A 288,358-nucleotide genomic window follows, 5' to 3' on the forward strand; every position below is an offset into this window, starting at 1 on the left:
TTTGTGGAGGCCGATTCAGGACAGGACAACGCAGTGGGTACCAAATGCATGTGCAGGAGACTTCTGCACACTTGAACCTCCTCCTCTGAGAAGATGTGCTCACAAGAAATCTATTAGTGCTGGGTTTTCATAAAAACCAAACAACTTGAAGGAATAACATTTATTTAACGCCATGACCAGGAGCCTGACACAGCTTCTGGCGAGGTGTCCATGACATTTTGAAGGAACAAAAATAACCTGTAATCACTAAAAGAACTGGCAGCTTAGTGGAGGAAGAATGTGATTTGTTGTTGCTGCCCTGTGCAAGTGTATCTTTGCATGCTGCTGTTCATTTTATCTCAGTTCCCTGTCCCAGCACTTCACGTTAAGGCATCATATTCATGTCAGGTTTTCCAAGATTCAGATTAAACATGCATCTTTTAGATTTCATGTGTAATATTCCCAACTTTACCCTCCATTCAAAACACTTGAAGGTGCGTTATTTTATTTTTTTCCCACCCACAGACAGACGTCTCCTGGATAGCTGCAGTTGGCACACACACACACACACACACACACACACACACACACACACACACACACACACACACACACACACACACACACACACACACACACACACACACACACACACACACACACACAGCGGTCTATCCCTTATAGAAATCTTACCTAGTCTCTGTGAAAACCCCAAAAAAACAGCTTTCATGAAGAAGGGATTCAGTACAGCGCCGGCACAGCCGTTTTATTCTGCTACTGTGTGGAAACAAGTACAACTGTATCTGGGCAACCAGCTGAGGCCTCATGAATAACTTCTGTTCTCAGGCTGTTAGTTTTATAAACCATGTTCCTTTTCAGACAGCCCAACACATTCACTCTACTGTGAATCTATTGGAGGTAATCAGTTGGATTTCTTACATGTATTTTGTGTTTTGTTTGAATTTATTCCTGTTTATAGTTTTTTATTGTATTCCAGAAAGTTAATGGCATAATAATTTATGGTTTTAATTTTTTATTAGTCTGTTGGCTTTTGATATGTTTAACTTTTATGACAGCAATTATTACAAGTAAGAACCTTGTGTCCTTGTATGTTCTTTTTTTCTTCAATCTCATCTCTTTCTTTCTTTCTTTCTTTCTTTCTTTCTTTCTTTCTTTCTTTCTTTCTTTCTTTCTTTCTTTCTTTCTTTCTTTCTTTCTTTCTTTCTTTCTTTCTTTCTTTCTTTCTTTCTTTCTTTCTTTCTTTCTTTCTTTCTTTCTTTCTTTCTTTCTTTCTTTCTTTCTTTCTTTCTTTCTTTCTTTCTTTCTTTCTTTCTTTCTTTCTTTCAGAAGTATCCAGCACAGACACAGTCTTCAGTTCACTCTCCACTCCAACAAAGCGCTCCTTTGAATCAGGTGGGCCTCAGCTATGCCTTCACCTTTACCATGTCTAGTATTGTGTTCTGCACTTTGCCACTATCATGTCCACTTCAAGCATTGGACTGAAGGACCTAGTACCTTTTACGACATTGCATTGATCCAACGCGGCCAAGTTCATTTTACATCCAGTGGAAACAACAGAATGGAGGGGGGCGGGGAATACAGCATTTTTATAAGAGGGTGGAAAATGCAAAACCAATCAAGAAGTTGCAAGACCAGACTTCATGCAGTGGGTGCACAAAACCTAAACAAAGTATTAGTTTTTAGAAGTGTCACATCACAAAAAGAATTTAAAAATATAAATTAATAGCAATGCTTTTAGATCAAGTTGAACGAGGCAGACTTTTAGTTTGCTGCCATGTATTTCTCTTATTTGTGCTGTAAGCTTTATGTGACTGCACTCGTACACATAGACATGAGCCTGCTGCAGAGTCGGCAAGGCTCAGAGATGGTGTGTGTTGATCCTGGGGCTAATGCGGCAGGATCATGTGAGCGCACACATGTAGAAGCTGGCCTCATTTAAACTGTGCGCGGTGTCTGAATTGACGTTTCACTTCTTCTTCATCTCTACAAATGAGGTCCTGTCATTTTCTTATTTTTAGACGCTGAAGCTTTACCTGTTCTTGCATATTTCCCTCCGAGATCAGTTGGAAGTGCAGTTATCTTCCGATTGGTTTGTTGTCGTTGTTGACTCGCAACTGACTTCTACTTCTTAGCAAGTATAAATTGGCTACAGAGATTTACAGGGATAACAAAAGGAAGGCAAGGGGGCAACATATTTTCCACAACATGCACTTCTACATGTACGGACACACTCTCACATATATAGGGATCGATGTGGCAGGCTTGGGGGATCTGGCTGCACAGCCTGGCCTAGTTTTCAGAGATTTATTGAGCACTGATCAGCATTCGGCCAGGCCAGGGAGACAGTCTGCAGGATGGATGAGAAAAGCTGAGTTAAAATTCCAGGCGACAGCTAGAACTGTCTACACGCTCCTCCTGTGTCAGGCGCTGGTTTGAATATGATCTAATGCAGAAAAACCATCTTCAAGCAAGTGCTCTTTTTTTGGTTCATATATCTAATTTATCTGTCTACTAAAGTACGTTCACAATTGCTAACGTTAAAAAAAAGTGTCTGTTTTCACAGACTCCATGCAGACTCTCAACATCCACAAATGTTCAATGGGGGGGAGATTGAAAGAGTCAAAGTCTGCGGAAAACGCGGCCTCTCCTACCTCCTCCTAATGCTAACAGGAGGAGAAGCCGCGTTTTCCGCAGACTTTGAGTTTTGCAAATAGATGTGCCTAAACATGCACAAGACACCTGGGAAACACACTCAAGAGCAGATGATGTCAGTGGATCATCACATCAACAGTAAACCAGAGAAACAAAAAGGTCCCCCAACATATATTTAAGTGTTGCACAAAGACTACGTCAAATGTATCCCTAATTTCAACTTTGTTTCTGTGTGCATGTTCTTCTGTTTGTCTCCAGCCTCAGAGTCAGAGAGCGACGCTTCACCCGAAAAGCGAGCTCGAGTGGGCGAGGTGCCAGAGGGTGAGGAGTCGTCATCGTCGTCGTCATCTTTGTCTGCGTCATCATCATCATCATCCTCGTCCTCCTCCTCGTCTCGCAGTGGCTCCAAACAGCGCAATCGCAAACGCTGCCATAGCTGCCAAACCAAACTGGAGCTGGTTCAGCAAGAGCTGGGTTCTTGTCGCTGTGGTATGATGATCCAACTCTACACACTTACACAGATACACAACACACATTTACCAAAATCAGATATCTATGTTTACCCTTATACTAGCTGTTGAAATGAGAGCCCTCAGGGGTGTGCATTAAATGACTGTTTAAATTTGAATATATACATAAATGCATGTTGGTTAACTTAGTTAGAGTTAGTCGACCTAAATCGAGTGCAGTGAAATGCATTTAGTCCCTGTATGTGTGTGTGTTGACGGAAACGTCGATGACCAGAGTGCTTGTGCGAGCCCTGAGGGAGCCTTTCAGAGAGTTTGAATGTTTCACATTGCACATAAAACATAAGCCAATTACCACAAACACTAATGCAGTTTAAACCAATACTTGGCTTGCTAATCAACTTGTTTGCATACAAATTAAAGTACTTAAAAAGTCCCAGTTCTTCACTGCTTAAAGACCATCTGCTTAAACCCACACAATCATTTCTAAATTGGAAATTGACTTGCCTTATTTTCCACCGGGCGCTGCTTAATGCAAGGGCCATCCATCCTTAATAGTGCAATGCTTACTATGAAAACATGCCTTTTTTTTCACACCGAAGGGGAAATGGAGCCAATTAGAGTGATTTCTGACTATTGCGGTAATTGCAGTTTTCTTTTCTAATGGTCCCGTCGCAGTGTAAGCCAAGAAGGTCTGATAATGACTTGAAAGCATGACAGCTTTCACATGCTAAATTGAGGAGAAATGATAGCTCCGGCAAATGTCTGTTCCATTGTTGTCTCGAGTTTGTTTCACAAAAAACTTGTGCATTTATATGAATATTTGTAATAAAGTCACAGGAACTTAAAAAAATCTGATTTATATCAAACGGTTTCTCCTCTGACGTGGAGGATATTTTCTTCTGTTACTTCACATACAATAAGTGGACTACCGTTTGTAGGGCACGATTATGCTCATTTATCAAACTGCATTTTCACCATATGTGAATAGAGTGTGATTTTAACCCACAGACATTGTGTCCTTTTATCTGCTGCTATTGTCCTCCCCTCAGACGAGCGTCATCTTAACACTTACTGTAGTCATTAAAATAAATGCTATTGTAAACAACCTTACCTTTACATTTTTATGAAGACTGTGTTTCGTCATGGTTTTTCAATCGGTGTCTCAGAAATCAATCCCTCTGAAAACACTCAAATATTCCACAGCTTCCTCCTCTCCACTCCAAACATGAGCACAGCTATCGTAGAGCTTATAATTGCGTAGCAACCAGCTGTCATACTGGGCATTTAATCACTGCGCATTGAGAGCCAGAAGTGTTATTATGTGTATTAATGAGTGAATTTAAGACGATGAGAGCTAACGAGCTTCTCTGAGCTTATCGGGCCTCCTACAGTGGCAGGGCCTTTTGTTGAGAGCGCTCCAGCAGAGACGGAGAGTCAATGAGAGGGATGAGCGTTGTGTGCTTTGGTTGAATGGAGTCAAGAGAGGGAGCTGTCTCCTCCAGCACAATTTTCTCTGCTGACAAGAACTTTTACAAAGGCATGTTTGCAGAGCAATAAATATGACCGTTTGAAAAGATGTGTATACGTTAGGAGATGTTTGTTTAGCTTAAATTAGACATAGAATATGATGCTTTTTTAAAGTTTTTACACAAATGCTGTCATCTATTTTTTTTTTTTTTTTTTTTTTTGGGAACTCTTTAACCAAAGCTACTGTGGGATGTCTAACCAAACGAACATGCTCCTAAATGAATCATCCCTTTCTCTTCTGCACCCTCCTCATAGGTTATGTCTTTTGTATGCTCCACCGGCTCCCGGAGCAGCATGACTGTCTGTTTGACCACCTTGGCCGCGGTCGCCAGGAGGCCGTCCTGAAGATGGTCAAACTGGACCGCAAGGTGGGCCGCTCATGTCAGCGCATCGGAGAAGAGTGCTCCTGAGCAGCTGTCTCCCCAAGAAGAATCTCCATGTTTAAACGGTGTCTCAGCACTTACAGGGATTTGATATTTTTCCCCTTTGGTTTGTTTTTTGAGATTTTTGCAGGTTTTTTGGATACAAGCCCGGCATAAAAACATTTATTCCGAATATTACTCGCTCTCTTAAATCCCACAGTTACTCGTTTCCCTTTTTTTTTCTCTCTCTCTCTTTCTCTGATGGCCTGAACAGATCCCTGCTGCTAAGATGCCTTTCGGAAATTCCGAAACCAGGAATGAACGAACAATAAAGAGTAAAAGAAATGTACATTTTCTTCACTTTTTTTGTAACCTCCTGACTACACGAGTGTGAGAAGTGTAGGGAAAAAAAGGACAAAGAGAAGAAACACAACACTTTGTCAGGATGTTTGTCCCAGAAGCCAGTTTGAAACCGAAGTCTTTACCTCAAAAAAGAAAAAACAACAAATGACAAAGAGGAAGAGGAGGATGGAATGGTCACCTTTTGTGTGCACACTTCTGCTTTGGCGCTCTTTGTAGACTGTGCTCTTTACCTCAAAATCAGACAGAGCTGCTTTGTATTCTGCGCCCAGCATGGACTCTGAAGCAAACCGAGCTAGTCAGCCTGAGTTTAAGTCAGTGTCTTACTCCTACGTTGTCCACTATCCCTGATCCTAAACTTTGAGAAACACCTGTACATCATCCACCTCAGGTTATCTGGATATCAAAGCTCAATTTCCAAACCACCTTCCTCCCACACAGACCCAACAGGAAATCTTTTACTCTTTTGTTTTACTCTTGTAAAGGGGTTTCCTCTGTGCTGAAGAGGACAAATAAAACTGGGGTGACAACATAAATCCAAATTAAAGACTTTTGGTGCAAATCTGAGTGAAAGACTTTACCATAGTTGGATGAAGCTGGGAGTCTAAGGTTTGCACACAGATCTGTCTTCAAAATTGTGATGTGATTTGTTGCAGATTTTCTCTGTCTTCCTTTTTTTTTTTTTTCTCCTTAAACTCTACAGCTCACCCATGGAGGAGCAGTCCACGTCTCTTTTCGGGTCACGTGGATTATTTGCGCTGGACTAATTGACAGGACCTGTAGTCCGTTGAAGGGGGCGTATGAGTCATGACCTGAGATGTCTCCATTGTACATTTCTGCTGATCACTATAGTTGTGTATTCACACAAGTCCTCATACCTTTATGTTGTTTTGTGTGCTCAGCTGTTGTTTACATTGAGCATAAGCAGGCAAAATCAAACTTTGCTGTCCACACTGAGTTTGGACTGAAGCTAAGATGGATGATGGTCTTTATAGATCAGGTTTCTCATCATGTCTTAGTTATGTTTGCAAAGTATTTTTTTTGGCACCAGCTTTGATGCAAGATGTCACTGTTTGACTTTCACTCCTTTTCTTGTTGATGCTCCTCCTTCCCTCAGTTTCCAGCTCTCGTGATGAGCTCACGTTCATCCTCCTTTACACTCTGCCTCTCTCATCTTTCCCCTTATTGATTGCTCTATATTTTCTTGTGTCATCCTCTCTGCCCTCCCCCATTCTCCGCCTCCCTTCTCTGTCTCTTTCTCAGTGGATGGGGGTGGGAGGAGGAGATGAAATGTTAAAAAAAAAGAAAAGAAAATGATTACTTTCCAGATGTTTTTCCGGCCGACCTTTGGACGCAATGAACGGATCATGCATAATGAATGAATATTCTGTATCTTAAAGAAAATCTTATTTAACCCATTTTAAGTTTCACTTACACTTTAGCATAGTTTGTTTTTTTCTTTTTTTTTTGGTTGTAACGTGGTCATAAATTAGGAAGATGAATGTGGAAAATTCAATATTTTTGTTTCCATTCTTTAACGTTGTTCTTCCCCTTTCCAATTATTTTTCTTTAACTGAGAAAGAATAAACTGGATTAGACAAAGAGTGAACATCTCTAGTGTACTTATTGGTATGCTGGACGGAACGATGAAGGATTGCTCAGAAGAGGGTTGGGAGTGCTACAGCAGTACTCGACTCACTCCCTGCAGTATGGATTGAGATTAATTCATGTACTTTGCATGATTTCAAATGAATGCTTGTGTGAGGTAAGCGTGGTTTAGAGGCCTAGGCTGTTTGCAACACATTGCTGGCTCGCTGCCACGTCCTAACATCCTGCCAGTTTTTTTTATAGTGATGTAAACGTCTGTTTACTGCTCACGGAGGGCCGCTATAAAGCTACTCTCATTTATTTAACAAATCTGTTTGAGCCTGTTTGTGTGTGTGAACATGTGTGCATGCTAATGGCGAGTTTTAACCAAAGAGCTTTCTGATGGCAGCGATGAGTCTTGTGGGCATGGCTGCGCTAATTAATGTTGTGAAGAAAAAAACACATGTAGCCGTTATCAAAAGGCGTCTTCAAACAGTAAAGCTGGCCAGAAGCCAGCCTGAATGTAATCCCTCAGCCACCACCTCACCCAAACCGAGCCAAAACTAAACGAGTAAGACGCTACATGTGAGGGTCATTGTCATTGAAGTTTCTCCTTGGTGAAGGTGCTTAAAACTTTAAACAACCCTGCTGGTGTACAGACGGCATTTCACTCTCTTAAAACTTGTCCTGTGTGTCCTTGTCGAAGTCTTAGTCTACATCGGTTGTGTCATCTAACGTGTAAAGAGCATTGTAGAAGATTTAAAGACACTGACATTTTTTTATATAATATTAAAAAAAAGATCAGGACATCTGTTATATCTATGTTTTCCATGCGTGTCTCATTCTGTGCTTCCTTGCCCTACTTGGACTTTATAAAGTTTTGAGTTTGAAATGGGGAAATCAGATTTCTGTAGCTACCTTAAACGGCTTTCACATATGAAGTCTGGGATTCAAGGGTGACATTGTTGCATTGCAATTTTCATTTGGTTTGGTTTGCTTTCACGCTGCACTCAGTCAAGCGCACTAAAGCCTGTGCAATGTTGTGTAAGATGGCCACGAGTTGGGACTGTAGCTCCACAGCTACTGCTGCTGCCATCCAGCCTACTGCTGCACTACAAACAGAAAGTAAAATGAAGCTAATGAATGGCATCCTGCAGTGCAGCAGTGTTTTGATCTATAACATGTTCATAAAGTTATATGTCAGATTAAACTGGCAAATCAACAGGAGTGTTGAGTAACCACACTAGCACAGGCTAGTTACATGGGCAAAAACGTCTACATAGGAATCAGAACGTCCTTCTATCTTTGTTGGTGGATTTTTGTATTTGCTGTGGTCCAGGAGCGAGGGATGTCAGATCTCTGTGCTGTAACATGGTTAAACTGTGACAGACACCTAAAGTGTTGGCACTCAGCCGGGCCCATAACATGTGCGTGTTAAACTGTATGGAGAACTTCAGGTTAGTGTTGTTAGAAATGCTTAGTCTCACTTGTCAAATCTTTGACAATTTTTTACAGAAGGCCAAATTCAACCCTCGATGCACTGAATTTTGGTTGCTTCCCTTGTTTGGTCCAGAATGTGTGTGGAGGACTGACCTCTGACACAAACGAAGACCCCTGTTTTTAAACGGACCAGATTTTGTTTATTTGGCCCACACCAGAGTTTGTTTGAATGTTTACACCACCCCAAAGCTAACGAACTATCCGACAAAGCGCTCCAGAGTTTGTTCCAAACGAACCACACGGCTCAGGTGTGAATGCATCCTTAAAAGTAATTCCAAGGATCACAACATATTTTTGTGCTTCTCATCATCAATAGAGCTGGAATACATGGTAATTTATTTTATAATCCGTTAAATCCCACTTGTGCTACCTTTGTTTTTGTCATGGTGGTGTCTGTACTTTGTTTCGCTTTCTGTTGTCTAGATTGTATTCCAGCACACAGGATGAAGCACAGTGCAAGGATTAGGTGGCTACAAGCAGCATGAGGTCTGTATTTGCTGAAGGCTGCCCGGTGTTAGAGAGGGATTTGGAGGATGAGATGTTACGGTGGCAGGGGGTAAGTAATATCCTTACAGCTCAACAAAGAAGAAGCATGCCTTGCTCCGCCTTGATTGGCTAACATCAGCTATGTACACTGTGCTTGTCAACTATCTTTGTTTAGTTCTCCTCTCGGACATAATGTGGAAAACATTAGCTTGTCCTGGTTAACTGAGTGCTGGATCAAAAATCCTAAATTGAATCCCACATCACAGAAAGAATGATCTCCAATGTACAGTAAATTCAATGTAAGGTAACAATACCCGATGTAATCACAGGATCAGTTTCACAGTCTCATGCGTCACAGTCTGGTTTCCAGGCAGCACTGGTGATACTCAGTGTTATGTTGCTGTCCCTTATTAGTCTAATTAAATTTGATGAGCACTCATCGGAATGAAAGGGTGTGTGAAATTGCATCAGATGCATTACAACCACAGATGATACAGGTGATATTCCTTCTAAAAGTCTTTTTTTTTAATAAATGGCATGAAAATGAGCCATATCTGGGAGATCTTTATAACACAGAAATGTGTGGAATTTCCACAGTATAAGGATAAGGATAATCTTTATTGTATGATGGCAGTCTCAGATAATATCAAGATATTGGAGTCATACAAAACACAAAAAATATCCCTCAATACAATATGCAATATATTATTAATATGATTCCATCCATTATGTATACCACTTTTACCGTTCGGTATTGCGGGCTGCAGCCGATTCTAGCTGTCATTGGGCAAGAGGTGGGTTACACCCTGGACTGTTAGCCAGTCATCACAGGGAAGACTTACAAATACAGACAACCAGACACACCCACATTCACACATTTAGGCTTTGTTCAGACTGTCGTCCAAATCCGATTTAACTGACTGTCTGTATTACAAATTGCCAGTGACCAGATGATCCCATCTGCCTGTTTATATTGACATGGTCTGATCCACATTGATTTCTATGGTAACAGGTTACACCCAGGAAATACAACTGCAAACTGGATGACAGAGAATTGTGTTTATTTCAGACGTAAACAATCTTGTACACCAGTCGGTCCACTGGCTTTTGTTTTGCTCCATGTTTGTTTTTATTCTTGCTGTTTTCTTCCGGATCTATGACATTGTTGTTATTGTCTAGGGAGTCGCATTGTGAGTGATGCTCAAGACACATTGAAGCCACCGAGGCTTTCAGATTGAATCAGATCTTTAGGAATCGGATTTGAATCGCATTCGAAACCACGTGTGTCTGTGGTTTAAATCAGATTTGGAAAAAGTGGATCTCATGTGGCTTTTTCTGTCCAGACTGACAAAAAAAAACAAATTACATACCATCTGGATGTGCTAAAAATCCAGTGCAATGTGAACACAACCTTAGAGTCACCAATTGAAATATTAGTTATTGTTCAGTTACAGTCTAAAGCACTATACAGCAATGCTAAAATTAGACTGTTAAGTGTCCAGAAAAAATTTAATCTCAATAACAAAAGGTCAAAATGTTATCAAATGTTAGAAAATGCCTTTTGCTAACATAACAAGTAAGACGTTTATTAGCTGTTGTCCCAGCTCATCAATCAGTTGAGTTCATATGATGCTCTCTTGTGCTCCTTGGCAATCTGGTACATCCGATAAGCAGTTATAAACATATTCAGCTGCTGTGTGTAGCAGACTTAAGATGGACGCTGGCATTCATGAAGGCAAACACTCAGGCAGGCATCAGGAACAACACGTTTATTTTTCTACAACGTAGTAAGAGGGCACATGTCACACACACGGGCAGCAGTGCGGTCTCTCTCCCGATACAAAAACTGTCCCTCGTATGCCGGGAACACGCAGCTTCATCACACATGTGCGTCCTTGTCTCTCGTAAAAAAAGCATCTGCGGCCATCTTTGCTTGTCTCTGGGCAGTAAGGACCTGATCATGTTGCCTAAGGTTCTGTTGAACCTCTCGCAGTTGCCGTTACCCATTGGGTAACGGCAACTGCGTTAATTAGTTGAGTTGTTCTGGACGCTATTGAGGAAGTCCTCAATAGCAACGCAGGTAGACACATCTGCTAGCTTGGTGTGACGCTTTAGAGTAACTGCTTTGTTGGAGGTGTTCAAGACTCTGACTGGAACACATCTGTCTCCATTCATGGTGGCAACAGATCTGCAGACAATGATGTCTTTTTTGTGGATCTGAGCTTTTGATGACTCAACAAGAATGGCACTGCCTTCAGAAAGGGGTGACGTGGCAGGTAACTTGGCCCAAACCAGGTGCTCTTGCCTTGGAAGAAGAGTAACAGCTGTTTCAAGCTTGGCAGTCCCAATGAAATCTGGCAATGCATCACCTCTCCATCTGTGGACGCCAGCCAACATGTTAAAAAACTGCATCTCAGGCTCACCTGTGGACTCAGGCTTGGTGAGGACCTGCCAGAAGCTGAGCTGTTGTCTGAACTGCTTTAGAATGTGTTTAATGACATTTGTACCAAGAATCATCTGATCTTTCTGCCCAGGAACAACCAGAGCAGGTACGTTAAACACACATGCATACACTTCCATCTTCAGGTTGTAAGTGCATTTGGGTTTCACTTTAACTCCACCACAGCCAATTAACACAATGTCATTGTTGACAGGGACAGGCTCGGATGCTAACCCAGCACTCTGAAGTGCTGGGTTTCTACATATGGTCAGAAACAAACCCACAAACATGGACACTAAGTAAAGGTGTTTTTTCATGGCTCATATTTTATCACCAAAAGCAAGTAGCACAGAGCTCCCTTGTGCTTCAGAGGCAGAAAGACGAACATTGAATGCGCATCAGGTATGTATTTGACATTTTAATTGCCTTCTGAAATGAAATAACATTAGCCTAAGCTTAGCTAATATTTATTTTGGGTATCATTGAAATTTTCCACTCGTAATTACAACTTTGGAGGGCCATTCATGGGCTTATGAATCATAAATATGATATCTCCAAATAGCACTAGAAGGCAGTAGTGTCTTCTCATTGCTATTAACAGCTTAAAACGTTACGTTGTAAGAGAGAATAAAATAAAATACGTTATCATTGTTATTGGCATGCATAGCGTAATGCCACACCTACAGATTCATACAGTATAATCTCCTATCATACCATAGCCAATGTTCAGGTACCATTCATTACTATCTCCACATTCATTAAATATCACAAACTGACACAGTGCTGTAGTAGCCTCAAAGTGGCTCCTATACTGCTGACATTTGGTCAGGTTGAAGAGGAAATTAGCAGCACAACTGAAAGATCCAATCCCAGTGTAACCATTAATGTCAGTCACGTTTTTTTTTTGTTTTTTTTTACATGCAACCTTTAAAAAAGGAGCTGAGTGCACACTTCTCTGGGCGATTTCACTAGAGTGAGATAAACTAAAGGAAATGAAGAGATTTAACTGACTGGTAATATACACATCCATATTTCAGTGAGAGCACATAATGGATGTGAAGATAAAGTTTCATGTTTCAAATTCCCAAATTATGAGCTCAGTTTAACAAAACTATACTGGTCTTAAATGTTTATTTGTTTCTGCTTCAATTGTAGGCCTGTGTCACTTGCAGTTAAACTTTTGGGATTAAAGTTATGGTATTATCTATCGGGACAGTATGTACTTAATGATTCTGAGGGTAAGACTTAAAGAAGACTGATGGTAAACAGTCCACACAGTCAACACATGCTGAAGGAATTCTATCAGATAACTCTGATTTCACCCTCAATGAAATGGTTTAAAGATGGACTAAAAAGTACAAGCTAATAGAGACTGTGACCTGCCTACTTGGCTGCAGTGGTCTTCATAGGGAGAGCAAGTGGCTGGTGAATGAAAAAATGGGGTTTCTGAAAATAATCTGCACTCAGTATATTTCCTGATATCCTCTCAGCAGTGAGAAGCAACATCAATCCTGATATAAACAGTGAAGTATAAAAGCTATACATTGGGATGCTATAGAGTCCTAAATCATTTCTTGTATCAGCCTTTAAACATGTTTATTTCTGACCTAAAAGTGGTTATTTAACTCTCTCTATAGGTATTGAATGAATTTTAGAAGCAGCCTCAAGTGGCCGCTTATGGATCTGCACTTTTAAGTTAGAAATTGCTTGGTTACTTTTCATATTATTATACAACCATTCCATTTCTCCTTCCGACACCTGGTCAAGTTTCTTGTTTTCCTTATGTGTAGTTTTTTTGCCCTGTAAGACTGCCATTATTTGCCCTGCCTGGTTGGCCATCACCATTGATTTTCTGTTTTGCTATTCTCTTGACTGAAGCCAAACATGTGAGCTTCTATGAGTCTCTGTCTGTCGCTGGCTCCTTTCCTAGTTTTTCTCACCTATTCAATATCTTATTTACTTTTATCTCTGTTCAATCTTAGCTTCCCCCTCATTCATACCCATTGGTTCATTGTTCTGCTCTACTTCTTTAGCTGATATGTTTGAACTGAGTCCAAGGCCCTGAGGTTAAAGAAGTTGAACACAGTTATGACTGAAGAAGGAGCTTTGAGAGCTGCAGCATAAGCTGCAAAAACATCTTGCTAACTTTGTGCTTCAGTAGAAGATTGCTCTGGATTGCTTTGTACGTCTCCTTTTATTGACTGTCTGGTTGTCTGATTTGATGACACATTATTTTGTCTTAATTTGCAAATACAAATATGTCACTTCAACCTGGGATGACAAATTTAAAAGATGCAGGCATTTACTAAAGACGGTCAAACAGATGATGCCACTATGTTACATCACCAGGAAGTGTTTGTTTTTTTCATAGCTTGAATCACAACTGAAATTCAGTGCATGTTTGGCTTTAATTTAAATGCATTTTCAACCTTTTTAATATTTTTCCATCTTAGTTATGGTGCAAAGCTTATTTCACAGAATTGTCTTTAACACTCACCATTACAGTTCAAAATGTAACACTGTTCTTGTGTTAAATCCACAATGTGATTAAAATGCATTTCTTTTACCCTCTAATAAGTAGTGTAACAACATTCAGTTTTCCATTTGTAAGTTTAAAATAACATTTAAAATAAATTCTACATTATGTATTTATTTAATAAAAAACCCCCACTAATTTACACTATTGAACTTTAAATTTGATTGGAATGTAAACGTTTCTTCAGTAATGCCTATTGCATTATGATGTTCAGCCTGATCAGCCATGACTTTATGATGATGGGCTCTGGCGTCACAATTTCCCTACTGCTTAATCTTTTGTAACCATAATGGATGAAGACTGGGTTTATGACCACTCAATCTTTTGAGTCAAGTTATAGAAGGCTGTATTGGTTCAATTTATGGAGAGCTCACTTTGCTGAATGCCTACGACTGAAACATTCAACTCTCACGCTGTTTTTTTTTCTGATCCAACTCCAAAGTCAATGTTCACAACCTTGAGACAGCCTGACAAGACATTCAAAGTGGAAGCACAGCTACTGGCTCATTAAAAGAACATCACCCACTGAGTGAGAAAACTCTGCTCGACCTGAGACCTCCGAAATAAGATAGGATAACTTTATTGATGCCCCACTGGTGGAAATTCTTAATCAGCAAAAATTATAATAATATTAGAAATTTTTTATGAATGCCTCGTACTGCAGCTGGATTATGTATCTTTCTTTGTTTCTTCTCTTATTTAGCTGATGATAATTAATTGTAATAATTGTGTGTATGTGCTGAATCTTGAGCCAGTGAAGACAGTCGTTCATTGATTTAGTTAATCCTGAGTTTCTTTTTGAGGATGTACTGCTTGCTACTGGTTATAGTCCCCATCTTTTACAGATTCTTGATAATAGAACAATCCATTTATTCTGTTGAGGTGATAACCTGCTGAATTTCTGTGGACATCAGCCAGTTAAGCTCAGCGATGTCCTCATAAGGTAACTCAAGATTTTTTTGTTTAGCTTGCATCCATGCATATGCTCAGGGTGATTCACAAACCTTCACTGTTAGAACCTGGTCATAGTAGTTTGGAAAGTGGATTTTCAGCTCAACAACAGCTGCTGAATTATGAGTTGATGTTTCTTCATCAATGTCCCCGCTTAGTGCAAGACAAGAGGATCAATGGCTTTATCGTTCCACCACTAGGCAGCGAAGTCTTACAACATGTTTTTAACACCTGTTCAATTATACAAAAGTAAATGTTGCGCTTATGTAAACAAGGTCCATTTAAAACATCTTGTCAATCAATGAATAAAGACTGTGACTGAAAAATACTTTCATGTAAAAACAGAGAACCTCTGGTGTCTATTGAATTGAGCAGCCTGTGTGTGCAGCTGAAATATGTCCTTCTGACTTCTGCATTTCTAATGGAGGATAAACCAAATGTATTTTCTAATTTCTTGTGATCTAGTCCCACCATTGTTAAGATTTTCAAGATCCAGACTCTTCCCCCAGGTCATTACATCTTTTTCGTTCTCTTTTTTTATTTTTTTTAAATGTGGGTGTCTCATTTAAGAATCCTATTTAATGTAATAAATATAACTAAAGAACAATATCAATTATTTCCCCACCATTGTCTTGTTTGTTCATGTGAAGTCACGACTGTCAAACCTGTGTATTTGTGCTCTGTGATCAATAAGGAGTCTCCAGCTGGGGGGTAAAAAAGCATTTTCAAGAGCTAATAGGGAAATCTTTGTACTTAATGCCACTATATGACACAAACACATGGCTTGGTCATGTCAAGAGTGTGTGTTAATATGTGTCTTTGAGACTGTATGTCTGAATGTAGGTTACATAGCACATCTCCTCTCACTGTATATCTGTGAGCTAAATGTCAAACTGGGTGCCAATTGTCGACCTTTCCCTTGCATTGGTTTTGACTTATATTATGATGAACTCTATTAAAACTTAGTCATTAAACATAGTCACTAAAACACTTCAAAGGGTCCAATTATGTTGTTTGTATACCTCCACATCAGGAAGCTCACAAGGACTCCAGGAACACAAGAGTCCCAGAGAAAAATGGCCTGTTAGGATTCTTTGCAGATACAAAGGAACATTTGCACCCATTAAATCAAATTGACTGTATCAGACCAATCACTGGACCAATTCTAAATTGAAAACCTCCTTAGAAATAAAATCATCCAGTGCTCTGGAGGCAGAAAAAGAAATCAGAGGAGACAATTTGAACAACATGAAACAACGGCTTCTCACTTTAATAACTGCCCTTTTCTTTTCTTCTCTCTGTGTGTTTTGTTTTATAATTTGGTCGTTTTTTTCCTTGTCAAAGAGTCTTGAAGTATCCAGAAAAGTACTTTATAGAACCAATTTATTATTATCAATATTATTGTGTTCTGTTTAACAAATGCGCACACACGCACAGCTTAATCATTATCTAAATCTACGTCAATTGTGTATAATTGCCTTGCTGATATTATTTTTGAACTGAAGCTCATTATATTGAAAGTGAAGAGAAAGAGCTGGAGTGAGGGGATTGGGATGTATGATAGGGAAAAGTATGCGCGGGGAATCTCCGATCGTCTGTCAGGAAACCCTGACAACACAATCTGTCAGACCCCCTCCTTCCTGATTCTATTACCTAAGCAGTGATAAAATTTCCCAATGACACCCGGCACCATTGCATCTGCAAGGGGCGCAGACAGAAACATAAATTTAATGCACCACTTCTATATGGTGTCTAATTGCTAATTGTTGTAATATTACATTATAGGCAGCGGGTGCTAACAATTTGCACAGGCCTGTGGTGTGTATGGATGTGTGGGGACAGGGCTGAGGGGGGGAAGGTAGTAGGAAAGCACATTTACTCATCCAGGATATTAGATTACTGTACCAGTTATGGTTTGAGAGGAGAGGCATTTTTGTGGTTGTAAGTGTGTGTGTTTATGTATTCATGTGTGTTTGAGAGAAGTATCCCCATCCCCACAAAAAGATTGCAGAATCCAAAATTAATTCAAAGCCCAAAATTTAAGTCCTCTATTATTTGAAACTAAAACCGAGAAATGTTTTTTTTGTTTTGTTTTGTTTTGTTTTGTTTTTACCCAGACTAAACAATAGAATTTCAAACTCTCATAAACCTTTATTAAACAAAGCATACATGCTAGATTTACTTCCAAACTTAAAACCTTGGCTATTATCTGTCACACTGCACCCTTCTATTGTTTATACTGCAGCACTGCCTTTCTATTCTCTTTACTCGTGGGAACGACAGCTACACTGAAATCTAATGCAATTTAAAAGCTAATTTCAGGTGTTATACACAAAAGTTGCTTTCTGAAAATGCCACTGCTACAGCATTTTGCCTTGAAGGAACTGTGTGCAGCAAGCTGCCTTTACCCTCCATTTATCAAGCCAGCTTTATTTAAATCACAGCTAACACAATTGTTTAAATTTCACATTATTATATGATTATGATGAGGTAATTTACAATTCAGGCACAACACATTACAAACCTGAGAAATGGAATTAGCAGCAAAGGTTAAATTGTAAATGGAATTCACTGCTTAAAGCACTTTCCAGTATTCCCAGCATAAGATCACTTCACACAGCATTATGCCAATTTCACCCTCACACAAACACATTCAAGCAATGCAAACTGACTAAGTCATTCATTCACACACACTCTCGCATCAATGGCTATGTCTTCAAGTGGTTTTGCCTGTGAATTTTTCTCAGTGCCTGTGTCTGTGGATAGTTAAACATGCTGATTGAAGATGCTGTGGATCAAACAGCAGATCTTGGGGGACGACCTGCTCCACCTGCAATCCACAGATTCCCCATTACACCGCTAACAATCAGTTTTTAATGTAGGAAGTTACTTACTTTTACAAGGGTGTCCTTGATCAACTTTTTTAACAGAGCTTTCAAGATCAGTTTACAGCAGAAGACAGCATCTGGAACTGGCTGCTTCTTAATTTGAGTTGACCCCAAGACTCTCCACTTCCTTATACTACAGGGCGAATTTTGCCTTAAAAAGTATCTCTGACATCTTATCCCTTAAAGCCCCTGACATCTATTCATTTTCAGCAGCAAAACATCTTTATTACTGAAGGCTCAGACTGGCTGAACCTGTTCAATGTCTTTGTTAAAACCCCCCTTCATAGACAGATCCCCATTTTTGTTACAACTCGACCAAGACAAACTTTGCTTGTGTGTTTATTTTGCCAAATATTTTCATGAATGATTAAACACCTGGAAACGTCTACAAAACTGGAAATACTTCATCAAAGAATCAGATAAAAAAATACCTGTTTTGAATTATTATTTCGATTCCAGTTTATCTCTTTTCAATCTTTTGTTTATTGATGGCATATTATACAAGAAAAGTGAACCCGCTTAAAAAGTGGCATTTAAACTGGTGACTTTCTGCTGAATACGTTTGTGATTGTTGTAGTGTCGGAAATACTCATCAGGGATGTCTTGAGTGAAAACTAAATACTTAGACACTAGTAAGGATGCCTTCTGTGGACATGAACAGTAGCTGAGTGTCTTTAAGACTTTGATACAGATCAATGTATTTTGAAAATGAAAGTTTTTGTATTCCTTCCTTCATTAGTCTTTTTTATACTCAAATCAAGATGACTTGGATGCATTTGGCTCATATGAGCTGTGGGCTGGAGGCATAGGGTAAGCTGCAGCTGTAGGAGCGGATTGGTTGACATCCTGATATCCTGGAAGAACTGTGATTGGTTACTTTACAATTTCCATAATGCAGAGCTGGTCCTTTCTAGGTAATCGACTAGTTCAACTGGACGAAATCATCGCCCTGAGGCCATCATGAAAATACAGGAAGCAAGTTTTATTCAAATACATTGATTAATTGTAAACCGCACATTAATGGTATATACAGTATGTCATGTTTTCCTGCAGTCAAACACACCACTACCTGCAATTTTACATTGCTCAAAATAAAAAAGGGAACACTTAAACAACACAATGTAATTCCAAGTCAGTCACACTTCTGTGAAATCAAACTGTCCACTGAGGAAGCAACACTGATTGACAATCCATTTCACATGCTGTCATGCAAATGGATAGACAACAGGTGGAAATTATAGGCAATTAGCAAGACACCCCCAATAAAGGAGTGGTTCTGCAGGTGGTGACCCCAGACCACTTCTCAGTTCTGATGCTTTCGGGCTGATGTTTTGGTCACTTTTGAATGCTAGCAGTGCTTTCACTCTCGTGGTAGCATGAGATGGAGTCTACAACCGACACAAGTGGCTCAGGTAGTGCAGCTCATCCAGGATGGCACATCAATGTGAGCTGTGGCAGGAAGGTTTGCTGTGTCTGTCAGCGTAGCATGGAGGCGCTACCAGGAGACAGGCCAGTACATCAGGAGACGTGGAGGAGGCCGTAGGAGGGCAACAACTGAGCTCCTCCTAATGCAAGACAATGCTAGACCTCATGTAGCTGGAGTGCATCAGCATTTCCTGCAAGATGAAGGCATTGATACTATGGACTGGCCCGCCCGTTCCCCAGACCTGAATCCAATTGAGCACATCTGAGACATCATGTCTCGCTCCATCCACCAACGCCACAATGCACCACAGACTGTCCAGGAGTTGTGCGGATGGTTTAGTTCAGTTCTGGGAGGAGATCCCTCAGGAGACCATATGCCACCTCATCAGGAGTATTTCCAGGCGTTGTAGGGACATCATACAGGCACATGGAGGCCACACACACTACTGAGCCTCATTTTGACTTGTTTTAAGGACATTACAAAGTTCATTTTTGTGTGATTTTGTTGTCAGCATATTCAAGTATATGAAGATTAAAGTGTTTAATGAGAATACTTACTACAGATCTAGTATGTGTTACTTTACTGTTTCCCTTTATTTTTTTGAGCAGTATATTACCCTTGCAAGTTGTTTCTAAATGCAGACCTGCTTCCTTTTGTTGTCAGAACACATTGAACTTTCATGCATGGCTTCTACTCCCCGGAAAAAAAACAAAAACAAAACAAAGTCAAGCAAATAAATTAGTTGTTTGAAATTAACATGTGGAATGTAATTTACCCAGCAGTGGACAATAGCTGCTTCTAAGATGTGTTTGTGAGCTTTCAAGCATCTGTATCATTCACAGGTCAGAGAAGGAAGGAAAGAGACTATTAAAGCAGACAACAACTTATTCAAATACACAGCTGTTCCCTCTGGATTCATCCCTCCTTCGCTACAGTTCTAATTAGAGACAGAGACGTCACACCGTGATTGCTATTGGAAATTGAGACTCTCAGTCGATTCTCATCACTCTCCCATAGCTGATCAACACCTGAATGAAGAGTGTCTCATCTGATGCATGCTTATTCATTGTAGCGCTCAATTAACACATACTAGCGACAATCTCCTGGGTGGTTTTAGATTACATGTATTCATATTGTTTTCCTTGCACTTTCTTTTATCAAGCTTATCTTTTTTTGCCTGTATATTTCGTTCTTTTCACATAATCGTTCAAAGAACAACATTGGTAATCACTTCTTTGTTATAGCCTGTCACATTGAACCATAAACGAGGGACCCAAACGCACAATTCGACACAAGGACGCAGGTGGTAAATCCTTTTAATCCAGAAAACAGGTCGGTACACGGTTATCAAAAACAGGCAGGCAAAGGTGTCTAAAAGGGGTCTGGCAAAAGGCAGGTCAAAAACAGAAAACTGGTCAGCTGAGGAATAAGTGCTGGAACAACGGTCAAAGACAATACGAACTGGCACAGAATGAGGGAAAACACAGACACTATAAACTGAACAGGGGGTGGAGTTAACAAGACACAGGTGAGACACATCAGGTAATCAGCAGACTGGAAACACTGGGGGAAGGGCATGCAGCAACAAACCTGAAACGAGACACAGGGTGAGTAACAAGTAAAACACAAGCACAGGACATGATACAAAAGGGAAACAGAAATAAACAGGCATGTATGCTGGGGATGTGACATAGCCTCGAAGATGGCTGATATCATTTTAATGGAATTTAAAGAATTTAATGGAATTTAAGGATATAAAGACAAACTAGATTAATGAACAAAGGATCAGCTAATATTATTCACTATCAAATGACGCGACCCAAAAACGACAAAATTCTCAACCCTGCAACGAACACAAGGGGTGAATGTCTTACAGGTAATAGAAATCGAAAAAGACTCATCTACTGTGTCATGTTTCAGGAGAAGTTTATGTTTACCTGTGGGTCAGAAATGACAGAATCCTGGGACACTATTGGCTGAGTGGTTAGGGCACCCATTGTTAAGTAGTCCTGTAAATCTTGCCTGTGGTTCCTTTTCTGCATGTCGTTCCCCACTCCACTGAATCTATCCACTATCTTGTCACTCCAATAAAGGAGGAATTACAGAATCCTTTTGAACACTATACAACAACCTTCAAGCTAATAAGGGATACGTAGAACATGACTGAGTACAGAATAATGAAAAGTTCAACATGTGTTTTATCCAGGAAACCTGCACTCTGAAACTAACTCAGGAAAAGGGTTGCAAAAATGTAAATTCACTTTGAAGTTATAAAAAGGTGCCTTGACATTTTGGTAAAATAATTTATGTTTTGAAACTTACAACATACATTTTTATTGTGTGTGTATATATATATATATAGCCACCACCCTTAGGCCAGACTGGGTACTCTGGTCCTCATCACTGAGGTCCGTCTACATCACAGAGCTCACAGTCCCATGGGAGAATTTAACAGAAGGAGCTAATGAGCACAAGAAACTGCACTACACAGAACTGGCAGCAGACAACGAGGATGGAAAGCAAAAGTCTATCCAGTTGAAGTAGGATGCAGAGGTTTTGTGGCTTCTTCCACCATCAGGCTGCTGAAAGACCTTGGCATCCATGGACAAGCTCTGCGATAGACAATAGATCAGTCTCTGAAGCAGCCGACAGAAGCAGCCAATGGATCTGGATCAAGCGGAAGGACTCTTGCTGGAACTGCTGTGCGAGCTTTTCCAAGCCAGCAATTTCAGCCATTAATAACAAGGAAGCGACACGTCACCGACCACAGACAGCCTATCTTTTAAAGTTTATCCATATCTGAACTTTTGAGCATCTTTCAAGACAGCAGTATCAGCCCTCATTAACCACAAGTGGGCCTATCAACGAAACGTAGCTAAAGGAGGGTGCCCACCTCTCTCTCTCACTTAGATCCTGGATACTCTTCCTCCCCTCACCCAGTCCCCAACCCTCGAGGAGGGTGAACAAGGTACGCGGTCAGCTCTAAGCTTGACTCAGGGAAGAGGACGTCCACTGCCTTGCATAGTCCCATGAGCTGCACCAGTTAAACAACTGGGCAATACTCCGAATTGAGCATGGGACACAAGCTTAGGTTTGATCAGCCTGTAGCTGGCCACCTTTGATGAGGGTGTTTTGTGTTAAAAGGCCGAAACACCCTGTAACTCAGAGGTAAACTACTGATGATGTGTCCCATGGTTCATGATCCTTATGAGTCCCTAACTCTTTCTTACTTTTCTTACTCTTATCCTATGGGTCCAAGTCCATGATCAATTCTGTCATTTTATTAGACTGGTTGTTTCTTACCCTTTTGGTGATTTGTATCTTTTTGAATGGTTGTTTCTTATCCTTATGATAATTTGATTCCCTGACTATTTATAGTCCAGGTAAGTATTGGTTTGTATGCATGAAAAGCACTTTGGTCAGCTGAAGCTGTTGTGAATGTGCTATATAAACTTGATTTTTGCTTGGATGATTTGTCTCCCCCTTTTTGGTGGAAAGGCCGAATCACCCCCCTGATGATGTGTCCCATTTTTCCATCATGTCCCGTGTTTCATGATTCTAACAATTACAAGACCAGGATCTTGTATTAATGAGATAATGTGTCTTATTTTATTTCTTTGGTAAATGCAATGTCTTCCATACACTTTAGATGCCTTGGCAGCGATTTCCTTTGCTTCCCCCAATAGATAAAGCTTTTACTATACAGTAGAATATTGCAACATTAATTGTATGGACTGTCAACAGATTTTGTACACAAATCTATGGTTCCAAGATGATACATCCAGCTTTGAGAAAAACACTTGAACAATTGTTGAATAGACTCATGGGAATTTTGGCAGACATTCATGCAACCCCAACAATCAATGAAACAGTCACTGATCATGCAATATGCTGATATAATGGTCATTCATCTCAAGTTTAAATGCTTGGAGATAAAAAGTGATTTGCGGACGTCAGTTTAACATCAATGATTAAAGTTTTATATGTATGTAAGGCCATATGTATAGGTTGATCCTCTGCATTTGCCGGAAGTCAGACCCATCACTTTTTTCTCCCAACATTTTGTGTCTTTGTAACATCCAATACATGAAAAGGCACAAATGGCCCAGAAAATACCTTCAAAATGGTAAAAGGTGGCTCTGCAGATTGCTTTGTGATGTAACAAAAGACCATTTATTTCATGGAGAATATTTTTTTGGTAACTCATCAAGTGCAGCGGAAAGCTTTCATGTGTGCAAAAAAAGGGGAACCTCCTCGAAAAACAAAAATCAAGAATCTGTGTTATCCAAACATCAAAATATGTCCAGAGCATTAAATGACTTCCAAAGCATGACCAGCCCTCAGACTTATCATCAGCTCGACATGAAAACATTACAGCAAGGAACACAGCTACTACTGTACTCAGTGGCACAACCAAATATTTTGTGTGGGGCTATGGCGATGCACAACTTTTTAGTAAGGGTGCTTTGAGATTTAGGCTTCTCCATGGCGGTAATCAGTTTAATTTCTACTGCAACACCAGTGAGGCCGCGACACACGTGCACACATATAGTACCGGCTCCGCGACATTCTGTTACAGATACTTGCCATAGAGGTCTTCAAAATAACACAATGTGTCTGTTATTCAAAATGACTGTGAAGTCATTGATTATTGTGTCGTTGTTTAGAACGCTTATTGAGACCTGTCATCATCATCTGTTTTAGCCCTATTAGGTTCATCACACTTGTTTTAAGGTTTGGATTGAGTCTCTGTCAGTGTGGATCGAGTCTCTTAATTCCACATGTTGATGTTTAGGGACTAGAAAAAAAAAATCCCTTTTGCTGACTGTACACAATTGTGCTCTGGGTAACAGGAGGAAGTCGAGCGAAGTAAGGTCACAAGTTGAATGCCCATTGGCTGAATCACTTGTGTTGGTTTCATGTTTTTAGTCTGTAATACATTTTGGCATTTTTTAAAATGATGAATTATAGTAGTTACAAAAAATTCTAGATAAACCACAGAAATTTATTGGGGGTTCTTGGGGGTGTGATGGCTATCCTATGGGTAGCTACAGTGCCCCCTAGCCCCTCCCAAGCGCCGCACTTGACTGTACTTGTATGTTTAAATCAAAGGCGTAGGTTTCAATTCAACATTTGGGCGGGTACACATGGTCTGGGGGTTCCCCCCAGATAATTTTGAGCATAAACACTTTATTTCCTTTATTCCTTTATTATTCTGGTAAATTTTCATGCAACAATTTGTGCTTTTTCTGAATTAATTAATGGTGGAAATTCCTTTACTATGTATAGGAAATTATGATTACAATTATAATTTTTACTATTAATTATTCAACTGTATTGTTTGTAACTTTTGTGCTGTAATGTATGTTGGTGTGACGCGTGCCCCGCAATGCTCACAGACAGTCTTGACAGCAGAGAGAGGAGAAGGGAAAAGTATAGCTGCAGCTATAGGCTACATCAAATGTGCTGAATACTCAAAGCCTAGTTTTTTATGACTTATTAAAGAAATATTTACCTGCCCTGTGGCGGATGGCCCTCTGAAAAAAACTAGCCAAACAGGAAATCTACCTGAATTTGGTGCTTGGCGGGTGGTCATTTTGGACCCTGCGAAGGTTTAATTTTACCGGTCAAATTGGAAAAATACAGTTGCATATTGTCCGTGTTTATTGCACCTCAGGTCAGAATGTTTTGAGGCCCCCGAAAAGTTTTTCATTACCTCTTTTTTCAACCTTTAACATTTTTTTAGGGGGACAAATGTACCTTTTTTAAATATTTAGAAATCCAGATTAGATCTCATCTGGATAATCAATGGTAAATGATTTTAATCAAACTGAATCTGTAAAGGTAGGTTTTGGATTTGATCTGGTCTTGGAAAAGGATAAGATTTTTGAAAGATGGATAAGATTTTTTTTTTTCTCCAGCCTTGACCTCAGTTTTTCTGCTCATTCCATTGTCAATTGAAGACTGACCCAACATTTGAATTCACATTATTTCCCATAAAGGAGCTCTCTCAGGACAGACAGTCATGCCTGACAGACACTCTGGGCTCCCTGCCAGCTGCAGCTCAGACTATCTCTGAGATAAACCCCCTTTCTGTGAGATAATTGACTGTGTGGATGACTACTGCAAGGATGCCATTGACTTGACTACCATCAATGGAGGCATTTTGTGAAACGTACGCCTCCACTGGTAACCACACAAACACAGAGGGGGTAATGGTGACTGCACATCTAAGAGATGGGAATGCAACGACTTACACTCTTTGTGGAAAATAATTATATATCAAAGTTAACATTGTATTCACCCATCGTATGGCGTTCAAGCAGTGTTGTGGCTTCAGGGCCATGATGGCTTTTCAGGATGTGACTGAGTTTATGGTTTATCTGTGAGGTCAGGAGACAAGGAGTGACATGTCAGTCTGCAGATGATTTTCTGTGTGCCTTCTGCTTTGTGGACACTCTGCCCTTTAGCTGGCTTATCTCAGGATCTGATGGGCGGCTGGTTCAGGCTTTGTGTGTGTGTGTGTGTGTGTGTGTGTGTGTGTGTGTGTGTGTGTGTATGTGTGTGTATGACAAGGCTTGCATGGAATTATATGGACAGAAGAATGCATAGCTAATCAAAATCATCCTTCTTTCTTTTCTCTCTCTTTCTCTTGCTATGCTCGTTGCTATGCAGAATGCAAAGAGTTGACCCTCAATTCGCTCCTGAACAAGGATTATCCCCTCCGGACTTGACCGCTTTAATTTACTGTGCCTTTACTGCCTTTTCTCCTTCCCCTTTGCCCCGTTAACAGGCCTGTATATGGGGATACTGAGTGTAAGAAAGGACCAGTAATTGAAAGGGAGAGGGAAGTGACAACTGCTTGTTTGCTGTCAGGGAACAAGTGCAGAGTTTGAGGGCATCACAGAGAAACCCATGGTGGCTGCAAGAGCAGTGGGACAAATGACTCCTATGCTGTTAGTGAGGGAGGGTGGAAGAAAAGCAACAAAAAAAGCTGGAGCTGATGCAGTACTTGTTAGGATATCTTTTATCCAGGCAAAAAACATCACTCATAATGTTCTGAAAAAAAATGTAATTGAAAAGCTTCAATTAACTTGTTTCATCTTCTGTTATGAATATCAATAGATGTTATGCCAACATTAGCCTGTTGGATGTACTGCTGAGTTTTTTCTGTGTCCTTTAGCTTCATCTTGGTTACACAACCAGTGCAGAAATAATTGATCTGATGCAAAATGGGGGACTTCCACAGTGACTAGTTTATGAGTTAGAAAAATGAGAGAGAGAGAGAGAGAGAGAGAGAGAGAGAGAGAGAGAGAGAGAGAGCGAGAGAGAGACAGAGACAGAGAGAGAGAGAGAGAGAGAGAGAGAGACAGAGAGAGAGAGAGAGAGAGAGAGAGAGACATAGAGAGAGAGAGAGAGAGAGAGAGAGAGAGAGAGAGAGAGAGAGAGAGAGAGAGAGAGAGAGAGACAGAGACAGAGAGAGAGAGAGAGAGACATAGAGAGAGAGAGAGAGAGAGAGAGAGAGAGAGAGACAGAGGAGAACCATGACAAACATTAATTTTCAGGTCATTTACAGGCTGTAGTTTGCTATTTTTGATTTGTTGAGAAGGTGGGTCTCACATAAACATGTCATGTAAGAAGGCATGTGCTCCTGGGGGGACTTCTGTTTAAGAATGTGAGCTCGTCAATAAATGATAACCATCAATGTATCAAAGTAACACACATGGTTTACAGAACAGGAAAGGATCATCACATAATGCTCACATGTTGACACTGGGCTGCTGGGCATTAATGGCCGGTTATAGAGCACATTAGCAATGTTGTTTTCCAGCTTGGTATATATTTCAGATAATAGAACTTGTTTTAGTTTAGTTTGTTATAACAACAACTCTCTTCTTTTAACCGCTTGTTCTCTTACAGCCTTTCACACATGCCCCAAACCCCTGAAACTATGCTAACATTTTCAATTGAGCTGCATGTGAGAACTTAAATACTTCATCCTGAGTTTTCCAAGCAGCCCTTAGCTTAATGTAAGTGGCTGTGTGAACACAGCAGTAAATTTTCAGGAAAATTCACTACAAATGAATGGTGAGTGGCGAGGTGATGATGTTTATATTCTGCAACCGGTGCAACAACCATTGTGATCTTCTTGTATATAATGAAGCTGCTACGAAAATCTTTTCTGAAGATGTTCGTTTGCACTCACTGGTTGATACTGTGAATACTTTCCAGTCTTTGCATCAAAATGTAAGCAAAAACTGTCATCATGAAATCATCAACTCTGTTGACGCAACAAAAAACAGAGTACATCTTCAGTTGTGTGAACATGCGTAATAACAACTCATGAACATTTAATTGGCAAGCTGGCCTAAAATGTTTTTTAATACTATTTGGTTATTAAGGTTTTGAGTTTTCCTCCTCCTTTATAATGTGGCTTGTACAGTAATGAAATTGTGCAATTTTTAATAAACAAGATAATAAAAGTGCATGTGCAGACATGTTAGCAAAGGGCTAGTATGTCTCCTTTTAAACTTGAAGCAAATGGAAAAACCTTACAGTATATGTTAATGATTCGCCCAGAAGCATTTTAGTAAGGGCAGGAAATAATGTGCTGTTAAAATTTAATGAGTGTTTCATCCAGTATGTGTTTTTAAAAAAATCTTTAATCGTCATCTGCAAATAATTGTGTATGAGATATTTATCCCCTTCCTATTAAACAAACCCATCACACACATCTCAACACTGTTTTGATGGGCAAATAGAACCCAGCACTAACTAACAAGGAAATAAATAGAAAAATAAGAGTCCTTGAATACCAGAACATACTGGCTGTGAAATAAATAAAATATTTGATCTCCTAGTTGAGTTTTGAGCAATTTGAGGTGGCAATTACCTCCCTCTTATAATTTAGAGGGATTTAAGGAGAGAGTGGGGGCACACACACACACACACACACACACACAAACACACACACACACACACATTGGAGCTGGGCTTATGCCACTGTTGCAGTAATGATAGTGTTTGCCCATGGCCAATTGCGCAGAGGGAGTTGCGTGTTAGCAGCAAGGGAAGATAATAGCATAGAGATTTATTGGACAGATCCTTGCAGTTTATGTTTGAGTCAATTCTTTAGCCTTGTTACACACTGCAGGGGGTGGAGGAGGAGATTTTAACAAGTAATACTGCATTACACGCATTAAAGCGTGATGGTAATTACTTATACCACTCAAACTAAAGGCATTAAGACAGCAAAACACAAGCTGTGCTCCCACTTTCTTTTACAGGTTTTTTTCCTCCTGTCTCTATTTTTACTTCTTACTCAGATTCCTCTTTACTCTCCTCTTCCTTTTTCACTTCCCCAGCCATGATTATCTTTCCCTCTTCCCTCTCCTCTCACTTCTTCCTTTTCCTTTCTCTTCCTTATGAGGGCGGTGGCGGCTGCCTTGGTAATGAGGAGCAGTGTTGTTTTAAACATGAAATGGTGAGGGGGGTCTGGCAGGGCTAAATCAATAAGAGCCATTACCTCTCCTCTCTAATGATGCTGCCCCCCACCCCCACCTCCTCGTTCACACCACCCCTTGTCTCAGCCCATTTCTACGCGGTATCCGATATCGGATGGGAGGAGGTTATGAATTATCGAATCCCAAGGGCAATGTGCCTCACCGCCAATTACCCAGTGAAAAATGACCCTTTCTCCGACGTAAGTTTGTGTGTGTGTTTGCCAGGTGTTTGTTGGGTGGGAAGAAAAGGTTGATATGGATCAGCTGGTGTCACACACTCCTGAACAGCTTGAGCCTCCTCTATACAGTATGTCCTAAACAAACACACACACTCACATGCACTAACATATCTTCTGGGTGAACATTGTGATTTACAACAATTTTTTTTAACTTTTTTTTTTTTCAGTGAAGCTGTAGCACATCGACATAGAAGAACAACAAGATTTCTATTTTCAAAAGCCTTTTTTGTTCTGCTGACTGTGGTCAGTTTGGCCAATTCCATGAAAACTTTTTGAGGGTCACCAGATATTAAACATGATGTAAACCAACTTTCTACAATACTGCACCCAAAATGTTGTTGTTTTCTGCACATAACTTTTGCAGTTGTGTTGCTTTTGTCAAAAGAAAGAGCATTTTCTTCTAATAGTTCTTTTTAAAACCTTTCAATAACACAAGTTTGTGTTTTGGCTTTACAGGACGATTAGGTTGTTTGACAGGAATGTAAAGCAGGAAGTCAAAGTTTGTCAATAAAGTTGTAGAAAATCAGACATTTTGCACTAAACTAACAAAAAGCATATCTTAGTGCCACTGACTGGTCCAGTGTGAATATTAGCTCAGTAATGAACAAACCTTCACATTTGTTTTTACACATTATAATTTGTATGTAATTGGCCATGATAAGAACATGCATGCATGCAAAATGTTGGTCTTCTGATAATAGACCAATTCTACAAGACGATTTCTTCAGAATATATATTTAGTTGTTTGGCAAAGAGTTAACAGCCTGAAAGTGCATTAGCCAATCAGAATGCAGTAACGATAGCTCAATAGCAAGTAGACTGGAGACGCTACAAACATGCCGGTAAGAGTGAGTGGATGACACTATGCAACCTGTTCCACTACTGAATAGTAAACATTTAACGAAAACAAACAAGAACAGCACTAAAAAACTTTACCAAATCAGGTAACAGCAGGTAGTTTTTGTGAGTTTGTGTGTGTGTCAGAGAACATCCATACTCCATGAAACCTGCAAACAAACTCCCAACAGGTGAGTTCAGATTAAAGTGAACAAATCTTAATCCATCATTCATGCTCTACCATATTTATCTTACAAAATAAGCATTAAGGAACTTAAAATGACAGAAGGTAATTGTTTTCAGGGCTTAGAGTAAAACCATTTGGAAACTAAACTGGGGAGGACTATAAAACCCAACACGTTTAAAACAGAGCAGGCTCACTGAGTCATAATTTAACACTGCGTAGATGTCTGAAGTATTCATTGGTAAATTAAATCCATGCACATTAAACAATGTTTGCTTATTTTTTGCATTGTTTATTATAGCGTAAAAGTATTCTCTATTTCTCAAATTTTAAAGTTTTAATTGCTCATGAAACAGTCTCTATTTAAAGCAGAAGCCTCTATCTACAAACTCTTAGACCAAAATTAGACCATCAGCATCACCTATAAAAATATATATGCTGTTATGTGTTATGCCTCTCGAGCTGTCAGTGATTTACAGATCTAATGAGCCTTGTTTACTTAGTAAGACTGAACATAATGAATGTTCCTCAAGGGTACTTAAAATATGCTGGTTTCTCTCATAGTAGTTAGTCTTATACTTAAGAGCTAGTTTAAGGAAGGTAATCTGAAACACATGTATTGTACACTTACACTTCACAGTACATAGTTCACAGTATGTTGGAAGTTAAAGGAATGAAAACATTGATTGTGGCCATGGGTAAGGTCGGGTTAGATTCTTTTACATTCCCAGTAGAGAACAAACAAAATGACATATTTTTGTAAACCAATCTGAAATGAGCCATGGGGTCTTGCGTTGCATTTTGGATCATTGTAGAAAGTCAACTCTGTAGCAAACACACATTGGTGTTTTGTTCAGCAGGATAATCTTCACAAATGAACTCAACTTTTATGATGTTTGAAGCATCGACACAGACGACAGTAGTGAAAAACTAACGTTCTACTGTAGGGAACTACTCCACAGTCGGATGATTTTGACAGAACTTTACTGGCTTAGTCCTAATTTAATTTAATAACTGACAGGCTTTATAAATGTGTTTCAGTAAACAGTTAATGACAAAAAAGGAAAGAAAAGAAAGGGAAAAAAAAACATCCAAAGCTTGGTTACAAAACAGTAAGATTACCATTATATCTATATCCATTTCAACTCAGCAGTGAGAGCATGTTGGAAAATAGTTTCAAAATTACTCTGGGTTCGATAAGAGCTTCTCACTTTGCTCATAGAAACAGGATAAGGATGCAGAGTGGTTGCTCTATGTGTTCCAGAAAAACTCAACTCTTCCCTCAATTGGAAACCAATTTTAACCTGATGTCAGTCTGCAGGCTCTCTCAGAAATTCAGACTCCTCTCAGACTTATTTTAGTGTTGAGTTGTCAAATCTGTTCACACGTATTTGTTCAACAGTTGTATATTGTTTTTTTTGCACAGTAACACTGATGTACACACACACACACACACACACACACACACACACACAGACAATAAAATTATCGATGGTCTCTAGTGCATCTTTTCTGTCCATTTAGCTGTTTCTATGTGGGGAAGTGCTTGGTGCTGATATGCAGCACTTTGAGCTCCGATTGAATTACACTGATGGGAACATCAATTACAGACAATAGCAGCAGAAAAAAAAACAACCAAGTACCTCAGATTAAATTACAGTGTACAGTGGTCTGATAGGCTGCAGAAAGAAGAGTCTGCGAAAGGAGACAAAGTAGAGACACCAGGAGGGATTTTCTTGTTATGCCTGTGAGGAAAAATTCTTCATGATTATCCTGAACTAGTATACAAGTACGATGTATCAATACAGCTGCTTGACGATGAATTCTACTCTCAAGTGGTACATTTTTGAGAACTGGAGAGGTTATCACTTTACTTCATGTTTATTATTATTGCCAATATTCTAAATCTTTCATGTATGCAAATAGGAATGGACACAATAGTCACGGACATCCCAATAAAACAAAGTCACCACATCCTAGTTCAATCATGCCTTTAGAATAAACAACAATCAACCTATAGAATAAAGATACATTTATCGTAATACATTTTCTGATAGTTTTCTTGACTTTTCCCACTTAAATCTAAGTGGATGTGTGTGCACGGCAGGCATTAGTCCCCCTTATACAACAGAATGTACAGATACATCTGATGAATGATGAGGATTATATTAAGTCTGTCTGCTCATTTTCAATACTGCTTCCATGAAGCATGGCCTTGTGTACCTGCCTGTTAAAGTTCTTACAGTTGGAAGTTGCCTGCTGTCCACTCAATGCACATTTGCAAATTGTAGACAAAAGCGTATGTTTGTGTATTTGATGCCTAAGAATCTCAGAGAAAGGTGATTTAACATGGTTAATGTTGCCATCAATGCTTCGTCAAATTGGCTTGCTCTCATTTTATCAATTCATTGACTAATGCATCCCGAGAGTTTACGCAACACAAAAAAACAAAAAAAAAACCCTGCTGGTATTCTAACAAAACCAATTTGTTTTCTTAAGAGAATTCTTTTCTCATGTCTTCCAATTAAATTAGTAGCCAAGCTATGGTACACTCATGGAGGATGTTGGATTTTTCTCAGAATGTCTTTTGTAATCCGTCTCATGAATGATTGTTGTGGGGTTTTTTTCTCTCTCAGATAAACAGGTGGCAGTTAGACGAGAAGAAGTGCAGCAATGTGGCGTCAGCGTCAAAGAGGAAGAGGACATCTGGCTGATGGACAATGGAGGTAAACAATGTGAAGTTTAAAAAAAAACAAAAACAGCTTTACAGAGTGCATTGGAGAAGGAAAATGGATGAGCGCATTGTTTCCTAGCAGTAGTCCTCAGCACCTTAAAGGTACACACGACACGCAGTCGTTCCAAATTAAATACAGTTGTCTGGCATCTACACTTGTAATACGTGTAAGGATCATGTCCTTGACACAGTGATTGTGCGGCTTCCACGATTCAGTAAAAGTTGAGGTGTGTGTGTGTGTGTCTCTGTGTGTGTGTCTGTTTCTGTGTGTAGTGCAGAAGAGTCAAAATAGGGAATTTGGCAAGTGTAGTATTTTGTTGTTGTCTGTGCTCACTTCTTTGTTGGCCCACTACACCCACTACAATTATTGCTCTGCTCAGAAGCCTTCTACTTTCTTTGAAAAAACATGGTTTCATGTAGTAGGCTCAATGTGTGTCTGTCTGTGTGTGTTTTTTTGTGTGTGGCTAGCACCCAAGGTTGTTCGTACAACATGTTGTCTTTCGAGATTCATTGCCTTAAGCAGTGATGATGTGCTCTCAGCAAGACATGCCAAGACTGCTGGCTGCAGCCCAAGACGAGGCGCAAATAGGAAAGGAAAGGAAGGAATGAGAGAGACAGATTCTTGAGTCAGATCCCATCATTTTGTTTACTCCGAATGAAAGATTCATTTGGATCCAGGCAGCAAAGTAATTGCTGAGTGTCTTGATTCTGTTGAAGAATGCCAGATGAAAACCCTGAATGTTTACTGCCCGATTTGCACAGAATTGATTGAAGTGTACAAATGTTAGGCAATGTCATTCACGGGAAGATCTAGGTTTTAATTTGTGTTTCTCCAAAACCTTTCTTTCCAGTGATCCTCATAATTTGAATTAAGAGAGATAACAAAAAAGTTCAGTGAAGTTTCTTTAAATGATGTCTTTATCATGACAAGACTGAGGATTACATTTACTGATGATAGCAACATAGAAAGGGAACGCACATCTAGAAAGTGTATTTCAAGCTGTCATGTGGGATTATTTACATCAGCTGTCTCAGCAGAATGAGTAAGTCAGTGAAGAAGGCATTCAGAGTACAGCAGCACAGACCACTTTGAAGTTTAACATCAGAGGCTTCGACAGCCTGCCTGTAGACAGATGTACGTTTGACTGGTTGCTGGTTCTAATCCCTGACTATTTGTGGGAAATGTTGGCAGCTATACAACATTTTTAAAAAATGGGAGTTTAATGCCTCAGCTACTTCAGTTTCTTTCAGCAAAACAGAATCTGCAGCTGTGGAGCAGGTCAACAGCTGGAGGGCAGGAGCGCTTTATAACATGATAGGACCCTGGCCACACACTTGTTGACAGGCTTGCAGTTGTTAGGTCTTTTGTGCCCCTGTGTTGTTGTCACACTTGAGCTACTTGTAATAATAAGGATGTCTCTTTGTGGCAGGTTTCTGTAGTTGTTATAAGATTCTGTTGTTTTGTGTAGTCAGGTTTATATACTACCTTGTTAAATTGGGGCTCTCAGTGGGACTATTTGTCATTCATTTACTCTATTTGTGAATACTTTGGGTATCTGTTAGTATGTATTTTCATGAATTCATTCATCATGATAATTTTGTGGATTTATCATTTCTTTCTGTCTACCATCTCAGAGTAATTCTTCTTTTGGGTCTGTGAATCTTCATATACGGTCAAACATCCAATAGCAAGCAGATCTGTACTTGGATAGCAGCTAATCATATGTTTATAACAATGGAATGTGTTTGTCTAATATTTACAAGTAAAGCTAATGTTTTCTTTTAGAGATGTACCCAAATGGAAATGAATTTGTGGGCTGTACTTTCTAATAGAATATAAGCAACACTGTTAAGATGAATACATGGTCAGATCTTGTCACTCGTCAGCCATGTGTGTTCTGTTGTCGTGTTGTCTGATGATCTGTCTGTTTCACGATTTCATCATTAACCATTTAATACAGAAACAACCTCCACCCAACAGTATCTTCGTACAACTTTGTAGAACTACATACAATAATGATTTGTTGTGTGTCTTTCGTGTTTCTTTAAAAAAAAAAAAATTTTTCTTTGTTAAGTTGTTTCTCTGTTTATTTATTTGTTTTGCATCTTTCTTCAAACTGTAATCTGAGTGGAATGGTTTGTTTTTGTTTTTTCCAGAGAAGGTATGCGGTCTTAAAGCGCCCCAGCACAGCCATTTTGGACACTCCCCCGTTTGCCAGGCAAACTGCAAACCAACAGGTCTCGCAGCGATGAAAGTGGGCGAGCCAACTGGTTCAGATTTAAACTGATTCTACCTGACCTAAAAAAGCACCTGCATTCCTCTAACAAGTTCCACGACCTGAATATGGTAAAACTAGGATCAATCTCTTAGATTATTTTGAAAAATTGAGAATTAAAACTCATGAAGGTTTCAAGAGCGATGTAGAGCTAGCTAAATACTGAAGCTTCCGCGTCTGCAACATGGCAACCTGCATGAATATTGAGTCTATAGGGAGGAGGGGCCGGGGGGGGCCGGGGGGGGGGGGCTGTAATGTTTTGAATTTGGACAGCAGTACCCAATTTAAACACAAGATTTAAGAGTTACAAATTGGTCTTTGAGTTTTTGTTTTTGTTGTTTGTTAGCTTTTTATTTCTTTGGCCTCTGCAGTGGCCAGTAGGTGGGTTGATTAATCCATCCTGTCTGACTGGTATTAAACTACCTTGGGGGGTACTCGTTAAGTTCCACAAATCAATCAGACACTGACTGGGGGTGATTATGAGTTCTGCAGATCTCCAGTCATCAAGTTAGATTCAAGTCACCCAATTCTTTGATTTTTATGTTAGAAAAAAAGGCAAAACCATGACAAGTGAAATGATTCAGTGGCAGAGCTCAAAGTTCTGTGAGATTTATTTTAGCTTGCAGTATGTAAAGTAAGTAAAGTAAAGTAAAATTTATTTATATAGCACTTTTCGCAGGCAGGGGCCACAAAGTGTTTCACAAACAGGGTTTAAAAACATCACAAGCAATACACAGACAGTACAAAAATCATAGCAGCCCTAAAAGAGACTAATTAAAAGCCTGGACAAATAAAAACGTTTTCAGTTGACTCTTGAAAGTGACAACTGAATCAATTGAGCGCAAGGATGATGGAAGTTCATTCCAGAGGCTCGGAGCAACGACCTGGAAAGACCGGTCACCTCTAGTGTGATAATGAGCTCGAGGGACCTTCATCAGGTTCTGATCCATAGACCTCAGCGCTCGCACAGGAGCGTAAAGCTGGATCAGCTCACTAAGGTAAGAGGGAGCCTGACCATGTAGGGCTCTGAAGGCCAGAACCAGGATTTTAAACCTGAACCTAAAAGACACTGGCAGCCAGTGAAGGTCTTTCAGAACAGGGGATATGTGGGACCTCCTATTTGTGCGGGTCAGAATTCTTGCTGCAGAATTTTGAATTAATTGCAGTCTAGAGAGCTCTTTCTTGTTAAGACAAGAAAACAAACTATTGCAATATATGTGTGGAGATTGTGATATAAAGTGGAATCCATACAACCACATGGTGTTATCATATGCAACATGACCACCCTCTCAGTACTTCAGACACGCAAATATTGTTCTGTATTAGGTACTCAAGGTTAAAAAAACAAACAAAAAACGATTTATTTCACTTCATGCAGACTGTATAGTTTTTAAATGGGAGAAATTCAGGCAGATCATAATTGAGTGGGAAACAAGTAAAGATCAATACATCCTATTCTTATAGACTTGCATATAAATGCATCTAAGCCCACCATCAGTCTGACTTCTGTCAATTAGGCATGAAGCAATTAAATACAGAGCATGAAACTGAGTGGCACAGAGAATTCATAGCTTTTGCTAGTTTTCAACTCCCTAGTTAGGTTTTAAATATAGACGTCTCCTGTGTTTCCAATACTTTCTCTTATTTCTCGACTTCCCCTTGTCAGTTAAAACCATGGAGGAAAAAGTCAACAAATCATCGACAAGAAGACCTCTGTCAATTTTTGCAACATTAAAATTTCATGCTATTACATTTGAATACACACATTCTTCAGACTGATTGTTTCTTGCTTTCCTCTGATTAGCTGCACTTTGATGTATTATTCAGTCCAGCTGCACACACAGAAACCAACATCTCGATGGTGAGACCAGAAGTACAAGAGCCCTTCACACAGGAGACAGATTTTTAACCTCATCACCGAACAGTCTCACACACACACACACACACACACACACACACACACACACACACACACACACACACACACAACAATCCTGCATTCCAAAAGTGTATGTTCCGAATATTGCCCCCTTGTGGCCACTCTTAGAAACTCAGAAAGCGCGCCGGCACTGCTCTGAGGCGTGTGAGTGAGGAGCACGGAGAGAGATAGAGGGATGGAGCCGCTGTAAGTTTGTGTGGGCTATCTGGGTAGGAGAGAGAGAGTGTGCGGGAATGGGCTTGTTCAACAGTCAGTCTATTTTTCCTGTCATAAATAATTGGTCCACGGGGAGGGGGATGGGGGTGCTGGAATGCCATCCATTAGGCCAAAAACTTTCGGAGCGCCTTTCAGTTCTAATTGGCACAGGCGAGTGGTAGCACCGCAGCTGGCGAACTCCACCAAAGACTACAAAAAATAAATAAATAAAATATAAAATAATAAACGCCGACAAAGACATCCTGTGGCCCCTAACACATTGATATTTCATGGTGCATTTGGAGAAAAGGAGAGGGCAGAGATGTTCTGACAACCTGTTCGGTGTGGATCTATGAGGCACGAGCGCATCTATGTGTAAGCCTCTGTCCTTCCCCTTCTCTCTCCCTCTCTTTCTCTCTCCCTCTCTTTCTCTTCACAGACAGGGGCGGTCGTTCTCAGTCAGCGCACATATTCCACTTGGCCAGCATCACTTGGAGTCCACAGACACAGCGCTGATTGAAGGAGCTGAGGGGAGCTCATTTTCAGAGCGCGTGATTGTGTTACAGGGGCTTCACTTTATTTAGACTGTCACCGGTCAGATAGAGCGAGAAAGAGAGAGAGGGGAAGAGAGGGACAGACAGTAAAAAAGCATCTCTACACGCCTTTTAAAAGTAGACAGTACAAACGAGAAGAAACGGGGTGCATAAGATTTTCGGCAAACTGACCTTGCTTGAGTGTAATGGAAATTGTATTTTACTCCCAGGAGTAAGGACTCTCTTGTGGATCCGAGCGGCATTTTTTCCCCGTGCGTAAAATAAAAGTTTAACAGCAAGGAGATCATTGGAGAGGAGTGGAGGCTCAGCAAACTCTCAATTACTCTCCGGGATTGTTGTAAAGCTCTTATCGGACGCCCACTGGAGGAGAATATATAACTTTTGAGGACATTTTTTTTTTGGAGAGATACGGACGGAGGCGGGTTGGGTTAACAGAGAGCGGAGTGATCCTCTTCACTGAGCTGAGAGGAGTGCGCGCTGCGCCGGGTAGCAGACTGACCCAAAGGACGGCAACCTCGGAGACAAGGTAGATCCGCTGCAGAGATTCCGTACCTGTTCCCAGACATCACTTTTTTTCAAAACAGTCATGTTCACCATGTCTGTGAGGATTAATTTTCAGGATGCAATATGAGTTTCGCGAACCAAAAACACAGAAATACTATTTCATTTAATTCCTTTCTTCATCAGAAAAATAACCCCACTCGGGCTCTGATGTGCTTGACCGGTGTAATTCGTCTGTTTGGTCTACATTCCCGCCCTCCTGTAATGAGCATCACCTCTTTTAGGACCATTTTACTACACGTCAGTTTAAACAAGTGTCATGCAGCGCATCCTGACATTTAATGCAGCGTGTTAACTCTCGTGCTCCATATAATAAAACTTTCATCACAGCGAGCTGTAGAATACAAGCTGACAATACAGCCGGCTTACAGTCATTATTGAAATGTGAGGGCCAGTCGGCGGAGGAAATCCTCATGTTCTGTCAGAGGAGTCACGTCAGAGGGTTCATTAGCTCCTGACTCCTCAAGCTTTTAACATTTTCAAAGGTCTTCACAGGTTATAAAAAGTGCAGAGAAATAACACCAACCTATATGCCGAGATATAGCCTACATTCAAAAATGTCCCTACAGATACAAAAAAATGACACGGGATTTTTTTTTTTTTTTTACGGGATGATTTCACCCTCAGTAACACTGATAGTTGTTCTATTGATCTGAATCAAACAGAGGTGTGTGTGGGTTTAGGTGTGTGGGATCTTAAGAGCATGACCCTACTTGTTGTAACTAATCCTCCACAAATTCTGCTTTGTAATCCTTTGATTTCTCCTGTCCTTACCACACCTTCATAACAGCCCCCCCCCCCCCCCCCAGCTCATCACCCACCCTCATCACCCCCTTGAGTAAGGAGAGGGATGATGAAGAGTTTAGTCACGCTAAACTGTAGACAATCCTGTCAATCTCCAATTTCCAGCACACACACACACACACACACAGATGGACATGTAAACTTTCTTTAATCCACCAATTTTGATTCAATTACACATCCTCTAAGTTGAGTCAAATGATGTTGTCTATGGCAGTTGCGGCCAAATTGCTTTGTAATATTATTTCTGGGGTTTAGGAGGGTAAAGGGGACATTTCTGAGCATGAGAAAAACAATTGAATGAGCCGCTTCTTCCTTTTTGACAACAATCACTCAGCTGTCGCCTCTTGTTTTTCACACAGATTTACAGGCTGCGTCCTTCTCTGTCTTCACCCCTCTCTGTGTTACTGTGTTTGTTCCCCAGGTTATGAAGGAACTGAGCTGAACATGGAGCTTTTCTGGATTTTGTTATTTTCTAGTGTCTGTCCTCTTGCCTGGGGCCAAGGAGTTTACGGTAAGACTCCACTTTTTTTTTTTTTTTTTTTTTACAAATGTAGTCCCATTATTACATTAATGCATGCATAATCAGTGCAGCCTTACTGAGCTCAGTTGCAGCAGGAGAAATGTTAATTTGTTTAATTATGAGCCCATAACTTTAATTAAGGGCTTCTCCTTGCCACATATTGTCTGCCTTTTCAGTGCGACGATCAAATGGGAGGCAATGTAATAACTGGCGTTTAAACTACTGCACGAACAGCTTCAGGGAGATCGACAGCAAATTAACTTGAAAGGGAGATATTACTTCTAAGAAGTCACAGGAGGCGGCTGGGAAAACATCCAGCAATGTGGCGGAGGGGAAACCCACCTACTGTAAATCCAATGTAATTCCTTTTTTAGGTTGATATAAATCTTCATGGTCAATTTTCATTAAGCCCATGGATTAGTTCTTAATTACGCAAAGTGTAATCAAACTCAGAATTATTCTGGAAGTATTATGGTTATTGCGGAAGGGAGGTCAGAGTTTGGCCAGTAACTTAAACACGCACACACACACACACACACACACTGGTGAAACCTGGCAGATGTCTCATCGAAGACGCTCGTCCTGATTCGGGTTGAACTGCACAGTAACTTTGTGGTTTTTAAGGATGAGGCGTGGATCTATCCCCTCTTAAAAGTCTTCTCACTGTACTTCAGAGGCTCAGTTTCTTCTGCAGCAGACGCCTGTTGGCCAAAGATACATCCTCCTCCTGCTGTCCCTTCGGGCAAGTCAAACACACAAAATGATCTGTCAGCTCTGATACTTAGATTTTGATGTTTTAAGGCATGTGGCAGCCATTGAAAACAAGTTCTGTTTAGTCATAGTAGCATGGAGTGCTGTTGTCATAAGCAATCCCACAGACAGCTGTCACACAGTGACATACCGACAATCTATCATTCACTGAAGTATGTAGATCCATGTAGTCTCATACTGCAGCTGGCTTGTCACTCTTATTGTAAATTACGACCGATTTTACGTGGATAATTTTCATGTTGGATTTCTTGGCATCCATACATTTACAGTTTTTAATGACCAATTTGCACATTTTCAAACATTATAAAGATGCTTTGATTAACAAAATGCAAGATTTCTCGTCCTGTTCTTAAGAACCTGTGTGTTTCTGTGACCTATAGCAGCAGACAGTGTAGTGTCACAGTGTTGTAACAGGACTGGGTGAGATCTCAAGAGATCGATTGTTTCTGTTTAAGAACAAAAAAAAAAAAAGGCTTTGGCTCAAATGTGAAAAATGGCAGACTAACGATTCAAAGAATGTCTGAGTTTTCACATTTTCTTATCTGAAATAAATCTTTACCTGCAGGTGTTGCTTTACCTGCTTTGATCCTTTGCAGAAAATATACTTCACATAAGGACTTTCATGTTGTCCAGATTTTGAAGTATTCTCAATGCCAGCAATCATTTCATAAAAATGTTTGCCTATCTTTTTCACCAGTTGTGTCCTCATGCACAAACCCCTCTGATCTAGTTACGCTGTCCTGCAGAAGGCTCACATTTACAGTTTGCCCTTGTGCATTCTTGTCCTCGTTTATTTTTCTCCATAATAAAAGTATGAAACAGTTTTGGACTCTCTATGGTGTGATACGCCGATTGTCATGAAGAATGTGCACATCCGTGCCTCATGGGCTCTGTCACAAATATGCAGTGGGTTGAGCGAGAAAGGTACGCATTCAGTGCCAGCAGCGGGGACTGCAGTGATATTTAGTTGTTTTTCCCCACAGTGTTATAGGTTATTTTTCTTATGTGCAACAGCTGCCTTTCAGTCGCTGCTAAGGGAACACAAGTCCCAAAGCTTTGTGGAAATCATACTGCCAAGCTTTTCGCAGGCCCCTAGATTCCCAGATGGCTTCTGTGGGGGTGTTTATCTGCTGTGTGTACCTATGTTGCAACTTTTCCACGTAGGTAAATAAGCAGTAAAAAGAGTAATTCAATAAGAACAAATTGTTTCACAATTTTCACAATTGCTGTAAACAGAATGGGGTATGGGGCGGTTTGGAGGAGAGCCAACGAGTTTGGCTGGCTTGCTAGTTCGCTGCATATGCAGAAATGCAGAAAATGGCTTGCTTCTCTTTGGAATTGTTTAGCACTTGCTCTAGCAGACAGATGCGACTCACTGTCCGTCGGGAGCCAAACAGTGTAAGCGTGCCTGATTGATGTCAGCACTTTGGATGGCTGTGAGGTTCATTTACTGTAGCCTTCTCAGGGGTGTGTTTGGATACGTGCACTTTTGTCAGCTAACGCCTGTGAGTTCGTGCGTGCAGGTGTTTGTGCTCGAGTATGCCAGTGTGAGTTCATGTGCTGAATGCATGCACGAATAGGAGCTGTGTGTGTGTGTGTGTGTGTGTGTGTGTGTCTGTGAACCTGTGAGACTTTGCGAGAGTGTGTGTTTGAGTGGGACGTGTTTGTGCAGCAGACACACACTTTCCTTACAATTGCAACAGTTTGCTGGCTCAGCAGGGACATGTGGATCAGTCAGTTTCTCTTGTAACAGTGTAGTATTGATTGTACTTCTGTGAATTCTGATAGGCTGTCAGAAATCTCATAACACCTGTCCATCAAATAGAAATTGGACGGACACGTGTGCCCAGAAAAGCAATGCTGTTTTCAAAAGAGAAAGGAGAAGCTGCACAACATGTTCCCCCCCATTAGGATTAGGGATAACAAATGTTTAAGGTATTTTTTGTCCATACCTATCCTTTTCTCTTCTTTCCTATTATCTTAAGATTTTTTTAAAACTGCAATTACCAGCGTGGTGTGTCACTCAAACAAAACAAAACAAAAACCCTCCTACCCTCAACATAAGGATTAGTTAAGATCAGAAAACTTTCAGACTGTCTTGCAGGATTTGACTCCTCATCTGAAGGCCACAGTGAGGACACCACTCCTGACAAAGTGAACCAGGAAAAACTGTCTCCCCATCAGTGGTGGTGCCACATCACATCAAACTCTGTGAAGTAACAGAGTTCGCATGGGGCACCAAATTATTGATTGCTCGACAAACTCACACGAAACCATTAGCAGGAATGATAGATGGAATCCAAACTTCATTAGACTGCAATATGATGCATCATTTTGTACTTGTTAACAGGCAATTTAATGAACTCAAATCAATGATTTAGCTCGACGTTGTTTTTGCTTTGGATTTGAGCAAGGCCCCCTGGCAGCAACAGGAGAAGCAGACTTTGCCACCGGCCTGAGAACAAAGCGCTACAAGAGATTCAGAAAGGGAAAAAGTTTGAAATGCCTTCAAAGTGCACACAATTTTCATCTTTATTTGCAGTCTGTGTTTAGACAAGCACACTAACGTTCCAGCAGCATCTTACTGTAATGTGAAGCTGTACTCGCTGCGGTACTTTAGCTTGCTATGGCACATGGGTGGAGAGCCGGTGACCTAGAAAGAGATCTTTCCAGGTTTCAGTGGCCTGTATGGCCACACGCTCCCCTGTGACTTCAGCTCTCCCTCTTCCCTCATCAGCACTTTTTGTTTGTGTCTCTTTTAAGTGTCTTGCTGCTGCGTTTATTCTGTATGCTGAATACTGGCCTTTTCTAATAAGCATCCATAATTTATGATGGCTCTTCGGCAATGTGGGAGGGGGACAGAGGATGGTGATAGGAAGAGAAGCTTTATTTTAGGGGTTGATGACAATGTCTCACCTCCCCGAATCAGGCACGTACAATCTTCCTCCTCCTCTATACCACTTTGCTTTATTTTTCTGTTCACTGTAATCACAGGTAGGTGTACACACACACGCACACGCGCACACACACACGCATGCACACTCAAGTTCGCATGCACACATGCACAGACGCACACACACCCTTAACCTAATACATTGTGTGGTCACATGAAAGGAATCAGTAATGTCAGCAATAGTTGAATGACCTTTCCTTCTTTATTACACATAATTAAAGTCCTTGGAATTTAATTAAAGTTGCTCAAACTGCGTTTTTTCTGATAGTCCAAATTAAAACTAGTTTGATAGATATAAAGATAGATGTGTCTATGGATAGGTGCCATAAGAAACGGGTCAATATTTGGACAGAGGAATTCCATTATTTGCTGCTAAGGAAGCTTGATTATGGTTAGAGTGCCAGGCGATTAGCAGATCTATTCTCTGCAATGAACAGACAAGAGATAATGGGTTGGCAGGGTTGGAGAGCTGATGAATTTTGGCAAGTGCCTTTATTGGTACGGTATATCAGATTTGCTTTGTTCACCACTGCTATTCAAAATTGAAAATTTAGATGTGAACTATGAGAGGAGAATGGTGGTATCTGTCTGCTTCCCCTCATTGTTTGCTGTCATGCCTTTTTTTTCTTTTCTTTTTTTGTCTGTCTCGACTTGTCTCTTCCAGTCTTTAGGATCTAGTCCCTTCTGCTGAAATTATTTTGCACATGGTGCTGTAATTATTCTCTTCTTGCTTTTTCTTATGTTAACTATGTTCATTGTGCAGCAGTGTGCAGCCTCAATATAAGGTCATATCTTGGCAAAATTCTTTAACACGGTATAGTACAGTAACAAAACCTTCTTATTTTGGTGCTTCCTCAACTCATTCATTGCTACTAATGTCCTTGATCCTCTCCTCTCCTCTCCTCTCCTCTCCTCTCCTCTCCTCTCCTCTCCTTACCTCTCTGTTCTCGTTTCTCTTACCCCTTATGGCTGACTGGATATTAGAGCCTGACAACATTTCTATTAACCCACAGGTCAGCAGCAGTGCCATAGGCCTTTGTCCAAAGTTATACGTTGACTGTGGTTTACACATAGCATTACTACCTGGGGCTAAAGGATAAGAGTGTTAAGACAACGTCCTGGGAGGTCTGATTTATCACCCTACCTCCCACTAGTTACACTCTGAGCCAGAGGTGGGCGCAAAGCAGCAGGTAGTTGTGGGCGGTCTGACAAACTGAGTCCCCTCGTAAGGTAATATATCTCCTTAGAAAACACAGTCTCTCAACCTCTGCTGTAATATATGTTTATTTAATGTATGTTTAGAAGTAAACCCCCTCTGAACAGGAATGGTACAGAACATGTTCAAATACTGATCCAGATGGCCTCTCATAAACTGAAAAAAGGCGGGATGAGGTATTGTATTATAGCTGCTACCAGCAAGATTTAAAGCAAAGAGCTCACTTCAGGTGATGTATCATGTGACCATGGCAAACTACAGAGAATAAAAAAAACAACGTGATGTGGAAGGACTATAGAGTTTTCGAGCTACATTAAATAAGACAGTCAATTTCAGTTATTGGAATTGGGGGAAAAAAAACAAAACTGTTTTTTTTAATAGTTAATCAAACTGTTATGCTTGAAGAACAAAGAGGAAGAGATGAGCAAATATGTCATCCAAAGTTATCTGAAGTTAAGAGAACACGTTGAGATTTATTTGAATAAAATCTATATTTCTTAGACATAATTCAGTTTTTTTCCAACTCAGACATGAAATCTAAGATTGAGGAATGAAATGTTGAGAATGGCTGTAGGCTCCTGCAGCATGTCTGCATATAAAGAGCTCAGGTAATTATTATAATTTTATTTAGTTAATAATTCACTCTCTGGGATGATGATGTTCTTGTTCACACAGATCACATCCACGCTTCAAAACCACACACACGCCAGAGCCCACACACAAATTATACATGCACCTGCAAAGCAGCACGTTTGCTAACATCTCTCACTGCATTTACCTTTAGCTGAACTCAAAGATCACTACCTCACTCTCACCCACTCTCCTCTCTTTTTTTTGCAGGAAGTTAGTCAGAATCATTCACACAAACGCAGTAACAACTAACGGGCCTACACACACGCACACTTACATGTTCGGATGAGATGGTCCGCAGCAGGATGACGTGGTTGCCCTGTGAGTAGGAAAAACTGTCAGAGAGGTTTCACTTTTCTCCTCCGTTCCCCTGTCACTCTGTCAGACATTATCAAGCACCTCTCATTGGCTCTGCTTCAAGAGGGAAAGTATACACGTGTGCATTTGTGCATGATTTTGAGAGCGGAACAAGTTAATATTTAATACACTGTGGTATAGAGGCTGGCTGACAAAGCCGTTGAAGCATAGGTGTGTTTTGTCATGTCTGTTCTTATTTTTTTTTGGCATGCAAGGGCCCTGATCTCGTCTCCTTGAGAGTGAAAGAACAAGGGTCACATTGTGTGTGTGTGTGTTTGTGTGTGTGTGCGTGTGTGTGTGTGTGTGTCTGCATGCATGCGTGGACATGAGAGGGAGGGAGCATTTGGCATCTAACTTATTCATAAAGGCGACAGGACGGTCGCGAACAGCGGTGAAAACATAGCTTACATCAGAGACCGTCTGCCTCCTCCTGCACTTCTCTCACACTGTCACTCCCTTTCTTCTTCACTGTTTCCTCTGTCACCTCCCTGTCCTTTGTCTTCAGCACTTACTTCTTTCTTTAGCCCCATTCTTTAGAAGAAACTTTTTTTTTTTTTTTGGATGGTTAGCGAAGTTCAATTTGGAAAATCAAACAGTGCCACGGTGTCTTTTATGTGACAACCGCTGGGGGGGCTTCAAAGTTGGAACTATTGAAAACTTACTGGCAGCTACTTTAAAATCCACTCATCGTGTTTGAAGACTTACAGAGTAATCGTATTGTTTTCAGTTAGTATGAATTTCTTCTCTCCTAAAAGTTCAACAACACCGTTTGTAATTTTGTATTGTAACATCTACCTTATTGAATGAACCAGTCTCAATGCATGTGTGCACTAGAGACCTCTAGGTTTCCACAGTTACTCACTGAAACAGAACTGTAATTCAAATACTAAAGCATTCAAGGCTTAATTCAGGTAGCAGACACCACTAGTTCCAAAAAAATGTACAAACAAATTTTTCATAAAACTAGGTAACTATTGGGTTTAATGCATAAGAGAACAAGGGGTTTGCACAATTAAATTACGGTCTCCAGTACCTCTTGACAATGCTGATCTCTTGGCATCAGCATACTGTGCCAGTCTTTACAGCAGGTGTGAGTCTCCTCAGGGAGCTTTAAAATATGTGTTATATTTTCTCGGCTCACACTGAGCAAATGGTGGGGTTTCATAGCCTGCAGTGTGCGGAGTGCTATACATACAGGCAGCCTTTCTCACTGCCTGTCACACCTTGAGCACATCCATATATCGATCTGTCACTTCATAAAACCTGCACATATAGCTACAGACGGCCTAGGAAAACCCTATCATACGGATATAGTCAGACCAAAAGTGGAGCAGGAAGCACACACTCTGCTGGAACTGCACTTTTTAAGGCCGATCCTCCCACATGTGTTTTACTTTTCCCTGTGGTGTGCGCTGAACCACCCGAACAACGACGACAACAACAACAACCTCGAGAGCAGTAGTTGATTGTGTCCAACTAAACTTTCTGACAGCAGGAAGGGATCAACACTGGAAATCTATTTGCTGCTCCTACACACGTTTGGCCTCAATAATTCAGCGATGCGTGCTGCTCAGAGATCTAACCCTCACCCTCTTAACTTCACGTACACTCTGATACTCCCTCCACTCGCCCTCACCAGCACCCCCCTCCTTTCCCTCACTCACGACGCCTTTGGTGAAAAATTCTGACGCCTTAAATGTTTGAAATTTCAGCTTGCTGCTCCCACACCTTCACTTTTTTTCCCCCATGTATCTCAGCTGCCTCAGAGGAGTTGGGGTATAATCTACCGGATATGTTAAAAAGTCTCCATGTTGACGGTGTAGCAATTTACCAGCCACGCGTCCTTATTCCTCTCCATTTCTTCCTCCTTCTTCCTATCCTTGCCCATCCTCAAAACTTGTACCTGTCAAGAAAGATGTTTCTGTCATCTTTCTCTCTTTCACTGATCCTGTTTTCCTTCCCATTCTACACTACACCTGCCCTTTCATTGAAAAAAAGGGACAAAATGTACAAATTCTTTGCTTCACAGCCTCATCCACAAAATAATTCTCCCCTTCATCCAAACCCTTTCAACATTTTTACTCTCCTCCACACTTTTCTTCTTCCTCTCTCCCTCCTCTCCTCACCCTCCTTCCTTTTCTTTCTTACCAACATCTCTCTCCTCCAAAGCCCTGTCATCTTCTTGCTATCATCCCCCGATTCAGAGGCATGAATCCACCCACCTCTCCACTTTACTGCATATATAGGACATAGCCACTCTGTCATTGAGAGCTGCAGACAGGTTTTGGGAAGTTGGGTGGAGGGCTGACACTGGGGAGCAAGCAGACAGGCGAGCTGTGCAGCTAAGTCAGGAAAAGGAGGCCACAGGGAAAGGTGCATGTTGAGGAAAGGGTGGTTTGATTTTTTTTTTTTTTCTTAGGATGACACCCCATACCCAGCACAAAAAGTTCAAACAGTCATCCAGTCATCGAAAACCCTCCTGCCATCCACATGAGTTCATTTGAGTCTATTAGTCCTTTGTTGTTTCCTTTTTGTTGTTGTTGCTAAGATTGTTTTCAAAATGCTCATTAAGATGGGACTTTTTTTCTTGCATTATTATAAGTGATCTGACATTTTATACAACCACTCAGTTTTTTATATGTAGTTGGAAGTATTTTTTCTTCGATTTAAATATCTTTGACATGTCTTTTACATCTCCAGAGAGAGCTGAGGGATTTCTGATAAACTGCCTTGAATGATGTCATATGAGTCAGCGTTGTAAAAGTCAATTAGCATAGTTGGTTCTACGAGCTACTTAGCAGCTACTCGCATAACACACTCGAAATATATGTTTATGTATATAAGTAAATGTATTGATTTACTGATCTAGACATTTTGAAATAGAAAAGGTGCCATGACAAAGCTGATTAACAACTGGGTAATTATAGTGCATGTCATTTGTGATTCCCAAAAACCAAACCCTTAGGTGTATATTTTTCTTTACAGTAGTCATTCCTGTTATGTAATTTATTATGGCTACTTCAGAAACATGACTTCTTATTTTGGTGAAGAACACTCACAGGGTTACTTGGTGTTGTGAATCAGAAGATGGGAATCACACACAATTTGTTGGCCTAATTTGTTGCATTTTTTCTCCACCAAATAATGCCACATTTTGGCATATAGAAGAGCTGTTCAAACCGCAATCTTGTGAGTTGGATTAGGTCCCAGTTAAACATTTTTAACGTGTTAAAAAAAGATTGTGTTACTGTAGTTAGCATGTTTTAAATTTATATTAGGTTTGAATTGGCCCCCCAGGGACAAATAAAGTTTTTTGAATTAAATTGAATGTGGAAACCTGTTCTTCGAGGAGAGAGCTTCTATGTTCAGGTGTCTAAATTAGAATATCATCTCGAAGTCAATCATTAGGAGGCCTGAGGCTCAGATAGGACACGTTGTACCAAAAAATTAAATCATTTCCTTAGACATCTGTCATTTGAGGAGGTGATGCTCTTCAGCAAGTTAATGTGGCAGGTAGATGATTTCACACTTTTCTCCAAAGAAACCAGAGACACTCAGCATGTTCTGATGCGTCATCTGACCCGATGACTTCGCAGCAGTAAAGCAGACAGACGCAACAGGAGGTCCTCTGAGCAGCACAGATGTACTTGAAATATGGATATTAGAGAATTTGAGGTGGTATGTGAAGAAAGTTAAATCGTCATTTTTGTCGTGAAATTGAATTGACATATCAACATAATAAAAGAGAGTACCTTATTTAGTTGTGAGCAGTCATTTCAATGCAAAGCTGATGAAATCTGTTTGAATTGTTACATCCAATAGAGTAGATCTGGCTTACCAGGAAGAGAAAAAGCACATGTGGCAGAGAGAGAGCTCATATTAAAAAAGGAAGAGAAACAGTGAGAGTGACATTGGAAAGGGCAGGGCCAGATACAGAGCAGCTAAAAGAAGAAAGGTTTCCCTAGAGACAGAGAGCGAGACCGACAAGGGGCCCGGAAAATGAGAAAGAAAGAAGAGGAATGACTCAGTGTGAGAGAGCAAGAGAGAGTGAAACAAGGGAATGACCCAAACTTTTTTTTTTTTTTGCCAGGGCTCAAATCGTGTTGAAAACGTTTGCTTCAGGGTATTTTAACATTTGGTTTCCTTTATGAATCACTCTGTTCAGGTACAAGAGAACATCTATCAAAATCACAGTGACTCACACAGCTTGTTGCAATCTTTGAAGTTCTGGCAATGAAACACATCTGTTTAATCTATTTAAAAAGACACAATTTCACAAAGTTCTGTTTGCAAAGGTCTCCTTCATTTTCAACGACAGTTATTCACTTAAATATAATATAACAATGTGCGCTAACAGCCATTTGTAAGACCTTTTGTGTTTAGAAAACATCTTTGGACTTTGAACATTGACTCACGATAAATGGTCTTTTTGATTTAGCTCTTATTTTAGCCATAGAGATTTTTGTTACAAGCTTTATTTAGCAACCGGTTAGCCTGATACAAATGTATTTTCAAGTTTGTCACTGTTCAAAGTACTTTCTTTTTCACATATGTAGACCAAAGTGCAGCCTGTCGTCCAATAAGGTGAATCAGGCCGATGGAATATTAAATTCATTGGTTTCATCTGACCAAACAAACCAGGCTAAGGATTAAACCATACACGGTATAAAACATGGACATATTCTTAGTGACATCACCCATTTAGTCTCTGAAGCCCAATGATGGTGGTCACCAAATTGGAAATTCCGTCTACTATTTACTTTTTTATCTAGATCAAGTTGAGGCGGAGCCTAAACTTCCTGGCAAAAGCAACATTGCGCTGCTTGTCAGTCACATTAGTTACTAAATTACGACAGAAAATTGGTGTATTTGTAAAGAAACAGAAGGAACATCCCTCTACGGTGTAGAAAATGGATAATTGAAGCCATGTCATTATTGACATGTTTATCATCCTGCCCTCAGATTCATCACTGGTGACAAAATATTACATATACATTACAAAGTGTAGTGTAAATGTCTCTGTTTGCAAGATGAATAAAGGATTATTTTATCTTATCATATTTTAAAGTTGGTTGGCCTTCTCTAACAGTCAGACATGACAGACATTAGCAGGTCTTTATTTATAAAGCACTTTTGGTCAATCTGCTACATACATCACTTCACTATTAACCTGGGCTGATAGTCAGTATCTGACCAGATCAAGTGACTGGCTGATGTTACTCCATGAGTTAACACTAACATTGGGAATACAACCTTTACCTATTGTGCTGCACACACCTGGAACACAAAACAAAACACACTGAAACTTAATACAATGGATAGCATAGGTCAATTTAAAAACATGAAAACAAAAAACTGTGCTCACGAGTGTAAATGCTATTCACTGTAGTTGTCTACTTTGCTGCTTATTATTTTTAACTGAATTGAATTGAAATGAATGAACTCTGCCACGCCCCTAATTATAAATGTATGAATAACTCTTAACAACTAACTAAAATTCAAACGTACGAGTTATAAAATAATTCAACCATGCTAAAGTCTTAAACAATAAAAATTTGAGCTTTTCATTCAAAAGTATTTTCAGCCCACCTCAAGCGGACACTCGTGGAAATGTGATTTGAAGCACTTCTGCCTCAGCTTCATTTTTCAACATTGTAGGGTGCTGCTGTGATTACACTCATCACCTGCTTCAAACTTTGTAGACGTGATGAACCACTGTCTGTCTGAAATATGCTGCAGAGACTGAACTTTTTACATTTCGTTTAAGTTTGTGATGGATTCACAGCAATCGGAAGGCACATTTTTCTGTGACAGGTGTATATATGCTACTGTTTTCTTTATCAGACTAACCATCCTCATCTCCACCTCGCTTCACGGGAAGTCTTTCTCAATATGTTCTCTGATCGAACAGAATTTCTCTTCCTGCTTCCATTACTTTCTCGCCTTTCAGGATGAAATGAGAGACTACAGAAATCTACCACTTCGAACAATTTTTTATTAAACTTTTTTTTTTTGTTTTTCAACATCATGATTACTCACAACAGGCTGCTGCTTCTCGTCTGCTGTTTTTCTTACACCTTAATCCTGTCTCCCTATTCAAAGTCTTAATCCATTTCGACTTCATTCTTCATTCCTCCTTGTTTTTAATCTTTCTTCTTCGCCCTCTCTATTCTCGCCTGCAGCGCCCTTCAATGCAAACACAACCTGTTCTGGGGGGAAGTGAATAATTGAAGCCACCGCTGCCATTCCCTCTGTGCAGAAGTGGGCCGCAGAGGAAGGCAGAAAGGATGGGAGGATAAGTTTTTAAGGGCAAAGACAGAAGAAGTTCAGGGTGCAAATGATTAGATATGTTGTTTTGTTAACATTCCTACATTGTTTAGAACGTTTATTTTGAGGCCGTGAAATGAACTAGGTCATCTTTGCATACTTGTGTTCATATGGATTCATGTGATTATAAAGCATTCGAGAATTATGCTAAAGGTGCTCCTCATATTCAAAAATATCGTTGTCTAGAAACTTGATTTGAGAAAGTTAAGTTGGAAGAGTTGTCTTTGAAGGTTTTACAGTTTCTGTCAGTCTGATTCTGACAGTGTTTCTGTCAGTTTCTTTTATTGTTGATATCTTCTCTGTCTCTTTCTCTCCCTCCTCCTCCCTCTGTTGAGCAGACTCTCTTTATCTTGATCTCTTTCTTGTCTTAAATTCATGCCAACGTTGTCCATATTTCTACAGTGTCTTGGAAAGTTCTGGTGAAACAAATCTTGCAAAACAAATTTGACACAATTACTATCTGCACCAGGCAATCAAGTTTGGAAAAAAGAATGACTTCTTAGCCCGTTAAGATTGCAACTAATTAAAATCCAAGCTGTTGCTTTGGTTGCAGGAGTATAGAGGATACTCATGAAGTAAATTAGAAAACACTATACTTACATAAACACTTCATTAATCTGCTAGCTCCTGTTTCTTTTCTTGATCTTTAGTAATAGTTGCAATTAACCCTTGTGTGGTGTTCAGGTCTGTGGGACCCGTTTTCATTTTTTATTAAAAGAAAAATGATACATTAATTAATGATTAATTTTTCAAACTGAGACTCACTGACTTTGGCTCATTTTCTGTGAAGAACATATATCAGAATACATATTTAATGACCACACACCATACACCCCCCCCTACACATTTCTATTACATATAAGATGTCCGGGTCCACTGGACCCGGGGCTAATAGAAGTGTGGGTACACAGAACATCAGAGGGTCAAATGTGCGAGACAAGGAGAGCAGACAGTGTTGACAAACAATGTTGCAACCTTGTGTGGGAACTGCAGGTGCAGAAACACAAAAGAAGCAGACCTGCAAACCTGCAAAGTGTGGTATAAAGATCTGGGCTGCCTGTGATGCCACTTCCTCATATGCTTGGAACTTACAAGTCTACACAGGGAAACCTGATGGAGGAGCCCCCGAGAAAAACCAAGGAATGAGAGTTGTCCTCGACATGTCTCAGGGACTCAATGGACACAACATCACATGCGACAATTTTTTTTACCTCGCATTAAAAGCCACAAAATGCAACGGGTCCATCAGACCCACAAACACTGGCTGAGTAACAACAATATGAACATTACACAAGGGTTAAATCAACTTCACCTAAGAAAACTCTTGAAATTTGTTCAAACACTTCAGTGCACAACAAAAAGCTCAAATAGAAACACAAGATCAAAATAGGAACCCCTCCGTTGTTTCTTATTACTGCAAGAAAACAGTGATATAAAAGATTCAAAATATTCTCCTCCTCCACTGAAACCAGTTTTCTGTGTAACTATGCCTTTTGACTCACATTTTGACACCACTGTGGCTCCATCAGTCCAAATGGACAATGACAGAATCAACACATCAGGAAAACCTAGAACAGGTGTTCACTTGTCATTGCATAAGTGGTTGAAAAGGACTACTAAGCTTTTGATAAGAAATACTAGGTCATGGCCATTTTGAAAATCTACCCTCCAATGTTCGGCATCATGAACACAGGAAAAAAATGGTAATATACCTCTCGACAAAGTAGTAATTTTCTAATCTTTTAACCTAAATAGAAGGTTTCATTAGTCTCCAGAGTCTTACCAATGCTGCAGAGCCACGGTTTGCCTTTGCATAATATCGAGCAATAGAAATAGAATAGATAAGATTGTTACTAATGAATACATTCCAGCCCTATATCTCAACACATTTGTACTCTTTTTGAACTTCCAAAGCTAGTTGAACCGAAGACAGAATTAATTTAGCCTAAACATTGTTTGATAAGCAATAAAAAAACAGTGAAAGTCACTGGCCTGATGTTGGTGTGCACTCCCCATGTGTGAAGGTCGTGGTCCTCCAGGAGGACGCCCTGGATTCAGCTCTGACCTGTCGCTCCTTTCTCACATGTTATTCCCCACGGCCTCTCTTTCCGATTTCTGACTCTATCCATTGTCCTGTCGCTAAAATAAAGTTTTAGAAACCAAAAAAATAAACCTTTAAAAAAAAAAAAAACAATATCAACTTCATTAGAGTAAAATGTAATACAGTAGAAGTTTAAAATTACACTTCGAAATAACACACCCGTTTTACATGCTTGTTTTGTTACACTAAAAAAGCACACAGAGAATTCCTCTCCCTTGAGAGACACTGAATGAATTCTGTGATGTGTAGCGAGAGGATTTCATGCACTTTCATCTTCCTTTAAGATGCCCACTTCTCTAATTGCTGCTTTTTGTTTGGCAGTGACAGCTTTGAATCCATGCCCAGGAAAATATGTTTTTTATTGGTGCCAAATTGAATTGAAAATTGTTGATGCAATATAAATGTGCCTCACCATGATATCGGCTCCCAGCCAGAGTGTTGAGGAATGTACTCTGGCTGGGTTTTAGAGCAGATCTCACCTCTTCAAATGTCTGCAAGCATCTGAGGTTAACTTCAAAGTTTAGGCGTTGTCCTTGAGCTTGACAAGTGATTCTAAATTAACTCTTCAAATATCTGGCAAACATTTAATTAAGTGTATTGAGTTTGTCCTTGTATAGACCCGAAATGATGTTTGTTGAATGGAACATTTCTTTGGCAGATTAATGTTACCTTATGTTAATAGATTAGAATAACTCAGGAGAAGTGAGGTTGGTAGGTCTGTTGAGGGCTGATTTAAACTTGTATTTTATCTTCCTGTCATTTATTTATTTATTGTGTTTGTGTGTCTGTGTGTGTGTGTGTGTGTGTGTGTTTGTGTGTGTGTGTGTGTGTGTGTGTGTGTGTGTGTGTTTGTGTGTGTGTGTTTGTGTGTGTGTGTGTGTGTTTGTGTGTGTTTGTGTGTCTGTGTGTGTGTGTGTGTGTGTGTGTGTGTGTGTGTGTGTGTTTGTGTGTGTTTGTGTGTGTGTGTGTGTGTGTGTGTGTGTGTTTGTGTGTGTGTGTGTGTGTGTGTGTGTGTGTGTGTGTGTGTGTGTGTGTTTGTGTGTGTGTTTGTGTGTGTGTGTGTGTGTTTGTGTGTCTGTGTGTGTGTGTTTGTGTGTGTTTGTGTGTCTGTGTGTGTTTGTGTGTGTGTGTGTGTTTGTGTGTGTTTGTGTGTCTGTGTGTGTTTGTGTGTCTGTGTGTGTTTGTGTGTGTTTGTGTGTCTGTGTTTGTTTGTGTGTGTGTGTGTGTGTGTGTGTGTGTGTGTGTGTTTGTGTGTGTTTGTGTGTCTGTGTGTGTGTGTGTGTGTGTGTGTGTGTGTGTGTGTGTGTGTGTGTGTGTGTTTGTGTGTGTTTGTGTGTCTGTGTGTGTGTGTGTGTGTGTGTGTGTGTGTGTGTGTGTGTGTGTGTGTTTGTGTGTGTGTGTGCGCGCATGTGCGTGTTTGGTGGGTGAAGATCGACTTCAGTAAGTGAAGGTAACTTAAAGCAGAGACAGAGCATGCTCATCCTCTTGTTTGTGGCTTTGTATTAGGAATATCATTTTCCACTTCTTGTCCTCGGTCTTTAACCTTCACTCCTCTGTTCTTATTCTCTGCTGCTGTCCATTAAAATCTCCTCACTTTTAAAGGAACTCACACTCTTTCCATCGTCGATTTCCATCTGACCTTGAAACGATGAGCCATCTACAGATTCAGAAGCATTGCGCTGTATACATTTATTTTTCGTAATTTGTTGTGCAGATAGATGTAGATTTGACTCTGCAGAGCAAACAGCATGAAGAGAGTGAAGGGCGAAGGCTATAAGCAGCTTTGAGGTGTTTGAGGCCTGTTACTCCAACAACTTCTGCAGCTATCTGCAATATCTGGAAAACTAATGCTTCAAGGCATGTTAAAGTTTGTTATCACTTTAATATTTTTGTGAGACCTCTCACCCAGTGCGGCGGTGAAACACTTCCACAGATCAAACGGCATCAGTGGCGTATTCCGTTGGGTAAAGTGCATTTCTCTTCGAGAGACAACGTTCACAATGTGAACAAAGCCATGGACAACTTGGGAAAGTGTGGATCGCTTTACATACATGCTCATAGTCAATGAGGGTTAACTGTTACGTGTGTGTTCAGCATGAGCCTGACTCGCGGGCTGTCGGCATTTCCCAACTTTTCCTGTAGGCTGAGGGCTTAATTACCGTACTGTAGCTAGTAGAAGTGCAGACTCTACAAAGTGATATTACCGTACAGCTATACACATACTGCTTGTTTGTATACTTCGCTTAACACGTTACAAATCATCATGCAGGAAGACAGTTCAACCCTTTTTTTTGGGAAACCCCCCCAAAACAGACTGTCTTGTTGATGCAACTGAAATTGCAGATTTTAGGGTGTATGTTTTTTGTTTTGTTTTCATCTTTCATATTTTGAAAGCCTGATGCTGTCTTCTGAGTCCCAGTCCCATCCTTACAGTGAGAGAACTATTAATTTAAAATGGCTTGGATTGGAATTCGGTATCTGAGGCCTTTTTAGACGAGAATAATTTAAAGGTTTATTGACACCGGAGCTCTGATTAATGTTATATGCAGCCGCCGGCTGATACATGCTGATGCTGCCGGCTGATACATGCTATGAACACAACGAGAAGAAATGTCAAAAACTCAATGCAGCGTTTCAATCAAAAACATTGTTCAAAGATTACCTTGTTTTCCTGTGACACTGGTGTTTTGTGAGTGATTTGTGAGACTATCTTGTTGATTGTTTCGACAGCATTGACACTTCATCGGCACCTTCATGCATGCGTGTGTAATTGTTAAAGGCAGCTGCAACCAACAACTTAACTGCTGTCAATCTCTGTGATTACGATGGTAGTACTAGTCATCTTGAAAAGCCACTGGCCTAGAGGGCCCAGCAGGGGTTGACTTAATTTGACCTCATGTCAACCCCTGCGGAAACACTCTGGCACCATGACATCTCTAGACCTGAGAACTTAAAATGCTAATTCATCTAATTTCTCCATTTCAGACGGAAATAAAAATAGAACTGTCGACCAAATTCTTCACTTTTGCGGCTGTGGTCATGGTTACTAGATTTGTTATCAGAATTCAATATGCTCAAACAACACTGTTCACTTTTCTTCCCTCAGTGACATTGGCCTGAAATAAAAGAGAGAATATGAGGGCTGATAAAAACCACTGCGGCTGAATAGAAAACCGAAAGCCCTTGAATGAAACTCACAGTAAATTGTCTTTGAGGGTGGATTTTCCTTTCCTGCCTCCTCACACTGCTCAGAGTTATGCTGGGACAAATGTAAAGCCACCCACAGGAGAAGGCCAGTGATATCTTTACACAGGGGAACTGATCACAGAGCAACCATTATCAGAAGCTGCAGGAGGTGACAAGGTCAGGGAGGGGTGTGCTGTCTGCTCAACTGGCTGTCTGAAACACAAACACTTACTGTCCTTAACTGAGGGACTTGTTTTTCTATAACACATCACTAAAAAGAAATATAAAAACTGGAGATTTAAAAAAAATATATATATAATCCAAGTTTGAAATGACAGCCACAAACTTTCCAGAGAATATTCTCAATTCTTAGTAAAGTATGTGTGTGACAAAAAGCTTTATTGATCTCTGTTAGCTTTATTTCTCTCCATTAGCAATTTATTTTTTTTAATTTATTTTTTTTAAATATAAATGTTCCCATTATTTTTCAATGAAATGATTTTTAAAATGATGCCTCTTACTCAAGAGGGGTCTCAGTTATAAAACTGTAGAAAATCCAGACTCATAGTGAACATACGCACAAAACCTAAAAATGTCATGTGCCAAAATTATTCAGGTTAAAAAAAACCCAACCCACATCTGGAACGTTCCCTTTAAATGCATAGCAGTGAGCCAGCAGGTCAATGGTCTTCTAACAGTGAATCATTGCAACAGAGAAATGGAGGTGCTTGTAAATGAAGTGGAGGTTAGCTAGCACATGTTTGTTTGTTTGTTTGTTTGTTTGAACAGTAGAGTCACAAATGTTACTGCTGCTTTCACTTTGTCCTTCAGGAGTGTGAAAACATCCATCATGCACCATCACTTACACGTTTAAGTGTTCGTATGTTTAAGGACCAAAACTGATTTCTTTATTATGCCAGAGTTCTAACATCACATAGTTCTATCACTCTAGGACAACAATTAGTCGATTATTTTAGTTGAGTTGAGTCTTTTCTTGTGATGCTACTTTCTACAAACACACATTTTATATTTTTTTGTATTTAAATGTGTTCCTAGCGGTATAATATACATAATACATATATTATACATGTCATATTATGGAAGTATACGCAAGGATTTAAATGATCGGTATCAGTATTTAAAAAATACAACAGAGTGTATCTGTTAGACTTTCAAATCAAAATACAAATGGGCATCAATTCAACTTGTCACCATCGGCATCACCCATTTCTCTACCCACCAACAATGTGTGTACCCATGGTTCAGTGTCGGTGTACTGGTGTGCACACTTGCCCAACATGTTTGTTTATAGATCAGCATCATGTGAGAAGCAGCGTACGTTCTTGAATAAGGTGCTTTTTAATTGATTATAGTGAGCACCAGACACACACACACACACACACACACACACACACACACACACACACACACACACACACACACCAACAACAAAAGTTTCACAATTCTCCACAGGACACATTAAATAAAGTGAATATTGAATTAGCTGGGATGCTTCAGCATGAGTGTTTCTTAGAGAATATAGAGCACAGGTCCAAGAGTATTGAGTGAAAGCACGTGGTGCCTTGTGGTCGGCTGTGGTTGTAATAGCCTCATTATTCATCTGTGTGCTGCAGCTTATACACTCAACAGAGCCTGAAGGAGTCAAAGTAGAACCCATTATACACACATACAATACAAGCTCAAAAACACTTTTTTTAGAGCCCACTGTATCATCCACCAACAACATATCACTAAATCGTCCACAAAACTGCAACCACTGATTTTGAAAAGCAACACAACTTCTAATTATCTTTAAAAGTGGGTGCGTGTTTTTTTTAAATTGTTGTGTCAAGATAAAGTTTAAAAGGGATGACAATGTGCTAGACAGTTTTTGGCTGGATAACAAAGTAATGAGCTGAAACTGGCCATAAAGCTGCCAAAAGCCAATAAGAACTGCAGATTAAGGTGATTATTCTCTGTAGGTTGATCCCTACAAATAACCCCCTCTTCATACTTGGCCAAAAATAGGACAATCAAAATATATTTTCATTCAGTTGACATTAAACTCATATACAGTCCCTCTAGGATTTCGCACACTTTTTAGGGGATTGTTGTTTTTGCAAATCAGGCATTTTAGGCTGCACACACACACACACGCACACGCACACACATTCCCACAGAAACAATGCTGATGGGAAGAACTGTATAAAATTTTGAGTTTTGGTGAGGAGCCTTTGTTTGCCTATGATCAGGGGAAATAATATATAACAGCTTCCAGGCTAAAAGTAAGCCTGAGCTTTAATTAATCCATTTGTCAGCTGAGTGATCTCTATGTCTGAAAGTCATAAGCCTCTTGTCTCTGTGACTTTGATATTCACAAGTCTTGTTATTTGCCATGGCAACGTGGGCCGCTGTTACAGCGAGTGTTGGTGGTTCGGCCAAAAGAAAAACTAGGCTGAATAGAGGTGTAAAAAAAAGTAATGTGGAGGCAAAAAGTGTGTGTTGACTCATATAAACAAAACCCTTTGACTCTTATTCTGCTGTCGATAATCAAATTCTTCTAATTGACGTTGCTGATAAACTCTGTTGGTGTAACAGCCTTCATGAATTTGGCCTTGATTGAACTGTGTTTTTCTTCTCACAGTATCTTGACAGAGAAACACCTGACTGGTGCATTCAGTGCAAGTGGAGAGACTAGTGCTGAATTCACACAGCAGAGAGCTTTCCAACGCTGAAAAAGGCGATAATAATAAAGCTGTGTAGCATTAAAGTCCGAAGGGACAAAAAAAAATCTTTAAACACATTACGAAGATTTATTACAGAAGTTGCTAAAAATCTTTGCAAGATGTGGTTCAAAAAGTTGCGATGCATGTTGGGGGGGATGACATCAAAGCAGTGCATCTGTGCTTTGAGTCCATAAAAAAGCTTTTATAAAAGTGTTTCACTGAACTTGAAACATCTTAACACGTGGCATAGAGATTCATGGACAAACATCTATTTAGCTCGGCTGGTAAAGCAAGGAACCCCAGGTACACTGGCAAGGTCCTCAATGCATTGGCGGCAGGTTTGACTCCTCGCCATTGAAGCATGTCTCCTCTACTCTTTTGCCCCCACAACATTTCCTGTATCTCCTTAGCTCTTCAGTCAACTAAGGCCAACATGTATCTTTAAAAGACGCAAGAAAGGTTATGTACATCACTTAAAGCCCACTTAATCAACATTCAACTCTCCTGAAGCATAGCAGCCTTCGTATGGAACTCTACAAAGTCTCATATGATGAATCAGGCCCAACTCAAAAATATTGTTAAAGGAAGAGCCAGAAGGTGCCTGTCAGTTATTGGAAGGAGAGAGAGACACAGGGTCTGTTCTGGTCGCTTACTTCACAGGCCGTACAGCCATCCCTCATTGAATGTTGAGATAAAAATGAGGTGTGTGCTAAAAGGGTCATCATCAGGCAGGTCTGAGTAATGTTGTCTTGATCTGAAGACAATAGGAACCATATTGACTCATGGTTTGTCATGTTGAGAGTAAAATACATCTGATGGGTCATTTGATTTGATGGCGCCTCATTGGGGTCACAACCAATCAACAAGGTTGCAGTATTTGTTGTGCCATGTTTTCTACCTGATCAAAGCCTCACATTGTAACATTGTGCTGAGAGACGGTTATGTACAGTAGGGCAAAACAAGTATTTAGTCAGCCCGCAATTGTGCAAATGCTTCCACTTAAAATGACAACAGATGTCTCTAATTTTCATGATAGGTACACTTCAACTGCGAGAGACAGAATGTGAAAAAAATCGAGGAAAAAACATTGTAGGATTTTTAGGATCTGTAAATTATGGTGGAAAAAAGCATTTGGTCAATAACAAAAGCTTAAATCAATCATTTCTTTTATAACCTTTGTTGGTGGAAGTGATTTAACCAAATGTCCCTACTGCTGAATCTATAAAGCAGACTGGCTGATAGAAGACGGCATAACCCAATTAGGGTTCCGACAGAGAACACTGAGACTTTGTGTAAACTGTAGAACAGACAAGTTTAATGATCTCTGTGCATCCGTTAAATACAGCTCACAACATTCGTCACAAATTCCTTCCAGCTTTACATCCCTCTACACATGGTATGGAGAATCATATCACCTTTATCGCAGACTTTTTGGGGGATTGTTGCGGCCTAAAATGCCTGATTTCAATTGCAATGCATGTTGCGATGTTTTTAGCTGTTTTTTTGCAATTAAATTGCGGCAGGAACCATAAATTGTAAAATAGTTTTTTTCACGTCAACTATTTTCTTGCACACACTTCGATATGATTGAGTGATATTTTAACGTAAGCAGAAAAATTTACTTTGTGAAGTATATTCATCTGCCTCACTCAGTGACTTCTCCCTCTCACATTCACATTCACACACAAACACACACACACACTGTCTTTTTTGTGTGGCCATGCCGAGCTCTTTAATCTTTTCCGAAAGGCGCTGTTGACTTCACGTTTGGTCTTTTCAAAATGTCTGATATTCCCAGTATTTTATATCTTCCTACAGATCGTATCTTGTACCCAGATCGTCTATGCTTTGTGTCTGCTGGGTTAAAAGATTATCAAAAACATCAAACATACAGTAAAAAGTGACGGAGCAGTGTCAGCTACACAGCGGCACTTCGTCAACAAACTGTTGTCATGGAGACAGAACGATTCATCATGATTCATTTGTAGCGCACAAATGCTTGCACACTCTCCTGAGTGCATATAAACAGGGAAGTGAGTTTGGTCCGTGGTCACTAAACTTTGGTGACATAGAGCTTGCTTCTTTTCGCGGGGGAATACTCTGATTGGTGAAAGTTGAGGGGAAAACTATTTTAGATTGTTCAAATTTGCAGAAAAGTTGGCTAGGCCACTCTAGGACTATGAAATGCTTCTTACAGAGCCACTTCTTTGTTGCCTGGGCATTGTGTTTTGGGTCATTGTTATGCTGGAAGACCCAGCCCATGTTTCATCTTAAATGTTCTAATTGATAGAAAAGGTTTTGGCTCAAAATCTTGCGATACGTGGCCCCATTCATTCTTTCCTTAACATGGATCAGTTGTCCTGTCGCCTTTGCAGACAAACAGCCCCAAAGCATGATGTTCTCACAGTAGGTATGGTGTTCTTGGGATGCAACTCAGCATTCTTCTTCCTCCAAACACAACGTTTTAGTTGAGTTTGTACCAAAAAGGTCAATTTTGGTTTCATCTGACCACATGACATTCTCCCAATCCTCTTCTGGATCATCCATGTGCTCTGTGACCACCAAACTGGTGCATGTCTACAATTTTGTTCCTGGTGTCCTTTGACAGCTCTTTGGTCTTGACAATGGTGGAGTTTGGAGTCAGACTGTTTGAGGCATTGCACAGGTGTCTTTTACACCTGAAACAAATTCAAAAAGGTGCCATTGATATAAGTAACTAGTGGAGGACAGAAGCGCTTCTTAAAGAAGAAGTTACAGGTCTGTGAGACACAGAGACCTTGCTTGTTTGTAGGTGACCAAATACTTATTTTCCACCATAATAAACAAATTTAAATTAAAAATTAATAATAATTTTATATTATTCTATAAATATGATTTCCTGGATTTTTTTTCACATTCTGTCACTCACACTTGAAGTGTAACTATGATGAATATGAAGGACCTCTGTCATCCTTTTAAGTGGGAGAATTTGCACAATTGGTGGCTGACTAAATACTTTTTTTGTAGCAGGACACTTCAGTATCATTGAAGAGTTGTTGTTCCAGTGAGGACAGTCTTGTGAGGGCAGTTCTTGAACCTCAGTTAGAATTCAATTGTTTTTGTTGACCAATTTCATTCTGCTGCCTCTCACCCTGGATCCAAAAGATCACAGAAAAAAGGACTTGCTTTTTTCCACAGTCAGTGAACATTTGAGACTCTCGACGAAACCTGATGGTTTTGTCATTGTTGTGCTGACCTTATTCAGTGTAAAGGCAGCTGCAGCAGAGCAGCTCAGCTAATTAACACTCCAAAGGGGACTTAAAGCAGATGCCAAGTGCACTAATAGAAATGAAAGCCATCGGGAAAAAGGAAGGCTCAAGAGGGAGATTGGAACGGATATTTGAAGACGCTGCACATACACCAATGCAAGTCCATTGTGTTTGTGTGTGAACAGATTCAGACCCTGAAACAGATTTGTTTTAGTTGTCTTTGACTTTACAGATCAACTGTTGGTCAATGCCAAATGAACAGAACAAGAACTTTCCAGTACAATTAGAAATTTCAGCCAATTCTCCCTTTTTTCAAAAGAACACAAAAAAATGCATCTGCACCTTGAAAGATAGAAGGATTGTACAGAGATGGACTGACTGCACATCAACAAGTCTAACTGAAGACATTGAATTCATCAAAGTAGTAAAAAAAACATTTTTCTGTTGAACTTACTTGCAGTCTTCGTATTGATTTTCGTTCCTTTATCTTTTACTGTCTCGAGTTTCTAGTGTTGATTTCCATATTTTGTGAAATATTCAGTTTGAATCTCTTTTTGTTGCATCTGCATTGCCACACTGCACCTTATTACTAGATGTTGACAGATTGTTTTTTAATGAGAGAGGCATTAGGCTTCACTGCTGTGTATTTGAATTCTACCTTGACCGGTTTAAATGGCTGCTAAAGGCATGCAACTAATGGACAAGCTAGTTGTAGCCCCGGGCAGTGCTCGAAAGTGCATTTTCTAATGACCATTCATTCACAGAGACAATGACCTCAGTGATGGCCATGTTTTTTCCAGATGAGCTTTGAGAGGAGCTGCCCAAGCAAACGAGCTGATTATGGGACAGTGAGAGAGAGAATATGGAGGTGTAATAACTCTGTAGTCCATGGCACAGTGCCTGTAAGGACTCACGGCAAACTAGATAATATATGCTTGAGTAAGTCGATTGTGCATGCATGTGATTATCTCCCTTTGTGTGTGAATATTTCATCATTTGGTGGCATGTTAAGTACATGTGTGTTTAAAAAGGCACGTGAAGAAGCTCTGGCTGAGGTGTCTGTGCTCTGTGTTTTGTTTCCTAACTTCCTTTCAGAACACCCTCTCTGCTAGCTTAACTTGCCTTTAGCTTCATTTAAAGGCAAAATGAAAGGTTTTTCTGAAATCTTAAAAAATAAGTTTTTTTTAATTTCTTTTTTTTAATTTGACTTTACTGTCATTTAATAGTTCCTAAAGAACATATTTTTTTAAATGAGAGCAGAGAGGTTTTGTGCCATACATTAAAAGTCTCCCTCTTCTTTTTCATTGCCACATCACATCTTCAGTTCCCCACCTTTTCATTCTCTCTGTGTCCGTTTGGTCCCAGCTCAGCCTCATGTTGAAATCTCTTGCAGCATCTTCCCGCCTCCTCTTCCCCACCTGCTTTCACTCCATCTCCTCCCCTTCTCTATGCTCGTAGCTGTTTGTACCTGTAATATTCACTACCAGTCACGAGTAATGCATATTTATTGACTTCAGCGGTCTTACTTCATTCAGCATGTGCAGCGTGAGAGTAAATCTTTTCCCTCAGCTTACACACAGCCTTCTCTAATGTCGGGAACAGCGCAAACACCTATTATTTACTGTATGATTTATTTATGAATTAACTCTTTTAACTTTTTGCTTACATCCATTTCCCAGGGAGAGGAGTTTGGCGGGGCTGATTAATTGAGGGTTGCCTTGTTCTGCAGAAGCACCTTCCTGGGTTTATACACACACAGGCCCCTCAAAGACATTTGCATAGACTCTTACTCATGCGTGTATGCGTGCACAAGGCTATATTACCTGAGGGAAGCACACAGACAAACACTATGTGAACACAATAACAGACTGACTGGAAACACAATGTCACGATGCTTCAACCTTTTTCCAGAGAGCAGAGTTCCATGGCACGCATCTGCATGTTTGAATTTTTAATATTTAACTGAACAGTTAAGATGCAACTCAGTCCACTATATAGTCTACATTTTTGTTTGTGAGTCTATAAATGTTTGAAAGTATATTGTGTTTTTAGCAACAAAAATATACAACTTAATTTAAAAAGGTGTGTATCTTTCCCTTTGAAGACGATTCAATCCGATTCTCTTGAGCTACATTCCGATTTATTCTGATTAATCCTGTCGTTTTTAATTGCTTTTTTTTTTGCAAAGTGTACCAACGGGCAGACAACTGGAAAGTGTATCTTCCTGTGATCACATCACTTCACTTTAGATTATGTAAAATTACTGCAGCGATTTTGGTTACGTTATCGTTTTTCTCTTTGTGAGCTAACTTGCGCTAATAACTGCAAGCCTCCTAGGCTCACATTACTCTCTCGCTGGTTACTGGGAGTCAATAGGTCAAAGTTTCACAAGGTTAAAGATACTTAGCACAAGAACTATAAAATTGGGAAAACCAATGTGTTCGTAGTTAGTATTTACTGCTTCAAGGCCTCTGTGGACTGATTCAGATCTTTAACATTGAAATCAATTACTGATTCGGTTTCTGTAAACCCCTCTATAAATGTATCGTTGTCGTATCTGGGAAGCTGTTGCGCTCACCTTGTCAAATGTTAAATATAACAATAAAGGAGCCATTATGAACTTTTTAATGGGTGTCAGTTATTGATCTTTGTATCAACTTTTAAACCATCAACCATTCAATTGTTAAATGTGAGAGCCTATAAAAAGCGTAGTGTTGGGACGTCAAAGTACATCTTCACAGCTGACAACCACAGCTTGTTTGTCCCAGCGGATTAAACCTCATTGATGTAGGCCAGGTGGAGCCAGGGGAATTACACCTATTGTTCATTTATCATTGGGCTGTATGTGTTGAGTCGGTATGGTTCAGTTTGAAAGAATGGCCACAATTTTTTTTTTCCTGTGATATCCTCAATGTGTCCATGGATCTCATACACTTACTGATAGAAAGTCGCTCTCCAACGATGGAGCTTTACTGCAGCAAATGAGGAAGATGTTTCCCTCTTTCGAGGATTAAGTGTTAATTTCTTTGTGTAATTTCATTTGGGAGTTTTTGTACCCTTATAGTTAAAAAATGCATAAAGGTGGCATATTTATCTTGGCCCGACTGATATTGGTATGCAGAGGAGAAAAATCTGATAATGATAAATCAGCCGATCTCGTTCATGGATCTATGTTTTGATCCAAGAATGTTATCAAACTCTTGTGGAAAAGATTTATATTTAAAGAAGACACCATGGTCACCGAACTGTAAAGTAAGATGTACGTGCATCTTCTCTAGTCATTCTGGAGAGTGATAATGCTTGTTGTAATCCTTAAAGCACACTCTGCTGGTGATAGAGAATGTCTTATGTAATACAACAAAACTCAAATGAAAGGCTTCTTGACTGGTGAATAAATCTAAGAATATCGCCTCATATCTGCAATAAAGTTAGCCGGTACTTATAGCCACTCACGCTAATATTGGCCGGGCGATAAATCAGTCGAGTTCTAATATTACAGTAAGTTCCTGGTTCTATGGTGTTTAATAGAGTTTAAAAACGGAACCCCAACCCCCAACTACCCTCTGTGAGAGATCTTACCTCCAAAATCAAAAGAAACAAACGTGTCTTTGTCCCTTTAGATCAATATACATGTGTGTCTTCCTTGTCAGGAAGACAGGCATTCTATTGATCTGTTTTACAAACGGTAAGAAATCAGTGTTGCAAACCACAGTTTTTTGTCTTGATGTTACATTGCTATGGGTAAGATTTGGTTAGATTCAGACACAAAACAGAACTTCATGGAGGGCCAGAAGTGTGCTTTGTTGCAGCAATGCTGTAGTTCTTGGGAGAACAGAATAGGAATAGTTTAGCTAGTGATTGTATATACTGTGTTTATTCTATATGTTCCTATAGAAGACAGCAGTGCAGCTGCCCTAGATGAATAAAGATTATGAAAAACACATGTCAGTTGTGTAACATAAAGCAGGTCTCTTGACCTGCTGGGAGTTTCACTTTGCCTTGGGCGGTTTTATAAGGTCGAACATTCAACTAAGATAGAACTTTGTTTTAAAATGTATGAAATGTCTTCAACGGGTGCTCCTCAGGCCAATTTGACATTATAAATACAAACATTTGGATAAAAAAAGAGACAATTATTAATAGTGCCTAATTTAATAAAACAGTAATATAATAAAATAATTAAAAAAAACCCATCCAATACAAAACGTTTAAAGGCAAACATGAAGGGCCCCACCTTAAACCTTATATACATTTACATCCATCTACTAAACACACAGTGGTTCCTCAATGGACTCCATTCTATAGTGCATAAGTAAATAAACCCAAAGGAGTGGACACACACCAACAGACAGAGACACTCTAACTCTTTGTGCAGGTGACTCAACTTTCCTCCTTGAGCTTCCCTTTGGAATTTCATTACCTGTACTCGCTGCTTATCGATCCTGTTATATACACTAGGCCAAGAAGCTGCTAAATTATTCACTCTGGTTAAATAGGGCTGTTCCATTATTCAGAAGCGTGGCACAGTGTAATTAATATTGTAGAGATATGTGACAGGCTGGGTGGCATTTCACTCAGTGACAGCACATAGCCCGCTCCACACTCTCACTTTTCTCCTCGTGTCTTTTCTTGTAAGCTTCGTCTTTCTCACTTTTTTTTTGTTTCCCTTTTGAAGCCTTTCCCTCATTTTTTTCTGTACCTCTTGTTCATTCTTTCATTTTTTTTCTCCTGCTCCCTTTTTGTTTTTTATTCACTCTATTTCTCTCCAACTTATTTTTCTCTTAAAGTCTTTTCCCCCCCTCTTTTTATCTTTATCTCAATCTCTGCACTTCCTCTTCTCTCCCTGGCTTCTAATGAAAAGTTGGTTGTGAGATTCAAACAGTACCAGGGGATTTTCTGCTCGAGTTTTTATGTGGATGAATGTGTGTTTCAGTGTATGGGTGCGCACATTTCAGATTGTCTTCTTTTTATTGATACTTATATTTTTTTCAGCTCATTCCTCCATGTCTTATATTGTGATTCTGCTGTGAAGATGTTACAGAATACTCAATTTGACACAATATTTAGAACACATCAAGCTGTATTAAATGAGCAAAGCAGAATAAGCTTTGTTGCTACTGTATCTCATACCAACAATTGTGTCATTGAGCAAGATCTCTCCATTGGAACAATCTTTATATGTAAGGCCATGACAACAAATCCCTATCCTACCTCTACCCTCATCTAATCATTACTATCACAGAAAAGCACTGTATTATTAGTGCAATGAAATACTGGCTGCAGCATCCTTTTTCAGGCAGTGGCTGCGTTTACATGGACACAGGAAATAAAATCCTGATATGAATAAAAATACTGCATGTAAACATGTCAATCAGGACAGACTAATTCGATCAGATGTTCAGATCAGGATCCATGTACAGGCTCGATCTGATCGTGTCTGCCTGACTGGGGTAAAAAGTGTGCGTGTCTGCTCCTGTAAAGTGACATGTTTCCATAGACCTCTCCATCAGAACCCGATGTTTATGTCTATGATCAGAGTGCAGAACTTCATCAATGGCTGCCGTGTCATTTGAAAGTTTAGTCTCTATTCTTGATCGGTGAACTCGTTCGTTTACATCGGTGTTCTGCCCTCAGGTCTCCAGGTAAACTGTTCCAGAGACGGGAACCGTTGTAATAAAAAGTTGCCTCACTGTAGGTTTTAATTTGGACATGTGGAACAACTAAAAGACCACTTCCAGAAAGATCTGAGGGCTCCAGTAGGCCCATAAGTTAAAAGCAAATGGGATAAATAAGTGGGAGCAAGACCATTAAGAGCTTTAAAAAACAATAAAATAATTTTAAAATCAATCAATTCTAAAACCCACGGGTAGCCAGTGCATACATATATATATATATATATATATATATATATATATATGTATATATATATATATATATTTAATATAAATGTAATGTAACAACTAAACACATATTTTAACTGTACATTGATCTAAACATCGGAACAATTCTTTTAATGATAATTGTCCACAAAGTGTGCAGCTTTTGTCACTTCTGTAGAGACTGAAATGACATGGTGTCATTTAAATAACATGGATATCATAAGGCTGTGCAGGAAAGATATACTTTAATGACTTCTGTTGTGATCTGGTGCTTAATAGAATTAACTCCTAATATAATGGTAGGGGAAACACAACATCTTTCTGTGCAACTTTGCTAAATTACAAGCTGTTGGTGTAACCATGACAGCAAGGATAGTCTCATGACTGCTGACTTGGTTCAACTGCAGCTTACTTATACTTTGAATTTACAAGCTGTATGGTAGAAATATCTTCTATGAGCTAAACTATCAGGCTCCTTAACAAAGTTGCCAACAGAAAACGTCACTTGCACCTTGACTTATTCACTTTTTTTCTCATAACCATCTGCAAACGTTTTTTTTTTTTTTTACTATATACATTTGTTGTGTGTAGGTTCAATCAAAGTGAATGGTGCAACTTTCTGTTTCACTGTCATCAGTAATGGCACAATTCCTTTCTGCTGTTGTGTAAAGATTGATTAAAAAACGGTTGTCTTTTTATACTAAATGGATTGAGGTATTTGAAAGATTTATTTACGATGCCATTTTGACTTTGCAATGCTGGTGTTCATTATTAATGAGACTGAACATTGGCAACATTAGGTTGTTAGCTATGTGGAGTATTATTGCATGTGTGTTGTCAAATGCACACACATTGTCACTCAAAGCTAACTATTTTCTGTCAGGATTCTTCCTTGGCCTAGTCCTCCTCTTCATGCAGCCAATTAGGAGCGATCTCCTTTGATTTTCATCAATGCTCCTCCTCCACTCTTGTCAAAGTTCTTTGACAAAACAGCAGAAAAAAACTTCAAAAGGCTGTTTGTCTTGTTTCCCCCCTCCACTTCTCTCTGTCTGAGGCCCAGAGTGAAACTACAGTGGTGCAAAGATGGCAACACAAAGAGCTCAAAGGGCCCGATGCTTGTGTCTCTGTGTGCAAAATTATGCAGATTTAATATTATTTGTGTTTAATATGTCATGTTTCAGTATTTAAATATGTGTGACTGACTTCTAGTACATTTTCACACTATTTGTTTCTCTGATTTGTTCCACTACAGTCTGAAACATGTTCTCTTTAATGTGTCGAAGTGTATCATACAGCAATTGTTTTCAACAAAGTACAGTATTACTTCATTACCCCATGACCAATCTTAAAGATCCATTACCGTTCTGTTTAAATATCTGTTTGGCACTCTGCATGTGATTTTTCCTCCTGAGAAACATTCTCTGTCCCCCACCTCAGTTTCAGGAGTTGTTTAATATATCGTACAGTACGATGATTGCCTTCAGGATGTTGGAAAGTTAAAGTCGCAACAATTCTTATGTATTCCCTGTTCAGTGTTGCTCACTGATGCTACCAAATTCCCTTCCTTTTCCCTCGTGTAAGTAAATAACAGACTGAAGTGTGGCTGAAGTTGCCAGAGCCACTGAGTGACTAACTATTTGCAGTTAAAATAAGACTTACCTGAAGCAGATGAACGAGTGCTTTTCTAGTGGATTTTATGAACCCTGCATTTATTTTGTAGACATCTGTTGCTAATTTGACTGTAACCAGTGCAGCGCTCAGAATTTGTGATTTTGAGTGTTGGAGGTTGAGAGGTACAGTAGTCTTTGAAGCAGGCTGCCTGGGATCCAATCCCAACTGTGGCTACTTTCCCGCATTTTATTCCCCACTTTTGCTCTCCAATTTCCTGCTCTATCTACTGTCCTGCCCTCTAAAAAAATGCATAAAAAGACCAAAAATAAATCTTAAAAAAAAAAAAAAAAAAAAAAAGGCATTGCAACAAACAGGCTTTTAAAAGGCTGGTGTGAATAACTGCAACCATCAGAAAAAGCTGAAAAAAAGATGGAGGGAGTTCTTTATCTCATGGTTTAAACCAGGGTTTCTTAACCTTTTTGACCTTGGGTCCCAACATTTTCAGGGCAAGGTAGTCTGGGGCCCAATCGAGTGAATGGTTCTGATTTAACTTTTGCGGTCATTTTTATTTAATAGCTATTTGTGTCACTATGTTGTAATAATGAATCCTGTTCATTTGTATGTTTTTTAATCAATATATAACCTATACATGGGCTAATTATGCATAAAACCTTGCACAAGTTAAGATCATTTAATTAATTTTGCTCATATAAAACCATGTTTAAGTGCATGTTTGTCAAATAAGTAACACAATATAAACTTAGCAACAAAAGCAATAAAATTAGGTGCTCAATGAAGTTAGGTAGATTTGTTGAAATTAAAATGAGCATTCTGTTTTGTGTAGCGCTGCCCCCCCGTTGCTGTCATTATTTTTTCGTTTTAAGAACCCCTCCATTACGTTTCCATTCAGATTCAGGCCCCGTTTACACGGAGACGCTGTGACAGCAAGACGAAACATTTGGACATGCGCAGTAGTCGACAACAAACAACAATGGCGGCGGCTATGTGCTTCAGCAGCTATTGGCGTTGTTTCGTCTTTTAAAACAGAACCTTGATATGATACATCGTGTGTCGCCGCCGAAAGAGCAACGAATACTTGCGGCAAATAGTTCAACCTTTACCCAAGCACAGGGCGACCATATGCAGCATTTAGATAAGACCTGGGAGAACTAGCCGCTAAACAGGATGTTGGGTTATACTGCTGAGTGTCGCGCGTGTCGCGTTGTAAAGTTCCACTACTTCTAACTGATGATACTGCCTCTGGTGGTCGGAGAGTATACTGCAGGCCAACGATCACGGCCCTTACGGCCCACAGATGCAAACATATTATCCCCTTGCGGCCCTGCAGGTGGCGCTCGCGGCCCTTCGAAGGGCCGCGGCCCTATGGTTAAGAAACCCTGGTTTAAACTAATGAAAATCTTTATCATACAAAGAGAGGTCCTTTAATGATTTCGGGTGTTATGAAAGACAGGTTTAAACTTTAGGCTATTTCCGACCTGAGAACGTCTATACTTTATCTGTTAAAGTTTGCATCATTCTCTCGCTTGACATTTTAACATTTGTACATTTCTCCTTGCAGACCCTCTCTCTGTCTTTGTTATCACTCCCTCTTTGTTTCTCTCTTCGTCCATCTGTTATCGTCTTGCAATCCGCCCTCCTCAGGGGTTTTCAGTCCAACTGTTCACTGCTAGTTAATATTTAATCTACTGTTAAATAACACAGTGTTGATGAGTTTCTGTCTGTATTGCCAACACATTTAGTCCCTCAGTGTGTTTGTCTTTAGTGGCTTACGTAGCAAATCAGGAAAATTCTGTCTCTTCTCCTGTGAAAAAAGCCTCAGCAAAAAAAACATGTCAGCCGTCTTTACCAACCATCGAGACCCCTCAAGCACAGTTTCGTTACTCTGGCTGGGCTCTTGAACCATAGTTAAAAAAGAAAACATGCTGCAATATACTTTATGGGGTTTCACTTCTTTACTTATTGAACGTAATGGATAAACTGTTCTCCAGGTTAGATAAAGAGAAGAGAAGAAAACAAAGTTGAAGACCCTCAAATATGTGATTGCTTGGAGTTTCCACATGTTTTTAGTGTCCTCGGAGAGAGAATAACAAAACATGTTGTCACGAAGAGCAAGACTGTCAGCATCAATTAATATGCACATATGTCCATTTTATTGTGTTTCCACTTACTGCGTGTATTTCTTGTTAGCGAAGACCAGATTTGATGCATCCTCAGTCTAAAATAATCCTTTGGGATCTTTATCCACCCTCTGTTCTTCTTGATGTGCGAGATTGCAGTTTGGCTGATTTATATTACATCAAATTTGTCACAGGGGACTGAGGCATTTTCATATATAAAGAGATCTTCTCAACCGGCAGCAGACTGACAGGAAAACCCTCAAAGACTGTGAAATTTTCAGGATAGGTTTTTCTTTCTTATTGTATTCATCTTATTCTCTGTGTTGCACAACCTTTACTCAGTCTGAGGTAATTTTATCTTGTATCTCTGGCTACACTTTTCCCCGGGCTGACTGAGTCAGAAACTTTTGAAAAAGTCTGACTTAATGGATCTTTTTATTAAACCAATTTAATGGAGCCCATAAAAAGAGCAATAAGAGGAAGCTGAAAAACTAAGGGCAACACACAAGTTTACGTAATTTATTGAAATGATTGGCCTTAAATGAAAAAAAAAAAAAAGAAAAAGTTTTTTAAAAGTGAGTGAAAGCCAATAATTGAGTTCCACTGAGCCTCCATGTTATGATGGTAGGAAAAAGATCATGAAACTAACTAAGTCAGGAAACAAACCTCATAACTCTGCTATCAATTACATTGTTTGTCTTTTCCTGTCTGCATTGATTTGGAACATTTGTTTAGATTTAAATGACTGTAAGATAATTGCCAGTGTGATTTTACGTTAGTTGCCTTTTTTAATAAGCATGATAGTGACATGATAAAGACAGGCTCCAAAAGATTCTCATAAAGAGAATAGATCTAATAAAGTCTGTCTTTGGTGAAATAAAAAAAAAAATAAAAAAAACAAGGTTCACCTGTGCAGCCCTGCAGGGGTTAGGATACATGTATATGAGAATTAGAACAGCGTGGTATTTTTTTACAGATATACATTCACACTTTGGGAGGCCTTCTATCAGGTCATAGAGGAAGGTGAGGACTTCAATCCAACACTGGTCAAACTCTCATATATTGTCCTTGTGTACTTGTGACAACCCGTTTCCCAAACTTCAGGTGGATCTGTGGGTGTGAATCTTTGTTGTAAATACATTTGCCTACATGTGTCAGCACTTTAATTGCTGGATAATCCGTCAAGTGTATGCATTGCCCCTCACCCAATGCATGCTGGGATATAATCTAAACAGGATCATCACTTTGCATTGTGAAAATAGTTTACCTTTCTGCCATCAAAGGCAGCACTTGAAGTGAAAAAAGGTTCCTACTCCTTCTTTTTTTTTTGCATTGACCCATCTTTGGCTCTGAAGCTGTAGAGGCACATGAAGGTTATCTTCGGCCAGATGTCCCTGTCAGGTTTTAGCCCAGCTCGCTGCTCCAATTTCATCTAAGGGCTCATCCAGGGCAGGCCTATAGCTCATAATCCATCACAGCTGATGGCATGGGTCACACACACACACACACACAGACACACACACACACACACCTACACACACACACACACACACACACACACACACACACACACACCATATCAGCACAGCAAAAGTGTTTCTAATGTGTGCACCTGTGTGTTACCTCTTCTGAAGTAAAACAAATTAAAGCTCTCTCTTCCACATTGCAGTTTTCATCTAAATGTTCCTTTCCCTTCACAAACACTGGACATTGTTGTGAATCGAATACAAGAAGAAATGGGTTAACTTTATTTAAGACGTGTGCTTTTGTTTTGTTTTTTATAAAGAACTTGGAGAAACTTCAGTAACAACCATACTCAAAAAGTGTGAAATTAATTTATTTTCAAATGACAGGTTTACCAGTTCACTAAACAGTTAACATGTCATGTGTTTTTCCCCCTCCCTCCCTCCTCCTGCGTACCCATCCTCAACTACAATGATTATTATGGCTTGTTTTTCAAATGCACCAGATGTTAGCCTCCTCGACACCTAAACCGTCTTTTTTCCTTGAAATAATGAAATGGTAGAAGACTGGCAGGGAGGGAAAAGAGTGTTACTTCATCATGTCTCGAAATGAAGATACTCTTCTTAAAAGAAAAGTTATTTTAACCATCTATAAAAACTCTTGAAAGATTAAAACTTAACAGACACATTTTGGTCAGCAACATACATGAGCCAGTAAGTGTTTTCTGACCTTAAGATTTAGTCAAGTCATAACATTAGACACACACACACACACACACACACACACACACACCTTTAACATTGTCAGCTCAAGATGGGACTGTTAGACCCCTTTTACTACTTACTGTTGATGAAAATGTCACAGAGGCATAGGAGTGGGGCGAAGTCATTCTGCAGTAACAGAGGTGAAACAGCATCACTAAACTTTGGAGACAGCATGACAGAAGAGCGCTGTGTGTGTGTGTGTGTGTGTGTGTGTGTGTGTGTGTGTGTGTGTGTGTGTGTGTGTGTGTGTGTGTGTGTGTGTGTCTATGTCATGCAATGCCTCTTGTGCCTTTGTGGTGCAGTGGTGGTATTTTAGGCTACTGTGGATTGTAATGTAAGAGTACAAATGGGTGACAGTGGAGCTCTGTCATGGCACTGGTTAATATAGAAAGGTTTTTTATATATATATATATTTTTGCACTTTTTGTGCCATAATTGGAGAGATGGGACAGTGGATAGAGATGGAAATCGGGGAGAGAGAGTGGGGACTGACATGCAGGGAAAGGAGCGCCAGGCCGGACCTGAACCCGAGCCATCTGCATTTGAGGACTACAACCCCCAGGGGTATTTAGAACAGGTATATGCTCTAAATACCTGCCTTTAAGCAAATCCTTAATCAGCTGAAATCAGCGTGCATGAAACAGTTTGAGTTATTCGTTCATGAAGTATCACTTATCAAGACATGACACCTAAAATCCCAAGTCTGTCTGTTTGCACAGCTTGCATGGCGTTCTGTTGTCTCTCTTTCTCGAACTCTCACGAGTGGTGTCACTATGGAGTGTCTTTCTACCTGGTCTTCTTTCTTTAAATGACTTCTACATTTTGCGTCTAACTGTAAAGGCATTTACTTTTTTTGCTTCTGTCTGCAAATAAGACTTCCTCTGTCTGCTTCAGCACTTCTGCGTCTTCGTCCGCCTGTCTCTCTCTTTCCATTTTCCAATCTCAGTCACTTTATTGGCATGATCATTAAATTGTGCAGAATAATACCTTGCCTATTTTCCATATCTTGTCTCCACTGTACCACCCCCCCCCCCCCTCACACACACACACACACACACACACCTGCTCTTTCTGTGCCTTCAGCTCCAGCTCTGACCTTTAAGCGTTTCTACTCGCTCTCCTCTTTTATCGACATCCTTTCTTAGTGTCTCCTTCCTTCCTACCACTTCACCTGGACTCAACGCTATGCATTGTCGGCTACTCTGCTGCAGTTTCCTTGGAGATGCACACACGCAGACACACACAGTCACAAACACACAAACGCTTAAGAATTCTTTCTGTTGTTCATTTGCCCAGCCGGTGTGTGTAAAGTGTGCATTTTGTGATCTAGTGTGCTTGTGCGTTAATGTGTGTGCACGTGTCTGTATTCAACAAGAAAGCCAGTTGGAGCATTACGGTTAAAAAGGAAAAAGTCCTCATCACACTGCCTTGTTCTCAGCACTACTCTACTTTTACAGAGCTCCTCTTCTTTCACTCCTCCCTGTCATCTGAGTGTTTTGTTTTCTGCCTTGTGGCTTTCTTTTATCTCTCCTCTCCAACACCGTATAATCACAGAAATAGGGAGCATAGATACTTTTTCCTTGTCTCTCCTCATCATGCACATCCTGCTCTGGAAGGCTTCATAGACTAGAATAACCATATGTTACACCTAAGGTGGTTTGTGTTGCCATACGGTGTGTACGCACAAAAAGAAACCGCACACACACAAACACACAATGAAAGAAGTAAAGCTTTTGCTGCAATTTCTCAGCCTCACCAGCTGTTACTGTCCTCTGTGGGTTTCTCTCCGTCTCTCTTTTTGTTTACTGTCTTAACAGATGCTTGTGTTTCTCTGAGAGACCCAGAGGTTGGTGAGAAAGATGATGTGGAAGTGTGAGGTGAGAATCTCAAACATCACTTACGCTGTCAAGCTTTACACAAGAAGGTGGGAATTGTCAATCTACAACTCCAAGTCATACTTCTTATCCTGTTCTTCAATATCAATTCTTTCTCTATGATATTGGCCTCAACGGAAATGTACACAAGACTGTAACAGGACAGTGGAGAAGATAGATAACCTGTGACAGCAGTCAAGGGATGAGGTCAAAGGTCACATACAGTAGCAGGAGTTCATATTTTGAAGAGATTTCAGTGATAATAATGTGTGAAAAATGCTCAGGAGCTGTGGTGTAAGGCAAGAAGCTTGTAATACAGGTTTATTTATTTTTTGTCTTTCTTAGACCCTCTATCACACAGTCCACACAGAAACACAGAAGGGTTATTGTCACTTTCCTAACTTTTTACTGAATTACTTAAAAGATGCTTAAAATGTGATAATGTGTTTATCGAGTCAGCAACATGACTAAAACGTGTGTGTGTGTGTGTGTGTGTGTGTGTGTGTGTGTGTGTGTGTGTGTGTGTGTGTGTGTGTGAACATGAGAGGGAGGGAACATTTGGCATCTAAGTTATCGATAAAGGTGTGTGTGTGCGCGCGCGCGTGTGTGTGTGTGTGTGTGTGTGTGTGTGCGTGTGCGTGCGTGGATGGGAGGACTTTGTCTGAGCACTTTAAACTCCAATGAAGACATCAATAACTGCTTTTGTTACCCTGACTGCACTCACAGTGTCAGAACGGAGGATCTTGTTACCTTGACTTATGATTGAATAACTCTGACTAATCCACTTGAATAATTTTACTTTAAAATGGGTTTTTTAATCTGATTTCTGGTAATTCCTGTGCTTCAATTTTCCGCTCCCAGTTTTAAGTCAGTTCTGGCAAATTCATGTTCAGTGAGCAAAACACTGTTCTTAAATGGAGAATTGAGAAGAGGCACTGAGATACATGCTTAAATGATGACCTTTAGTTTGGACAAGAAAACAGGCCCATGAACAGGCAACAGTGTAACTCATTCCATCTAAATGACTTGAAGTTCACTCTTGTGTTCTCTTCGGGAGTCAACTAGAATTGATTGGCCACTTACAGTTACTCAACACATTTCTCATAATTGATTGATCACTGAGTTTTGTTTTGTTTAAAAGAAAAACCCTTTCAGTCCTGTAGAGGCTCCACATTGGAGGATCAGCATTTTGTTTTTCGTTTTAAACAAAAACTAAATCATAATGCTGCCAGGTCAACAATGACAATGATAATTTAACTCCATTTGACTCCAAATGTGTTTATTACCGTAAACAAAGTCAAGTTCATATGTTTTGCAGGTATTTATTTTTTGTATTTTGGTATACTGGAACTTAAGGTCTAATTTGACCCACTAATAGTACCAGAAATGTCAGTCATTCACCAACTAGATGGCAATGGATGTGTGGCCAATTTCATGGCAATACAATATGTTACATTCAATTTCTATTATTTTTATTCATTTGTTTTAATTTTTATTTTACATGGACAATGCATATTTAAAAAAACAAAAACAAAAAACAACAACACACATTTCTGTAATTATACCAGAGTTAGCCAAAAGGCTAATTTTTATCTTCCTAGAAAATCAAAACAAATAGAAACATTGCTAAAAGCTACAAACATAAATGACTTGGCAGTAATTAAGCAGACAGATACGTAGACACAAGTGAACTTTTATTTATAAATGTCTAGCTCAGACAGACCAGACGTTTAAGCATCACTGAAGTCAACAGGATAAACCCTTGAGGGCACCATGAATGTCGGTATGAAATGTGAAACAGGTGTTGAGATATTTCCCCCAATAAGGCTATGTTAAACCAAAGAAGTCCAAGATTAACAAAGTCTGCTGGATTCATTCGACTATGACTGTATTTCCAAAGTCATATGGTCACTGAAATGTTACACAATATAGGTGTTTTCTTTTGTTGAACACACTGAACACTCTGTTGAACTTGCCAAAAGTTTCAGAGGATCACCGGAGATTCATCCTCTGGGAAACGATTTCATGGAAACCCATTTGAATATATACATTTCAGCACTATGGATCAAGGGGATCGGCTGACCAACAGATTGAATGTATGATGCCGCCATGATGCTAGCACAGTTAAAATGTCATATCTGAAAAGTACCCAAACTCATTTCTTTAAAACAATTTTTCTTAAAGGAAAACGCTCATTAAAACAGCTTGTTAGCTGGTGTGAAATAAACCATCTACATTTTCTCTTCTCTCCCGTTTCTCTGCCTGTCAGTTCCAACACTATACACAGGACACAACAGGCTTTGTGAATGGTGAATGCCAGTCATACATTTCTTTCCTTTTTATTTTCTCCTCTTCAGCCCATCCCCCTCCCGCTCCTTGCTCTTCTCTCGTCTCGCCCTCTGTCCGTCTCTGCCAAAGATCTAAGCGTTTTTCATCTCTTTGTTGGAACTCTCTCTCTCTCTCCTCTCGTTACCTTTTCATACTGGGAAAGCTCAAGTGTGGAAAACACACTCTCATGGAGGGGAGCGAGCCATGTCTGACCGCGCTCAACAAACACCCCCCCATCACTTCCCATCACTTCAGCCCTCACAACAGAAGCAACCCCAAATCTCCCAACCCTGACTTGTTGTCTTTTCTGTTTATCTTTGTGTTTCACCTCTATCTGTCAACTTTTCTCTCAGTTACTGTCATTTTTACACAAATACATGTTTTTGTGGCACTGGCCTTTTATAACCTCTGTACGTTTTTGAATGTTAACTCAGGGATTTTATTCTTACACTGTATATTGCTTAATTTATTATTATTATTTTTTTACCTTTTGCTATATTTTAACCAAAATGGCAAAGGAGCTTTTTTTTTCATCGTGATTTCCTCAAGGAAGTATGCTTGACATAGAAAATAAAAATATCTCACATGAGTTTACCAGCTTGGTTTGGTCTTGGTTTTCATCTTTCCCCGTTCTCCTCAAGGATTGCATGCTCTGCGCCTGCCAATAATCTATAGTGAACAATATTTCAAAGAGAAGTTTCCCTGTCCCTGGATATGAAGCCTGCAGTACTGCAAAGACTGCTGCTTTCGTTCCCTCTGTTTTTTCCCATCACAGTTTTTTTTTGTTTCTCCAAACCTTGCCCTTCCAATCTCCCCTCTGCTCTCCCATGAGCCCCGTTTATTAGCTTCTGCTGTCATCTGACACATTTGTGGATTGAACGATCTCTTTCTCCTCTCACAGTGATAGAGGTGGAAAACACACATTTAGTCGCTGTCGAACACAGGTACATATATTCTGGCTAGGTATCTTAACAGATATCTTCTCGACATCAAACACATAACTTTAATGATCCTGTAGGTTCATGTTGCTAAAGATCCATCTACACATGTTTAAACACACATCAGCCACAAATGAAAGAGAGAATGAACTCTTCTGAATAACCGACTATTTTTTATATACAGTAAACGGATTATTCTGTGTGGTAGATGCTTCCTTTAGCATATTGTCTCCTTCTGTTTGGTCACCACTGGCGGACGGTAACAAAGTCTATTTACTTTTGTACTTAACTACCTTTTAAATGGATGAATATCTCCACTTTACCTAAGTATTATAATTTTGGAGAATGGTATCCATTTGACTCCACTACATTTGAAAGACAAATACCATACTTTTATTTTTTTTATTTTATATACTTTATTAATCATTGAGGTGAAAATTCTGGTTTGCACTCTGCATGTCTCTACTTAGTTATTGTACAGACATGCTTCTCACATACACAGGCTTGAATCACACACATGCACAAGCAGGACCTGTAGACATGCATTAATTGAGAGATGTCAGAGTGCAGCGGCTGCCCCCACTGGAAGTGCCCTCTGAGCTTGTGGGGGTTTGGTGCCTTGCTCAAAGGCACCTCGGCAGTGCTTGAGGTTGTCTTGCACCTCTACAGCTACCAGACCAACTTCCATATTTTAGTCTGCATCTATACTTGCCATGGCAACCCTCCGCTTCCCAACCCAAGTCCCTACTGCCACCTCCAAAATCCATGCCTATGAATGTTTGTCATTTCTCGCTACTTTTGCTCTGAAGTCAGCTTATGGATTTTCTGTTCTTTTCCTAAATCGGATCTGAAAGACATTCAAGTTTATGTTGTTTTGCGAGTTGTTGCCGTACCTGTGTGCCACACACTACTTTGCCAACACTCATGGCTCCCCTCTTATAATTACTGGGAAAAAAGTGTGTAAAACAGTACAATTACTTCATAAATATATATACAGTATTTGGCATGAAGAAATAACTATAGTAAAACCAAAAAAAACTGTTCGGTTTGTTTCGAGATCGTGTGTGTGTTTATTTGATTGTTTAAGACACACGACAGCGGTGTCCAGTTTATTGAAAGGTGACTGAAGGTTAATCATTTCATTTATAACGTCCGTGTATCAGGTAGGTCAAAAGCTAAATCAATGTCCCAGGCCCGATTTGATATCTAGAACTCCAATCGAGTCGAAATGAAAAGAATGGGGTCATGACATAAACCATTTGATCTCGCCTCATCCTGTCTGCAGGAAAAAAGCCTGATAAAAAGCTGCTTTATTGGTGGTGTGGTGTGTGTGATGAGTGTTTGTTTGGGTGATGGACGCTTCCCTTATTTTCAGTTAATCGATAACGTCTGTGGCTTTTCTCCCAGGCACCAACTCTCTACCACTGATCTCTGCTCTCCTTTCCTTTTGTTTTCTTTCTACTTGGGATGGCAGGGAAACGGCCAAAGCCTCGAAATAGTCTTAGTGAATGGAGTGAATTGAGACAGAGCTCATCGGCATGCATGAGCAGTGCGATATAGTAGCTACATGTAGGCGTATCAGTCATGCTCTGTGTCTTCATGTTCGACAGGATTCATGACATTCTCTAAGATTCCTCCAGAAAGAAACAGCATAACTGAGAAGTCACACACATACATGCCTATACACGGACACTTGTATGTTTATAGGCTTTTATTTTAGCGCTGCCACACAAAGACACACACATATTTACTTATTCAGCAACAAGCACACACACACACACACGCACACACACGCTGCTTGGCACTCTGTCAAGCTGTCAGTGCGGTCTGACACCAGCTCTCCCGTCTCATCATTAGTTTTAGTGAGAGATGTCCTGTTCCCTCAACAAAAACAAACATGGCAGGCGGTGACGAATCAATTAATCAGGCCAGGCATTTGCCGATAGTTATGTTTCACTTACAAGTAATGTGCATTGAATGTCTCAGAAAGTTTCCAATAATGCATGGACAACACTTTCAATCAGCATCAGCGGAACACTTTTGATCGATGAATCGTCCGAGTCGGATAGATCGCTGTCAAAACAGCACCTCTCTATGACTGATGATCATCTTCTGCACTAACTGAATTGATGCACCTCTGAGCTGGCCACAACAACATGCCGCTATTAGTGTGAATAACTTGCACTTTTCCCCTTTCTGCCAATTGATTTGGGCCATTGATTGGTCTGTGTCAGAAAAAAGTATGCAATGCAGATCTTGTTGTTAAAAATCATCAGATTTCCTCAAGGTAAAACAGTTCAAATCATTGAAAGCTGTTACATGATACCTGTGTGTCAACGCCTTTCCCCTTTTCTTAGATAAGACGGTCAGTCCCTCCAGTCCACTGCCATTCTGCACCTCGACGTATAATCAAGTGCCCTGTAAATGTCCCACCTCTATTCATCTTCAAATCAGCCAATCAGTGTTCTCGAACATGAGACACTGGCTTTGTCTGAAACCACATATTTGTACTGTCTACTCCATATTCAAACAATATAAACTGCAGTTTTAACCCAACCATTTGTATGCCGTTAGCAGAACTATCAATGGGTCATGTGAAATAGTTTTGAGCAATATTAGCTTGAATTAAGTTAGCGCGACTGTTGGTCTGTAAATAGAATTAAACAACCTACACACTTTATTTACAAATACAGCTTCTAAGTCATTTTAGTATTATTAGGTAGCATCTAAAATGTATTTTATTGAAGTTATTTTATTTGTATGTCACTTGTTGGCTGGCTGGTGAGCTCTGCGATTGGATAGTTTGAGGCTCAGGAACACATTACAGTACTTAGCCTTCTCATTGTGAATTCCTATTTAGTATGAAAGTCTGTGGTTTCAAAGACAGTCATTGGGACACTGTTGGAGGTGAATATTCAGACAGTAAGATTTTCTTTGTGTTGGAAGAAATTGAGCTTTCTTTTGGAGTTCACATACTCACTCTCCCAATTGAGAAGCCCCTCTCGATCCTCCATCTGACCAAGCTGTCAGTCTGAATTCTCTTTCTTCTTTTATTGGCTTGTGATTATTACAATCAAGTACCCCTTGCCATAGATCTCTTTAAATTGCCCTAAAAAATCCCTGATTAAAATAAATCATCTCTCAGGACTCCCAGTTCTTCCTCTCGGTCTATCTGCCTCTCTCCTTGTCACTACTGTTCATCTCTGCTACAACAGTTTTTTTTTTTCCGTGCGTCTCTTTTGAATTCTCTTTTCTTTTAGCTCCTTCTGTGTTTCTGTACTTTTCTTCTGTTTTCTATCTTCCACTCTCCCTCCCCTGCCTCGCTCTCTTCCTCTTTTCTCGCTTCCCTTTATTTCTTCCTCCTCTCTCTCAGTCGATCAGACAGTTGAAGCAGCCAAGCTGCCGGAGGCGAGAGCAGACAGAGGAGCCGCTCTGTCCGACCTCCCTCCCTCTCTAGAGAGGCAAACTAATGTCGACACGCCAATAAGCTGTAAGGAGACAATTATTCACCATTTATATCAGCTCTCTGTCTTTCCGTGTTAGCACGGCCCACCTCTGAAACCCAGCTCTGTTACCTCACGTAACTTCTATCCTTTGGTGGTTACCTATCCATTGATTGACAGATTGAGATATGCACCAGGAAAACTGTAGCCTAGAGGTTACAGTTTGCTTCTTACTGGAGTATCAATGGTGAATACTAAGCTGTGAAATATAATAGAGGGAAACATAAATGAGACATGATCTCTTATCACACATAATTACTTTGAATGTGCCTTTCAGCAAGGCACTTAACCCCCCACACCCTTTGTGTGCTGAGGGGCCAGCAGATAAATACTGTGATTACAGCTCTGTTATTTGTAACTGTGTGAATCGTTATCTCAATTCAATACTATTATCAAAACTAGTCACCATCATTTGGCAGGTAAAAAAAATACACGACATGACAGATAATCTATATTTTAAAGATGACTCATAAGAGAAACCAGTTTCTTGCTTTAACACCTGGATTAATCACGTTTCACTTTATTTGATAAAAAAACCTGAAGCTAAAAGCCAAACACGAAATATGTGAATTTTAAGAGGGCATATCATATTCAGATTAATATAAACTTAACAATAAGATATCAAGATGCATACTCTCCCCTGAACCAAGACAAAGAGAGAGGAGTGGACGTGACAATCCTGAAGCCTGATGTCAATCTGTAGGTAACAACGCTCAGGTACATTACTGAAGTTCATGAACAGGATCTCTCTGTTAATACTGACAACCAGAGGGACAGCTGTCTTACACGAACGATCCTCTGCAGGTAGGAGAGCAGTCATGTGATACCCTGTGCTGTTTTATTAGGAGCAGGCAGAAAATAATGATTTGATGTTGATATCATTCTACCTGCACAGATGCAGTGTATCAAGGTAATCTAGTTTGTTGATTCATCAGGCACATTCACATCTGTGTAACAAATTGGTAAAACATTTTAATGCTATCTGTATGTATCACACAGCTGCCCAGTTGTTTTCCGAAGCAGCCTGCGATGACCAGAAGCCCTCTCTATACAGTTACATGCAATTCTTATTTTCTTCAGCTGTTTTGCTGATATTTATGGAACACTTGAAGTCTGCTTTCAGATGAGCCTGTGTACACGGACATACTGATGGGTCATTCAATGCTCGTAGATTGATTTGAAACAGAGGCACGTGCCTCTGAAATGTACAGTAAAAAGCAAGAGAAGAAAAGAAGCCAACTGAAGTAGCATGACTAGTCTGCTGTTTTGCTGACAGCCGGCACTCATTGAAAGCCCTGCTTCTGAAAATGTGTGGTGGGATACTTAACCAGTCTTTGAAAACATTAAATGTTTGACTGCGTTGTTGATGATCTCATCAGTGCATCAAGAACATTAAGTGCCATATTCAAACAATGCACATGATTCATCCATCATGCACTCAATGCGCACATGCACAAAAAAAGGAGGCGTTTGTGCAGTATTTGATGTGTGTACCATAAACAGTCTTGCTCCTTTGTTCTCTTAAAATAGGCACTTTTAGAAGATAAGAACAAAGCAACGGAAAATTACTGTTTTGGATTGTAATGTCTTCATTGTCCACAAGGGACATTTTGGATGTCAGATACAGAGTGGCGCTGTTTTCAACAGGAGGAGGGTGTTTCTGGCAACATGATGGCGTTCAGGACCGTGTGATCCCTCTCTTATCTCTTTGATGACCAGCAGGCTCTTAATTATAAGCCTGTGGTCCTTTATATGCATATGAATGAATATCTTCTTCCTCTTTAATGATTCCACGAGCAATTAGATTCATATTTATTAACATTAAACACAACCTAAATCAGAGGGATTCCCCCTTCGTACATCACATCTGGCTGTCTGTTTTTGATAAAAGATATGACTACTAGAGTCACTGTTGTGTATTAATTTATAAATTTCACTGAAAATATTCACATTGTTATTTTACTAAAAAAATATATTCACTGGGGTCTCGAACCTGAAAGGTGCTCTTTCACGTGAACATGCCGCCCACTTCCTTCCTGTCTGTTGATAACAGTTGTAGTGCAGAACAAAAATGTGCTCTGCCTGTGAATCAATGCCAATTACATCGTTGTCCTCCCCCGTCCACTCTCTCCTCTCTCTGGGGTTTCACACTCCTCTCTGGCCCTTTTCTCCTCACCCGCTGCTTCCCTTGTTCCGTCTGCGTCCCACCCCTTTCTCCCTCCTGTCTCCACTCATCACAGGCGAGGTGAAGCCATCTGAGGCTACTTGCACGCAAGCCAGACCTCCTCGTGGGCCAGCACCGTGCCCACTCAGAAATCTCCCATCATGCATCTCTCATTCCCATATTATTGCATGTGCCACCACAGCCTGTTGTTTCTTGAGTGCTGTAAACAAGACCTGAAAGGCCAAATGACTGGTGACTTTTGGTTGGAAGTGTTGACAGGTTTATGTGACTTCATTACAAACAAAACTTCACAAATCGTCATCTCTCTAATCTCAAACAAATGCACAGTACAGTATGTAATAATAATAATACTGCATCACTCACTACAGGGTATTATTGAAATACCATGTGTGCCGGAGGCAGCAACTTGTCACCTCAGGTGGTTTTGTATGATCTCATGTGATCGCACAGAGAAGCAGACGTAAACAAAAACAGAGAAAGATTTCTATATAGCATCACTCTCACTGTTGTGATTTCATGCAGTGAGGGAAAAAAAGGTTTATTCTTTGTTAAAAACTGGAGTCCAGATTGTAACTGTGTTTTGTTTTGTTAGCAGTAACATGCTAGATAATGTTAGCCTCTGGAGCTAGAACATTTCTTGGTTTGCCATTATCAGTGTTTACTTCTCTCTGTTTGCTTCTTTCCGTTTGCGTCTCTCTTTCTCTCTATCTCATTTTGGCATTTGTGGTCGTATTTGCAGAGTACCGAAGTGAGAATCCAGATTTAAATGCTTTATATCAAACGTGTTTGAAATGTAAGGCTCTGAACTGTTCTGGAGGTTGAGGATTTGATCTAAAAGCCCCTCACACTCCCAGATAATCTGCTCCAAACATAAGTACTGAACAAGGGCAGAGGCCAGGTTACCTCCCTTGGTTCATGGTTGGACTGACTCTGATAATATAACTCTCCTCTTGTCTATTCCGTCTGAGGTTTTTCCGCCATGTGGGTTTTCCTCAAACACACTGTTGACTTTGGCTTTCCCAACGCTAAAGCTTACCGTTAAACTCTGGTTGTAGTTGGCTTTACAATAACATCATCCTGTTTCTTTGAGGTTCCCAATGTTTGAACGGACAATCCGTCAGCCATTGTCAAACATGTGAGAGCTGCATATACTGTAGATGATTTGAGCTGATGCCATTTCTCTTCTTGGCACTTTCCCTCTCACTGCAGTCATTTATCACCCATTGAATCGCTCTATCTGACATGCTTCCCAACAGATTTCATAGTGTGACGATTTCTAAAAAGATTTCATTAAATCAATTTTTTTCCTGTGCAACATGCAGATAACTTGTTAGATTGTACAGCACACAATAAAAGCACTGTCAGGATCGAAAGGAAATCTGTTTTAATAAAGTGTAAAAGATTGCCAGCGTAGTAACGTTACAGTAGTTTGTCCTAATGATGATGACAGACACGATAACTGAGTCTGTGAGCCCAAATAGTTGAGAGAAAATATGTCATTATTTAGGACAAAATCTGTATTTTATATTTTTTCATTTATTTAAGGATGATTTGTTAAAATACACTCAGTATAAATATTTGCTGAAATTCCTGAAGTTATTAAAAGTTATTATTGATCTTCAGCTGGAGTTGTGCGAAAACAATGACATCATTATCAGTGGCCGGCGAGTGAGCGAGTAGGGTCCAAAGTGTTTTAATTTTAATTTTACTGAATGAGTGCACTATATAGTCCACTACATATAACTCCCTATATACTGAGTAGAAAAGTGTGTGTGATTTCAGACACTGCATCTGTTTTGACCTTCTGATGGAACCCAGTGTTTCAATGTTCCAATAAGTACCTGAATCTACCATCAAACACAGACAAAGTCACCACTTAAGCATTTTTGCAAAAGGCTCTGTTTATGCAGATTGAAGCGGTATTTTTATTTACCTGAGTCATCAATATGAGCGCTTGTGTTACACATACACCCACAGGACAATGACCTTTATTTCTGCTGCAGAAATGTTACTAAATATGTACTTTTTTCCCTCTCCCTCTCTTTGTTGTATGTGTGTGTGTGTGTGTGTGTGTGTGTGCGTGTGTGTGTATGCACTGCTACATGCCTGTCTTTGCGTCTGTGTGTCCATGTGCTTATAGCTCCAGCCAACGCTCAGATCGTGCATTCAGGCGCTGCATGTAACGTCAAGGATGATAACATCAGTGAGAGGATCTACACCATCAAAGAAGGAGACACACTTGTGCTTCAGTGTATTGTTAAAGGACACCCACGACCACAGGTAAGCTCCAGCAACACCTGCTCAGCACACGTGTGTGTGTGTATGTGTCCGAATACTTGTCGACCGACTGTTTTACATACATGTTAAAGCTGATCCGGCCACAGTAGGTGGAGTGACTTTAACTAAGTGAGTAGGTAAATTTAGAGATTCACTGCTCAAGGATACTTGAACAGTAGTGTTACTAGTGGCTGTGTAAGCAGACCAACATGCTGCACACTCTCTAATCACTCTAAAACGTGGAGGCTGATGGATGGATGAATGTTAGGATGGAGCTTTTTCTAGAGAGCTTGCTAAGATTTCCCATCATGATTTTATATTTTTTGAAAATGGTTTTGCTCTGTGAAAAAATCAAAATCAAGTGTTGTATTGCAACTTAATGACATAAAATGTTGCGTATACAGTAGCTGATCGATCTTCCAAATAAGTGCCGGGAATGTCTAAGAACATAACATCTTATTCCCCAGCCAATCAAAGTTGAGTATGACCTCACTCCTCATGTTATTTTGATCTTGTGGATTTTTTCTTCTTCATCAGATTGTTTCAGCTTGCATCTTAAATAATAAAACAACACCACAACGTTCCTGCAGAAGGCATTATGGCTTCCTTCAATCTGTCAAACACTTTGTTTACACAATGACTGAATGTATCATGGACACATTCTGTGTTTGGCATCAGTCAGTTAACCTGAGCTGTAATGATTAACATTAATAATAAAAGTATGTGTGTGCTTTTGTTGGATCTGAGTCACACATTCGTCCCTTTTTCTTTTTTTACCTTCCAGTGGCTCTAAGTTGAAACACATGGCCAGCTTCAGTGTCCTCAGTCGGACAATGATACAAGTTGACTCTTACCTGAGTCCTCTGTGTTGTAAGTGACACATTCAGTAAAACTGGTTCTAACATTGTACACACTGTTTTGATGAATAAATGCAGCAGTGGCTCTGGATTTACAGTAAATGCTTGTGACTTAAAGGTCATGGGTTTAATTCCCAGAAATAGCTTGTGGCTAAATGTTCTGTGCCTGCTGTGAGCCGTGCTTAAAATTTAGTTAGCCTTTTAGCAAGGCGTACTATGCTATGATGCATGAAAATAATGTACAAGACATCGTTACAATCATTTCAGTGCAGGTAATTATATTTTTCTAAATATAATAAATCACAGCAAGGATTGATGGTCAAGTTCAGTCTGCCACTGAATGTCCCAATGTCCTGTTTGGCTGTACTGTCAACATGTAAAGAATAACAAATGCTCTTATACTGAACATTCTGTGTTTAGAGTAAAGCTGATTATTAGCGTAAAGAGACCATGGCCTTTACACTAATATAATGACATGTTCTGTGCATGAAATGTATTTAAGCACTAAATACACACACAGACACAGAGCAGCAGAAACGGCCAAAAATGGACACGTCTGGTTTCCTGGGCTGAACCTAGAGGGAAAGCATATTTAGACAAGGATCTGTCTCTCTCTGTCGCTGTCTGTGTCTCTCTCTCTCTGTCTCTCTGTCTCTCTCTCTCTCTCTCTCTCTCTCTCTCTCTTTCTCTCTTTCTCTTTCTTTCTCGCTCTTTCTTTCTCCGCGTGTGTATGAGTTGATGTAGATAGATGCAGACTGAACTAAGGTGACTGCCGTGGGATTGTGTGTTTTGTATATATTTATGTAGGAGTGTGTGAGGTGAGAAAAGCAGTGTTCCTCACGGGTGCATGTCCACTGGCATCACATCATCATGAATAAAACAGTGGCCGTGTGGAGGCCTTGTTTTTTTTTCTTTTTTTTACTGTTTGTGTTTTCGTGTATGCAGTGTGTGTGTGTGTGTGTGTGTGTGTGTGTGTGTGTGTGTGTGTGTGTGTGTGTGTGTGTGTGTGTGTGTGTGTGTGTGTGTGTGTGTGTGTGTGTGTGTGTGTGTGTGTGTGTGTGTGTGTAAGAGGCATATGTTTATGTGTGTACTTAAGGGCAACTTGTTCATTTACACAATGCTGCAATATCTGATTACAAATTAATAACTGGCTGTCATGTCTTTCTCTTTCGTCCTCTCTCTCTCTCTCTCTCTCGCTGTCTCTCTCTTGTTCTCTCTCTCTCTCGTTACCTCTCACACACACCCACACACGCACATGAACACAGATGCACAACCTTTTCAGGCCTGGTTCCCTTGAACCAAAGCAGACCAAGATTGTCCAACATCATAGTAATGATAATCATTATAAAAATGTTCTATGAAAAACACATACTGCACAAGTTTATTCCCCTGGAGCTGTTCAAAGATGTAGGAAATTGCGTCAGTGATTGCTTGTTCTTCGGGTCGGAGGTGGAAGTCTATTTTGAATAATGATCACGTCGGCCACATTGGCAGAATATAAAATGTATATAATGTGTGCACAAACAAGACTTGAACTGCCCCTGGCAAAGAGACAACGGTTGAGTTAGTGTGTCTGTGAATACAAATGTGTGTAGTTTTCTGCTTCTTTGCCTGTGTGAAAATGTGGATCCACAATAACAAAGAAAGATCGGCCTATACAAAGAAAAGGACCACACTTTGAGACAGAGAGTTTTAACAATGACAACATTAAGAAGCTCAATCCTCTTGTTGTTTGAAAAGGTTAATAAATCATATCATGATTAAATGTGTAGAGGTCACATTGTTGATTATATATTCATAACGTATAGAAAACAAGACAGTAAGAGTTAGCAATGTGATTGGACTCATTTGTCATCATCAGTTTTCCAAAATCAAACAAAAATATCTTTGTTTGCAAAATCATAACTATTACTACAAGTGGAATTTTTTAACCATACCGTTCACATCTGTCACTGGCACTTTAGATTTGCAGGAACTAGGTGTTTTTCTCTGTACAAACATACAAAGCCCAAAATAAATCAAAAGGCTGGAACTTGTTGAAAGACATGTTCTGGATATATTTTGCACTTTGGAGCAGATTCTTCCCCTTGAATTAAATTTATTACGATGGAGAAAATGGTCTTCAGGAAAGGTCCCATAGTCTAAAGAAGACATCATTATGAAGTATGTCATTCGAGCTGAGATTATTTTTTTGGTTTTGCTGATGAACACAGTGCCCTAGGTCGACGGTAAAGTTCCCATGAAAAGGCTCGCAGGATGCTCTTTCCTGCCACGTGTTTTCTCGGGAGGGGCTTGGACTTTTCAGGTACATTGAAAAAAAATTACAGAAGACAACAGCAAGTAAACCAACCCCCAAACCAATACACCATTCCATATTGCAAACAAAATTCCAATGACATCATCCACAACCATCGGGTGGAAGCACTGTACTGACCCTCTGCTCTTAGAGAAAAGAGCAGATGGATGGAATCATTGAGGAAGTACTTCATAATATCCGACATGGAATGCAGGATTAGTCATCAACATTTTTTTGTAGGAAATGCCAAACCTTCAAAAACTATAAAGGAACACCTACACAACATATATGTATTTGTTGGGCCAAATAGTTTAAACTCTAGATGTGATTTAAAACATCACCAATGCAGCTAATTTGAAGCTAGTGAGGTTTAAACACACTCCTCCTGCAATGAAACACTTGCAAAACATGCAGTAGATAGCTGTTGTGAAGATGGTGGCATTTTGACTCATTTAGATGCAGGAAGAGAGCGATGACGACACAGCGGTTAGATACGCACAACATGATGAAGCCATGCAAAGACAATAAAAGAGAAATTTAATAATGAAAGATTATGATAACAGACTGGAATGTAGACAGAAGAACAATTCAAAGTCAAGTTAATGTGTGTGTATGTGTGTTTGTATGTTTGTGTATGTGTGTGCGTCTCCACCAACACGATGCATGACTATCTTGCTGCACAGAAAATGTAGCACAGGACATTTGCATTAGCAAATTCAAAAGCATACATTTTATATCTGGGGAACCATACATCCTCGAAGCTGCTGCACTAAGTAAGAGATTTTGACTGTCTGACCTTTGTCACATGTCATTCCCCCCGCAGGCTCATTTAGCTGGATGGTTGAATCTTAAAAGACCTTTAATGTCAAAATTGGTCAAATATGGTTATAGGACAATCTCGAACATTAAGCAGGCTTGTCAGATAAGTGCCATGTTCTCAGGCTGTGAGCACAGAACAGATTAGAAGTAAACAGTGACCCTTGTCCCAGTGTGTTGTGCTGGAGCAGCACACTGCAGCATTCTGCAGTCAGTCCCATTGGGCTTACAGAGTTTCCTCCGCACTCCATCGGCTGTATTGATAATCTGATCCCTGTCACCGCAGCTCTCCTTCACCTATCCTTACAGTTTTCTATAACTCCTCTTCTTCAAAAAACAAACTTGGGCTGTTCCACAACTACAGTACAAACATTTTAGATTTTGCATGGATTCATATGGTTAGAATTTTCCAGTGTGAGTAAAATGCCAACTAAAACTAAAAAACTTTTTTTCTTTTTTTTTTATTTCTTTACTGCCATTTGAAATAAAGGTCCAGAAAAGAGAAAAAAATACCAAAAAAAACACAAAGCTCAAAGTGCTCAATGGAAATCGACCGTGACATTGACCTATTGTAGAAGTGCTCCAAGCCATTTCTTCCAAAAATATGTTTATAATTTAGAATGAGGAGGTTGGTGTGTTCTGGTATGCTTTACACGTGGTTATTTGCTGACTCTTGTATGTGTGTACATAAATGAAAAGTGGTTAACTTCGCAGTATGAGAGAGAGAGAGAGAGAGAGAGAGAGAGAGAGAGAGTGAGTGTGTGTGTGTGTGTGTGTGTGTGTGTGTGTGTGTGTGTGTGTGTGTGTGTGTGTGTGTGTGTGTGTGTGTGTGTGTGTGTGTGTGTGTGTGTGTGTGTGTGTGTGTGTGTGTGTGCAGGGCAAATTATTTCACAGTTAAAGTGCCATAACATAGGCCATTGATTGAATAATAGACACTTAAAGTACAGTAATACATTTTTTAAAGCTGTTTATTAAAACATCTTGGAAGTAGTGAACAGTGAGCAGCAGTAACGTGATTATTGCACAGTGTATTCCCGTTTGTTGGGGGGTGATGTTTATGGGTTCAGGAGTTTGTCTACGGCTTTAGGAAAGACGTTGTTTCTTAGTCTGTTTGTCCGTGTGCGTATGGTTCTGAGTCAGCCTGAGGGAAGGGTGGTGAACACACACTGTCCGGGGTGAGATGTGTCATTTCAGATATTTGTTGAGACAGTGTGAGCAGATGTTCCTGAGGGATGGGAGAGGGGAGCCAACAATCCACTGAGCTGTTTTGATAATTCGTTGACGATCTTTCTTTTCTGCTGCAATGCAGCTGGAGTGTCAGCCAGTACATCCGTATGTCAGGATGCTCTCAATTGTGAGCAGAAGAAGTTCTTCAACAGAACGTGTGGAAGTCTGTTGCACCTCAGGATCCTCTGGAAAAAGAGGTGTTGCTGTGCATTCTTTATTATGTGTGAGGTGTTCAGGCTTCAGCTCAGGTCCTTTGAGAGGTGCACTCCCAGTAACTTAAAGCTAGCAACATGTTCCACCTCTTCCTCATTTATGTGCAGACTATTGTGGAGTGTTTTTTGTTGTTTCCTGTTGTCAATTATTTTTCCTTGGTTTTTCTTTGTGTTGCTGTGCAGGTTGTTGGTTTTGCATTAAAACAGAGAACGTTTGAACCTCCTCCCTGTAGGCCGCCTTGGAGATCAGTCCTTCAATGGTGGTGTCATCTGCACATTTGAAGAAGGCGTTGGAGCTAAGGATGGGTGTACAAAGAGCAGAGAATGGGACGTAACCTTGGGTTACACCAATGTTGAGGATTATGGTGGAGGAGATGCTATCTCCCAGCCGATGGCGTTGAATAAAGGGCTGAAGTCAACAAACAACGTTCTGACATAGGTATTGGGCTGTTCCAGGTGGGTGAGGGCAGTGTGTACTGCGAGGGAGATGGCGTCATCTGTGGATCTGTTGGTCTTGTAGGTGAAGTGGTGTTGATCAAAACATTGGGGATGCTGGATTTAATGTGGGACAGTACCAATCTCTCCATGCATACTGGAGTCAGGGCCACTGGCCGGTAATGCGGTTTTCAGGCAGGTGGGGACTTTGGCTTGTTGTTGAGACTTGTTGAAGATTTCTGTACAGAAAACAGCAAGCTGGTTCGCACAAGCCTTCAGTGCTCCTCCAGAGACTCCATCTAGCCCTGCTGTTTTGCTGCAGTCTATGCTTTGTAGGGCCCTGCTAAGTCAATCAGTTGTGCTCTTAGATAGAAATGCACCTGAAAGGCATCATTGTTTAAAGCTTTAGCACACAAAAAAGCAGTGTGGTGAAGGGATTATTATTACCCTTGGCTTGTTGCCTTAAAGCAGAGGGGTGTCGATTAACGGCCACTGGGCAGCAACTAAATGCTGGGCAAAAAGCGATCTTGATCGGATGTTGAATTGACATCTTTGGTAAGCTTTGAATATTTTGCAAAGGAGCATTCAGCCTTTTAAACATTGACAGATCTACTGCAAAGTATTGGATCAGCTGCAAAAAAGGTGAAAATCCTCTGCAAAACCAAATAACTTCAGGGCACCAAGCCACAGGGAAAGCATACTCCAGTTATCCTCAAATGTTTACTGAAACAAGGTAGCATAATTCCAACCTTATAAATGGCATCCCATCTACAAGCCAGATGTCACTGTGGCCCTGAAAAGCATGGCAAAGCACTGAATTTGAACCTGTATTTTCAGAGATTCTAAATATCTCAACCTTTAAAGATGAATATCTCTTATGTGTGATAGGCAGCTGTAGCATGTTTAACTATATTGTACGGATTACATAGGACATTTTTTGTGAGGATACAATTTAAACTGTCAGGATTGTCAAAAGCACATTGTCAAATTTGTCCATGTTGTTTAATATTCAGAAAATATTGGCATTTCTTTAACACCCTATCTATTACTAAATCTTAAAAAATACAGTGCCATTCCCATTCATACAAGCACTTCCATGTAAGAGTAGATGTAATATTTTTAAGCATATTTCAGAAGCAGACTCGTCAGTCGGCATTCCTAAATTTTCGTCCGAAAGAAGAAAAAAAGGACACAGCAGTTAAGCAGCTTGTAAAGTGAAACGTGTCTTTTTTTTCCATGACAAAAAAAAAAAAAAATTCTCACGTTGAAGTTTTTAGCGGCCTCCAGATTTCAAGACACACATAATATTCCAGTCAATTCTTCAGGCTGCTGTGCGATTATTTATTGATGTACTCCAGTTTAGCGTAAATGTCCTCATAATGCTCTCTGTATTCATTCTTCAGAGAAACAAATTTGCGGCGACAACATTTTAATACATTTACTGATAAACACACTCACCACAAAGCCGACCGCACAGACTCTTTAAAAACATTAGAGCTTCATATTTTATGAATGTAGTTGAGCTGTTTCGTAGTTCAGGATCTTTTATCTGTCTCTTTGCTTTCCAGCTTTGGGAGAGAGCGGCTTGTGTCCCACATTCGGATGGCTCCACTTAAGATCATAGGAATATGATGTATGAGCTCTGATTGGCAGTGGATTTTTCCAGCTTTCTTTGGTACTACCAGGAAAGAACTACTATACTGTGTATTATTTTTTAATGCAAAGGCCATTATGTTCCCTAAACTTTAATCCACAGCAGCTCTGACTGGGATGATGTAGACTCTCTTTATCGCTCCTCACCTCTGTCAAAAGAAGGATCCAATTTAGCCATGTGAGGCCAGACCAATAAATATCTTCTTTACTAAGAATGAGTCTGATTGAGGATTTATCCAATCTTTTATCATGACTGATTGTTTACCTTTGCCGGAGCCTGATTGGATGGAAAAGAGAGCTCTCACCCTGATCCATACCGAGGACAGAGGAATCTAATCATTTCTCTCTCTGTCTCTCCTTCTTTGTCTGTCCCTCTTTTTTTGTTGCAGTCTTTTCCTCATACGATCGCTTTCTGTGCCAGCCCTTCTCTGTCTTTCTTACTTTTCCTTCTCTTCACGTCTTTCACTTTGTTCTCCCTGCAGTTCTTTTATCCTTCTTCCGTCTTATTTCCTCTTCTCCAAACAAATCTTTTCTTCATAACCTTCTCATTGTAGATCGCCTGTATTGTATTCTGTCTTCATTTCTTTAAGCCTTTCTCACTTCTTTATTTTCTCCAAACTTCAGACCAACTGTAACATGGCCTACATCAAATCAGAAACAGTTAAGCCACCTGAATGATCTGCTTACTGTAGGAAAAGTGGATTTCTGTGCATGTTTCTGCAGAAAGAAACTCAGCGGCTGGAATTGTTTCGCTTTCTCTTCTCCTACATGACCTGAAACCATTTCAACACATTTACAACATAGCAGCTTTAAATTCGGCTGAGACAGTGTTATGCAATGATTTTGTGTTCTACTTGAATGCAGAATGCCTCATCAACAAGGCCCAGGACTCCTGCTGACATTAACACTCAACTCTCCCTTTGGACAATTTGGGCTTCATTAATAACTTCATTTCTAACATTTTAATTCAAACTGTTTGGATGACTTTTTCTTCACATTATGCCTGTATGCATTGTGTAGTTTTAAATTCATTATTTTAGTGATTTGTCCGTCCATCCTCAACACCAGGGCCACATACTTAATTCAAAACAGTTTAATAAACTACCGTTCTTATCAGATTTATTCTACATCTTTATTTCATATTTAAATTAAGTATCAAACTTTCATAATATCCTTTTATTTTTTTGATGATGCTTACGTACAAATATACAAAGCACAAATTCCTAATTGGCGAGAAACACTTATTCGAGTTCTACATTGTCTTCCTATCAAGCACAGAAATTATTCCTCTGAATATTTTAAGACTCCTCGGAGAAAAACATCAAGAAAAAGAGTCACACTAGAAAAAGCCAGTGTTAGGGGTCACCTAGGAGGTGCTTGTCGCATCACTGAAGTTAACTCCAGGGACAGCGGGGCTTTTAGTTAACAAAGCACTGTAGTCCCACTCACAAAGCATACTTGTTAGGCACACACACACACACACACGCACACACGCACACACACACATACACCTACACAAACACACACATACACACACACACACACACACACACATACACACTCTCTCTCTCTCATGGCTTCTTCAAGAACACAATAGGAGGGTAAATGGTTTTTCTGAAAGTGATTCCTACCTCCTTATTATTTATTCATGGATCTGCTGGTCATTGCAACCTTGAGACCGTGTGTGTGTGTGTGTGTGTGTGTGTGTGTGTGTGTGTGTGTGTGTATGATGAATTCTATAAGAGAGGAAAAAGGTAGGGAGAGCCATAGAAGGGGAAAAGAAAGAAGCTGGGAGGAGGGGAGGCGAGGGCTGCGGTCTGGAATATGGGTTTTGGATTTCCGTCCTTGAGGGGTGAGTGGAAGGCGATCGATATTGAGGCTGAAAGCAAGGCTGATCGGGTGGCAGCACGAGGCTGCACAGGCACTCAGCAGGAACACGACCTAGACGCAAACAAGGTCACTGCCTGACCCCTAACCGGATAGAAGGATAGAAAGAGAAGGAAGAAAAGACAAGAACAACAAAATCTCTCAGGATAGAAAAATGATTTTGGGGTCTTGATTGACAGCTGACAGGTTTTCTTGTGGAATTATCAAACATGGAAGCAAAATATAGGATATAGATTGGGAAGGCGCATGATAAAAGAGATGAGACAGGGATATAGGAAAACGAGAAGAGCATACAGCATCTTCAGACATGAGCATATTAAATTTTTAAAGCACATTTCCACATGTAAAAGAAGACAATGAAACATTTACTCTTTGAAGTTATCACTTTAACCCTCCTTAAACAGAAGTGTAAGTCTAAATACGACACCATATGCTCAAGATATTGAAATAAGTGTACTTTCTAGTTTGAATAGTGTGAAAAAAAGAATAGAATATGCAGAACAACTGACAGATAGAAGTAAGGAAACAACATAAAAGTTTCTAAATTCTGTCCGTGAAATGGCTGACCATGGATGGAAATGAACTGTCACTGACATGGGTAAAGCTTTTGTGCTGCGGATTAACTAGGTGGAATTTCTGCTTTTCCTCTGATTTAATGAAGTGTTTGCATAAACTATGCAGGCTTATGAACCTTTCCACTGCAATCACTTATCTAACTCTTGATGAATACAAAATTGAACCGAAGCTTTTATGCTGCGTCTTTGTGTCACTTTAGCCCACACTTTAGTGTAGAAGAGAAATCTAGAAATAACACAAACTACTTGCGATGCCTCTGTGAGTGAGTCTTTACAGCTGTCCTTGACTACTTGAGCTGAGAGTGATCAGATTAGATAGCTAAGCATAAATGAAAAAAAAATATAGGAGGTGAGAAGTCTTAGACTCTATACCTTGTCTGTATGTTTGAGTGTCTCTATCATGTCTGCTGCCATGGTAACCCACTACTGTAGAGAAAAGTCCCCCTCTGAGGCCAAAAGCAATAAAGACCATGTCTGTAAGTTTGACTGTCTGTCCTCTAGAAGTAATGAAGTTGTGGGACGACGTAGATTGCCTATATTGAGTAGTGGCGAATTGATAAAAGGTTTTTTCTTGGTTATATGAGTCATCAGTTACTGCTGGCTAATAAAAGTCTGATAACCTTTCTTACATCTAAACAAAGGAAGCAGCTCTGAGGGGACCTTTACCTGAACTTAGTTAAAAATGTGTGTCAAGAAATGAAGGACTCAAACTATCAGCTTTAACAATCCTGGCTGCAGTTGTGCTGTCACTTTTCATTTTGAGTAATCTTTTAAAACAAGCCTGTTATGCAGAATTTTTGTTGTTAACCAAATTTCAATTCACCTTAGTAACCATTGTTTGGTCGTACTAAGTGGGGAAGGGGACCACCTAGGGCTGCATCTCTTATTGTGCCCTCTGAAATACAGCATTCTTCAATAAATTGTATAACATGAGGTACACCTGTATACACAGTACGATGAATACTGTCCATCTAAACCAGTCTTTCAAATGTAATATTTTATGGATGTAAATGGATAATTCAGTAATGGAGTGGGTAATATATATGTGTGTATATATATATATATATATTTTTTTTTTTTTTTTAAATTAAAGGCATTATATTGTGCTTTATTGAAGCTATTTCTTTGTTTCTTCTATCAATTAAACCTTTGCAGTTCTTTTAGAAAATATATCACCCAGGTATTTTCCCTAATTCCTCTAGCTTCAATTGTTCTGCTCCACACACACACACACACACACACATACACACACACACACACACACACACACACACACACACACGTACACACATACAAAACGGTGGGAGCTCAGATTTCGCTTGTGCCATTACATGCTTGTGCTAATCATCCATTACTCATTACAACTAACACCCGCCAATAGGGCAGAGCGTGTACAGTGGGGGCTGACACTGCTGCTGACGCTTGTCGACACACAGGCTTTTGGAGAGAGCCGCTTATGTCAGCTCAGACTGTCTGCCCTGGTTTGATCTGCTCTGAGTCAAGACATCGGATGGTCAAGTCATGCCATGCCATAAGTATTAAGATTACAAAGACAAATAAATATGATTGACAAGAGCTGTGAGATCTTTTACAGAAAAAATTCGAGTGCCACGCAAACTCTGTTATTTATCTCTGTGACCTCTGCCTCCATGTGACCTCTGCCTCCATCCCCCAACAAGGGAAGTAAAATGGAATTTAGCTAAAATCAAGTAATGCCATGCTGTAAGTATTGGCTTCTTAAATCAAATGAAAACGAACAAACTAATAGAGAGTTCATTTCCTTAACAAGCGGAACAATCTCATGTAAATTTGGGATTATGCTTCTTCGGCTTCGGTGTCTCAGTTTTTCTTCAAACAAACACAAATTGTGCACTAGCATTGTGACCTCCTGAACACAGAAGGTAAATGTAACATTTAGTATCATTTAAAAGACCATGACGTTATCCTATATGCTGATGATTCCTCTCTTTCCTGTAATTCCATCACAGCCCCAGTCTCACATTACAGAGGCAGAAAAGGCGATAAAGGCATACATATTGTATGACAAGGTTAGGGAGGGCCAGGGGTGGTGGGGGGATGCCGTCTTCAATATCAATGAGTCAGGTTTATTGAGCTTTTTGCTGTGCCTTCTTGGCCCTTAAGAGTGGAAGGTGTTTCGAACAAACAGACTGGAGACAACTGTAGCTCAGATTAATTCAGACACAGTCACTGTGTAACATGACGTGTTTATGTGTCATCTTCATGTGAATTGGAATAGCACTCATTTAGTAATGATGTGCATTACAGTTTATTATACATAAAACAAGCAGTGGTTATTATACAGAGATTAAATACAAATCCACTAACTGAAAAAAACAATTAAAACCTTTATATAATCTTTATAAAATGGTCTTATTCCTTTAATGGACTCTGTTCCTCTTGTTGATCAGTCTTTATTTTTTCTCACGTGTGGAAGTCCTCTGTAACCTTTTATGCTCTTCGTCCCTACTTGCCCTCTCCGCTTTCTTGTAACTCTCACCTCTTCTTTTGTCTTCTGTTTTCCGGTCAAATTTGTTCGCCCTTTTTTATACATCCAAACTTAATCCTTTTTCAGTTTAAAAAATAAATAAATAAAGGAAACTCCCTGTTCCAACACTCTTTGCTCTCATCTTCTTGTGCCTGATGCTATGAATAAGCAAAGTCAGTCATGCTTGAAAATAAATGATAATGTTAATCTAGTCTCTTTTAACCATCCATTTAGTCTTCCTCTCCTCTCAGCTTTATCATTTCTAGCCCTTCATCTGTCTTGCCACTGACAGTTAATTAGAATAAATATCTCAGGTGCAGGTTTACTCAGTCTTCTACTGTATGTCATCCACACCTTGTCACTTTAAGTCACTTCATTTATTCGTTGTTTGTAAAGTGGGAGCAATTACCTTGCATGTTCTGTTCAAGCTGTTATGATCTACCTGCTCTTCCCCCTTTTTTGTTATTTTCTGCCTGTTTCTCCCATCCTCTTCAACACTCCCCTCAGACACTTCGTCCTGTGTGTGTGTGTGTGTGTGTGTGTACGTGTGTGTGTGGGGGGGTTCACGTCCGTGCCAAGTAGTATTCCCCGATAACAGGATTACCATCTTAAGCCTATTCTGGGTAAGTGAGCCAGTTGGATGGATAAAGCACTGTATCGTCGACTCTGCTGGCGTTACATCAAGAAAAGAGTAAGAAAAATTGCAAAAGGCAGGCAGAAAGTGAGCTCTTGGTGGGTCTCTGAGAGGGAATATAAAGGATTCACACTCTGTAACACCCCAGGAAGCAGCGGCGGTGGAGAGGAGTGTAAGCCTTTGCAAGCTAAGCATTGCTTACAGTGATGTCAAACAAGGAAGGATTGAACTTTTCACTCAAAGGTTTTACTCTGTGTTTGATGGTTACTTACATGGAAGGTGAGCTTTGCAAAGACGATTCACTATAAAGAAGATGTAGGAGTTTAAGTTGAGAATAGCTGGATTGTCATTAATTAAAGCGTTGACCATGCTTTAAAATCTGGTGTTGTATTCATCATCAACTAAGGAATAGTTCTAATTATAAGTTATTATGATAATAAATGTGGCAAGAGAATTCATAACGTTTTATAAAATCTGGCCAGGGACAACAGATGACTTTTGGCTAACTCTGGCATATTTACAAGAATGTTTAATAATATGCTCTGTCTTTGTGAAATGAAATGTCAATACATAAATACAGCATTTAAGTTTTGGTTGCTCCTCAATGAAAATGATGCTTGGCACTGCCACAGCAGGAATGATATGTTGTCATCAACATGACATGTTTCGTACATGGTTCTAAAGAATGGCAGTGCATCTGTCCTTTTTGAACAGAGTCATATTAGAGTCGTGTTGTTTTGCTTTACTCTCTAAAAGAAAACCTGATGGTTGACAAGGATGAAAGACTACATAAATAATAGATGAATACCCACTACTGTTAACATGAATACAATCTATTTTATTCTTGGCTAAATGGTTATTTAGTTTTAAGGCCATTGACAGCAGGGCTTGCGTGTCTGACGGTCATTGGAGCATGTCTGCTGGATCCTGTAGCTGTCACTCTGAGGAGTGAAGTGAGAGGCTCAAAGATACATCGGTGCGTGCTTGCATGTTTGTGTGTGTATTTGTGGAGGAGAGGACAAGCTGGATGAGAGGCGTTAAAGCACAATTGGTAGACAGAAGAGACAGAGGAACACAGAGGGGGGGATACAGGCAGGCACACTGACAGAGACATGCTTGTATACAACAAGGAGAAGGAGGCAGAGAGTTATCTCGACAGACAGCTGCACACCTCTGACCTGTCAGGGTGTTTGACACACATTGGCCCTCTTCTCTCTCATCAACTAAAGAAAGTCACACCTTGTTTTCTTTTCTTTAACAAAAGATTAGCATGGCTAATTTTTTTGTGATTAGCCATGATGTAAAGTATTTGCATATTTGTCTCCAAGCATAAAAAAGCTTTGTTTGTGAGAACTATGTTGAATTTTGAAGCTGGAATTTATTGCCAGTTATTGCAGCTCACACAGCAAAATTCAATTCACCCCATAACAGATGCCCTTCAATAAATCCTACATTATGAAGCTCATAATGCTTACTTTTTGTGGACAGTTTGTCAGAGATGTGGTGATTATATCTTTTTTGCAGGCAGGGCTTCACAGAGTGTATACAATGTGTTGTCCACTCTGGAAAAAAAATGTTTAGAAGCTTCATAAAGTTATTGTTTATTGCAGAGTTGTTGTATTGGATTGCAGTAGCTTTAAAAAGGTGTATGACCCTGGGTGTTTGTTAAAATATTTTTCTTTATGTGGCTGGAGATTCTGTGAGATATTGCCGAGAAAATGTTGACTTGCTTTTTAGGTCGCAATGTGGATGACGATGTCAATAAAGTCTATTTATTTCAGTTACAGAAAACAGTATATTTAACAACAACTCATCTCTGATCCAGTGTAAGAAGCTGCTGCAGAGCACTGCTGCTAAATGTACTGAAGCTCTTTAATTTGAACCTAAAGCAGAAAACGCGAGAAGAGATATTGTCTTCACTGAAGTTTTTAAAATTGAAACATCAAGGACAAAGGGGAAACAAGGGAATGTGTTTACCGATGTTTGCAAGTCTAATTTATTGACTTTTTTTTTCTCAGCATCACACATTGCAATTATCCGGCAGCTCTCAGTTTCAATTTCCACGTCCTTATTTAGCAGTCTTTGATGCAACATCCTGAGTTTCTACGGCGACATTAAACACGTTGTGTCTGTCATGGCTGCAGCCAACTGGACATGTCCTGTAAGAACTGTAAAATTGCAGATTTCTAAGGCTCACATTACTATTTGAAATATTTGAGGTAATACTCGACAACCGAAAATTTATAACATGGGTTCCGTCATTTATTTATTTCAATATTTTGTGTAAAAATTCTACATATTTTACCTTCAAAGAAACCTCCATGAGTTGATGGGAGGCAAACATTGTGTACACGCATGTCACTGTGAGTGATGATCAAACAGCATACGATCACTAATAGAATGTACTTGGCCACTTGTCTTTCGTCAGGTTCTTGAATAACCACAGCTAATGCCAATAAAGCCTAATAGCACCCTCTCCCAAACTTCCTATAAAAACCCACATAAAATATTCCTTTATTTCCTCCTGCTTTACTCTGACAAGGCAGTTCCTTTTTCCTCTGCACTGTTTCTGTTCTCCTGTTGAAACATCTGTGTCCTAGACAGCATACAGCTCCCGACTGAATACAGAAACAGCGAACAAAACCTGCTGCATTTCATGTGGAGCTGGATCCCAGGGGAGCCTAACGCTTCCCTTCCACGTAAGAGACTTCTAACCAAATGTAAGAGTGATTATTACAAAAGAGTCTGACTCAACAAATGCATCTTCATCTCTTAGCATGTGTGGGACACAGAGCGTAGTGGAAATGTGTGGTGTCTTTTTTTTGTGTGTGTGAGTAAATGGATGTGCAAGATTTGATGACTAGTGAGTGTTTGGCTTTCTTGTACTTTGTAAAGAAATAACAGGCAGGAAATAGAAAAGTGCCTAGACAGAGATAAGATTATGGGAGAGAAAGAGGACTAAAAGAGATATCCATACCAATCCATCGAGATCTAAGGGGAATAAATAGACTGGTGTCACACATCTATTGAAAGGAGAGGGGAGAAAAGTTGTGGAGGGACATTGAAAAAGGTCAAAGAAAGAATGCAAGTGAAGCAGCTGGTGTCACAGGCAGATATAGACTCATCTCACTTTCATCTGCATCGCGCACAATATACCCTTTATTCACAATATTACGTCTCTCCATATCACTTCGTTTGCCTCCCTGGTGTAGCGTCTCCCGGTGTGATCCACTTTTTCTCTTCCCATCATACAGCTGCCAGCGATACTGTATAAAATTACCTCTCGTTCGCACTCACTGAAAAAAAAAAGACAACATATCTTCCTTACACATAAAGTCTTTTTATACCTCACACGTACCCTCGTCTTACCTATTGTATTCCTTACTGACTCACAAAGTTTTTTCTTTCGTCACACTTTTATTCTCTTCACCTCGCATAGTTTTCTTATGCTTTACACCTCAGGATCTCCTTATATAACAATACTGGCAGCAGCATTATTGTAAGCTCATGTGCCTCTTCCGTCCCCATCGACTTTCTGTAATCTTTTGAGTGCAATTCATCATCCTGATTTTATGCTTAACCCATATCCCCCCCCAACCCCTCCAAAAAAAAAAAAAGTCACAATGTGCTTACAAAGTAGCATACATCAACAAGCAACAAGGAGCTGCTTACAACTGAAAAATGTCTTTATCTTACTTTTCTATTTTTACAAAACACCATCCACAACATTGCCGTTTAAATTCCTGTTTAATCCTTGAATAGAAAGTACAAAAGCAAGGGAACGGAAATGCACACTTAATGATCTCTCTGACTCTCCGTCACACAAAGGCCACACACATACACACAAAAACACAATACACAAATGCGCGTTTGCACGCACACATGCATGCAAACGGGAGTCACCAAACCATGGAGGGACCGGATACGGTTCATTGCTCACCTTGGCTTGGTTTGATCCATGGCAGTCAGCCTCTCAAATCCCTCCCTCAAACAGAGCTGAATAAACAGGCAGAGAGCGTTTACACAGGCACAGATAATCTGCTAATCCATACAACCTGCATTCTAACACCACACACACACACACACACACACACACACACACACACACACACACACACACACACACAACTGATGGCATCATACACTGAATACGTACATCACTGTGTACATATCCAGGAACACAAGCAGAGGACTGATTATGATGGTAGGAAATGACTACATACTATTTTATCCACATAAATTTGCATGCACACACACACACACACACACACACACACACACACACACGTATCAGTGACTTTTACCCATTATCCTGTCTGACCTCCTCGACAGGATGTGGTTGATAGTCTTGTCGATGTTGATAACAGACACATGGGTTAATAGGGATTAATGGACTGTACACACGCTGTTGCATAAACACATACACAAGAGAGCATGAATAACACTCCAGTGCTGATGCGTTTACAGGCTTTCATGTATCTCTGAAGTGTGTGTGTACGTGTACGTCTGTGTGTCTGATTACCCAAGTGAAAATATCATGTTGCCGTTTGCCCGGCAGCATTCCCACAGTTTGATGGAATAATTGAAGCGTGAAAAAGCCATATAGAGTTTGTCAAGTCTTAATGGTCTGAGTTAAGTATCATGGACACCACGAGTACCAGGCTTAGTGTCACCAATTTCAACTATTTGGTGCAGACACAGATTTTATCACAGAAGGCATAACTTCTTGTATAGCTTTGATTAGTTATTACAATGACCTTCCCAGTTAATCATTTCCTCTTGTTCTGAAATGTCCCCAATGGAAACAAAGAAAGACGAGGCGTGCAATTTAAGAGGTGCATTCAATAATAAGACAATCTTCTTTTTTTTTTGGAGACAATGTTGAGCGAGTATTTCTCCTGTCCTTGTCAAACTTGTCTGTTATTAAACCTTTCATCATTTATGTCATGGTTTTGGAATGGTTCAAAATACAAAACATGAATCAATCCATAGCTTTCAGTGATGTCATAAGCAGGGAGTGCAAAGAAACGCTCAGGAAAGTAAAACACAAGAGCTGCTGCACAGGCTTTGGGAAAAAATGTTACTATTTCTTGTTGACAAAGTTATCAATCCACAGAAAACTGAGGTTTAAAGTTCAAACTGGGCATAAATGTTCCAAGAGAAAACTAAAAACTGCAATGAAGAACAGGTGCAGCCATCAGGTCCCTGTATTACCAAAGTGAGAGCTATGTCTGCATTCTCGGCACAAATTCAAACAAGTTCCTTTTGTGTTTTGGTGCACTGTTTGTGATGTTCGTGCACAGGATCTCGAGGTGCAGCCAGGGGGAGGAGTTGCTGGTCAAGGGACTTCTTTTGAGTTTGCAAACATTCGATTTTGTAATATGTTGCTGTGGCTACATGTCTCCATTTTTTAAATTGGTTTGAAAATGAATAGTGTCCATAGATATTGAGATTTGCTCGGTTAAAGAAATGTTGGAGTTTGTGCTTGTTTGGGTTTTTTACCAGTACTGAATAATGTAAGTTTTTTTGGAAATCAAATGTCAAAGTCATATTTCACACTCTTTCACACTGTTGCAATGTTGACTTTCGTTAAACTGACTGATAAATTGATTCATTCGATCTTTTGTTGCACCTTCTTTTTACCAATGGCGTCTTTGTGTATTCAACCCTGTTTCCTGTCCTTTCTCTCTTCTAGATACGATGGACGAAGACGGCAGGCAGTGCATCAGACAAGTTCCAGGAAACATCCATCTACAACGAGACTCTGCGCATCGAGGGGATCCTGAGGGTGCAGGGGGGTCGCTACTACTGCAAGGCCGACAACGGGGTTGGGGTGGCTGCCATCAAGTCCATCCGCGTAGATGTGCAGTGTAAGTGGGCAGGGAGAAAGAGGAACAAATACTCCTTCCACTTTAAGACCACAGCTCTATCACTTCAGCTATTCCCACCGCTAAAGCAGAGCGAGATGGGGGAGAGATAGAAAGATTGGAGAGGGGAAAGATGAAAGACAGATTGGATGGATGATGAGATCTCAGGTGGGAATGGCTTCCAGGAGTATCTGAGGACTTGGTAAGGCTGAAAAAGCATGGTACAAAGATTGGTTGGGGGATCAATCAAAGGCAAGCAGTATTCGAAAAAGTATTGAATAGAGACTCAGTTAAGACAAATATCTCAATTTTTAATGCTCTTTTCCCTTAAGTGTACCTGTGGTTTATTTCCCTGCAGGTGTGTGTATTCCACCAGTAAGGGTAATTAGAGAAAATTATTTTTTTAAATCAGATACTCCTGGAACAAAGTGAAGTCTGTGGACGTATCAAGAGTTTATATCAGTTAGTCCAGGTGGTACGGGCTCCCTGACCCACTGTTTCTCAACCGACTCTTGGCCTTTATGCTTTAACAAAGGAAGGAAATTAAAAACTGAAAACACCTGCTATTAGCTTCACGTCAGCCACGGTGTTTGTGTGCTGTTTAGCTATCACTATTCCATTGTGACATATCCTATGACAGTATGTTGATAAACAATAGTGATAATCACCTCTCCTTCTTTAGACCTTGCTATAGATCCCTTAAACTGTCTCTGAAGTGCAAGGCTCCATAAAAGGTTCTTTTTTGTTGAGAAGCAGTGTTGTGTTCTAGAGGCCCCGTGCTGCTGCTTGTTTCACTGCCCCACTGTTCCTGTGAGTCAGGGGCCGGGTCATGGCGACAGGTTGACGCACATGCAATCTTATACCCAACACGTCAATACTTTTATACAGTTTAATTTTAATTCCCAGCACCCTTAAATCCTTGTCCCCCTGTTACATCTGTTTATTGAAGAGATAGTTTCTTCCTTCATCGATTCAATCATTTTAATGGCTGGTTTATAGACTTTTAGAAAAAGGCAGATTTTCAAAGGGCCCTATAACACTAAACATCAATTACATGTCTTTCCTTTTTCATATCCAGCTCTTCTCTTGCTCTCCTTTTGTCATAATAAAGCACTATGCCATCCCTTTTTTAGCACCAAATCTCTTAAACCAATCCTTCGCAGCTGCAAACGCACACGCACACACACACACACACACACACACACACACACACACACACACACACACACACACACACACACACACACACACACACACACACACACGCACATGCATGCTCCATGCTTGTCACTGTAGAATTTGTCACTTACACACCACCCTGCCTCTGCCTCTTAATGGGGATCCCCCCTTCCCTCTCTCCTCCTTCCTCCTTGCTCTCTTCTGTTACTGTTAGTTCTCCCCAGGCGCCAACTCGGCCCCTGCTGTGAGGCTGGTAATTGCAGGGGGGCCTGGGTAGTAAACAGGTTGTTTTATGTTTGTGTGTGAGTGTGTAGTTGTGACAGGAGCTCTGTGAAGCTAACCAGCTCTGACAGCCAATGCTTGTTCAATTCCCCATTCCACATGCTGCGTTACACAGAGCGGCGGTCAGCCACACTCCTTACACAGGGCGGCTTTAGAGCTCCACAACGACGTAACAATAACGCTAGGCTATCGGGTAATGGGAGAGAGAGAGAGAGAGAGAGAGGAAAGAGCGAAGGTTAGGGACATAGATGAAAGTAGAAAGAAGAAGGTAAATGGCAAGCATTAACTAACTCATTTTTGCTGGCAGTGTGGTTTGAACAGTAGGATAACTCTATAGATCACAGATTTTCTATATAATTACCAAAAAGTAATTGCATTTTTTAAGTGTATAGATTACACATTTATTTAGTCAATCTTCTGAATATAAAGGTTGCTATAGTCACAGTTTTTACACATGAATGACTTAAAGATTTGGTCTTGAGTTGCTCAAAATACATATTTTTTTAAGCCAATTCTCAGTTGTTCATTTTGATCTTCACATTTAGATATCCCTGGATTTGGTTATTCTTGCTCTGCAGTGACAAGAGAGCAGGTTGTGGTTAAAACAAACTTTACACTAAGCCCTGTCAAAACCAGTAGAACAAATCACATATGATTTTCCAAAAACACGTGATTATGTTAAGAAATTCGAAGGGGAAAATGCTCATGAAAGCAAACAGTGACCTGCATAGTTCTTTATTCACCTGATTCGCACTTCTGAACAACCTGGTATTGTAAACTATTGAAATAGAAAAATAATTGCCATAGCTGAATAGATTGTAACGTTCTGTTAAGTGTTATTTCTATCTTAAAAGGAAGAAAAGCTAGAGCAACAGGAAATATAGAATAAGACAGAAAACCAGAGGGAGAGAGAGAGAGATCCACATACAGTAATAGAGTAGAGGCACTCATTCTTTTCATTTCAGATGCATCCAGTTATTGGGCTGTAGGGCAGAACATGGTGTTACCCACATTGGGTACAAACAGGAGTGTTGTTCCCTCCATCATACACTTCCTGTCTTTTTTGATGCCTCAGCTTTTTTCATTGAAGTGACAAAAAAAAAAAAATCCACTTTTTATTTAAACCATTTTTTTTTCTTTTTCTTTCCTCATTCCTCTATACTTTATTCTCTGGAAACACACACGCACGCGCGCGCACACACACACACACACACACACACATACACAGTTCAGCAAGTTAAAAAAAAAGCATATACTATATATTTGTAATAATAATAATAATGTACTTGCACGCTGATGCATATAGTAATACATATCTTTCATCTAAAAAGGTAAAGTAATATCAAAAGCAAAGCATATAGAAGCACACTGGCGCACCAAAACACATAGATTCACACTCCAAAGTGTGATGTGTGCAAGCAAGAGGAAGAAAAAACTAAATGACTAATAAAACTGAAAAGACAGCCGAGTAAATTGATAACAAGTTTCTGGATTATGGCAATGCATATTCAATATTCCTTTTTGAATAAAAGACACATACAGTAAATAAACAAAAAACAAAAACATGTATATTTCTATAGTTGAAAGTCTGTATTCCGTTCTACCAATCCTTCAGTTTTTTATTTCATGATACCGCCTACATCCTTCCGCTTTCTCTCATTCTTGACGCTCTGAATAAGTTAATAATTCAACATGTTTCCACACATTCAGCAGAGGGCTATATGAATGAATGTATTAGTTCAGAACAGTTTGTGTTCTTCTCTAATCATCATGCACGATCTCTTCCAATTCCCATATGCATCTGCATCCACATCTGCAAATGCTTTTTCTAAAGCTTACCACAAAGCATCTCATCCACAAATAAAAAGAAACCCATTTCCCTAAAACATCTTCCCAATCCTCCATCATAATTATTCACCTGTATCAAACATCTGACCTATGACCTGGCACTCTGACCACTGAGGCAGTGGGGCAGTGAGCTGGCGGGGTTTAACTTCGAGTAGCCTCTACTGATGGGATGGACTTGGTTCAGAAACCCAACCAATGAAACAAAAAACTACTGGTTAGGATAAAAAAAAGGTTTAACTCAGCTTAGTTCAGATCAGTTCTTTAAATGTGGACTCCAAACTCTTCGGGATACAAGCAGGTAAGTGGCAAAGTCTTTTGTGGTGTTAATGACAATGTTGATTATGTTCTTGTTGACAGCGGTGTGTACCAGTGGGGGTGAAGATGATGATGATAGTCATGATGATGATGAGTCTGCAGGATTATGTTTCATGGATTGAGTTTTTTTTCTTCAGTTTGACTCAAAACTGGCAAAACAAATGTATTACCTTATACCCTAAAGGCCGACACTGTTGGCCCCATCTTAGACACTATTGAATAGCAATTAACCTACCCACACTGCCACCAGCAGTTTGTTGTTTGTTTGTTTATTTCTAATACTTATCGTTGATAAAGATGATTAAAGGTCAGTATCAGTGTCTTGAAAGCTGTGTCTTCATAAAAGAGTGCAGTGTTCCAGGATAAGATATTTCCTGTTTGTTGACAATAAATAAAACATAACGATCTTATATGATGATTATCAGAGTTAGTTTCTGGAGTTATGTGGAGTGTCCTTTATGATAGGATCAATGGACATTTGTCATGATAAAACATTTAGACCCAGAGAGTTTTTGACTAACTGACTGACTTTGGGAGTTACCAGATTTTTTTTTTTTTTAGAGAAATGCATATTAGGGGATTTCGAGCTGTGTGGCAAAGCAAGTGTGCAGTTGAAGATGCATCTCGAGAGTAAGGTTGTTTCATGAACTTTAAAAGCCTTATGGTGACCAAAAAAGTAAGTACAACGTCTGTGTCAGTAGCTGTGTATAAGGATTTTCTGGACAGTACACTTCAGACAGATTAGAATACATACATCCTTTCAGGCCTGGTTCATCAAAGATAAAGGCTTGTTCTGATTTTCTAGACAGGCGGACTTTTCCAAGAAAACTGGCACCAGCCTCTTCTGCTGTTGTCAGTAATGACGGTATAAATCAATAGAGAATAAGACCATGTAACTCCAAATGTACACAAGCCCTTTCACAGCGTTGGCAGTTATCACCCTTTCTGTCACTGGCAATTGGAGTCGAGAGAAGGAGGCAATATCCATTATTCCAACTCTCTCCCTTCAGAAATAGTCCCAGTGCAGTAATACACATGCTCTCCTGTAGAATTGGTGTTTTTGACGATGGCAAGCAAAAGCACACACATTCATAAGACAACAATCAGCAGGCTAGGTGGCATTTAGTCTGTCTGTGTTGGACAGAGACACTGCATATGCTGCTCTGCACTTCCTGGTGACACCAAGCCCGACTGGAGCAGAGTGGGCACTGCCACTCTTAGCTCTTATTAGAATTACTGTATAGTATGCACCCACACACACACAGTTTGACAGATTACGCTGGACGGTGACCGGGGTAGAGAAAGAGAGTAGCAGTTACAGGCAGTTTTGAAGAAGCTTTGACCTTTCAGTTGAATTGAGGCTGAAGCCACAGGGTGAATAATTGGGACACCAAAATACCGTCTGAGTCACACAATGTGGCAAATTCTCACACAAACTTTCTTCCTTGGTTAACCATCACTTCAAATTATTATTATTATTTTTTAATCTCCCATCTTGGCTATATTTGTCTTCCTCTCTGTGGCACCCTATGCTCATGTGCCCCTTTTTTGCGTATGTGTTACCAGTTTTAACTGTCTGTAGCTCTATAAATATATTTTTATTTGTGTGCAAGACTCTTGGTCTTGCTTGTGTTTTCTCCATATTCCATCATTGTTTGTGTACATACAGTACCAACTGAGTCTTCTTTCTTGCGTTATTTTCATCCCCCATATGGAGTGTTCTCCTCTGTCCTGTGCCGAAGGAGAATTGGTCATTTTTCTTGATCTCGATGAATCATTGAAGCAGGATTTTTCTTATAGCGATCCATTTTTATTCTAATTTCACAGTTGTGCTTTGATTGTTCTACAGCACATAATTAAAACAAGTTCATTAGAAATAAATTAGATTATTTCCATCTTCTGTTGATCTGGAAACTTCAGTTGGCATGGATAATCTGCACTAATTCTGTCAAGCAGAGGGAGTTCAAATGAGACTCTGGAGGATCTTTGTTATTTGAATTTTCTTAAATTTTCCTCAACATACCCGAGTTTCAGAAAATGCTTTTGTGCCAGGGTCATTTTTGGAAAGCTTTCCTTAATAACAGTAATTCATGATGTACTACACTGACACACTAAAAGGTTACAGTTTGTAAAAGCCCTTCTTTCTCGAAGTTGATGTTTGCCATGGTAACAAGGACCAAGTGATGCTATAAAACATGAAAAAGGTTGTTAGTCCATTAAAGTGAAGCAGTGGGCTAATATAAGCATAACGAGGATGCTTTGATTGAAACAGCTACAACTGATTGAAAAAAAAATACTTCCTTATGTTTAATGAAATAAATGTCTGCTATTATATAATATAAAAGCACCAAAGTATTCAAATAATTACACAGAACTATTGCTTTTCGACTAGGACAGCAGCCTGTACAGCGCTGCAATGGCAACAGATGAAGAGAGTCTCTCGCTGTGTATCTAGTTCTGTTCTTGAGAGTACCTTCAAGAGCAGTGATCACAGAGAGACTGAAGCTTTGTAAAATGTGTTTCACGATGAAGAAGTTTGTGTTGCTGTTGCTCCTGCTCCCGACAGCCAAACTGCTAATGTTGGTACCTACAAGTCACAGAGGTGATATTTTGCAGTATTCCAGGCATAATTTACTGTTTCTTCATGACACAGACTATCCTGCACTGATCTTGGACAACTGACATATGATAACCGCCGGACAGGTACGAGGAGAAACCAGGAAACGAGAAGGGGAGTGAAGCAGAGGTTAAAGAATCTCACGAGCACTAAAAAAAAAAACCCACTCCCGTCCATTATCCTTGCAAATCCACTCTTTACACAAATATCAACAAGGAAACAAATCTGGCAGGGGCCGGTGTGTGTACTTGAATAACGATTGGAGTAGATCTGTTCATGTGAATCACTCATGCTGTAAACCCGTTGCTGTAAAGTTGCTTACTGTCGTTTAGACCGAAGTATCCCCCCCGGGAGTTTGGTCATCTGGCTATCGTGCTTGTTTATGCTCCTCCCTCTGGCAACATCACACGAGCGTCAGAGACCATACTGTGGCTTTGTGTGTCCACAATATTGAAAGTGCTTCCCCAGATTCTCCAGTCCTCATCCTAGGGGATTTTAACAGCTGCAGGCTAGACAAGTCACTTCCAGCTTATCAGCAGTATGTTACTTGCGCCACCAGTAGTGACAAAACGAACGACCTCTGCTATGGAAATGTCAGAAATGCATACAAAGCCTATGCCAAACCACCACTTAGTACTGGAAACCATAATGTTGTACATTTGATTTCTGCATACCGCACAAAACTGCAAAGAGGGGGCATGGCTAAGAAAGTGGTTTAAAGGGGGATGAGACTGTGGTTAAGACATTACAGGACTGCTTCGATTGCACAGACTGGGAGCAGCTTTGAGGAAGCAACTGAGGTGGTGTCTCACTTTTGTGAGGATATGATTGTCCCCACTCACACTGTAAACATATTCTCTGACAACAAGCCCTGGAAAACTTTCTGAATGAAAATACAATGCCATTTAAATCCTGAAATAGGACTGAAACCAAAATCATACAAAAAAAGTAGAAAAACAAATGAAAGCTGTCAAGCGAGTTTACAATGACAGAATTGAGAAGCTCTTCCAGGAAGGCAAAGCCAGGGATGCCTGGCAAGGTGTTTAAACACTGGCTGGCCTCCCCACTGACACTCCAGCAATAACTAAAGGAGGGACATAAGTCTGTGTCAATATGGCAGAGAGTTTGAACAAATTCTACGGCAGATTTGACCAGACAGGCTACAGACGGGAGCGAGAGGAGCTTATAGGTGAACTCACCCTGATTACTCTCTCCCATGCAAACCTGGAACTAAAGCAGGTTGAAGTGAAAAAAAAACAGGACCTGATTGGATCTGCAAACTCCTCAACCTCTCCCTTGAAGAACACGCAATCTCGTAACTCTGGAAATCAGCAATTGTTAGCCAAAAAGAGCAACGACTACCGACCTGTGTTATCAACATCATTAGTTCTGAAAGGCTTCGAGAGACTTGTTCTTCCTCAACTCCAGGAGGAGGTCAATATGTATGCTGACCATTCAGTTTGCAAACAAACAGCACAGGAGTGTGGATGATGCTGTACTAACACTGCTGCACAAAGTCTATGAACACCTCAAGAAATCCAAGTCATTTATCAGACTTGTCTTTGTAGACTTCTCAAGTGCATTCAACACTTTGCAACCCACCTGATGGCTCGTAAACTGTTCAAACTGGATACCAACCTGCACTTGATCCTCTGGGTCCTCTCATTTCTGAAAGGTAGAAACTAGAAGGTTGGAGTGAACGGTCACCTCAGCTCATCTAAAACAGTTTCCACAGGAGCCCCCCAGGACTCTGTAATCTCACCTATTCTTCACACACTGTACACATATGACTGCAGGAGCTCCAGCCCAGGAATAACATATGTTAAATGCTCTGATGACACCAACTGAAGGGGACAGATGCAGGCTGAGACAGACTCCTTTGCAGAATGGTGCAGGCTGAACTGTCTTGACATTAATGCCTTAAATACTGAAGAACTGTTTGTTAACTTCTGTAAAGGACTTAACAGCACCCCCACTCTATCTGCAAACAACCAGCCCAAGAAGAAGACTTGAGCATGTATAGCGCTTTTCCACCGCAGATCACACCTACCCATTCACACCCATTCACACTGATGGCCATCCAGTAACTACTTCCATTCACGCACGATCATACGCCCCTGACGCAGCAGGGGGAGCAATTTGGGGTTAAGTGTCTTGCCCAAGGACACATCGGACATGTTGTCCCCAGGAGCTGGGGGTCAAACCCTCGACTTTCCGATTGAGGGACGACGACTGTACGACTGTGACGACTCACAGTCGCAGCCTGATGCTCTTTTATACAAATGAAGTTCCTCATGGATATACAAATTTATTTCAATTGAATTACAAATTGTACAGTATCTGAATCTCTTCTTACACTTACTTTGACATTATTTGCCCCTAAGCACCGAGGGGCTTTGCTGATTGTCTGGTCTGTTGTTCTGTAAAGACTACTTATTTTTCTTTCTGTTAATTCATGGTTGCCTCATTGATTCAGACATACATTTTTATGTTTTTAATGTTTGCAGCAGAAAACTTCCAGGAAATGTTTTGGTTGTAGTAACTTTTCATGCTGTTTGCATTAATGAGTATCATGTAATGTTAGCGGACAGAGGAATGCAAAACAGATTCATCTCAAAATATTAGAGCGTACGTAAACATTTCAAACCAAGCTTTAGATGTGGTCCTTGATGAGGTTGAGTGGGCTCAGGTTATTGTCTGATTTGGCATGCATGACTCACTTGATGGGGTTTGCATTGCCTAAAAAAAATCATTTAAAAATACATGCATTTTTAAGGCAAAAGATGCTCCATTGTTAAGAACAACACAGTGCTTTTCTCCTGTTTTATTGGAAACATAAAGTGCTGTGACATTTGCCTTAAGCAGTGTCCCCTGTTTTTTTTCCAGCTGCTCTGCTGTGCCACACCATGTTCTTTTATGCCACTCCTAGACTAACTACTGCATGTGTTTGCATGTCTGTGAGTGGATGTGTGCATGCAAATTGCACATGGATACAGTCCTGAGAATTTAAAAAAGGGAAATGTGTCTAAGAAGTGCAGCTTTACAATAGTTGCTGTGTATCATTAGGTTACAAGATGTCTTGTTTATCTGTTTAGTAGATAGATAGATAGATAGATAGATAGATAGATAGATAGATAGATAGATAGATAGATAGATAGATAGATAGATAGATAGATAGATAGATAGATAGATAGATAGATAGATAGATAGATAGATAGATAGATAGATAGATAGATAGATAGATAGATAGATAGATAGATAGATATTTCAGATTTCAGAAAGAAAAAGAATTCTGGTCCAGGGAGTACTTAGTACTGCTCTGTGTTTTTAATTGTAAAATGTTCACTTGAGTGATATGGTGTATTGCTCCACATCAGAATTCATGATGCCTTCAATGAGAGGGGGAAACATATTTTGCTAAAAAACCCCTTCCCTTGAAACATTTGTAAAATACATTTTCTATCTATGAACTATAAAAATGTATTGCTTTTGACAAGTCGGCTTAGAATAGAGAGCGTGTTATCACTTTCTGCATTTCCTTCCAACTTCCCATTGCCCTCAAGCCTTCATCACCTGGAAATCCAACGTGAAATGGAAAAGGAGAGAACTGCTACGTTATAATCAAATTTGAAGAAGCAAAAACAAACTCCCCCTTAAAGCAAAGATCCTTTTTGTCACTTTTCTTATCTGCCATTGCTGGGAAACTATTATTGAAATTGCAATCACATTCTGAATTCACTCACCCAGGAAGGTCTTACTTATAATCTGAAATGATTTATCATGACATCTGATGGAAGGCTTTACAAATGTCTTTCATGAAAAATGATGGGTCATGTTTTGGCACATTGACTTCCCCCAGACCAATTGAAAAGAAGAAAGAGACTAAAACAGAGAAATTCTCTCAAACAGAGAATGAAAGAAAGGCGCTCTCAAAGATTGGGTCAGTTGCCATGTATCTTTAGAAATCATTTCTCATTGTCCTGATTGTTGCTGGAAAATTTGCAGGAAAAAGGTCTTGTTTTTGCATTGACAACCTCTTTGTCAATCTACTCTATTCAATAAAGATCTCAAGCGGCTGACCATGTCCATCAGTTTACTATTCAATATATGCAGCATACAGAAACAACAGGTGGTAAATTAGCCATCTGAAATGCATAATCTTAACACATTTAAGATTTTTTGTTGCACATATCGACATATAAATGGCACTGTTACATTTGCATTTAAACTACCACATGGATACATTTGCATAATATGCATAGCATTATTTAAAGAACATGAAGGTAAGTGTACACTGGGGTTAAGTCTTGAGATACAGTTGGTTATGGTAGGTGTGGTGTGGTAGTGATAGTTCTGCTTGGGAGCTTGTCGGAGGCTTTGTGCCCGGTTCTCTGCAGTGACTAGCCAGGGACAGAAATCTCTCTGATTGGCTCTCAGCTGGCGTCATGTGGAATGACAAGAGAAATGTAAGTGATGAAGGAAAACAAACGACGGGTCTAAACTCTAGGCACGCACAGAAGTCTCTTCTTATGTAACGCCAGGACCATTACTTCAGACTCTTTCTCAAGTTGAGCTAATTAGATCACAAAGTGTACGCAGTTGTACTAAACTATTCACACTTTAGGCACTCCCTGTCCTTCTAGCTCAGAAGTATAAAATCTGTGCAAACATTTTTTTGTGTGTGAGATAATGTGTGAATGCAGCAGGAAATAGTCTGAAACATTCACGGCAAGTGAGTGGGCAGGGTGATAATGTTGTTTCCCTCGAGAGGTTTTTCTCTTCTGATTACTCTTTACTGCTCACATCTGTTGCTGTCTGTCTCTCATGGTCTACTTTAGCATTTGTATTACTAAAAGGTTCAAGTGCCTTTTTAGTCATCTTAACCCAGAAACAGTAATCATTGGAAAAGTCATGGAAAAGTCCTTCTCTTGCTTAACCTACTCCAACCAGGCTAAGGACTGTGTTTGTAGTCTAAAGTCAATGATGACTGTGACAGAAGAAAATGCAGTTTTTACTGCGTTTGATACACATTGAAATGAATACTTTTGTCTCTTTGTGTGACCTATAAAAGCAAACAAGACCATCAGGAAGAAGTGTGATTATTTCTATATCGTTACTTTTGTTTCCTAAAACTGCTGCTACGGTTGAGGGTGTCAGATCAAGTGATTATCATCACACTGGAGGAGCATAAATTTTTTTACATTTTTCTTGGCAATTCAATTGGCTAGGAAATAATATATAGTCCACTTGCTCAGTTGTGAGTGCTGTGTCTTCTTAGCAAAGAAAGCTCTGCCAATTATCAAAAGAATGAGCGTTTATTTCACACTACATTTCTTTTCTCATTTTGTATGTGTTTTTTATAATACAGAAATTAAATAATTTAGCAATTTGATCAACGGATTCTAAAACCAAGGAAGCATTTGTATAAAATGACCTGGCTTTCCAAATTAAAATTTTGAGATTTTGTTCTATTTTTCCCCTTAACTTTTGATCAAATTAAATATCTATTTAAGCCTCTAATTGTGAACCACATTGTAAGTACTACCAGCACACAAAATGTGGAAAACAAGATGAGAAAATAACAGACTATACCAGACCTTGTTTTCTTCAGTGGTACAGCCCTGAGAGCTTGAAGAATGAAGTAAATTCTGAAATAAACAGATTGGCCATGACCTTAAATTACAATATTTTATTTTTTAAATATAGCAAGTACACTGAATACACTTGGATACATGGATTGAACATCCATGTTTTTCAGTTGTCAGTATTGCTGAAATATCTGGGACAGTCAGTACCTCAGTCTAAAACCTTTAAAGTAAAAGTGTTTCACATTAAGACACCATAGTAAAATATCTCAATGGGTTCTTTCAGCTAGAGGTTTTATTGGGCTCATCTGCTATAAAGTTCAACATTCATGTTCCTGTCTCAACATAGATCAGTATTTTAAACTTTATATGGTAAATCTACGTCACTGCTTCCTCCATCAGAAACAATGTCTTGATGCTTCATTTAGCTTTTGAGGTCTTGATAATGTGCAAAAAGCTTTGGGCCTCTCTAAACAGGACACTGTTATGTTTTGGCTAGGAGGTCCAGTCATGGTGTGAATACACAACACAATAATCACATCCCTTTGAATGTTGCATGTAATGTCTTGAGGTACTGTTAATCATGCTTTGTGGCTACATTGTAGATTTAAAACCATTATTGGCCTTAAGTGGAAAAAATCCATATAGTATGATAGCAAAGTTCACTGTCTTGTTAAACTTCCACAGAATGTAACTTAAAGTAAAACCTGATTATATTACCTGTTGCACTGATTCTTTATACTCGGTCCGTATCTGTTTATTTCCACATACAATAATGGTTCCTTTAAACCATCCCAAACATCATTTTATAGGCAATCAACTCACTGAGCAGTTACAACATGTGTGCTGTATTACTAACATTTTCTTGACAGGCAACTGGTCTCACAGCAGGATGACTTTTCTGAATCCAGAGGTCGGATAACAGCTGGTTTGTGCCTGATGCTGTTCAGACTGTGTGTCTCTGTTAGGCTTCAATCGTTCAAACTCCAGCAATGTGACAATGGACATTGTGAAGCATCGAGTATGTTATGGGCTGTCAGAGACAGAACCAGAGAAGGAAGAGTATTTTGTTTGTCTGGATTATACTTTGAATAAGTGGCTTTAATTATGCATTTGTTTTACTTGTTAATACTTGAGCTGAATCATGCTCATTTTAAATCAAATAGAAACTGAATCAGTCAATGTTTTTGTTTTGGAATGTATAGCTAATACTTCCAGACTTTCTTTAATCATTTATTTAAATAAGACCTTAAACTACATGTTTACAAGGTTATTTCTTTCATTGGGTTTCCAAAAGCTTAAACATGATTGTTGCATCATATGATCTACATCTACATAATGATGAATATAAGCCTGATGTACAGCAGCACCTCTTTTGGCAAATATGAAATGTTTCTGGTCTGGCTAAATCCATCTAAAAGGAAACCTGTGTTATAGTTGTATATGAACTGTAAATGACCCCAGATAGCAATTAGTAAAAAAGAGTTGATGTAGCAACATCCAGAAGAGAGCTGTACAGTTCATATTCAGTATGAACTGGCAGTCTGCTCAGTAATAGACAGGCCTATCGGTCATGTTCTTTGCTCTCTCCGTTCATCTAAAAGATTCTCATTACTGCTATCTCACCTCCAGTCAAATATGTAAATGAAATAATTTGACTTATACAATGAGAAAAAAAAATAACTGCATCACGAGGAGTCTGCCCCAGCACTTTGAGTTCTCATTTGATCTTTGTAAGGAGGAAAATGTGATTATTATTACCTCAGCTGCTCTCAGATATCATCCCAGTATTGTCAGCTCCACATCAGAACTAATGTGATTTAATACCAAAGTGGATTTCAATACCAATCCCAATCGATTCATACATTCTGTCTGAGATAAATGTACTGGACTTCAAAAGAAGATACTGCATGTGTATATCAGGGAGCATAAGAAGCTGTGTGTCCATCTGTATTTCAGAGTAAAATGAATTGTACGTGTTTAAGTAAGTGCATGTTTCAGGGTGTATATATGTGTGACGGTGTGTATTCCAAGCAGCAACAGGAGGACTGTTGTTACAGAAAAATAATACAGCCCTATTTCTATAAAATCTAATTTTGTTCCTCTGTGCATCCTATTTCTGTAACTGAACTGGCAAAAGATGGTTTGTAGATATGAAGAGGCAGGGAGGAATGAAAATTTGCAGCAGCTATTGTCCTGTTCCTCATGAATACATATTTTTGATTAAGTTCAACTGGCTGATAGAGAGAGAGTGTGACTTCATTCAGTGTCAAACTGTCTGTCTGCCATGGAGAAGGTTAATTATGAAAATAATTGCTGAATAGTAAGATACATCGTTGCAGAGGCTTCGCTCTAGCTTACTTTGGAGGTATTAGTCCAAAAAAAAAAAAACATTTTCTCATGATTTACCTCAAACAAATCAGTCTTGCTAAAATAATATCATCATGATACAGATTTTAAAAACTGAGAATGCAATTTGTCAAGTCTGTCCTTAATTTGAGAAGAAGCTGGTTTGAGTAGAACTGATTGTTGAATTACTTCAAGATTGATCGTTTTTGATGCATTTCAGGAAGTCAGGAAATAATGCAGATTTTTTTTTTGCAACTCCGCAGCAATCATATTATTCAGTCAGGCCAAAATATTTGAACAACAGATTGTTAGCAGCACTTGCATATCTTTCCACTGAGATATTTAACTTGTTAATATGGCAAATGGAAGCCCTGATGTAATCACTACAAATTGTGCTTCGCCTGCTTTGTTTTCCATACAGACTTGTTTTTCCTGCATACAGTCTGCTGATCTATGATTGATTAAGACTACTCAGACTTAACAAAGAATACAAACTGAAACAACATTCCCCATGCTAAAACCTAGACCCTTGCTTACGAACCGTGAGTTGGAGATACATTTCTTTTGAACCTAAATGTTTATTAGCTAGCTACAGTACCTTAGGAATAGATGCCTTTTTTAATTTCATCGTCTTACACTGTCTTCATTGCAAGCAAGCATTAGAGTGTGTTTTGCATTGTACAGTGAAAAAACATAATCAATATGTAACATCTGTAAAATGAAAGTAAAGTATTTTAGGAATGTTTCAGGCACACTGATAGTTAGTCTGTGGGAAAACGGCCAACAATTGCTGACACAGCATCAATTGTCGAAACTGCCAGCCAACTGTAAATGTCCAAAAAAAATAGCAACAAACATCATCGAAAATAATTTCTTCCCGATAGCATCGTCAACAATGAAGGTTTTAGATTTATGATCACATCATCAACAAATTCACACTCTCAAATGATAGTACACAGCAGACTGCAGTAGATCCTGAATTAAGAAAAAATAGGGACTGTATCATCAATCGGTTTAAATGTAAAATCAGATTTAAATTAGATTGTGATTTATTGATCTACATCCCTATGTCCATCCATGTTCACTCTATTAAATAGCAAGTTGTGAATTTATTGTGATTTTTCTTTTGACCTACATTCAGGCTTTTAAAAGCTTCCTCCCTGAGTGTTACTTCAGAGCAAAATGGATGCCAAGTCAATTTGGTGAATTGGCTCTGAGCACTCTTCTAGGTCTGTTTCTGTGGTTGTAAAACATAATGGCAATGTAATTCAAAAGCAAAGACAATGCCCAATGTGATAACTCTGCCAATTAGATTCAACCATTATGCAAATGCAAAGAAGTAGGAGGAAGGTAGGAAACAACACATTAAAAAATCAACTACCGTAACTTGGTATCTTGTTTAAAGAGCACTTTTGATTAAAAGAGAAAAACACCAAAACATTGCATGGGTCCCTGAATAGAGTAGTTGTCAAATGACAGCTGCATGTGTAATGACCGCACGTTCTTCTTTTCACCACATTCCATCACTGTCCTGTGACATTTGTTTGTTTCTGTTAGAAAACGTTGCTACAAAAGGATTCTATTCATTTTACAAAACAGAAACTCCACTCACAAGCAGTGATGAGACATATTGACACCACATCTGAATTAAGTTAAATGTTTGACTCAGAAAAGCCTCCCAAGTAAATTGTGTTTTTCATTGTGTCTCCTACAACAGAGAGATCTGGCAGTCGGACTTGTCTCACATTAGGCCTAATTAATTAGCACTTTCTATGGTTTGACTCCCCAGTGGTAGCTACTGACCTTGGAGCTATTTTCAGCGCTCAGAAAGTGAAGGCAGCCCAATCTTCAGGGTGATTTTACGTACCTTATTTCCCATTTTATTTTGGACTTGTTATGTCTGTGTTTGTGTGTTTGCATGTACAGTCACACATTAGCGCTGCGTGGGTTGACTGATTATGCAAGGTGTTTGATTAATGTGTGGAAGCTAACGCATAAGATGGATAATGTTTGCTGTGTGCAATCATACTACATGCATTATGTGGATTTTATTATGAACATATAAACCTGAGGAATATTTTTCAAAGAATGACAGTTTTGGTTTTCTTAAAGTAAAATGTGTCACAGTATTTACAAAGTTTACAGTTTTTTATATTGTATGTGTCACTAGATTAGAAAATGAATGGCTTTGAAAATCACAGAACTGTATAATAGTAATGAATTGCAATTCCACCTCAGTGTTTCTTTTATTGGAGCTCACCCCTCGTCACTTTCTTTAATTTACCGAGCCTGTCACTCTTATACGTATGTGGCATAAATCTCGTATATATGTCTCATATGTTATATATATGCTCAACTTTTGCTAAACTCACTTTTTCTATTTTAAAGATTATTATAAGATATAGAAATTAATGAACCAGAGAAAACTTTGTTTACCCTCATTATACACTTTATAGTTTTGAATTTCAGTTTCAGTATGCTGTGCAAAAGTTGCCTGTGAAAAAAGTCAATTTAATAGATCATTAGTAAACACAATTCAGCATAGCACCCTCAATAATGCACCCCAGTTCAGTCCCTCTCGGTAATTGTTTGCAGGTGTGGAGGTTCCAAAAGTAGAAACTGATGAGTGGAGGCCATCCTTTAAGAAAAAAAAAAAGTCATCAGTAATGAATTCATTTATTGAAAGCATTTGGCCAAATGAGTATTCCTGGTTTAGTCACACAGGTGTTTTTTTTTACCAAGAGAGAAACTGCATGTAAGACACACATATGAGCAATGCGAGCAGTCTCCATGTTAGGCTAGAGTGCTTTAAATACAGTGTAATAGACAGACAAATATGTTCCCTTTGAGATCTGTGGTTTCTCTTTGATTCATCAGTCCCAGGCTAGCTTTGTAAAGCCAGCCTGTAATGTGTAAGATGTGTTACTAATGGATCTTTATACCTCAGACAGCAACTCTGGCCTAATTATTTTCTCCTGCTTCCAGACACTGTGTGTGAGCCTGGAGGGGAGAGAAAAGAGTGAGTTGGAGGGTTTGACTGAGTCTTAAGCAGAACCTTTTCCTTCAAGCAAAAGGTATCTTTTACAATCTGACATGTGCAATCCCTGACAAGTCGGTCTGTGTCACCTTGACAGAGTAACATACCGAGACATCAGAGCAGGCACGAGGACAGATAATAGCTTCACTGTGTCCAGGAGAATATGTATCAAACCAAACAGAGAAAAGCACTTAAGTCTACACCACAAATCTTTTGATGAGCAAAGAGAATGACAATTTCAAGAGAGGTTTTGTCTTTGACTTTTGAACACAAGTGCTGTGATTTTTTTGTCACTTTAGATATCAAAAATCACATTAAAAAGTGAAGTAATTTGAAATTAATTCACTTAGATATCAAAAACACTCAGCTCAGGCTTGTGAGGTAAAATATTCAACTCTAGAGATGTCTGTAAAAAAGAAAGCTTTCACACAGACAGTACAACAGTCTGCACATAGAAATATTTATACAAAAGTAGTCATTGTAATAATTCCTCTGCCTTCATCCTGCATGAACCACACATTACTTTCTATTAGTAACGCCTCCATGTGCTTTTAAATATTTGAAATGAATGGTTTTATTATGCATTAATAATTCCCACATCAGGGTTAGCAGGTTTAAATATGTGTAGCTCAGACTGTAACCCAGACATAACTTATTTTTTTATGGAATAATGCATTTTTGTTTTACTGTGGTATTTTTAAACAACTTTATTTTGTCTAACATGCCTGATGTAATAGCAGGTCAGTATTTTAACCTTTTCAGCACTAATTCTTTCTGCTTAAATGTGGCTAACATAAAACCTGCTACTCACATAAAACTTAGCCTACAAATGGCTCTTATTTGCATAATGGGGCTGCTACAGGTCAAACTATAAAGGTGGGCTGTGTATTTTTCACCAGCATTTCCATGGAGGCTATGCTAATCACTCAAAATGAACTCAATGTACTACAACTACAACAAACATTGGGGTTTGTTTTTACAACGGTATAACATTATATAACTTAATAGTAACATTAAATTAAGCCCTTTGCAATAATTAATTTTCCTTAGGTGTACACCACTGTCATTATCTTAGCTAATGGACTCTGATTACAAGGAAGCCGTGCCACTGTTAGGACGTTAAGTCCAGGACATGTCAGTTAGCACCTGATGAGTGTAATTTGTACAATTTTCCTATATGTCAGACAGTTAATTGTCATGAAGCCTTTCATCAACAGTCTTAAAAACATGTATTATGAATGAGGAAATTTCTAGAGTCTTAAAAACAGAGTAACTTTCAGGTAAAGAAGCCCCCCCGAGAAAATGTCCTTGCATTGACCCTAATGTCGCTATCATCCTGTCGGATAGCTCAGCTGCTTAAACATCACGCTGTCGTTTGTGCTGTTTCTTCTGTCCCATTACTTAGTTCATTATGCAAGAGTTATGTCCTCCCTCCTCCTCCCTGAGCACTACCCTCTCTATTGCAAGAGGTCATTTTGTCTCCCAAGAGGGCTACTCAGTCGGAACAATTATACAGCAGATACACGTTACCCTCTGAGAGGGTTTCAGGTAAATAAAAAGCACCCATTTCACGAGGTTAACCAAGAGTCCCCTATTTGATTGGAACAATTGTGGCTTGAACTTACCAATTATTTTCAATGCTGTTTTTTGGGTCATTGGCTTTGGATCTGTTTTATTATTTAGGACATGTTAAGAAGAATAGAAGCATGGGAAGTTGCTGTGTCGACCACATCTTTGCAAACATTTTTGTGAATTATACAGCTGTGAGTTGTTGCATGGTCAGATGTTTGGAAATGTAGTTGGTTGTATTGGTAATAGAGATTTAATTTCTAAATTATTCCAAATGAAATGTACAGTTTGAAAGTAACATATTCTATTTTAAAGTAGCAGTGGTATTCTAAGATGTCAAATAACTAAATACTATCGGGTCATAGTTTCCAGGATCTAAATATTGACAGGCAGTGCTCTAAGATACCCTTCAGTGTAATTGGAGCTGAGGATATATCACTCTTGTGTGTATTGAACTGTATCGATTCATCTCTGACAGGCGAGTTGTGAGCGGCTTAAAAAACAGCCCGCAGCAGTCATGCATACACTGTTGTAATTAGCTTGGTGCCACTTCCTCAATAAAGCGTGTGACATAAAGTGTTAACAGTAACACTGTCTCCTATTAGGAAAATGAAGATGGTCAGTTTGTATCAGCTCCTGGATCAAAGTGTCACACAAGAAAGCAGTGTTTGACTGTTTATTCTAATGCATGAGTAAAAACACTCACTTTGTAAATACAGCCATTTTCCCATAATGCACTCCTCAAAATTTGTAGACAATTTCAGGAAGACTGCTCTTGAAAACAACAATAAATTACAACGTTCCTTAAAAAAATGTCCGGCAAAAAAATCATTTTTTAAGGCTGCAAAACAGCACAAAAAGTCAGCAAAATGACTGATTATACGACAGCATTAATTGGGTAATTTTCAAAAAAGACTTATCAAATCCCCAATTAGTGCGACTTGAGAAGTTTCGTAGTTTGCCTGCTAATCATCTGTATTAGTCAGGACAGATGGATGAACAGAAGGAGGTGACGAGCACAAACCACAATAAGGCCTCCATTACTTCACAGACATATGCTTAATATGACATGTTACAATTACACTGTCACAATGGAGCCTCGTTTATCCAAATTTCAGGCACCATGTAGTTGAGTCAGATCGCTTCAGCACAGAAGAATCTATCTGAACCAATTGATGCAATCGTTCAAATCGCTCTAACAGCCTCTCTTAATAGCACTTACGAAACTGTAATCACAGCCAGAGAAATCTCTCAAGGATTGTCTTGTTTTACGCTGCAACAAACCCCACACACTTAAACCATCCCCGATCTTAAAAAAAAATAATAATAATCATATCCATTGCAGAAAGCCCTCAACTGTAGTCACATAATTTTAAAACATTTTTTTTTTAAATGAGATATGTTCTTTCATTTTAAAAAAGGGCAGGAAGGGATCCTCTCAATGCCAAGCAGTGTTATATTCTGAATAAAGCCATTTCTATAGACCGTCTTTATGTCCAAGAACTCCTGTTTTACCCATCATCAGGGGTGGCTGTGGCTCAGATGGTAGAGTTGTAATCTCTCAACTGGAAGGTAGAAGGTCCCAATTCCACATGTCCAATGTGTTCTTGGGCAGGAAACTTGAACCTGAATTGCTCCCGCTGCTTCATCGACGGCATGTGAATGCATATGAATAGGCTTAGTTACTTCTGATGGTTTCACTACATAGCAACCTGTGCCATCTGTGTGTGAATGGGTAGGTGTGACGTGACGTAAAAGCCCCTTGAGCAGTCAAAAGACTAGAAAAGCACGATACAAGCTTAGGTCCATTTAGCATCATGTTGGTGAAGAACTGGAATTCTTCTTCAAGAAGCATAAAATGGATCAACAAACATTTTTTTCTTAAACATCCTTGAGATTCATGTTATAGTGTGGTGTTGTTCAAAATAGTCAATCATCTGAGTTTTCTTTATGGTTTTCTACACACGTATGTGATGAAGTCGAATAATGACATGCTGTACATATGCAGCATGCACAGATGATACTTTCCCTACATTTGATATTGTTAGACACTGGTAATATGTAACATGGCTCCCTAAGACAGATCTGGGTGACTTGTGTCCCCATCTATCCACTCTGAGGTACTACATCATTGTCAGCCCTGCAAAAGCAGAGCTGTTTATTTACTTCATAAGACATAATGTATGTCTGTATATAATATGTATATATATATATATATATATATATATATATATATATATATATACATATACATATTATAATAATCATATTGTATATTTGTATACAATTGAATACAAATATATTGAATGATCAGAGGTGAAACGGACATTGTAGAAGAGATACAAAACAAGGAGGCGTTAAGGGAGAGAAGAAGAGTATGAGCAAAGGAAATGAAGGAAACCCAGCAACATAATGACCTTTAACACGCAACTCATGAAAGATCAAACTTAGACACACAAATGGGAAAAAAAAGGATAAACCAAAATGTGAGAATAATTGAAAATTGTGAGGAATTGTGATGTTACAGCTATAGATATGTCAGATATGACACTATAGAGCTTTGCACATTAAAACTGTCCAGGAGGAGTCTGTATTTTTTATGAGAGTCTACAAATGTCTCATTCATAGTCAAGTAAGGTGATGCTTTTCTATCAGTTTGCTGGGTGGAGACAAGATAAGAAAACTGTGTTTTACTGATCAAAAAGGCTGACTGTCAGACACTGATAGAGAGATATCCTGACAGCACGTTGATAATGTATTAAATCCTCTGGCTAAGACTTAGAACAGAATTACAGTCTTTTAATTGTTTTTAATTTATTCCTTTTTTTATTAAAATCCATTTTCCCTTTCATTTCACATATAAATGATCTACACTGAATGAAGTTATCCTGAAATCTTAAGCGGCAAGACTACCATACTATCCCCACACTGAGTGCACACATGAACACACAGACAAACAATAGGGTGAAGTATGGTTTAGTAATAAGCTGTCCCCAAGACCAGGAAGAGATAAGACCCGTTCACTCGTCCTCCACATGTGGCCGACATTATCTAAAATGTGCTTTTCCCCTCCTTTCCTCTTTGTTTTTTCTATCCCTTATTTATTGACTCTCTCTTCCCTATGAAGGTTACACAATGCAGTGGAGGCCTGAAATTATCTTGACCTTACCACGGGCTCTTGAAGCGCACGCTGATATTGTTCTCAGGGAAAATAACCATTACGCTGGAATGGAGCATAAATCAGGTGGTTCATGGTGGATTTTCATAGGTGAAAGAAAGAGAGGTGTTTGCCAAAGAAAGGAAGTGAAAGATAGATGTGTGTATGAGCAGGGACACTTGACTAAGTATATGCAATGTGCTTTTCAAGGATCAGTCTTGTGTTATCCAGGTCTAATAACTACCATGAGGTTAACATAAAGCCTAACATAGCCTCTTTATTCAGCCTAACATAGCCTCTTTATTCAGCCTAACATAGCCTCTTTATGGTGTTTATTTTGCAAAGGATTCAAACCCGCAGCCACTGTAACAAGGACAATAGTCTCCGTATGTGGGACGCTCAACATAACTGCTCGGCTATCTGGCACCCCAAGTTTTTTTCTATTTTTACATTGCACCAAAAATTCCATTTCATTGACTTCCCTTTTGGTCAATTGCTTTTCTGATGGACTTCTTGGAACACCATTCTGATGTGACGGAAGAGCATTTGCTTTAATTAAGACATCCAGCTGTCTTTGCAATATCCCCACGTCAATAGCTGATCAGCTGCTCTCTGTTCACTCAGTTGTCAGTTTGCTTCCTCTCTTGCTCCCCCTGGGCCAATTATTGACTATGTGTTGGAGTGAGCTGTGGGTTAAGATAAAGCTTAGATTTTTTTTTCTTTTTCAAAGTTGAGAGGTTTGATTCCTGTCTTTATATGTGGTAGAAGCTACAACAAGTCAATCTCTGCTCAGGTTTGTAGTGAATTTGTCCGAATATTAAGGATAAATTCTGCACACGTTTAACAACCCCGCTGGCAGCCATCTTGGCAAGAAGTTCTTCTGTCTGACAGCTATCCTGCTATGAGATGGAAATGTGGGGCTATTAACAAAAAAAAACTGACAGTGAACCTTGATTTGATTTGATTTAATATTTTTTTAAGTTCCCACACCGGTAGTATGGTGTTCAAATTATGCTGCTTCCCCCAGCCAAAGACCACCAGGCATCTGTATTCATCAATGCCAAAAGGCCGGACAAATTCTAATATTATTTTATGGCGATGGCATTTTTCATCTAGCCTCTCTCCAATAACTTCCAACTCAGATTTTATGGCTGTGCTCCACTCTTCTTTTCATCCTTTCATTCTGTTTCTGTAACCTGGACCTCCTGCTCACTTTCTCTTTCTCCATCTCTAACCCTATTCCTTCTTTCACGACTGACTCTCTTTTCTTTTTTGACCCTTTCCTCTACTTCCATATACTTCCTCATCTACCTTGTACTCCCCTCCTTCCTCCCACATCTTCAGATTGTCATTTATGACCAGCTGCAGCGGTCTGGGTAATGAAGACAGTGTTATAAAGCATGGGAGGTGCCCCCCGGCAGGCCTGCAGCCTGTGTACTGGCAGATAGAGAAATTGAAATACTGTTAGGATGAGGATGGAGATGGAAGAGCAGAGACTGGAGGATAAGACGGTCATGACACATAGTAGGGATCCAAGATTTGAAAATGATTTAAGAGACAAAGTAAATCATAGTTGTTTCCAAAACAAACAAAAAAAACTGCCAGATAAATAAGTACAATCTAATCTCTCCTAAGGACACATATGATGTTTAAAAATATCACAAGAAAGATGGCTCTAAAATAACTCATTACTTTCTTATCAAACACATAAGGTCTATTGTGTAAATTAAACTTGATTGATCTTTTCATGTGGCATTTACATAGTACTAAATTAACACATAATTTAATCTGTGCAAAGTGAACCATAAAGAAATAATAATACAGCACTGTAACTCCCTAACCCAAAGTCTGTTGGAAATTGGAAAATTTTTGCAAGTTTTCCAGCCTGGGGAAATAACGTCTGTCTTTTTTAGAAAAAGTTATGAAGGACAGAAAATCCAGATAAATGCACAAACAGATACGGACATGAAGAACACAAGAAATAAACATACGTTTGTGCAGCAAAACAAGCCGAAGCTGTTACATTTGGTGAAGGGTTAGCCATCTCAAGACACGTGAGTGTAGGCAAAGCTGCTGCTGCTGCCGCTGCTGGAGGTGGTTATTGGTGGCACACAAATCAGTCTGGAAAAAGGCTGTCGGAGCCATAGGCAGGTGGGTTATTCTCTTTCTGACCATCTCCCAATAAGCTTTGGGAGCGACAGTCTTGCTGTGGGCAGTTTCTTTAAGGACTGTTGTCAGCCTGAAACTGTATGATTTGGTCCAGAGTAGATCCTTGATAGCCAAGTTTGACAATGGCAACAGAGAGGTTCCGTTTTGTCCTTTCTGTAAGGTCGAACACACACTTGAGTGCACACGTACCTTACCAAGAGGGGACTATCAGCCTACACCAAGCAAGTGTGGGCTTCTCTTTAAAACTTTACCAGAGTAGTTTTGATATGATATTAGGAATGATATTAGGAAAATTTGATTCCCCAAATACTTTAATCAAACCTACTTGTCTACTTTCCTTGCTGTGAGTATTTTTGTTGAATATTGATTCATAGTATTTCACAGTATTGAATCCTTTTCTGACACAACCATTAAGAGCTGAGGTCATAATATCACACTTATGTCAATGACATGGAAGCAATAACTTCCATTTAACTGTTGACTCCTTAGAGCCTCTGGAAGGTCATAAAGACTATGTGTTGAACTCCATAAAGTCCAGAATAAATAAATATTTCATGTGGTAACATACATCGATCACATTTCAAACGCCACCATCTGTGTTATAATTCTTTATTGAAAAGACTCAAGGTCCATTAGAAAGACACATAGCAACAAACAAACATACCTCACCTGTGCGCCGACGTGAGTGGCCGCACTTTCAGTAGCTCCGTCCCTGTCGCACTCGTCTGATATGTTATTCGTTTGTTGTGGCTCTGTGCCAACTTCTACGTTTATAGTTTTTATAGTACTATACTATATAGTTTTTATAGTACACCTTCAGTGTATAACTTTATGTATCCTATGGATACTTTTTCGTGCCTTCGTGGAAATAGCAGCGGAAAACTTTCCTATTCAAGGGAAACGCTGCTCTCGCTCCGGTCAGCGGGACAAGCCGGCATCGTTCACCCGATACCAGAGGAGCTGAGGCGGCGGTACAGAGGCTGTCGGGCCGGGGCTCTGGTAAGGGCTAAGCTCGCGGCTAAGCGATGGAAGTACAAGCCCTCGGTTCCGGTGATAGTTATGGGGAACGTAAACTGTCTAACAAACAAGACAGACGAGCTGGCTGCTCTTGTGAGGAACAACCGGACATTTAGAGAGTGCAGTTTAATGTGCCTCACAGAAACCTGGCTGACTCAAAACACCCCGGACGCTAACGTGGATCTACCGGGCTTCACTAGAGTGAGAGCGGACAGAGACACGAAACGCAGCGGCAAACGGAAAGGAGGAGGACTCGCGCTGTTTATTAACAACAGATGGTGCCACCATGGACATGTTACTGTGAAGGAGGCAACGTGCAGCAAAGACATCGAGCTGCTGGCGCTGGGTCTCCGTCCTTACTACATGCCGAGGGAATTTTCTCACGCGATCGTGCTCTGTGTTTACATTCCTCCCCGAGCACACGCCGAAACTGCGTGTGACGTCATCCACGCGACCACCTCAAGATTACAAACGCTGCACCCGGATGCTTTCATCGCCATCTCAGGGGACTTTAACCATGTTACATTGAACTCCACACAACCGGACTTTCACCAGTTTGTAAGCTGTCCCACCAGGAAGAACAGGACAATAGACCTCCTGTATGCAAACGTGAAGGACGCCTACACTGCCACCCCGTTACCACCTCTGGGTAAGTCCGACCACAACCTGGTCCTACTAAAGCCACAGTACAAAACTATGATCCAGAGACAACCGATAACCACACGCACCTTCAGAAAGTGGTCTCCCGAGGCAGAGGAGGCCCTCAGAGACCACTGACTGGAGTGCCCTACAAGAGACCCATGGTGATGACATTGAGGGGGTCACACACTGCACAACTGACTACATGAACTTCTGCATGGACGTTGTGGTTCCCACTAAAACTGTGCGCTGCTTCCCGAATAACAAGCCCTGGATCACCAGCGATGTCAAGGAGATCCTTAACAGGAAGAAAAGGGCATTCAAGGAGGGAGACCAGGCAGAGCTGAAGCGGGTGCAGGGGGAACTCAAGGTCAGACTCCGAGAGGCAAAGGAGGAGTACAGAAGGAAGGTAGAACAGAAGCTGCAGCAGAACAACATGAGAGAGGTCTGGGAGGGCATGAAGACCATCACAGGCTGCAAAAAGAAAAACAACAACGCAGAAGACGGGGACCCTGAGAGAGCAAACCAGCTCAACTTGTTTTTTAACAGGTTCGACAGCCCCGTCGCTGCAGCCAGTGCCTGTCCCCCCAGCACCCCTCTACACACACCCTCCCTCCCTCTCACTCCTCCCCCCCCAGCACCCCTCTACACACCCCCTCCCCCCCTCTCACTCCTCCCCCCCCCAGCACCCCTCTACACACCCCCTGCCCCCTCTCACTCCCCCCAACACCTCCACCAGAACAGATACAACCCCCAGTGACAATCCATCCCCCCTCCCCCCCACCATCACCAGAGACCAGGTGAGCAAGGAGCTGAAGAGACTCCGCCCCAGGAAGGCAGCAGGCCCAGACAAGGTGTGTCCCAGGATGCTAAAGGCCTGCTCTGCTGAGCTGGGGGAGCCACTTCAGCACATCTTCAACATGAGCCTACGGCTCGGGAAGGTTCCTGTGCTCTGGAAGACCTCGTGCCTCACCCCTGTCCCCAAGAAGAAGAACCCCAGTGAGCCAGGCGACTTCAGACCAATCGCTCTGACATCCCACGTTATGAAGACCTTCGAACGGCTGCTGCTCCAACACCTCAGACCCCAGGTACAACACGCACAGGATCCCCTGCAGTTTGCATACCAGGCAAAGGTGGGCGTGGACGATGCCATCCTCTATCTTCTACACAGGGCTTACTCTCATCTGGACAAAGGGAGCAGCGTGATGAGAATCATGTTCTTTGATTTCTCAAGCGCTTTCGACACCATCCATCCCCTCCTACTGAGAGACAAGCTGACCGAGATGAGGGTGGACTCGCACCTGGTGAGGTGGATCACTGACTACCTCACAGAGAGACCACAGTACGTCAGACTGAAGGACTGCACATCTGACACTGTGGTCAGCAGCACCGGAGCACCACAGGGGACCGTGCTCTCCCCTGTCCTGTTCACCCTGTACACCTCTGACTTCCAGTATAACTCTGAGCTCTGCCACATGCAGAAATACTCGGACGACACTGCGATAGTTGCTTGTGTCAGGGATGGACAGGCGGAGGAGTACAGGAGCCTGATCGAGGACTTTGTGACGTGGTGCAGTGCCATCCATCTGCAGCTAAACACCTCCAAGACCAAGGAGATGGTGGTGGACTTCCGAAGGAAGAAACCACATCTAGAACCTATTTCCATCGGCGGGGTCGACGTGGAGGTGGTCAGGACCTACGGGTACCTGGGGCTGCAGCTGGATGACAAGCTGGACTGGTCGCCTAACATGGACACTACCTGCAGGAAGGGACAGAGCCGTCTGTACTTCCTGAGAAGGCTGGGGTCCTTCAACATCTGCAAAAAGCTGCTGCAGATGTTCTACCAGTCTGTGGTGTCCAGCGTCCTCTTCTACGCAGTGGTGTGCTGGGGAGGAAGCTGCAAGAAGAGGGACGCAGCACGCCTGGACAGACTGGTGAGGAGGGCCGGCTCTGTGGTGGGCATAGAGCTGGACTCACTGGTGACAGTGGTAGAGAGGAGGTCTCTGGACAAAATGCTCTCCATCATGGACAACACACACCACCCCCTGCACAGCACCTTCACCGGGCAGAGGAGCATGTTCAGCGAAAGACTGCTGTCACAGTCGTGCTCCACGGACAGACTCAAGAACTCTTTCGTCCCCCTGGCAATAAGACTGTACAACACTTCACTGTCACGGTAGGGAAGAAGCGCACGGTGATCCCTGGACTCTTTTTTCACTTTTTTCTCATCTGCACTGCTGCACTGCTGACCTCAGAGTCAGCCCCCAGTCGGACACTGTAATGCATATTGATAGTCACCTTACTGAGCACAGGTCACTTTAAAGATAATCACCCTAATCATGTCTGGTTTCATCCTACTGTTGTGTTATGCTACATCTGTAAGGGTTGACATGATCACCCTAATTAGGTCAAGTTTCACTCTATTGTCTTCAACACTTAATGCTAATCTACTCCCCAATAGTTGGGTTCTTAACGATAATCACCCAAATCACTCCTGGTTTCAGCTTATTGTCTAGGACACGTAATGCAAATCACTGCTCCTTTAAATTGGTGAGCCAATTTACATTCCTGCATTGACTGTTTAATGACTGTACTCACACCTCTGGCATAAGCTCAAACACCTCTGTACATGCACATGTAACTAGTTTCTAGAAGGTCAGCACTTTGTTTCTAAGGCTCTTTAACTGTTTACAGGTCTCTTTTAACCAACACATGTTTTTCTCTCCTCACAGGTTATGTACATTATGCTATATTAGTTTTAAGTCTAACTGCTAATGCTAACTGCACAGGTTTAACATATAATTATGTTTATTCTTAGTCACATAGGGGCTGCTATATCTTGTTTGGGGGATTTTGTATACAGAGGGGAGGGGGGACAGCGGGTGTGTATTGTAACTAATGTCTTGTGTCCTGCCTGTCTGTATACTGCTACTGGATGCCTTGAATTTCCCTCGGGATCAATAAAGTATCTATCTATCTATCTATCTATCTACAGCAACACACAGGTTATTGTTGATGTTTTGTCACTAAAGATGTTTGCTGTAAAAGGTTTTACTGATTTGTTGTTTTCTTTTTGGAGTAACATGAAAGACTTGTTGATGAGATAAAAAGCTTTATCCCTATACAACTTTCAATTTTAATTTTGTGTTTTGCTCAGACTGTGTAGTATTTATTGAGTAAGCAGATGGGTTTTCACTGTCTTGCTCGAGGTCATAACCCTTATATTTGTAATTAGCAGCAGCTGAGCTAGCTTCGTCGACCTTTGACCTGCCAATTATGAGATAGTTAAGATGTTTCAGTGATGATACTTTGCCTAAGGGCTTGCAGAGCCAATTGTGAAGGGATGACAGTAATGATTATTGAGTTAAATGTATGGCTATAAAAACATCTCTGCTTATTAGCAGCACAAGTCCACTTTATATGATGTTTTTGATAGGTTGTGTCATATTACCAGATTGTCAAGGATTAAATCAAATATACCACGCAAAGTTATTTTGGTTTACGAACGCCACCTGAAAGTGAAACTTCCTGAGTCGTGTTTTAAATTGTAGCGTCTTTAATACACTTTGAAGAAATTGAACCAAACATACTAATCTTCCTGCATCTTAAACCACAAATACATGCTGTCTGGACAATAGATCAGTTTGAAATAATGGACACTGCAAGTAGAGGATTGGTTAATGGATGGTTTTATTCAGCCTAAGAGAAGCAGAGGATGTGGTCAGACCTCTATCTCACCCATTGGCTACCTAAAGGTTAAGAGCAGCAGAGTACTTCTATCCTCTACTTCATAGTGACCCATCACTCCTCTGTAAGGTCAGCTTATGACTGTGCTGAAACCAGTGAGAACAAGATCTAAGTGCAATAGAAAATACCTCAGCCACCGTGCTCATACTTCCACATTGATACTCAGACTGAGGTTTTACACTTTTTTTTATTTAGTTGAACAGTCTGCAGAATGTTTCCTTCTCTGCATTGTGTGCTTTAAAACAACTTCTAAAAAACCTATCCAAACTTCTGTCTCAGTATTATGATGAGACTGGGATGTTTTCCAGTCTGTTGTTATCTTGGGAGTCTAGCTCTTTATTTATTTATTTGCTCACAGTCTTCCGTTAACCAGGAGACAATGAAAGTAAAGTTGTGCCAGAAAATTACTTTAGTGTCTGTGCAGAAATCTCCTGAAGTGGTCTGCTGTTGTTTTAATAAAGGTGGTGGGCAGGGTGTAGCGTCAGCGCCACGATACAACGAAAATAAAACTTAAGAAATTTGATCATTTTAAAAACAGCATAAGGCTATATTACTTTTAGTGTGTTTTCCATTATGGCCTATTGCTCAGTGCGCACTACAGTGCTCTGCATGCCACTAAGCTAATTAGATCTAAAGCAAGCAAATGCCAAGGGGACGAGCACTATACTCTATCTGTCCCCATCAAGTGCCCCTACGTGTGTGTGTGTGTGTGTGTGTGTGTGTGTTTGTGTTTGTTTGTATGTATGCGCGTGTGTGTAAGAGAGAGAGAAAGAGGGATAATTTGAAACTTCACATTTCTTTAAGCTTAAAGGCCTGCACATAAACATGACTCTCAATGTCATCAGGCTCTTTATCTTACGCCTTGTAACACAGCATTGCATGGATACCAGCTGTTTGTTGCTTGCAGTGTTCACATGACCACAGAAGGAGTAAGAAGGGCATCTTTGATCCATTCTGATCCTTGTATATATCTTCAGAAGGCACTTACAGGGACACAGAAGGGTCTTCCTGTGTTTGCCCTCAAGGGCTCCAGGGAAACCGAGATTCATGGGGTATGTTAACCCTGAGGAAATTCTGCGTGTAGGCATTCTGGTGTATGGGCACATGCATGTGTACCTTTTGCACGTTCTCTTATTTTTTTTCTAAAGATTTTTTATGCTGCAGGCAGAGCTAGTGAACTATGCCTCTCTGTCCCTTAACACCCTATATGCTGTCACCACCGCTGTGCAGCTCTACTGTCACACTGGGGGTAAATAACCGTGCCCGAATTAGTCTTTTAATGGCCTAAAATAATAGAGGCACACCATCATGAATGTTTAATGCCATTTTACAAAGTCTTTGCTGACAAAAGCATAATTAAGGCTTGTAACTAACGAGCTGGCTCAACAAAAATGCACCTTTTCCAGCAAATTCACGAGTAGTAGTGTGGGAGAAGAATTCTTCTTAACCAAGGCTCCTGTGCCATGTTGTTACACTTAAAACTGCTCCTGCAGAGTGCAGTGTTCTTTATGTTCTTTCTAATTATGAGGAAAGTCTTAAAGAGATAAAGAGAATAATGTTGTCAGGAGTTTTACAGTGGCTCTGAAATGGAGAAAGACTTTTTTTTTTTTTTTTTAACAAGAACAATAAATGTACTCCATGTGGCTTCAAACATAGATATTCCTCAGAACTCAATCCTTTAGTACCCAGTCGCATCTCGTCAAAGACACAGCAGCTTGGTCTGTGGCCTTATACTTTTAAATTTCACAGTCCAAGTTCCATTGTCTCTCTCTAAGTCGTCCTCAGACGAGCATTCCATCGTCGTTTCCAGTCATCCCGATTTTTCATACTTCCGGCCAGCTCGTTGGTGCTTTGCACTCCTGTGTCTTTCTTGATAACATCCAGACATGTTATTGTGGGACGTCCATGTGACTGGTGCCGATGTGCTAGTTCCCACAGCACCAGTTTGCTGGCTCTTGGTGTCTTTGGCAGTGTCCTGCAAGTGTCATTCTCCTGGCAGCTATTTTGTCGCTCACCCTGAGTACTCCAGTACCAGAGGCTTGTTGGTGACATGTGCGCTCTTGCTGATGTTCAGCACTACACATAGCATTCTGGTGTAGCACCCATGTAAAGCCTTCTGCAAAGTTGGCTTCAGTCAAGCATTCACTGACATAAAGGAGAACAGACTCCACCGTCGCATAGAAGAAGCTGGGTTTGATTTGTTGGGGGAGATTGGAGTTCCATACACTGGCCATACCATTCAGGGCTCTCCATGCAAGTGCCTTTCTCACTTTCAGATCTTGCTCTGTCGAGTTGACCCATGAGCCCAGGTACTTGAAGTCGTGGACTTCCTTCAGAGCAGTGCCTCCTGTTGTTGTAAGGGGTGAGTGTTCCGCACGGATGTTATAGATGATCGCCTCAGTTTTCTTGGTGTTCAGCCAGAGGCCAACCTTGGCACACTCTGACTCCACTCTGCTCAGGAGCTCTTGTGCTTGCTCCATGTTGTTGGAGAGCAGGCAGATGTCGTCTGCATAGTCCAGATCAGTCAGGACTACTGCAGGGTGCCTACTTGACCTCCTTGGTGTGTGATAGTACGAATCTTCCTGCATTCGTTCAGTATGGGTACACTCTGAAAAAGTGATCTTGATGTCAGCAGACTACAATCTATTCTGAGTAGCCATGACCATATTTGAAGAAACGTGTATCATATGTAATGTCTCTGAAGCAAAATGTACTGACCGATCAGCAGTGTAATAAGAGATTTTTCTAAATAGATGCTTGACATTCTTACAATAAAGGTAATATGATTCTTCACACCATGTATAGAGGAATCTAAAGCTGGAAGGAATTTGTGACGCATGCTGTGAATGGTATTTAACAGATGTATAGTGATCATTAAAGGTGTCTGTCTTACAACCTGCATTAAGTCTCAGTGTGTATGTCAGATCCCTGTGGGTTATGCCGTCTTCTATCATACAGTCTGTTTTATAGATTCAGTGTTAGGGATATTTAGTTAGACCCCTTACAGTGTGATAGTGAGGTCAAGTTCCTGCTCTCGTCCGTTGATGGCCTTCCTGAGCGCGTAGTCCAGGACAATGACAAAGAGGAATGGGGCGAGGGTATCTCCTTGCATTACTCCAGCCAGGATGTCAAACTCCAAACTGTCGCCATCTGGGGTCACAACCTTGTGTGTACCTGCATATGTGGTCTCTATTGCCCAGAGCAAGTTAGGAGGGACACCATAGGCCTTGAGGATCTTCATCGTGCTGCCTCTGAGTCAAAGGCCTTTTTTGAAGTCAATGAAGCACAGTACAGCCATCAGGTTGTTCTTCTTCACCTCCTCGATTAATCTCCTAAGGGCCAGGATCTTGGATAGTGTGGTCCTCTCCTCTCGAAAGAGGTTTTTGGTTTTCCCTCAGTTGAGGGTCGATGGCAGGCCGAATCCAGTTTAGTATCATGCGATTGTAGACCTTCGCAGCGATACAGGTCAGGCTGATGCCTCTGTAGTTGTTTGGTTTTGAGAGGTCTCCAGATTTGGGCACGGGGATGATGTTGGAGAGAAACCAAATGTCAGGCAGCTTGTTGTTAAGGAGAGCAAGGTTGCAGAACTCAAGGAGGATGTTGTCGAGACAACACTTCTTCACGACCTCTGGAGGTATGGCGTCTGGCCCAGCACTCTTAAACTCTCTCAGTGTGCTTTTAGCCTTGGCAAACTCAGTGATCGTGAAGGGACCATCCTTGATGTTGAGGTCATGTAGGAAAGGTGGTATTTCCTCCTCCCTTTCATCTGATGTTGTGCCCAGCAGCTTTTGGAAATGGTTGTGCCATGTCACCACCCTCTCCTCAGGGCTGCATCCTTCAACCTGTCCCTCCTTGGTCCTCTTCTGTCCAATCATCTCGTTGATGACCTTCCATGCTTCTCCATAATGGACTCTGCACCCTCTCCATCAATTCCTCCCCCTTGATCTTGTCGGAGGTACTGAAGAGAGACTGTTTGGCCTCATTCAGTATCTTGCGTTTCTCCACAGTAGGCTCTTGTGCAAAGTCAAGCTGTGCTTCTTCCACCTTGCTCCGTGCCACTATGACCTCCGGGTGTTTGGACCGCAGGGAGTTTCTGGTTTTGTCCAACACAGGTACACATGCCCTTGTTGCCTCTTCATTGGCAACAACAAAATGCCTGTACTCATTGCTGGGCTCTGCTCCTTCATCGAACTGCTGAAAGCGGCTCATTACCTCCTCCTTATACCTGGTTTGCAGGCCAGGATCGGTCGAGAGTGCCTTCCAGTCATACCGGATCCTGGGGCTTGGCTTGGGGGCCCTGAGGCTCAGTCGTACCCTCATGGTTTCCATATGGTGATCAGAGCCCACAGTGCTGAACGTGCTGTAAGGCTCAGCGTTGAGGATGGAGTTCCTCCACTTTCGCCTCACTCAGATGTAGTCCAGCAGGCGCAGTACACCTGATACTCGGTCTTGAAAGGTCCACCTCTTGCCTTTTCTTTTCCGCCTCAGTCTAAAATGTAAAGGGCTCTGTGGTCAAGTTAGCAACAGTAACATTGCAGTTTGACATTAAATGAAAAGGTCAAGAATAAGCAATGACTCTTCTCTCTAATGTATTATTGAAGTCACAAGTGTTGTGTCCATCGTTTCTGAGTCTTAACTCCATTATGAAACACTTATAACTCGTTGCCTCTCTCTCCATAATTAAAAAAGGACATCATTCACCTGAACACTGTTGTTTCTTCTCTTAAGAGCTCAGGGCTAGGGCAAATCACAATACTGCTGTTTTTTCCCCAAGATTGTATTGGAAATCCAATTTCTCTAATTGTATACTAAGATATTGATAATATAGAAAAGTATTGCCATTCTGGTTTTATTTCCTCTCCTCCTTCTATAAATTGTGTTTGACATCCAGCACATATAGAAAGACAGACATAGTTTCACAATTTGCTGTTTTAAAAAAGCGGTTTAAAAAGCTGGTTATTTTTGTTTGCAGACTTTAAAAAACGGGAGCAAATCAGCTTAAATCAATCTGTGCTTCTTAACATCGCATTTTAAACACTGCAATGCTCTCGTTTTTTCCAAATGTGGGCCTTGTGCATCTTTAATGCCATCTTTAAGGCGATGTCTATGAGCAGAATGTTGAATAATTGACGAGACGCTGAGCTGGATCAAACAAAAAGTCTGCCTCTGTTTGTGCCTTTCTGTATGCACAGCTTTTCCGTCTGTGCATGTGGCTATGTGCACGTGTGTGTGTGTGTGTGTGTGTGTGTGTGTGTGTGTGTGTGTGTGTGTGTGTGTATGTTTGTGCATGTCTTTGTGTGATTGTTGTTGATAGCCCATAATAATTTGATTTCAGTGTATGGTATGCTTGCAGAAGAAAGAATGAAAAGGACAGGAAGAGTTGGTTGTTTTTTTCAGTAGGTGGTGTTATTACTTTTTTACTGCAGACTAAAATGTGATTGGTTCTGTTGTATATAAAAACAAAATTAAAGCAGTGCAGTGTAAGTTTTAGATTTTAGCATGAAGCTGATTCTGGCAAAAATGATCTTATTCGATAATTCTGTCAACAACTTTGGACATTACAAAACAACCAGTGGATCATGCTCTTGATTACCAGAACACAAAGGGTGAACTTTGTGCTCCCTGACTTTAAGGGCTGGATCCGGAGGTTTTGACTGTAGTGGCATAACTGTGCAGCAATTTAGGCAGGGATAGCATAAAGTACGTGTGCTTAAACACACAAATAAATAGCGCTGTATGTAACTCAAAAGAGTGTCAACATATAGATATTCTGAGCCTAATTCTTTATGGCTTTAAGATGAGAAGTGTTCAAAGTCATAACTTACCAAAGAAACAGTGCAAAATTATAATGCAAAGTGGCCAAAAGCATTGTTGTAACACAACCCAAATTGTTGATTGTTGAAGTCCTTCCTCTGAAAACGCAAATAGCTAATCATACTTTAATTTTATTCCACCACAGGCCTGTCCAGTCAGATTTTCTTACTTTTAGCATCCTCATCAAAATTTTGACTTGTTTCCATGAGCAAATATTGTATGGGACTTTATCCCATGATATGTAGTCAGTTTGCTGTTATATTCTACATGGCATGGTAATACTGTATCTTTGGTGATCTTCTTTATTTCCTTTTTTGGGCCATCATGGCGAAGATTTATTTTTCTTAATTTGTCCATCAAAGCCCAAGTTCCTCACATTTGCTTGCCAAAAATCAGCATCAGGGTTACCTCAAGCAGCCTTTACTGGGCCTTTTCCTTTTCCCTTCAGAGCCTTATACAGAAACAGATTTCCCTTCAGTTAAATAATGATGTTTTGTACTCCAGTGTGCAGCCAAGTTTTGGTTGAACATCGATAGATACCACAGTTCCAATCTGTCCAGGTATGAGTTCTGGTTTAAACATGGAAAATTGCCAGTGTTTAGAGCCAGTTTTCAAAACTCCCGATATTCAGCTGAAAACAATGCATACACAAAGGTTCAGTTCCACCATCAAACGCATGAAGGTTAGCAAGGCGCATGGCAGAGAGAATCCAAATGTCCAGAACCGCAGCCAGTGTTTAGTCCCACTGCATGATGTTTTCTGTTGGACGGTATAAGGCAGAGATAGCTAGAGTGAGATGCACATTTCCACCTCCTGCTGAACGATGTGCAGTGAAGACTATTGTTGTCAAATTTCATTATAATTCCAAATTAAGAACAAAAGTATATGCAAAAACAAGAGCAAAAATCTAACACAAAAAACCGAAACAAAACAGGATGCTAGAAAGGAACACATGCTAAAATTGTTTTGATGTATGATAAAGTAACTGCAAAACTCATGTTAGCTTTAACCAAACCTTGGTTTACACGTCTGTAGGAAACATAGGAAAATTTCCAAGAGTGGCCTCAGTTATTCTTTAGGGCAATTGCCAAGTCTTGGCATGCTCTAATGCTGAATGAAAACCATTAACAATATACCGTAAGCATTATACAAGCTTAGCTTCCAAATGCTAACATTATTGTAAGCTTGTTAGCATGTAGACCATAACATCAAGCTAAAAGCATCACTGTGCTCAAATGCAGGCTAGAGAATATTCCAGAGAGATCATAGACTCTGAAAGTACAACCCTTTATGAGCTGTTCTCTTCCTGATAAAAGCAGGTTTTTTTCAGCTTTTTATTTTTTTTTTGTCTCACTTTCAATATTTCTTATTATCTTTCAATAAACAATGATAGAATTGCACAGTAATCATTGTCTCTGATTAATCAAGCCTGGGGTTTTAAATGAACCTTTTCTGCTGAGGTTAGGGTAACACATCAACTTTTTTCAAACAGCAACAATTTAATAAGTAAGTCCATTAATATGTATAAATCAAGTTTGTGATCATATTGTTTAAAGTGTTGTAAACAGGATTTAATTGCCTCAATTTGACCAAAGTGTAATTTATGTAAATGAATTAAATCAAACTATAATTGCTTAACAAGCACACAGGATTTTTTAGCCTCACATTTGACTCATTTGTGACAGACAATTAAAATATGTTTGTTGCTTAAAGGCAACTAATTCTCCTTTTCACCTTGATTATAATGGTATGCATTATACTGATAAATAGGGAATAAACTTACTTTCTAATGAAAGCTTTCTAATAAATAAAGGAAAGTGTTTGAGGTGCTTTTATTCAACATGCACTATTTTAAAGTTGATAATCTTACATCTTTAAGTTGATTTGAGGGGATTATTTTCTTTAAATTAAACTTTCAGCAAATATTAATGTGGTATCAGATGGGTCTTATCGCCTGCAGTATCTAATACCTAAATGATATTTTAATATATTGAGAGGTTTTGAAAGATTTATTTTTGGCGTTTTATGCCTTTATTATAGAGGGAGGAAAGTGGATAGAGTCGGAAAGGGGGAGAGAGTGGGGAGAGACATGCGGGAAATGGGCCACGGGCCGGACGCAAACCCGGGCCGCCCGCGCGCGAGGACTGAGCCTCAATACGTGGGATCGTGCGCACTGCCGCTGCGCTACCGGCGACCCCATATATTGAGAGTTTTAAACAGAGAAAAAAAAGTCAATGAAGACTGGAAGGTAAAGAAGCACTGAGGCAGCCTTCTTGATGGTGCACTGGAAAGCTTTAGGAAAAAGGGTTGGAACTGTAAAATAAAGGAATTTACATGTTCCACAAAAAGCCTGTTTCTTGAGACTGCAGGGTCATCTACAGAGAGCCACAGGATCTATTCAGCATCAAAACTCTTTATGGTTTTGTAAAAGAAACTCAAAATGAATTATCATGATCAGCCTTGCAGAAAAGCACCTATTCACCTTCTTGCTCTGTGATGAACAGAAAATGCTTTGTATCACATTGGTCTGGCATGAATACGGTGCATCAGTCTGTCACTTTCCCACTATTTTGTTCACATACATGCACCATTTCTCTTTCTTTATTATTCAGTAGATTGATAATAGATTCTGCAGCAACCTTCAGTGAATTATGGGTCTGTTCACTGTGGATAATACACTTTCTGTTCCGTGTTGTACAATAGATCCTGAGCACAGCTACCCTTACTCAATCATATCCCCTCACTGCACGCACGCACCTCAAACACGCACAACACACCTCATTCTCCTCCATTGCACGCTCACACTCAATTGAACCTGTCATCTTCTCTTTGGTCCCCCTAATGGCCGTCTACTTCTGGAGAGCTATTAGAGAACAGGACATGTTATTGGAAATCAAAGAGGATTTGGAGTCCGGAGCGTCCTCCTGCAGGGAAAGCACCCAGCAGAGGTCAACTTGTTACAAAAACACACTCGGTCAACCCTGACCGCTTAGATGGATTGCTTTAGAGCAAATCTATCTTTCCATCTGTGCCATGGCTAGTTTAGCTACTTCAGACAGACATTTGAGCTATTCAATTAAAAAAAATGTTTTTCATGACATGTTTGATTGGAAACATATAACCAGCAGTCTTTAAAAGGTACTATAGATGCATACAACTATATTTTCATAAAATGACTGTTTTTATTTGACTCCACCGTGCAGGATTAAGAGGCTTGGAAAAAGGTTGTAAAATGTCTTTAGTATAAAGGGGATAATCTCAAAAAGATGTTTTGTGGTTGAACAAAAACATGTTGTAGCTGCTTTGCTTTCCAGGGGTTAACTTGCATTTGTTAGCTGCGTGCAAGGTTTGTAATTCTGAGCACATTTCTGATCATCCCATTCCTCAGATAACAAGCAAACAAAGTCAGTGAAGGCCCGCTTCTTCCTGCTCGTTAGCTCATCCTGAAACTTATAATAAAACAACAAACATCATCTACAAAAGCAAACACGATTGGAATACCTGACTGAAATATGACTCAGTCTCAACCTTGAAGGAATACCTCAAACGTGGTAATTTTAAAGCACAAGCTTGTAAGATTTAATTTAATGATGAACTTGGACCTTAAAATATTCTTCATGAATAGAAACAACACTCTAGAGTGTTTTTCTATGATGAATAAGAAGCATCTGTTCTAACAGGATCTGAATGTATAAATTAAACCAAATTTAAACTTCCCTTTTGTGTGACAGAAAAGAATATATGAGAGAAGGGATACAATTATTCTTATTTTCTTGATAGAAAAACTTAAAGCAGAAATATGTACTAAATATGTAGTGTTTAAAATTGGTACAGCAGTCCAAATTCAAAACATTGGAGAAAACTGTCTCCCCCACCATCTACTCTCTAGAGATAATACACAAGCGGTTTCGATTTTTCGGACATGGAAGCTTTGGTGTTTACCAGTTCTGCATCGGCCTTTAAGCCTTTCTATGTTCTAAGCTCCCCAGTTTTCAAAAGCATCTCCAATATTTTTCCTAGTTTCACCACGTTTCTGTTTGGGGAGCTTACTGAATGGCAGCTTACATCGCTGCAACACCTGTTGGTTTACCGTTTGCCTGGAAAAAAAACCCAGCCATGTGGGGGTGTCGTTAGACCGACTATACCTTCTCTGGTCAAAACTGGCTGTTGCTTTATTGTCAGCGAAACCAGCACTTCAATATAGTATGCTTCTTTAATTTTTAATGATTTAGTAAGGTAATTTTATGGTTTAATTTAATCTTGCTCCTTTAAGCCAACAGTAGAAAGGAGCAGTTTTACAAATACAATACTGTAGTTTTCCAGTTTCCAGCTTCTCTCCCTTAGTGCTTTCCTCACTTTATTTCATAAATAATACGACCTGCATTAAGATGACCTTGTTAAGTGAATGCTTTTAGTGTCCTTATGTTTAACTATAAAATGTTATTTTAAACTAATGTTTTTCAAGGTTGTACTTGAGTCTGTCTGTCTGTCTGTCAGCCTCCATATGAAATGAGACATTGGCCTCATTTAATCAAAAAACACAACAAATACTGTAATTATTTCTCATTGTTTGTCAGAAATTAAATTAAACTACGATTTAGTGACTGAAATAACAGCCCAAATACATAGTTTTTTTAAAGGCTGAAGAACAAACTAGAGCAAACATTATCTTGAAAAGACATAAATGTTTTTTCTGTCAGCGACACTGTGTGGCCTCTAAGCTACCCCCCCCCCCCCTCACACACACACACACACACCCACACACACACACACACACACACACACACACACACACCACAGTGCAGCTTGGATGTACATTAAAAGCTGTGGCTAACAAAAGCAGTGCAGTGCAATTGATCTGAGCTGTGTGCAAAGGCAGGACTTTGGGGAAATCAGAAGCTTCATTAAAGTTTCATATTGTATTTCTGTACACTTGCAGTTTCATCTTGTGGTTCTATTTACTTAAGGGCCCAAACAGAGTAAAGTTAGACTCACACAGGGAGCTTGGATATAAAATCTGCAACAACACAACTGTCATGTGAAAAAGGCTGAAAAGTATTATGATTGTTTTAGCCATGGCCTCAGTGAAAGTATTTGGAAATATACAGAAAGAAGAATCGGTTTCCTGATACATGCAACATATCCTTTTTTTTTTTTTTTTTTGCTTTTATGTTGCATTTATGCTGTTAGAATTGTCTTTGCTGTATCCGTACATATGAGGACCTCCAAGTGCCTCTACAGTGTTTGTCCGTTTGCTGACATCCTCTACAATCTACTTGTCTGTATCTGCTTCTCTCTGTGTCAACCTGTCACTCTCCACTTAGTCCATTCACACATCCACACATCCACAGTGTCACGAACCAGACAGAATGACAGCAGATAGACCAACTCACTCACACTGTTACACATACTAACACACACACACACACACACAGAGACACTACTACAGCAGCACGTCAGCTCGGACTCACCCTGTGCTGCAAATGATCTGTGAAAGTTAAACAGAAAGTCTCTGCCAGTCTGGACAAATACGCACTGACTTGATTACACAGATATGCAGGCCCATGTTCACTAATGGAAGAAGACAAAGGTGCTTGCACTTTTGCCAGATCTCTTTCACACGCACATTCACACAAGACAGGAACAGGGGGCTGATATCTTTGATAGCTCTCCGGGTCTGATGGCCAGTTTACTGGCAGGGGCTTTTAGAGGGACAGCTGTCCGCTTCCCTGCTGGGCCTTTTGTCACATTCTGCAGGTTGTCGTTTTATAAATGAGGGTGCGCACGGTGAGATGAAAGGAATGGAAACAGGTGAGCACTTCACAGAGAGCAGAGCTGAATCACTGGAAAAGTCTCAAATAAGCGAAGCACAAAAAGACTCCAGTGCATTACAGTAAGCAGCTTAGCCGGGGCCACACGGAGCATATGAAGCTAAACACAACAGCTGTATATGGGAATTATTCTTTTCTTTAACATTATAAAAGAGGAAGAAAAGAGGGCTGGATAAGCACAGTAATATGCTCATTTGGAAAAAAAACCCCCAAAAAAACATTTCAAATACAAATTGATGACTGAATTACACAGTTAAAATCCACTATGGGCAACAATCACTAATTTATCAAACGTGCACTTGAGCTAAATAAAAGTGATCCCCTTTTAGAGGATTTTAGTGCAATTATATAAAAAAGTCATCGCAAGTTCTAATCTTTTCGCCCAAATATCCATTTTATATGTCTCTGTGTTTCACTAGTGTTGCTTTAGGCAATAAAAACAATGTGTACTTTATTGGGGTTTTTTTGAGAACTAAAGTGATAATGATTCAGCTGAACATCTGTCACAAGTGTTTGCATTGTCGTTTCAGTGTCACACCCGCTCTGACTCACCCCTCTCTTCCCTGACATCAGGCAAAGTTCCTGTACACTGAACTTACCTTCAAAGCATGCATGATAGTTCTTCTCATCCGATGAATTTGTAAATGTTTTCACAACCCTGTGGCTCCTCTTTCAAAGAAAGCTGCAATCACATGCAATGCTAGGCCTCTTTTTTTCATTCACTTTTCATTCAGAGGCACAAAACTCACCTGAACGAGTAGAATATGTCTCTTTTGTGTTTATTTGTCAGTCTTTTCTCAGAGCTTTTTACTTTGAGCAGCAGAAGTTGTGTGATGCTATGCTAAAGGCTTAGATTCAGGTCCAGATGTGAGTGTCTGCATACACGGGGCTGTTTGTGTGACAGCTGTACCCATTAAAAAAGGTTCACTCAAAGATCTTAACCCAAAAAATACAAATACCTTTCCCCTGCCTCTGTTAAATGGGCCTTTTCCTATTTTTCTATAAATTGTTGAAGGACAGGAAAGGAGAACATAAAAGAGAAGGTGAGAGGAGAGAAGATAAATGGAAAGGCAGGGATAGGGGTGAAAAGGCTACTCTGGTGTTGGCAGAAATTGTTTCCATGACGTTTGAAGTCTGCAACAGTCCAATTAGGCAGCAAAGAATCAGGATTACACACACTCACTTTACACTCTGCCCTGTGAGAAATAGAGGCGAGGAGTGAGGAGAAGAGGATACAGAGAGAAAGGGTGAAGAGGAGTGAAAGTGGCAGTGAGTTTAGGAGAGATGGCAGAAACCAGGGGAGAGCCTCCTCCACGCTTGTGACAGCCGCTGAAATCCTATCCACAGGAGGAAACAGGAGATGACACTCCCATGAAGGAAATGTGCAGCGAAACGAGGCAAAAGAGATCAAATATGACAGGAAAATGTTTAAATCTAGTGTGTGAGACAGTCACTGCGAGATAGAGAGATGTTCAGATTGTTTGGATGTTTGTGCTTGTCCGAAGCTGGAATCAATAGGAAACTGTTTGGCTGGTTTTGGTCAGTGTGTGTGGGCATTTCAGCCAACAAACAGCACTTGTTTGCCCTTGTTTACAGTTGTGTCCCAGTTACCAAAACCCAAAGCTGCCACACATAATCTTGCCAATGTTGTGCACAGAGAGGGCAACAACATCATACCAACAGAAGCTTTTTTTTTTAACTCAACTTAAACTCTGAAATATTTTCTTTGCTTTTTGAATATTTTTGTTTTCTTGCTGTTTTATGCAAATGTTTTTCAGATCAAAAGAAAAACATTTCCAGTCTTGGAAAGCTAAAACGAATTCTCAAGAGAGGTTGTCTTATCACACCTAATACAGAGCAGGTCTTGACTGTACTCCACTATCAGAAAGCACTTTGCAACTATAGCAATGACTAACCTTCCTTTAACAGTCAGAAACGTCAAGCAAAACCTGACCAGCTGGTGGACAGCCATCTTCCACAACTTGCTTAATTATTCTCTCCAGACTCTTAAATTTTCACCGTGTAGTTTCCATAATATTGCATTTCAGTGTTGAGCGCAACAATGCTTTATTGAACATACTTCCAATATGAAATAAGTGTGAAATAAGTAGTGTTCTGCCACTGCAGCGTCATGCTTTGATTTGTTGCTTCCTTTGCTGTGTTTTGCAGACCTTGACACACCAGTTCTGACGGTGCACCAGACCATCAGCGATGTGCGGGGAAGCTACTACCAGGAGAAGACGGTTTTCCTACGCTGCACCGTCAACTCCAACCCTCCTGCACGCTTCATCTGGAAACGTGGGAGCATGCTCATCGAGCAGAGCAAGGACAACGGAGTGGACATCTACGAGCCGCTTTACACTCAGGTAAACAGGAGCACATTCACAGAGCGGAGATGTGACTGCCAGAACCAGGGGTCACGAGTCCCTCTCTACTCTCAAAAGTCATATGACACCTGATCATAGTTTTTCTGATATATCAATCTGTCTGAAATATGGTGTGCACATGAACACTTTCACAGCTCTGTGGCTGTGACAACAACAGACTGGATTGACTGTTCACTAAACTCCTCGCCCAAACAGCATTAGTCCACTAGCTTTAACCTTAACACGACGAGGCAGGTCTGTCATGCTGTGAGTGTCTCCACATGCAGAAGCTGTGTGCATGGGGCCCTACTGAGAGTGACACTGTGTTTGAAGCATTTGGACTGTCATGCCACTTCTTGTAAGCCTTTCACGAAACAGAACACGGGCAAGAGTGTCAGGAATGGATTAAACATTGCAGTGTTTACACAGCGACTAGCGTGTTCAGATAATTTAGGGGAAATCAAGCTTTGTTGCTCAGGGTCAAGGACCTTTGATTTCTTCAATATGTTGTGAGATTACAGGTGACATATTTCACCAGTGCGAACACGAAAAAAATCCAATGCTGCCTCTCTTTCCCAGGTCTACAAAGCTACAGTATGTGTGAGTGAAAACACAGCCAAGCCGTGGAGCTTGCATGACCTTAGTTAGCATGCAAAGTGAAGATGCTTAAAACTTTTTGAAGCCTTGTCCTTTCAGATGTACTGTAGTCCCTGGTAAATATTTAGAACAATAATGGAGATTTGTCCATGTTGGCTGTCATACATTTCACCAGAAAGTAGTCCTGTGCTGAGTAAGCCATGATTGGGGTCAAATTAGTTATATGAATTCCAATTATATTAATGCATATTGGGTCAAATATATGATATAAATGTTTAATGTATAGTATATATTGTATGTTAAAAGAAAGTGTTGTTTATACATGTATTTAATTGAATGCACTACCCTTTTGAAAAACAGTGTTAAGTTTGAAATGATAGCACTCTTAAATCATGTATTATGTCTAACTTCATCCTCATTTCATGCAGAAACACAAGTCGGTTTCCAAGAACATTCTGTAACAATGTCGCCTCCTAGTTAAATCCACATACCTATGTGAATTATTTTTTTGTTACATAATCAGATAAAATACAAGATTGTGGCCTTCCTCTACACTAAGCTGACATGATCGTCTTTTTGTTCTTTTTTTTTCATGGTAGGGCTCCGTGTAACTGTTCCGTCATCTCGGTCAATAAAGAAACAGTCAGACCAGTTGTAATAAAACAGCTAGATAGTCAGCAAGTAAGTCCGTCAGTCAGTCAGTCTGTTGGTCAGTTATTTGATCACTCAGACAGCAGTAGCCAGTAACTCAACTGTATGAAAAAATAAACTCTCCCCAAGCCTGGTCTTCTAGTCTGGTCTACAACTGTGGCATTAACGAAACAGCTCCCTTTTTCTCCACTTATCAAAGTGTTGGTCAGCTTCAGAGTGGGGCCCCTCGAGTTCAATTAGCCCGCCTACAGAGCTCTTCCCGGGGTTAGCCCATCACCTTCCGTAGAAGACAGTTACACAGTATCAGACACAAAATCTCCAGTGGAGTTGAAAGAGATGTGACAGAGAGAAAGAGAGCGAGAGAGAGTGTGTGTGTGTGTGTGTGTGTGTGTTTGTGAGACAGACAGAGAGAGCTAGAAGTGAGTGACATTGTTTTATGAATATCCAGGGAGGAGATGGATGGATTTAGTTCTGGTCATTGCTATCAGATGTGTGTCATTTCTGTAATGGTCTCATGTGTGATTTCTAATTCATCATACTGTTTGTTTTGCTCTTTATGTCGATGTGAGACGCTTCAGTTGTTAATCAGGGCATGTCAGACCTACAGACAGTGTAGTGCATGTTTCAGCTGTGTGTGTGTGTGTATGTGTGTTGATCATAGTGTGTCTTTGACCCCGTTTATGACACTGCGGCTCATGAAAAATTAAAGTGGACTTTTATGCAAGATTACAACCCAGTTTAGAAAAGACAACAACAAAAAGCTCTGAACTCTATCACTGATGTAATGTTTCATGTTATGTAATATGAATGTGAGAAGGTTAGATTTTAGATTCCATGTAAAAGTGTGTTTTGTATAAAAGATGATGGGGGTCAAATGTTATTGTAACACATATTTTAGTCGGGTGTTAAGTTGTGTGTTTTAATCCATCTAGGGTGAGACCAAGGTGCTGAAGCTGAAAAATCTCAGACCCAAGGACTTTGCTGATTACACATGCCAGGTGTCAGTCCGCAACGTCTGCAACATCGACGACAAGTCGGTCACCTTCAGGCTCACAAACGCAACAAGTAAGCTTAAAAAATAAAACAGAATACTTGCGTGTTTACTGAGACAGACATTGTGTCCTCCGTTCTGAATGTCTTGTTTTGACTTTTGCACACTTCCATCTTTTGATTTGATTCTCCTCTCATATGATGCACATATATTCTGCCGGCTGTTCTTCTCTGTTTCTCATTCTGTAAATTATTCCCATCTTAAATTTTGCTTTTTCTTTCCAGCCTCTCTATTTCTCACTTCCTTTCTAACTCTTCTTTTACTTTCCCTTCATGGACTTAGAAATTGTCCTTTTTTTCTCTCCTTATGTCTATCTCTCTCTCCGTCCCCCCTGTGTGCTTTAATGTCTATCTGTCTTGTTTTTCTGTAGCTGAGATCTCACATCAGGGCCGTCAACTGTAATTCAGTTGTCACACTCCCTGTTATCTCCAATTCACTCTACACCTCTCTGTCCGTCACATCCCATCGACCTACAACTCTCTTACTCTTAAGTCATTGTTGCCGTTGACAACCTTGTCAGGTTTGTTATGGTTAGAATAATATGCCACAAGGGAAATCCTTGTTTTTTTTCCTTTATTTTTTTCCATTGTTTTCTCTTCTCTCATTCTCTGTGTCATTCTCTATATGTCAACCAGCCCAGTAAATTCCTTCACAGGGTATTAAATGAACCAGTTATTATTTATGTTTAATTCATTTCGAGCATTCAAATTCAAATTCCAAAATCATTATTCTTTAAGAACTCTTGATGTCCTATGTGATGAAACAAGCCCGCTGTTAAGTAAGAGAACTACATTTGATTCCTTCAACCACTACTGCCATAACAATTATGTTCATAAATGTCATTACAGGTAAATTCAGTTTGCTTTTACATTGAGGTTAAACACACAACAAGAATTACAGAGCCTTTATGAGACGTTTCATGGTTTCTGTTTTTCCCAGACAAATAAAAAAAACAAATAAAAAAAAACAGTTGTTGGCTTTAAGTGAAAGAAAAAGCCTTTTGGCCAAAACAAGTCTTCTTTTTATCTTCACACAAGTAAAATATGAAAGATTAACATTCCCTCAAACTCTGATTTTGACATTTTGGGGAAATAACTTAATTCTCGCCCACAGTTAGATGACGAGACAGATAATCTCATAGCTCCGAGTTAAATATAAAAAACAAATCTAGTAGTGTATTAGTGGCTTTGGCTCAAAGTTCTGATCACACTTCACCTTCCAGCACCTCTAAAGATTAGTAAGCTTACAGTCACTGCTCCTAGCAAAGAACTTAATATAAAGACATGAGGGTTGAAATGACCTTCTCGATAAGTTACAGCGAGTAAGTATATCTACTAAAATGCAAAGCTTTCCCTTTAACATCACATTTATGTCATGGTTAAGAAATAGAAAAGGAAAGCATGTTGTTTTAATTGCATTCATTTCTCCTGATTACATCTTTATGATACAGTAAAGCGATACATGCTATGTATTTTGACCGGCAACACTTTTTACACTTTTTATTTACAGACTTTGAACTTAAGGAATAGTTGTCAATGTAGCAATAAGGCGTCCCTCAGATAAGAGACACTGTTTGCTGGAGTCTTTTTAAGTGAGCTGAAGGTGGGAAAAGATAAAAAAAAAATCTCGAAGAAAAAACTGTGATAAGTTTAAGAGAGCAAACTAACTTTGACATCACTTTGAAAGACCTAGTGCCAGAAAAGAGTGGAAACAGATAAAAACAGAGGGAGGAGAAAAAGAATTATGGCGCATGAATCCGAAAGAAAGTAAGAGATGGACAGAGCTTGCTGAAATGTTCAGATAAATCAGATAGACGCCCATAAACCACCGTTGAACCAGTATTTTTGGCGTGTTGTCTGTTTGAACAATTAACAATGAGCTTTCTTTTTCTTGTCTTAAAGACATACTAACAGATCTTAGTGCTTCATCTGTATATGGCAGGTGTTGTTCAGTCTCTGGACTCCTATGTATCAAATCTATTCTATTCCCCAACGTTTAGTCACACACACACACACACACACACACACACACACACACACACACACTTCATCAAACACACACAATTATAACAATAAGGGTCTGCATGGTGCTGCTGACACGCACACAGAGACTTGCCAAAACAGCCAATCTCTCTGACCAAGCATCCTCGCAGGATGGCAGAAAACACCCAGTTTACAGTGAGTGTGTTTACAGCTGAGATGTCTCACAAACTCCTCTTAAAATAACTTTGAGGTTCAATGCATCCCTACTGTTTTCTAAAAGGTTAAGCGAGGTAGTGATGGCATGCGCTGAAAGTAATGGTGTCGGTAGATGTCCGAACCGTCTTTTCTCCAAGCTCCATTTCGAGTATGTGAGCTCCCTACCCCCAGGCTGTGTCTGGCCATCATGCAGGCAACACTGCTTTTGGCTACCTGTATCCACAATCTCACTCCCTCAGCCGTCACCAAAGTCTGTGATAACATTTAAAGGTGAAAATGTAGATCCAGTGGTAATCATAAGGTTCCAACATATTGTGTGCATCTTGAAGCCACATCAGTAGACCAGTTGATCTTATGCTTAATTTGTTTTAAAAAAACTATACAAACTGAATTCAGAATGTTTCCTCCTAGCAAACAGCCACTGCCAGACACATCCAGTTTTTTTTTATACTGTATACTCTCTCTCTCTCTCTCTCTCTCTCTCTCTCTCTCTCTCTCTCTCTCTCTCTGGCTATATTTTACACTCACAAACACCACACAACACAACCTGATAAAAACATCATTATCCCTCATGATAATATGCACCAACCTGAGGTCAGATTTAACAAGGAAAAATAATGAGAAGAAATAATATTTGGTAACACCTTAAATTGAGGTAGAAATATTCACCATTAACTAGAGGCTTATTAGCATGTATATACTGGCTGCTTATTAATAATTATTAGGCGATTATAGTACTTTATTCTAAATAAACATAGTCTATAGCTATTAGGCCATTGACTGATGGTTTGCTGTCAATAATCTCCTAATTATTACTTATTGATAGTGAGTTAGGAAGATTATGATCTTAATGCTTTGCTTGTAGAAGAATTATGTTGTTTATAATAATCACTAATAGGCAGCCAGTATCCTTCTAATTGGTACACTAATAAGCAACTGGTTAATGGTAAATATTGTGACCGTAATTTAAAGTGTTACCAGAATTTTTCAGTACTTGTTATTAAATGTAAATTTTAGTATTTGAATGTTATTACTATATAATTAAACTGTTAAAGAAATCAGGTTAGCGTGTCTCACTGAGTAAGTCTCACTTTATAATGTTTATTTTAGTTTAGTTTATTAATTTAGTTGTCAGGGACCATGTACAAAATAACATTAATCTCAAAGAGAAAAGATGATTATAGCAGTTTGCTAATTTCCATCTGCAGTCCCCCAGCAGGTCAACACAGAATACACATGCTAAGACCTAAGACTGCTCACACAGGCTACATTTAAACTAATGTTTGCATTTTCAAAGGTAAAATACTGAATACTAAGAGGAAACATTTGCAGGAAAATAAAACTAATGTGAGCATGATTGGTAATTTACAATCCAGTTCTTGATCCAGTGTTGTGAGAACAAGTCTGTACGTACTTTTGCAAAGCCATTGTTAACTACTGCAGGTTTATGTCCCTCATATTGTCTAAAATACCGTTTTCTGATTTAAATGACGTGTGAACTAGTAGCTAGCTAGTTAGGCAGTTTCGTTAAAATGTTGGTAAAACGTTCAGACTAAACATGACAAAAGTGAAAGTGGAGTAAAAGTAACACAGCATATAGCCTTTTTTGTGTATACATAATGATGTGATCCTTGAATAATCGCAACTCCTGTCTCAGATCTTTAAAATAAAAAAGGTGAGAGTGAAAGGTGAAGAAACACCACAAGACAGGCAATACATTAGAAAGGAGATTTGGAACACAGAGACTGGTGTAACATAAGAGGGAGAAAAAAAGAAAGAGGGACATAGAAACAGAGATAGAACGATTGTAAAACAGGAAAACAGTCAGAGCATCTGCTTTGTTTTTTATCCTCCGTAATATTTATCTAATGAGCGTATTCTGTAATTCCCCAATGAGCTCCCTTTTGTCCTTGTGCCGTCAGTCATGGCTTAGATTAGATTCATCCAACTAGGTCATCTCTGATTCACCATGCTGGGAAGAGGAGATTGATTGATTTGTATATCATAATCCAAACCTGGGATTTGAGCACAGTGCTGCTGCCCTCCAGTCACTGCTGACAGCGACCCAATCCTCATCCCCTGCCTCTCATAAAAAAGAACACAGGAGCAATGCTCCGGAGCTTGTCGTGTTATTTAAAGCGAGGGAAAGTGCTGCACAGGGGCGGAGGGGAGAATGAAACAACACATTATGTGACTTAATATTAACATCCACTGGCTTGATTTAAGTTGATGTAAAATAAGGGTTAATACCTACATGCAAGTCCTCTGTCTTGTTTTCCCCAATAGTAGCTGTGTTTACATATGAATAAAAAAATAAAAAAATATTCATTATTCGTCAGAGGTTACAGCAAAGTGTCTTGACAATAATGATATATTTCTTCTTCCCAGTGGAGGAGTGAAGTGAATACAAACTGCTCCACATAAATACAGAAAAAGAAACCACTAAAATGTATCTTTTTCGTAGCCACCACATAAACAGATATTTCTCAGGTAAAGATATTTGAAATAAAAATCAGACAGGTTTTTTTAAAGCTTTGAAAATATCTTATCATTGGACCTCTTTAAAAGTGCTTTCATTATGTTCATTTTTCATCTACTGTTCTGTGTCAACATAAAAACAAACGTGGAAAGGTCCGACATGTTAATACTTCATTGCAGCTCACAAACTGGATAAAATAAAACATGTATATAATGTTTTAAATCTGCTGACAAGCTTTGAGTGTACTCAGACAGCCAGTAAATGTATATGAGCTGTATTAGTCTTTAGTATTGATTGCTGTAACTCTTTCTGTAATACACCTTCATAGTCGTATGACAGTTTATGTGAAATATATATATATATACTGTATATATGAAGGGATCCATAAATGCCAAATCTTTTGGTGTGTATTAAAAACACATTACAAAATAGAGGATCAATGAGCAATTTGTAATAACTTACAGTACTGTAAACCCGCTGTGAGACATTGTGATGCGTCAGTGCAGGCAGGTTTATATAAGACTGTAATCCCCGTTTGAGACATGTGGTCATGTGGAGGAAAGAGAATCACAGAAAAATATACCAAAAAAATTAAAGGACAAGAACAAATCCCATCATTTAAAATCATATTTATTTAAGCTGTTTCATCCTTTACAGTACTTACTTACTTTTTTCACTTGATTGCTTCCTTAACCAGAAGGTCATTTTTGTCTGGATTGTATTGATGTAAGGCTCACAGGAAGTATTACACTTAAACCTTTCAGGCATTTCTTCAGCAGTCTGAAATCAAGTCCAATCATAATATCAGGGGAGAGACGTGCTGTGCAGCGACACCATTGGCAAGAATTCATTTCCCACTTTGATGATTTTTTTTTTTTTTTGTGAATAGACTGAAAGAGGCTTTAAGGATCATATAATTTCACTTTTGTGCCCTCTGAGTTTGACCTGTCCTGTTTTTTAATTATTACGCTTAAATAACAAGAAAGAGGCACCCTTGTTTAACAGTTCTTACACCAAATTCTAAACATTCAAACCCATGTGATGCACTGTCCACATACCAGTTAACAAAAAGGGTTTTAAATTCATTTATTGATATGTGATTTATATAATTATAGAACACATGAACATGCACAGCCAAGGCTGTTTTGCAGTTTTTTCCTACCTGTTGTGGTATATATTGTTTAAAATCCAGATGGATGGACACACACTTGTGGTGATAGTTTCTACATAAGTATTGAAGTAAAAACACATGAACTGACCCAAACCCCGATATAGACACTTCTCGACAAACAATAGAAAAATAATTTGACTTGTCAAACCTTATGTGAAACTTATGCTTTAGTGATCATGTACTAAACAAAAAGAGCACAAGGTTTATGGGGCTTGGACAGTCATCTCCTAACCAGATGCTCATCTTGGGAAAGACAACAATTAACAATTAACCCCAATTAACCCCAGGTTGCTCCTCTAGCTTTGTCAGTGTTGATGAATGTGTATGAATGGGAATAGATGCTTTTTTTTTTGAACAACTTAATTTTAAGGCGTTTTCAGTTATAGGGACAAAGGTTAACATACCTGCATAAACAAACATATCAATTATTGTGAACATAATCCTGTACTATCACCCCCACACATCCTCAGGGATTACTGTAGGTACTTCTGATTGTCTCTTTACATACATAGCAGCCTCTGCCATCAAGGTGTAATGTGCGGTTTAAAAGCTCTTCGAGTAGTCAGAAGAATAGAAAAGCGCTAAACAAGCTCAAGTCTATTGACCATCTACCAAGGTTAAGAATCATAGCACAGTGTATTTTAAATAATTCCATCTTCTCAGCCTTATTCAGAGTTGTCTCTGCTTAGAAAGGTAATTAATTGATTCTTCAGTTTTCCACTAACACCGGGCTCTAACCCGCCTTTGTCATCAAGTATCAGTAAAGTTGTGTTGGCTGCTAGCTGGTCCCCTTTCTGCTACAGTAAAATATGTTTGACTGACGTAAAGGTAATAGCAATGTTGCTGCATACAAAACATCTGCCGGGTTCCTTTAGCTCACTCCTTTATCTAAACCTTTAAGCCTTTTTTTTCCAGCCGATTTCCCCACAATAACACTTTGTCTTTACCTTATAGATAGATTAGTCCCTGCAAATTTGAAACAGGTCAGACAACATGCAAGGTGGTACACTAAGGGACAGAGAGTAAGTGATGGAGAGGATGTAGAGAACAAAAAAAAGTGAACAGAGCAAAGAATAAGAACCAAGTGTAGAGAAAGAGAAGACAGAAGGTAAAAAACCCCACAGATATTGAAGATACAGAGGTGACAAACTGACAGAGAGGAAAGAGGGAGTGTAAAGTGCAGGCGTGGAAGAGGGTGCATTTGTTACCTGGTTGTAAACCGCTGTGCTGCACATAAATCCCATTACTTTGGGAAGAGCGCTGGCTGATCCTACCGTTACCGTCACCCACGCATCCCCAGGAAATTGAAGCTATAATTCTCAAATCCTCACTTCCTCCCTCCCTTTGACTTCACACATAGTTGTTGGTCTTTTTTTTCTCCTTTGCAGACTTTCTCTCCACTTTTCTTTCGGCCATTACTGATCTTGGGATTGAATGTGGAATTTGGTTGTTTTTCTGTATATTAAAGTTGCTCACAAAAAGCTAATTCCAAGTCTCCAAATAACAGAAAGGGTTGAGCATGTTTTGTATTCATGAAAACACCAGTTAACTCAGAGAAACACGTATTTTATCAACAAGACCTTTAAATGCAAGTTTAGTCAATTCTGGAAATATACAGTATAGGGCTTCAATCTTATTTCCTGTTTGCCCTGTTTCTTTAATGTGTAATAACTGTGTTTAAAAATAAAGATTTGAATCTTGGATCACTTTTAATGGTGGCTCAGGAAGCTTTTCAGGCCCAAAGGAATTTACTTCCCCAGCATAATGATTTGATACAATGGAAGTGGACAGTGCTATTTATGCGCTGATTGCAGTTGTTACACCAGTAAAATTTCTTGTCAGCTTGAGAGTCATCACCAGTGAGGTTAGCTAAAGAGATATCCCATTAGTGTGTGTTTTTGCATGCACATTTTTGTCACCTATTTATAAAATTACACGCCTGTGTGCGGATGTGCACAGAATTGTGCACGTCTTTGTAATAGTAGAAACATGCATCTGTAAACCAGTTTGTCCAGCCTCTGTGCACCTCTTTCATTACGGCGATTGCAATCTGTTAAAAAAAGAGATTAGATGAGAGGATGTACTGCATAAAGTCTATTAGAGGAATGAATTGCTTCCTGCACTCTGGGGGTCGGTCTCTCACTGAGGATTAACTCTCTCAGGTCGATAAAAGCCTGGATTCTCCTCCTTCTTGTCCTCCAGAGCACATGCAAAGGACCCGCTCTGGAGGATACTGCTTAACTATGAACAGTCCAAACCTTAAATATGCATTCCCAGAATGTTCAACATTGTAAATCCCTTTATGAAAGACAATTACGTTACACACATCCTTCCCTTAAAAATTCACATTGACTGAATGTTCCAACAGGATTACCATAATATTTTAAGAATGTGAGGTTTACTCATCACAAATGTATTCCAATGCTCTGGACTGTTATCCATCCAATACTGTGTGTTGATTGGTTCGTCGCTTAATGTCTTTCTCCGGAGTCCTTTTTAGCAGAAATGCTTCATTTATAATTATCCATCAACTTAATGAATTGATTGATAAAACATTGTAATGCACTGTGTTAATTAAGATTCCTTCAATACCTTTGACACATTAGAATTTCCATTCACTCATTCTCATACAGTTCAATGAAAATCATCTGGGTCACATTTACAAATTGTCATTTCTTAAACGTGGTGTATGGGATGATTACTTGTAAATGATTGTTTGTCATCATCCTGTTTATGAATTTTTGAATGTGTATACGAAATCTGTAGGTGAGGTCACGATTAAAGGTTTCCAAAAGGTCCTTGTTTCCATGAAGTATGGTCGAATCCCTTAGATGTATGCAGGGAAAGAGTTTGTTCAGAACAAAAGAGGATAACACATCGCTCACGATGTTATTATACTGAAACCCACAGGTTTTGATCTGATGATGATTTGCCCTTGTGTTATTCTTTATAAACAAACAGCTCTATGTGCAAATAATACTGTACTTCTGTTTGATAGGTCAAACATGCATTTTAGCTGCGCTCCTCCTTCTCCAAGCACAGAAAAAGAGAACTTGGTCTTGATGTTTTTTTTTATTACTTATCCGAGTAAGCACCTGCTAAGCTGCTATAGAGCTGTCTGGAAAAAGAAAGCAAAAGCAAAACATACAAAACTCAACATTTTTCATCTGTGAGAGGCCAGATGGAAAACATTTCTGAAAATATTATTTCATCATGTTACTGCAGTCAGACTCACCTGATCCTCATGAGGTTTTTGTTTTTTTAACATCCAAACCTCTCAGAGAAAGTAAGCATCTTTCATCTACCTTTGAATTGGAATGAATAATTCCTGAAAGATTAAAGCAAATACGTGTGTGCGCGTGTGCATGTGTGCGCGTGTGTACATGTGCTTGCTATAACAAATAATGTTAAACAGTGAAACAGACACCTAACTCCTACGTACTCCTGGCCAGTCAACTTAAACACAATAGAAGTAAGCCGTGAAGCAGGGGAATTGAAATGTCTTTGCTTTTTCACTGTGGATGAAGACCAGGGAGAAATGCATTTATTATACTGTACAAAAACAAAACAAAAATCTGTAGCCTCCTGAGGGATTTGAACAGGCGACATTGGGGTCACAAGCTCATTTCTGTCATTGTTACCTTCCTGTCACCCCATTTACGCCTGAAGCAAGATTTGCAAAAAACCTCTTGCAAGATGCATGACGATAGGATTGCAAGGAGAAGGAGAAATATATCAATTGTTTTAAAAACTTTCAATGTGATTTACTTAATGTCTAATATTAAAATTTGAAAGTAGATAACAAGAGGCACATGTTTAACATTTGATCAACACGAATGACAAATGCCACTGCTAGAAGTTTAACTCTGAAGTTGTGTTAAAACAGACGATTAGGAAATGTTGAATGTGAAAGCCCCAATAACTCTTGAACCAGCGAGCAGATTATATATCAGAGGCTTACATTTGGTGTCATCTAACAGACATGATACATGACTATGAAGTCTCAAACAAAATAGCCTGGTTTTTTTTCAATTCCTGCAAACACAGAGTAAGTGTCTACACGTTTTGGGTGTCACAGTTCTGACCACCTTATAAATAAAAGTCCACAATGTTCCCTCCTCTGCTAATGTCATTGACACATACAGTTGGACAGAGCTGAATGAAAGTACTTGTTAGTCTGACTATACTCTTCTGTGTAGTGTCTGTACCTCATCCTCTTACTGCTCTTCAGTTATTTTCATATTCTGAAACAGCTCGGGTCCAATTGAGATCTGTCTGGCAACAGTTTTTATCCCCCCTCAGCAGTTGCATAATGGGTCATCCAGTTCTTTTCCTGTGAGGTCGCCAGTGGCCATTGGACACAATATGAGAGCAGGGCAACATGACATGACATGACAAACATTTGGTCTACTTATTAATGTGTACTGAGAACAGGTCATTGAAACACAATCATATAAATGCTCAATAACTCAGAAGCACAAACATGCAGGTACACTGCAAGTAGGGAAAATAACACATTCCACTTAAACCCTCACTATAGTATTTACCATCAGAAGAAACCAATATATGGTTGACCCTATTGCTAAAGTGGGTGGTCAGATGATTGTCTTGGCTAGCTACTGTGAGGTGTGGCCATCCTTCTTTGTAATATCAATAAGCTGTTCTAAACATTTTGGGAAATGCATTTAAACAAGTACCTTTCTGTTTTATTGCAAAATAAAATTACATTTCCTTCACTCAATGATATGCACACATTAGTATTGCATATTCTTATTAAATCTCAATCCATCCCTTATACTCAAGGTGTCAACATCAACACCTATTTGAAAATGGTAGCAATGCTGAAGGAAAACCACCCTAAATCTGTAAAATGTAGCTCAACTTGTAATCTCTATTTCTCCCTTCTCTCCTGTGTCTGCCCCTCCTCAGCGCCCCCAATGATCCGGCTGTCAGTGAATGACACAGTGGTGGTGGATCCTGGCCAGGATGTGCTTATAACCTGTGAGGTGATCGCAGGTTTCCCTCTTCCAACTGTGTTGTGGTCACGTTATCCAGGCCCTCTTCCTCTCAGCGCCCAAGTTAGGGGGCCAACGCTGATTTTACGTGCTGTCACGCCGTCTGACGCTGGTTTTTACAACTGCACAGCTGTCAACAATGTGGGCAACCCTGCTCGCAAGAATGTCAATGTTGTTGTCAGAAGTAAGTAACATGTTTTAGTTTGTTCCAAAAAAAGACAGAGGATTAGAAGGTGGGGGGATTCTTGATGAACATGCGTGTTATTGCCTGACTACAAGTTAAGGTGCAAAATGATTTTTTTATTAAAGCCTTTTTTAATGAAAGTGTAAAGCTGAAAAAAATACCTTCACTGTAGTCTGTTCTTGCTTTATTTACTGACCCTGTGCTTGTGCTTCTGAATGTATCTAAAAACATTCATTAGTGTTTGAGTGTAGCGACTGTACTCGTCTGCGTGATGTGTGACACGAGAGCCGTTGATCCATCATTACTGTGAGCGGATGTAAATCTTGTCAGAAAAGGCCCGTTAAGTATGGCTCTTTTTCTAATTCTCCTGCCGTTAAAATGGAAGCCCTCCATTCTATCTCCCCTCCAGCTATTTTTAGTCTCTTTAATCATCTTTATTCACTCCAATTAGTTAGACTGGAGTGGAAGCAATTAGCGACAGTCTCTTCTGTTAGTTAACACACTGTAGAGAACGTATGCTGGATGGGTTTCTCCTGTTAGTTTAATGGGCCTGAACGAATCATCGCACCAGCACAGGTGGCGAGACGCTGAATGAGACACACAAACACAAACGAACACACACACCTTCCGAGAGCCCAGGCTGTGAAAAAGAAGCTTGTCGGTAGGCAGGCAGCACTGCTTCACACATGCATACACGCACACACATTTTTAGGCTTACACAACACTGTCTCCACACTAACCAGGTATAGAATCGTGAAACATATGGTCATTGTATTATACCTACAACTCCACCCAAGCATCTTGTTAACAAGCTGGAAAGGGAGTTTAAATCAAGCGCTCCTCTCCTCCTCCCCGCCTGTCTCTCCCCTTAGCTGGGAAACAGAGAGCTGTTTTGTATTCAACATGGAAATCTGTTGGGGAAACGCAGCCTTTGAAACTGAAAATTAAATGTGACAGTGTGAGAGTAACTCTTTGTCCTTGATTTTGTTTCCCCCCCTCCCCCTAATCCCCCTGTTATTTTATTCTGGATCAGGCGCCTTTTGTCTCTTCCTCCTTCACAATTTGCTTCTTCCTCCAAGTCTTTTTTTTCTTTCTTCTTCAATTTCCTTTTTCCTTTGGTGTTTTTTTTTCATTCTGCCCCCTCCGTATTCCACACAAACCAAAAACTCATCTACAGATCTATGTCTCGCCACTTCATCCCCTTTTTAGTTTTAATAACAACTCACTCTGTCAGATGTTATCCATTAAACTTTTTAAAAAACAGCAAACTTTATCTTCATTTGCATACATATTTGCAGCTAAAGTAGAGTTCAAAAGATTATATATATATATATATATATATATCAAATCATCGATTCTTAACAGTTCTGAAATTTCAATCACTGCAACGTCACACAAGTAAGGCCCAATGATGCTACAAGCAGGCTTGTGCAAGATTTACCAGCTCATTGTGATATTACATCTGTATTACTGTAAGCCAAGTGCTTCAGCACCTGTGGCTATATTAATTATGTTAGACGTGTCAGAATAGCAGACAAAACGTCAAACATTTTGCACTGTTGAACACAACCCTTTCTAATGATTTGTATCAAAACATTTGTGATTAAACAACAATGTGATTTCTTAAAGTTTTTTCTAGTGCATGCTTCAATTATGCATAAGAGTAGACTAGAGATCTTGAGAGTTTTCATGTTTCACAGGAAAGAATATAAAACAACACTTCTTACCCTTAACCCTTCTTCTCACTTCTTCTTCTTCACCCCTCCTCCACCACCCACAGCAATGGGCAACCTGACCTTCCAGATTACTCCTGACTCCAACAAGGACAGCGAGACCATCCAAATGGGTCGGGACCTCAAGCTGTCGTGCCACGTTGACGCCACCCCACAGGACAAGGTCAACTACACCTGGTACAAGAACAGTGCACCTGTGTTCAATTCAGATAGCCTGATCTTGCTACGCAGTGACCCTGACATGGCCCCCGGCACCAGCAGCTTGGAGATCGTCGACATGAAGTTCAGAGACTTGGCTACCTACAGCTGTGTGGCAAACTTCCCAGGCAGCAGGGTGCCAGAGCTCCGAGTGGATGTCAACATCTCGCAGAACAGTGGTGAGATGTTACTTTTCTCTTATGTATCATTTCACTAGCAAGGACCACGCCACAACCATAGACGTTTAAGATACAATATTTAATGATAGATCATATGATTGATGAGACAGATGAATATATGCTAAAGTAATGATTATGATGGAGGAGGATGTTGTCGGTTGGCTGGTGTGGAAGGATGAACTGACTGCAGGGCAAAGCGAGACTCAAGGTGGGCGAACCATCTCAAGCGTAGTTCTGCCTGAGCTGATCAATGCCCCCAATAGAGTCAGATTTTGCTGAGCTAAGTGTAGGCCTGATGCATATCGGAATGGGTACAGTTGGAGTGGGAGTGAAATGCTGAGATGAATAGATGAATAGGGTCCAAGGACTTGGTCGAAAAGCTTAGTCTGGCTTCTGTGTGTGCTGCACTGATGTGGATGAAGGGAGCGAAAAGATTTCAGAGGTGTGCCCGCGAAGTGCAGGACTTTGTGAAATATTTCCTGAATGGAGAGGATTGCCGTTTTTCCTCTCAGAGGGTGAGAGCGGTTTGTGAGGTAAGGCCTGAGCTGCATGCCTATTGTTGATTAGGGATGGCAATTTACTGTCATCTCTTTACTCAAGTACTCAAATTACCTAATAAAAGAGTACTTGAGTACTCGCTGATTATTATTATTCGCATGATTATTTTTTCAACACACAAAAAAAAAAATCTCACATCAGGCGGAAGATTTTTTAAATCTGGAAATGCCTGTAAAATGACATAAACATCCAGTAAATGCATGTTGTTCCTGTAAACATTACATAAACATACAATATTTAAAGATAACTATAGATAAATAGCCAACACCAGAAAGCGATTGTCATGTCACAACAGCAGCGTAGGCTATATGTACTCCATACTGTGTTGCTTAGCACTCTCAAAGAACAGCCTCGTACCTGTTGTTCTCCGTGATGGTAGCTTGTACTCCAGCTTGACAAACACCCTGAGGTCTCTGAAGCTCCTTCTACAAAACTTAATGGAAGTATATCTCCAGTTATTGTTTTGGTTATTAGCAGGCTAACAACGTGTGCTAACAGGGCTAGCTAATGACGGGACGCAAGACTGCCTGTTTCGGTCTCCGCTGATTATCAATTGTGTTTTAAGCATCAAACTATAATAGAGCTGCAGCTATCGAATATTTTAGTAATCGAGTATTCTATCGAATATCCCGTCGATTAATCGAGTAATCGAATAAATCATACTTTTGCTTAATTAAGGTTTAACTCGTCTTGGGTCGTCCCTACAAACCTGCTTCTTTGCAGTTACCATGGAAACGCCTGCTTGTTACAGCCAACCACCTCTGCTCTACAGTTGCTGATGATGCTCACCATATTACTGACAGGGTCCCAAATTCACTTTCTGATTCACTGGTCAAGGCGGCAGGTAGATGAAAAATACAGGCCAAACACGTTTTAATGGCTGAAATAACAAATAGTGTTTTGTGTAGCCTACACATCTGTACATTTAACTGAGAAAGCATTATGTTCTGTTGAATCAATCACAGAATCAATCATTATATGTCAGATCAGGAAATTGAGAAACTTTAAATATATATTTGCTAAATTATTATTCCACAAACAAGTTCTGTGTTGATTTAGCTTTGAAGACATCAGACATTTCATATAATCAGCCTGTATATTGTTAAAAGTGTATCTCTGTCTGCTCCTGCAGTGCGCTCACAGACTACAGAGACAATAGACGTGTCTATGACAGAGACTGTGAGAGGACGTTGCTATCGTTATGTTAGCTGCAAACACGGAGAGAGTGAACGGAGAAAAGCCGACTCGTTCCCGACTCGGTCGTATGGATCACGGATCAACTGTGTGCTGACTAAAATTTAAAAGGGGCACGCCGCGCTCGCGTGTGCGTGCGTGTGTGTGTGTCTGTGTGTGCGCGCGTGTGTGTGCGTGTTAGCGCTGTGTGTAAGAGAGAGGAGCAGGTAGCTGCAGCTACATTAAACGTGTTTTATACTCATACCAAAGTTTTGATGACGCAAAAAAAAAACTTAACGAAGCTTCGAGGCAGCGAAAATTCCTCGATGAATTTTTGTAATTGAATTATTCGAGTTATTCGAGGAATCGTTTCAGCTCTAAACTATAATATTATATAATATTTATATGGTATGCAATTTTAACGCCACAAATCTTGCACTGAACGTTCATTTTATCGTTTTGTTTTCACTTTCCATGACTGACATTCTGCAGGTGTAGTAGACAGTTCTGTATTTGCTGTGCTTTACTTTCAGTCTAAATTTGTCCCTTGAGAGTTGCTGTAGCTGCCTATTGTTTTTGTTGGCTCGTGTGTACTAAAGCTGAAGCCGTGGCCGCAGAAGTCATACATTTGTATCCTGTTCATTATTTTCCTTGCTAGTATATTCAGTGAGGCGTACAAAAAAAAAGCTGGGTCAAAAGAATAATGCTGTATGAGCCAAAAGCAGCGCTAGCACAGGTGCACGAGTGACGAATTTCAACTCGAATAATGGAGTCAGCGGCGAGTATTCGAGTGCTCGTACCCTACCCTAGTGTTGATATGTTTGTCAGAAGCTAGTATGGGCTGAGCCAGCTGATCTGTTTTTACTCTGACAAAGTGTGAATACGAGAGAATCTGAAGTGTGGATGAGGATGTCAGAGGATGCGTAACCTAACATGTAGATGCAGAGGCTGAGATGGTCAGAGATGAATGGAAAGTGCTTGACAGGTTCCTGTTTCCTTACGCCTTTGATAAACATGGTTATGTAGGAATGAGAGACAGAATGTGTCAAGTTGCAGTTGGTGACGGCGTAATAGTAACCCGGAATCTGAGCTTCTCTGAGGATGAAGGCTGGGGAGTGAGAATAGCCTTGTTGATTTCAACGACTGCTGTGTTATCAGAGTGTAGAAGTATGGATTTCTTTGACTGTTCATGCCCCCAAAAGTATGCTGCGATGATGATCGTGTAGAGTTCAGATGGAGTATAGATTCAGAGCCCATTGTCTTATGTCCTATGCATATCTGATTTTACAAGTATAGCAGAGCACTACAATGTCAAAGAGACAGGTGACTCTGCGCTTGTCAGGAAGGTAAGGGGGAAGGATTTAGCTCACAGAATAAGGTGAATAACATGGTTGAGGTGGAGAGTGAGTAACTGACTTTTGTTGCATCTATCTGACACAACATGACACTGTTAATGCCTGTAATGTGTGAGCCATGTGAGGCTGAGAAGAGCTGATCATCAACACATGATCAGCGTCTTTTCCGTGGGTATTTCCTAGTGGCTATATCTGCCTGATTCGGAATTCTAGATATGGGTCGAGAGTTGTAGTTTCTGTGAGAGCAGACTAAAGATTGTGGCTATGTGAGAAGCTGTCAGGAAGTGTATCTCTGCTTGGATAAAGGCTATGAGTGTAGCCTTCACAGACAGTGTAAAAAAATCTCTACATGGATGGTTTCTGAGAGCTGTGAACAAAAGTGCCTCAATGTTTGAGCCCGGGCCGACTGTCAGTCGGTAGATGTGGTTGGATTAGATTGTTGCAGTTGATGACTGGTTAAAGAGTATGATGTTACATTAGGAAGATGGACGCTGTACAGGCTGCCGTTGTGGAACTGGTAGAAACTGTGTGGTTAAGGCCATAAAGGCTGACTCGGTTGAGACCCGAGGGGATGCCATGATTGAGGCTGTCGTAATAAAGGCTGGTGTTTGTAGAGGCCATAGAGGCTAAGGTTTGCCGGACGATCAAGGCTCATCAAGGAGCTTTGGTGTCAGCTGCGAAAAGAAGTAGGATGAGGGGATGGAAGAATGTATGTGTGCGGAGGTTTTGTGGAACCTGCGACGCACAGATGAAAATAGATCAACTGTTGTACGTAGCCCGCTGGGCTGAATAGGTAGCTGTGGTTACATTGAAAACACATTTGGGTGATGGGGAAGGCGGGGGGGGATGGCTAGAGGGAGGAAGGATGGAGGGATGAATGGATGGGTAGAGGAAAGGGAATAATTAATGAAGGAAGTATGTGCACAGAGATTTTGTGATCCTGCTTATACCGGGACGAAAGCTTGCGAGACACGGAAGGAGCAGGCACACCTGTTTTCCATTGGGGGGAGCTACTGCTGGAGGTAGTGGCTGTAGAGGCTGCGTAAGCTGAAGCTGGTGACGTCACGGGCAGCGCTCTGGTGTAGCTATGATGGGAAAACAGAAAGCGCGGGATCCTTGGATGTTCCTTGTTTGTTTCTGGATGAAGACTAGAGGTAGGAAGCATAGCTTTATGTGTTCTTGAATTTTCAATGTGTGATTATAGATGAAGAGTAGAGGTGGAAAGTCTAGCTTTATGCCATTGTGGTGGAATAGAAGCCCTTCATCTATGAGCATTGTCGGGGTGATCAGCAGTCTTGTCCCTGAAGCCGAACATGTTTTTTATAAACATGGAACCGGTATACATTACCGTGATGGGCAGCTGGCCTCTGCAAAGTGGCGAGGAGAAGATTGGTTCCAGGTGGCTATGCTTATGGCTTCTTCAGTTTGGGTGCCCCGCTGACAGTGGAGATGAGGCTAGAGAGTTGGTGAGCTTCTTCCGGGAGGTTTGAAGAGATGGCAGAGCGATTGTTAAAAAAGCAGGTCCCAATGTGCCATTAGTAAAAGTATTGATGTAGCTGTTGCCGTTTTGTGACCACTCTGACTTCCAAGAACAGTTAGAATCAGTTTTTTTCTATCTGAATTATAAACAGACATGATCATTTGGCTACAGTATTTTTAGACAGTTGTATGCCTCTTCCTCCTTTTTTCTCTCTCTTACTCCAATATTGTTTCCTGGGTCAGTACTGTCTATACCTGTGTGTTATTACTGCTTTTAAATGTCCACAAGTGGCATTAAAACTGTGTGGTGAATGTTTGGTATAATAATCTTGTAAATGTCTGCCTTTCATACGTATTATATTGTCCATCTGTCTCTGTCATAAAGGGTTTCTCTTCATACCATCTGTGATTCAAAAGTCATGTCCACTTTCTGACTTGTTAAATCACATTATAAAACCAATCCCTGAAGTTAAACTTTTTATCTACACATAAGCCTTTGAAATCACACTGTGGAAGGGTATAAAAGAAAATTGAATGTCTGTGCTGGTCATCCACGTCATAGTAAATCGAAGAAATATTGATTGTTTTCTTTTGTAAAAGCATTCTCTTTAATCGTAAACATTTGCTCTTCTTCTCTTTTTTGAATAATTCATGCTTCTTTAAATTCAGAGAGAAGCACTGAAAAACACATATTCTAACTAATTCTTACCCTCTTTCTCCCTTTGCTCCAGTCTCTCCACCAGTGCTGTCGGTTCCACCAGGAGGGCAGGTGATCAATGTGCGAGAGGGGGGAAACGCTGACCTGGTGTGTTTGGTGGTGGATGGCAAACCACGCCCACCTATACTCTGGTCACGCACTGAAAAGGACCTGCTGATGCCAGCGGGGCAAACCATGGTGGAAGCACCAGATGGGCGCTTAAGACTCAAGAATGTAAGCAGGGACATGATGGGGCTGTACCGCTGCCAGACTGCTCCATACAACGGGCTTAACATCAAACGCAGAGAAGCACAGGTCCAACTCAATGTGCTATGTAAGTGTTGTTTACTTTTTTGTTTGTTTGTCTTCTTTAAGATTTAAAGTCTCTTTTCCAAGAGTGTCCCATTGACCTAAATAAGCCTTGTATATTAAAATATGGCCATGTTGTACACTGTGTCCAGAGAATGTAAGCTATGGGAAGAGACATGCATGTATAAAACCTCCCCATAGTCCAGTGCGGACAGAAAAGTGGAAGCAACCTGTCTTAGAGTGTTGTGACTGACCCGTGGAGTACACCTTTTGTTACAGTTGCTTTTTTTTCGCAAAAGTGCCATAACTAAGATGAGCAGTCATCACCTTTGTACATTTATATTGTTGTATTTTTTAGTAGTCTGTGAATCCATATTGAGTTTTAGTGTTGCAGAGCATGGCACATCTGGAGCTATACATAGACATAGTCAGACATGCTCACACAAACAGCGTCGTGTAGTCCCGACAGTTTCTCTGACACCGTCTCGCCTCTTTAAGGCCTCTGTTGATACCTATGAAGAGCCATCCCATGCCATACAATGCCATGTTATACAATGCTTTTCACTTCATTTTTTCTGTAGGCATATTTGTCTTGGACTCGAATGTATCCTTCTGACTTTTTCACCCTAAAGCTATCTTACAACAAGATGCACACTATTTTCACATCAAGCAGCAGGAGGCTAAGTTTGTTTTCTTACAATTTCCAGTAAACAAGTTATAACAGATATATTAGGACAGCTTTCAACACTCATAGCAGCATCTTTTCGCCAACTAAAGCAACCCTTTGCAACAGTAGCAGCAAAAAGAAAAAAAGAAGTAAACAAAGAAAAGTGGATTTTATATGAAAATAGAGTAAGAAGAAGATAAACATAGTTTCAGAAGTAAAGGAAAAGAATGGCAATATTTGAAATAAAGCAGTGTAAATATATTTGCTGGTAAAGCACATACAAATTTGTTTTCTGCTTTTAAGTAATGTTATTTCTGATTAAAAATAAATAAATTCATAAATTCAAATTTCTGCCCTGTCTTTATACTAACACTGGATATGCTTTGATTGTTTTGGGAAACCAGGAATGCTAAATCAGTGTAACCTTATAAGTTGTCATCAGCAGCAGAAACACAGGACCCCTTGATTCTTACTAAATGTGTTAAGTTTTAAATAATCTGTTGTTTCTTGAATCTCCGTGACACCATGCTTATTCTGGACAATGAAGACCTTTCAAAAAGTATTTTGCTATTTCAAATGCATCAATAGTTACTGAATAGTATTCCTTACCCGAACAAATGCTATTAAATGACTTATTTGTGTATGATCTGTATAGCAGCACGATGTTGTGCACATACGTGGTCATTGCATTGTGAAAGTGGTTGTTTCATTTTATGAGATTTATTAATTTTACAGTAATTAAGTTTTCAATGTAACCCTTTCATCACATTATACGTTTGTTCTTCGGTATTCAATTGAATCGAATTAAAGTTTTTATTGTTTTATTTTAAACGTAAAAAAGAGAAGAATAGAAACCTTATACCTTAATATGCAGACAAAAGAAGGTAATGAGTGCACACGATGAAAGACAATCATACAAGTCCTCATACAAAAGAAGCTTTCCGATACTAGGTACTTCAATTTACAATCACAAAAATGATCAGAAAGAAGTATAAACTTGTTTAATCCCACTCCTTCTCAATAAGACTTCTATATCATAGACATAAAATGAAAGCTGTGGAGTCTGATTCTTCTAACAAAAAAGGATATGACTTTTGTCCTCAGAATTCTCAGAAAGTCTTTTATTTTGGTGCTATTTTTAGCTCGGTGACTTATCATCATAATTTCATCTTGTAAACATCTTTGTGGGTGAATATTTTTCAGTTCAGGCCTATTTCTCTTTGAGCATGCTGACATTTCCAAGGTAAAAAAGTAATTACTGCTGCAGCTACCCATTAAGAAAAACTAGAGGAACCTGTTTATTTCAGTGGATAGATTACAACCTGGACTTGTGCTGTACTTTCTAATGAGTGCTATACAAACAGTTGAGTTTGAAAGCAGGTTCGTCTCAGACTATTTTGCCTCTTAGGAGCTATGTTCTTCTCTCTCTCTCTCAACCCCCCACCCCTCTTTTTTTTCTTTTTCTTTTTTTCTTTTTTTTTTTTAGAAGGATTTACAGGGTTTACAAATGCAAGCTGGGCGGAAGGGCAATGTTCTGTGAGCTCTGCCTTCCACACCGGCCAAGTCTGATTAATGGACCAGGTGGCCACCCCACTCTGGACCGAGAGAGCAACAGAGAGATGACACAGATACATGAGCAAGAGCAGGAGAGAGAGGAACAGGGTTAAGAGAGAGCTTGAAACAGAAATGCAGGGTTAGGGGTGATGGAGAAAGGTACGGGAAGGGGGCATGGGGGAGTTAAGAAAAAACCTGTATGATTGGGAGTTTAGAGCTGGAAAAGAGAAAAATAGTTTTTGTTATAGAAATAGCAGCATAAAAGAAAAGGAACTTTTTAGCTACAGCCTACTTGTCTTCCCTCTCTTTCATCTTCTCCCCATTTTCTTCCTTAATTTGTTTCTTTATCATGGCTGTTTGGTCTCCTTCCGTTTAGCTGTGCTGATCGATATGAGGGAAGGATGCCATCATTTTTTATGGCAGATGTAATTAAGTGGATACGCAGATTCTTGCCACTCTCGCCTCCCCCACTTCCTCTTTATGCCTTGTATCCCTTCCCCACCTTCCTACTTTCCTTCCAAAAAAGTGGCTGTTCTTCCTCATTGCCATTCTCATCATCATCAATCAGCTGACTGCTGACCATGAGAGAGGACCACTCTCTGTCTTGTCACTCCCTTTCTGCATCCTACATTCTCCCATTCTCTCCCCCACCTCACATACTCAATCATCAACTTCTCTCACTTCCACACCACACTTTTCCCCTCATTTGTCTTCTTCATCATTGTTGTTTCTCTCCCCCTTCGTCCAAGCTCCCCGCCCCAACACTGAACCCCTCCCTTTCTTGGTCTCATGTAAATTGATTTTCTCTTTGTCTACTATAAATGTTTGGCTTGGTCACTGTTGCGTTCTCGGATGGAATCCATTTTGCATCCAATAAGATGGATAGCGATGGGGTTTTCACGTGGATTATGGTCTGCTGACTATGAAACATTGCAGTATGGAGTCTCGAATGAGTAGCAAAAAAATGGAGAAAAAATGCTCCAGAGGATTTAAAAAGTAGGGAGTTAGAAATTGGAATTATCCAGCAAAAGTGAAATATACTGTTGAGATACTTACATAATTGTTGCAATAAACACTCAAGGCAAAGTAAGGGACTGTTGTAACCTGTATACCAACTCCATAGGGGATAGCATGATTTATAAACTGCTCACAAACTCACAACACACCTCCTCCTCCGTCTCCTCCTCCTTTCTCCTTCCATGACCATCTCTTCAGTTTGCCTGCTTTTCTTTACCCTTGCCACCTGTTTCCAAAGTCATATAGCCATCAGTATGCATGTGGGTGTCTATAAACAGAAGCACGGTATGTGACCATACACTAATCAGCCCATAGGATTACACTATGACCTCTGACCACACACCCATCCCTCAGCTCGAACACATGACACTGCTGTGGCTGTGGGCAAATGTAGGTGACACAGTCGATTGGAAAGGTCAAAACACACACAGCAGTAAATAACAATTAGAATTCAATGTAATATGAAAGAGGGATGCATTTTTATATGTTGGACTTCTGCTGGGCATCTACACAAGCAGAAAAAAAATCAGGCGAAATAGAAGTTGAAAAGTAAAATGTTCTGGTGGTTTCCAGTGTATTAACATTCAGGTGCTTACTTGTGTTCCTGTGACTGGAGGCGGACACAGAATGGTAAATTCTAGACAGATTCAGTTTGGTTTTATAAACCCATGCAAAACACAGAAGAAAGTCACAGAAAGAATATGTGTGGTTTTATAAAAGTTTAAATCAAAAATGGACAAGCCACATAATGATGTGTTCGCCCACAAAAGAAAGATAAAATAATAAAACAAAATGGGACTGAACAAGTGAAACTATAATGCAAAATAAAACATGTGAGCTGTTGGGAACCCTCCCTCAGCCTTAGTAGGTATCTTATGGTCTCAATCATTGCCTGAACCTTAACCTGAATGCTTGGCCTGAGTGAGGCAGCAAAGGTTAACTTAGCCTTCACTTGCGTTAGGGAGCCAGTAAAAATCTCTTTCTATCTAAAGAGGTTCCTATTTAAAACAAAATAATAAATAGTACTTTGTATTCTATGTTCAGTGACCATGATGTTTAAACTCCACAATATTTTGTCAGTCAGATCACTGCTATGACAGTTCCTTGTTGAATGTCTATTATTATTGTCATTACACCAGGGATGGTTTATTCTACCCAGAGGTTTCCGCATTGTACTGAGCACAATACAAGCAGCTGTCTCAGTCGTCTCCCCTGCTCCCTATGTTATCTTTCTCTCCGTCTCTGTCTCTTTCTTTCCTCCTTACCGATGTTCATTTCTTGCCCTATCTGTCTAAATTACAGGCACAACATAGATTAGACTCTAATTACACATCTGTGTCTGATAAACTTGATTCATATGGGACTTATGTCATGCTGCCTCACCTCCAGGGGCCTTAGCTGCAGATCTCATCACGGTCTGTATGACAAAACCACCATTAGCATCTTGTCTATTATCTCCATGATTAGCCAGGGGGCTGCTGACTAGCTGGCTGGTGATTTGTGGAAGAGTCATTTTGCTGTGTTGTGTCTTGGGTGACCCTGAGGGCAAAAGCAGCTAGTCAGTCATTAACTGCAGAGCCACACATTGCATCTGACAGGTTAATTACAGCTGGTTAAGATAGGTTAACAAACAGGGTTGGGATTTTGCGATGTAGAAAAACTTGATCCCCTATGGCACTAACAGTTGGTCCTTGTCAGATAATTTGTCAAAACTAATGTTTTTTGATGCTCTGAGGAAATTTACACGGCAGAGAACAGAATGGAGAGAAGGCAGAAAAATGATGATGTATGTGCACCCAAGTGGTCCTTCTGCTTGTCTCTTATAAGCTCAGTCTTTAAGCTTTGACATCTCCTCGAAAACTTCCCAGCCACAATCTATCTCCATCTCAACCTGATTATAGATACCCATTTTAAAAATGAGAACAATGCAGTGGAGCTAACAGCTGTATTTGTTGACAGATCCTCCTATACTGGACCCGGTCTTTCAGGACATGCGTTCGAGGAACTATCAGATGGTGACCCTAAGGTGTACGGTCTTGCGGTCCAACCCACCTCGCCTCACAGATATACGCTGGTTCCGAAATGGTGACTTTATCCGCATGCCGATGCCAGACCTGAAGGAGACGCCGGAGCTCAAGTTCAAGCTGGAGCCCACCAACAACGGCTCTTATGAGTGTCGAGTCAGCAACAGTGCAGGGACATCAACATGCACGTTTAATGTTTCAGGTAAATGAACAGACACAATCCCATAGTTTGTTTTTTAAGTAAAAAAAATGTTCTAATTAATCTATTTAGTATTCATAATAGCATGGAACAGGTAGTTATCTCAGGTAGTTCCAATGACAGCATCAGTAACAATATGTCCTCCCACAGCACAACCTTACAATGCAGAATTCTACTTTGACACGCCAAACCCAGTCCGAATCTTAAAAGGAAACAACTACTCCTACATCTTGCAGTGGACACAGAAAGATCCAGAGGCCACTGACAGAATCATAGGATACTGGATCAATGTCCGAAAGGTAAAGTCCTCTTGCACATAAACTATACTGTGAGTATTTAAACATTTCAAATACAAAAACAATAAACATCCTACTGAAATTGTGTCGTATGCATAAGTAGACAGGAGATTTTGTCTGTCATGAACGACTGGTACTGATATTAAGCAGTATCGCACAAGTGCATACATCGGTCACCTGTCTTTTGTTAACATCACCTTGACAGCTCGACATAACGTGTGGGGGTAGAGCACATATACACACAGGTCTGTTTGTAGTTAAGTGTTAAGTGTGAACGTAGGGCTTTATGAGCTCATGGAGTGTCAAGCTTGTGCAGCCAATCAATGGAGACATGAACTGAATTACAACTCCTCTCCTCTTCTCCTCTCTCCTCTTCACTTCTGCTCTATTCTCTTCTTGTCTACTCTACTCGTTTACGTTATTTATAAGGCTCATCCCTTTTTTTTTCTTTCAAGTTTTTAACCCCTTGACACCTATTGTCGCAAATTTGCATCAAGCCGCTTCCTCTCCAAATGCAGCTAAAATAGCATCCATATTCCTCCTCTGCCAATTGATGCACTTTCCATACATACCTAGGAACCTTTTGCAAGCATTAGATTGTCATAGGACCAGTCAGAGACAGAACAACATCCATTTGATGTGCTATGTATGTGCTATTTTTATGTAAATATCTATTTTATGTGCTATTTTCAAATAAACTTTCTCAACTTCATTTTGCATCTACTTGAAAGCAGAAACACATGTAAAAAATGTTTTAATACTTGGAAGCAAATTCCGATGTCAAGGGGTTAATGATGTTATTCTTACTGAGATTTGGCATTAAACTGCACAAAGAGGATTTTTTTTGTTTCAAAGAGGACAGTATTTTAACAAGTTTCAATGACACAAAGTGTATAGAAAAGAAAGCAAGTGCAACCATATTTTTATTTTCTGCCAAAGTAAATAAGGAAACCTAAAACGATTTTTACTCAGTTTTAGTTACCTAGTCACATCCATTTCTCTGTGTTATTTTCATCAAACCTCATCATGTCTCCATTCTCGACACCCCATTTTCATCGGGCTCAGCTCACTTCACTTAGTTTTTTAAATAGGGACTATAGTTTTTATATCCCAATGTGCAGAAATGTTAACACAAATATACACATAAAGTTATTTATTGCAATGCAAAGTTATTTATTGCAATGCAAAATTCATATATTTCTATGAATATGCAGAGAGTGGTTGAATTGGATTTAGACTAATATTACTCAGGGGTACAGGAAAAAAAAAAGTTCTAACATTATGCATGCAATAGCGATTGTAAGGGTCAGAGTCCAACTGTACGTTAGAATTACACAGGATCCTGACTAATGAGCTAATGACAGATTATAATCTACTATAGATGAACAAATCTCTTGAGCTCAAACACAGTGTAATGGTAACATTCTTTGGTCAACATAAACGTATGTCTTCAGCAACCCTTAATATTAAGGTGGTATATTTCTTATTTTTATGACATCAGCATTAGACCTTTATAGTCTTACATTATAATGAAAATAATAATAGTTATTACCATGTAATTTATTATTATTACTCATCAATAGGAGTAGTAGTTGGGGTAGTAGGTGTGGTGGTGGTGGAAGTGGTTATTCACTTTCAGATACAGTTTATGCAGTGAAGTGCTGCACTGTTCAACTCTTACCATCCGTCAATGTATCTTCTTCATCTCTCTTTTTCCATCATGTGTGTGCGTAAATGTTTGTGTGTGTGTGTGTGTGTGTGTGTGTGTGTGTGTGTGTGTGTGTGTGTGTTTGTTTGTTTGTTTGTGGGGGTGCATGTCTGTCAGTCTGTTTGTAAAACACTGGACTGCGGTGGGATCAGGCACAAATTGCAAGTTAATTAAACAAGAGAGCCCACAAACGCGAGTACAAGAAATATACATCAAGTTTTGAACAACCTGCTGTGAGAAGTTACTCCAGAGGCTGACTTCTTAAACTTCCTTCTTTTTTTTAAGTCAGTGATTTGATATGTTTCACCTGCTGGAACCTTTGGCAGGCAGTGCATAGTGAGTGAGTGGTTAAGCAAGACAAAGAGAGAGATTGGTATTGCAAAGAAGAGTTAAAGTTACTTATTCAGTCTGTCACATCATAAACAGGGCTTCTTTTACACATTGCGCCCTGATTGCATGTATTCCCATTGCCTTGAGCTGGCTTGTGTGCAACTGGAGTCCGAGTCTGGAACTGGAGTCCCTGTCTCTGAACGTTAACACGTGTTGGCAGCTCTAAAAAGCCCCATTTGACGTCTTCTCTTTGCTTTAAAGAATTTGCTTGCAACAGTAGCTGACCATCATTTTTTTTTATCATCCCTTACAATGACATCCTTTTGAGTGTCTGAAGGACAAAACAAGGAAATAATATGTTGTGTAATATGTTAGTCTTGATGTTGTAACCACTAACTAACAGGAAGAGCTGGCCTCAACCGTGGAGCGGTCTCATTTTGTCAACGACAGCCGCTCTCTTCTTCTTAAATGATTGACATTTCCTTGATGTCATTTCATTTTCACAACCCTGTGAAGGGTGTTAAAGTAGTCTTGCACGCAGAAACTAGAATTTAGAATACAGAATACAGTATACACCCAGAAACATGTAAGACCTCAGCACAGTCTTTATACCATCTAGATATTACCAGAGAGATGTTTTTATGCACACATCGTTACACCATTACAAATTAAACCCTAAAAAAAATTGTAATTACTTTTTTTTACATATACATTTGTCGGTTAAAAAAAAACAAAAAACTGTTTTGCTCCACTTCTTTCCCTAACAAGCCCATGCTTCTGTAATATTTTCGGAGCCCTCTGACTGGGCCCCTGATCTGAAGATGTGAACCTCAGGCCAACATCTTCTTTTGTCTCAGACATCTATTTATAGATTAGTGGCCTTGAGTCAGACAGCAGGAAGGATAATGGTAAATTATACACAACTGGTTAGAGGGGTGGTGTGTGTCTGTAAGTGTGTGTGTTTGTGTGTGTTTTTTGAGTATGAGATGCAAACAGAGGAAATGCAAGGTCTGCCAGCTTGCTTTTGTGCAGCTGAATAGCTGATTCCCCTCCTACTTTAAGGCTTGGCAGCATACCTTATTAAGTAGGACTCCACAGGGAGACAGACAATGAGCTCTGGCCTTCCTAAGATGCACTTGCGATTGCATGCCTCAGCTCTCTGATTTGCTCTCCTTTCTCCTGCTGTCCTTTAACCAATATTTCTCTATATTTCACAAATAGCCTCTCTTCTGCTTTTCCCTCCATTTCTCTTCTCTATTGGCTGTTTCTCAGTTCTCATTACTTCCACTGCTCCTCTCTCTTAGTTTTTCCAGCTCTCATGAACATTTTGGCAGAACCGTGATAACTGAAGTAGGGCTAATAAATAGTCACTGCGAGTTGTTATGCGGACACTTTTTAAATTAATGAGTAAGCGTCAACTGGCAGTTTAGGACTTATTAAATGTAGGATGAAGTCTAATTTAATTTCAACATTTTTACCTGCATGTTTTTTTATGTCTACATTTGAGAGCAATGGAGTTGAGAGAGAAAAATAAAGGAGGGTGCGGGGGGAGGGAGAGCAAAGGGTGTGAAAGAGAGGAATAAGATGTAAATTAAAGAAAAACAGCAAATCTCAGTGGTCCTCCAGACTATTAAAGAGAGTATGAGAACATCCAAATGTAATACCATCTCAATTTCACAACCCATCTATTTCTGCAACGCTTTCTCCAGCTCATCCTCTTAACGCCTTGACACACTATCTTTTAGCACATACAAAATGATGGAGGGGTTCTCAGGGGAGACATGCAGGCAGAATAAAAGACTCAGATTAGTACATGAAGAGCAGTGATCTTAACTGAAGGTCGGATCTTTTGCCTTTTTACACTTACACACGTTAATTGTCTTCATTTGTTTTCATACTGCTGAACATTTGTTAAAAGCTGTTAATGAATTTGTATTTTCCTGTGCCTGCTTATGGCCCTGTCTGTCTGTCTGTCTGTCTGTCTGTCTGTCTGTCTGTCTGTCTGTCTGTCTGTCTGTCTGTCTGTCTGTCTGTCTGTCTGTCTGTCTGTCTGTCTGTCTGTCTGTCTGTCTGTCTGTCTGTCCTTTTGGCTGTGTGGCATCCATGGATTGCTCTATGACTCATTGCCAGGCTGTGAAATCCTTGTTAACACTTCTTAATTTAGTTTTATTCTCCCTGCAGGGGGTTTCCCTGTGTAGAAATTATCAGAGCTGACAGGCCCTTCTTGTTTCATCAAGCTGTCCTTACACCCTTTTTCCTCACATCACAACTTCCACCCCTACAGCTCCTTAAATGGGGGCTTTGATTTGTGAGAGATCATTAGTAAGTGATAATATCACCTTAGAATAACATCAGAGACTGATTGAGTAACCTGTTTTGTATCTTTTGTCAGGCATTGTCTTCCATTTAACCAGACTTGCAGCTACCTGAGGTTGTCTGCAAGGCTCTTCTCTCATGCATGTGCCTTTAAGGGACTCTCTTATATGTATCAAGCGGGATTGACAATAACTAAATTAAATGGGTTAAATTTGTGTGAAATAAGTTGTTGAAAAGCAGCTTTGTTGGCATAAGGTAAGGTGAACTGTTGGTCAGGTAGAAAGTATTTACAACTTATTGACCTAAAAAACACAAAATATGTGGGGCCAGTTATCACAGATCTGTCAAAAATGTGACACAAAGAAGAGTGCATGTCCCAATGATGAATAAGATACCAGACCACTTCACTAATAAAGGTTTAAAGTGTTGGAAAAAGTGGACATGAAACTTGAACTTAACTTAGGCTGCTAAAGTTCTCTGTGAACATTGTGGTACCTCATTTTTGTTTCTTTGGATAATCTTATTAAAAAGCAATGTTACAGTTTGCATTATTCACAACAGTAGGAGCACTGATATTTTAGTGCAGCCATTGTACTGATCGTAACAATGCTAGTTGCTAGTGACCAACACATTCAGTGTGATTGTGAGTGTGTCTGTGTGTGTGTGTGTGTGTGTGTTTGTGTGTATGTGTGTGTGTGTGTGTGCGTGCTCCTGTTCCTACTCTCTTTTTTAGCCTTTGCATCTCTTGTGCCCTCCTCATGGCGAATCTGCACCCGCTCATACCTCTGACTTCTTGCAGTTTTGCAGCCTCTAAAATTCTACAGGCATCTTAACTTACGCTCTGGAGTTTGTTGAGGACCCCTAAAGCCTTTTTTTGTATGTTTAGAACTTAGTGTACTTTAATAACTTTACTATGAATACTCTCTCAATGCAGACTAATTAAAAACATACATTGTAGATACACTAAGTAAGAGAACCTCCTCTTTTGAGTTTCTTCTGATCCCAAAGTTCTCGTAGCTTGGTCAATCTGTTTTCTTCCTTTTCTTGATGTATTCTCCTTTTCCACACATTTCTCCAACCTGCTCTTTGTCCTCCTATCTCTTCTATGCTCCGACCACCTCTCTGCCTGCAGCTATGCACTTGTGCATGTTATGTATCACTGAGAAGATGTTCAGCTAACCTGGCGTCTGCTCACAGTTACACCCAGGTGCTCTCTGTACCCAGACACAGTCAATTACAGTCACACAAACACACATCCCTATTATCATATATATGAGAAATTAAAAATATTCATGATGAATTAGACTTGTGCATTAAATCAAATGTATGAATAATTGATTACAACCTCTCCATGCAAATACACTTTAATATTCTAAGAGCAGACCAAGACGAGAGCAGAGGATAGATACATGCAGACACAGAGCACACATGCACAGTGATGACTTTTTCCCATGAGCACCCCTGTATCAGTGAACTGGTGGGTCAGTCATGAAAGGATCCATTAACAGAGGATAACAGACAAATTAACCCCACACTGAAGTGTTTGAAGAGGCTAACTCCTCTCACGTTGTCAAACCAAATTTTCTCTCACACACGTCACTGAATGTTTTTGTTTCTGTCTTGCTCTCGTACTCCTTCACACTTTCTTTGTAGGGTTGTCTCTTTGTTGACAGTCAAAGCTTTAAACACTGTCTAACTGGAAATGTTGACGGACACACGCGGGCATTTTCATTTCAAAATCAGTAGGCCCTTTTTTTTCTTTTTCCTTTTTAAATATTTCATTCACTCACTACAGTCATGAGTGTCTCTATTTTTTTGTTTTCTACAAACAGTATATCTTTACTGCCTTTCCCTGTCATACACTGAAGCACCCCACACACACACACACAGAGAAATTATGTTCCTGGACCAAGTGATGATGGGAGATGGAAACAGAGGTAAAGTCAGGGAGACTTTAACCAGCAGTGGAAGCAGCTGAATTCTTCTGAGTCACACTTCAAAACCTCATTGATCCAAAGTGTATTTCAGGGTCTACACGGTGAAGTGTGTGTGTGTGTGTGTGTGTGTGTGTGTGTGTGTGTGTGTGTGTGTGTGTGTTGTTCAGCTCCCACGCAGCAAAGTGGATCAGAACAAGTGTGTGAGCATGTGTTTGTGTGTCCACCCATGAAGAAAGCACATTCTCCTTACTGCTGAGGCTGTGATTCCTCAACATTATTAACTCATCCCTCCCTGCTCTCACACACCCCATGCATATTACATGAGCAGAGCTTTGCTTTGCTGCTGTATTTCACATAATTATGCATATGCTGGATGAGCAGTGTGTAAATGTTTGTAGGGATGAATATAAGCGTAAGTGGATGTTAAAAGGACACAATGCATTTTTACCATGCACCTCCTCACATTAAGATAGTACATGCTGTATGTAAATATATAGATTTATATTGTTACTCATGGTGATAACTCAGGGGGGGAAAACAAGCCGTTTTCTTACAATGCTGATTTAAGGGATGTCTACAGAACACAGTTTCAGATGTGTATTAGTTGTCACAGTTCTACCCAAGAAAGTCTACAACTCCAAATATTCAAATGGAGAATTTACTGATTTGTGAAAAGAGAGGAAAGACATTTTGAAATATTTCTATCAGAAATGTTTTCTCTTTAATTTTTTATCACCAATGAACCCTCTAATGATCCTCTACCCTTTAAATAGTGACCCTTTGGATGTACCACCTCCCACGTTTAAACTAAATCAACACTCCTAGTAACAACAGTATGATAATCAACATGTTAGAACAAATGACTTATTGTTTTTAATGAGTGGGGTTTTTTAAATTATTTGTATCTTTAATTTATTCGGACCTTAACTATAAAAAGTTCAACAAGACTCATGGCTGTGTGGGAAATTGAAACCTCTGACCTTTACTTGTACATGTGACAGTCTATTAACTAAAAGGTCACTTTGCTGCCTTTTCTTTTGTTTAAAGAAGCAGAGTCCTGTTTATAACATTTTGCTACAAAATAATTAGCTTAGTCTCCATTTTACGAATTCACTATAATGCAACTCAGCTGGTGTAATGGAAGAAAACTGAAAATCGGAGATCACGTAAACTTTAGTAATATCAAACAGTAGTGCTGTGTGCAAATGTAAAGGCCCTTTAATTATCATGTTCACCATCATTAATGAAAGATTTAAAGAAAATTAAAATGCTAGTTCTGGAGACGATGGGAGGATAACAACGAGTGACATAAATGAAGAAGAAGTCAATTATTTTTTGTGCTCAGAAGAGTTTGTGCTTTGTGTTAAGGAAATAAAGAATATGTTGTCTTTGTGAAAGATTTCTATTGTTATTCCAACATGGTCCATGATTGGTAAGAATAGAAAGTTGTAGCAGCTGAGAAAGCAACAGCCAGACTGTCACTGAAGAGGAAAGATTTAACAGCTATAAGTGGCATAGGGCCTGTGAGGAGGGAAGGATTTGATTCCCAGCATGTTGCAGAGCAAAATCTTGCAAGGATTTGGCTTCCATGTGAGACACAAAATAATTGGAGGCATACTAAATTCTTTGCAGCATGAGCAGGAGCCACCATGGTCCTGTCAATAGAGACGATCAGCTCAGTGTAGCTAAGTCTGATTTTGTGGTGGTGAGCAGACATCCAATGGGAACAGCACACCTCAACAGAGGACTAAGAGGACAGGAGGAAGCACAAATTTCACTGCAGCAATGTCAGAGCATACAGCACTGAAGTAATTATAGAAGGAAGTGAAGGGATGCATCAGTGTCTCTCCATGACTCCTCAAACTGTTAGTCAGTGCATGTACACTTATTTCATGTTTTCTTATTTTTTCCAGTATGCGTGAACATATACTAGAACCACCTACTACTCCCATTTTCATAATCACCAGCAGTCATTAAGTGTTATGAAGAACTTTTTTTTTCTCTTTTTTTAAGGAAAAAATACTTTCTGTCTCTCAGCTTTTCTGAGGTGTGACATCCAAAATTTAAAGGGTCTTCAGTGCATTAAATCCATTACAACGTAAGACAGGACATACAGATCCAATAAACTGTTGAAAATTCAGGGTGCATAATATATGCACAAACTTGACATACTCTGATAAGTAGCCGTATAAGTGCTTTGTGTTGGAGACATTTACCGTGTACCGACAAGTATCTTTACACACACACACACACACACACAAGTTTGCTGCATGCATTACGTGATTATGGCACGCTGTGGGTGTACTAAGGTGTTATGGTGGAGTGGCTGACCTAATGCATTAGATTGAGCTCACTGTCAGGTCTTTAAGTAGCTGGGATCAGAGGCAGATACACAGCTAATGGATCCTTCTCCGTGGGTGGAATAACACTGCAATAGCTTTATTGAAAGTGGTGCTATCAGGAAAAAATACACCCTTGATAGAAGACAGTACTTTACAGCCTATTCACTTCATTTACAATAGTATGGAATTTAAGATATGGTCGACAATGCTTTATCACATATAACCTAGAACTGAAGGACTATATGCTTTTACAGTTACAGTTATGGAGTCATTGTTCGGGATAATACAATCAGTGGGCAGTCACTTGTGTTTGAGAGCAGATTTAAGTGCATGAGACCATCTCTGTATTCAAAGTATAACAGGTTTTAATGGCCATCAGAACATTTAGTGAGAGGAGAACGTAGCAAACTGTTGTTTTGACAGCTGCTTGATTTACAGATGAAGGATGAGCTGGAGGAACTTTATTAAGTCTGAAAAGGTTAATCCAAATAATGAGCTGAGTTAAATGGTAATAAAATAGCAAATAAAACAGATGTATATAAAGGAAATATGAGGAACAAAGTACAATAGATAAAGTTATAGCATGTCAACAGGTTTCATTTTACAGGTCAGATTTGAACCTGGGCTGCCTGCTTCAAGGATTACAGCCTCCACACACTTTTGAACTTGAATTTGCATTTTTGGAAATCTATTTTTTTAAATCTTAACATTTGTTATAACTGTACCTGTGTATGTGTTTTATTCCATAAAAATGTAGAACAAGCAGAACGTGCTGTCAAAGCAGATAGACCTCAAGGGAAAGGAGCCGGAGAAGGGGGTACTGATATCCCACACCATATCAGACCTGAGAATCCCGCTGTCCTACGAGGTCCGTCTGGCCCCCATCACCACCTACAGCACCGGGGATTACATCAGTCGTATCATACAGTACTCAGAACGTAAGAGGGATTGAAACCCAAGATTTCCAAGCAAATTGTTTTTAATTTACTTTTTATCTGTCATAGAAAGTATGTTTGCTGTACAAGTGTTAATCAGTTTGTTTGTTTTTACAGCCTACACCTATCCCAGACCCTCAGGTGAGACATCCATTCTCTCTACTAGTTCCTACTTTTCAGTGTTGACCTTGTTTTCATGACCTGATTAATGAGAGGGTGCTGCATTTGGGAAGGCTTGGTGAATTTTGGTGCAGGCTAATTCAAATGCTCAAAGCGTTGTCAACACAACTTTTTTTCAAGGCAAAGTTTGCCATTACCTGGACTGGGGATTTATTAAATCTGTTGTTAGGGAGGAGAGCATTGGAAAAGCAGGATGTGAGAACACAACTGATAGCTGGAAGCAGGTCCATGACATTTAAAATGTCATCATAGAGGTTAATGCATTTTGAGTGAAATATTCTGAACATCTTGATGAAATAATGTTGGAACTATGTTTCGCCACTGTAAAAGTAGGCCTTAGTTTTCTGTCTGTTAGCCCCCACTCTTCTTCCCAATCTCTCTTACTAAATTCTGCTCCCCCTCTGCCTCTCATCCTCCGCCTTGCCATCCCTCTCTCTTCCTCAGTCAATTGAACATCTTGTCTATTTTCTTCATTAAGAGATACACAGCATTTTTCTGGCAGGAGTGGCAGTTGGCTCCGGCAGGGTGAGGCAATTAAAACAACAGCAGATTGGAACAGACTGCGAGAACAACAGTGCAAATTGAAAGGAGCGCGTGTAGTGGAGCAGGGTGTGAATAGTAATAGATTAGCTCCCTGAAACAAAGAAGCCACACACACGAGCTATCCTCATGGGGAGCGCGAGCCACCATACGCATCTGCAGTGGACTGTGCGAGTGTCCGGGAAGCCTTCACTGAATCTGTCAGCTTTGATAGTTTTCGATAGCTCTTGTGGTGCTTGCATCAGTTTTCATTTGTTTGGTGAGAGTCTGATAATAGCAGAGCGCTTCAGATGGGCTAATGAAGGGGACAACGCCACAGAGAGAAGCCCTTCTGTTTAGTTTCCACAAGAAGAGTCAGCAACAAAGGAAATAACAACTATCTCAAAGTCATCTTTCCCAGAGCGTTTGACTTTTGACCCTCCTGACACCCGTGGCAATATCAAAGCACAAATCTGTCTTTAAAACAAAACATGTGAGAATATTAAAAGTTTTGCAAACGTCCAAGAAGAATTCTTGTCATGAATGGATGCATCCGATCAGTGCACCCTGGCAGGCTTTGTTGCTAAGAAGAATCTTTGAGAGCTGGTTGAGATGATCAGCAGCTGAAAGACTAGCACATTAGTCGAACCACAGTATCAGTAAACCATCTCCATAGCTGTATGTGCGAGTCAAAAATTATTCAGAGGTAGATTTAGAAAGTTGCTCTTACTGAAAATCCATGTGCAAATGTTTGTCCCAAAATGTAAACACCCACTTACGTTTTGAGACATTGCAGCTGTTTACCAAGGATAGTTATTAATCTGTAATGGTCTGTGTGTGCTAATGTTCGGCTGACTCTGACAATACTATCAGGAGGTACAGTACCTTCTGATTTATAAAATATTCATGTGAAACACCCCTTGCATAATATGAAGACAACAGTTGATTGTCAACTTTACAACGTGTAAAGTGGAGTCTAGTGGATGTTTTTTTTTTTTTTATACCTCAGATAACACTATACTTCTGTCCCTTTTGTCTGATTCTTTTCTGATGGATGGATATATGTACAGTAAGCTTTTGTTGCTTTGATAAAGCCTGACCGGAAAATAAAGTGTTTTTTTAATATATTCTACATGTGGAAGTCATACAATTTAGTGAGCAAAAATCTACTCTTGTTAACATTAAAATCCCAGCTTCCCTCATTGGTCTTGTGGTAGGAACACAAGAACTGTCTGTCTGATGTTAGGAAGTGCATATATCTTAAATGATTGGACAGCCATACCATAGCCACTGATTCCCTTGTATTTTTCTTGTAGTTTTTAAAGTCAACTTGCCTGACATGTCACTGATCTGTATGTATTTTGCTTTTGCTTTTTTTTCTCCACCATATTATCTCAGACCATGTGTGTGGTTTTGAAGATGAGCGGATCTGTGGTTTCACTCAAGACCGGAGCGATGTCTTTGACTGGACTAGACAGAATCACCTGACGCAGAATCCCAAGCGGTCTGTCAACACTGGCCCGGAGACTGACCGCAGTGGAACCAAGGAAGGTTAGTTATAGTAATAATGTCCAGGTTCAGCTCTGTGTGTTGGAGTTGTAAAAGTGCAACTGCAAGCCTGTATATTGTGCCTTGTAAATTGTTTACTTGAATTTCCCTCGGGATCAATAAAGTATCTATCTATCTATCTATCTATCTATCTAAATATCTATCTATCTATCTATCTATCTATCTATCTATCTATCTATCTATCTATCTATCTATCTATCTATCTATCTATCTATCTATCTATCTATCTATCTATCTATCTATCTATCTATCTATCTATCTATCTATCTATCTATCTATCTAAACTTAAGGAACAGAAATATTGAACAGCATTTTCAGTTGTAATTGGATTTAGGTTTGTTCTCACAGTGGATTTAAAAAATGTTGTGTTGTTGTTTTCCAGGGTATTACATGTATATTGAAGCATCAAGGCCGCGTGTTCAGGGCGACAAGGCTCGTCTGCTTTCTCCACTTTTTAATGTGACTTCAGTCAGGGGCCCAAAAGACTCTGGCAGGGTTCCATACTGTGTCTCCTTCTACTACCACATGAAAGGCAAGCATATCGGTGAGTCGTACCACTGACAAAATTGCTCATGAACGTATAAAATCTGCAATCCTCCTGAGTAACCCATTGAAACATATAGTGACCCCTGATACTGTCAGGATACTCATGTCACTCCTTCTCTGTCAGAAGCTGAACTCTGTGCTTGACACTCGCTTGTTGAGCCTGTCAGATACAATATGAAATTTGTGCAAGTGTGTGTCTGTGTGTGTTGAATAGAGCAACCAGGTCGAGGGCTACTAAAGTTCCCAGTATGTATTTGCCTGTCCCTCACTGTGTGTGTGTGTGTGTGTGTGTGTGTGGGTGTCTGTGTGTGTGTGTGTGTTTGGATTTGGCTGAAGGGGGCAGTGGGCGTGTGATTTATGGCAGTGGCAAGACACAATCAGTCATTTGGGGGAGCTGTTCATCATAATATGCTCTGTCACATTGTTAGACGCACACATCTTGTAGCCTACACACCTGGACACACTCTCTCTCTTTCTGTGCTCTTACACGCACACACACACACACACACACACACACACACACACACAAACACACAAACACACACACACACACACACGCAAACACAAACACAAACACACACTCACATTTACTGTATGCTCTGGCATGGTGTCCAGCAGATAACCTGTGGTAAAACTTGGGAATACTTAAAAGCAAGCCCACACAAATTCTCAGACACACACCCACAAACATCCATATTGTTGATTTATGTGTCCATAGCCTCGGTACGCAGGCTTCACTATAGTATTTGTAGTCTGACCTGGCCTGTTTCCTCAGGATGATTTTGTGTGCAGAAGGGAATACTGTTAGTGTTCGCCTGTGTGTTTGCATATTTTAAAGTAGGAAGAAATTTAAGGAAAGGTGTCAGAGCCTACTTTCACAAAGGGCACTGCACTCCTGGAAATCTCCTGACATTGTCTGAGAGGTGGGACAAAAACAGTATGTGAATGCAAGCTCTTTACCTTATTCCCCTAACTTTATGTTGCAGCAATGTTGCTGCAAGCCCCGTAGCTAAAAAAAAGTCTGCTCAAAGTCTGGACTTGCCGATGTGTGAATGGAATTTAGCTGCTTTAAACTCTTTACTGACTGCCTCTGTTTTCTTTATTTAGTTGCTCGCTATAGTGTCATTTATTAGTGAAAATATCAAACTAAATGAAAATAAACATAGCTGCTCAACATGAAGAGCTAAGCTAGGGAAACTAAACAAAATCTTGTCCAGATTGTCACCCTCGCTAGTTGACAATAGAATAAAGTAGTCGGTTAAATGCATTATTGATATTTCTATTTATTGGCCCTCACACAGGTCATATATTATGTCCAAGCTGTAATGCAGCAGCCTCCAAAGAGCCGGGGGTGGAGCCATAGACTAGCTGTCGCCCCAACGATTGGGCCTTCTCTTGCAGCTTTTCTGCCCAGCTGTAAAAAAGCTAAGTGAACAGAGTATGAGAACATAGAGATGCAAATCTATGTAGGCCCTGTCAGGTTAAATTGGAACCTACGTACTGGAGCAATGTGAACATTAACCTGCAAGGCGGACAGAAGGCTGGAGGTTGGGGCTTCTGCTAAAGTTAGCCACACTCTGGGCAAATCCAGTTCCATCGTTTACCTGCAGGCACATTGAATTAAATGGAGCTCAATTTGTTATGTTTTCTAAGTGGGTTTTTTTTGTTTGTTTTTTTTGTTGTTGGTTGAACTGAGCTAAATTTTCTTTCCAATCAACTTTGAACTGAGTTGCCTAGAAACTTATGGTCTAAGCATTATCATTGGTTGGATGTAGACATGCTGATGTATCTAGCTCATGAACAGCTTGACTTGAATGCTGCTGCTTTCTGCCTATTTTAGTTGTTGGAGGCCGCTGAATATGTGCAGCACTCTGAGTCAAGACAAATTTCCCCAAGGGGACAATAAAGTGTATCGTATTGTATCATACTCAAGTTTTGCTACATTAGCTACACACTTTTCTCACATAAATATGTGATAACCTTAATTTTCTCTCTACAGATGTCTGCATCACTGATTTGAATGTCCAGTAAAGTGACTACTGCATAGTATTTTTATCCAACACTGTAAAATGTGAAATTCAATAGTCTTACCTGCAGTCATGGCCACTGTTTAGGGACTATAGGAAACTTGTCCCAATCTTAATACAGGGATGAACAAAATAACTTATTTTCCCTTTACCCTTACATTATTCTGAACCCCCTCAGAGCATGCACAAAAATAATCAAGCTTACCTTATAACCTCATCCATTTACTGTAGTGCTGACCCCAAATAGTGCTTACTGAACCAGTGTATATGAACAATGGATGATTTTTCTGTAAACTAACTCAGACTACAACTATGCACTTAGTGGTTATCTTATTTTTGTATGGGGGAAAAAAATACTATCATCAGCACTATTTTGTAAGACCATGGCTAAAATGTTTACTTCACTTTTACTTAACAAACATCTAAACTGCCCTTCACAGGCAGCTTGTGGTGAGCTCGAGGAGGATGCACATTCTCAATGAAAGGAGTTTATGAGCCATCTGAAATAGATACTAAAGCATTTTTCTTAAGACATCAAATCAAAGAAACCAGGCATTGCTACTCTATTCACACAGCGCTTGCTAACAATTTGTACATTATGTTACCAGTTGTGCCCTTCTCTGCTACAAGCCCTCCCTCAATTTACTCTGTTGTTCTTCAAGTCACTTCCAATTTGTTGTCACTGTAATTGCCTTACCTTGGCAGATCTCACACTCCAGCCATGGAGACACAGTGTGACTCTTAATGACGTAGAGAGACAAGACGGCGATAAAACAGAGGGGTCTGTGAGCGGAGACAAGAAGAGGGAGTGGGTGAAAGATTGGTGAGCCTTGGAAAGAGGAGGGTTAATGAATGGACAGAGAGAGAGAAGAGGATGGAAGGAAAGAGAGATGGACTGAGGAAAATGATGTACTCAATCGTATAGTGCTCAAGTACTGTGGAGTGTTAAAAGGGCTGTATATGTTTAAAGCCTATCTACTTTAATGTAAAAGCATTTCTACCCACGTACATGGTGTAATTGTTCGGTCAGGTGAAAATGAAATGGGTAAAAGTATCTTGAGAAAGTTGAAAAAAGGAACAAGTAATGTTCTTCAGCTGGATTGCGTTTGCAAGAGATGCAAATCATCTCTTAGCAGTGTTTTTTTTTGTTCCCCCTTAATGTGTTTCTCTTTATGCTTTCTGGCAGCAACAAGAAACAATGTTTAATTAAGTTTTATTTGGCATTGAGTTGCATTTCAGAATTTCAGACTGGCTCGGGTTTGCACAGTGCCACTGGCAAGCTTACCTGGAATCACTAGATCAGTTTATTTCATTGCAGTTGTTTAAATATCACACATCCTTTATTCTTGTTATTTGGATTAAACTTTTACTTAATAAGACCTTGAATAAGTTTGTTGTATCAAAGAAGAAGGGTCGCTTCTGTGAGCAAAGCCTTTGGCATGCTAAATATTATAATAATCTGTGTGATTTTTTTAGAGAGTGTTCAGGTTTGGATTTTCATTTTCTGAGAGACATTATGATAAGCTTGTTGTGTTGCAAGGTTTAATTTAAAATGGATTATGTTAAATCCAGATTTGTCTCTTTTCTCATGCTCCTGAATTACTCAGAACTCTGAATAACATGCTTTGGATTATTGTTTACCAGCAGAGGCCAGATCATCGACAGTAATTCATTGCCTTGTTTGTACAGTTTAGCAGAGGAAACAGCATAGAAACAAAGACAAAGAGGGCTTGCCCTCTATTTAGGCATGGATGAGGGATCCAATGTTGGTTCAAATCAATAAACATCAGAAAGAAGACAGCTTTGAGTTACATTTCCTTGCGAGTGTGTGTATCTTTGCTGTCGTTCCCACTCATGGTTACACAACAAGTAGCCCTGATAGAGCTGTGCCTTCTCCTTTGCCTCTCTGACACTCTTAAGACCACACTCAGCTTTACCTCGCTCAAATCAATAGACTGCTAATCAGACTCCTCTTTCCTCTTCCACCAGTTGGGTGTGTGTTTGTGTGACTGTGGAGGTGCCAGAGAGATAAAGATAAAGATAAAGATTTTTAGCAGAAAAGGAGACAGTGATTCTCAGATATACAGAGTTAGAAAGAGATTAGGGAGGGGGCCTTGCGGGTATGTTGTGCACCCCTTGTACAGTCCTTGTTACAGCAAGCCAAGGGTTTCAAATCTTAACGCTTTGCTGCATGTCTCTATTCCAGATGTTTCCTGTCTCTTCAGCTGTCTTATCCAGTAAAGGGAAAAATGGCCCAAAATAATAAGACAGAGGGGCATGGCAGGCATGTGAACGTGGACTGAACCAGAATAAGACAATATTTCTTGGCATTATATAACTGCGGTGTCACCAATGTCTATAATTGAATTTGATGTACAGCTGCGTGACTCTTCCAGCTGCAAGTCTCTTTTTTTAAAAAGATTTTTTGTACCTCTATGATTTAAACTGTAAGGAACACTTTAAGAAATAGCACACAATGCAATGGAATACACTTTAGGTTTACTTTATTAGACCTTTAATTAAAGAAAAGAGATAGCTTTGGTTTTTCCAGATGTCTTTAATATACAATATCATTAATGGTGGGGGTTTTGCTTGGGGGAGGTGCTTGAAAGACTACTAACACAGTGACTTTCTGAAGGCTCCTCTAAGTGATGACAAGAGATGTCCTGCCTTCATTTTCAGCTACAATCAAACAGTAATTCCACATATTGAATTTACAGGTATGCTTCTGACCTTGACATCAGTTGCCCACTATAAAAGTGGAGATGCACAGTTTGAGTTTTTAATTGGATTTATTTTTTTTTTGGTTGAAAAAATGTGGTTTATAAAAATCAGACTTAGATCTAAGCCCAACATTGAGTTGAACCACATAGCATCATCTATGTTTTATGAAAGTGTGCATATACTGATCATTTGGAATATAAAAACTTATCTTAAAGAGATGGCAGATGGTGAAAGGATGTAAAGAAATGTGTCATGATCTTCTGAGAGTTTAGAGTCATTACTGGATTGACAGTCAGCCTCCAATGACATCTCTTTCTGAACCAAATACAAACATCCTCTATGTGTTATTTAACTGCCATGTCTGCCTTCATAAAAACTGCACTTATTCCAGTTACACCTCTGGGATTAATAAAGTATATACAAATAAAATAAAAAAACTCTCTTTTTGCAGAGTAGAACTTTGACTGTTGCCAACTGGCTGTTTCTTTTGAAGGTTTGAAGAATATTAAGTCAAGTGATACACAGAGAGTGACAAAGGATTTTGGACATACACACCTGCTTACATAATTATTTTAGCGACTAGTGGTTTGTTAATATTCTAATTAGGAGCTGGCTGGAAATCGTTAAGAAGATAGATGATTCTCTCGCACCTTTGAGACCAGAGCAATTTAGATCGATACCTTATGGCACGAAATGGGTAATGCTTTGTTGTTTGTAAGTGATGTTTCCACATTAGCTGCAAAGGTTTTAACAAAATGATCCAAACTAAACGTCACATGGCAGTGTAGTGTTTTCGGTAGATCAAAGAAAACATAAAGTATGGTCAGATTTCTTTGCATCCTTTTTTAGCTCTGTCTGACTTGTCCTCCTCCTCTCTTACTGCTGCTGTCCTTTGTCTTCATTTATGTCTGCAATAAAACTTTCCACTGGACTGTCAATGTAGAATTCAACACATTCCACCACTCAGGCTTTACACATTTCATTTCCACGTAAATGTCATCCAGATACAGTGTCTGACCTGAGAGCCTAATTTTAGTGTATGCAAGGCAATGTTTCCATGGATAACATAAATCAGTAGATGCCACAGCACAGCCCTGTTTTTGGGAAGTGTAAAAATGTGAATGTATTGTTAGAAAAAAATTAAAAAGAAATTGTAACTGGGATGTTAAACATGGAGTAGCTTTACAGGTATAAAGGCAGAGTCTTCAATCAATTACCTTCTGCTTCTCATACCCCTGCATAAAAACATATTACAAATCAACTATCATATAAAATTGACATGGACAATTTAAGGCTGAAAAACAACTCAGATCATGACCTTTTCTGACAATGCATTCTTTATTTATTTAGTTATTCACAAAGGGCTCCTTTTAAACTGTCAAGACTGAAAACACTTGTCTGTGTTTGTGGAAATAATTCATTCTGTGTGGGCTGTTGTGTCTAAAATGTTACCCCTTTCGTTTTCAATCATCTTGAGTTCTGCTCACAGCTTAACATGACTCATTCTTCAGTCTTTACTCATTGACAGTTCACTGACAGCTTCTAATGGTCTGTACCTTTGTGTGTGTGTGTGTGTGTGTGTGTGTGTGTGTGTGTGTGTGTGTGTGTGTGTGCACGTGTATCTGTGCACGTGTGCATACAGGTGCTCTTAATGTGCTTCTGAGAGTGAGAAGCATTGCCTCTGTGGACACAGTGCAGTGGACGAAGTCTGGACATCAGGGCCCTGACTGGAAGAAAGCATTCTTCGACATCAGCCCCAGTGGACCGTTCCAGGTAATGGCTTGGTATATAATTCTTCTTTTTTTCCAAATGATGAAAATAACAAGAACAACAACCCACCAGTAAATCAGAACCTCAGGAAGAATAGCTTCTGTTGTTTCAGCAGTGGAAGAAACCACTTCCAAGTGGCAGTAAAAACTTAAAAAACTAATTGTTTGTGACTTTATTTAGATGTGTTTTCAAAGCATATTACTATATCACTCAAAACCCATCAATACTGGGGGGGACTATTCACTATTTTTCTAGGATTGGGGGTGTCTGGACCACCCTGTCCCCCCTGTGATTTCTGCCTATGGTGGAACTCTCACTGGTCCACCATATAGCCTCTAGCCTTGTTTTTTTTTTTTTTTTTGTTGCAAACATTAGGTTGATAAACAACTGATGAAGCTATGGTTTGCTAGCATATCAAAACCTCTGATTAGATCAATGAAGCACAGTGGTTGTGACGTCAAAATCAACCAACCGTGGTGTAGTTTGCTTCAAACATCATAAAAATTGTGTGTGTGTGTGAAGATTTTCCTGCTGAACAAACATCTACACATCAGAAACGTGTGTTTGCCACAGAGTTTATTTTCTGCAATTGTCCAAAACCCTATGCAAACATCCCAAAGATGAATTCTCAAAAGACCCCAGGGCGATGCTAGGCCTGGGTTAGCCTACAAAGAAAAACATAATTTTGTTTGTTCCCTATTAGAGGTATGATGCTTCTCTCATCCCTGCAGCCAAACTTAGCAGCTAGCTTGAGTTGCACACAGAGACAGAACTTTAGCCAGAGTTTGCCCCTGTCATCTGTTCAGGGACTAACATGTAAATGCAGTGTGCTCTACATTATTTAGTCTGATGTTAAAAGAACTCAACCTCTGAATTCATATCAGCCTCCAGCGTCTTTACACCATGTACTGACACCATTGTCAACTCTGCTCTGGCATGCTCTAAAAAGAAGTTAAAGGGGAAAAAAATGAATTACATTCTTTCATGTTCTCTGTATTTCTTATTTCCAGTCATCTCTCTCTTCTCAGAGATATTTCCTCTATTGCAGCTTTTCCCCCATACCATGTCTTTCCCCATGAGGACGGGCTCCGCTGCAGCCCAGATTGAACCGGTGGATTTTGTTCTCTGGTGGCAAGGGAAGCAAGGGAATTCAACAATGAATTGGGCTCGAAGCTCTGCTTGAAATTAGAAGATTTCTTTTGAGAAAATTTCCCGCAGTGACATCTTACTGGAAGAACAGGAGAAAGTCATCAATGTATGATGTACTTTTCAGCTCCTGGATCATAACGCATATATTTCTAATATAGCTTAACATTGGCATGTTTTTAAAGAAGCATGGTCAGAGGAACCTGTATGTTTGTCAACTGCTAGCCTGTTGTGCAGCTGCCAGCACCTGAGCTAGTGCTGCAAACCACAGTGTTAGAAATAAAGTGATGAGTGAGTTATCCTGCTGGAAACAATAAGTAGCATCACATTAGCATTCACTAAATGTGTGGGAAAAGAAGTAACAATAAAGGCAATGAGGAATATCATAAGTATAAATTAAGTTAAAGCTTTGATATGGGAGACTTGTGAGCTTAATTCTTTCAAGAAATAAAGTTATTGCAGCGTCTTTGACATTTAAGTACTGAGGGGAGTGTTGATAAATGTGTGCCTTTGAGTGAACATTCAGCATCCTTTTCTGCTGAATGTCATCAGCCAGCCTACAGTATATGCAGACAGTCACTATAAGATTACTCACTTCACCTGGAAAGAGCTGATATTGGAGTTGATAACCAGGTTTTTCATCTATTTCAAAGATGCAAGCAGCATGTGTTCATAGTAACATAGAGTGTTTTCATGGACTTGAGTATCCTGGTTGGCCTTATCCTAGTTTGGATCATATTCAGGATATGTTTACATGCTCACAGAGAAACCTGGTTATTCATATTCCTGTATACATGATTAATAACAGTGTCCTGGTTTCTGATTATTTGCCCAGGCGCACATGATGGGTTTTTTTTAACGACACAAACCGCGGACATTAAGAATCTGAGAAACATGAGAACACTGGCTTATACATAAAAAACAAATACACCTTTAATCTACCCTTTAGGCCTTAGTTCTTTATGAATCCAAAATGAACTAAAAGTCTCAAAGAAACGAAATATACAAGATGATCTATGAAGGTTCAGTTTAAATTGTCTTTTTAGTCTCTTTTAAGTCCACAGAAAACGGAAGCCATCTACTGACGCAGTCGTTCGCTCATCCAAAACAAACTCAGTCCCTCCAAAAGAAGTTGAAAAAAAACAATCCAACAAAGGTAGTCGATCAATCACTGCTATACCAGGATCACCAGGATAGGCGGATAAATAATGTGGCAGACCGTCTTTGTCTCAGCCCCGCCATGCGTGTCTGTTGCGGGTGCAAACACGTGGGGGGAATCTTCGATCTATCTTTCAGACACTTTCACAGGTTTTCAGCGCTCATGTCCTTCATGATCCAACACTTTTAAAACAAAGGGACTATGAACATAGGCTAACAGCAGCTGCAGCAACGTTTTCCTGGCACTTTACTTTTTTTTTATTTCCACAGCGCCACATACTGCATTTATAACCTCGGCCATATTCATCATAACACCTGTTGATTGCCCACACATAGGCCTGCATCATATGTCTCGGAATTCATTTAGCCTAGGCATTTATTGTTTTTTGTTTGTTTTTTTCAGGACGTTGAATGCCGGATTGGGCCGTATTTATTTTGTCCATGTGTAGTCGATATTATAGCCTATCTTGTTTCAGTTGGTTGTTTGACATGAACAATTTAAGGCTGAAAACAAACATGTTTGTTTTGCGTATACGTAACTTGGCTGAGTGCACCTGCGCAGGTTTCGGCAGTGCTGTTAGAAACTAGGGAAAGGCATATACAGTACAAGCCACAGTATCCTATTTTCTTTCGGAGTTCTCCCGGTAGCAAAATCAGGTTTCTCAAAAACGGGATATCCTGTTTTCTGAAACCAGGATATGATGTTTACATGCACAAATACAAAAACGTGATACTTAAAACTCCAATCAAAACCGGGATTCTCCAGTCCATGTAAACAAACAAATTGTGTCATGAGGAATACTGAAAAAATAAAGAAATAATACATTGAAATGTGTGAAATTGCAATTCCAATACACTGGTGTGATAATAATACAAATTATTATTATTATTTATTCCCTTTCATCAATCTGATCAGTTTCACATTTTCAGAAATTCAGTTCACCAGTCACTGTCACAAAATGCATTTAATTATTATGAAATCTTTCTCTGATGGCATTCACATTTTCTGTAAAGCAAATGGTGATGACTGAGACATCACTGGTCATCCTATTTTAGACTACAGACAGTATCGGCTTTTTGCAGAAATACATGTACAAGGAAATGTTTTCCAATATGCTCCAATATGATTGCTTTTGTTAATGTTTTGTTACAGAACAGAAAACAATGATTGTTTTCAAGTTTGTCCAGCACAGCACACTGACTATAATCTACAATTCTCTTAATTTTGTCTACTGCTGATTAGCAAAGGTCACCGTTTTTTTTAAATTAATTTTGTTATAGCATTGGTGGGGCTCACTGGGTATGGTTGACGATAAATATTATTAAATGAGGTCTTTTGTTTAAACAGACAACTTTTGGAGTACCTTTGCATAATTTGTCATTCCAACTCAAACTTCCAATGTGCTTAAGCTATAATATTAATGAAGCTCAAATTAAGTCCAAGGAACATGATCTTACCTAGTTTGGACTGTGCAGACATTGCACCTTGTCAAAGTTCACCAAGTTGAAGTTCAGGTTTATTGTATCACATTCAGTCAATAGTGGAGAAAATGGCAGGGAGCCCAAACAGAGGAAGTGTCTGTGTTTGAGCTCTGTCTGTTGACACATCATTGAGGTCCCTTTGGCTCTTTGGCAGCTGCGCTTGCAGTTAGCTGTTCTCCTGTTGGGATCCAGCCGAGTAAACTAGATGACTCAGTCCTCCTTCTTTCTGACTGGACATGATGCTTCCTCTCTCCCTCATTTTCTCACTCACTCTTGTCTATGTGTAAGTCTGTGGGTGCATGTGTGTGTGTGGGTGCATGTGTGTGTGTGTGTGTGTGTGTGTGGGTGCATGTGTGCCTGGGTGCGTGTGTGTGTGTGTGTGTGTGTGTGTCAGTGAGCTTACAACCCAGCTGAGAGAAAAACAGTGAGGGGAAAAAATGATGATGCTTTTGTTTTGCGTGCAACCATCCTCCCATGTGTGTTTCTCGATCTCTTCCTGTTACAGTTTATGTTTTCTTCTTCTGTGCTTATCTTTCTCACTGGCCCTGCACTGGGATATGCGGACCAGTTGGGTCGATTCTTGCATTGGTCCATTTCACATCCTCCTGCCTCAAAGCTGATGACTAATGGCTGAAAAATAAACACACAGGAAAGAGTCTTAACTGTCCAACTGTTTGAACACTTCTCCCAGCACACACTTCCTTCACATGTTTGCAGTTCTTCACACGCAAAAACATTTACATATATAAACAGGTGTGATGGATTCAGACACATGCACACACACACACAGACAAAATATTTTTTAAACACACACACCAGTCTCCTATCCCCCGCAGCAATTAGCTATGACAGGTCAATTAACAGGCTTATTTATGAGCAGGGGATGCCTGCTAGTTGTGTTGTAATGATTCCAGATACGGGCTGTACGTGCATGGGGAAAATTGAATCAATGATGAATGTGGGCTGAAGGTCTTAGCTTGGGGCTGCATTTGCTCTTCATTAATTATGCCCCTGCAAGGCGGTGTTTCTTCACCATTTAAGGGGAAATTAAGGCTGAAACAGTGGACATCCAGCATCTTTTAGGGCTCCTCTGTGATCGCAGAGAGTGCTGACTTTATCGTGTTTGCATGTTAAGGAGTCTCTTAGACAAAGTTTTGACATGCTGCTCACATTAACACACAAATACTGAGTATACAATATGATATATATATATATATATATATATATATATATATATATATATATATATCAAGCAGTGGCCTGTTGTTGCCAGTGCTTTTTTTTTTCAAGATCAGAAATAAAAAAAAATAAGTCCAAGAAATTCGAGTCAAAATTCTACATTATCCTGTTTTAAATACTGTTGTAAAACCTAATATAGTTCTTTGCATTCATAGAAAAGCCATGTCTACAATGTGATGTATAAAATGGCTTAAAGAACATTGGTTAACCCCTTAATGCCTGAATTTGTTTCCGAGTATAAAACAATTTTTTCTTTTTCGTTTCTGCTTTCAAGTAGATGCTAAATGAAGTTGAGAACGTTTATTTGAAAAAAGCACATAAATAGATATTACATTAAAAAAGCACATACATAGCACATCAAACGGATGTTGTTCTGTCTCCAACTGGTCCAATGACAATCTAATGCGTGCAAAAGTTTCCCCGGTATGTATTGAAAGTGCATCAACCGGCAGTGGAGGAATACGGGTGCTATGTTGGCTGCATTTGGAGCGGAAGCAGTTTGATGCAAATTCGCAACAATAGGCGTCAAGGGATTAACAATCACTGTTTTAGTATAGAAATTCACAACATATTAAACATGAGTTTATTCTGCTCAATAAAATAAATGGTGTCAACTAGTAGTTACTTTTTACACTCCTATACATGTAGAATGGTTTGATTAGTACTTACCAACTGATTATATAATGCTGTGCCTCATGTTGTTCTTATCTGTTTGTTCATGACATATATCCAAGACAAATATCCCTACAGGGCCAATAAAGTGTACTTATCATTCCCTATAGTATTGTATTCAAACCCATAGTATCTTATCATATAAAGTATTGTATCTAATCTTATTCTATCATGTCCTGTATCATATCGTAATCCAATCGATCCTATTGTACTCTCTAGTCTGAACTACAACAAGCGCAGTGTGAGTTAATAAAAAATCAGAAATGGGGTCGCCGGTGGCGCAGCGGTAGAGCGCGCGATCCCACGTATTGAGGCTCAGTCCTCGTGCGCGGGCGGCCCGGGTTCGCGTCTGGCCTGTGGCCCTTTTCCCGCATGTCTCTCCCCACTCTCTCCCCCTTTCCGACTCTATCCACTTTCCTCCCTCTATAACAGGGGTGTCCAAACTTTTTTCACAGAGGGCCACATACAGGAAAATATACAAACGGACGGGCCACACACAAGAGGTGAGGTATATCACCTCACCTCTAGTGTATTAAAGTTAGCAAAATCAATCAATTGTAGGTAGCGTATGCTTGATAATTGAATATGCTTAAAGAAAAGAAAACAGCTTTCCATAATGTTTTTTCATTTATTTTCTTTCAAAAAGGGTTGGCAGGTCATTCTCAAAACAACAGGCTCAGATTGCTCCTTAGTCAGTATGGTGATCCCCTTCACAGCACTGTAGAAAAGGGGATGAATATATTTCAGGCTTGTTATGCAAATAGGTTATTGGGCTTATTACACATCAACTAACTTTTGTTAGAAAATGTTATCGACTTTAATAAATGAGTACAAATTTATTAGATAATTGGGCTTATTAACATATGAATGATTAAGCAATAAATATATTTTAACGCACCTATAATGGGAATAGTGTTGCACTCAGTGGGAACAGTGATGCTGCGCTTTGGACTGAAGGATGGCTGGCAGGTCAGGAGCAAGTTTGGTGGTTGAGATGCGAAGGACATCACAGAGATGGCTGTCGGTCACTTTGCTTCTCAGTCTGCTTTTGTTCAGATTTAACAGAGAAAATGTTTGCTCACATATGTATGTTGAGCCGAACAGACTCATCATTCTCTTTGCGTGCCGTCTCATCAGAGGAAACTTGGTATTTTCCAAGCTCCGGTAGAAGTCGGGTAGGGAGAGAAGCTGATGTTTATTCTTCAGAGAATCATCACACTGCATTTCAATGAGTTCTAATTGCAAACTCTCTTCCACTTCTTCTGCATCCATCAGGAAGGGAGTCGAGAACAGCTTGATTTCTTTCTCAATGGAAGAAAAATCTTGGAAGCGCTGACGGAATTCTGTCATGAGAGATGTGATCACAGACGCATACTTCTCATTTTTAGCAGTAAGGTTGGCCTCTGGAAAAGCGCATTTAATTTCGGACAGCGTGGGGAAGTGTGCAACATTAAAGTTGCGTAGTTGTGTCTCAAAGAGACGGAGCTTCACACAGAATGCTTTCATGTGCGCATAAAGTTGTGGTACAAGCTGGTCTTTGCCTTGTAGGCTCTTGTTCAGTGTGTTAAGATGATCAGTAAGATCAACTAAGAATGCCAGGTCTGCCAACCAGAGAGGGTCACTCAGCTCATGAAGAGGTCGATCCTTCTCTCTTAAAAACTGGTCGATTTCTGATCGCAGGGAATAGAACCGCTGCAGCACGGAGCCGCGACTCAGCCAACGCACATCCGAATGATAGAGTATGTCCCCGTATTCAGCATCAACATCAGAGAGGAAAGCTTGAAATTGTCTGTGGTAGAGCCCTCGTGTTCGAATTATGTTGACAGTTTTCACCACAGTGTTCATCACATCGCCAAGCTGGACTGTCTTGGCACAGAGGGCTTCTTGATGGATGATACAGTGCATCTTAACAGCCTCACCTCCACTTTCTTGCACCTTGGCGCATACCATAGATGCCATTCCTTTGCGCTCCCCTGTCATAGCTGGAGCCCCATCCGTTGTAACTCCACACAGCTTGTCCCATTCAAGTCCCATCATGTCAATTGCATCTGACACAGCTTCAAAAATGTCCTTACCCGTTGTTGTGCCCTTTAGACTCCTAAGATCAAGAAGCTCCTCCGTGATACAAAAGTTATTGTCAACTCCCCGCAAAAAAATTAACAGCTGTGCGGTGTCTGTGACATCTGTGCTCTCGTCACATGCAATGGAGTAAAAATCAAAAGCACAAGCTTTATCTGAAACCTGATGTTTTATATTAGCTGACAAGTCTTCGATTCGCCGCGCAACTGTGTTTCTGGACATGCTGACGTTATTGAACTCCTGCAATTTTTCTGGGCACATTATTCCTGCGACTTTAGTGAGGCACTGTTTTATGAAGTCACCATCTGAGAAAGGTTTCCCGTGTCGGGCAATGAGCTGAGCTACCTCGTAGCTGGCTATTGTGGCATTTTCTTGTGTTTTATTAGCACGGAAAAAATACTGTTGTTGAGCTTGCAGGCCAGCTGTCATTTGTTTAACTTTCTGTTCACGCTCGGCACCAGTGCAGGACGTGTAGGTCTGATGTTTGGTTTCATAATGTCGCCGTACATTATATTCTTTCATCACTGCAACTGTTTCATTGCAAATCAAACAGACACACTTCCCCTTGACTTCTATGAAGAAATACTCATTTTCCCACCGTGTCTGAAATTTTCTACACTCACTTGCTATCTTGCGTTTCTTTGATTCTGCCATTTCTGGGGTTTTTTCTTTTATTTCTCTTATTCTGGGAAGAAGCTGCTTTGTTCAAGACAAGTAAGACTCCCCCTAGTGTCAAAACTAGGAAGTACATTAAAGTCAAGTTCCATGTGTGGGCCATATTCCATTATATTTTTAGAATTTGCTGCGGGCCAATTAAAAACGGACCACGGGCCGCAGTTGGCCCGCGGGCCGTAGTTTGGACACCCCTGCTCTATAATAAAGGCATAAAAAATAAAACGCCAAAAAATAAATCTTTAAAAAAAAAAAAAAAAAATCAGAAATGGGTAGAATTTTTAAAAGTTGCTGCTGAAGAAGTTACAAAATTCAAAAGACCTCTTTCTTATCACATTTTATCAGGACAAACTGAGTCAATAAAGTATTGTTGTTTCAATACAGAAACAACATGAAGGATGAATGTTCACATTGCAAATAAAGTTTGCAGTTGAGGAAATATTCTTCTTCTTCGTCAAACATGTTGTGAAAATGAAAAGAGATAACAACAAGAGGTTTCCAGCGAACAATGTTAAACTGACTGATGGCTGGAGAAAATTTTGAAAACCCATCCTACAGGTGTAGAAGTATAAAAAGGTACTACTAGTTAACACCCTTTACTGAACTGCCACACTGATTGATTAGATAAACTCAAACTCAGTCAGTTAGCTCTTTTTAAGGTGCGCATCCAGGGTTTAGTTAGCTTTATATAGGGATAAGAATAAACGGTATCCCATTGGGGGAAATTCAGTTGTTACAGCAGCTCAAAAACAAGAAACATAAACAGTGTCAATAGCATAGAAGTTTAAAAAAACAACAACAAAAAAACAGCTACGAGCATGTTTATAGTAATTAAATATCGGAAGAAATAAAATACAGTGGAATTAAATAATAATAGGCATAAACACTATGTACATTTTCACTTGTGGAAAAACAGATTGAAAAAACATAGTGTGTCGAATTAATGATATTAATGATTATTATTCATCAGAGTCATGAGGCTGTGGTAGCGCTCAGACCTGCAGGGTGGGTGTCTCAGTCTGCTGCTGAAAGTGCTGCTCAGAGCCCCCACAATGTCATGCAGGCGGTGAGAGGGGTTGTCCATGATGGATGTCAGCTTCACTAACACCCTCATCTCAGCCACCTCCTCTACAGAGTCCAGAAGACAGTCCAAGTCCGTTCGGATTGTCCCTCCTATCTCCTTTTACTATCCTTTTTATTTGAACCCCCGGAAGCATTTAAGTGGTGGCCATGATAAGAGCCGTTTGAATCCTCTAAAAGTTAAGGAAAGGTGATTCAATGCTCACTTTATAACTCCTCTAGCATAGGAACACTGGACCATCCTTTTCCAAAGGAGATGAGAGAGTGCCGCCCCACAATTCCTTGCGTATCTGACCATTTACAAAAACGAACAATCTGTTAGGGAAGAAATGTGGAGACCATCTGCAATTGATTTATATATTGATTTGAACTATAAACGTGACGCTGATGTTATAGAATCATGGTAGCCTATCTAATATAGCCTATCATATATTTTTATTTCAACCTTGTGGCTATTAGATTTATTTCACCGCTCTTGTACAGGACGTCGACGTTATGTAACTAGTCTAGTTTATTGTTGAGGTGAAAACTGGATGTTCACTGGAGCAGTCTGGGGTGACTTCATCTGGAAGTCTATGACAATCTCTGTCTTGAAGGCATTGAGCTAAAGGTGGTTGAGCACGTTCTCGTCGACAAAGTCTGTGATGACCTGTACTCCTGGTCGCTCCCCTTAGACACACACCCCATGATCGCTGTGTCATCTGAGAACTTCTGCAGGTGGCAGCTCCCAGAGTTGTAACAGAAGTCCGAGGTGTACACAGGGTGAAGTATATTTATGTTTGACTGTTTTGGAATCTGTGTGTTTTTGGTTTGAAGGAGGGGATGGATGAGCATTAGGTAAATAAAACCCCATCACCAGTAAGAGCAAATCATTGACAATTAATAATAAAGCACAGGTTCTTCCTCAAAGTTCTGAGAGTATCACCTCTTGGTGATAGAAACTGATACAGAACCTGCCAACCCCATAAAGTTCTGAAGTTGTAGGAGCCAGTAGACACCCAGCATAACAAGCATATTGTGTGTGTACACACACTCTAGGCAAGCCGTGGCATTCACCAGCTGAAGAGCAGTGCCCTGTGCAAACTGTTTCTGCAGTGTTAAAGCAGCAGCTTCATTTGAAAAGACATCATAATCAGCGAAAAAGAAAAGAGCGAAGAAAACCCTGTTTACTTGTTTGTGTGTGGCTAGCAGGCGTTTCAGTGATTGTATCATCAATGTAATACATTATGATCTAATATATTTATCCCTCATTTGTATCATCACTCAGGAAAAAGTATGTGAGTCGTGATGGATAAATAAGGAAGGATACGTGCAAGAGATGGGTCATCTCCTTGGCAACTGAAGGTTGCCGCATATAGAAACTATTTTTCTTTTGTCTCTGTATTCCGTGTGTGGTCGTTCATATTTGTGCCTGCATGTTTTGTACTTCATCTGCTGAACTGAGTTTTCACTCCATCATTCGGCTGCATGAGTGTGTGTGTTTTTTTTTTTCCTTTGGCCCTTACTTCTTTCACATTAGAGCATGCGTTCTGTCTAATCCATCACATGTTTGTGTGTGTGTGTGTGTGTGTATGTCCTTGACTGAGTTCACTATATTATATAATGTTTTGGCTCTCAATCATGTTCCGCCAAGGTCCAAAAGGGCTTTTTCATGGCAGACATTTTGTTCATGTCATGGTAGAAAAAGAACAGTTGTAATTCATAATAATGTGACTCTTGTACTTTTTGTTAAGTTAGTTCAAGGGTGTTTGTGTGCTGGCCTTTAAATGAATTACTCGTTTCCTTACCTTAACAATAACTTGAACATCTATATCAGTTTTTTAAATCTGTTTAACAATCTGTTCCTACACACACTCACACACTGTGGCTGTACCAAATAGAGTTGTTAAATAATGTAGAGATGTTGCCTTAAAACCAGCACTAGCCAGAGGTGGCGAGCTGATAAACATACTTTGTTACTCTCTCCCTTTCGCACCTTTCTCTCTACATCCTGTTATGTATTGAGCTCCCCAAGGGCCTGATGAAATGAGATAAGAAAGGAGAAGACCATTTCTCTCTCCCTGCTTCATACCTGTCCGTCTCTCATGACTCCCCACCCCCTTCCAGTTCTCATTGCTGTCTCTCTTATGGCCACCTTCTGTTGCTGCTGTTCCTCCAGCTGCCTTTTCTTCCCCCATTCTGTATCTGTCTCTCCTTCACGCTCTCTATCTCTCTGCATCTCTTGGGAGTGCTGGTTCCCTAACAATCAATAATAATGATTGAGCTGTCTGCTGTTGACAAAGGAAATTACCTGACACAATTGCTGTTGTTGTGTTCTACCGTTTAGCTTCTTTGCTACAAGTTGAAATTGTAAAGAATGACTCTATTGAGCTTATTTTGCCAATTGCTGTGGCTCACTGCAGCTCAAAGTGTTTTTGCTTGTGTTGTTTATAGAGGAGATGACTGGTAAAAAAAAAAAGAGAAAAAAAAGAAAGGCTGATGTGTGTGTGTGTGTTTGTTGCTTGTAGCCAAAGGATTGAGTTCGGCATGGCTGTGTTTTTTCAACTAACTGATGCAAGGATTGGCAGCCTTTGGCAACTGAACGCTATCAAAAGTCTGTCCATTTTTTGTCATTTATTTACTGAATTTTAGTAAGAGGAAGAATGTTGCATGAGGATTACTTGTAAGTTCATCACCTCAGTTGTTGGGCCTCTGCTTCACATAAAGGAGCCACAAGACACATGTGATGTTTGTCTAACTGAGTTCATTCATGACAATAATTTAATCAATGTAGTGCTATTACAGTCCACATACAAAAATGTGCCCTGTTACATTTTGTTTAAAAAAAAAAGACAACAGACAATTCATATTTAGACCAAATGTTCATTGCCTTCATTCATTTCTGCTTACTATAATATTCTTCTTTCTTGTACATGTGTGGTACATTGCCTCATTTGTGCTACAATTTATGGTTACTGCCATTAGGATGTGAATCACCACCCTTTATGCAAATGCATGTGTCCTTGTGTAGGATGTAGATAAAACAAGGGGTCACCGCTAAATGTATCGTTCTGTCGCTGTGACAGTGGTTCATGTCTTCACTTAGTATATTTAATCTCTAGAGCTGAATTGCCCACGCACCATTTTTAAATCATAGAAATACATCCTGCTCTGCAAGCAAATGGAGCTGAGTGAGTACTCCTTTGATTTTGCTTTAGGTTTTAATACTATAAAAACTCATGTCCCATTTAGTGATTCTGGGCGGGGGTTATTTGTAATATAACATATTTCTTTGGAATGTACTATTATTGTAAAATAAGTTGTTACGAGTGCCTGCCTTCAGACTTCAGATGGAATTTAGCTACTGTGCTAATTTCAGCATATTTAAATAGTGTTGCTGATATGTTGATTCATGTACACATTCCTCATTCGATGTGCTCTGTTAGCTAAATGAAATGAAAGTTGTTCCATAGCATGGGATGTTAAAAGTATTTGATGTAGTGTAGTGACTTCCATCAACAGAGATATCCTTAGATCAAGCTGCTAGACCACAATTCCTATCATTCTTGATTTGTTTGCGTGTATAAAACATCCTCTTCCTCATCCTTTTTGACAGGAACATTGTTAATCAGTAAAATGACATTATGTTTAGTATTGAACATCAGGATCATGTCCTTCACTTTGTCTGAACTTTAGTTTGCAGCCTCAGTCACTACAAGGTTTCTCCTACAGTATGGTACAGGCTTCAATCTGATGTCCTTAAATCCCCAGAAAAATAGAAAACACGTTCCTGCTTGTGTGCTTTATTGTTTATGTCATGTTTCCACTGTGGACAACATTCATATAATATTATAATTCAGACGATTTTCCAAAACTCTGCCTTTTTAAATGAGTGTTATTTTGTTTTACTGGGCTCATGAGTGACTCCATATTGAAGCTTGTTTCATTTCTGCTTTATGTTGAGAGCATGTCCATGGAGAACACAAACGTTCTAGTCCTGTGCACGGCTCGCTGACTGCGTACATCGTAGGCCTTTGAGCTGCTGCCACTTGTCTCTGCATTTCCTCTCCCTCTTTGCTCTGTCCAACAAAAGTAATGATGTCTTTGAGAACTGCTTCCATTCCTGCCTCTCTGAAAGCGCTGCATCCCTGACGATTGCTTTACAAGGTTTTTATTCTAAACAGTGGTCAAGCCGAGCCAAGGATACATTAGAATTTAAATAAGTCTTTGACTGCTGGCAATGATTAATGTCTCTATATTGGAGTTGTAAATTCATGAAATATGAACTGGCTCTGTGGGCTTTTTCTGCTCTTCATTTGGTTTATCACTTTTTAAGAGGAAACTAACGCGTTTAGTTTGAGCTGCCAACACTCAGTCAATAAATCTGTTGCGTTTGCCGTTACATAAAGTAAAACAAAATCAAATTTAATGGGCTTTGAAGCTAGTTGTTCATTCAGAGAAACTTATAAAGCAGAAAATGTGTGAACACATAAAGTCAATGGAATTGGGGGAAAAAAAGAGATAACATGCTGTAGTAGATTATTTGTGTCCCTATTCGCTCCTTTGTGGTTTACCCAGAGGCCATCTGTGTTCCTTGCAGTGTTTGGTTCCAGGGGGGGCTTGTTGGAAACCAGGCCAACCCACATTTGTGTGCTTCACACTGCACCGAATATCTTCTGCACTGGTATTTCAAAGCTGTCTCCGTACATCTCCCCCCCACCTCTCTCTCTCTCTCTCTCTCTCTCTCTCTCTAACACACATACAAACTGCCTCTCTCTCTCGCTGCTGTGTCCCCTCAGGTATGTGGACAGCACATCAATGGGAACATTAAAGGTTACAAGGCTCAACAAAACGACACATTCACAACTCCAACCTGACACTTTATTGTACACCCTTTGATCCTGCAGTCACATGTACACACACACACACACACCCTCTCTTTCTCTCTCACACACACTCCTGAGCTGTCTATCTCACTCACTTCAGCACTGACTCTCTCTGTCACACACTGTTCGATGTTATGACAACAATTGGGAATTACTGTTGTAATTTTGTAGACTGCCTGTCCAAAACAGTCAAATGTTCCCTGACTTTTTAGTGAATGTCAAAGTTACATTTTAGGCACATTAGATAAATCAGCGACTTGTTTAGGCCCGTGATAGGCCTTATAATCGCCAGTGGTCAAAATCGAGCATTAAAATTATACTTTTTGTTTTTTCATCAAACAGTCACTTTCAAGGTTGAGAAAATCTGAGAAAAATGTGTCACATGAGTGCCCAGAAGTGATGTTAAAGTGTGGGGCCATTTCTGGCACTGACCACCCACACCTCAACTTCATCTGTCAGAAGCAAACATTAAGTGAAAGGGCGCTGTCCTTTTCAGAAAAATAAACACACAAAGTCATTTTGATGCCATCCTGTATTTCATGGCAGGATATTGCATTGTTTTTTGGGGTTTTTTTTGCTTGGCCATCCGGTTTGCTATCTTTGAGGAAATAATTATGCTGGTTGTCAGCGTGTTGTAATTCAGCCATAAAGACAGTTAGTCGTGCTGTGGATCTGTTTTAGTGAGTCAAGGCCAGAGTTAGACTCTCCGTTTACTCCCATCCCAATTAATTTTCTTCCCTCTAATTATCCATCATGGTACAGCAACTACATAGCTTTGAGTCGGTGAAATTCAACACTCTCTGAGGTGAACAACAAGCTACGTAAAGGTCCATTCCGTTAAGATGCATGTGTATATGTTGTTGGCTGTAGTGCAGGGTTTCTTAACCTTTTTGACCTTGGGGCCCAACATTTTCAGGGCAAGGTAGTCTGGGGCCCAATCGAGTGAATGGTTCTGATTTTAACTTTTGCGGTCATTTTTATTTAATAGCTATTTGTGTCACTATGTTGTAATAATGAATACTGTTCTTCATTTGTATGTTTTTTAATCAATATATCAACCTATACATGGGCTAATTATGCATAAAACCTTGCACAAGTTAAGATCATTTAATTAATTTTGCTCATATAAAACCATGTTTTAGTGCATGTTTGTCAAACAAGTAACCCAATATAAACTTAGCAACAAAAGCAATAAAATTAGGTGCTCAATGAAGTTAGGTAGATTTGGTGAAATTAAAAAGAGCATTCTGTTTTGTGTAGCGCTGCCCCCGTTGCTGTCATTATTTTTTCGTTTTAAGAACCTCTCCATTATGTTTCCATTCAGATTCAGGCGCCGTTTACACGGAGACGCTGTGACAGTAAGACGAAACATTTGGACGTGCGCAGTAGTCGACAACAAACAACAATGGCGGCGGCTATGTGCTTCAGCAGCTATTGGCGTTGTATCGTCTTTTAAAACAGAACCTTGATATGAGACATCGTGTGTCGCCGCCGAAAGAGCAACGAATACTTGCGGCAAATAGTTCAACCTTTACCCAAGCACAGGGCGACCATATGCAGCATTTAGGTAAGACCTGGGAGAGCTAGCCACTGAGGAGGATGTTGTGGAGGAAGTGGTTATACTGCTGAGTGTCGCGCGTGTCGCGTGTGTCGCGTTGTAAAGTTCCACTACTTCTAACTGATGATACTGCCTCTGGTGGTCGGAGAGTATATTGCAGGCCAACGATCACGGCCCTTACGGCCCACAGATGCAAACATATTATCCCCTCGCGGCCCTGCAGGTGGCGCTCACGGCCCTTCGAAGGGCCGCGGCCCTATGGTTAAGAAACCCTGCTGTAGTGTACCAGGCTGCTCGTATTTGCCATGCAAATTCATACATAAAAGAGCGGGAGAATACATGAATAAACATGCTTAAAATGCACAGAGAAGAAACAGCACCGTGGCACTTCTAAATGAGATAACCGCGGCCCTTTGACCAATTAGCCGCTTCCTTCTACTTCCCCTTATTTACTGTCACAGCTACCCTCCAACCAGGAAATCAAATAATCCTTTTGCACAAATGAGCCGAGCAGCTAAACCCCATCCAGCCTGTGTTGATGCACTTCTTTTCAGTCTCCTTTCACGCCGCCCAATCAGTTTCAAGGTCTCCTAATTATTTTGTTCATTCATTCTAAGACGATCTCTTGTTGTGGGACTAATGAATGTAATTGAATGGGGATTTCTATTTGGAAAGGACAGTGGGGGGCAGGGAGAAGATTATCTAGGAAACCTGTACATGTTCTCTTGTTTTTATTTTGAATGTTTTAAGGGCCATTGCACGTTCAGCCTGCAGTGTTTGCTTGAAAACTGGTAGAAGTCACACAGGAAGAAGTTTAGTGAACCAAAGAGAAAAAAGTTCAACGTTTTCCCAAGAAAGAGAAACAGTAACCGAGCCACGGGCTGTTCAAACTACTTGAATGACATTTACAGAATTATCCATTTCCAGCATCTTTTTTCATTTACCTTTAACTTGGCTTTCATGATTACACTTCAGAGGTGAACTGAGGAAATTACTCCACATGCACACACTCATACTGATCCCTGTCTATGGCAATGAATAGGTTATTGGTATCTGCCCCATGAATTTCTGTTTGATACTTCAAACTGACAAGGCTGTTATGTGCTAACAGCACAATGCTCGCAGATTAAAACTCAGCTAATGGAATGTTCCAGCAGTGAGAAGTAGTCACCAAAGTGTTTGCTCTGTTCTCCACCTTTCCTTCTCTCTCAACGTACATGGGGTGGGGTCAGGATTTTTCTTTCTGGTGGGTCAGCCTCGAGGTTAATTGAACCCACCCATTACATTGTTTCAACATTTACACACAAATTGGCAGCAGGTGGGTTAAACACTGTGTTAATACTCTTCCACATCAGATCTGTGTTAACAGATGGAGTTTTAAAATGAATCCAGTCAAGCATATTTGAACCCCTCCATGCACACACCTGCTCACTCTGTAGCTGTGTATGTATGTGTTATATACACATACACGCAGAATGCATCTGCGCTTCTTCTTCTATTGAAGTAGATAAAGGGTTAAGTGCGTTACTGAAGGGATCTAGTGGGAAAAGTTGATATGTACAGCTTGCGTGCCAATTTTAGTCTGATGTTCATTTCTGTAGAAACCACTTAACAGATGTAACACCTTATTAATACAAGTGAACTGAAAATCCCTCCAACATGATTAAATAAAGAGAAGTGTGGCTATCTTGTTTAAATTTAGACATTAAAAAGCACACGATTCAAAGCTGGTAAATGCAGGCGTGGGAGTTGCTTTCCTTGTTATTTGCGGTATTAAAGTTTCCTTTTTGGGTTTATTTGTTTTCTTTAATCCACATATTCCAGACTAAATGGCTTGGTTTGTGATTAGCTGGGGGCCTTGGTACACCACAGTAATTAGGCTGTCAATCAAAACCAGAAGGCTGGTGGCTATTGCCTAAAAAGTCTTCAGATGAGGCTCCTGTTTGGTTTTGTGCTTGTCGGGTCCAGGAGTGATTACAGGATCTAAATGAAACTTTTGAATATTTCATACTGAAGGATATTACTACCTGCATATTATTATGACCTTTGCTTTTAGGTTTATAAATCTTTCAGCACAATGTCTTGCCCAATTCAATTAGGCTACATTTAATCGATTCATTTGGCCAATTTTGTATTATTTTAGTTATTGTTGTTATTTTAGCCTTATTCCCCATAACTGTTTTTGCATTAATAAACCAAGACAAATTCCTTGTCTATTTAAATGTACTTGCCAATAAAAAAAATATTCTTATTCTGATTCAATCTTATTATGAAAAGAAACAGTTTCAAAATGAAACTTGTTTCATTAAGATTTAAAAATAACCCACAAACAGTATTTTTATAACTAATTACTGTCGGTAAAATTCCTGTCGGCTATTTTTTGAAGTCATTTTTTTTTGTCTCAGCAGTGCAATGAGTTTTAGTTCATACTCGCGCATATACTTAACATCTGTCTTTTTTTCTTTCCTCACCAGATTGTGTTTGAAGGAATTCGAGGTCCTAAATACGAGGGGGATATTGCCATTGATGACGTGTCCATCACCATAGGAAAATGCAAGCAGGGGAACACTGTAGCCAGCGCAGGTAAGACAGGTAAGATAGACAGTTTTGTTAAGTGGAGAGACACAAAGACGGGTAGAAACACAAAAGGGGATCTGTGATTTACTTTCGATCTCCTTGATGTCTATGTTTGTGTGCAGAGAAAGTCAGGAGAGCCACGAAAGAAGCTATACCATTATTCTATTGTGCTTTCAACAGATGTTCTATTGAAGCGCCTGCTAAGAAGCTGAAACCGAGCTAAACTAAACTCAGTTGAAAGTAATTGGTTTCAAATGAAAAGAAATACCTTGAGCAGCAGAATAAAAGGTTATAACAGTCAAGACAGGATTTTTAAAGGAAGAGGAAAAAGAGACCTTAATGTTCTCGTTATTGTTCTGGAGGTGTGGGGACATGGCTCTGAGGGAAATGAGGTCAGTGAGGGGGCTTTGGGGAGACAAGTGCACACCACAGGACTCTGGCATGCAGCTGATTTGGAAACTGCAATATCACTTGCGCTTCTTCCTCTCCCTCTCTTGATTTATTTACCTCACATACACTATCTCTTTTTCATTCTCTTAGTTTCAGCTCCCCATCCCTGCAACCTCACCTATCTTCATTATATCCTATTTCTATTTATCTCTACTTCGGTTCTCTATTAGCCAGCTGCTAATTATCTGTACATCTCCTCACACTGCTTGTTAAAGGCTTCTGTTATTTACCTTTTAGGAAGAGAGAATAGGGAGACTCTGGGTAATTATAAGAATTTAGATAGATAGATAGATAGATAGATAGATAGATAGATAGATAGATAGATAGATAGATAGATAGATAGATAGATAGATAGATAGATAGATAGATAGATAGATAGATAGATAGATAGATAGATAGATAGATAGATAGATAGATAGATAGATAGATAGATAGATAGATAGATAGATAGATAGATACTTTATTGATCCCGAGGGAAATTCAAGGCATCTAGTAGTAGTATACAGACAAGCAGGACACAAGACATTAGTTACAATACACACCCACATTTTGAGAAAATCAGAGAAATTGATAAAAAAAGGATTCTTTACTGCTGTGGAAAGGGAAAAACACCTTGATCCGACGGTATAGTGGCATTAGTTCCTCAGAAGAGTTACTTCATAAGCCAACCACAGTTTTGCCACATTTTTCCTGCTAAAATGTTGGATGAGCTACAGTACTTGCTCATGAATGTCAGACCCTTTTATGCTACTGAAAACTCCCATTTGTGACTGTGCACTTCAACACAAGTCCTGAACCAGCCAGGAAAACAAGTGAGGTACATGAAACAAGTGCATGTCCATGTAAGCGTGTGAAGAAATAGCCTGAAGAGCCGGACTGTGAAGGTAACACAGAGAAAAAGAAAAGGTCAAAGACAGAGAGTGACCGAAGGTGTGTGGGGGTTTGAGAGGGGACAGAGACAGAGAGGGAAGAAAATAAAAAGAGAGACCGCTTCAAGAACCAGAGGAAGAGAGAGAATTTGATGCTAAAACCATCCAGCAGGTAAACTGCAGGAACAGCTGCCCTCTGCTTGAAAAGAGTTGCATTGAAAAATACACAATCAAATATATGTGCACACATGCATAAACAATAAATCATTATAAAATCATTGAGGCTTTTCTTCTGTCTACAGACAAGCCCACCGTTTTTTAAGTGCACACTCTATTTTAAGACCCTCACTTTCGATAAGGAGGGCTCCAAAACACATTTCAAGTGGAGAGAAAAGTAGAGAAACGTCTCACGTTGAGTAACCCACATCTAATGGGAAGGACAAAATGCAAAAAAGTGTAGTGTGGTAAGGATATTATTGTGACAGCATTATGCAGCAACATGTGGCGAGGACTTGGCATGGTTTTATTCACTTTTTGGGACACAAGGAAAACACAAGAGCTGTGGAAACAACACAAAACTGCCAAAACGAGAACGAGTGAATTATTGAAACCTTGCTCTTACCTCTTCAAACCCCCAATGTAGTTAGAGATCTCACACATATGTGCATGTAAAGGCACTGGCGGATAGAGTGAATAATGGATTAGGGTGTAAACAGGAAGAGGAAAGCTCTTGAGCTCTCTGAGTGTGTGTGTTCGCGCGTGTGCATGTGTGTCCTGCAGGTTTTTGCAGACAGAGACGCACAGTGAAGACAGATGGGTAATTATCAGGCAGGAGACTGAAGACTTGCTGCCACTGTGAGAAACACAAATGCCTCTGTCTGGGGTACAAAGTTTTCCGTCTTGGAGTTGGTGAAGAAAAGTGAGGATTAAAGGGGGATTTAACTTAATTCATGTTTACTAGGTATGATGAAATGATTTAGAAGAAAATGAAAACTAAATTTTAGCATATCTTCTATTGTACTAAAAGCAAGATGCAAAGGGTCTCTTCCAAGGGTCTCACCTGTTTTTTCTGACTCTGTTAATAATCCTCTATTATAGTAAAACTGGGCAAACATGCAGGAGCCTCGTCTCCACTCCTCTTCATATTCAAACATATGTGGATGGAGTCTGTTGTACCAATATTTGTATCTGTACTATCCTGATCCACCACTCATTGCACCTTTTAGTGGAAAGGGTGGTACAAACAAAAGGCCATTTCATCCATTACACTACATCACCAGAGCAGACCATTCCACACGGCTGTGCCGCTATATATAGCAGCAATGCAACTAATTCATACCAAGTAAACCACAGTTGAAGTAATACATAAGACTTAATTATAAATGGTCAGAGGAAAGACCAATGACTAATTTATCAACCTCATAATGAAGCAGATACCTACAAAGTGCGTACCAATAAAGTGAAATTAAACTATCATTACCAGGAGGCTGGGACACTGAGCTATAACTCAAAGCAAAGATTGATTTTAATGTTGTTCAAATGTTTGCTTATTCATTTAAATTGGACTCATATTTAACAGAAGTGTTAATGAATGCTGGCAAGAAAATAAACTATTAGTCTAAGGTTCAGTTCGTACTTCATTCATTTGAATTAACCATTTCATATCAGCAAGAGAGCAGCTATCTCTCTACTGTATGAGAGGGGAACAGTGTCGGGGAGTAACTCTAATCATTTTGATTTTACTAGTAATGTTATTGTCGTTACCCAGACAAAAAATATATTGTGATAACCTTTCTGTTGTTGTTATTACCCCACTTCTGATTTAAAAATCAATAATAGCCCAAGTTTTATTTCATTGCGCATGTCATCCAAGCAGGAAGGTGGCCAGCTTCATGGTTGCCAGGTATACTGTTTTCACACGGAATTGGGATTATTTTAAGGTGCTGCCATTTTTTTTTTTTTTTTGGGTCAACAGGCTTGTTTAGTCAATTGTTGACACACATACCTGGCAACCATGGCTTGTTTGAAAGACGACAAGAAACTTGTTTTCAGATGTAAATTGTGCTTGTACTTTCTACTCCAAAAACACAACCTCAGACCCCCTTAACCACTTACAACAACAGCGCAACAACATGAAGCTCGCGGAAGATCTCTGGAGCCCTACAGTGCCCACTGAACAACCATTTTTACAAAAAGTAACATAACGAGTTGTGTAACATATTACTGTTGGCAGGGAGTCATAAGTCCAGTAATCATTTTATTTTTTGAAAGAGTAACGAATAGTGGGTAATATGTTCCCTTTTTTCAGTAACAAGCCCAACACTGGAGGTTAAACAGGTTATTGCTGTTCTTATAGGTTTCTGTTTGTTCCGATGCATGTATGTAACATTTGCAAACTTTAACAATTTGATTACTCTTGCCTTGAAACACTGTTTTTAATTGTAGATGGATAAACAGACATGACTGATATAAACAGTGAGATAGTGTGTTGAATGCACAAGAAAAACAAACTGCACATAACATAGCAGCTTTGATCAGAAGTCTTCTCTGTATGTGTGTGTGCATGCCCCAATAATGCTGTGGTGAATCTTATAGGCAGTGGAGGGAGAATGGGTGAGTCTAGCAGCTTTTTCTAGCTGATACATTACACCTGTGACACACATGTACATACACACACACAAACACACAAACATTTGTGCATTCAGCCGTAAGCATTTTCACTCGAGACGTATACACTCAAAGGAATGATAAATACTCTCATTTTGACAGCTGTAGTATCTGCGTTCTTATACTCACATGCACACACACACATACTTCAGGTTAATTATGTGCTCTCACTGAGGACTGTTATCCTGCGCTCCTCCACAAATGAAAGATGATAACCTCTGACATGTTTGGTGCAACTCTGTCAGCATAAATCACAGAGCAGCTGGAAGCTTTACCTGTCTCTAACTGTATTTTTACTATATCCTGTTTTCTCTGAACAGTTTTCCTCTTAATTTCTTTCATCTTGTTGATCCACTGCATCCACTTCTGAAAAGTTGCCTAAGTGACAGTAAATGTTGGAGCTACCTTCATCAAGGGAGACTGTCTGCAACATAAACTGGAAAGGATTGTGCAATACCTTCTTCATAATTTACCTCTTTAATTATGCTCCACTTTTTATGCCTATTTTTACGTGAATCAAGGCATAAGTCAGGGGACAGTCTTACCTGTTGGATGTGGTCGGTGATAATGGATATTTCAAACACAAGTCTTTCATCCTTGATGAGGTTTAAGTCCCATGTTAAACAAGAAGTTGGTATTGACTTATCCCAACTGTTTTTATGCCAAGTCTTTTAAGTCAAGTTTAGTTATATTGCTTTGTGATCTTTCACAGGAAGATGTGAACAGTGATCGTGTGAATTGTCTCATGGGTCAAGAAAAAAAAAAAAAACAACAACCCAAAAACGTGGGAGTTTTTTTTTTTTTTTTTGTGGCTTTTTAACTTTTACTTATGCAAGTTGAAAGTCAACCAGTTAGATTTAGTTGGCAAATGGACAGTTTGATGAATCATTTTAAATGTTAGATTATACCGACTAACTACTAACTGAAACACAACCTTCCTTTAAAAAAATAAATATGTGAATGATGCAACACCTGAGGTTTTCTTATTAATGGATGAAGATTATATTTAATTAGTGTTAAATAAAGAGTCACTTTGTATTCACTTTCATATAAGTTGTATGATATTTATAGGAGTGTTGCACCTTGTTTAATCTATATTCATTTGTGTTGTTTGCCCTTTGAGTAACATCAAAGTTTGTAAGTAATTAATATAATTCTTACATTATATTACAGGGACTGTATTAGCAGTCCCTTATTACAGCGCAGTTTAGCAGATGGCTGTTCCGTCATGAGCCCGGGTCTGCTGAAGATTTCTGCCTGTTAAAGGGAAGTTTTTTCTTGCCACGCTATGATGGATTAAGCTGGGCTCTTGTAATATAGCTATAAGTAAGGTCCTTTACCTGCTTTTGTAAAGTGTCTCGAGATAACACCTGGTATGAATTGACGCTATACAAATAAAGATTGATTGATTGATTATTAAAACAACAGGGAGCAATGCATTTGAGACTGCCTTGATTGAATCAGTTTACCTCCAATAATTTGGATATGGCTGATTAAACAGACCGTTATTGGCTGGTTGCAGCACTAATACAGCTAAACGATGCAGATATAGAGGCCCAGATTTATGTCAGTGGATTAAAATGCCTTTAAAGGCTTCACTATGAAATACAGTGCAAGGAGTCATTGACAAAATATACATCTACATTATAAAACATGTTATCCTGCATGTACCAGTATCCGTTGAAATTTATGTCATGACAGTACAGATAGATAATCCATTAAGTATTGATCTGTATGCACCTGAATCACGAACACACACTCACTGAGGAAGAGAGAAAGAGAGAGGAGTGGGATGGGTACGAGAAAAAACAGTGAGGGACTCCACTGGGTAGACATGTAAAACACCAGCCTTTCTTCTGTGTGTGTGTGTGTGTGTGTGTGTGTGTGTGTGTGTGTGTGTGTGTGTGTGTGTGTGTGTGTGTGTGTGTGTGTGTGTGTGTGTACATTGATTTTCTGCCTGAAGGACAGACACTTGATATGAAATCATATTGATCTTTGTGATACAATACCCATTTTTTATTGATGTTTTTGAGCAGCTTGTCTGGGTAATTTGTTGCTGCATTTTTGTAATGATATGGATAAAAAGAGAGAATTTATTGTTTACTAAATAACAGCAGAGAACGTCTTTGTGTGTCTCTCCCATGTAGGACTCAAGGATCTTGACACATAGAAACAATAATGTCAGATTACATTGTGTAACTACATTAACCTGTAGAAAGGCATCAAGATGAAACAATCCATCACATATGTTTCAGTACTATCGTGACAAAGTGTGTAAGCTCTATCTCTTTGTATCTCTTTCTTGTGTACTCATTCACCTTAAACTTTCTATCTACGTTTGCCCTCCTTTCTATTTCAACTCAAGAATGATTTTACAACAACTCTCCCCCTCATGTTAACTGTTTTAACATCAAATAATTCTTTTTTGTGACAGTGATAAAAGATTAAACTTTGTGCCACACAAGGGCGCTAAGCATCAGGCCTCGAGCAAGAGAAATAAATATGTACATATACAGTTCTGTCAGCCAGGGTCAATGTTATTCTGCTGTTCGTTGCATTCACAATACAAGGAACACATACAGACACAGAAAATGGCAGTTCCTCAGTCCTTCTACTTTATTTTCTACCTCCCCGTTAGCAGTAGCTGTAGCTACATGTAACGCTCGGTCCCAGACCCCCCCTCGCTGAAATTGGGTTTGTGACATCACAAACACATGATGTCACTGAGCCAAGCCCATTGGCTCGCTGTAGCAAGCACTAGCTCCCCTCGGACTGTAGCATTCCCAATATGGTAAAAAGGGCGGGACATATCCAAAAACAAAGCCAAACAAGGGGACCCTGCAGTTTTTTTTCTTCTTTTGTTTTGTTTTTGTCTTCATGGGGGATTCTGAGTGTTAGAAATACAGGCCGATAAGACAGGCTGCATGGAGCGACAGTACATGAAAACAGACACTTTTTTTCCAACATTAGCCAACGTGAACGTACTTTAGCAGACACATTAAAATATATATTAACCCCCAAAAGGGTATAATATGGTACCTTAAACAACTTATGAGTAAAATATTTCTCTGTATGACTCTGATTACAGGAGTTTGGAGACTGCTAAAATCAAATGAGAATTGACTTAAGTATCCAATCAATGAATCAAAATCAAAAAATTATTTTATCCAATAGCACCAGATCATAAACAGAGCTATCACAGCAGGTTTAGTTTCAACTCTTTGTTATATTAATGAGAGAAAATAATTAATTAACCCCCCATGTGAAAGCAGTTGGCATCAGCGGGAAGGAAAGCATCCTTTGAGCAGACTCTGTCGGGGAACAGCCATCTGCTGGGACTGGAAAGGCCGAGAAGGTGGGATGGAAGGAGAGAAATGAAAAAGGGGACAGATACACACAGAGGGAGAGAGAGACGCACATGATGCAACAAAACTAATAGATGAACAAGAACCAAAATAGCAATGCTCCTAATAACAGTAGAAATACGACGAGTGTAAGCAACAGTGATTATAATAATTACAACAAAGTGTGACTGATAATTGTAGCAGTTGAAATTGTGCTGTACATACAGAAAAATCGAAGAAACGTTTCTCTCCAAGCAGGAAGGACTCTGAAAAAATTATTTTAAAATATACAAAATTTGAAGGATAAAAACAGAAATACAGATATACAAACATGTCAAGTTATTACAAAGCACATGATAATTAACAATACAATACATCTAATCATGAATAGTAATAATCAATAATTCTGTGGTAACAATCATAATGATCAATAAGGACGTTATGGCATGAGCCATCATCACATAATGAACAAAATAACTGTCTGGATTAATAAAATGTGTTGATGTTTTTAAAATCTGTCTCCACAGTTCTGATCGGTGGATCTCACTCGCTCCCATTGGCCAGCTGGCTGACCTTTGGCCTCTCCTGCTTCCTGTCACTGCTCTACAGATGATGAGCTCTTCCACAGCACATGTTGTCTGTAGTGACAGACACTGCCCTGACTCGCACTCTTTTACTTCTTTCTCAACCCTCCTTCCTTTCCCTCTCCTAAACTCACCTGTCTCCCTAAAAGTCTGTCCTTCTCCACACATCCTTCTATCCGTCATGCATCCGTTTCATCCTTCTTCTTGCTGCGATAAATGGTAACACAAATTCTTTGTCTTGTTCTTCTGCTCTGCTTTCTTTGAACATATCTCCCTTAAGACTCCTAGCATAACCAACTGACACTCATACTGTATTTAGAATAATATAGTTAATGATCTTTGACTGTCAAACCTCATACTCTCTCCTTTGTCACTCTATTTAGTCTTATTAGATTGACTTTGTCCATGTCCGTGTCACTTTGTCACCTCTTCCCCTCCATCGTCAACCCTCTTCATCCATATGTGCACCTTCTCGTGTACTCACCTCGTCCCAATCCCCCAGACACACCAAAGTGTCGGACACTCTACCAAAGATGACAAAGGACCTGAGGGAATATAACAAGGAAACGGGGAGTCCAGGAAGAGAGTGTAGAAAAAGGAAGGAAATATCCTTCAAGACTGTCTCTTCTGTCCCAACCTTCGAGACTGTGGGAGCCACTGAATGATAAAGAGACAGATGGGAATTAAAACTGATGAACGAATGACAGAATAAACAAACGAACTGTGAGGGAAGAACAAACCGGACGCAGAGGGGAAAAGAAAGGTGCTCATGGTAGCCTCTCTGTTTGCCCTCTGCTCGCAACAAGAGACAAACCTCAGTGCGGATTATACGTGTACATTTATCTCTCTATATATTAAATATAACAAAGTTTAAACTAAAACACAACTAGGACAGTGGAGGACTTTACAAAGTGGAATTAAAGAAGCACAACGTTTATACAACCTCTGCTGTTCCTTTGGGTTTTATTCTACTTATGTCGTGTTGCAATTTGTCAGGCCTTTTCAGTGTTTTTGATATTTTCTTTTTTTTTGTTTTTTGTTTTTCACATTATAAGGGTCAAAGACAGAGAGAGGGTAATGAAGTATTATATTAATATTAATCAGAGGCAGAGAAGATGATTTGAGATCTTGAACCGAATGTGAGCACGAGGAGGGAAATACAAAGATGCCCCAAAAGCCTCTTGGATAGGATTCTGACAAAGTCTTCTTCAAGCACACACACACACACACACACACACACACACACACACACACACACACACACACACACACACACACACACACAGTTGCTGACATCACAGCAGGGCCCTCAGCTCAACTTTTGCCTCAAATACATGCCTGCTCTGTGAATGACCCTGAAGAAAATCTATGGCTCATAGATGCAACTTTTCACATTTCTCCTCCCTCACCATGAACTTCCATTCAGAGGATAACATGACTCAGATGTCTGGAATGATTGACCACGGTAACGTAGTCGGACATGTCTCCAAAGAAAAGAAAAAAACATGGTGTGCTACAAGAGGCAAGAAAGAGCCTGGAGTGAGGTCAGGTGAATAATGAATGATCGGAGAGCACTTCTTTTTCCACAGGTTATTGAATGTCATGTATGAGCTCTACATACACAAAGTGAAAGGTGGGAAAAATCATTTCATAATCACATCGATATGATTGTTGAAAGTAAAGCAATACTAACATCTAAAACGCTATATACCGCTCATAACGTTTCATGAATGAAATCTGTAGCTTTTTTTCTGTTAAGGAGGTGGTACATCTATGTTTTGCTGCGTCATACTTCAGCTTATCTCTAAATATCTTATCATCAACCAGCCAACCTGCTTCACTAACTGAACTGCTTATGATATACTGTTATGCCTCATCACCGATTGCAATACATGTGAATCAATCATTCAAAGACCACACCTTTGTTTGTGTCATGTCACACTGATTTAATAATGGCACATACCTTTCATTCAATATTGAGGTCATTAAGAATTGTATTATTGATTGAATCTAAACCATGACACACTGCAACTATCCACCTGGTTGGCTCATCCAGTCTGCTGTAAGAACCAATTTAAATCAAGTTGTATTGATGTTCATGGTCTTCGATGGCAAGCCTTTAGTTCCCACAGAGATGCAGTATGTGAGCCTGTTGCCAGATTTCTAACCCCCCTCCACACAAACACACACATAGAGCACTGCATACTAAAAAAAAAAATCGTGCTGTAAGCAAACTGTACCCAAGCTTTATTTCTGTCATCACAGTTTACTTTGGTATGATGACCACAGGCTGTGTCTGAATGATGCAAAGCTATTGAAGAATTGAATTTAAGTAACATGCTTCACTGTTAATGTAAATGTTTCATTCTGCAGTCACACGTGTTTATAAAAGTTTCCTATGGATATATATGCTGAATGCCTGTCATATTACCAAAATGCAACATTGCAAAGTGTTTCTGGTTGCGTGCATTTACAACAATTCCTCCATGTTTCATGGTAAAAGGAATCAGCCACAAGTGAAACGTATATCAGTAATACATTATTATGAAAATGATTTAGTACTTCAGCAGCATAATATAGGTCACTTGGTACCTGTAAAGTACTAAACACACTTTGGAAATATCTTTAAGCATTGATGTGCATGGCATTTCATCATGCTGTCAAATAATTTCTCAGATTGCCTCATCTTTCAACGGCAGTAGTAACCTGGGAGACACTAACATTGTAGTTATTGCATTTGGACGTGCGTCAGTTACAAAGTAGACAGAACGCTGCTGTAACCTTTGTTATGTCTGCCAAACTGACATTTTGTTCTATGACAATACACAGCTAAAGTTACATTATTAAAACCACCTAGGAACAAAATGTCAGAATATGACATCAAATACAACTGTGCAAAGTATTAAACTCATTGCCAAGCTATTGTATGTTAACTAATGAAGCAACACCAACAAAAACTTAATTTTTCACTTATGAGTGTCAAAAGACATGAAGCAATATGACACGTTGGGATAATGGCTGTTACGATAGTGGTCAATTCATACAGGATTACATTTGTTTTTCTTTTACATTCAACTTAAAAATGATTACCATGAGATGACCATGTTTTTTTTGTTTTTTTTAATAGAAAATAACTCAAGCACCCGTCACTGGCTTTAAAAAGGAAGCGTTTTAAACTGTTAAGTAACTGCATTTTAACGTCACTGATTTTTTAAAGTGAAATGCATTATTCCAGTCAAAGAACAACACAATCATGCGACTTGTAATTTATTTGTAATATGAAGTCAATTGTGTCATCTACTTGACTTTCTTTGTCAGAGAGTAAGTAAACATCTTTAACATGCTCATCGTGCAGCACTGAATCTGAAGCACACCTGCACCATCATGTTAAATTACATTGAAGGTTCAAGATCCATCAAAACATGTTTGTTTTTAACAAATCTTTATAATACCTAAAATAAATACCTGCACTACTCTTCAGTTCGTTTAGAAACAATTGTAATATCAAGTGTCTTTTTTTTTAATGGTCTTTTGATTACATATGATGGCATACAGTTTTTTTAATCATTTTTTTCTGATAATCTGAATGCCTCTCAATATTGAATGATGATTAAAAAAACAGGTTTTTTTTGTTTTTTTGTTTTGTCAAACATGATCCAGAAAAAAACAGAAAACACAGCCACCTAGTTTTTCAGAAGAAGTGGGAAGAATGGTCTGTTTGATGGAATCAGTTGGTGACGGTAAATTGATTCTAGCAAGTAGCTTGAGACTAGTCATCACAACAGTGATAAATGTTGGTGTCCAAATTTTGGTATCTTCTGCTTCCTATTAAATATTCACAAATATGACACAGTAAGCAACATGCTAAATCATATTTTTCAGTAAGCCCCTGTAGAGCTAGACAGGAACACACACGCACTAAATGCCATCACAGTGGTAAAAATACATATATACTGGAATGACACACTGACTGTTAATCTCCCATCGACTGTCTGCGCTGACTTGAGTTTATTGCAGATGAGAAAGCCTATCTTGACAAAGCATCATTATTAAATGTAAAAGCTGCCAATACACTGAGCAGCTGGCGTGGAAAAACTTCCTCCTGGCAACATTGCAACGTTTGTACACTTTGTAAGAAATAGGGTGATGTGAAACTTTTGGTGTCTCTGTGTTGATACCACTCCTGGTTAATGCTTATATAAAACTTAATACATTTTTGGGGTATTACAGCTTCGGTTCAGAGACCAGAAAAACCTTTCAACAAAACACTGTGACCCATGTCTGGATTCGCCCTAAAAAAGGTTCAGAACAGTTAACGTTTGTTTCAGGAAAATATTTTCGATGGGGAAAAAAGTACCAAAAATACGACAATGGAGAGACTCTTACATCTTTCAAGTCCACAGACTGAATCTCAGTGTTTCAATGGGTCTTTTATCATTTGACCAACACATGGTGGTGTCTCTGTTATCTGGTTATCTAATTGTTTCACCTTGCAGCTTCAATGTGATACGCCTTAAAAGCTAATGAATTTATTTTGAAGGACTCACCTGACTATTGAAACTCACTGTGATGAGCATTGTCTTCACATTCACTTTGAGGAAACGTCAGTCACAGTGATGGTACACATAGTGACTGTCCAGCGGAGGTTTCCATGTCATACAGCAGTGTATGTTTGGATTCATTTTGGAACTACAGTTGTTGTGCACTTTTAATTAGATGCACTTTGAATGTGAGGTAAAAGGAGAAGGATGTCAACCAGTGCTGGCTGTTGTATATCTCTGTCATGTTCTGAAGTATTTTAGAGGAAAAATATATTTGAAACATGAAAGGTTCAAATAAACATTTGTGAAATTATGTATTTGCGCTTGTGTTGAACAGCCCTATGCTTATTTTGTTTACGATGGAGGACCAAACTAAGAATAAGAATAAGAGCACTGATTTAATCAACAAAAAGTCTGAAGTCTATCTTCAACAAAAGTCCAAACACAATCCCCAAACACTAAACCAATTCACAGGGAGGCACAGGAAAATCAAACACTAGGAGCAAATACATTAAAACAGGTAAGAAGACGAATAATCTGACACAACAGGGAAGGAACAGGAAGACTAAGTAGACACAGGGGTCATCAGACACGTGGTGAGATTATAGACACAGGTGAAGGCAGTCAGGGCAATGAAAATAAAGAGAAACCAGGGGTGCATTCGGATTGTCCTTCCTATCTACTTTCACTATCCACTTTACCTTAAATCTATGGAAAACATAATTAGGGTAAGGAAAGGTGTGAGGAGATTTCATAAAGCAATGAGGGAAAGGCGATTGTGTTGTTTTGACAGTCCGACCGCATTTCCACTCGCCGACGTAATAATGTGACAGCAGCGGAGGTTAGTGACGTGAGTCTGCTGTGGTGAAACTACCTTTCCGCTGTGCCTTCTTACAGAAACAATCCTAACTACCACGAGATTGGAAAAAAGGAATAAAAGCTACCACGATACTTCACTTTGATCGTTTTACAACATCAGCATCACGTTCATAGTTCACCTCTGGTTTAAGATTATCAAGGCATATTATTGCAGTGGTAACTTTTTCAATAGTTTCCTTTCCCTTTTTTTATTAACAATGTTTTATATTACAATTTCTCATATGAATCAACATCAGCATCTCCACTAAACATTATAAAAGAATATGTAAAAGCAATGTTCACCTTCTTCACACACAAATAATAAAAATAAATAAATAAAATAAAAACAAAGGCAGTAACTAATAATAAGTCAAATCAATATATAAACCAAATGCAGATTGACAACTGCAGATTGTCTCATTTGTCCTCCAACAGATCGTTAGTTTTCTTGAACGGTTGGAAGTGCAGCTCTCTCTAAATGTTCTAGCAGCAAGGAATTGTGGGGCAGCACTGTCTCATCTCCTTTGGTAAAGGATGGTCCAGTGTTTCCTATGCTGAAGGAGGTTATAAAGGAAGCATTAACTCATCTTTCCTTAACTTGTAGAGAATCTGAACCGCTATTAAATGCTTCCGGGGTTCAGGTAAAGATGATAGTGAAAGGAGATAGGAGGGACAATCAAAATGATCCCCTAGATAAAAGGAGGAAGTAAGACAAGACCAGCAACAGTACAAAATAAAACGGGAAACACGAAAGACTAAACTAGCAAATACTACAATATAAATACACACTAGGGAAACACGCAACAGTAGGACAGAAAATGACCAAATAAGAGGAAATGAGTAAACCAGGACATAGCATCTGTTACTGAGTGAATAAATAAAATGAACTTCAAAACAATTTAAGCCTTCTCTCTATCAACTGCAAAAACCTGTCCAAATAATTGGCTGACATCCATCACATGACTGAAGAGACATTTAATGGAGTAGTCATGCTCCTATTACAAAAAGAAGGATGGAAGAAGCAAGTAACACCTGAAGCCTCAGTAAAAAGATGAAGATAGCTTATACCACAAGAAACCACTTGGCTTTGCTACGGAGCAGTGTCAGATCATTGACTCCAAAATTGATTGTTGCATTGCATTTAATTAAGGTTTCGATTTAATGAAGCAACTTCCTGAGATTTATACCTGTTTGTCTAAATGTAGATAAAGATATGATGGAGCATTACTTCAACAGCTTTCCTAAGCCTCTATTTTCACTTGATATCATCCCTGTGTTCTGAGAGAAAAAGATGGATAGCTTATGACGTAGATGCTTTTACTCAGGAATTAAAAAATTACTAACAATTTTAATCGCTTCCCACTAATGACTTTTCTGCCAAGGCTGCCAGCTCATGCATCGCTAATCTGTGAGCCGCGTGTGTAAAAGTAAAATGAAGTCACACAAACAGCTTTCCTCCATCTCTCATCACCTCAGCGTAGGATGTCACTACAAAGTCATGCCATCACAATGAATACTGTAATCTGATCTCATTTACACTCCAAGGGCGCACAGTTATCTTCTCACTTGCACTGACATTATCACTGACTCTAAATGTGCTTTGCAATTGCTTTCTGTTCCTACCAATTTGTTTTTGTCTTTTCCCCCTTAGCCTTTGTTGTTTTTCTTCTTGGGCTGTCCCCAATATCTTTTCTATCACAGGTGAAATAGATACAGCGACAGTACAGAAATATACGCCTGCCAAATAATATAGAGCTGATATGAAGAATCTGCCGTATTTTGACCTTTGTAACAGGCTTTCCCTGTTTAGCTTGCTTATATCAGTCTGGAGGCTGGGAAAAGTCGTAAGTGTCAGATAGTTGAACTTTCAGCTATTTCTGCTAAAGTCTTTTTACTTTCAGAATAAACTGTGAGGCCCAACCAAGACATGCCTGCTCTCCCTCTGTCTGAAAAAACAAAAACACTTACATGATTTGTAGCTCGCTATGAATACATGTCGATGATTCTGATCTTTTCTAATGTCTATGTCATAAGGTGAAGTTTAATTAGAGAAAAAAAAATAACCAAAGACCATAGCTCTTATCCTCTCTAACCCTTCTCATCTCCTCTCTTCTCCTTCCTCTCTCTTATTGAGCTGAGCAGAGATGTACAGATAGAAGTCTAATTAGTATGTGCTTTCTACTCTGAGCCACCTCTTAGTGCAGCGCAGGGTGAAGTGGTTTGGGCTGAATGGTTCAGCGCTGTGCTGTTCTCCTTCATTTGTTGTTGGTGACACTGGGGAGTTGGGATTTCTTACTGAGCCTGTGACTATATCACACTTGTGTGAAGGGCAGAGGGCTTTGCTGTAGTGCCTGTTGATTCAGAGATTACCCAGGGTTCATTATGGATAGTTTGTGCTCTGTGCCTGAGAAATTGATTTGGACACACTACAGAGTACTTAGTACGCACGTGTACAAACCGTCAAAGGAAATGTTCAAACCAATGCTAAGGGTTGTTTCTAAATTATTTTGTTCATGTGTTGAACTTTGAGATAATGTAATGCAAAGTTACAAAAAAAAAAAGAAATCTTTTTTAATGGATCATTTATGTTATAAAGTTATCTCATTTCAGATTTCAGATCCCATTTAAAACAATAAAACAAAGTCATGTGTTTTTTGTTGTGTTTATAAAGCTGGTTTGATGCCTTGTCTTCCTGTAAAAAGAGCCATTCTTTTTAAAGTGCTACTTTGAAAGTCACTTAACACAAAGAAAAGTTTGTCTGTCAGGACAGTTTTAAAGTTTCGTACAGAGGCCCTTGAGAATCTTCTAGCCTCATATGGACACTCAACATACTGCAGGATTTTGCACTTTCGCACATGGTTTAGTTTTTCAACACCGGAGGTTGCTGCTTGGTTTAGTACTAAATATCATCAACATGATAAATACTACCATGTCTTGTCCTCTGCTTTTCTTCCTGTAGAAAATGCCAACACAGCTCATAGATGAGAGCTTTACACATGCATTACTCTCGAAGGAGTCGCAAACCTTCCCAGAAAACCTTCTGCTATGCTTGAAGAGTGAATTCCATTTGTTTGATATTCAGCCACAGGAGATCTTGTGTGCTTTCATTCCAGACGCTCTGAGTATAAAGGGAGGGAAAATCTACATCCTTACGACTGTCCTTTTTACATTATTCATCAAACACTGCTCTCTGTGGCTTCTTTAAATACTTCCTCAGTGGATGAAGATCTGAAGGTAAAATGTTGAATTGTTCTGATAAATGTTTTATAGTCTCATGAGGGAGATTTAGTATAAAGGACTCCAAATGACCTGAATATCCAACAAAGGTCACATATCCTGCTTTTTCATTGTTCACAATCTAACACTGGAACATTTTTTTTTTTTTTCATGAATCAAGTACATAGTTTTCAATAGGGCTACATGTCACACTACATGTCACACTGTGTTGGACCCAGCGGAAAAGGTACAATGATTTATTTTAACAAAACAAGAAGGCAAACAAAAACTTACTTAAATAATTAATCCAAAGTCCAGAGAGAACACAGAGAGCTACAAGGAACAGGAAACATGAACGGATATCCAACACCACAAATGACAATGAACTGACACAGGTGGGAAGAAACAGAAAGACTCTGGGTGTGTTTGGATTGTCCCTCCTATCTACTTTGTCTATCCACTTCACCTTAACCCCATGGAAAACGCAATTAGGTTAAGGAAAGGTGTTAGGAGAATCCATAAAGGAATTAGGGAAAGGCGATAGTGTTATAGAGACAATTCGACCGCGTTTCCACTCGGTGACGTAATAATGTAACGGCGAAGGCTAGTGACATAGGTCTGCCCTGGTGAAACTACAGTTTTCAGAAAATGTACTATAAAAAGATCATCCAAAAATCTTTCCCTGTGCCTTCATACCGGTGAAATATTCCTAATAACACACGATTTAAATAAAAACTTGACTTTGATTGTTTTACAACCTCAGCGTCACGTTCATCACCTCTGGGTTTAAGAATGTTCAAAGTTGTTTAAGGCAAATTATTGCAGTGGTGACTTCCATGATGATAAGTGTATAAAATGTTCACCTACCTGTGAATACACTTGCTTATATCTGTTGAATGGCATATCCCACAAATTCTTTACTATTCCAAGTAAATCTTGACTCATAAATGTCAGACATACATTTCATTCTTTAGCCAGCCTTCTCAGACAACAAACTCTGCTGCTGTAAGACATTATACCCAGACATGATTACAGTTACTCTTAGATGGTAGGCAGATTTGAATGACATACTCATAAAGATACCAAATTGAACGATTTCAAGGAAATTCGTACAAACATTGACCAATATGTAACTCTGTCCATATACGAAATGGAAAGGCTTGTCTCTCCCCACCCCTTCCTCCCAACAGTCAATGCTCACTCAGGTTCTCATGTCAAGATGGAAGCTTCAGTATTTAGCCAGCTCTGCAAAGGTCTTGAAACCGTTCTGTGTTTCAACTCTCTATTTTTCAAAAGCATCTCCAATATTTATCCTAGTTTTACCACATTTCTACTCTAAATTTTCTTGGAAGTCAATTTTTTAAGTCTAAGAATTTCTGGCTACGTGAAATGGAATGAAGTGAGTCTTCACTTCACATGAGTCTTTGGCAGCATTGATAATGCTGCTGTTAATGCAAACCAGTAACTGTCCATTTTTGTTTGTGGTATTTTTATCTGTAAAGGCTTGATCAAAATACACTGTGATACTTACCAACAGCCAAATTTAACTGGTAATTCCTCCAAATGACAGACAAAGGATCATGTTCAGATTGGGACAAACATTGGTTCAAATGTTAAAGGTCAACAGAAAGAAGTTAGCTGCCCAACGCATCTGCTTTTAATGAGGAGGACAGTTAACACGCAACAAAAACTCACTCAAGACAACAAGCATCCACTTGAAACTGTGGCATGAGATGTTTTATTGTTGCAGTTTATCTCCATATTTAATAGAAAAACTGTAATGCAGATCCTTTTCAGAGAATTTTGAATGAGGTAGATGGCCCCATCATGACACCTCTGGTCTTTGAACAGTTTCATGGGTGTTTTAGGTGTTTTTTTAAAGTTAATTCAATGTTTCAAAACTTAATTCTTCCACTTGCTGAAGTGGAATAACCTGCAGACAGCTACACCTTTTGTCAAGTGGCAAGTCCCTTGAAAGAATGCAAAGTTATTCTTGCCTACTGCTTTCTTTTGAAACTTTAACAACCATTACATGGAATGCTGCAAGTTTGTTTGTCAAAGACTTAACTGAGAAAATTAACCTTAAAGTTGTGGTGATCCGTGACTCTCCACAACAGCATGCATTTGCACATTTTCTATTTGAAGTGATTTGATAGTTATCTGATAGATGATATTTGTGGTTCTATACATAAACATCCAAATTCCTTTGGTGAAGTCTATTATAGGAATAAGCTCATACCCAAAGCTTCTTTGAATACAGCTTCAAAGAGCTGCAAGCATGACTGTAGACTTGATTTCCTATTGTTTTATAGGTTCAGTGTACTTCTGTGCATCAGTGAATGCTGAATGACATATGGGAAAGCAGGTTGGAAGAACGAGACAGGGTTATATTATCAGCACAATTTTATTTTAGAATGAAAAATACCAAGGAGAATGACCTGTCTTCATGAATACTGATGTTCCTTGGCTTCTAGCTGGAATTAAAGTGACTCACATTGCTCTAATAATCACAGCTATCGATTGGTCTGTGCCGCCAAGGCAAGGTCAAGCAGGAACTCTCCGACTCAGAACAACAGAGACAAAAAAACAGGGTCCATACAGGAAGCAGGTTTAATCACATTTGGATTTACAAGACAATACCAATCCATTTTACATTTAGATGAGTGTTTTTCTAGTTTATTCTGGAGCACACAAGAACAAGCACAAACATTTCTGAGTGATGCAGCCTGTTTGTATATTTAACACCTTAAAATTTGACAGAGCCAGACTTGTGATGGCTCATTTTTGCCTTTGCAATGCTTGACTTTCAAAGTATTGCAGCTTTCTGTTTTCTGATCACCATTCTTACAGTAATCATGAGTGTTGCCACACTGTTTATTCTCCACTCTGTCTCTTAGCATCTTTCAGACAGCGAGGGTTCCAACACAGCTTCCAACTTCAACAGGCCAATGCTGCTGTTCAGCAATACGGTTTCTAATTTATTCAACAAAGTACTTTTGCATCCATTCATAAGAACATAGGGAATTGTTCTTCGTTAAATCTTTAAAAGTTGTTACTTTTTCTTATAGTAAACCTAACTCAATGCAAAACAGTGTTGCAATTATAGCTCAATGTAGTCTATTGAGCTATAATTGTTGTTGGATTTATGATTCTGAAACAGATATTAAAATCTGAAAAACAAGTGGTGTTTCGATTTCCGTTTTAAAAAGTTGTTTTGCATAGAATGTAAAGTAGGCTACCTGTTAATGATCAAAACAGTATAATTTCCATAACTTTGACAGTTGTTGTTGCAGCTCTGTAGCTAAAGATCAACACCACAATCCATTAGAGGCTCCTGCCCCTTTGATGGCAACATCCTGTCTCGTTTCTGTCTTTCAGTTTCTTTTACTTTTTTCAAAATGGATACATAAAATCAAGCCATTTTTAAATGTTTGCTCATTCATGTATAACCATGAAAAAGAAAATCACATTGAATTTCAGTTTAGATGTTTTTAATTTAAAACAAAAATCTAATTATCTATCTAAAAAAACAAAACAAAAAAAAAACTTGAATTTCCCTCGGGATCAATAAAGTATCTATCTATCTATCTATCTATCTATCTATCTATCTATCTATCTATCTATCTATCTATCTATCTATCTATCTATCTATCTATCTATCTATCTATCTATCTATCTATCTATCTATCTATCTATCTATCTATCTATCTATCTATCTATCTATCTATCTATCTATCTATCTATCTAATTATCCCCTTGTTTTTCTTATTTAAATGTTTCAGAACCATATATCCAGAGAGCAAAAGTTGCAAGGACTCTTTCAGTGGCCAAACCTCGCTGGTCACTTGTTTTGAATGGACGAGTCCATAATAGTCCATCATCACATGGAAGGCTGAAAGCTTTGGTTTTCTAATATTACATTATCGTTAAGTAGTCTTTTCATCATTGTGATCAGGATTTACTGCAGGAAGAGCAGTATTACTCCAGTGTGTGTGTGTGTGTGTGTGTAAGTGTGTGTCTCTTGTGTGTGTGTTGATTGGGTGAGACAGAGAAAGCCAGAGGTTTGTACGAGAGGACGTTGAGCACATCCATCCCCAGGGGTGCCTTTATTGGATCATCCTTTCACAAAACTACATTTTCCCCGTTAAATAAAGCCTGAGAAAAGCGTGCGCGGGGGGGGGGGGCTTTTCTTTTATGCACTCTTTTCTCTTTCAGCTGCCTGTAACCACTCCAGACATGAGAGACTATCAGCTATTAGAAGACATTTTTAAAAGGGCATTAGAAAAAGTAGTGCAGATTCAGTGGTTTTAGAAAAAGCTGGTTTTCTAGATTACAGCGGGTCTCTTCGCAGGCAGGACACTGAATGTGCTATTAATGAGGGATTTAATGACCTATGATTACATGCTGTGTCCATTCGCTGTGGAGTGCCTCATTTGAGGGTAATACTCAGAGGCAGCATTAACAGCAGGAGATAGCAGCAGGACTTTTTTTTTATTACTTGTATTTATTTTGGCTAATTTTAAAACCATTATTATTTGGTTGTAGTGGTAGATTAAAAAAAAGCCATTGACATTTGTGCACTGTCATGGTAGCCCCTATGCCGCAGATTAATCTTCAATAGTCTTTAAAGCTAGGAAAAATACTTCAGTGCTCTATCACCTTCATTTTAAAGGGATACTTCACCCATTTGCATGAAGCTGTGTATCATTAGAAACATGGTAGTAGTGTTGAATGGTCGTGAATCCAACCCTCATTTTGCCCTGAGATGAGAAAAATATGTTTTTCTTTGCCTGGAAGTTTTCTTCATGTGATGCAATATGACACTTTTTGCAACACATGAAGAAAACTTTAAATCATGGGAATAGATAATTGAGTTTTCTATTCAGAATCAGAATCGGTTTAATTGCCAAGTACTTTTACATATAAGAGGAATTTGCCTTGATGTATTGGTGTGAAACAAAAAACAAGGCTAAAATAACAAGTATTTGAATTAAATAAAATATGAGAATAAATTGACTACATATTAGGTATTTTTCCCCAAAAAATACATAACTGAGAATTAAAGATTTAAACTTAAAGGGAGAGGGATTAGTAGCAATTTGTAAATGTTTACAAATAAGACATCAAGTTTTTAGCAAGTTTAGTTCTTAGCACAGAAAAAAAACATTATTTTAGGTGCCTTTAATATTCATGTGGAGATTGATAGTCATAGTCTTAGCATTGTTATAATTTCATTATTGGACTCTATTCACTTCAGCCTGGGGAAAACAAGCCTACACTGTTTAACAACATCCTGGACCTTGGCATGGTCTTGAAACTGAAAAACTTTACTGTCTTACCAAAAAATCCTTTTTAGTAACTTGTATAACTAGAAGTGCATCTGATATTTCTGAAATGTTGTTGTACAATGACAATAAAAATGCATCTCATCTCATCTCAAAGCTATAGCTAAATTAAAGGAAGCAGTTCTCGCTGCTTTTGATTCAGTATCATGTCAGGATGCAATTGAAAGCTCTTATGTTAATGCTAATTCCCCTGAGCTTGATCAGTTTGTTGATCATGCTGCAGCTTCACTGAGAATCAGTCTTGATCATAGATGATTATAAAAAGGCAAGACTGGCTCCATGGTACAACTCAGAAATTCCTAAAACAAACACTTTCACTTTTGAAAGAGTGTGGCCCTTCAATAAAGTGGACCAGTCTTGTTTACTTTGGCATAATATTCGTAATTATGCTTGAGCTCCTCCCACATAGAAGAAAATAAAAGCAATGCTATATACATTTTGATTCCCGTTTATTCATTCAATCCTATTTGAGAAAAAAAAAAAACCCTCAACTGGTGTGGATTCATCTTCAAACTTTGTAACATCAATAACAGCTCTACTCCTGCTTGCTAGCTAGATGCAAATACACTGGAATAATATATAACCGTACAGATGCAGAGTTTCTGCAGGACACATGGCTGACCTTGTGCTTTTTTACAAAGCTCTGATTTCTACCTCAGACAAGCTAGATATCTGTACGAGTGACTAAGCCAGTGGTTTTATTACTGGCCAATTAGCCTCATACCCACTCACACAGAATCGCCTGCTTATCTGTTACTGTGTTTGAACACGCTGTGCATAGATGTGCTCACACACACTCATGCACACATACACACACACACACACACACACACACACACACACACACACACACACACACACACACACACACACACAATTGTTATAAACGGTTTAGTCTGCATCAGCATGAGCCAGATAGAGCGCATTGCACTAAGTCTGTTTGCTCTCCTTTGGTGCTAACAGCTAGATAACAGTTAATACAATCACCAATGTGAGTGGCTTATCTTTCAGCTCTGTTATTGAAAAAGTTGATGAAAAGTTGGGAAAGCTAAACTACAGAATTTGAAATCTTCAAAACATCACCCATGTGAGACTAAAAAAAAATAGATCCAGTATAAACTGTTATTAAACAAAGTTGTGAGCAAAACACATTTTTCTTGAATTGGCATGATTTGAAAGAGAGAGAGTCTTGCTGGATCAAACCCACAGTCTTTATTTCCTGTGCGTGTCCCCTCTCCCTGTGGGATCGCTAACTCTCTTTTTCTCCGCTCTGCCTCCTTATTTCTTTTGGTCTGTCAATCTTTGCGTCCCATATTTTCTTCTCCTCTGTTTTACTCCTCTTTCAGACATTTATTAGGTGAGATGCTTTCTGTCAGAGTATGACACTGGCTAGACCTTCATTGATAGTGTTGTGGTACTGCCAACAACCCCCTCCTCACTGTACACTTAACTAAAATGCCTGCCTGCTTCCGATCGAAAACAACAACGTTCCAACACTGCCGGCGGCTGAGGGAGACTCCTGTGGTGATAATGCAGAGGGCCTGACACTGATGGGGGACTGGGTGTCTAACAAGACCCCAGAGTTTGTGTTAGTCTTTGAAAACGGAAAGATTAAAATGCTCAGGGTGTAAAAATTCCTCATGCTTATTGAGTTTGTTTGTCTCTCTTTGGATAGAATAAAACAGAGGCTTTTATTCAGGGGGAGGAAAAGAAAAAGAATATTTGAGTTTATGTTCTCTCTATATTGCAACGTTTCCCTCTGTGGAACTTTAAAGCAGACTGTTTGGGTTTCTGAAGGTCTGTACACATTTATTAAGGAGAATGGTGGGGAGAAGAGAGGAGAGCTGGAGGTGATATTAAAAAGATTATTCTTACCTGAAGTACTAGGGCAAGTTGTATGAAATGCACAATAAAGCAATAAATCTTCCAATCTTCTCTGGCTCTCTGCCTGAAACAGAAAACAGGATTGTTTCGTTTGTCTTTTATGTTTTCTTTACACTCTTTAAAATGTATTTGGTATATTACTTTAATTAAGGTACTCATCCCCAAAAGTTTGTGCTTGCATTTTCATCCTAAAAGAGGTGTGGTTCTTGGGATAACAGTCTGCCTTTGGTCAGTCTTCAAAGTTGGCCAGACTGAAAATACAGCAACTGGATATATTGTCTTTTTTTAACGGACTTCTCTGTACAAGGAGTGCAAATCCAATTGCAGATATAAACAAAATATGAATGAGAGAAGGGCAAAAACAATAACCTTACGTTTTCCAGTAGGAAGAATAGCATGGTTAGGAAGAAAAGAAACATGGAGACTAAGTAATCAAACAGACACAGGTGAGGAGTCATTGTGAGGCAGGAAGAAACACTCATGGTTCAATCTCAATGCCCATGCTCACACACTCACTGACGAAGTCTGCGAGGGCATCGAGCTGTCCCACTGTCGAACCGTCAAGTGTGAGAGAAATCTCTCGCTGACTTTTCGAGCTGAAACCACACACTATTTACCGTCCACCAAAAAAACTATATCTAAAAACTACAGATAATTCAGAACTCTACAGCAAATCCATTTTTTTTTAAAAAGAGACAGAGAGCATTTAGTCCCATTACAAAAGATAAGAAACCCCTTTATTTATCCCACAACAGAGACATTTAGATAGCCTATATGTGTAAGGACGTTTTATAAGCGCGAGGGGGCTTTGAGTGAGTAAAGTTAAAAATTTGAAATAAAAATACATAATGCCATATGACATCATGCTGCCATATTACAGATAAGTCACAAAGTGCTTTCCCATTGATGTTAATCCTTTTCGAGCCCTTGCAGTCTCGTGCACTGAATCAGAGACGTCTGTAAGGGCTCAGGTTTAGGTAGGAAATTCAGCCAATAGACATGGTACACGGGGGAAAACTACACAATAAAACAGGGAACACTGAAAACATTACTCAGTCCTATCAACGAAAAAATATACAGAAAAGAGAGAAACACAATAATACAGTTAACAAAATAAAACAGGAAATGACAACAACAAGTAAGCAAACTAAACAATAGTCACTACAAAAAATAGCTGTCCCTTAAGGCGCCACATCAATTTCACTGCTAACCTGTCCTGATATCTGTCCCACCATATATGAACACTTGTTTGTAAAAAAAAAACGTTTCACTTCAGGTTCAAGTTGAGTATATGACATACTTAAATTCTTCATAATTATATGTAACCGAGCTCATCTGGCTGGTTCAATAAACCCCTCGCCTCGGCCCTGTGTAAAGAGTAAGGAGCGGGAGGCTTGCTGGTCTTTTCACGTGGCAATTTATTATCGGGGCAAGTCCGTCTGAACGGGAACAGAATAAATGCTGGTCATTCATTTGTTTGGCACGCACACAGGCAGCACACTATAAAATAAATTCAACACGAGACAAGTTAGCTAGCTCGTTGTCATGGTAACTCGTTATCTCAAAGAAAATACATTTAACAAACAATAATCTAATCAAAATAATATACATACACATCTTATTACAATTTTATGAAACCACAAGTGCTACTAACGACCTTAATACAAAATATTTGTACATTGTGCTGCACACAGCCACTTACCATGGCACGTCTCTCCAAAATGGTACCCGCTACGGTTACCACTGTGCATTTATACTGCACCTGAGAGAGGGCGCTATTGAGCCGATGATAAAAAAAAACAAAACAATCATATAAGCAAGTGGAATAACAATAAAAACTCTGTTACATATACGTTATGTTGTTTAACTAGTAATCCATAATATGATTTGACATGATAAAAGAGGCAGAAACAGCAAATAATCTAGATAGTTCTGGAAATCATAATTGGTATATTACCACTTATTTGTAAGCATATTGTTCAAAGCAGTGCTGTACCAGCTAGTATGGCTGTTTAATAATACAGTAACTGAATAAGATAAGGTGCAATGGTCATGTAAAGAGACATTTCTTTTGGACTGTTGCTCCTTCAGTTATAAAGAGAATAAAAATCATACAGACTTCATATGAAAAACCCATAACAATACATCACACAGCAGCCAACATGTAGCAATTCCCCTACAAACATAATTATTTTCTGAGAGCAACTACATATGTCACACAACCCATTGGTACATCCTCGGTGAACTTCATGTAATTTTGGATGGAATGTCCACCCTTAGTCAAAAATAATTTAACATCAATTTGCTTGACAAATAATAATAATAATAACACTGTAAAGCACAAACTCTGTGTAGCAGAGGAGAGAGAATTTTCACTTTCTGCATCAGATTGTTTATCTGTTGTGTATTGTCACACAGTAAACAGGCGCTGCTTGTGCTTGTTTTAGCGGGGTACACTGGTGGGGAGCTAATGAATTGAAAGAACTCAGTTGGGCTGAGTTTCTTTGGCAGAGCAAGGAAGACTCCAACAGAACACACACACACACACACACACACACACACACACACACACACACACACACACACACACACACACACACAGAGACATACTCACACAGAGGGTAGCAAAGAGGAACCAGGCTGTATTAGAGGTTCAGAGACAAAGTCATGCTCGCTGCAACTCTCTGCTGTGTATAGAAGAAAAAGAAAAACAGAGATGGAGGGTGAAAAAAAACAACATCCGGCACTTAATTTGCCGGCCCTCTCAAACAAGCGTGGCTTAATAAATTGGAAATGGTGTCATCCACAGAGAAACACAGCCACAAATACAGAAGAGGCTTCAAACAAGCTTCGCTTGGAGCAACTCTGGAACTGCATGCTGGTGCTGGAACTTTAATGAGATGTGGAATCTGCATTGCCATAGACAAAAACAAACAATAGAAATATTATTGTTACATTTTACTGTATGGTCACATGTCCCTGCATTGTCATCTTAAATTTTAAAGTTGTTTTTCTACAAAAGTTTGAATTTTTTTTGTACTTTCATTATGTAATTGGCAGTAACTACTCTGTGGATTGGGGTTTATGAATTGTTTTGGTCCAGGCCACGTTAAGGCCCCATTTTGGACTAATGTACCAAGAGCAAAGACACAGTGGTTCTGTACTAACTGTAAACTCGCCTCATTCAGGTTTTGAAGCGAAAAAAGCAAGGGCATCACTAATCACACAGTCAATCAATCCTTTTAAATGATTATGTTTCTAGGCTTCTGTGCTGACATTCAGAAAGGCTTGGATGTCAGATTCACCCTGTTTGTTGATGAAGACCATTTATTCTGAAGGGAAGTAGCGCACTGACTAAGAAGTCTCCAATCCAGGTTCAGGAGGAAAGAGCTTTTCTACAACTTTATACATGTCTTTAATGTATTAGTACTAATTGTGTTCCAATATTTAGTAAATTAACATTTTTCTGCGCAAATTTCAGGTTATTGGAAACATTGTGAGCCATCCATACATTTATATCATCCCAACATTTGGCAGGACCATAGATGAAAAGTAGGAGTCAAAAACCAAGCCAGGGGGACTCCAAATGGAGATGAGCAGGATATTTAGAGTTATTAAACTCAGCTACGGAAGTCTGTCTGTGAAATAGGAGTCAATGGCTATTCCATAGACCCCAAACACAAGAGAAACTTTGAAAATGTAATCCAAAAGAAGTGTAAATTTTGCTGAATTAATACCTCTGTGTGTTAAAGGTAAATTATTCAAAACCATTCTACATTTGATGAAAGTTTATCAGGTTGTTTGTGTGCAGTGGATGTAGTTTTGAGTTAGTGCACACTTAATTGATTGTATACTGCAATTTTTCTGTTTGCCCATACTTGCAGCTCCTCCAACCTCAAAGACAGAATATCATTTATTAATGGACCTATGGAACAGGAGGAAGCCTGGGCCAATTAACACTGAGAAACAAAGCTGGCCTATGGGAGAATAAGGGAGGGAGATGAGGTCAAGGTGTGTTTGTGTGTGAGGAAGGAAGGGAAGTGCAGTAAAGTGGAGAAGGGATAGGGTGAGGGCAAAGGAAGGCAGAAAAAAACAGAAGTCAAGAAAGGTGGAGAAGTCACAAAACAAGGTAAAGTGAGAATATAGTGAAAGACATTATGAAAAGGGAAAACAAGGAAGTAGAAATGATGCCTGGGGAGAAGGCAAAAAAACAAACTGAAACAGGTCAGGAGATGACCAAGATGTGGAAGAAATAAAGAAGAGAATCGATACCTTGAAGAGCCTTTGGTTTATTTTCTCCTAACAACAGGGATATTTGAAGAGTAACACAGCAACTAAAGACTGTTGAGTGGTTGCTTTCAAACTAACATTGTAGATTTAAATTTGGACCATCAGGCCTATAAAGGGCTGTCAACTCAGATTAAAAATATGAAATCAGTCACAACAAAGGTTAAGTGCTTGTTAAAATCCAGCTGTAGCTGTCATATTTTTGCTGATTGCACCTAAAAAAACTCAACAGCATTGACTTAGAGGCTTGTTATTGTTTAATTATGGTTGGTGTATTTCACTAAAAATCAGTATCAGTCGAGGTATGTCTTTTTATGATGGTGGATCCTTAATGTGTCATCATATAGTGCAACACATTGCTTTATGCTCTGCTTCTGAACCACTTTAAATTGCATCTTCCCTCTGAAAAACAAAAGATCATCATTTAATATTCAGTATGCTATAGTTTCTGAGGTGGATGCCTTCGCAAACAGAGTGAAAATTGACTGTAATACACTTCATTATGTCTTGATTATCTTATTAAGAGATAAATCAAAATTAAATTCATTGTGGAATACTCTCTTTCACTGCAACTGTTTCTATCAATCAGTCAATCTTTATTTGTATAGCGTCAATTCATAACAAGTGTTATCTCAAGAAACTTTGCAAAAAGCAGGTAAAAGACCTTACTTATTGCAATATTGCAAGGGCCATGCTTAATCCGTTATAGCGTGACAAGAAAAACTTCCCTTTAACAGGCAGGTTTCATAGTTGGAAAGGTATTGCAAGTAATTATTGGAAGAAAAAAAAACTTCATGTACTTTAATTTAACAGCTGGCTTTACTCTGATAAAAAAAGTATTACAAAATCACAACCACAAACATCATCTTTCTTCTTGAGTGGGTCAATTTATGCCAGCCTATAGGGCTAGTTTGTAGAATTACCTTCATTTGTTAAAAAGAGTCACATTCCTCAAGCAAATCTCTCTTCTACAGCTCTTGAAAACACATTTGTAATTCCTTCCTTTCCTCTCTCCGCGCCCTTTATTAGGGGACCAAATAGCATTTGGTGGGTGAACACTCATTTGTATTCCTTCTGCTCTAATTAAATTTGTTCTGGTAATACAAAAAGAGAAAGCCCATCAACAAATAACAGCAAAACAAACAAGAGGGGTGCATGCATAAAACAAGAAGAACGAACCTGCTTTGGGGCTGATTGTGTTCAGATGCTCTTGATAAGAAACAGCTTTGCATGATGAAAATGGGTAAATGAAGAGGTTACACTTTGTTTTTTTTCTCCGCTCAACACAAGCAGGGAAATAAAGATTACGTAACATGAGCAGGATGACTACAGGAAAGGTTGCTTTCCTTGGATGATAAAAAAATAACATAGCCGTGACTTAACCAAATTACCCCATATAACCATGTACATTTTTATTAATAGACCAACCAAATAAAAATGTATTTTCATTAATCGTTTGTGGGTACAGCTGAAACATTTTGGAACACACAGATACATCAGATACAATGATGCTAAAGGAAAATATTGTTTTGTCGCTTTGGTACATTTCTCATATCATTCTCGACATTTGCAAAACAGTATGTGCGTTTATCAAAACAATCAGCAGCAAAATGCCATGGATTACCTGCAGAAAACATTACAAGCTTCCGTAGTTCATCTCTCAAAAGTAAATATGTGTTATTGAACATCAGAATGGTCAATGACATCAGTCAGTGCCATCAGAATGATAAGTCCTTGTGTCATTGTGTACAGATAAGACAGCCAAATTGCTTAGTCATGCTGTATATATAAAAGTGTACTGGTGTTCTGATGTAAACTATGGCTAAAGAAATGACGGTCATCGTAAATTGAGGGAGATTGATTGTAAGAGACTGGACAAGATTCACATTTACGCTTTTAATGTTTTTTTCTGTAATTTTTTGTGACAGACCACGTCATTCTGATGCAGAAAGGAAAAGCATCACACAAAAAAAGTAGAAATGTGAACATAGGACAATCTGCTTAAAGAAAACTGTACATGCAGTGCTGTAGGAATTACAGTCTTCCTACACCTCCTGACGTTCCTGTCTGTCAGGCCTCAAAATCTCATCCGGATATCTTCTTTCGCAATATGGAAAGAATCTTTTAGAGCGTCTTATCCATCTGCTGTGATTTCATCACATGCTGCATCCATGGTAGTCAGAGGGGTCATCTGTGTATGTGGCTGGTGATCATATACTTTCCATCTCCATGCTGAGTGGGGTTATGGAATAGAGAGTAGGGTGAGAGGAACATCATCAGCTTCCTGTTGTGGGTCGCAAACCACTGCCTGGTGATGTTGGAGCGATGGAAACTGACATTGTCCCGAACTATCACAATTGTCGCAAACTATCAAATACTTTGGCTAGTCATCTCCAATCTGACCCTCTCTTTTCCAGTGAGGAGATCCCTGTAGAGAATGACTACAAAGTTGAAAAGATATTCTCTATTGTATGGCCCAATAATGGGAATATGTATTAACGCACCATTCTCAGAGATAGCAGCACCAATGGTTATGTTCCCATCCCACTGGCCAGTTGATGGTTCAAAACATGCACCTTTGAGCTATTTCAGAAAACTGGTTGATCATTGGTTGATGATGCTTCACACATATCCTTCATTAGAGAAAGTCAAGATTCAGCTAGGAGCTATATATCAATTCAGGGCAGATTTAGAAAAAAAGTCTAATGTAAATATATAGAAATATGCTTGACATATGACAACTTGCTCAATTATTTTGCATGTAAAGACGGATGCGATGAACTGATGCCTAAATGTTGTGGGGCTGAGACTATTCAACAGTCCCATTATAATACATTTTGATCAAGATGATATAAGCAATTGATAATGTAGGAAACAGCAGAGAGAGTGGAAATCAGCCTACCCTCCTTGTTTTAAAAAATGGCTGAATGACATAGTGTCTTGTCTATAGCTTGAAGTAATTTGGTATACATTGTCGAACACACGTCCCAAGTTTCTTAAGATTTGGGGTCCTTTCATTGAGCATATTAAGAAGGAGAGAAATCAAAGTGTGAACTGATTGTATTGTAATGCTTTATATCCCATGGTCTGGTACTGCGCTACCCTGAACTGTGCAGTTTTTTATTCGTATTTTCATTTCTTTGATTCTTGGTTCTCCTGCCTTAGTCTTGTTTTTTCCTTTAGTTTTGCTTTTCCTGTTTTTAAAGTCTCCATCCCTGATCATCAACACACAGAACAACACTGTGACCTACTATTGGACAACTTGGAAAATACTCCCTTTCTTTCTTAGGGTGGCAGAGTGACTTGAGTTTTTTTTGTTTTTGTATGTTCTGTCTGTATTTATGTATAGTAAAATAAAAAATGTTTATAAATAAAATGTATTAAAAATAATTAATGGCTGTAGGAAGAACATCACAGGTGGCCCTGATGATGAAGCTGATTTGGCTTTCTTCCATTTCCCACAAGTCTCTCCACATGAGCTATGGCGCTCCAGATTTTCCTAGTCACAGGGTCAGACAGTCCACTGACCCTGTTTGACTTGTGACACAGCCTTTGCACATCTTTCCGCTTCCTGTTGGTGCCGGACCTCAGGAACTAACAGCTTTCTCCTCTCTGCAGGTGTTGCCTTGTGCCATGTAGGTTGACTTGTCCCGAGTCCAAACCCACCTCTTCCTTGTTGCACCTGTTTCCCTATGTCTCTATGCCTGAGAGCAGATTGTGCTTGTGCCACAGCCTAAGCTGGGGTCCACTTCTCCCAAATTGCCAGTTTGGGAAGAGCTGTCATATGGCTTTATCTTGAGACTCTGCCAGGGTCATGTTCAGCCTCACGTTGTTGTACTTGTACTTCTCAGTGAGGCTAGAGAGAGACAATTCCAGAGCACTGTGTCCATACAGCCTGATGTTACTGAGGCAGCACGGGAGACCCAGCTACTTCTTGATGTATGCGCTGACTGTCCTTCCCAGCTTCTCAACTTTGGAGATTAGAAGCTCGTAAACAGTAAGAGGCCACAACAAGTGGGGGACCAACCCAAACTGCAGACACCACAGTTTCAACTTACCTAGAAGTGGTGTCTTTCTAGTCCTTTGATTGCATCTTTCCTCAGTTGGTCACATTGCTCTGTTTCTTTAAGGCTTGCATTGTACCACCACCCTACGCTTTTAACTGGCAACTCTGATATGAGTGGAATGGGGTTCATTGATGTAGAACATCCGGTCGGCAAACTTTCTTTTGATGATGGATAATTTGCTGGGTTTCAACTTCATCCTTGCCCATATAATGTTGTAATAAAGCTTCTCCAACAGGCATTTGGTACAGGCAGTGGTTAAGGTCAGGGTGGTCATGTCATCCATATAGGGGCGAATCAGAGGTAGCCGTTGTCCAGCCTTCTGACGTTCTTCTCCGACTGCCCATCTAGATGCCCTGAGGATCACCTTCATTGCCATGGTAAATGTTAGAGGGCATATGGTGCACTCTGCCATGACGCCAACTTCCAATAATTGATGATGTTGTGTATTTAGTGGTTGTTATGCAGAATTGCAAGTCCTAGAAATAGTTTCTGACCAGGTTTGTAATGGTTTCAGGCACATGAAAGAAAATTGAAGGCTGCCCAGATGACAGAATTGGGGACGGATCCAAAACTATTTGCTAGGTCAAGGAATAACACGTACAAGTCTCTTCCTTCCCCTTTTGCAGATTATATTTGATGTCAAATGCTTGTGTGTTCAAGGCATCCTGAGAAACCTGGTACCCTGTCTTTTTATATCTGTATCAATCAAGTTGTTCGGTTTAAGGTAAGTAGTCATTCTTTGAGCAATGATTGATATGATTTGTTGAAATTGATCGATGTTTGAGGCATCCTTCTCCTTGGGAATTAGTACTCGCCCTGTTCTTTGTCATGCTTTTTGGATGATTTGTTTCTTCCATGTCACCCTCATTAGTCTCCACAGAAACTGCACGATTGTTGGAGTGTTCTTATAAAACCGGTAAGGGATTCTATTTAGTCCTGGTGTAGAGGTTGCTCTTCCATTCTTCACTGCGTTGTCGATCTCAGACCACTTTGGGGGGCTTTTGTCGAACTGGGGTTCTGGCTAAGGAATTGGCAGCATGTCTAATGGAATATTCCTTTGTTCCAGTCTTTGAGCATCTCAATGTGTCTCCTTCAGATTGTGCTCCAGGTCCCTCTTTGGCACCTTTAAGGATGCACTCTTTTCTCTTGTAAAAGAGGCCTTTCGCAAATCTGAAAAGATCTTGAAGAAGGATGTTCTTTCCTTCTCTTTTTTCCTGAGTCAAATTCTGAGGTTTTCTGCTCTCCGCAGTTTACCCAGGTGACTGCTTGCAGGGGGTCAATGCCTTCTCTCTCTTCCAGTTACGATTTCTTCCATTGTTTACATCATTTATATATTCTGTTAAACATTTTAAGCAGGTTAACAGCAGATAGTTTTCTTAAAACAATCAATCTAAACAAAGAGAACAATAAAGATTATGTTTGTTTGTTTTTAGTTGAGTTTTTTTTGTTGAACTAAGGGTTTTTTTTTATTATCATGTGAAAGAGTAGACTAAGTAATAGTGAAATGTACACTTATGTTCCTGGGTGTAATGCCAGCTTCAGAGGAAGACTGTCATCATGGTTCAAAGGGAAAGGCTATGAACATTTGTTTTCGGGATACCTGCAACTGTAGATGTAGAGCAGGTGTCGTCATGCACATGCAAAGTTAAATGTCAATCCTTTAGCATTTATACTTCCAACACTGTTTTACCAGCATGAAGATAAAGCTCTTTATCCTGTTTTATTCCTTATTACCTTCAGCCCCTTTCTAATACTTACTAAAATCCCTACTTATAGGCTGAGAGACTCAGTCACAGCTAATGGAGGCATCATCAGTGTTCATGCTGACAAACCTTAACTCAAGCCTCCGAGAGGGCCTTTAGTTGGAGCTGTTCTCAGTGGGATGCATTTGATCACACTCCATATCTCACTGGTGAACATGAGAAGGACAACTTTGGCTCTATTAGGATGAAGCAGAAAATGAAGAGAAGTCAGACTTACGCCATGCTCTGGTGGTAACAACACACAGAGGTAGAGGAACAGTTTGAAAGAAAAAAAATGAGCTGGTGTAGATACAGCTTTTTCACTTTGTGTATGTATGTGACCTGCGCCATCATTTTGAGTCACTTTCACCCAGAAACACGAGTTTTCTTCATGGCTGTAAAGAGGAAAGTCTCAGCTTCATGACGATACCAAAAATATTTCTCTACTCCAAATATTGTATGAGACACTGTTTTTGAGAAAAAGGGTTCTAAAGATAGCAATCAACATTCTGCCACATTCCAAATAAATGAAAAACATTTATAAACAAGTCAAGTCAGTTCAAAGTTTTTGAAAATAGACATGGGTCATTGAAAGTGCTTGAATGTATATATTTTGTGCAAGAATAGAAATTGAAGTTCTTTTGATATCGTTACTTATAACGTTAGTCAATCCACTGTATAGCTTGCCACAGTAACACAGCTCGAAGTGTTCACACATTCAAGCCTCTCTCTCTCTTTAATTGTTGTCTGTGTGCTTCTGTAAAGCCTGCTAGTTCTCATTATCATTAAACATTATCAGCGTTGTAACAGTAATTAACCTTGATCTGGGCCTCAAACTATGCCGTGTTGGGTCCTTGCATTAGAGGGAACTGGGCCTGGAAAGTCCTTGAAAAGGCTATTTAGTAGAAAGTACATTTAATGTGACTGATTTTAAACAGTAATGTACAATGTAATCAATCTAGTGTTATTTAATTAATAATATAGAAGAGTATAATGACAACAATTATGAGCCACAAGCTGGTTTTGGACAAAGCAGATTGTTTGTGTCCTCAGTGCAGAAGTCCCTGAAGCAGTTATATTGATACCACTGTAGTGTAGCACTAAGGCCAGGTGGTTTCTGTGCAGTGGGCAAGGCTTCAGGATCAAGGATCCCTTCATTGCAAAGAGGCAAAAAAAACACTCTTCCTCACTGTTGGCGGACTCATTGGCAAAGACTACTCCTGGGGCTGTACTGGTGAAGCGGAAGTGGTGGTACTTCTTTATCTGTCAGAAGCTTCAAGGGGGTCATATGGGAGCTTATCTTTCCCAGGAGAACCATGGTACACACAGACAACGATACACGGGCACACAAACAGACACACACATCCTCACACAGACACAGAATCACTCACACACACAGACTCACACAGACGCTCACTCACGTAGACAAACAGACAGACACTGATACACAGAAACAAAAAGACACACAACCTCACACAGACACAGACTCACTCAAACACACAGCCAGACAGACAACCACACACAGACACATAACAAACACACACATGGTTACTACTAGGCTATACACCCATAGGAAGTTATATTCTTATTAGGTCTCTCGGTCTTTATAAACAGAAAACAAGCATCATGTAGCCAAGCAAGCTGAGTCCTTACCATTGGTCACTTCTCTGATTTAATCCCGTCTTCTCAGCATCTCCTCCGGTGTGAGGAGCTTGTAACAAGGGTCGCAGTTGTGGAGTTTGCAGCTACAGTTGTAGGCACCTCTCTGGCTATCTCGACCTCCTTTACATGAGCTCATTTACATAATTATATTCAGAGACATTGTACGCCACCATCGGGTCAGCCATGAGTGGAATATCTTCCTCCTTGCCTCCGTCACACCCACTTTCTTCTTCTCCATCACGATTGGAGCCAGCCGTGTCGGTGCCGCGAAGTCCGAGTCGGACTCTGAGGTCGAGCTGCCGCTGTCACTCTCACTCTCAGCTGCCGATGTGGTGAAATAGACCGTAATAAGATCGATGCAGTTGTCATCTGAAGTAGCATGTCGTACAGGAATTGAATTTAAAAGTCGAGCAATGTCATCATTGCGAAAATTCATTTTGTCTTATAAAATCTGACACTGTTTCGTTTTGTTTATGTTCACTATATTTATCCTTTGTATTTTACTTTAATTTTGACATAAAGCTGACACTTTATTTAATTAGAATGGATTAGAATTAGATGTAAAAAGCTGAAAATATCCCAACATTGTATTTTCTTCTAAAAACGTGTTTCTACACAAACCGGCCTTTGTTACATCCAACTCATTTTGATGGAATGTGTCATGTATCTGAATGATTATGTTGATCCTCTGTATGTGGTCTATAAGGACTGAAAAAAAATACATCAAAAATTTTAAAGAAATAAAAATTCTCTTTCATGTGTTTTTGACCTTGTGATGCACACCTGTGAGCTACAGTGGTTCTGTACTGTATTCTATTTAAGCTGCAAGATCTCCCTCTGCTCCTTCATTGCCAGTTTGACCTGCACTAGTACTGCACTTCCGCTCAGCCCCATCACCATCCCAAATATCCATGTGTAGACCCAGACTTTGTCTGTAATTTCCTTTCTTCAGGTACCCATCTATTCTTCCTTTTCTGTTCCTCTTCCTAGACCTCTTCTTCTTTGTTTCTTTCTCCCAAACTTCTGGCAGTAGCCAGGCTTTTCAAGCAAAAGTGTCTCATCTCACTTTTAATTTTCTTCCCATTAACCTCTTGCTATCGTTTGTTTTACCATTGCCCTTCCACACACACAAATTAAATTGCCTTCGGATCTAAATTGCGGTTTATTTCCACATCATAACAGTGATATGCTGAATTAATTACAGGGTGCAAATGAACTTTGCAGCAAAGGGAGGAGGAGAAAGGGAATGAATGAATATTGCACATAAAGATACACACTCTCAGAAGAAGAACTCATACTGTCAATCACATCACAAGTATTGAAGCTAATTTACTAAATAGGAAAAGATTATAACATAAGACGAAATAAGTGCCGCCTTTTGCATAGATCATGCTGAACGAGCGCTTCAGCTTAAAATATATACAAATGCATTTTAAATATTTTTCATGCGTTTGCAGTAACAGACACATGTTATGAGTGAGTGTGTAACAATTAACTGTTCAAACAGCATGCAGGTACATACATTATTTGCACTGACCTTAAAACTAAAGTAAACCATTAATTATTGTGTTTCTGTTGAGACTCTCACTCGTCAGTTGGTCAGAAGCTTTTCAGAGAGTATACCAATGCACAACACATTTTGAAGTGGAATGCTAGGAATTGAAATAGTGCTTAAAAATAAGAGATATGCAGAGAAGTCAAATTTTAAACGAAAATGTTATAAAATAAAAATATGATCAACTCTTGTCTTCATATTAATACTGTCTTAGCAGGCAGTGTCAAAAAATGAAATACTGGAGATGGCAGACTTGCCTTCATAAAGATGAGCGCTGATATAGTGGAGGTTTCTTATAATGGAGAATTAACTTCATCGTTGATAAGTTATGTGGGACTTGAAACTGCATTTGCAGAAATCTTAATTTGACAGTTGTTGGGATTTTTGTAGCAATGCTAGTTATGTGAAAACAAAAATTGCAGGGCTGACAATACTCAAAAATATGATGTATCATAAAAACCAAAACAGGTGGTTTGCGTTATAAAAACACACACAATGAATGCACAACTTACTGAGAAGTCACTAATTGCTCATGATCGTGAGTCTCCAGACTGCAAAGACTTTCTAGCAGCAGATTGTTTAACAAGCGGATGAGGTAAGAATTCTTCTATGCTGCTTCATTGATCAACTGATCGTTCATAAAAAAAAGAAATCTAATCCAAATACAAATCTAAATTAATTAGCTTCACACCGAGTGAGTGTGTCACGGTATAGTAAATGCTGCAACCTGCTGTTGAAGGCCGCATCTTCAGGACTTTCTTTGTGAGAAAACAATTACATGCAAAAGCTGAATATTGACCATGAGTGTACAGATGAGATTTGTATATTTTAGAGGATCTTTTTATTGTCAATGCGGCAATAAGCAGCAGCAGCAGCAGCATATTGGCAACATTAAAGCAGCCGTGAACAGACCACTAGAGAAAGAAGGATGCTGCCATGTTTTAGCCTTTTAAGGGCCTTTTTTTTTCCAATATTTCCGACTTGTTCCCCTCTGCTGAGTCAACAGATCTCTTGTTGCACATTGGAGGTCAATAAAAAAGCACATTTAATGTGGCCATACAACACACATGTATTTCCTAATATAAATAAATATACTGTATATATATGTATGTGCAGTATGTATGTATGTATGTATGTATGTATGTATCAATAGCTGTTCTGTATACATTGAAATCCAATTTAGTCTCTGAGGAGATCGTTAAGTTGTGCAGCCTGATGTGCTTGCTGCTTTTTATTGTCCCTTAGCACTTGACTGCAATTTACCACTGAAGGCTTTAGTATTCAAGGGGTTAAACCAGTATCTGGTAATATTCCCATCTCCATGCAAAGCCTTGGACTGTATATAATTAGACTTCTAATAGCTGCAGACTGTGGTGATGAGCCAAGCTAAAAAAGGCATTTATTAACCTCATATGACAAGAAAGTTTTCTTTGTATTAGTGTTGAATTTATTTTTCTCTCTTAACTCCAGATACGGCACATGTCAGAAGCTTGATTTGTCCAAAGGCAGGCACAGACCTGAGGAGGCTATTCTACTCTGTCATCTGGGGAAAACCGTCTACCTTATTTTCATTTCCAATGAAGAGTGTTACAGGAGGAAGGTTGGACTTGAGGGGAACAGGAGGCTTAATTGGCTGAGCTGATGGCGACACACTTAAAGTTAGAAGTGCATGAGGCATAGATCGTAGACCCGGGCCAGTTCCCAGGTGAGAGCTCTACTGAAAGTGCTTTATAAGTCTCAGAGCAATTTGCTGTGAAAAGAGAGAAGAATACAAAGAAGGAGAGAGGGTAGGAGAGAAAGAAACAAAGAAAGAGAGCAGAGATAATGGACAGCATACTCTGTTTTCTGTCTTTATTTGCTTACAATTTTCCTCCTTCTGTTCTGTACCTCATGGTAAAACTATAGAATGTGAGATAATTAGGCGACCTAATGCTACTAACTTGTTGTGGGCTTGGACATAAATTTTCCTTCCATGTTTTCTTTCTCTTAACTGCTATTATTGATCATATCTAAAATGTTGCCAGGGTGGCAGCAGCTCAGCCGATTGGGACTTAGGCTGGAAACCAGAGGTTGCTGGTTCAAGTCCTGATATACACCAAAAATTATCCTGTTTGTGCATGTGTACTTTATATATCAGCATATATCAGTGTGTTGCATGGTTTCACAGAGTATAAAAACATTGAGGGTTACAACATTAACTTAACCACAGAAAAAGGTAAAGTGTTACTTATCCAAGAGTAAAGGAAAACTGTTGAAGAGTCTTGCCAACTGAGCTGTCTAGGGAAGGGAAGTCAGACATTCCAGGCCCAAAGGTGTCAATGGTTTCCATTTTGCCTATAGGTAAAAGTGCTGTTGGCTTAGCTTATGTGCTCCTAAGGGGACCAAATAGCACACCATCAATGCGAAAAAGAAAGAAATGCCTTCATTTAACACCTAGATCAAATGTTAAGATTAATTGTGAGAAGAAACACGTTAACTCTAAACGTTACTTGCCCCAGTGTGCAGATTTGCTTCTATATATTATGTTAAAAGCCCAAACACAAACCCTCAAGAAGCACTAAGTTATGAGCATAATTGCTGTTCATCATTATCATGTTGTGGTTTTTCTGAGCCTTCGTTTATCCTTTTATTTCACACTTTTCTTTGCAGTTACTCACGTTTTCAAAATTGGTTTCACTGTCCTGTTTGCAAAGAAAAATTGAGAATGAATTACTCTCCTTGAACCACCTTCAATAAATATTGATTAAATGGATAAATAAAAGGAATGAAATTAAGGTAAGTGATTGTTTGGTTAAGCTGATTGATGAAAATTACAGTAATGAGGTTTTTGTCTTTTATGTCTTTGGTTTTTAGACAAACAAAAGTATTGGACAAATTGGATGTGGACATGATGGTTTCAGAGAGGTGATGAGTCAAAGGGAATTATTAAACTTTCTGATGAGGACTTAAATGTGTGCAGAAAACAACATACACTGTTAGACATTTCTGTAATTTCTAGTTATTTAATACTATAGTACTAACTGTAGTTGCCCATTTAACAGGGAGTTGAGATGTTTCTTACACAGGGCTGTGTGAAGAAACAAATATGACAATCCCCAAAGTAAGATGTATCTTCTGTGAAGCATGAATGTCTGTTTGTTAATTTGCTAATCAAGTAAATAGCATGCCAAAAATGAGCTGCTTGGTGCATGAAAGGTAAAGACAATGGGATACATCCTCTGTACACTATGCATGGATGGACTACACTTTATGACTTTCCATCCAACAGTTGTCAGAATGATAGAGTGAAAGACAGCATTTTTAAATGGCTGTTATAGCAAGGGGAAAAGTGATAGGGTCACCAGCGTGTGCACGATTTATCAACTGGAGAATATGTATTACAAGATATGATAATCAATCATTGGTACTTGATCCAAAGGCAACTGGACTTGGATTAAGAGTCCAGTTGCCTTTGTAATATTTGAATTTAGAATGACCTGTGTGACTGAGAACCTGTATGCGAAGATCTCTAACGTCTTGATCACAATGCTGGATCAATGACGAAAAAGAGAGACTTTTCTCCACTAGAAGTTTTGGTTTTACAATTAGTTTTGTCAGGATTTATGAACCTATCATCCAAACTGTTCAATAAACAAACATGCTTGGTTCAGGAAAGTTTCACACCTGAATGATGATATGTTGGTGCAAGGGCTTACCCATGGCAGGGCAGACTCAAGAAGAATCATACAGTGTGGTTTAGTTTATGACCTAAAAAGACCTGTGAAAAATGCTTATCCTGGTTGCCATTTTTCTTATTTTCTAGCATTTTTACAGGAAGTCAGAGGATATAAACATATATCCTTCTGAATGAAGAATTATGCACCTTTTTTGTAAACCCTTCGGTGTTTCTCTATGAGCCATGTATTAAGGTAAATAATGTTCCTCTGTGAAGTCATGAATAATAAAAAATATTGAACTAGGTATTTCTTTTCAAGGCAGTGTACCTTGAGTATAATTTAAAAAATGAGAAACATTGTGCTTTCACTTAGTCATCTTCAGTATAGCTGAAAAGTGTTTCATGTTTTCAACTGAATTAATTAATGGTCACTTAAATACCTCAGATCACTGCAGATATTCAAGGTTCGTCATTGAGACGAGGATGACCATGGTTCAAGTTCAATGAAACAGAATTTTCAGTCTTATATCATCCTGGCAACAGGGCTTCAAATGTTTATGTGGATGGTTCCTAAAAAAAGCATCAGTATTTGTTTTACCTTGATTTTGGTTATGTCTGTGGTAAATGTATGTCTTCTTGCATGCGTGTTTGCTTGCATGCATATGAGGACATACGTAATGTTTTTATTTGTTTTATTTATCAATAGCTCTTTGGTTTAATTTAAAAACTTCATATTTATCACACATTTATATCACTTGACATTGGCTGTTCGCTAAAGGGCCTACCTACTGAGTCAACACATTCCCATTTAGCAAGGAAATATTAACCCTGCATGGAAATATTGCAATGCCTTATGTGTGCTAAGAGGTCATCGCAGCCAGAAAGTTTGCTCCTTTTTGTTCACATGGCTGCGATACGCCCTCCGAATCAGTTTTGCTCCACCCTGTAACTCGAATTCAAAAGCTTGCATCTTCACCCCCCTGAAACACCAATACCATGTGAACGAAAGGCCAATTCGATACTCAACTGTTTTGTCTTACTGTCACAGTAAACGTGTAAACGGGGCCTTGCAGTAGGATGATATAGTCAGTGATGACTCAAACAGTTGAGTGATCTAAATGCAGAAATGCTCCTTGTTTTAGGCTTTTCACCAATTAATTCTCTGTCATCGTATACCTTTTTTTTAGAAGAACATAAGCACTGTAAAGCAGGACTTGTTTTGTGCTGTACAGAGCAGACATCAATCACTGAAAACCTGATTTGTTGCCAAAGAAACAAGCATGAACTTCACAGTTCAAGCAAGTTTTCTGTGATTTTCCCTCTGTGCTGGAGCAAAACGGTGAAAAGTTAGCATGAGGAGTGTTTTGCTGGTGTGTTTGTTAAGCATGTCCTGGAGCTGTAGGCAGCAGTGTACTGGGAAAACGGCGAATTATGGAAGAAGAGAGGGAGGGAAGTGGCAGAAAAGAGGGAGCAAAGGAGGGAGATCTTTGATGAGGCCCCGGGAGTGTCTCTAATGAGAAGCGATGTGAGGGAGCTGCTTCTTTTCTTCCATCGCAAATGGAGCTGTGCCACACTGTTGTAATCAAACCAAAGACATAACCAACGGCCTTAATTAAAAAACAGAAAATCCCCATTCTGCTTCTTCTGAAACGTTCACTCCAGCAGGAAATATCTGAGAGAGCATACAAAGGGGAGACAGCACTATCAAACACTTTAACCAGTGAGATGAGATGATTTTTAGTTCTGTGATTAGTCATTCTAGCATATTTCAACAAAGCTGACAATAATTGATATATCATTTTTCTTTTAAAAGTGAGTCATTGTCATTAAACATGCTTCATTAAACACAATTTAAAACCCAGTCAATAATCTATTTTATTTATTTTTTAATGAATGCAGGTTTTAAATAATACAATAAAGTATAGAACATACGAGAGTCCCTGAATCAGACAACGGCTATTTTGAGCAAGTTGAGAGTTTTTAGATGAATATTTAACAATGTACTTTATTTAATATCGAGGTTTATTTATCAAGCAGTGATGAAGGAGTCCACAAAACTTCAACACAATCCCAAGCACAAAGATGTCAGACCATAAACAGAAATTTCTTTAAACACAACATATTAGATGACACATTAGTCATCTTCAGATAACAGCAAATGTTAGCATTTTGCCACTTCAAGGTGAGCATTACTGCTAGCTAGGAGATAAACTGCTAACCTTAGGGCGCATTCGGATTGTCCTTCCTATCCACTTTCACTTGCCTTTTTTCCTTAACCCCGGAAGCAGTTAGGTGGCGGCCATGATAACAGCCGTTCGAATTCTCTAAAAGTTAAGGAAAGGTGGCTCAATACTTCCTTTATAACCTCCTTTGGCATAGGAAACACTGGACCATGCTTTACGAGAAGGAGATAAGAAAGTGCCGCCCCACATTCATTGCGGCCACCACTTTTAAAGCGACTCGCGCATCAGACCCATATCCGAGCATTCACGAAAACTAACGATCTGTCAGAGGAGAAATGTAGAGACAATCCACATATTGAGTTGTATATTGATTTGACTTATAATTAGTTACAGCCTTTGTATTTATTTCATTTCTTTTTATTGAGGTAAACTCTGAACGTGATTTTGATGTTATAAAACCAACCAAGTGAAGTTTCCTGGTATCTAATAAAGCCTACCTTTTATTTTTATTCACACCCCGGTGTTTTTAGGATTATTTCACCAGTAAGAAAGCACAAGGGGAAACATTTTTAGATGAGCTTTTTGAAGTCCATTTTCTGAAAATTGTAGTTCCACCACGGCAGACTTGCGTCACTAACCTACGCCACCGTCACATGAGTGAAAGTGCGGTCGGATTGTCAAAAAGATGCAATCGCCTTTTCCTAAGTCCTTTATGAATTCTCCTAAAACCTTTCCTTAACCCCATGACGTTTTCACAGGGTTAAGGTGAAGTGGATAGTGAAAGTAGCTAGGAAGGACAATCCGAATACACCCTTAGCCTTTTAAAAACTATTGTGACAAGAGCTTCATTAGCATTTAACAACTTTAGCTAACATTTCCTTAGGCTAAAGGACGTTTTAAGTTTAATGTCTCTGTATGTTGTCTAATGGTACAAATGTTGAACTAGGTCCACAGCCCATTGTCCCCATATCATAGATACCAGGAAAACATGTGGTCAGTAAGTTACGTAGTACATAAAGATTTACAGATCTTGATATGATATGCAGTTTTTATAAATATTGATTTACAACAGAGGTCCACCTGGACGCCTCCCTTCGGAGGTTCATGTGATATTTAAAGTTAAAGCTTGCAGAGAAAAAAATAATTATATTATTTAAAGTTTCATAAAACTCTATCCTTAATGAAAGTCTCTTTTTTTGTACTTTTCAGTAAATTATCATTGTTGTAATTGTTAATTTATTTTGGCAATTAATAAATCATGGCCTGTGCAGAGAGCCAAGCATTAGCAAATAGGTGGGATGCCATTTAAATTTCATAAGGCCCACACCGATGTTTAACTTGACTTCCACTTGAGTTTCACTGTACCTTTAAGAACTGGACACTGACCTTATTTATTAAGTCAGCCTGTCTCCAGACCTATTGACTTGGAAACAAATTTGATTTGCAAAAAACAGCTGTAAATACAATCAGGCCAACACTTTTATAATCCTTCCCTAAAAAAATATATTCCATGATCGTATGTGAAAGCAAACTGCATGAGAGAAGGAAAAGATAACAGGCTGTCTAAGTGTCAAGGATTTGTCTGCGTTTTAACAGACAGCCCTGGCTTTCTCTCACTCTGCTTCTCACTGTCTCTCCTCCAGTCTGTCTCTGCTTACAAACACATGGCACATCAACAGCAAACAATTTTCCAACTGGCTGCACGTGTGCATGTTCTCATGTGTGGCCATGTGATTGTGTATGTTTTTTTGTACGTGGCGATCAGAGACAGCATTTTAGCTCTCTGCCACTGTCACAAATAAACTTTTACTTGCTGACTCACTTGTGACTTGCAGGCTCAGGTTAGTATGATTTATTTGACATGTGTAAACAATGTGAATTAAATAGATAAGGTTGTTCCCTCAATCAACATCAAAGTGACCTAACCTGCATGGCCTACTAAGGCAGTGGTGTGGAACAATGGATGTGTTTGTCAGTGTACAGTATGGGCTAAGGTGTGCCCACAGAAGTGTTACAAATAATGTATTTATTTAAATGTGTGGATGGGCATTTCTTTTTAGCACTTATGTAGCTTAATTAGTTAATTCATTATTTAATAAGATCATAATTGAACACACATTTTAACACTTTAGAAAGTGTGAAATATTCAATATTTAAATGTAAACATTGCATTAAAGCAAGCCAGTCAAGTGTGAGAGAGGGTTTTGTTTTAAAGTTAGCCCATCTAATTCACTTCTGTGGGTTAAAGTCACCCCTCCTTCTTAGTATTAGTACTTAGTACTTTGAATATATTCCCTGTCTATAAAGTTTGACAACTCAAGCCAGCTGAGCAGTTGACAGGAAAAATCTGTTAAAAGTCTGAGGGGAAAAATGGCATTAACACAAAAGGTGATGTAAAAAAGAAAAAACACGTTTCCTCAACAAACCACTCACCCCATTCTCTGAAATCACTTAAAGACAGCAAATAATGTAAATGTTATATACTGATGCCAAAGCAGTGATAAGACGTGGCATGTATTGTAGTGTTTGCTTGATGGTTATTTATTTATCTGCATAGTGTGAGTATCTCATTACCAGAATCTCCCTTTAATTGCAGCACTCTAACAGTCAGTATATATTATATAAAAATATATTTATCTACAGATAGCAGGAATAATAATAATAATAATAATGTAATAAACTTGGGGCAGAAATGTAATACACCTGCTGTATGGAGGGTGAGTTTTTGAAATGAAAAGTAACACACCAACACAGGAAGTTCATAATAGCATAGAAAATGTTTACTGCCACTAATAATAAATGTATGAAGTCTGAAAAAAATTGAATGCATGGAATATAAACACGAAGTTGAAATCAGACACCATATTTAATCAGACTCACGTTTCAGCTCATGTCACACCTGGGAATTGCTAATTAAAAAGCAATGTGTTAATGCAGCTTCATCGGCACGCTCCATTTCACATGCCGCGTGCAGGTAGTTTGCTTCAATTTTTAATTACACTCTGCATGCTAATATTGAATATAAACCAAACATTTACCAGTAGGGACACCTTTTCATTTCACACTGGGATGCTCTCTTGTGTTGATGAAACAAGTGAGTGTGTCTGCTGGTGCATTAAACGAGGATGATGTGTATCACTTTAGCACCAGTACTCTTAATTAGCTATTTAGAAAATCCGAAGGATATCTGCAAATTGATGATGCCTTTTCTAAAGATGTGAGAAACAATTTATCCAAGTCAAATAAGATTGGATTCTCTGATACAGTAGTTATGGGACTGTACACTTTTTTTGCTTTCATCCATTTTTAAAAGGAGTCTCACTGTTTTATCATAATGGGTGTACTGTAATATTACATTTCGCCGCAAGTTAAAGAGTTTAGAGTAATTCCAGAAGTTCTCTTCAAACTTAATAAATCAGTATTTAACACATCCATTACACATGTAACTGAGACTGTCCTTTATTTCTCTATAGCCTGTTGACCAACAATTAATGGCACTCCAGCCATAATAATAAAGTCATCAAGATGGTTGCAGAATTACATATTAAAATCCTCAACATTGTAAAAAGAGTTATCAGGTAACAAAAAATGGCCAAGCAGAATTGTAAGACATATCGTATGTGGGATCACAAACAATTGGAAGATTTGACTGTCCTAATGTTCAACATTTGTTCATGACTATACTGCAAATAAAAAATAAAAAAATAAATGAACTCAGCATGAATTAACCATACCTTAAAATGAAATAAAATTGCCTGTTATGATTAGATGTGATTCACTTTATTGTCCCTGTGGATCAACTCATACACTTACTTCTTTGGACTCTATATGAAGGCTGATACAACAGGATTAGAAATCCTAAAAAAAAGAAAGAAACCGAGGCTAGATAGTGTCCTGCATATATTATTCAAGTAATGAAAAAAATATGTCAGTTTGGCTTCTGAAATGTTCTCATATTATATTATATATATATATATAGATAGATAGATATAGATATAGATATATATATAATACACTACACTATACACATATTTAACATTGCAGTGTTCTTAAAATAAGGGTTCATAAACAGTACATCAGCCACAGTGTTTTTAAGTCAAAAATATGAAATCTGTTAAATAAAACATACAACTGCTGTATCAGCTGTGGCAAAAGGATTATGACTATATCACTGACATGCACTAAAGCTGACCTCTGTGCTTGGTGGCTGCAGATGAGAACTGGCTCAGTCTGAATCTCATTGTGATCATAGTATCATTTTAGACTTAGATCTTTTACAAGAAAATATAATAAGCAACAGTCGTTGACATGAGGCCAATAGTTTCAGTGACATCAGAGAATCTAAAAACATGGTGCAGTTTGCTTGACTGGGTGCAGGAGTCTTTGGTAAACATTTTAAATTAGACCAAATATCTGAAACACCCCCTGGTGAGCACCAATGCTGACCGATGTAGGTTCTGACAGATTGTTAATATTGCATACCAATGTTCTGAAAAATAATGATCCTCATATCAATCTTAGCCGCAGAAATCTGCTGCAGTTGCTAGATGAAGGTACGGGGATGCAGGGTGGTAATGCTGAACTAAAATACAAAAGTTTAGACAAAGCTTTCAATCCCAATGTGATATAAGCATCAACTGTAATTGTTCTTTTAAAACTCACCTCTGCTTGACTTGAAGTCTTGCTTAGCCTCAACCCCATATGAAGAATTTACATGAGAGACATTTATGAAAAACGTTAGATTTTTTTATGTATTGTGTGTGTAGATTTCTTTCAAAGACTTTTCAAAATAAATGCAGAGATATCTTTAGACTTCTTTATATTCCTTCCTCCCTTTCATGGCATTTATGAACTGTATGTGATAGCAAGGTGATTGATTGTTGGGTTTGGTAATGTGCACGCTCATGTGTCCTTGGCCACTTTTAATACCCAACCCTCAAGTGATGTTATCTGTAGCAATGTTAAGAACTGAAAGTAAAACGCTGCCTCCTACCTGGTAAAAATTACACATTTGATCTTTTAAAATGCAAATTATGTACAGGGCCACATTTGCATATGCAGCAACCAAATGAAATCCCAAACACAAGTGTTCACCGGGGACACATTGTTCATTAAAGTGTGAACGCTCTAACTCAAGTGCTAGTCACGACTGTGATCAGATCAGAAACAACACATGTTGATACCAGGTGTAAACAGAATCAAAGTTTATTCTTTCAAGCTGAATAAGTGAGACTGATTCATGACAGGAGGAGATATTACAATAACGGCGAGACAATCCTTAAAAATTATGCTGGCAAAACAATTCTTCCTTTTGACTTGATCACACTTCATGTGTTCAGTGGAAAAAGATTTTTTCTCAAACAGCATACAGAGTTTAAGGATTTATGAAGCTGTTAAACTGATTAAAGCCACCAAATTAGCACACTTAACCCAGAGCACTCTACAAAGATACAAAAAATGTGAGAATTAAAGGAGCTTGGTTTAAAGGAGCGTAATTTGTTACAAGTATTACAGTCATTCTGAGCAAGCATGTAATCTAGAGTAGAATAGTTACTCTTTTAAGACAGTATGATTATCTGTGTTTTCTCCACTGTACTGTAAATACTATCATTATTATAATTGTACTTGTTTTGATAAAAACAATACAGAAATATTATAATTTTCTCCTGCAATCATCAAGTTATCACCTTCATGTAAAGCCTAGGACAAGTAGATCCAGAAATATGTGGCTTACTAAGACCTTTAGAAAGAATGAGTTTTTCCAATCAATAAACTGCTGGCAAACAGTGAAGTCGCATTCATTAAGGCCTTTATAAAACACATATTTCTTCAGGAGGTACTTCAAGGTCCTCCATTAAACTTGATTAATTAATTAACCTTGTGGTGGTTTTAAATGACCTGACAGAGATGGACATAGTGATAATGATAACCCATTCACTTAAAGTACAGAAACAAACCTTGCCTTTAAAAGGGCTGCTGGCAACACCTAAAGAAACAGTTTGACGTCAGCTCGAGGCAGAGGATACAGACTGCATTCATTTAGGTTCCTCCATGTCGAATACTAAAAAGTCATCTGTGGTGTTATCTCATGAAATTGATTCAGATTTATTGGGCAAAACAGCAATGCTTCAAGCTCCTATAACTTGTTTTTTATGCTAACTGATGATCATACATGCAAATATCTTTATTCACCACAGATCTAAAGAACAATGACTTAAGGGATAAGAACCTTTTAAGCTTCATTATGTAGCTCTTGACTGATGTAATCCATCAAGGTGCACTTAAATAAGTCAACTGGCTGGAACAGTTTTTTTTTTATTTCAATTTGGTTAAATTAAACAATACTTAGGTTGAGGCTTCAATAAGCTGTTCAAATTGTCTCCCTCTGTCTATTTTGTTATTTGTGTAATATGTGTATTACTGTATATATGTATATGTGTATATCTTTTACTGTGCAAATAAATGTTAATGCATACAGCTGACTGATTAAACATACACACTTCTTTCATTGCCAAAGCCTCTGTAGTGCCTCTGGCTCTTTTGCAGTAAACAGTAAACTGGACTGCTTTTCATGCAACAAGGCTTAGCAGATCTCAAACTGTGTTTACCTTATTTAAATGAATGACAATAGTTTGTTGGGATCAACCACTGCAGAATTAAGTTGACTTCTATATGAACTTGTTGATTTTTTCTAACAGTTTTCCGAAAAGAAGACTGTAACATTCAAGGTGTATCATCATAATACAGTAGCTTGTGAGTTAGATTTTCAAGGTTTCACTTTGAAGGTCAAGATTTTAACAGCAGCACTTCCTGTAGCTTTTCCTGAACTCTGCAGTTCTCACTTTCAAAAATGCATCAGCATGTGTGACAGATACCTAAATCGAAATGATCCTACCAACAAGAGGGGATGACAAGACTTCTCAGCAGAAACAGCTGTGCTTGAACGATAACTGAGTCATGCTATGGAGGGAAGCACAGGGCTTAAATCCTCTGACTTCCTGTCCAAGTTTGACACCTGAAGAAGGGAGAGCAGAGAGATGACATACGACCCTGTCATCTCAGCCTCATAGGGTAGAACGGCTTGTAGACTGGAAGAAATGACGCAGAGAATCCAGTGACAGGCACACACACATACACTAACTCACACTGTTTGCATGTGAATCACCCACCTGCCCTATGAGGAATTATTCTCTCTCTTGGAAAAATAAGCAGAGTACAATCCTCTTAGGCTCAATCAAGCAGGGAGGATAGGCAGGCCTGCTTAGTCTAAAGTAAATGGAGGTCATCTTAGTGAGAAGACATGTTGAAAGAAACATGCTGAATAACCAAAACAAACTTTTCAAAACATCTAAAAATGATTCATTTCAAACAAGGACATTCTACCAGTAAGCGCCTAAGCTATAATGTAAATTTAAAGGTCCCATATGCCTTGTCTGGTTCATATTGTCTTAAGTGTGTTTTTCAGGTGTGTTGGGCATGTTTAGGCACAGCTGTGTGCAAAAATTCTGTGGAAACATATCTTCTCCTACATCCTCATGTTAGCTGTAGTAGTAGCTGCACGTAACGCTTGTTTGGAAATGTGATTCAATGCAAGATAAAAGCACGAGGCACTACTGAAAGTTGTACTTACGGCGAAAAAAATTATGTATTATGTAAATCCATCCAATCCGGATCAACCTGCATGGTAATTGAGGCTTCATGAAGACTCTCCAAGGTGGAAGATAACACTAAAGGAGTAAAAATACAACACACTGAGGAGAGAGACTGTATGTAACCATTGCCAGGTCATTTATCTCGACATTTTGCAGGGAAACCATTGTCAGTGCCTCGCCTACCTCTTGTATGACACAACATCATTGTGTTTTCTTTGTCTTGAACTTCAATATTAACAAGCCTCTTCTCGAATCCATCCTGCATTTTCCCCCTTCTTGTAATGTGTGGCCACAGCGAGTTTTTTTACTGAGAGACTCAGAGTGTTACACAGTGTGTTTACTTTTCTGCTCCACATCACAGACTGTGTAACTGTAGCTCTGATAACGGGCAGAACTGTTTAGGGATATGGGGAAAACCTCTGCAAGCACAAAAGCATGTAAATGCACAAACATTCACGCTTGAAAGCCAGCTGGAAACATGGTACATATACTGTACACATACATGCGATTGACATAGACCAATACAAACAAGAGCGCAAGGGAGAGTGTGGTGCAAAGTGTGTTTTGCTGATGATTTAGCTCATAAAATCATGCAGACATAGTGAGTTTGATGGCTGCTCGGGTGCCACACATTTAAATCATCAGACGGCACATTTAAATCATCAGACGACTTATTTCATGAAACATAATTCAAAGCACAAGGACAAACAAATCATTTGATTATTTATGGAAAACATTAAAGCAACAAATAAGCTAAATTTGTCCCCATTAGAATAGCAAACTTCAGTTTATGTGATACAATTGTCAGTTGTGTCATGACTAATCCCCACACATACAGTGAGCCTTGTGAATCTGAATCATGAGGAAAGGATCTTGTCAAGAAGTGAAGGAAACTCACACCAACACATTAACACTCCCATGTTTCCACACAAGCTGATCTCGTTCTCCAAAGTATTTTACAGCCAGGCCTTGTCATGATAGCATGCTACCCAGCAAGTACCTTGTTACCACTTTGTTTGCACCCAACGTCTCTTCAGCACTAGCCAACACCACCCCGTCACTTTGTATTTCCATCTACACACATTTCAAAGGGATGTTCACCTCTGCAAAGACATGCTACGCTCCTTTATGATCTCACAAACACACTGACTCAATTCAGAAACACTTCCACATAGCACACTCAGTCAGTATAAACACCCACAAATGTGACATTTATTGGTCACTCTCTATCCTGCTAACTCATACATACATACAACACTCTCCTACACACAGAGCCATGCTGTGTGTTGGGCGACTGCACCCAGATGGCAGCCACCTGGTGTGTGCTGATGGGCTCATGCGACGGCTTCAAACAGGATATGGACACGACCACAGATGGCGACCCACTGAGAGTGGCCGGGAGATGGACATGCTGACTATTGATTTGCTCAGATCAATGATTCACAACCTGGTCATCTGACACTGGGGGAGTTGCACCCACTGAGCTGGCACGTTGGCTTCATATTGGCCACACATCACTGCCTCCATGCAGGGCACAAGTCAACTAAGTTTAAACCAAAAATGTCATTTGTTTAAATGTTTTTAAAGCTCTGGAGAAAGGCTTTTTTTTTTACATTTATTTCATGTCAAAGCAATGTGTTATTTCCTTGATCAAATGAGTTAATGAGGTATGCAAAACCCTTATGCAAACATTTTTAAAGATTTCTTTTTTTTTTGTAATTTTGCTTAAACAAAGGCTCTTTCAAAAGCAGGTATAGCAGAACCATTGCAAACTCACTTATAAACCTAAAGAAACAAATAAAAATAAATGAAGTCAACTTCCAAATACAATAATAAAAATGGTTTAGTGGCTATAAACTATTTTTATATCATATTTAATAACATCTATTCAAATGCATTGGAAAGGTGGGGTGTGTTCGGCCATTTAAGTGCATCCTATATAAAAGGTGGTTAAAAGGGTGATCCCACAGGCCTTGAGATATGCATCCACATGCATTAGGCCCATTAATTTTCAATCTTTTTCTCTTATTACAATTTATATTATAAATGAATGCAATTCAATGCCACACTAGCTTATTTCAAATCTCCCTGTTTTCTGCTTGTTGTTTCTATCCTTTACTCTTTTATATGTAAACACAAAGACCGACATCCAACATCAATACATCAATACAAAAGCACTTTTTACATTTTAAAAACGGAACAAGTACCAGGAAACTAACTAGATATCTGTGGATATGCGTAAATATATACTTTATAGATACACCATGTTCTAAAATGTTCAGGTTCATGACCTCTCTGGTCCCTTTGTGAAGAATCTTCACACTGAGTATGTTGAAGACACAGTGGGAGAAAATGATGGGGCGGATATGTTAATTTGCTGCGGAAATTAATGCTGAATACCCCGTAAGCTATTTAAGCTTCTTGGCTTATTAATTATGCACTTTGTACATACTAAAATATCCTCTGATGCTGAAAAACTAGATAATTAGTAACCCTTCCAAAAAGTGTATTTTTTTTTTCTTAAGATCCTTATGTTAAAAGTTATGTAAAAGTGTGAAACCAAGCCAAATTGTCTTTAACCCTCCTGTCATTTTTCACTCATCCTTAAACATCTTACCTTCTGTTCACCGCTCTATAACCTTCTCTAAAAGCATACACAGGCATCTGCATAGTTTATTAATAATGCACTGGCACAATGTGGTCATCAGACTTTCAGCGTTAATCAGCAGACTTCTGTCCCTCTGTTAAGGCCATGAAGCGAGTACACCGCACCTTCTTGTCAGGTGTTGAATTAGCTTTCTTCATCGCTGCCTCCAAGATAGACCCATTGTTATGGTAACCTTTTGAGCATCTCATTATTCATAAAGGTCATTCTGGGATAAAAGGCAAACTGAGAGAAGGTAGGATGAAGAGAATGACAAGAACACTTGGCAAGACTAAAATGTCTTGCCATGTTTGTTTTTTTTCTTTTTAAACAAAACATATTTGGCAAGACATAAATGCTAGTTGAATTCAAGTTGACAGATTTTAAAAGTCAGAAAAAAGTTGCTCTCCATTCCATAAATCACAACTATTGGGGGGTGGCTGTGAATCAGTGTTAGAGTTGGTTGTCTCACCACAGGAAGGTCAGGGGTTCGATATTCCTGCAGATACATGTCCTAAGTGCCCTCGGGCAAGACACTTATCCCTTAGTTCAGTCAGGACCACTTTGTCAAAAATATGCAATTATTTACATTTGGCGGTATGGCTGCTTATGCTTACGTGAAATGCATCAGGCCCTTCCTGTGAATACAAGCAAAGCACTTCCCTTGTGGTGTGAAGTGGGATAGTCCTCACTACACTCTTGAGTGGTACTTGATATTTGGTGAACTGTTATTGTGGAGTGGTGTTATGGACAGTTTCTTTCAATACATGCACAGGAAATGTATCCACCAGAGTCTGTCATAACAATGATAAATACCCAAGATCTGGGACTTTCTGCTGGATGACAATGACAAATACCCGCCACTAGTTTCTTCTTCTTTTCCTGCACACTTTTATTCTGGGTCCCATTGTTCTAAATTTACCTCAGAAACTAGTATCTTTAAGAACTGGGTTTGTAGTCCAGATGGATTTTGTCCATGTCTCCTTTCGAGCCTCAGATTATTGCACCTGTATGTGTCATAACTGTTACTTGTATTCAGAGTCAAGTAGACAAAAAAATTAAATTAAAGGACTTCAAATGTGTGGAAAGAATTCAAATTTATAACAAAAATCAAGGGTTGAAGTTGTCTTGTTATGTAGTCAACCTCCTTTAAATCCTTTAATTCATAGACACAAGAAATTAAATACTTTTTCTGTTAAGTGATTGTAAACAACATATTAGGAAAGCTATCTTTATAATAAGTAATAAGGGGCTCACTGCAGCATCATATGTGTGGAGGCTTTCTATTTGGTACAGTAACACTGTAAATGTAATGAACAGATCTCATGCTATTGTTTGAAAGGACAGCCTTTCTGGATTCCTGACCTTCTGTATTCATAAATGAGGCACGAATTAATAACACAATATGAAGTTGTTACAAAGACATGATTCAACATATTCCAATGTGAAACTGATTATAACTTTATTTTAATGTTTTTTTAACCTGCATACTGCTTATTTTGAGTTCTTGAATCTGCTTAAAATGAAATGGGTTCAGGCACTCCTGACCTCAGCAGTAATAAAACTGTAAAACCAGCTAAAAACCTGCGTTAAACCAGTGTAAGTAAGATGACTGAAATCAAGACATTGTGTAAGCTCAACATCAGTTATACATATTAAGTGTGTATCGTAAATAAAAACGTTATAAAAACTATCTGTCTAAAAATGTCAGCATTGATAAACACCTAAACACTTAAAACTGAACTTCAACAGTCATTTAATGAAACATATAATTCCATTGTCCTTTACTTAAATTCTTTTACACTCCCATCATATATTTCTGAATACCCAAAAATATAAATGTATAAAATGCCATATACATATTTCCTTCATAAGTGATGAAAAAAGATGTGAAGAATAAATACTATTTAATATAATATTAAATAATAATATAATAATAATATTTGTTTGCAAATGTACTCACCTTGGTACAAAATATACTCACAGGGGCATCTGTTAGCTGAGCTAATAACATAATAGAATCATCAGAAACAGTAACAGCTATTGATTAGTGTAAAGGAGTAGTACAGTATCTTGCTAATACATTTAATATTTTTTCCTCTTTGTTTGCTGAATCACGTTCACTTAATTACTTCTTTTGCACCTTTGTTCTTCTTTACAGAGAGACAACTCATGAACTGTTATTGTTATTGAACGTATCATATAATTTACGTTATTTTTTCCACTGTTACTAGTTTTATTGCTTCAAATTAGAGCAATTATTTTGCCAGCAAGTACAAGGAGAAAGAGTTTTTTAGGTTTTTACTCTCACTTCCACTTTTCTGGTCCACCTACAACTCCTGGCGTTGTGGGAGTTTTTCTCTGGTGCCCTCTCCATTGGCCCAAAAGGTCATAGGGTCCTGTTTACTTACGTGGGGATCCATAATGCATGGTTTGTAACGTTTACTTGTGGGACTCCCTGAGCCACTCATCACTGAGAACTCAGTATATGACAGCAAGGCCAAAGGAGAGAGGAGATAACCAAGTGTAAGGTCAGTCCATGGAATAACTCTGTGCATACATATAAGTGCAAACACGCACAAACACACACACTCAGGTACAGTAGCAGCTCTGTGAGCCCACAAGAGGAGAAAAAAGGCACTTCAGGGATAAATATAAGACTCTCCCTCTTGTTTGGTTTCATGCTCTGATGACAAATGAGATTCCTCTGAAGAATGGCCTTTGACCTCAAGATGTTGTATGTGACTTGTGGAATTGCCTCCCTTATAAGTGTCTAAATTATCAAGCAGCTGGTCAAATACAAACCCATGATATTCTTATCTGTCACGTGTGCACAACACAACAGCAGCAAGCACATGAAAAATAAGGTCAATACAGGCTTTCAATTTCAAATTTCAAATGTGACTAAATGGTACCATTTGGTATGATGTCAGATTAGGTTATAAAGGAAGGGCAAAAATACCAAAGAGGTCAGGTAAATGTCCAAGTGATCATATGGGCAGTTCAGGGGTTGCCTCAGCATGTAATCTAGAGACTAGGCCCAAGTCCTTCTCTTGGATGAGATTAAATGTATGTGTGTGTTCATGTGTTGATATGCCCATGCATGCATATGTGTCATTATGTGTGTGTGCTGGCTGTGTCCATGTGTCAGGGGACCCTGGCACCCGCTGATGAAGAAATCAAGTCAGAGAGTTTTCCTGTGGTCACAAGCTGCCCTTCTACCCTAGGATTCTCTCTTACCAGACTGTCATATTGGCTGGTGGTCAGAGACTGACATGAAATACGCTTCTGTGTTAGTGTCTGTCTCTGGTGAGATCATTCACACTGTCTCAGTCCCAGTTCCAAGAGCTCTCTTTGTTTGTTAATGTTAAATATTCCATGTGTATATGCCCACAACACCATGAGTGAATCTCTAATCAGGAATAACTGAGAACAGCTGTGTGGGTGGATTATAGGCATGTAGGTGTTTTGATGAACTGTTGTTTCCATATTGAAAAGTGGTTAATTGCTGTCACAGTTTTTTTTCCTACACCAGTTAATTGGTTTGTAAATCAGAACTTCATTTAAAACTAAACAACAAATAAATCAAAACACTACTAATGCAGTGCAAACTATGCACAATCGTTACTCTTTTACCAATCAATCATAGTCAATCAACCAGTATGGCTTTCTCTTCATTTATACGTACCGTAAATTCCGTACTATTGAGCGCACCTGGATATAAGCCGCACCGGCTAAAAATAAGTAAATAAATGTATTTGTACATATATAAGCCGCACTTGATTATAAGCCGCAGGTGTCCACGCTATAACAAGAGCTATTTACACAGACGTAGGCTACCGGTAACATCCGCAAATACTGTAGCGTCCGTCCGGACGTTAAAGGACGACGAGAGCGTTCAAATAATAACTTAATAACCCGATCACTGTCGGCCGTGACCACGCCGTTTACAGCCGAGAGCAACACATAACTTGCCGTAACAATCCAACTCTCTCCCCCTGCGTTCTCTCATACAGCCACTCAACACGTTCTCGCTGGTGCATTCACTGACTCTCCACATAATCGGAATTATGAACACATTATCAACTACTGACTTTACAACATGAACCGTTACAATACGAAGCCTAGCCGACGGTGTCTGTAACACGGCTGATGAAAAAGATGACCGTAGTATATTTCACAAGAAAAAGTCCATCCATTCACTGCCTCAGAATGACTTCATTACTCACTTCCTCAGTCTCTGTTGTCGCTGTCAGTGTCATCTTAACGTGCAGCAGCTCTGTTAGCTTCTTTGACAGCCAGGTCGATCGCCTTTAACTTGAAAGCTACATCATATGTATTTCTCCGTGTGTTTTCCATCATGAGGGTGCGTGCATGAAGCGCAAAATGACTGATATTAAGATCCGACGTGACGAAGTCAAATGTTTTTGCGGCAGAAGCTCATTGTCCCCCATAAAAAATCCATGCATTAGCCGCACCGGAGTAGAAGCCGCAGTGCTCGAAGTGTGAGAAAAAAGTAGCGGCTTATAGTCCGGAATTTACGGTATTTTACTAACCTACCGCTTCAGTATGGGACATAGATAGAAAGCATGGGTTGTGCATGCAATGACAAACACAAAATAAAGTTGTGAATAAACTGTAATGGCAAAAAAGAATTTGCCCCTGCATATTTCCTACACTTGTTGCCTATTAGAAAAAAATACATGCGCTAGACCTTTTTACGTAAAGAAATTCAAAGTGCTTTATGAGTTAAAAACTAAACATTCATCTTATCTAGAGAGTTAAAAGACATATGATTGGGGAAGATTAAGACTTTAAAATGTATATGAAATATGACATTAAGTAAGTAAAATATTAAAGAAAAATACATAAAAATGTCCTTAAATTGGCAATTGTGTCTCCCAAATAGAGCGTTCATTTCCTACCAGTAAGTTGCCTCAATGGCAATGACCTCATGTTACCTTAATGACAAATTGGACCCTGGAAAGCAAAATAAATCCAAAGATGCTGTGAATGGAACACAGGACAGTGTGTCCTATGACACAAAAAGTATGCCGGTTCATAGTACCTGAACAAAGTAGCACAGTGCTGTCTCGAGCCTATGGAAACAAACGAGGCAGAGTTAAAGTAGATGGAAGAGAAAGGAGCTCAAAAATCATTCCCCCCAACCCTGTTTAATTACATTGTGCAGCCCGATGTGAAAAGGTGTCAGAAGAGCAGAGAAGCGTATCCTGTCCTAATGAATGAAAACAGATGGGTGAGACAGCGAGCAGGGCCTCTGCCAAAAACTGGGGTGGCAGAGGGAAATTGGATGCCAGGGAAGCAAAGAGTGCCAGATAGAGATGAGGGAAATAGGAAGAATGAGGATGGAAGAAAATAGAAAGAACAAGGTAAGGTTTCCAACTGCTTTACAGTTTGAATGATCTTTTGACTATTGAAATTATTTTCAAAACATAAAAAAAGCTTTGAAATAAAATACCGGAAGAGTGAGAGTCATGTCGGCCTTGAAATTAAGCGGTAATGAGTGGACCCCTGGCGAAGAAAAGGGGATTGTTGTGGGTGACAAATGACACAAAAACAACAAATTGCTTTTTTACTCAAGAAAAGGAAATACATTTCTCAAAGACGGATATGTTTTATTCCTCCTGTGTCAACAAATAAAATGATTTGATTGTAATAATCAGTTATAAAGAAATTAGTATGAGGATTTTGTTATTTTCTTCGATCATATTCAATCAGAATTAAATATACTCACACTTGCAACAGGAGAAGTACGCTGTACTCCCTGAGGAAATAAAAACAGCATCACTTGTTTGAACAAGTGACATTCATCAGATGTTGGTTCATGTTAACAAAAGATGCCAATCATTTGATACAACAAATGATGTTGTCATTTCAATGGGAGATGTGTGATCAGAAAACTCATCTTCTTGGCTGTTAGAAACAACACATTTGTTTTTTAGGACTTGTCAGAGAAAGGTCCCAGCACCACTTGGAAAGCATGAAATATGTTGAATAATTTGTTATTGTCTAGTTATTTATCAGTCATTCCATCCTTTTGTCTTTATTATACAACTTTAAAACACAACAGAAATCTTGTCCAAGTGAGTCCTTTAATGCTATAGAAAGGTGAGTAATAGTCAGAGAACTGTGGAGGGTGAGCAAAACCTCCCCAGAGCACCGTGAATTAGCTCTAGCTGAGTGAGTGCAGGGATTACTCTGCTGGCTGAAATTGAGTAGTTGTTTAGACAGGGATATAGTATTTAAACAGAGGGATTTCTCTGCCAGACCTGTATCTTACTTAGACACACAGTCGTTCTCATTTTTGCATAAACAGACACACACAGTTCTGGCGATAACGCAACAAACAGCTGTGAAACATGAATTGGAGGATGTATTCTTTCTGTCACCTTATTTAAAAAAAAAAAATTAAAAAAAAACAATCACAACGTTGTCTATTAAAGTTTATTTCACTTATTTTTTAAAGTGCACTATTTACTTTGAATTATCTTTTTTAATTTTCTTTTTAAACATATCAAGTATAGATTGGGCTCTCCAATTGGTTTAAAGGTAGATGTGTCTTAGAATTAAGAGCACAGATTATGTCAATCCTATTTTTTTGTACTTCTTTGTCTGTATACAGGTCATTAACTATGTCAGAGGTCTAAGAATAGGTCGTTTGGCAACTAACTGCCTTGAAAACCTCTATCCTGCCAAAGTCTCAGTTCCTCTTGCTGTGTATAGCACCATTAAATGTTCCCCTAACCAGGGTTTTAACAAGCTAATTAACTGACTGTCTGAGTCAGAGGCTTGTCAAGGTTCAGGCTACATTTTAATTAACAGTCAAGAAACACACCACTCCATCATCACACATGGATCACTGATCAGGGTTTGTGTTGTTTGATTGACTGAAGACCATTATCATCATCTCTTTAAACGTCTCTATTTCACACAGCTGAAAATAAGAGCACAGCTTTCAATTCAGTTTGTTATAGTAGATTTACATTTTAAGACAGCATGGTGCAAAAACACATGTTGTAATCAATTTTTCTGAGCAATAACTTTGGCCTTTTTGGGTTCTTGTGTGTGTTGGAGGATAGGTCTGCTATATGCTGTGTGTGTGTGTACTACATACTTCTCACAAATACAGAGTGTTAGAATGTTGGCTCAGCTGTAATACACTTTCTTTCAGGTGCTTTTCTCTGAATGTGTATCAGCGAAGTGGGGAGGAAAGGCTCAATAGATTGCTTTGTATGGCTAATTTGCTCAGCTCATTAAATATTGAGGTGAAGGTAGATTTGTGTGATTGCCAATATTCTAGCTCCAGTGGTCTTTGTTATGCCTCAGAGCCTGTGAAATGAAAGGAAATGCACTCGCACAGAAACAAAGTAGTGACTCTTGTGTCATGGCAGCTATTTGTGGGCTGGCAAGTGCAAATGTGTGCATGAAAATGTACTTAATCAGCAGTCTATAATTAGTAACAGGTATACACACGTACACACAAAACCATTAAGATATACATTTATGATTTGAATTGTAATAATTTAAAAGCAAGTGATTAAGCAACCAGTGTAGCCATGTGAGCTCTGTGACTCTAGGAATGTCACTCTTGTACATTAGTTTATCTATTGGTCACTCAGACAACCACTCTGATCTGGATAACTCATTAGAGCTTCAATTAAGAAAACAAACTTTAATTCAAAAATATCCTAAAAGGCTCAGAGAGTAACTTAATTTAAATAAGCTGGAAATACATATTGTCTTTTGTTTTTCTTGCATAACAAAATAGCTCTTTAAGTTCACATCATGTTGCTTGACGATGTGTACGTCAAGTGTCTGTAAAATGGAAAAAGTTATGTCTAGCTTTGATGTCTTCTTAAAGATGTAATTCATTTAGTGTTTTATTGATAGTGTCGAAAGAACTATCCATCAGATCTGTTCACTCACTAGTGGTAAACTTAGCCGTGATCTGAAGTCTCTAAAGTTCATGGTGAAAGATGTGCATCTTATAAAGTAATTGTTTTTTACTTTGTCAGTCCTTAAATCACAAACAGCAGCTTTGGGATTGTCTAATCACTAATTCACCTCATCCCAACCTACAGGCAGTTAAAAACTGCTAAGCCTGTAGTAAAGACTGTAAAGAAGTGGACAGAGGAGTCAAAGCAAGAGTTACAAGCCTGCTTTGATTGCACTGATGTGTTTTTGAAGCTGCATCAGAAAATCTCGACAAACTCACTTACACTGTGACATCATACAACAATAACAAGGCCTGGTTTACGCCTCAACTTGGGAAGCTGCGCCAGGGCAAGGAGGAAGCCTACAGGAGTGGGGACTAGTTGCTGTGCAAGCAGGCCAGGAACAAACTGACAAAGGGGATCAGGGTAGCTAAGAGGTGCTAAACTGAGAAGCTAAAACAATCCTTCTCAGCTAACGACCCCTCAGCAGTTTAGAAAGGCCTGCGAGAGGTCACCAACTTCAGGAAATCCTCCCCCAACCCTGCAACAAGGCTGAGGACCTGAACAACTTCTGCTGCAGGTTTTCACACTCATCACCCAGCCCATCAAGATCAGCCCAACACTCGGACTCTGCCCTACCTGCTCCCCCCACACCCGACCCCCTTACCCTCTAAACCTAGCACCCACAATGGGAATCTGTGAAAGGATGTGTGCTCTTCAAGACACAAAAAATCAGAAAGGCTCCAGGACCAGACGATGTGTCCCACTCCTGCCTGAGAGTCTGTGCTAAGCAGTTGGCCCTCATTTTCACACAGATCTTCACTGGAGCTGTGCGAAGTGCCCTCTTGCTTCAGAAGCTCCACCATCATCCCAGTCCCAAAGAAACCTTCAATCACAGGACTCAATGACTACAGACCCATCACCCTGACATCTGTGGTCATGAAGTCCTTTGAGAGACTGGTGTTGAGCTACCTGAAGGACATCAGAGGCCTCCTGCTGGACCCCCTGCAGTTTGTTGATCGGGCAAACAGGTCGGTGGAGGATGCGGTCAACATGGGACTGAATTACATCCTGCATCACCTCGACTCCCCAGGGACCTATACACTAGGATCCTGTTTGTGGACTTTAGCTCTGCTTTTAACACCATCATCCCAGCTATTCTTCACCAGAAACTCACCCAGCTCACAGTCCCGGCCTCCACCTGTTAGTAGATCACCAACTTCCTTACTGACAGGAGGCAGCTGGTGAGGCTGGGTTACATTTTTAGCTAATTGCTATTATTTACTAACACATTGTACAAAGAGAGCACACACTACCAAAGTGTAATTCCCTATGTGTTAAACATATAGCTAGCCAACAAAGCTGATTCTGAATCTGGGTGCAACCACATTCCCATCTTTTTTAAAGCCCAGTGCTTCACATTCAGACGCTGAAGGGTGTTTTACTCATGCCATCCAAATGATTTAGCCAATATTTATAATCATTATAATTAATTGTGATCAAATGTAGGCATTGCTATCATGGAGAAATCTACACTGTTACACTGAAGCTGTTATTATTTACCTTTCCTTGTAAGATGACAATTGGACTCAAACCATGTAACCTTACCAGCTCTCGCAACATCACGTACTCTCTCTGCATTGGTCAAGCATTTATGTATTTACAAAAGTCCTTTGTACAACACACACACACACATTTGTTCACTTTTCAAGAATATCTTTAGGTATGACTCATCTGACCTTATCATCCTTTTCCACATATACATCTGTAGATCAATGGATATGGTTTGGACAACTATACTCTCAAATATCAATTGTTGACAGACTGATTGTTGACACAATTTGATCATGTCCTGTATTGACTCAGTCAAGTCAGGAGGAGTTTTTCCTCTTTCTTTCTTCGAGGTAATACTAATGCATGAGCATAACCACAACCCAGACCCCTTTCTCATGTCTTTTCCAATAGATCATTGTTCTTATTGAAACAATTGCAAATTTAGCTGGCTTTAATCTGAAGCACTTGCCATCTGTTCCAATTTCACATCACCATTTTGAAAGAAAACTAGAACTAAACTAGAACTAGTTGGACTGCTCAAAATGTGTATACAGCACCAAGCATGAGTGGATGCTAATGCTAGATCGTATTTCACTCTCCATTTGTGTTGATGCAATGCAGGTTTCAAACTAATTTGTCACTTACCTGAAAGTTTGCATACCTGTATGGCTTTTTGTCGGAGAGCATATGAACATGTATTGAATTGTATACGAGTGTGCTCCACTGTAAGACTTTTCAGGCGACAGTGTTAGTGTGTAGTAGAGGAGCAGTGATACAGGGATAGAGAAAACTACACACTCTCTGTATTCCTCTTTCTCAATCCAGGAACACCAATTTGCCTCCACACTTCCTCAAATGGCCACTTTACCCTGATGAATTGGGTTCAAGTGCAATCTTAGCTATTGTCACATGTAGTTTAGTGGCTATTTCTTAATGGGTAACCCCTTTCTCTGCGTCCTATTTTCTCTCCCGAAGTCGCTCTATTTCTTAATGGAATAGTGCTATGTTCTCCTTCAAGGAAGAGAAATGTTTTCTTCAGGTACTTCAGGGCAGCTACAAGGATGTTAAGTGCTGTCCAAACAAGCTCTGTTGTGAGATAGAATGGGAGATAAATCAAAAAAAGAGTCATTCACAGTATGACAATCTTAAAATTTTGATGGGCCCGAGCATGGATCCCTCTCAGCATCCCGGTTTATATGATTTGTGAACTGTTGCTGGATCCACTTTCAAACGTCGACAACAATTATCCAGTTTATCCTTTAGCTTTTAGCATGAGATGCAGAGGACTTTTTTTTAAACAAAGGCTCATGAGGATAATGCTTGTCTGCTTCACTACCAATTAAAATACACATAACTAAATTTGCATCGCATTGTTTAACTTTAAGTACCACTCAGTGACAATATTTGATGAGGCTCTCTTTGGAAAACATGTCATTAAAACGAAATTAGAAACAGTCAATTTTATTCCAAGATTAACAACACGTTGTTTTAAATTTAATACGTTTTTTATAAAGTAAAATCAAAGAATTCCGTATGTTTTTCTCCTATTCTTCCTTTCATTATCCGTGTCAAGATTTTTTGCTTTAGTCATCCAAAAGCTTTTACAACCTTCATCTTACTCACCTTTCCTGAGACCCTGACAAAAGGCATGTTAACTGCCATTAAACTAAATGCACTATGCACTGGTAACTTCATAGCAATTAATGGCAACAAATGTATAATTGGTAGCAGCAGAAGAAATGTGTTTGGCAAATGTTATTATTTATTTTGAATAACACATCATCACTAAACCTACTAAACTTCACAAAGAAGGGCCCCCAAATTGAGAGGCATCTTCTCAGACATAAAAGGTGGAATAAAAAGTAAGATACCAAATATAAGGCACTTTCCTCAGTTTAGATGGATAAACACAGGCAAGTATGAAAAATAAGGATCATTGGTTTTTTGAAGATGTTAAATAGTGTGTAACAGTGTTCTGTCTACCATTGTGGATTTAATGACCAGGCTCGCTGTCAACGCAGTCACACCTGCTGCCTCGGACCAACTCCCTTCACTGCAGGGATCTAATTTGTCTCCAGGACCCGCTCTGGATAATGAGCGGCAAACTGTCAACAGGCAAGGACAGCATTGACCGCTCTTTATGACCCTCTGAGGATGGCTGTGTGTCTGGCCTACTCCTCTCACCGATTGACAAGTACAGACTGAAAGAGAGAGGAGAGGAGTGATAGTGTGAGAAAGTGAAAGGAATCTTCAGAGGCAAGATTGTCGTTGGATGACAGACGAATGGTAGGCAGATACAATAAGAAAGACTAAATCATTGGCATAAAAGTGTTATCTTTAAAGAGTGAGGTAGAGCGACTGAGCAAGAAAAACACATCCATTAGAGTGAGGACCAAAACCTCCAGTAATAATCTCTGGATAAAGACACAAGAAAATTATTCTTAGTTAGCCTGGAAGATGAAGTCCAGTAAAGAGGTATTTTTAATATTTATTTTACACAAAATGTACAATAAAGTAGATCTCTAGTACATCAAAAACATATATTTAAAAAACAGTATTCAAGATTCTTTCCTCCATAAAAAAACCTAATCCTAAAGTGCGCTAATTTTTCTGATGACATTAAACAATTATCCATAACCATCCGCTCTGGCACTATAATCCTATTCATCTTTTTAAACAATAGAGTCTATACAGAATTCTGTAAAAACTATATTGCAAAAACCACATCTTAACTCTAGAGGCTAAGTTATTGATGGCTAAGCTTCCTTGTTAAGATGTCTTTTGAGCAAAGAAAAGTGAAAAAAGATTTATGTGCCAAACAGCCATGACATGACATTACATTTAAAAGAAATTAGTAGTTTCTGGTCACAAAATGAAATGTGTCATATGTTGTACCTCATCCAGTTAGAAACATTCTGCCTGGTTAACCCCTGCCTTGTCCAAAGGTTGTCCCTGATCAGGCTTATAGGTCATTCTTTGAAAGACCAGGGGCTTTCACGTGACCTTTAAGGCTCCTCGTCTACAAACATCCAGCACTAGGTGGTCCGTCTCAAGACTCATTCTGCCTTGCCCCAGCATTTTTTTTTGTCCAGGACCCAGGTGTGGTGGGACCCTCCCACCTGACCTTGCTCTTTAATTGTTTTAGTATCTTGTCATCCAGTGTTTATTAGTGAAGGAAATGTGTCCCATTTCACCTTATGATGTTCTACTTTATATTGACTTAGAGCATTTTTTTTTTCCACCAGACATTGTTTTAGCACTATATTTTTAAAGAAATGTAAATTCAAACTATTTGTTGATTCAGCTTTAAATATGAAGATTGTGCCTAACATTGTTTCCCTCTTCATCCAAAACCCCACAGGATGCTTATGGGTTCAAAGCAGATATGATGCTGCCTTAGCCAACTTTGTATATTGGTTCACACACTTACAACATATAGACAATAGAAAAACAAATGCATCTGATCTTCCTTCTCTTTGACCAATGATGATTCTTCAGCGTTATTCCAGCTGTTGTTCAATTGTTGTTCCAGCATCTTTGCCAAATGACTCCGTGTCCCACCTATTTTGTCCATATTACAGCTACTGGTCTGCCTCCACCTTGCAACACAGAAAAACTGGAGAGTTGTTCTTTTGGAAAATCAAGGGCCACATAATATGTACCCTTTTATACCAAGTCAATTAAATAAAGAAGCTGTTTGGTACCTATTCTATTCTTATATTTATAACGTGTTTATAACATGTCATAACGTGATAATTAATAGAACAAAGAAAGCAATACTTTGACTCCTCACAGTTTTGGGGGGTTTTTTCTGCATAAATATTACTGTTGTTACAAAAAGTCAATTAGGCTGCACATCATCTAACAAAACAAAACACATTGCATTGTTCCAGGAACAAGAACAGCTAAATTAATGCTGGATTTTTTTAAAGTTGCTACGCTTCAAAGAAGCTCATTTGAGCAGTTGTTTGTGGAAATATTCAAGGATGATTAACATATTCATGAAAACAAATCTGCAGTTAAGACACTCTTCACTTTTTAATAAAGATCTAATTCATTTCCCTGTAGAATGCTCACTTAATGCTTAACTAATGTGTAAATATCACTTGAACCAGCCTCAAATCACCTGAAAGCACACTTTATTAAGGCAATCTAGCTGCAGTGGCTTTAAACATAAAAATGTGATGTAACTGCCAAACTTTCTAAATATCAAGCATTTCATCAGACTGCAGTGTTGTGGATCCTGATAAAGCCATTCTGCCCTTTTCACTGAAGCAAGAAGATAGACGATATCTCAAAGCCACAGACGCTTTAGTTCTGGACTGTCATTCAACACTGGATAAGGAGTTATTCAGAAGGGATTTATTTTTTTTTTTTAAGAAATATAAAGGTAAAACCTTGCTTTAAAGCAAAGGAAGAAAACATACATCTCTTGCATTAAAATTCTCACGTGTTAACAAGTTATTGGAGGAAGATGCATTTAGCATTTTTGTAAAAAAGGAGCAGTGCTGCAATAAAAAGCAGAGATGAAGAAAACACTATTTTAATGAACCAGAAATCTGTGAGGTTTCAGTTCTGTTTTGTTTTTCTGGTGTAGTTTTTGTGTTGTCTTTTCTCCCCCTCTCTCTTCTGGTTTTCTTCCTTCTGCAGGTATGTGAGTGGCAGGGGGTGTGGCTGGCTCCTCCATGCAGCAGACGAGGCACACCTGACTTCTATCTCATCTACTCCTCCATAAAAGCCTGGCTTGCACTCCACTACTCTGCCAGATAATTCCGTCTTGTTCGTGTTGCTGGTGTGCCTCCTGCTTTAGTTCAACTCGTCGGAGTTCCCGGTCTTCCTGATCTTCAAGCCAGCCAGCTCCCTGCCCTCACTGCCTGCTCCTTTTGTTTTTCCCCCCGTTGGAACATTAAATATATTTTTGTTCAAACTATTTTGGTTTTGGTCTGTCTCTGCATTTTGGGGTCCGCCAAACAAAAACTTAACAAAATCTCTGCATCAAAAAAGGTTGAGTATTTTGATGCATCAATAGTTGTTTCATTAGAATAAAAAAGTTTTTACCCAGAGGAGCATAGTTTCATTATTTTGAGTGGTTTGCCTCAGGTTTTTACCTTCAGCGCCGCAGACATTTCTTAATATCCCTTCTCCGTTTTTTTTAAGTGAATCATTTGATTAGCTGTTAACCTTCAGCATTTATTGATAGAGAAACTTTGCAAAGCAATATCCAAAGTTGCTGATATTTTGCAGTATGCTGGGGTTTCAGCATTGTTGCATTGATTCTCTAAATAGAGCTTTTTAAGCAAGTACTGCACATAATAATCTGGGAATGTTGGTGTGTAGTAACAGGCTGTGAGTGACCTATATAGTGACCATCTCGCTTCTGGTGTTGGACTTTCATTGATGACTGCAGGTGCTTATTCAACATTTAATGATGCTCTACATCAATCTACAGACTGTACAGGTATGTTTGTGTCAGTGGGTAATTTCAGTTACTACAGCACAAAACATGTGTCTCTGTCACCAAAGAAACTGTTCCAATCAGTGATAGAATTATATCATCTAAATGCAGATTACATTTATTATCAACCCACACGCTGTCACTGAACTTGTGTCATATTTTTCTCTTACAATCATCTCTGTCTCCTTCCTTAAATCTCTGTCCAGCACTTCAATCTTTTATTGTTTCTGCCCTCATCCTTCCCTGCCAGCCATCCCTGCGTTATAATCACTTCAACAATGACTGATAATCAGAGAGAAGAAAATCTCTGATCTAAAATAGAGAGCATGAATAATTTGTAGATGCTTGTTTGACGTCTCATCTGTTTGTTGTTGTGTGACAGTGCAGCATTTGTGATTTGTGTTTACCGTCTGGCCCGTGGGAGTGGACGCCACTTTTTTTCCCAGATCAGAGAGAGAGATGTAATCTCACAGCAAAACAGCTCCAGTCGGCAAAGGCTTCTATGTGTGTAATGTTTATCTATTAGTGCATATGTTATTATGTCTGATTAACATCTCATTGCTTGGCAACACAGTTGGTCAGCATGTAAGATGTCACTGAAAGTAATTTCTTATCAGTGGCAGGGGTGAATACATCCCCTACTAGCTGCTCTCTTAAAATCAAACACACCTAGAAAAATGTCGAAGAAATTTCAATTACATCTCCCTCCGGAATCGTAATCAGTGTTTTAACAATTCAGTCATGGTTTCTCCCTGTGAGATGGTTTTCCTGTAGTGTCCACATCTTGGCGACAACAGCTCTTGGATTTTCTGTGGTGCCAGGCCAAATCAGAAATAAGCAGTCATGCCAGATTCCTTTGGCAGAAATGTTGTAACAAAAGATGATGGGGGGGAAAACAAAAAATGGCTGAGGATAAAGATAAGAAAAAAAACAAAACAAAGAAGGACAACTGTAGGGTGAGGCAGATACAAAAGGACATTGTAAAACTTTTGATGTCACGTCAAACAAGAGTGTTAAGATGACAGAAAAGAGGTAATCATGAATATAGCCCCATTTGATGTGAGATTGATACATTATTTGGGTTTATTACATGCTTAGGTTGAATAACTATTGTCTTTTTGATGAAATGTTGTGTATACATTTTTTTCTTTTTTATTTACTCTCTCCTCCATCCAACCATCTGTATAGACAGACTGAAGGGCTTCTACTCCAGATATAGCCTTGAAGGACACTACATTTTTTATGTCTGGAGGCACTTTCTGAATTTTTATAAATCAAAATGTTCTTACAGTATTTGTTAGTACAATTAGTTAGTAGATGATGTTAGTAAATAAAAAATAAAATAAAAAAACTGTTGAATAAGTCAGTCAAGCCAAAAAGATTTTGAAAGTAACAGACATGTATTTAAAATACTTGTATATCGGACTGTATGGGTCTATTTATTTTAATGTATATTTTTGTAATAAATATCATGTCCATTAAATTGAAGCTATTGATATTCAGCCCCAAATTTTACTTCTTCTGTTTGTTTGTTTTCATTGAATTTCAGACAATAAAACATATTCAACTTCTTTATGTTGTTGTATGAGTAATAAAAAAAAAAAGTTTATAATTCTTTTGAATACAAAAGACGTAAGGTCCCAAAATTGGTAATGTTAATGAAATATTTACCAAGAATGGTGAACCAAACAACCTGTCCTCCACCAAAAAGCAACTCCACTGGTCGTGTGTGCAAGCGTCAAATTACGACCCATATTTACGTTTTAGAGTCACGCAATCTCTAGCGGACATATAAATAACTGCAATCCGGTGAATGTGTGTTCGTAATCGAATGATGTTTGACCCAATTGAACAATCAGCACTCCCCTTCAATTATTGAAGGTCATAATTTAATTATTTTTTTTAATATTAATGGTAATGTAAATATTAATGCCTCACACGGTTTATCCAAGTCCAAGCTAGCTAACTTTTTTCCCAAAAGAATACTTAAAGCTAAATTACTCTTTCTAATGTTTCTCCTGCACAAAGTACAACGAAAGGTATGCTTTGATACTGTACATTTCAGCAAAAAAAAATCTACGCAAACGAATCCCACACATCACATATCTGCCATCAAATGAGTCTATTGATGTTTAATTACCACTTACCTTGGTAAGCGCATCAAGCAGTGTGATGTGCAGGGTGACGATTTACTGGCATTTCCCCGCTAATTTAGGAAACACTCCTATGGGTCGTATTTACGGTCGTATAGGTTGGAAGACTTGTTGGAACCAAAGTAAACTAAGGGTGTATTCACACCTAACTTGTTTGGTTCGCTTGAAACGAACTAAAACCTTGGTGCAGACCTTTCGAGTAGGTGTGAATACAAACCATCGAACTCAGGTGCGCACCAAACAGCCGGACCGAGACCCAGCCGAAGAGGGGGTCTCGGTTCGCTTCCAAACGAACCCTGGTACGGTTCGTTTGAGGTGTGAAAGCAACCAGACCTCAGTCCGACCCAGCTCTAAAAATCGTACGGCTTTTTGGACATAACAGGCTCCCGTTGCCGCGCGCATTAAGGGAAATAATTGTTTTGTTAGCAGCACAGTGTTCTTGTTTGTTTCTATTGCCTACTTCTTTGATATAAGACGCGGAGGTAATCTTTAGTCTATCTTTCAGACACTTTCACTAGTGTATCATCGCTCTGTTGCTTTATTATCCAATACATTTAAATCACACAGACTATGAACAGAACAGCAGCTGCAGCAGAGTTTTCCTGGAGCTTTTACCCCGCGGCAGTCTGATCCTCCTCCTTTTCCCTGCGCCACATACGTCATTTATAACCTCGGCCACATTCATCATTAACACCGGTTGATTGCCTACACATAGATCTACATTTTTTACACAATTAAATTTTTTGTACCTGTACTAAATGGATGAAATTGTTGCTAATATGTTTAATACCAGGACAGCGAGTGCAGCATGCAAATTCTCCATGATTGTTTACTTTCATCTTGCGATTACCGCTTTACCCCGCCCTAAACCTTTTTATCCAATGATTGAACGATCTTCGCACACATGTGGTTTTGTTTATGAATTCTGGTCCTCTTGCGAAAAGGGCAATGTGAAAACAAACCGCACCAAACCAAAAAAGAAACTCAGGGTCCCACCGGACGTGTATTTGGTCCGAACCAAAGAAAGCGGACTAAAGGACTTTTCTGGTGTGAATACACCCTAAGCCAGGGTTTCTTAACCATGGGGCCCTTCAAAGGGCAGCGAGCGCCACCTGCAGGGCCGCGAGGGGATAATATGTTTGCATCTGTGGGCCGTAAGGGCTGTGATCGTTGGCCTGCAATATACTCTCCGACCACCAGAGGCAGTATCATCAGTTAGAAGTAGGCCTACATCACGAGAAGGAGAAGAATATTTAGCTTAACGTCTATGGAGAAGTCTCAACTCTGCTAGGTGACTACCCTGAGGCCCTGTTTACACGGAGACGCTATGACAGAAATGCATCGAAACGACCGCACTCCGGATTCGAAGTATAGACCGTCTACACGGCAGGTCTTGCCTGAGTGAAAACGATGTAGTTCTCACGCCCGGCCAGTAGTGGGCAGTGGAACTTTACAACGCGACACGCGTGACACTCAGCAGTACAACCACTTCCTCCACAACATCCTCCTCAGCGGCTAGTTCTCCCAAGTCTTACCTAAATGCTGCGTATGGTCGCCCTGTGCTTGCTGGTCATAGCCAAACATAAAAACCTTCAAAAATCCATAAATAGTGAATGGACTGTGAAACTGTGAAACTCTGTTTGTGCAACAGAAGAATAGTTCTTAGTGCTTGTATATACATAGGTAGGTAGGTAGGTGGGTAGGTAGATAGGTACTTTATTGATCCCGAGGGAAATTCAAGGCATCTAGTAGCAGTATACAGACAGGCAGGACACAATACATTAGTTACAATACACACCCGCTGTCCCCCTCCCCTCTGTATACAATAATCCCCAAACAAGATTTAGGAGCCCCTATGTGACTAAGAGTAAACATAATTACAGGTTAAACCTGTGCAGTTAACATTAGCATTTGACTTAAACTTATATAGCATAATGTACCTAACCTGTGAAGGAGAGAAAACACGTGTGCGGGTTAAAAGAGACCTGTAAACAGTTAAAGAGCATCAGAAACAAAAAGTGCTGACCTTCTAGAAACTAGTGTTGTTTGTGCATGTACAGTCAATGCAGACAGTTAGGGATGCAGATTAAGTGCAGATTGGGCCATTAAAATGCTCAGCAACATAAAGGAGCAGTGATTAGCATTAAGTGTCCAAAACAATAAGTTGAAACCAGGAGTGATGAGGGTGATTGTCATTAAAGTACCCAACTATTGAGGAGCAGATTAGCATTAAGTGTCGAAGACAATAGATTGAAACTTGACCTAGCTAGGGTGATCATGTCAACCATTACAGATGTAGCATCACAATATAGTAGGATGAAACCAGACATGATTGGGGTGATTATCATTAAAGTGACCAGTGCTCAGTGGTGACTATCAATATGCATTAAAGTGTCCAACTGGAGGCTGACTCTGAGGTCAGCAGTGCAGATGAGGAGTGAGAAAAAAGTGAAAAATGAGTACAGGATTCACCGTGTGCTTCTTCCCTGCCGTGACAGTGAAGTGTTGTACAGTCTTATGGCCAGGGGGACAAAAGGGGTTTGTTAAAAATGCCAGAACTATAAAAAAAATGCTTTAAAAACATTGTGAGTTGTTTGTGAAATGTGTGCAGACTTGAATGGTATATGACTTTGCCATATATCTGAACATTTTATTGGGTTTGTGCTTTTGCAGAGGAATGAGAAGATGTTGATCGCGTTTGATAGATGTATTGAAAACAACTTGAAAAATGTTGACGGTGTGAAAGCATGTGCAGTGCACAGTTATACCTTGCAGCAACCCTCAGCGCATATATGTTCCCACATGCTTGCCTACCCTTCTCACTCAGTAGACCTCACAAAACAAAGATGAAATTGGCTATCATAGGCTTTGCCCCTTATAAATCCAAGTGACTCTGGCCTTCCTCCATTGAGCTTTTCTAATAATGTTGGTCTTACCCAAACCTTATTGAGAGCACTGGGGTCTTTGCAGGAAAAAAAAAAGAGCTCCTTGTCCATGACGTTCTTTTCATCCCTCTCTGATATAACCTTGATTATTATTGCTTACTGCTATTGGGGTCACTCACTCATTCACCATCACTGGAGGGTTAACTGGATTAATAAGATATGGACAGGACTCAACAGGCCGGTTGGAGCACATGCCACAGGAAATCAGTTTGATGATTCATAAGAATATGTTGTTATGGTAAGTTGTGAGTGGTGATATGGATTCTAGTATCTAGTAATATTAGTCAAGTATGAATCTGCTGCAAGGTTGCTGATGTCTACATGAGGGGTAGATATTGTTCTATCTTTGTATGTAAAGTATTTGTATAATTGAGATAGATCTT

The 288,358-nt window shown here is 39.5% G+C and overlaps 2 protein-coding genes across 4 annotated transcripts in view; both read left to right on the forward strand.

Annotated features, from left to right (window-relative positions):
* The window catches only part of LOC306821684 (AN1-type zinc finger protein 3-like), a 12,526-nt gene extending 5,841 nt beyond the window's left edge, over positions 1 to 6,685 (forward strand). Inside the window, exons 5-7 of the mRNA XM_079340237.1 lie at positions 1,327 to 1,392; positions 2,911 to 3,141; positions 4,905 to 6,685. Of these exons, the coding sequence (XP_079196363.1) occupies positions 1,327 to 1,392; positions 2,911 to 3,141; positions 4,905 to 5,059 (452 nt within the window). The 3' untranslated portion in view covers positions 5,060 to 6,685. The remainder of the gene's footprint in view (positions 1 to 1,326; positions 1,393 to 2,910; positions 3,142 to 4,904) is intronic.
* Positions 6,686 to 37,569: 30,884 nt separating this feature from the next.
* mdga1 (MAM domain containing glycosylphosphatidylinositol anchor 1) lies at positions 37,570 to 223,833 on the forward strand. 3 transcript variants are annotated; one of them, XM_079340221.1, is made up of 18 exons: positions 37,570 to 38,172; positions 39,433 to 39,522; positions 87,871 to 88,010; positions 106,801 to 106,975; positions 150,297 to 150,493; positions 152,674 to 152,806; positions 163,570 to 163,839; positions 165,620 to 165,949; positions 171,246 to 171,545; positions 176,718 to 176,984; positions 177,132 to 177,280; positions 186,668 to 186,848; positions 186,963 to 186,986; positions 188,943 to 189,095; positions 189,496 to 189,657; positions 196,053 to 196,183; positions 214,606 to 214,723; positions 222,566 to 223,833. In XM_079340221.1, exons 2-18 carry the CDS (start codon positions 39,456 to 39,458, stop codon positions 222,649 to 222,651), a joined length of 2,883 nt encoding a protein of 960 aa, XP_079196347.1. In that variant the 5' UTR covers positions 37,570 to 38,172; positions 39,433 to 39,455; the 3' UTR covers positions 222,652 to 223,833. The 3 variants fall into 3 exon arrangements, with proteins under 3 accessions (XP_079196347.1, XP_079196348.1, XP_079196349.1); XM_079340222.1 differs by having other exon boundaries at positions 214,606 to 214,714; XM_079340223.1 differs by lacking the exon at positions 163,570 to 163,839.
* The last annotated feature ends 64,525 nt before the right edge of the window (positions 223,834 to 288,358 follow it).

This window comes from Symphodus melops, assembly GCF_947650265.1.
Source record: "Symphodus melops genome assembly, chromosome: 3".
In the NCBI taxonomy this organism is placed as follows: domain Eukaryota; kingdom Metazoa; phylum Chordata; class Actinopteri; order Labriformes; family Labridae; genus Symphodus; species Symphodus melops.

Coding starts and splice junctions, on each gene's coding strand:
- mdga1 (XM_079340221.1), top strand. CDS start 39,456: ATGGAGCTTTTCTGGATTTTGTTATTTTCTAGTGTCTGTCCTCTTGCC. Junction 177,281..186,667: donor ACTGGATCAATGTCCGAAAG/GTAAAGTCCTCT, acceptor ATAAAAATGTAG/AACAAGCAGAACGTGCTGTC. Junction 189,096..189,495: donor CCGCAGTGGAACCAAGGAAG/GTTAGTTATAGT, acceptor GTTGTTTTCCAG/GGTATTACATGTATATTGAA.